Consider the following 247,512-nt stretch of genomic DNA (forward strand, 5'->3'; position numbering starts at 1 on the left):
CAAAAGAACATTTATATTCAGCCATGAGAGCATAGACATCCTCCCTATCTCTTGAAAAAGATAGATATATGTAATAAAGCACATGAGCTACTGAATTAGATTGTCAGTAATGTGCATTTTAAAAGGACCCTGAATATGCATTGTAACATGGTCTATAAAATCTATTTGTAAGAATCTGTCAGTAAATAGGAAAAATTCACACGTCAGAAAATATGGAGGATGTCTGCCTCAAGTATTCAAGGTTAACTATTCAGTTTTCATCTCAGAGATTATTTTTGTCTTGATGTATGAGCATTAGTATAAATAGATGCATGTCAATGCACAAATACTTCAGAGAAGTGCTAACTGATGGTTACAACAAAATATTAAACCAATAGTGGCTGAAGATACTTCTTTCTAAACATCTCTTACGATACACTGGAACTGATTTCATAGTACTGAGCTATCCTAAAGGGGTGCAGTGAGACCTAATTAATATTTGCAGCACATCATGTCTGGGTGAAAAAAGCTAATAGAATCCTAAATTATTAGTGGCCACATCTTCTGTACTCTGACTTATGAGGAAGTGTTCAGGTCATCATAAAGCATTACTTGGAAACATGGGGATATGGGCTGATACACCATCTCATCAATTTGTACCCAAGTATTGTTTTTAATAACAGTTTTCTTTCAAAATACTGACAATCAAAAAATCATCTGGAACCAGTATTGTATCTCTGGAGTTCCTGACTTTTTGACATGATGATCAAACCTGAGACAGTTTTATTACATGAAAAGCAAGCACTCTTCATACAAATAAACAAACCAAATGAACAAACAAGAAGTTGAAGGGACCTTAAAAGTCACTCCAAGTATATTTGTCCTGTAGTGTATGAAGGAAGGAAAAACTAACGATAATTGGTTTCCCATGTTAATAGGTTGCAAAAGGTTGGTGTTGCTTCTTGCTAAAATACTTTTAAAAGTAGTATAAAAAGCTATAAATTTGGTATCAACACACTTAGTGATGAAGAATCAACACATTACTGATAAAGAAGTCACTTCCATCTGCATGTGGTATACCACAGGTGCAGGACCCAAAGACAGTGTGGTAGGTGAAATTCAGAGTCAGGCTTTAGATTTCCCTGTATTATGAATGCATTTTTAAAAGGAGAATAAAACAAGATAAGCAAGAAAGTTTCAGAGAAAATAAGTATCATCAGCCAGATGGAAATTTCATGTGGGTTTTCTTTTGGCAGTCCAGCTGTCAGAGATACATCCTGCACATTGAAGGGCAGTCTTCCCTGCTCCTATCAATGTCCAGAAAGAAGCTGGTTCTGGGAGGCTGCCTGTTTGAAAGACTACTGTTTGCAACAAGCTGCAGTTATCTTGCAGTTGATTCCATACATTCAGCTCCTCCATATTACTACAGAAAACATTGCTTCCTCATAGGAGGAACTGTCTTCCTATTAGTTAAGTCAATACTGTAGGAAGCTTTTCCATATTCCAAAACCCCAGAATAAGTGGTCAAACTTATAAAAAGCAAGTTCTTTATTGTCATCCCATTACCCTTCTCTTTAATTCAGTGGTACCATTTAAACACCACAGCCAGCATGAATGGTGCTCCAGGTCACAGTGCTGATCACAGACAAGCTGCAGCTTGTTGATGAGTATTTGACATCTTACAGTTGAACAGCATCAGTTTTGTAAATCAATGATTAGGGTCCTGAGTGACTTTTGGCAACAACACCAACAACTACATTGCCTGCAGCTGCTATAGGAAGACTCTGAGAAAGAAAAAAGGGAAGGATGTGAAACAGCTCCTTCCGAACGAATTATTTTTGATTCAAAATCACTTTGTTTGGTGTCAGTTCCAACAAGCATCAAATGGAGAGAGGAATGTGCTGCACACCTGGAAGACTCAGCAGTGGCAGCAGGACCAATGCCACCTTTCTAGAGATCTCTGCAGAGCTCCTCGCTTCTCCCCTAAAACCATGCAAGAGAAGCACAGGGCAGTGAGCCCCCCCACCGTACTTTCATGGTCTCCTTTGCTACTGCTGACTATGTAAGTTCTGAGGTGCTCAGAATCATAGCTGCTTTTATTTCACCCTTGGTCTGAGCACTTAGACATGCACAAACATGTACTAAATTAGGCTGCAGGAAGCTAAAACTCCATTTTTTTAGCTGGCGTAGAGCAGGTGATAACTGGCTTGCATAAGGATACATTCTCAGAGATCTGTTTCTTCTTAGTAGCTGATTGCTGCTGGGCCGTGTCAGGAGTTTGCTCAACTAAGACAATCAGTAGATCCAGCTCACAAAGAAGGTAAGAGCAGACAGGAGTATGTACTTCTGGAGGAGTGTGGGGGCTTTATTTGAATCCATTTCATTTGGTGTCATGGTGCTTCTAACAGGTGTCCTGGGGGACCTCTATTCTCCATGATCCATGAAACTGGTATGACTGAGGGTTGCAGGTTACTATGTGGGGCTCATATTGCAGAAAGTCAAACCTATCCAGCAGCTTGCCAGTCGGAGGAAGACATCTAAGGGCCATCCTGCCAGGTCCCAGATGTGGTTTAAGAACACAGAAGAGCTGAGCTGTCAGGTCCTGTCTCCTCTGAAAATGCCAGAGACTGAACAAGAAACAGTGCTGAATTCTGCCCTGACCAAGATGGTTTGGATGCACATGGGATCCAAAGTTCAGGCCTAATTACCAAAAATCCTGATGACAATTAATTGAAGGACTCTGACAGTGTTGTAATACTATATACTACCACACTATCCATTTACTGTGGAAATGACTCTATTTTCATTATTTTCTCCTGTCCTTCAGACTAAAATTATCTCTGTGTAACAGCTGGAGAGGAAGCAGAACTACAGCAATGTGAAATGATTTGCCTAAGGCCATGTCATGTTTCTTTCAGAGACATAAGTATATGAATTCTTATTTCTTGGCTCTCAAGCCAGTTCTGGTCCCCATTCGTATTCTCAGACCTTAATCAAGTGACCATTTTTCTATTTTTTTTACAGATTTTCCTCCTGACACAGCAATAAATGGGTGCAAGCATTTAAGTAGCTCGCTAATCTTCAGGTTTGAGACACCAGTGGAATATAGTTGAAATAAAAGCCAAAGTAATTTTTTAAAAACCAAAATTAATATAAAGAAGGAACTCACTCTTCCAATATAAGTATTTCTGCGACCAGCTGTTAGGCAGCCCTGCTAACCCTGTTTCACAAAAGTATTTCAAAGAGTATTCATGATGAGAAGTGCTGCCGAATGGTCTAGCCTGTGTAGAGCAAAGCACTTAATTCTCAACTTCAAAGAAATCTTTGATCAGATTGTTCACTCAAGCATTACTGAAGACTTGTCATGGCTGACGAGTCCAGGAAGTATTAAACAAGGAGGGTATGCATAGATGATCTGGTGGTACTGAGATCATGAGAATCTTCCCATTAATATATTAATAAAGTGACATCATTATATCTAATTTAAGTAACTAATAAAGTGTTATTTGCCATATGCTTTTAAAGAAAGGTTGAAGTACCTTCACTTAATCGATTATACTTGACTTGCTGGGGTCCCTAAATACATTTTAAAATAAGGTTCTAAAAAACTTACAACAAACAGACTTGTTGCATAGTTTCCAGAAAAGACTATATTAAAACAGCTTTAAAAACTTATCCAACAATCCCCCCAAACTCCTAATTTTCTCGCACTTTTCATACCATGAAACTGTAGCATAAAGGTAAATAGAGGAGTATTTAAGAAACTGATGTTTGCTTTTTATCATCCCAGTTTACTTCTGCAGTAGAAAAGAAGCTGAAATTATCTAGGAGGCTGTCATTTAGGAAATTATCCATGAGAATAAAGCACACTTTATGATGAGAGAGGGGAATTTTTAAAAATGGTCTCTTTGAAGCTCTTTAGATTAGATAAAACAGATTTTTCAGGGCTGAGAAATGCAATCTACTGTAGATTGGAAGGGAAAAATTAAACTAATCGTATGTCTCATAGGAGTCCAAACTAATTTAAAACTTGAAATGAAGCATCACTGCAGGTTTCTCAATGGGCATCTGTGTCCAAAAGAGCAAACAAGTCATTAAAGGGAATGGAAAGAATAGCAGATTCAGTGTGATAGAAAAAAATCTGTCATTGTTTATACTGACACTGCAGCATTAGCTGCATGGTCTTAGTAACTCCATGTCAAAAAGGATACCACAGGGCTAATTAGAGTGGTTTCAGGAAAAAACAGTGAATCAGAAAAACATGATCAATCAAGGGAATGGAAAAAACTCTCCCATGGAGCCAAATGAAAAAGACAATAATTGTTTGCTTTAATGAGGAGATAAATAAGAGCACGGTAGATAAAAATAATATTATGAACTAGCTTGAAGCTTTCTGTCTGCACTACTTTTATAGACAAGAGCAAGGCAACATTCAATTAAATTAAAGGATGGGCATACAAAAATGAGTCTCTACACTGAACATCTAATATAACCTTTGTATTCACCAGCATGAGGAAAATGATGAAGGCTGACAAATGATAGTTGGAGTGTCACTAGATAACAAGCATTCAGAGTTGCCACTTTGGACAAAAGTCTCTGAAAGATACTTTTTGAGGATTCACAAGATCCCCATTACATCAGGAAGAAATCTAAAGCGTGTGTAGGAGGACAGTGGAAGACACAAGGTTTCCCTTGTCTACTGTCTGCAGAGGTCTTACATATTCTTCTGAAATACCTTGTCCTGACTGATAGCTAAAATGAATCCTAGGTCTGATTCAGCTGCCAAGTTCTTGGTTTGTTCTGGAACACATCAAAATACTAAACTCTTGACCTTGCCTTTTGCAAATGTATTAATTGCCTCAAATAGATTATCAATTAAACATCATGATGCAAAATACTAAAGTAGCATGTGCCCAATGATGAATTTCAGGCATGAATTTACAGGGCTAGAACTCTCCTTCAAGTCCTGCTTGCTATGACCTGCACTGTATGTCAGGAGAAGAGCTGCAGAGCCTCTTCCCAGGCCACCTGCAAAGGTTGTATCTGCCCCGAAACCTCTGGGCTGGATTCTGAGCAGGTCTGACTCAACCTATGTTCCTTCAGCCTCCTGTAGTCATCAGCTCTGATCAGAGCTTCTGCTCTGTCCTCCTACAGGCTCTGTGGTACAGTGGGCATAAGGATTACAGGAGGTTCTCCCAGCAAACAAGGTTTTGTTGTGTAGTAAATGTCTTGAAACTTCAAACAGGAGAGGCCTCTGTAAAACCTTGTCAGAGGGAAGTGTCTTCTGGCTGTAGGTGCTTGAATTTTGGAGGTATCTTTGCTCTTTTTCTGAATGGAGATTGCTTCATATCTGGGACAAGGGCAGGGTGCTGGGATAGTCCATTTTAGTGAGGAGCAGGTTAGCTGAGGGTAGAAGTAGTTTGAAACCATCTGTGTTTCTAGTGTCTCGGATTAAAACACATCAGAATACAAATTGCTCTACTTACAATAGTATTTCAAAATAAAGCAGTTATTTAAAAACAAGTACATTTATTCCAGATATAATTATTCTTAATGTGTCATTTAAATGGTGAACAATCACCCAATAACTGCTTTTGTTGCAATCTCAGTCTGTGGTTTGTCACCTGTTTGCTTCTCAAGCTAGACCCTGGGCTTTATGCTAGGATTAATTTTAACCAGCTCATGACTGCAAACATTTAACAGCTTGGTTTACAGTAGGATTTGAAAAGGTGTTAGTAAACAGTGCATGTTAAATTAAAGCTTTCTCTAACAGAGTCTCAGTGGAGTAAGCACAGCCACAGGGTACGTAAGGGTAACAGCTGCCAAGTGAGCTGCAAGATTTTTCACAGTGGGGTATCCCTTTCTCCCAGTTCCCAGCCTGGCAAGATGGATATGATCTGGCTGCCAGCATGTGCCACTGCCTGAAACTCTTGCATGCCAGATAGCTGACTATTTGCAACACCCGGTTTCCACACAGCATGTGCACAAGGAGGCCAGATTTCCAAAGAGCAAGAATTTGTCTCACAGGTGGGGCCACATCACTCAGATTTTCAGGGAGTTATGCAATATCAAGGACTCATTTCCAGCCTGCTACCTTCCTGCCAGAATGTGGTCACCAGACTCCCTAGGGATGATGGTTTGGCTTTTCTTTAATTGTGGCTTCAATTTTGCATAATGGACTCCTAGACATCTGGCCCTTGGGTTAACTTTAACATGTGGTAGATGTTGCACATTCCTTAGTAAATTGTCTGCTAGTGTGAAGCCAGGAAGAATGCCCCAGGAGAAGATTGTGTCTTTGCTACATGAATGTATGCAAAGCAGTTGGAGTAAAACAGCTTCTCCTTAGTGGAATCTGTCTCAGGAAAGAACCTACCCATGTAAGACAGCTTCAAGAGCCCGCCCAAGTGAATGACCGTGGGACACTCCCATTGTGCCTTCCAGAACCATGGGATAGGATGGCAGCACATGGGCTGCAGCCCTCGATCATCCCTGTGGCAAGTTTCCCTCCTGGCATGTTTACACAGGTGGCATTGCAGTCTGCAGTTTTCTTTGGAAGGGTGTGACTAATTGTTTACATCTAATTGCTGTGTTACTCTTTTGTCATCCGTTGCAAAAGCGGGCAGACCTCACATCTCGCACGTTGCCCCTGCTGGTGTATCTGCCATTAGTGTGGGAGGCAGCAAGGCGGCACCCACGGGAGCCCAGGAGGACATGGCAGTGTGGGCAGCCCTGCACTGAAGCCATCTTACCTGGTGCTCCCCAGGGCCACCCGGCACCCTCGTGCAGCGCCAGGTAGAACTCAATCAGGAGACTGTTCCAGAAGACTGTTTCTGTCTGTCCCAGCCACCCAGTGAGCCACAGCCTGCTATCCCCCAAGTTATGGCATCTGAAGACAAAGAATTCAAAAGAGTGTTAAACAGATTTTTCTCCAAGTAAACCCCAGTCTTAGGAGCCTGAAGCATAATGGCTTGGCAAGGCAATTATTTTTTCCTGCAACTGCTAATCTTTCTTAGCTTCTGGCCTGTCTTTTTGCTGATTCGCAGAAAGGGTGATTTGTAGGTGTTTATTGATGAAGTTTGAAGTGATTTAAAATGAACGCTTAAATGCAGTATGACTTTCAGAACTAAGTTATTCATACATTACTAGTTTTCTAAGCAGTTAATACTATTTAAGGACTCATAATTTATTAGCACACTTCATATCTTATAGTTTATGCAGAAATGCCAATTAACCCACACAATATGCAGTCAAGATAGATGAGGATTAAGTCCCTAGAGCCATGGGAATAGTCGAGACGCAATGACCTGAAAATTGTATCCTTAGCTCCTTTGCCTGTAATTAACATAAATTCACCAGTAGAGTGCCTTTCCTCTTTTTATTAATCCCTTATCTCCAGTCCTGGATCTCTGTTGGTCAAACAATTAGGACAGATACCTTACGTTTTCTTGATTCTTTCAGATTTGACTTCAGATTTGCAAGGACTGCCTGACCAGGCTTGTTAAGGTGGGGAGCATAGGGGACAGGGTATGACCATCCTGCATATGTGCAATAGATTTCCAGTTATGCAGAAAATGCCAAGGCTTGTAACCAATCAGCTCTTCAGCTCATATTTCTTGTCCTCATTTTCCTTGCACATTTCTGAATATGCATTACGTTTCCTCTTCTTACTCAGTGTCAGCCCTTCCACACTTTGTTTTGTTTGTTGCTGCCTGCTGGCCCACACGTACAAGATGCAGTGTAGGACTATGGAGGACGCCCTTTTGTGTGTGGAGCAGAAGCTGAGGAGAAAGGACTCATGACCTTGTCTGCAGTAACACAGGCATGGTTCAAGATAGGATGACCAAAATATTTTAATATGGAACAGAAGTGATTACTTCAATGCTGTGCCCCGTGTTTCCAGAGGCACATAGTAAAAATAAGAGTCTACTGTTCTGACTCCAGTCACTGTTCATTGACATAAATTTTCACACATCTTTTGGTTCTGGTTTGCATTTCAGAGCGTCAGTGGAGCCAGGCAAATGAGCGGAGCTGCAAATACATGTGCTTAGCTGACTAGGAGGATATTTGAAACTGCTCAAGTCCTGATGTGGCTATCAGCATCACCACACAATTCAAGATTATCAGAGAGAAAAGGGATGTCTAACAGAGGCTTTGAGAGACTTTAGAGCCAGCATCAGATGGCTGTGGCCAATGCTTTGAATAATGCAGGGTTCAGGTTGGTAAAGAAGTTCATTGCAATATTCTTAGTACTCTGTGAAATTATTTAAGATTTTTTTTCTCAAAGAGGAATGCAGACCTTTGAAAACAAAAAATGCAGTATACTATTTCTGATATTTTAAAAGTGTAAAAATTAAGGTTAAGGGAGGCAGCAGGGCTTCACTGAGACAACAGGAAAATTTCAAAAGCAGTAGGATGCTTACACTGCTTCTCAGAGTTGCAGGAAGACTAAGCTGTGTTTTGGGTTGGAAATCTTGTCCCACCAGCTGAGATATTTATAATGTTGTGCTCCTTTGTGCACCTCTTTGAATGCAGCTCATTTGTTAAACAGGAGGGGTCTTAAAATTTGTAAAACATTCCCTTAACAGGTTCTGACATCAAGGAGAGCTAGAAACCTACAGCTAAATGAAACGATGGAGAAGTTAAGAATCAGTATGCTGGGAAATAAGGCCATGAGTCATGGTGACAAAAGGATCTCCAGGAGTCACCAGCTGACAATGATATAGCAGGTCTATGGAAGGAAATACATCTAGTGACTTAATGGGCAAAACTGATGGGATTAGAGGGGTGCTGAGAAACAGTTGATTAGAGTCATCTGTTTAAGATAGAATGACATTAAAGTAGAAGGTCATAGGATTTAAGGATTGGAAATATTAAGCTTAGAAAAACAGCAAACTCAGAAGTCAAAGCTACTAGACAATTGTCTTTGGCATTGAAGGGATGTTGCTACAAGTATACTTGAAATTGCTAATGTATGGAGACCTGTAATATAAGACATATAGTTTCAACATTAGATATCACTTGTATTTTACTAGCTTTTATTTTTCCTGCATTTTACTGTAATGTATATAATTTCATTTATACTTTTTCCTAACTACCCTCTGTAGTCATTACCCAGTTACCCACTTGTAAGATGTTTTAAAACCTTTAACTCCTTGCCTAGTAAAGATTGGACAGTCTGAAAAGAAACCTCCCTGAGTACATCCCTAATACCAAGAACCTAAAGAAAACAAGTGCCTAAGAAGACGTCAGTGTCAAGATAAGTGACTGAAAGCTGGTATAAACTAACCTCCTTGGGACAAACAGGAGCTGAAGGATGGATGAAGTAACTCTATGACCATGTATGGACACAAGAAACCTAAAGTTCACTAACGGACAGTGTGAGAAAGGCTGTATGGACCTCTAAGGAGGGAAGAGACCCTCACTCTATTTTTACTATGCACACTCAGACTATGTAAATGAATTCTAAGAACCCATTAGCATAAGACTGCCTTTTCTAAGAAATCTAATGCATATGTATGCTTTTTGTATATATTAGGGAGTTTTGTTAGTAAGTGCAGCACTTGTGGTAGAGCGATCCTCAGTGCTGCTTAGCGCTACAAATAAAGAATACCTGCTTAACAGTTATACTCAAGCCTGACTGTTGAGTGAACCTCTCTGTTTCTGCACAATATCAGTTACTGCATCAGGGGAAGAATAAAGAATAGTGGCATGTGATTGGCATAGGTATGTAGTTTGTATTTCGAGCCATGTACGGAGATGTATTTGTTGTACTTGTAAAATGACTGAAATGTCTTTAATTTATACATGCTTTTTTTTTTTTTTTTTTTTTGAAAGGCCTTTAATAGCTAGCCTGGGAAGGCAAAGATTGTTAAAGAATCTCTTTCTCAACATCCATCTTGATATGTGTCATCAGCCACAGACAAGATGAGAAGAAAAAAGAATTTGCTATTCAAAGATTGCTGGAAAATGCCATGGCACTCACCTGAAACATGTTACCATTTATGCAGTGAGAGGGGAACAATTAACTGCTAATCTAAGGTGGATCTTGTTTCTGATTACAGTACTTTCATACAGCTAACATAGACATACTGTCAGGTGGATCTATGGAGCCTTGGCATAAAGAAAGAGGTGAAGGTGGGAGCAGATTATTTTTAGTCTTTCCAGCAACCCTTGGGTCCCAGTTTCTATTAACATAGGAGTTTCCCTGTCACGATGTCATGTCTCTAACCCAACATTATGGCATGGCCAGCCCAACAAGTGGCAACTGGTAGTTGCTATAGTACAAATCTCACAAGTGATTGTAAAGTAAGATATTTTTCTGCTTTGAACTACTAGATTGGGAAATAGCACATGAAGTGTCCCTTAAGGTAACTGATGTGCTGTGGACAAGACACTGATCTCTACTCCTGCCAGGCACACCATAAATCATCCTTAAATCATCCATTGCTAGGTGCAGTTCCTTTCATAGTTTCTTCACATGATCCTCAAGTCACTGAGAGCTGCTGTTTGAGCTCAGACTTCTGCTAGTGCTGTTTCCTGCTCCTCTGAAGCCAGCAGCAACAGAGTTCTGCTGCTGGTAGCCTTTTTGATGGCCCTTTCAGTCACTTATTTCTCTGAGCCTTTTGCAGAATAAATAGCAAGTGCTAAGGTAGATGAAAGATGAGGTTTTAAAAGCACAAATCCATTTATCTCCTTGGCAGTATGCACTCCTTATGGCGGGTACCTTTTTTCATCCTAAAGTTGAAAAATCTGGCAGAGTTGTTCCAAGTCCAATTAGTATTGGTGAAATCCTTACTTGTACTTGTATTTGCCTTACTCCATGCTGTGTTTCACTAGATGACTACACATGCTGAGAATGTTGTGGTAAACATACCAACTATCTTCAATATTTGTGGGTGAGTACCTTCCTAATTCCTATTTGAAACAGCTTCTGCCTATATACTCTTTGCTGGTTTCTCTCAGTTCCTAGGCTGATTTTGTAATCAGTATGAAATCAAACAGAACATTATAATTCTGTGAGTGCACTAATAAACAAACACATTAAACATCTCAAATAATATTGTGGTAAAAATATACATATTTTCACAGCTTAAATTTAGTGAACATTGAGTTGGAATAATAAGTGAGTGGAAAAATTACCACATACACAGGAAAGGACAGAAGACAGGCAGTCAAGTAAGAATGAAAAATGTCTTGGAAAGCAGTAAAAAGTCTGCAAAAGGAAAGCTTTAAAGAATTGTTGATGCAGAAAGTCAAAGAAATAAACAGCAATTAGAGATTTAAATACCTATTCAATATTATCTTGTTACAAAAGAACACCTGCAAAGCATTGACTACTGAGTCTTTTTACAGTTATTTATTGGTAGAATTAAAAATAAAAAAAAAAAAAGAGAGAAAATTGCTACTGCCAACTGCGGTTAAAAGGAATTGACAAATTGACACTAAGTGCTCCCTCACATGGTGACTATCCACACTGTTATTAAGTCAGCCCATCCTTGCAGATGCTTGTTCAGTGTTACGATTCTTAATTCTCCTCAGTTTGTTCTGTATTGCTCTATACAGATTCAGTAAAACACAATTCAACACAATAGACTGAATTTACCAAAGGGAAAGCAGTATTTTCCTAACTTTAATTTTAAAAGTCATAAAAGCTTAAGTGTATACGTGCTGACACTTCTAATGCTGACAAAGTATTAGTATTTATGAAGTGGGGTTTTTCTACTTTTTATAATACTACAGAGCCTGAGTCAATATACTGCAGAGTGTAAAACCTTACAAGATGTTTGTTGAAGATTTAATCCCAAGACTTTGATTGAACCCTCTGTTGTCAGACTGACTTATAAAATATTATTGTGGTGAAATAAGTACATCAAACATGCTTTTATGGCACAAGGAAATCTTAAATACATATTGTAACAAGCAGAGGATTATAGCTGTTGTATTGTGACTTCACATGACATCTAAATGCCTGTGTAGCAGAAGGCAGAATATATGACCCAAAATAACACGCCAGGGAGTGTTCATTTTGTCTTACAGTGGAAATTCAAGCTAGGAACTATACAACATTTTTGTAAAAATGGTAGAAGCATCCCCGTCTTGTCCCCATCCTCCCCCCCACAAAGCTGTGCTCTAGAAAACTTGAAAAATATAACACAGGGGCCATAATGTGCTTTAAAGAAGTGGCATTTATTTTAAGACAGGCCAATTGTGGGGTGGGGGCTTATTTTGGAATGCCATGCAGCTGTGTGTGTCTGGCTCTGCTAACCACAGCTCCTGTGAAGAGTTTTTGTGTCTTTGAAATTATACAGCTATAGCCTGCTGCCTGTCTTCCTCTATAGTTTCCTGAAAAAGCTTGTTACAGTGTTGCTTTGCTGCAGGAAAATTTCACTCCGTAAGTGAAGCAGCAGAATATAACCCATCCCAGCTTCATTCCCTATTTATAAAGGCTGCAGCTTTTCTTCTGCTCTGAACCGCAGCTGTGAGATTTCATGAGCCACAGACACAGCTCCAAAGAAAAAGACTGAAGAACCTAAACTTGTGGTAAGACCAGAGGGCACCAGCCTCATCCAAATTCTTTAGGTTCAGCTGGAATCATGTCAGAGCATTTCTCTCCATCCCCTGTCTGGCCCTGAGGGCAGAACAAAAATACGTTGTACTTGGTGATCAAATCCACTGGAAGGTGCAACAGGATAAAGAAAGATAATCTTTCCTTACTTTAAACTGTGTCCCTTTAACTCCCTTTCCTACTCACCCCCCTGCCAACACTTTGAGCCCCAGCCAGCTGGATCATCATCCTCTGTTGATATCCTAAATGCATAGTTAGAAATGAGTGCATTGTGGTTTGCATTATTTCATTTGTTTGTTTCTGTGATGAGTTCTTATTTCTAGAAGCAGCATTTTCTTCCTGGGGTTTAATTACTTGGGGTTTCAGTAAATGAAAACCTCTTTTATTGATAAACAATAGCAAATAATGACAGTGAGAAGCATATTAAAATACTGCATTTAACATTAAGTGATACCATTTTTTTTTTCCAATGGACTATCCTTTAAAAAAAAAAAAAAGTCATTGTTTTGACTGAAACTCTGGGAAAAAAAAAAAAAAAAAACGCCTGCCAATGCTAATTGATATTATTCAGCTACCCTCATTTGCTTGGTTTGGAGTTCTACTTAATTTAGCTGTCTTGATACAGACCTCACCCACCAGGGAAGCTCCTGAGCTTTGCAGCTGTATTTATTCTGGTCTTTTATAAAGGGTTAGCTAACAAAAAGTAGTTTCCAACATACAATTTATGTTTGTGAAGTTCCCAAATTACAGCTTGGCCCTCTTCATTGTGCAGAAGGAAAGGCTTCCTCAGCACTGTAACAAAAGCCAGAGTGTAAGGAGGCAGTACTAGCACAAAAAGTGTTTTGCAGCAGTGCTGATCAGCATGTAGTTTGATACCTGAATTTGGTTACTCTGGAATGGTGAAGGCCACCAACCTCAACAGTATCTACTGTTAACTGGGAAATGAATTAATTAGTACAGAGGCTCTGACGCTGGTGAAAGGATGCCCCCCACAAAAATTCTCTTAACAGAAAGTTATTCACTGATGTACCTGATTTGTTCAGGTCAGTTTTATAGAAATTCTTCGGATAGTACCTCTAATCAGTTAAAATAGCCTTCTCCTTTGTTTTGTTTCTGATTTGTATGAAGTTCAAATGTACACTAGTTAAAGCAAAATAGCAACAACCTGATGACAGTCAGACAGAAAGTAATAAGCTCAGCCACCTGCCTTTTCTATCAGTCTGATAGATTTCCTTTGAAATCAGAGACAAAACTGTCACTGATTTCAGAGATGAATTGTACACAAATGATAGAAAACCACAAAATCAGTAATACATACTGGGTTTTTTTATTTCAACACTATATGCTTTTAGGAACTCTGTCTTCTAGGTCAAAAGAGACATTGGGGCTGAAACAAAGCTGGGAATGCTTGAAGTGTTGTTTTCTGGGGTTTTTTGCATCTCCACAACTCCAGAGAAAACAGAGAAATAGTATTTTATTTCCAATTCAGAAAATGCTTAAAGCCATACCTAACTAATTTACTGTGTCAGTGCCCATAATAGCTATGCTCTGTCACAGAGGGAGGAGACAAGATGGTGCATCATCTTCCTTTCATGGAGTTGTGACTGTATTTACAGCACGCATTAAGTTATATTCACTACAGAGCAAAAGCTCTGTATAATAACAGTTACCCCACCAGGGAGTGTGGCCTGTTGAATTATCGGTTCAGTTTTCAGGTACCTTTTCCACTTAACTGATTTAAGTGCGTGACCTGTAGCCCTGAGGGCCTTGACACTGTCGTATAGATAAAGGAATCTTTAACGACTATCTGGAGCTTTAAAGTTATATTTGTATCATACAATATGATGTGTCTAATTTTACCCAATCCTTTGATTTATATTTTACTTCCAATTTACTTAAAAAGTGAAATAACCTTACTCTTGCAATTATTACAAAAGAAAAAAAAATGCTTTGGTTTGAAAACATCAGAATAATATATTTGATGATTAAGGGAAATGAAAAAGTTAATTTGATAAATTCATGCTGAATTTAGTGATAGTTTCAGTCATCTCTAACATACATTTTTGGTGAAAAAAAATTCTGTCCAGCACTCCCTGCACAGGTCTGAAGTAAGTACAGTGAAATTTATATGGAGGATGTTTAAAACCATGTAATAAGAAAATAAAAATCTATTGCCAACAAGTTACATGTCCTCTAGCTCCTAGACAAATAATAATTTACATTCTTGTGGGATCTTCAAACCAAATACAAACAGCATTGGCTTCATTCATGTGTGAACACAATATGTTACCAGATGACTAACAGATGATATTGTGACAGTGATATTAAAAGAGCTTTGAAGAAAAAGCTGAGATGTCGAGGTGAATGTTCTTCCAGGCAAAATATAATTACCTTGAAATCTGCCTTAAAATGTTTGGTAAATAAGTGAGTTTAGTTCTGACAGTAATTTCTGGAGGTCTAAGGACTGTGGATTGATAAAACAGTAAATAACTCCCAGGCTGCCAGGACTGGAGCACAGCTTGCAGCCATGAGATGCAAAGTACTGATCCCACAGAAGCTCACACTGGCAATGCAAATTCCCTGTAAACAGGGTGACGGGTCAGCATTGTAGTAGCTGACTTTTTATGCCAGATTAGCTCTCTCATTGCATGGAGGGTCAGGCATTGTCTGTTCCCACACAGCTGACATAAAGCTGGCAGAGACTCCAGATTGCATGTTCATTGTTGAGTCGGACACAACAATGTGGTTGGTCAGTGCCCAGATTTTACTGAGCGTGGAAACAGGGCCTGGCTACTGAAAGTCGGCAGCCCCCCAGAGCATCTCCGGATGCTGCGGAGACAAGATCCATACAGCTCCACACTGGCCAATACCCTGAATGGTAAATTCTGACGACCTGAAGGTTTGAAAAGTCCCTTTGCAAAATAAATTATAATGTGACTCTATAGCCCAGACCTGGCCACATGAATAGGCATGAAGTAGATGTTTCTGAAATGCCAGTTGAAATATAAGGCAGTGTGTCTAGTTTGAGATAAAACCAGCACTTTTTCCAGCTGCCTGTCTATGCTAAGAGCTGTGTAAGCCTCCTTAGAAGTTTTATCAGGGTAATTTAGTAAAAATTGGTACAGCAGATTCTGACTACTCTTACTGTAGTTTGAATTGAGTATAGCTCAATTCATCATAAGCTTGGGTAGTTAAGCAACACTGAAATCAATTGAACTATGACTGTTTCATAATTAGGATGTACACTTTGGCACACTTTCTTTAAATCTAGAGCAAGGAGTCAAACCAAGGTGAACAACGGAGACAAATGAAGCAAGGAGACATACAGTGACTCAGGCAATCTCTGCTTCCTCTCCTTCTGACCACTCCTCATAGAGCAGTTCTGCTTCAGGTCTTGACTTTAATTGGAGCCCAGCACAAAGCGCAAACTCTCCTGAGGCTTGCAAACCTCTTTTTCAGCTAGAGCTACTTGTCCACTCATCTCTTCACGACAGCCAAACTAATTATCATTGCATGTCTTCCCAAGTGACAAAACTTACTTGTCTGCCAAGATGAAAATTTTGGAAGGCTGTGAAGTGATATAACCTGGGGACACCTACTGTATTAATGTATTTCAAGCACAGAGATCTGCTAGGGATTTGAATTCAGAGTACATAATTTGGTAATTGGGTAAAGCCAAACTGGTCTCTTCGGACTAATACAAACCCGTGCAGGAGGCAGGACTGATTTGACTGGCCCTGCATAGCTTTTGTAATGAAGACTGCTGCTCTGTTACTGTGATTTTACTTCTTATGTGAAGTTATTAGAGAAGCTGGCAAAATTAGCAGCACTAGAAACTGGAAGTCACCAGAGCTGCTGGGACCAGCAGGTAGAAGATATGTTAGAAGAATGACAGCTCAGGACTATGCCTCGCACTGCCACTTCCCCCATGCCTGTGATCCTCCACCCTCCCAAGGAGGGTGCAGAGTGCTCCTGCAACACCCAAGCAGTTCATGGCCCTTCTGCTAGGTGCATCATTAGTGGCCTATGGACCTATGGAAATGGGACTGGCACCGCTGCTGCACATGGGTCAGCCACAGCCATCTCTTCTGCTCAGGAACAACCCGGTTCAGAGTTGGATAACAAAAAGTCTCAGTGATTTGCATTATTGGCACCTGTACTATCTAGTCCATTAAACGGACTGGCCCAGAGTCTGACTGCAACTCCCTTCATGTAAACCTGGCACTACTCCAGAATTACAGCAGACTAAATGAGATAAAAAATTTGGCTGGTTGCTTTCAATTCTTCAGCAGTGCTTTAAAATCAAGAGAGTTTGCTGCAGCTTTTCCTGTTTTGGTGGAGGAACTCCTCCAGGTGGCCAGCAGTATGGCACAGACACATTGGCGCTAAAAAAACACACATTACCAAACTCACTCAAAGTGGTTTAGAGATGCAGTACACCCTCCTGTTGACTGCAGATAGATAAATAAACCATGACAGGTAAATAAAAATAGTGGGCTATAACCCACTGTAATCTAGTAAAGGTGCTTTTGAGACATCCCCCATGTAGGAAAGATCGCTGTCAATATCCTTCAAGGAAGCCTCCAAGGTTTTGTTATGACCTTGTAACTCGAGCCATATTTGCACATGAATGTAGTGCTGGAAAACTTTAAATGGCATTTCTGTGCTGAACAGCTGAGTTTAAACAACATGCTGCTCTTCTATGCAATTTTTGCAGTACCTCTTGGAACACTATCCTGATCAGCTGATATCTACATGTCCTATTACTTAAAGCAACTCTCTTAACTTAATGTCTAAATACTGCTCATTTTTAATCTTTGCTTTGTGTGTGTGTGTGTGTGTTTATATCTGCGTGGAAGCCTAAGACAGCATAAAGCACTGTCTATTTTAAGTAGTTTAATATTGATAGAAAACAAATTTAAATTTCCCAGAAAACTTTCTGAATTTTCATGCGTTAAAACATATCAAAGTATCACACTGTTTATTCTGATCTGTGAGGAAGTACTAGCAATGTCCTAATCTACTGTGAAGAGGATACTGGGAAGTGAGGCTGGTGGGAAAAGGATTGTCTGCTGTGTGAAAATGCATTCAATACACTTGTTCTAAGCTTGAAGGAGGAACAACTTCCTTAAACTAAGAACAATGATTTTATTCCTAAAGCTAAGGAACCTTTTCTTTTGTGCCCAAGATGTAACCTGGCTTCTTGGTGCTAAACAAACAAACAAGATATAAATGATGAAGTCCTTCATTTTTGAGTGGTGACGCTGTTAGTTGCTCAAGGTCTTGAACTAGTGATGTGCAGTCTTATCAGTTTTCTTTTTTCCTTCTGGAGTAGAAACAGAGGTTCAGTAACTTTGGGGGAATTTGTGTATATGTGTTTGTTTCGTTATTACTAATTCTTGTGTATCACAAAGAATTCCCAGGCTGAGCTTTTGGGTTTTTGAGAAAACAGACTCACTTCCAGCACTTTACATTTTTCTGGCCAGGTTCTAGCACTGTCTTTGTATAACTTGCTTCAGGATATGAGACCACATACAAAACCAATTTTTGAAGTTCTGTTGGGCTCCCTTTTGTGATATAACAGCTTTAGGGGGCAGGAAAACAAATCCTGGCAAAATCTCCCTCCAAAGCAGGGCATCCTTATTCCATAGCCCTGTCTTGGCTACATTTATGTAATTGCTCCTACAATTTGAATTCAATTAAAAGCTATTAATTGGTCAACCTCCCAAATGTTTCAGAAATGTCATTCATTTTCAGAGATGCTTAGAGTTCTGTCATCCTAATATAATTTTAGTCTGACACAAAAGTCAATTACACTAATTTTTCAGCAGGAATCAACCTTTTATGCATCATCAGATTACTACTGTTCCTAGATTCATTTTGCAAAGATCTGTTCCTTTACTGTATCTGTACATAACCAACCACACTGAGCAACCAGCACCTGCGAGCCTCAGTACTGGCAGGGAAAGAACTTCACAGTATTGGAAACAGACATAAATATTGAATATACTTCTAAACTGATTGGAATATTTGAATATGCTGCAAAAAGACAGGTCACCTTCAGGTGCAGAATAATGATACAAATTTTCTGCTTAAAATTAACTTTGCCTTAAACACAATTATCATTAATGGAGCCAGTGGTTATCTGTGTATTGTCAGCTATTGAAACGATATTTAAAGGTCTTTTCGTCAACAGATTTCAAAGTTTATGCTTCCGAGGTAATTCTGAGAACATGCACTTGTACCTCCATTTAAGACCGGGTTACACAAGTCCATCCAGAAAAAGGGTGATCTGGATGATGTAGGTATTGTAAGTGGAGAGGCATAGGTATATGTGCAAGAGCAAGCTCAGGTGTTTGTGAGACAGTGCTGGAAGATGAGCTCCCAGGGGAAGTTCTAGGGGGGTTCTAGGTCAGCTGGAAGAGGGGTGAAATCTGGCCATGAGAACAAGGCAGAGAGGTTGGAAGGAGAAAGGGGATATTAGCCAGTTATGCTTTCGGCACTAGCTAAAAGAAGTCTTGCTGATTTGAGCAAATAAATGTTTTCTTCTGCTCAGAAAATCACTATTTGTAAGTGAAGAAGGCAGCATTAGAGGCATGCAAGTCCCATGGTCAGTTTTCCCTCTGAAATCACAGCAAAACCCTGGGTTTTGACAGCTCATGTCAGAGACTCACAGTAGGATCCTGAGACGATTATGCACAGGACTGGAGCCAGTGGGGAGCTGAGGGCCCAGATGGGCACAGGCGGTGAGCACTGTGCTAACTAACTGCAGTGGAGGAAGAGCTGGGAGCAGGCAGATCTGGCAGTGATGCTAGAGCCCACACTTTTTTTCAGATTATTTGAAGGACTAGGTACCTGTCCATGGAGCAGCCTCCAGCTACCAGCTCTTTTCTCCCTCCCCAAGAAGAAACCACAAGAAATTAATCAGACACTCTATTTACAGACACTTAGGATGTTAGCTCAGCAATAAAACAGAAACATCCAGTGGCCGATTCACCCGCATGGCTCCTCAGCCATCCTGCCAAAACATTCCCTGAAACTTCCTCAAAATGTCCTAGATGGGAATTCTCTCCATATACAGAAATAGTTTGTTTTGTTTAAACTGGTACAGCATTTTTCACAGCATCAGGGTCATGTGTTTGACTTAGAATTTTCTTCAGCACAGAAATGTCAGCACAGACATGAGGAGCTGTGCAATTAATTTTTCAGGAAGGGCAAGTAGAGTCAGTGGGGGGCAAAGAGCAAGCTAGCAGAAAACCTAAAGGCAGGATGATAAAACTCTGGAGTATGCCATATGCAGAAATCAGTGTCGCTTAGTATTCAGTAACCAGCTGGAGAGTGTGATGATACAGGGGAGAAAACTCTAGCCATCTAAAATTAAGTGAGGCAGGGCAGACAAAATAGTGACATCACAGAGGCAGTACACCTCCTGCTTGAAGTAATTTTCTGTGTGTCAAGACCACAAGGTGTATAGTCCAGCGACGATGCTAAAGCCTGCGAGCCACCTTTGCTGTAAAGCGTAGTGAGGACGGTTTTCCTCTTGCAGCTTGTCTTTAGCGGGACCGGGCTGCGAGATAAGGAACCGAAAGTAAAAACCTACGTACAGGCACAAAGGTTTCATTGAGCTGGGAGCGCAAAGCCACAGTCCTAGCCTGTTTTGTGGCTGGTGAGTGTTGTGCTCTCAGACACGTTTCCACGCCTCGGTTACGCCCGTTTGCTGTACGCGCATGCAGGCTTAAGTCATTGCCCGTTTCAGAGGGTCCTTTCAGGCGGGACAGAGCCGCTCCCCGGGGAGAGGGCGGAGAGCTGCGCTCCGGGCAGCGCTGACCCGCGCGGGGACCCGGCTGGGGCTGCCGCTGCCGGTCCGCGTGGCTGCGCAGAGCTCGGCAAAGGAGGGCGCCTCCTTGCTGCCATCTGCCTATTTAAATCAGGCGACAGGATTTAAATCCCTTCCTGGGAGCCCGGCAGCACCGCACGGCGGGTCAGCCCGGCTGAGCGCCGGGAGGAAGGAAGGAAGGAGGGGCCGGCCCGGCCGGCCGCGGGGTGACAAGGCGCGGCGCCTCCAGGCCGGTCCCAGCCGGGCGCTGCGCGCTGCTGCCGGCAGCCTCGGCCGCGGTGAGCGCCCCCGGGACGGGGTCCCCGCTCCGGTGCGCGTTCGGTGGGGGGGCTGCTCGGCGGGGCAGGGGGGCGGCGGAAGGCTGGGGCTGCCCGCCCGGCGGGGCCGGCCCCGGGGCCGCCTGAGGCGCGCGGCGGGCGCCGGGGCAGCGGCGCGGCGGGGCGCGGGCGGGAGCCAATGGGGGCCGGCGCGGCCGTGTGACAGGCGGGGCGGCCGCTGCCCCCGCCGGGCGGCCGGGGCGGGGGGCCGGGGCGGGGAGCCGGCGCGGCTCGGCTCAGCGCGGCACAGCGCGCCGCGCCGCTCGGCAGCAGCGGCAGCATCTGCGGCTGCGGGGCTGACACACGCCTCCATCCTCCTCTCCCCCGGCAGCCGCTCGCACACGCCTCGCCACGGCGAGGGAGGCCGGCGGGCGGAGCGGAGCGGAGCGGGGGGCGCCGCGGCAGACAAAGCAAAGATGGCAGGGATCCTCGCCTGGTTCTGGAACGAGCGGTTCTGGCTGCCGCACAACGTCACCTGGGCGGACCTGCAGAGCACGGAGGAAGCCGCCTTCCCGCAGGCGGAGGACCTCTACCTCGCCTTCCCCCTGGCCTTCTGCATCTTCATGATCCGGCTGCTCTTCGAAAGGTAACGCCGAGCCGCCCGCGCCGCCCCGGGCTCGGCGGGGCTGGGCGGGCCGCGCGCCTTGCGGCGGCCGCTCGCCGAGAGGCAGCCGGGGAGCGCTGCCTGCCCGGCGTCCCCCTCCCGCCGCCGCTTCTCTCCCGGCCTGGCCTGACTCTTACGTTTTCCCTCCCCCCTCGGCCGGTCACGTAGCGGGCCCGGCACAGGAAGGTGGAGGGGCTCGGCGGGAGCCGGCGCTCCGCTCCCGCTGCCCGCCGCGGGCGCTAGGAGGCGAGGTCTCCCCGGGAATGGGCGCAGCCCTCGTTCCACCTGCGGCGGCCGCGGCGCCCTGGCCCGGCGCTGGTGGCGGGGGGAGGAGAAGGGTCCTTCGGCACCGGTGCGAGCCGGGATCTGCCCGCCCGCGGGCCGCTGCCGCGTCCTGCCCGCCCCCCTCAGGGAAGCCCCGTAAGAAGCGCTGCGGGGCCGGGGCGGGCAATTGTCCCGCCAGGAGAGTTTACCCGTGCCCCGCCGCAGGGTCACTCTCTAGCGAGCAAAGCGCGGAGGGGGCGGTGCTGCGCGCACCCTGCGCGGCCGCGGGGCTCGCTGTGACTCTCGCCAGCTGGCCCCGGGCGGCAGCGGGGAGCGGGCGGCGAGCGCCGGCCCAGGGTGAGCCCCGCGCGGCTCAGCAGCGCTTTGCTGGGCCGGTTCGCGCGGTGGCGGCGTGAACGGCCCGCGCCAGCTCAGCGCCGTCGGGGAGCAGCGGCTCGGTGAAGGAGCGCTCCGGGCGCCGTTCGTCACCGAACCAAACTCGCCGTTCTTTGAGACTGCTGAACTCAAAGCACACGTTTCACAGCCATATAAATGCATATATATGGGTATTTAAACCCAAGACGTCAAGCTAGCGATTGGTCAGCAGCGACTGTTTATTTTCTGTGGGTGCTTCCTTACGGGTGTTCGACAGGCCGCCTGTCACGGGGAGGCAGCCGAAGCGGAGCGGGTTGCTCACTTGCGCCGGCTTCTGTGCCGCCCGAGAAAGGTGGTGTTCCCTCCTTCTGCAGAGAACAAAAGCACGATTCCCTCTGCCAACACCTACGTGTTCTCAGTGCTGTCTTCTCGGCAGTGCTCATAGCCTAGGGTAGTCAAGGAAGATAAAGGGAGACCAGTAGTTACCTACCACGTGCCAGAGAAAGGCCATCAAGATGCTTTAAAAATTCTGAAGTAGCTGATCTGCGAGGTAGCACTCTACATCCCCTAACCCTAAGCATTACCCTGCCCTGATTAGAATATGGCACCTGTGACTTTGTTTGTGAAAAACTTGGCTGTTTTCATGACTCAGTTGAGAGGACCCTATTTGTTTTAAAAAATAAGCGGTCGTGGGCTGTTGTTAACTTCTGTGTGGCTTTACCGATTTAACAAAAATGACAGCGAAACTTGTGGTCTGCCTGAAGATCTGAGGTTATCACAAGTTAATTTAAATGCTTATCCTGAGTTAAATACTGCAATATAGTTACAATTTGAGTGCCGAGTATTACTTAGATAAGGTCAAGTCGTTAGTAGTTTTTCCTTTGCAGTCTGTACAATGTGTACTTTTGAGCACTAAAAGTGGGTGCGTGATGTTGCATCTCTTGCCATCTGAACTGCAATATGTATCACAGCAGGGCTGCATTCAGATGGAGGAACAGTTAGTCAAGGGAGACAATTTCAGCCTAGACTTAGAATCATGTTGTTTCTGGTAGTTCTGATGTGGCTGTTGTTAGCATCCCCAGAAGCTACTGTGATTATTTAGTAGTCTGTATCCACTCCCTCTGGTTATTTTTCTTCATTCAGTTAAAGTACTTTTAAATTTTGCAGTACATTATATTTTTAAGTATTAGTTATACAGACAATCAGTATGTTTTCATAATTCTCTTATATTTGTTAGGCTAACTTTGAAATTTGGATCTGGAAATATGTCCTGCTAGCCTGAGAGTAGGTGAGAGACCTCCAAAGAGGTTTTATTAACAACTTTTTAAGTATTTTTTCCTTTTTAATTTCAAATCAATTGCAAAACTCCACTGTGAGAGTAGAATCAGGCTGTTTTGTGTAGGATTAATCCACGCAGCATGGTACAACTGTGATTTTTCATGTAGAGCATTTTATTAAAGTAGATTGAGTAAAAGTGACTGGACCTGCTTCCACTGATCAGAGCAGGGGTATTGTCTTTGACTTGAATGGGGGAAAGATCAAGCCTTATTATTTCTAATGAGTAATTCATTTTGTTAGACCTCTGTCCTTTTTTTGTTGGGAGCCACAGAAATGCCTCATGGCATAATTAGTTGAAGGCTTGCAATTACTTCAGTTGATAAAGCTATACAAGATCTGGAAGGGAAAAGGAGAGGAGTATCTGTTAAACTGGTAATTTTTCATGCTTCTGTGTGTTAAAACAGCTATATTTTTTTCCTTTCAAAACTCAAGTTGTGGATGACTGATGCTGTACACGCTACATCCTGGAATGAGCTTTTGCAGATGTGTAACAGTTCCCTGTTTTTGCAATGGTATCAACTAAAGAAAAAATAAAAATAGATGCTGTAATAGATTAAAAAACAAAACAAAACAAACCAGCTCTACTTTAAATCCATGGTTGTACTGCAGTATTTGTAACCAATGTATTCTCTATTTTTGTGTTGTAAGATACCTAATACAGTTGCCCTTGTGAATCTTTACACTGGTAGGTGAGCAGCCACAAGGTGTTAAGAATCTGATTACCTATTTTATATCCATTATTTTCAGACTCCTTCACAGCAGCTGACTGCTAGGCTGCTGGAGCAGTGTGGTTTTACTTCCCTTGCTATGAAGGGTGACTCACTTCATGGATCTTTACAGTAGTAAGAAATAGGTTTGGGGGAGCTGTGATATGGACTTTACGTGTCTTCACTTACAAAATTCTTGATATGCCTAGGGGATAAAACTTGACATGCTAAGGGTTAAAAGTTGACTTTATAGATGTTTATATTATACTTGTGTGTACATATTAGCAGGTGCAATTGAAATGACTGAACTTGGAAATCTTGCTGTATGCATATTCATAGAGTTAATCCTACTGGGATATTTTTTTGTTACTGGCTTGGTGAGTCAGCTAACCAAGCAGGAAAATAATTTAGATACTTCTGAATATTTTTTCTTTTTTTTTTTTTTTTTTTTCAGATAAACTACTTTTTGTTGATTTCCTTGTCCTGCCACCCCTGACCAGCACTCTTGAATGAAAGGAAAAAGTAGATTAGAACATTAAATGTATGCTTAATCGCTTTGGCAATTGGATCTGATGAGTGCTCTTGAAATAAGCTTTGCTCTCAGGTATAATCTCATAACCATGAGATTTAGTGGATCTATCTACTGAGGCCATCATAGTTATGGATGAGGTGCTAAAATACCTTAAGAGCCTTTTCTCTTCACTTCCTTCTCATTCATCTCTTTCTTTAAACACAAAGTGCATTTTAGAAACCTATAATAACTAAGCACAAAGATAGTGTTACCTACTATTTTGGAAGATGGCAGGAGTTCAGCAATGCAGTAGTAATGTGGGGATATATTTCTTCATAGTATCCATCCATTTTGTGTGTCTTACTACTTTTTAAAGGCATGTAAGTAATTAAGGATCCCCCCCCGTACTGTGTAGTGCCTTCACCTATAAGGAGATAATGTAAGTGCTCAATAATACCAGTCTTTGTCTCCCCGGATCCTTTTCAGGACCCTTTCTAGTGTGGGCAACAAATGAAAGCTGAATTGAAACTGGCCTTACTAATAGCAGGGTGTTGTAGTTTTGATTGGCCTAAAAAAATTAAAGAAACCTCTGTTATTCTGGGCAAATACAATTTTTCTTGTTTATTTTATGGGATCACATAGCTCTTCTCCCTCTGTGCTAGACCTCACTGCTCAAAAGCAGCAGCCTTTCCTATCCTCCCAAACATGTCATCTGTGAGAGGTGCGTGGTTAAATGGAAACAATGTTCACCCAGCAATCAGTGTGTCTGTTGGACACAAAACAAGAGTAACGCACTGCTGCTTTAGAGACTTCTCTCAAGGGAGAAGTTGACTGAATCCTCCAAAAGAAGTGCTAACCAAACAGATTTCTGATGTGGTTCAGCAATTATGAGTCCGGTAGTCTGATATTACTGCTTTCGTTACAACTTGATGCATCTACTCAAGTTTTTCATATCTCATCTTTGCATTGCAGTTGCAGTATACTTATTTCCCTCACCTTTTAAGCAGCAGTTTGGGCTCAGATCTAATGAGATAGCTCTATAAATCAGCAAACTAGGCTTATAATGCCTTTAGTGTCCTCTGGCCTCGGCAGGTGGGGGGTGGACAGTTCTCAAAGACAAAGCTGATATTCCTTGGTTGATGGAATGGCTCATATGGTCAGAGATAGCTTGATTATATATAGGAACAGTCCTCCAGCTGCCCTGATTTAAACTGAGCCAGCCTCATCATTTACTATCAGTCAGATCAAGATACTCTAGACATTGAGTGTATGGAAATTCATGGCTTTTGTATGACATTTTGCTTTTATAATGTTAATTCAGCCTCAAAGGTAACCTCAGCTGACTCTTATTCTCTTATTTAGTATGACACAGTAGAATTCCCAGTGGATCAGGGTGACATAATACAATGATTCTGTATGTGCGTGTATATGTGTATATATATAATTTTGCTAACTGTAAAAATTCATTCAGGTGACAACATGTTAAAGCCTTGCAAGTGTTTCTGGTATGTGGTCTATACATATGAATTTGATTTTTGTAATCCCTAAGTAATCATCTAGTATCAGTGATTTCTTACAACAATAAGGAGGCTAGACAGGATACAGAATTTGGGAGTGTATAAACTTGGTGCATTTGCAGCAGCCCAGAGCATTATCTGGGGAGGTTCAGTGGTGCAGTGGGCATTATTTCTGTAAAAATTTGTTTGTAGGCTGTGATATTTGTATATGTCTTGATTAGTTTCTGGTGTGTTAGGTGAAATCTGATTGTTCAGGTATAATTCACTTGTATGTAAGTGCGTGCACATGTTCACTGACAATAACTTTCTCAGGTTTTTTTTTCTCTATTTTGCTTTATAATTTATTTTTTTCATAAGATAACCTGTAAGGGGTTTTTTGCTTGATTACTGTCTAATAAATGCTTAGTTCAGCTAAAATGGAATAGGACATTGAAATGGATAACTTTCTAAGAAAAGACACAGTTGATGTAAAGAAGATAACCGAAAAAGTTATTTTTAAACTATAAATTGTATCTTGCTAATTGTGCTATCTGTCTTTCTGTGTTTCTTTTCATCAGTTATTGATTTTCTGTCATTTATAATTTTATTTATGTAACCAGTTTTTGTTTCCTAGGGTTGCAGTGTTTGAGCTTCAGCTACTAACACTAAGTAGATTCTTCACAACGAAATGATTGTTTTTACCTGGAGAGCCATTGTCTGTTGTGGCGTTGATGAAGCTCTGTCTTACCAGCTCTGACCAGTGCAGTGTAGGCTCATGCACCTTGGCTGTGTCTGTGTTGGCTGGTATGCATCTCTGTTCAGGTGTAAGCTGAGAATGTTCCTTTGAAAGAAGGTAGAGTGGATAAAATGCATACTATTTAAATGTCCTTTGTAAAGGACCATTTATAGACGCACATTAGTGCCAATCTTAAAATTGGGAGTTAAATGGGAAATACACGTTGAGCTCCAGTAGAGAATGCCATTAAAACCGATTTCTAAAATATCCAGGTGATGGAAGTATGACAGCCTAACCACAGTTTGGCTGAGGGGAAGGTTTCAGTGACAGGTCACTAGTGGGTACTGGGCCAGAGCTGCTCTAAGTGGGGGTTTGTCTTGAGTGCAGATTCCAGTTACTGTTAGAAATGCCCTTTAAGTTCCTGCCTAGATTCCTGTAACTGTGAAGTTGGATCCAAATTGCCTGTGGCTCTTTCAGTTGCTCCTACTTCTGCCTCTGTAGCTGATTAACAGGCATTTGCTAAGAATTTGTTTTCTGAAAAAGAAGAGCTTCTGGTATGCTGCCTCTTTCTACACATCTGCAGACCAATGTCTTACTAAATACTTTGCATGGACTAGTAAATTAACATATGGGGAAATCTGTTTCCTTGACTCAATCTCTGTTATCTGTCAACAGGGTAGTGAGGAAGGGGATACCTGAGCTCAACAGCACGTACTTGACTAGTTTTGTTTTGTTTTGTTTTTTCCCCCCCAACAGTTGTTAAATATCTCGGTCCTACAGTAGTTTGACAATTAGTATTTGGGGTTTCTGAGCCTGTCTTAAGGTGGTCTTGGAGTTTTGACAAGAAAGTTAAAATTACAGCATGAAGGTATGTAACTTTCATAAGTGATGCAACCTTATATAATATTCAATAGTATGTATATGATGTGTATCAACAGTTCCTTGGAAGTGTTTATCTAACACCTTGATTGTTCTGTGGTTTTGCACACCAGTGACTCCCTTCACTCATTGGGCACTTACAGATTTTGGGGGTGCAGGTGGGATGGGCATTCAGGTCAAGGGGAAGGGAGGGAAATGTGGGTTTCTGATCACTTTGAAGAGAAGGAATTACTAATGTCTTACTTAAGGTTTTTCTGGCAATCAGATGGGCTAAGATCTTCTGTCCTCTCTGAGGAAGTCAGTCTCTTTAGCACACGGTCCTTACAAAAGACTAACTCTGCCATCAGTTTCTCACAATGGTGATACCTTATTGCTTATTCTGAAGTAGTCAAATTGTGGCTGAGGTGGGAGAGCTGGAATGTTCAGTGTAGCCAGCTGCGATCTTAGAGGCAGTTTACATAATGCAGTGGACCTGTAACACAAAGCCATGACTTCTGTACCGAAAGCAGAGAGTAAACTTTAATGATTTTTTTTTTTTTTTTTTTCCCCTATGTAGTTACTAAATCTCATAATTTCAGATTTTGCCTTTGGAAAGCTTTCATACTGCTAAGCAATCGTGAAGCCTCATGTAACTCTTATTGATGTAGCATAATCAAATTTTATCTCCCAAGTTAACTGTCTGGACAATTACTAAGAATGTCTAAGAGCAGTAAAGAAGCATAACATTCAGTTAGCAGTGTTGTGTATTTTATAATATGTAAGATACATAGATATTTGTGTATTGGCTATTAATCCAAGTTACCTTTTGCACAGGTAGGAACAGAATGCTAAGGTTCTCCAGACTACCTTGTATTACTGAATCATCTTTCAGGTTCACTAACCTAAACCTCATTTCAGTAATATAAATGATGCACTTTAAAGTTTGGTCTGGAATGATGAAAAGCCTTCTTTTGGCCTCACAGCTCACACTAAGATGGTTAAAGCAATATTTCTAAATCACTTGCATTTTTTGTCTGTGTGAGTGCAGTGAAAGGTTCTTTTTAATAGTATCTTCCCTGTCTTGGTTTCTCCTGTATGGACTGGGGGGAAATAACCTGTAGTACTGTATTAAAAAAAATAAATCTAGCTGACCTAATTACACTGGTGTGTAAAACAGAGGTTAGAGCCTGGAGGATGTTCATTGTCATAAAATCTTAGATTCCTGGGGCTGTTTGAGTATATGTGCATGCATATATTTGTCTATCCTTTGTAACAAGCTAGTTGCTCTATGTTTAACAGTAATGGGATGACCCAGAGGAAAAAAGTGGCTCTGTTATTTACTATATGTGGTGTCATTGCACCTATTTATTGCCTATTTGCCATCCTCTGATATAAAGTTTTTTAGTTCTGCAAACAGGAGAAGGTGGCTTGATAGAACTGATGCTGAAATCATCACTTTGCAATTGGGATCTCTTCTCTCTTTTCTTTCCTGTTGCTGCCTGAATTCAGTTCTGTATGGCAGTGTATAGATACTGGGACTGTCATTTACTGTGTCCCTGGGACTCTCATCCTTACTGAGAAGAGAGTGGAAGCAGAGGCCACTCTCAGCTTCTACTTTGCTATGATGTTTGGCATCCTGTAGTTACACAGAACTTTAAACTATCAAAGCTGGTTTTGCACCAATACTGTTTACCTGGACAGATGGTACAAATGAGCATAACTGCCTAGGCTAATGAGAGATGCCTTTGTGCGGTGGAGGGAATTGCTTGTTTGGAAATAAGAGTGTGCTGTGCAGTGCAAAGTGAAGAGACCCTGCTTACTCAAAAGCAGTTGCTGATCACAGAAGTGAGTAATGTGAAAAGATCATCAAAGTGGTCAATGGTAATATCCCTTGTGATTACTTTTGCTTCTGTTGTGACTGTTTGATGTATCTGTTGCTGAGAGAAATGCAGTGGTCCACGTAGCTATAGACAAACTGCCTGGTGTGCTGTTGTGAAGGAGACAGTCTAAACAAGGTATGTTCTGTAAAAAGTACAGAAATGAGCCTTGATATGGCAACTGCTGAAACTTTGTAGCCGGGCAGCATAAATATGGAATGCTGGTCTAAACCCGTGGGCATTACAGCGTGACAAAGCAGACAAAATGTGAAATGAAAGTGACCTGAGAAGTTTTGGGGGCGGTGGGTGATCTCAGGTGGTGGTGAGCTCCTCTGACACACTTCTCAACCAGGAGGAGACCTGCTGGGTTGGGGAGCTGGAGGATTCCAGCCTCTCACCAGCTGATATCAGTGCTGTGGCTTTCCTGTGCATTGCCATAGCAAATGAGACCAGTGAGTCATCAAGACCAGAATCCCCCTTGCAACTGTTGAGACCAGTTGCTTCTGTTGAAAACAAAGTTTTAAGTCATGAGTGGGAATGTCCCTGTTGACAAGCTTTTCTGCAGTTGTCCATTAGACTTTCTTGAACTTCCTTCTGTTTACTACTTGCAGTTGTCCAAAGCATGCTGCTGGACGAGATGATCGGGTCCATTGGGTATATTTATTTCTCTTACAGGCATCATGTTGGAAAGAAGCCATTGAGAAAAAGAAAAGCACGTGGTTAGACCACACGCAGGAGCATGTTTTGTATATATTGAAGTAATAATTGGGTGGTTGATACTTATCTGTCAGCTTTTCCCACACATCTAGTATGAGAGAAAGGAAAGAACTGATATGATAAGAGAGTAGCCTGAAAATATGAACAGTTGCAGTGCTAAACACTTCCCAGGATTACAACACCTACTGTACTAAATTAACTTTGCAGTGATTGCATTGATGTGATTATGACAAATTGAACTGCAAATGGAGTCCTGGGAGTGCTGGTGGACAACAAATTGAACATGAGCCAGAAGTGCACCAGCAGGATTGGGGAAAGCTTTGCCAGCAGGTCAAGGCAAGGGATTATTCGTCTGTACTTGGCACTGATGAGGCCATGTCTGGAGTGATTAATCTGGTTTTGGTCTCCCCTTGACAAGGTGTGAACATACTGGAGTAAGAGCAATGAAGGGCTGCTAGGATGATTAAGGATTTGGAGCATCTGATAGATGAGAAGAGGCTGAGAGCTGAAACCGTTTGGTCTGGAGAAGAGAAGGGTTAGGGGGATCTTAGAAGTGTGTAAAACTACCTGATAGGGAGACTAAGGAAGGGAGAGCCAGACTTTTCTTAGTGGTGTCCAGTGAAGGGACGAGAGACAACAAGCAACTGATATTCAGGAAATTCTGTTTAAACATGCAAACAAACTTTTTACTGGGATGCTTGTGGAATGTTGGGTCAGGTTATCCAGACAGGTTGTAGAGTCTCCACTTGTGGAGATACTCAAAACCCAACAGGACACAGTCCTGCTCTAGTTGACTGTGCTGTGAGTAGGGTGCTGGACTTGGTTATATCCAGAGGTCTCTTCCAACTTCAGTGATTCTGTAAAATCATAAACCTCACTAAATGGCATGCTTTCACAATGCAGGGCACCAAGGTGCTCCTGGGATCCTACATCTGTATGAAATTTGTAAACTGTATTGGAAACCTGAATAGGTGAGGATTAGGTTGAAGTTCACTGTAAGCTTGCTGGAGAAACTTAATTAGGGCAGAGCACATAACACTTGATTGAATGGACATCTGGATTTTCCATTTGCTGTAGAATGGATCTTTTGGTTTTATTGTAGTCTAGCATGTGAACAGGAAGGACATTAATCTAAGAAATAGATGTGGATCTCCTCTGCCTAAGACAGGAATTACCTTGTGGGTACCCAAAATGAAGTCTGAGTTGCTGGAGTATGAACGCATTCTGTTCCCTTCTAGGATCAATACTTTGAATCTCCTACAGCATTAAATTTTATTATAATGAGCAATTTTGAGGATAATTTTAGTTTTGTTCCCCTTAAGTTGATTCTTCTCCACACTGCAATATCTTCAAGATCATTCTGGTTTTGGAAAAAAATTCACAGCACGAGTTGCTTAGAAGACAGGGAATGTTGATCGCATGCCTTACTGGAAAAGCTTTTATTCCCTTTATGTTCAAGATAATAAGAGGAAATCAGTCGGGGGGGGAGGGGAGAAGAGAGAAGCCACTCTAGTTCTAAATTCACTAATTGTTCATACAGGTAATATACATATAGTTGTAAATATATATATATGTATGTGTGTGTGACACAGTGGCATCATATCAGTCTGAGGTAATACTTTTTTTCCCTATTTTATTAAAAAATCTTTAAATAAAAAACTTTTAAGAGCAGCTATAAATTATTGACAGGTCTAGAAAATGAGATACTTAGAAATGTCAGTTGTTGGGATGATAATGCCATTTGATATTTGACACAAGAAACGCACCCTATATCCTACTTAGAGGAGCTCTTGTGTGTGCTAACCTGAATTTGTTATTTTCTAGAGCATTTATAGGAAATGTGAAAAATATTTGGTTTTCTTCCAGTTTGGAATGAAATGGAAATTCAGAAATGTCAAAATTTTGTCAGGAACAGATGTCCTGACTTTCAGCCAGCACTGATAAATGGATCTGGTTACAAGAGAACGATGTAGAGATAAAAATGAGATCTCTATAGCATTTTGTTGTGAGGTTTTTTGTTTGGTTTGGTTTTTTAAATCTCTGAACAAGTCGATTTTCTTGAAAATAGGCTGATGGTTTGCTAGAATCATGGCAAGAGCTCAAACCTCTAGCCTGGCATTTACCTTCAGTTGTCAAGATGAAAAGTGCAATAGCAGAAATGGAAGAACACCACTTCATCTTGCTTACTCTTCCATTGAGAGCTGACTTCAGGGTCTGAAGAGAAAATAGCACTTTGTATCCATCACCATAGCACTACTTGTGTTTTGCCTTGTTTCCTGATGGGAATTGACTCAGGCATAACACCGGAGTGTTTTAGACCTTTAAATAATAATGACAAATCTCTTATTCAAGTAAGGTGTTTTAATGAATAGAAGTTACCTTGAAGCATCTGCTTTTATGCTTACTAAGTGCATTGTAGGTAAATAGTGGTCCCTATTCTGGAGGGTGGATTTAGTGGTGGTATGGGGTTTTTGTGGGGGTTTGTATTTTATTACCATGCTTTCATTTGTAACTTGAAACATGACATCTTTGAAACACCAGGGATGTATGAATATACAGCTAGAATTTAGGATTCTGATTGGTTCACATCTGCTATGGAAGCTGCCTGTTAATGATTTTAAAAGAATGCATTGTTCTGGGGCAAAGCATATGCTTCAATGACACTTTTAACTCTCTCTCGCACTTCTCATCTTAAAGCTGTGCCCCCATCTCAGAATAAATTTCCCTTACATCTCATTAAAATTAATGTTTATTCCAGTATTTCTTGCTATGCATCTTTCTGATCTTCATCTCTTTTTCTGTATGCCCCATAAATGTTTTCTTGTCATGCATCTGCTCCCATCTTATTTTTTCTTCTTATTTTCCTCTTGTTGATCCAGCCTGCCTTTGAACAAAAGCTGTCTATCCTTGCATAATGATCTGCAGAGCTGCTGGTGGCAAACAAAGATAGATCTGAAGTTTCTGTCTTGAGGTCTGTCCGTTGCTGCCCAGCTCTGTGTATGGGAGAGGCAGCAACTGAAATAAAGAGAAAGCAAAGTTTTTTGCCCCTCTTCAATGCTATTATAGTGTGTAGTGACTCTAGCATTCAGATAAGCGTCTCTTCAATTACACCTTTATGGAAAAGCAGTGGTAAGACCATCACAGACTCCTAACATAGCTTTTAAAATGGCATTTAATTGCAAAAGCAGCCATAGGGGAAGGCCTGCTGAGTGCAGGCCTGTGTAGGAAGAGGGGTTGGGGTTGCGGAAGGGTTTCAAGCTGATCCTAACTTTGTCAAGGATCTTTCTCAGTTCGGTGGAAGAATATGTTGGTCATCTTAATCACAAAAACCTCAAAGTGTTTATTAGGAAAAAGCATCACTTCTTTCACATTTTATTTCTATAAAGTCCTGTATCCATACCAGGAAATGTTCCTTGAAAAATAGCTTGGAAATAACCCAAGTGCATTGACTAAGAAAATGATGTTATCTGCTAAATAATCTGCCATCCTCTCCCAGCTCTCAGACTAGAGCACAGCACAGTAAGAAACCATATACAGAGAAGGAGGTAGCTGTCAAAGCAAGGATGTTGCCAGCTATGTGGTCTGTAGAGTGTTTCACAGAGCAAGGAGAAGGTGATGTTGATTTCAGTCTTCCATATTATCCAGTGCTTTGTGTGCAGTCTCCAAATGACTTCTGCTTCACTTGAATAACTGGGACTGACCGTAGACCAGAATAGGAAGGTGTTAGTATGGACTGTTGTTTGATTTTATTTTTGTTTGTTTATGGTGGTGGCCCCCTGTCTTGGGGAAGGCTTGTTGAAATGAAGAGCCAAGGCATTAGTTACCAGTCTCTTCACTTTTCTTCTCATTGATATAATTCTGTGTAGACATTCCAAATAAGGAGCTAGATTAGTTCATCTTCATATGTAAAAATGGTCTTTGGAATCCAGGTGTTACCACTTGCATCTGGTCACCTCTTTCAGACTTGTGTTAATTTCACCTGGGGCTCCTGCAAATCTCTTCCAAAGGTTTAGGCCTGCCTGTTGCAGATGGGCCAGTAAATCCTAAATCATACATGAAAAAAAAAAAAATGCAGTGATTAGGGACTTTCATGCTTCCTGCCCAGTGACTTCCTACAGTTTTCTGTGAAATCTCCTGGAGTCCATACATCAGACTAGCTTTCCCTCTTGGAACATCAGAATTTGCTTTCCTATATGAATTTTAATGTAAAGAGTGCATTAATTTTGTGAAGCTGTATTACATGCATAGAGAGCTTTGTCACATGATCTTATTTGATTATTTGCATATAGTAAGGTCTGCTGGTGTAAATCAGTTTGTTTGAGGGGTCAGACTTATTTATATCAGTTGAGGATCTATATTATTCTTCAATGTAATTTATTTACTCACAAAGGTTCTGAATCTGATCTGCCAATATTTATTAGAAATTAGCTTCTGCTGAGTTCTGGTGTTGTATCAGCATAAAATTTCTGTGAAAGACCAGAAATTGTATGTTGTTATGTATGGTTTTGTATAGTCATCTGATTACTGTTTTAGTAATTAAGACGCAGAAGCCATTCAACCTGTACACCTAGGCAGACATCAAGGATACATATTATAAACACAACTATTTTTTTAATTCCATTTTTCTTTCCTTGATGAAGTGCCACATTTCCACTCTCTCCCATTTTTTTTCAGAACTAGTAGTATGTGGGCATCCATGGAGTATTGTTCTGTCTGAAAATCTCACACATAGGCGTTAGTTAATATTTGATATTAACTAGAAAGACTTAAGCTTTTTTGACAGAGTAAGATGTGGGCCTCTGCTCCTGTGTGAGGTCAGCCAGAGGGATCACATGATAGCCTTGCTACTCCTTCCCTCAGTCTGTTTTGAACAAGAGCATCTTTAATCTCTAAAGGCATCAGGTCTGCAGCTCAATGACAGGCTGTTGGTAAGCACCTGGTGGACAGCTGTCTTGTGTCCTGCCCTGGTTCTGCTCTTGCACAAAGCTATTCCGTGGTGAAGAAGGTCTGATACATCTGTGCAGCGGTTGTAGCTCCTGTCAACACGTTTAGGCTGGCCTGGAAGGAGTATCCAGGTGTTGCCCTAATAGGCACTGTGCTGCAACTGCGTTGCTGTCAGTCCATGTGGCACGTAGCTTAGTGTGAACCCAGGTGTTCTGTGTAAACTGTAGTCACTGCCAGAGTTACAATAGAAGCATCTATTAATTCTGTTGAGTACACACAAACAGAAAAATAATTATGTTGATGACGAGGTTTGTTCCACATGTAGTCTCTAAGTCACAAAATCATCACAACTGAGGGGGGTGTTTGTACATGTAGATGTTAGTAGGTTATAATGATGACCTCCCCAGGCTTTTTCAACAAGTCTCCCACTCTACTTCCCAACAAGGTGCTCTTTTTGCCTTGCCTGGTAGCGCTTGCAGGTATTTATGTTGAATAACATGAAGAGGCCTCTGAATGAGTACACTTGCATAATGAAAAGTGCAATGGATCCATCCTCAATTTTCTTGCAGTCTCTCTTTAACCAAGCTCTCTTCGAATGAAGGTTTGGCAAATGTCCCCTCTTAACTTAGCCCACAATAGAGCAGTTATCAACCAGAAAGCTTAATTGCGGGAGTGGGCTCTGCATCCTCCAGAGGTGCCAGAACTCCAGCCTGTGGGACAGTGATTGGAAGTATACTAGTCTGGTTTTGCTGTTGACATTGAAAGAGTATGGCTTCTGGCCTTAGGAGGTCTAACTGAGTGTTATAGTAAGGCAGGGGACTGAAAATTAGTGTGCTCATATTCTCTGCTGATGATTTTGAGTGATCTATTACGTAGTCTTAGGGCCTGGGATCCTTTTTTATAATTTAAGCATAAAACCAGTAACTGCTTCTTGCTTCTAAAATGTTTTCACATTGTAATGAGAACTATCACAAAGAGCAAAAAGTTTTCAGAACTTGCTGCAAGGTGAGCCATTCTGCTGAATTTCTAAACCTCCTTCCCCTTGGATACTTTACAGTCTTACAGGTGCAATTGCTTCTGTTCTGGAATAACTTCAAAATGTGACTGGGATATATGAGGGTAGAGGAGAAGAAGGAAGATGGAAAGTTTCATCTCCACATTTGAATTTTCTGGGATATTTTTCTCCCCATCTCTTAAATAAGATTAGGTGTAAGATTCCAGTGACTGACAGTTGCCATCAACTACCAAGCATCCTGTTGTGGTTTAAACATGGCCAGCAGCCAAACACCACCCAGCTGCTTGCTTACCCTCCCCTGCCTGAGGATGAGGAAGTGAATTGGAGAGGTAAAGGGAGACTTGTAGGTTGAGATGAAAACAGTTTAATAATTATAATAAAATAAAATAATAACAATAATAGAAAGTACAAATGGTTAATGCACAATGTGACTACTCACTACCCACCGATACTGAGCCCATTCCTGGCTAGTGATCCCATTGTCCCAAGATCCCACAATTGCAATCCCAGAAACAAGGGAGAATCCCCTCCTTCCTGGCTGACCTTCTTATATACTGAGCATGATGTTACATGAATGTGGAATATTTCATTGACTAATTTGTGTCCAGTGCTCTGTCTGTGCTCCCTCACAGCTTCTTGTACACCTGCGCACGGGCAAGACATGGGGAGTTGGAGAGTCCTTGATCTCTCAACAACAGCTGAAAACATCAGTGTATTGTCAGCATTCTTCTCATACCAAATCCCATACTGGATCCAAAGCACAGCACTGTTCTAGCTGCTGAGAAGAAAACTTATCTCTATCCCAGCTGAAACCAGGACACATCCACTTCTAAAGAAATGCCATTAATCAATCTCATTTCTGCTTTGAGGAGGAGATACCTGGAATAAGACAAAATTAACTACAAAGCATGCAGAACTTGTGGGAATCCTCATTAAAAATCTGTTTTGGAGAACCCAGATCTTTGATAAAAGGCACTTGCAGTTATAAGCTCTAGCAGCCACGGAAGAGTTTGGCTTTTTTACTTTTCAACACTTTCTTAAATATTGTCTTGCCTGGAAATTTTCCAGCATATTACTTATATAAAAGAATACTCTTCATGGTAGCAAAATGCAAACTGTCAGACTATCTTAATTTTAATGCTATCACTTTGCTTTGCCATCCCTTTATAATGTGCCTGGAATAGATAAATGCAGGGTTGTTTTGGGTTTTTTCCCCTTCTTCATTCCTTACCTCTAAAGTTGTATTGAAAACATAATCATAGAGATGATGATGTAATATTTGCCTGTTCCAAAAGGGTGTTTTGAGATGCAGATCCATAAACCATGACAACAGCAGTACTCTATACCAAAGGGATGTGTCCTCTTTATTCAGCTAAAAAGAAAAAAAATTTAGAACACGTTAAAATCTGTATTTTAATAATGCTTTTGAACACCGGAATGCTATTTAGGACAGGGTATAAAAAGTTAGTATTTACAAAGTTCTTGTCCTATAATTGCTGTAAATTTAATGAAAAACTTTGTTTACTTTTAGGCTTTATTTATGACAGTAGTACACTAGTGCTGTGTACTTTGGCTTTCAGCTCATAGTTTTAGGCGTAGAACTTGATCCTGCAGCTGGAGTATTTGTGGTATAAATGAAGTAGTGATAAAATGTAATTTCTTTTGGTCTTACTGAGGAGCAGGCTGAGTGATTTTGGTGTTCCAAAGCCTCTTAACTAACAGTGTTAAAATAATGAGTAATAAAAACAAAAGTTGGAATACTTCTGTGCCATCAATAAATATTTGCATCTGACGTGACAGATCATGGCAAGTCAACCCCCTCATGCGTGTGAGTAATACAAATAAATTTTGTGGAGATACAGTGCAGCAACCACATGTCTTGTGGTGTGACAATCTGCTGCTCTTCAGTATCTTGACACTTTGGTTGCTTACTTAGAATTTAAAGTTTAGGGAATTAATTACGCCCTAAATTCTTCCTGTACTCACTAGATAAAAATTGTTAATGAAGAGGTTAAGGACCAGAGGTGGGAATGGGACAGAGAAGTAGAACTGGAAGAAGCACACAGGTCTCTTCTGGAGTGTGGGAGAGGGGAGTGAGACCAAAGATACAGCGTGAGGGGGGGAAAACATGACCATGACATATGGGTGTGCAGCTGGGAGGAATGCAGTGTAACCAGGCATACCCATTGGTTTGTTGTCACCAGAAACAACTGCTCCCTTCAGATACAATTTTGAATTCAAAGGTGTATGATAACACTTGTATCCTAGGAAAGGAAGAGACTTGGTGTCTGTGTGATTTGTCAGACTCAGGTTGTATAGGGGACAGATCTGAAAATTCCTAAGAAGAATTAAAATGTTACTTTTTTTTTAAGTAGGCAGTAGAAAGCCATAGTGTTTGTATCATTGCAATCCTCTCCCACATGGAAGGGTGTAGCATGCCCAGGCATCACCCCCACCTTCTTGCAGCATCTTTAATAAACACCGATTACAAATAAGAAAGAAAAGAAATGCCATCTGGCTAATGTGACACAAAATGATTATGGACTGGTATCTGTTTACCTCTCTTGATGGCATCCAGGTATCTGCCATTTGGGAGAGACAGCACCCTTGTTGCTGTTTCCAAATTAAGTAAAAAATAACCTTCCAGGTTTGGTTGGAAAATGTAGGTACTGTTACTTCTGGCAGGTCTTGGTGAGAGATAGGAGTCTCATCATTCACCAGAGCCCTGGATGGTCAGCGAGACTAGGAACACCAAAAGGAAATACAGGAGATTTGTATAAAACTTTCATTAGCATAGGTGAATTCCATCTGTAGAAGTTTCAAATAGTATTAAAACGAGCCAATTTCACCAATTTCTGATTGCTGAACTGAGAGTTCCAAAGACAGAGGGATTGCAGCTGGGCATGAGATGAGATGACACACGATAGCACGTCTGTACAGCCAGGAAGAATGGGAGATCTGGAAGATGGAGCAACTAGGTGAAATTTGAATCTGATGGGCCTTTTGTGAGAAAAGAAGAGAAATACTGTTACATGGAAGAGTTCTCTAAAGTCGATTCTAGCCTTTTCTTTGAACTGGTAAGGGCCCATTGCAACTGCCTGCCAAACTCTGCTGTTGACAAACCAAGACTGATAGAAGAATTCTTGATTTCAAGGTAGAGAACATTTTTAATCAGTTAGGCGAGGCATCCTTCATATCCTTAGGCTATCACAGTACAAAAAGTACTGCTTAAAATCATCTAGGTCAATTTACAGTGTGCTGCTCTGATGACTTGATTAGCACTAAAGGTTTATTTTATGATATTAAAAATAATGCCAAATAATTGTTCTTGCTTTATGCTATACTGTAAGGGAGTATTTGTGTGTGGATGTGTGCCTGTGCAAGAGAGGAAAATGGTAATGTTCTCTGGTAACCCAGAACAGCTATGATTGCCTGGATCATCTAGAAGCACAAGATGTTTTCAGCAATTAATTTATAGACTTAGCAGATGTTCATTATGGCGAGAACCCGATAAAAGACTGGTAGTATGTTTTCCTAATAACTGAAGCTTAGGAAAGAAATCCACAAACTTTTATTTCCTTATTGAGAAACACCTATTTCATACAGGAGATCTTCTGTTAAGTTTCTAGCTAGACTATCAGTCATAAGATGCTTTAATGATCTAGCAGAAGTAATTTAAACAATTGAAAAATTTTGCTTTCTTTATTCAATACAGTTTGACTGTTCTTGGGCACTGCTGTTGAATTGTATAAAACATTGGTTTGAGTAGCTTTTTAAATAAATGAAGGAAAAAGTAATTTTCAGCTTGGTCTATGAGTGCACTGTAATTTCAGCTGTTAGTTTAAAAGTGAAAATAAACTTTGTTTCAAGTAGAAAGCAAACCTAATTGAGAGTGCTGTTCTGCTAGACATCTTTAAAGAACAATGCCAGTTTCTGATTGAATTGTGGAACAAGAAATCATACTTCTGCAAATGAAGCTCATCAAATTATTGTATAATTTATCTATTGAACAGGATGCAGAAAAAAACATTTTGAATCTCAGACTGTATTTCTCATCGTTTAGGTAAATACAGGCATTCTATCTGACTTGTGTCAAAAGGATTAATATAAAATGAAGCTTTGAATTTTTATAGAAGCAAAGTATCTGTATTAGACTATTATGCATGAACACTGCTCAAGAAGAAATACGGAGCATTAAGGTACAGACTTCAAAACTGAGTATTGACTTGGAGTAAGTCCAAGTATACTGGATGCTGCTACCTGATGGTGGGTGGTTTCAGAATGTTTTCAGCTTGGCAGTTTTCTCACAAATGCTTGTTTTCCCTACCTTGCTTTGTCCAGCTCCTCATATCCACCTCAATAATTCCAGCACTGCCATTTCTTTACTTACCTTCTCATCCAGTAGACATTAAGCAGAGTTTGTTAGATTGCATTGTGAATCTCATTTAGTCCAGACTCCAAGTGTCCTCCCGGGTTCAGGTCCAAGATGCCTCTCCCCTCTACATGTGTTGCTGTCAAAAAAAAAAAAAAAAAGGATACAAGCAAAACCCAACTAACTGAAAAGAAACCCCCAAACTTTCTCCTCAGGATTTCCATAGCTGTTTGTCTGAGGTACTGAGTCAATAACTGTTTATGTCTTGCTGAGTTAAGGGTGGAAAATTATCCAAAGCTATGAAACTTCAACAGTGACTGCTCAGAAACAAAGGCCAGATGGGGCTGATTTAGATGAGTTATATGTGTAGCATAGCCTTGGCCTCAGAAGAATTTAGCTAAAGGCAGGAAGGGCAAAGGTAAAGAAAGATCAAAGACAAATGCATGTTCTTGAATTTAGGATGCATTCTGTGTAGTCTGCTGCTCAGCTATATACTGTGCTCCAAAGGGCTTTTCTGGGTGGTCTGTGATAGTCCTGGGTTTACTGGTGAGAAAAAAAGGCTTTAGTAGCGTAATAGACACTCCACTGAGCACCTGTGTGGAAAGAGAAATTATGAGTTTTGCATTAATTTGGGCTAAAATGGCTGAAGATGGGTTGTGTGTTTTGCCAGCCAGATCTGCAAGTGTCACATTCCACAATGGTTTTTATTTTTCATCAAAGCAAATGAATGAGGCACTCCTGCCTACCAGCAGCACGCTCGCCCCTGTCCCCAGCACTCCTTTCCACCGCTGAAGTCCCTGGGCTGTTTGTGAATCCCTGTCCTCGCAGGGGAGGCAGCAATGCAAGCAGTCTCAAGGCCACTGTCACCTCATCATTAGAGGATGCACTTGCCACTAAGAATCGGGGCTGGTTCCCCCCCCTCCCTGAGCCCGTGGGGTATGCCAGCATTCCTCTAGCCTTCAGCTGTCAGCAGAACATCCTGTGGCACTCAGCCATGAGAAGGTTGCGGTATGCAGCTTGTCAAACCAGTTAGGTTGGCCATCCCTGCAGTAAGTCAGGAAGTTGATTTCTTTGCCTCCTTGCAGTAACTTGTCAGGCAGCATATTGTGTGTGGTGGAAATGGAGTTCAAGAGTGATTTGTTTTAGTATTCAGCTGATACAAAATTGCTTTTTTTTTTTTTTTTTTAAAGTGATGAAACAGAATGCCTTCTGTCTGTGCAACAGAAGGAGAGAAATGAATAAAAATGAGTAAGCTGAAATTGGACTTAGTCCCTACATTTTGTGAAGATTTAAAAAAAACACTAATGCCTTTGTGACAGTGAATATATGAATTGCAGTATGTGCGTTATTTTTTCCTAAAAGAGAATTATTTAAAACATACACAAGCTGACAAGTAGATATAAAAACTAGTATTACAGCTACTCTTTGGATATCTAGTATCAAAATGGAGATATTTATGAGGTTTCTAAAACTATTCACTCATGAAACTGTAGAAAATACGCTAGCAAGATGTCATTAAAAGCAGCAGATGCTATAGTGGTTTTGCTGCAAGCACAGCAATTCCTCTATTTTTGCCTCTTTATAGTCTATCCTTGTCGGCCTCTTGCCCCCCTCCCTCCTCGTGAATGTTATTTTTTTAACATGCATTGTTGTTTGGCTGCTTGCTAATGGACTGTAGTAGCATTGAGTACATACGCTCTAGGATTAGAATTTGTGAATTGGAAACACTATAATGATTTAATTTTTCCCCCTTCCATCTGTAGTTGCACAGATGACCTCCCCCCCAATATGTACCAGACAAGTAATTTGAGACTTGCATGACAGGTCTGTTGCATTTTCATTAATTGATCTCTTCAATAACTACTGAAAGCAAAAGGGGAAGAAGGCCAGGGAGGAATAGCAGCGAGGTTGACTAGCAAAAGATTTGACCTAGTTTTTTTCAGTCTGCGTGGCTCTGCAGGCAGATTCAGTTATAAATCTGCCTCTTTAGAAGAGCTTTTATTTATTTATTTTTGATCCCTGCATAAACAGCTGAGTTTGTTTTGAATATTCGAATTTGGTGGGTTAAAATGTAAAATTTTGTCATCATGTATAGTGTCATGGAAATGTGCATGTATGGTGAGGAAGTAAGGGGAGGCATCTACTGCTGTATTGCTGTGGGGTTTTCTGCTTTCTGCCCTGCCCCTCCATTGTTCTCCTTTCTGTGTATTTGATAGCTGTGTGACATTACACACTTGGTTTTTCATCCTGCCTGCAGTATTACTCTTCACTTTGTGCAGTTGTGATGCTGCTCTGTACACAAAGCTAAACAAGTCTGAAAAACATTTTTTTTGGTAAAGTTTTTGATAATGTCTCCAAACTAATCGTTTTGCCTTATTATTTCTATTTATATCAAGTGGTCCTGTCCTTTGCTTGATTTCCTGTTTTGTTTATTTTTCTTCCCTTATTTACCAGGGATTAGTGCTAAATACTGTAACAGCATGGGGATTCATGACAGGCTGATGACCAGTGCTTTGACCCTCCAGATGCTCTGGATAAGTATTACAACAGACATCTGAAGGGGGGGGATATTCAGCTGCTGAATGGGTATGTGTATAATGTTTGTCTTCTGACATTTGATCACAGATAAACTTCCTTCTAGAGCCATTTGTTAACTGAAGTGCTGGGCTCTGTCATTGACTGATGAGGGTTTTACCTGTTTTGCAGTCTTTAATATCTGATTTTGTTCTTGATCCACTTGCATTTGCTACAGGAAAACCATACCCAACTGAAAGTCAGGGAACTGACTTCTGTTTCTGAAACTGTTCTGAAATGTAGCTGGGACTGCATCAGGAGACTGCTTAAACCCATCCTTGCTGGTTACACCCTGGCTTCCTACATCTGCTGGCCTGAGGCTGTCTTTCATTGCAGTGGTTCTGTAGCACAGCTTCATGCAGCTTTGCAATTTCTCTCTGCTTGTGATCTCTGCTCCCTTATAGCACTGACTGTGGCTCCAGTGTTGGTTCTTGCCAGCTGGAGAGGCTCTTGAAGAGGGCAAGAATTTCCAGCTCTCAGTTGGTAAAGAGTGGGCTGCAGTGATGGGGAAGGGGCAAAGTAAAGGTGTTGCTTGGACCAGGGGAGGTTCCATAGGCTTCATGGGAAGTCCTCAGTCCAACCTTCATGGTTGTCTCTCTTTATCTGGCCTGTATGTGTCAGTCAATTAAATTCACCTGCTTTAGGACTGGAAAAGAATAAGTTTCTGCATGCTGCTGAGACCGTGGTGTAACAGCATTCCTCAGACCTCCTTCTTTCATCCCTCTTTGGTTTTGCAAGTGCTTTTCTCTGAAGCTGAAAAGATACCCCTTATGTAGAAGCTGATGTTGCAGCAGAGTAAATACATCATCATTTTGTCTTCTAAGGTAAAATTTGTGATTATGCCATAGTTCTGGGTATTCTGAAGACTTCTGCTTTCCTTTGTGTTCCTGGCTGTAGGCATGGAGGCAGCGGTCATGCTCTTTGGGAGCCAGCCTTTGTTTAGAGGATGATGACTGATATGCATGTCAAGAAAGTGACTGTCAGCCCAGGAGCTGAAAGGAGGTGCCTGCCCACAGAAGCTGCTCCACATATCCTTCTGAGGCATTAGATCTGCTGGCCTGACGTTTCCAGTCCCACTCTAAGTGAGCTATGGTCTTGGGCTGAGAGAATTCCTCGTGTATCCTGGATATAGATGTCATGTCTAATTTGTTCTCAAGGAAAGGCAGAGTTTGATCTATAATTCCGTGTAAAATTTGCTCCAATTCAAGCACTGTACAGATACTTAACTGATGCGCATGATGAATGTTTTGGAGTATATGCAACAGGGTAGTGCAAGGGTCTTAGCGGTGCACTGGCTGAGAGTATGTGGTGGGCTATAAGTGCTTGTATTTACTTGGGCAAACAGGCTGTATGGGTAAGTCTTCAAAATGAGTCCTACAGCGATTCCTGCCTAGGGGTTTCCCCACCCTCTTCCATCTTCTCGAACTTTCTCTTGCCAAGCATACAGCTTCCCACAGTTCAAGTGCAGCAATGTTACACACAGCTAATCTCTAACCCAGCTAGGTGAGAGACTGGATATCACTTCCATTTGCGTTGTCAAACTGACATAGTAGATACCATATTAAATTGCTTCTGTGCTTTTTCCACTGAGCTGTCTCGTAATTCTCTGTGCAGCAGAATGCTCAGTTTACTGCAGTACGTGGAGCAATGGGACAAGCTCTAAAGGCCTGTGGAAGAGGTGATCCCCAACAGGGCAGCGTGTTTGTGTCTAAGTTCTGCTGGGTGGGTTTTGGTGGTTGGGCTAGGTGCCTTCAGGAGCATCCACGTTGCTTCTTTGCTCAAGTCACACCCTCACATTGCCTGGTCACAGCTTATTTTAAAGGCAGAATGTCTTTCCTTTTGACTTTTTAGTTATAGTCCTAAACAAGAATTACTTGGTGACTTAGGATCCATGTTTCTTTTAAATATAAAAATAAAACTCATGGTCTACAATTGTGTAAAAATCTTCTGTACTTATGTGATTATAACTCATATGGGTTCCCAATTTTGGTTATTAGTTTCTGCTTTTATATACTAATAGAAAGTACTTAACAAATTTCAGAGCAAGGTCCAGTTTCTCTGTAATGTGTTAGTGGTTGTGGTGTGTGGAAGAAGCTGCTTTTATCCCAAGCAGCATGCTTGTGGATTTGTTAAATTACAAATAAATAAGCAAGACAATTCTAATGATCCCAAGGAGGTGAGAAGGCATATAGCACTCCTAAACAGAAATACAAAGAGTAACAAATACTTGCCACTTTAAAAGCTTTAAGTAACTATTATCTTACAAGTATTTTGTGACCTGCCAGGTCGGGTAAGTGCTTTGCCTGGTTTTCAGCACTGGGAATTTGTCTCCTCCTTTTTTTCAAACCCTAACAGAAAAAGAGCCACTACTTGTGTTACCATCTCAGCATTACCTACTTGTGGCATCTAATAGTAACAACTGGGGGACAACGACTGGAAGGAGTGTCAGGCTCCTTCAAATACTCACCTGCCCAAAAGTTTTTGTTTTGTTTTGTTTTAAAAACCCTCTGCTGTAGAGGTGGACAGTTATATACCAATACTAGGAGGGAATCACGTTTCAGTCACGTGTCCTTTGTGGGACCATTTGAAGTTGGAATGTGCAAGTTGCTGACAAAATTCTTGTAACAAGCTAAAAAAAAAAAAAAAAAGGATTGTAACAGTTTTTGTAACAGTTTCTTGTGTGTTTTGATGTACAAAATAGACTTGCTTATGGATCCAAGGTGTAAACGATTCACAAATACCCAAGATACGAGGTTACTTCTTTTCTTTTGTTTGATACATGCTGCAGCATTTTCAGTTGCTGTGAGAGCCGGTGCGCCGGCATGGTTTTGATGCAGTGACCTTCCGTGGCTAGTCAGTAGCCGTGAGTGCATCGTGCTGCAGGGCTCCCTTCCCTGTCTGCTGTTTCTGGCAGCAGTTGGGTGATCCGCTAGCAAATCCTATTATTTGTTAATAGGATTTGTTCTTGCACTCTTTTGTCCGATCACTAATTGTTTATCGTGCATTAGGAGCACAATGAGATGCCAGTCAGCTGTGTTATGAGCCTTTTGTGTGCAAGACTCATTGTTTGCCTGTAATGGTGGGTTTTGCTTTGGGAAAGCCTCAGTATGGAAGGCAGAAAACAAAGGCTTCGCATTTCAAACACCGCAGTGTATCCCACACTCCGGTAGGCGCTAGTTTCCCCGGCACCCCAATAGATGATGGGGACGTAGAGGGTCAGTAAGCTCTCACCTGGAGGGCTGCATGCTCTGCACTTCTGGATGCGGAGCTGCAGCTGCTTTCCAGACTGCCTGTCTGATTCACTGAAAGAGTGCCCTGCGGAGGTGGCAATCACACAGGAAAGCATTAAGAAAATTCAGAAATAATTTGAAATAGAATAAAAAGATGAAGGTGAAAAACGTACAGAAAAGCTTGGGAGCTAGTGAGAACTAGTTGCTTTTTTCTCTTTGTTGAATGTTTTGATCAGTCTGGATGCTATTTAATGATCATACAATGCAGGCAGAAACTAATTCTCAAAAGGGGTCTGTCTGAGATGGTTTTTGAGGTTTCAGGCTTGAGCATTTGTAATCTTTTGCTGAAACACTTCTTTCAGAAAAACTCATTCATAATAATTCTTTTGAGTTATAGCTCTCCTAACAGGCTTTTAAAATCCCTTTTCTCAGAAAAGAATACTTTTTAAGAAATACTAAAGCCAGCTTTTCAAAGCAGAATCTGAATGTTGTCCTGTGATGGCTTAACTTGAGCTTCTAGAGAGTTCACACTCAGGTTTGTTTATGTCTCAGTTTAGCGATGCTGTGCTGGTGGATTGAGTTGAATCGGGTCACTGATCCAGCTGAAAAACTCGATGCTTTTCTGGAGACGTGGGCAGGGATAGTCTTCAGTTTCTTGAAGCTCTAATCTGCTGCTTTGGTGGCTGCAGTAAAGGTGGCAGGGTGGGATGAGTATGAGTGAGGAAGCCTGAGCAGTTTGGGTGGCTACCACTGCTCAGGGTGCTGTGCCTGGCCCGGTGGGGATGGTTCAGGGGAGCCTGCCCTGTCCTGGCTTAGTTGGGTCTAACTGGAAACTCTAGCTGTGAATTTTGAACAGTCCTTATCTTCCTAAATAATCTAAATCTAAGGATAAAATAGGGAAAATAATTTATTGTGTAGTATGGTTGCATGCTTCTTCAAAAACAGGCTTCCTGAATATCTACATGTATCTGTTATCTTTTTGTATTGGAAGCTAATTAGAAAGAAACTGAAGAACTAGGTTTTTGTACCAGTTAGGAACAGGGTTTTGTTCTGAAGCATCTGGAAAGAAATAAGGCTCTAATTTTTGTAGCTGAGCAGTTAGACTATATGCTGAAGTTTGATTGTATATACATGTATATATGCACAAATATATAAATATATGTATCATTGCTTATGCTTTATATATGTATGCATGTTTCGGTGTACATATATACAGATGCTCATACACAAATAAAAAACACAGTGAATGAATACCATTATGGTCATCTTACGTGACTAATACCTGCCAGCCGGGATAAAAATTGGTTCATGCTGAAGTTCCTTCAAAAGGTTTGATGATTTTGTGACCTAGCTCTTGGAATGAAAGCTTAACCTCCAAGTCAAACCAACCACCTCTGTTTCAAGTACCTGCAGAAATACAACCATCCTACTGTGAGGTATCCATGACCTATTCCCTGTTCAAAGGGACCAGTCTTCACCAGAAGAAAGATCTAGCGTGAGCTTTCATCTTATAGCAGGCAAGTTCCTTAAATGCATTCTACCTCCTGATGTAGGGAGAAATAGGATTTGCACCAGAGCTACTGGTTTGTCAGTACAAGTGAAGGACATATTTAAATCCTCTCTGTCATATGCCATGACAGCCCACCAGCAGTGGAGGAGCTAAACTCCCAAGAGGACAAAGAGGAAGCTTACAGATACTTAAATACTATGTGGTGTGTGCTTTTCTTTCAAGACCCGAAGTTTGCACCTCTCCCAGGTACTGTGATGATAATGTTCAGGAGTAGAGCATGCCTATAAATGGTGCAGGCAGGCTGGGTCAGTTGTTCAAATGCAAATACATACTTGTAGCAGATGGGTGGAGGTTTGGGCATTGCGGTCATGCAGCACCTGCCCTTGCTCAGGGGCTGGTTGCAGAACCCGTGGAGGAAGGCAGGAGGGTGGAATCCTAGAACCAGAGAAGCACTGAAACATTCTGAGGACTTAAATTATTTTTTAATGTTCCATTGAATGTAAAGCATCTTTTCTTCTTTCAAAAAAATGCGTGTTAACCTGACATAACAGGAACGTTCTATGTGAACAATATAAATTCTCAATATTTCAATCACCTTTTAATATTTTCCAGGAAGGCATTGCTGAACTGTCCAGTTCTGTTCTGTGACTTGCTACAGTCTTTTGTGATAGTATCAGATGGATTGATTGTTCTTAGAGTGATCACTAGGGATTTTTAACTACATCCTTCATTATTTTGCCTCCTGGTAGTAAATAGATCAGAGTAAGAAAAATAAATTAGAATGTAAGAGGGCATTGATGAGACAAGCTATCACTTAATGACCAGAACTACCACAGAGGAATCTGAAGGAGTAGCATTGGTTTTCTGCTGGACAGAGTTATGTTATTTATCAAAATGATTGCTGAGGCTTTTACTTTTTTAGACAGTTGCTTTGAGCCACTTAGCAACTTTTGGATCATGTCCAAGTGGCAGGTAACTACAGCTTCCTTCTGTATCTTGGAAGCTGCCTTTGTGGATGAAGGAGAGCTCCATTAAGTACGTGTGTACGTGCCAAGAGGATGGTGGATGGTATGCCTTGCCTACAGCTTTAATGTAGACATGGGTATTGCTCACAATTTTTTTTTTTTTTCTTCTTGCTCCCATATTGAAAATGTGACCAAAGTAAAAGATGAAGTAATGCTGCAGGGCCTGGTGGGTTAGAACAGTCATTGTATTAGAGTGACCTACTGCGATTTAAAAATTAAATTGTCAGTCTTCCCTTTCTATCTATGCTTTCTTCCTGCCCTTTTCTCTGTCCAGCATTTAATCCCATTTGGGCCATATCATATGTAGATGTTTTATGGCTGGCTCTTGGCTTTGACCCAGATTTGCTGAAGTAAAGGGATGTATCAGCTCTGTATTTTAGAAGGTGGCAGAGGGGAGTAGGAGACAAATCTATAGGATCAGGAGTGGCTGGGAAAAGATGCATTGGAATTGACTGTTCATTTTTACCCAATGCAAGAAGTAAATGACTAGAAATGAAACTGGCAAGTGACAAATTCAAAATGAAGGGCAATGGTTGTCTTCACACAGTCTGAATTTACACTGGGGAGCTCTGCCACAGAATGTCAGAAGTATGCATGGGCTCAGTGAGCTACTAGCGCGTCTTGGGGAGGCAGGGGCAGCTCTTTGGGGACTGCTGCATGCAAAGATGCCTTTTTTGGTCTAGAGAGTCCCTAAGCCATAGCTTTTCAAAAGTTGGGAGAATATTTTTATCTCCACTGACCTGTAGCAGTGGGCTAGAATTTTGGAGACCTGAATTTTACAACTGACCCTGACTCATGTATCCTGATTTTACTGTATGCAAAAAAGGTGAGAGTGATACCTTCAGCATTGTATCATCCATACCTTCTACAGTCTTGGTGACACTGGTGGAGGGCAGCTGAGAGGAGGCACTGTGTGTGAGAGGTGGGGGGACTAGAGTGCATCTCCCCTTCTGTTCCCTTCTCCTTCTGCTTCATCTGCACTTGGAAAGTTACAGAGTGACTAAACCCTTTATTTTTAGATATTACAAAGAAAGCAAGCATTAGACAGCTGGCTGCAAAAATACTTATTTGTGACCTTTCTCTACATTTGTGCAGTTCTTGTTGCTATTCTGGAGAGAGCATGCAGTTCCCCTCCGCTTCATCTCTTTGGTCTTACAGAGTTTCAGGAGAAACTGAAATGCCTGTAACTTTATGCATATCTAAAAGAAAAATAAATAAATAGTTTCCATGTTTGGAAAACATGTCTACTTCTTTGCTAGCCATATTTGTGTCTCATTTTCATAGTAACTAACTGGACAAGCAACAGGAGCGCTGCTGGTAGAGGCTGCCCTGGGGTATTTCCATATTGGTGGCTGAACACCCTCTCCTCCAGTCAGTCCTGTTATGAACTAACTTACAGCTTGAGCTAGATGCCTCCCTAACATTACCACTTGTGCGAGAAAGGATTAAATAAGTTTACCGGCTCAGTGAGGCAAAAGGGTTTAGCAGTATGTGTGAATTGAGGCTGAAATTGGGGCTGTGGTCAGTGGGGTCTGGCCTGCAGCTTGTGATGGGAGCTAGCAGGTATGCAAAGGTAGCTCAAACCATACAGATGTTACTGGTTGTGATTTTTGTGATTGGAGCAAAATCTCAGGAAAAAAGGGGGTGTTTTTGACTTTGCACAATGGGGAGATGTGACTTTTAGACATGTATGTTCAGTGAAAAAAAAAAAAGGCAGGACAAGATAAATGTGAGAAATCCATTTGCAAAAAAGAAATTTTTACAATAACTGAATAGTATGGGTCAGTCACATTAATTGTGTTCCTTAAGTGTAACTCTGTAGGAATGAGCATTTTGTAATACTGTTGTTGAGTGATGAGGATAATTAGTTTTATTTACTTAAAATGGTCTGTTAGCACTGCGCTAACTGGTAAGCCTGCAAGCTGAAATACAGGTTCTAAATCCTTTTTTTATCACAGTTACCTTTCACAGACTCTTGAGTGAAGTGAAACTTTCTATTATGTGAAAGTGCTCTTAGATGGAAGCCCTTGAGTCCCTTATTGCCCTCAAGCAGATTACTGTGACCAAATATTCTTCTCTAAAGCTGATCTGTATAAAACCATTTTTCACTTACATAGCATCCAAAGTACGAAAAAAAGACTTGATGCTGGATGCTGTTTTTATAGGACGGTATGCTGAATTTATAGAGCACTTTGTTTCCAAGCTGAAAAATTATTAAAACCTTTCTGAAGGTGAAGCATTGCTCTTGCAAGCAGAGATGGAGCAGTTTTTGTAACAGCTGATAATGTGTACGTGTCAGTTCTCCCTTTGGCTCAAGTGTTCTTTAGCCTGCCTTTTATGTCCATCTTTGATATATTAAAGAAAAGGCTGTTTTCTGTCAAAAAAGCAGAAAAATGCATGGGAGTGGTACTGTAGCATTACAGGGGTTGTGACAGTACTTGGGTACTAGCAACTGGCATTCCAGCGGGCTGTCTGGCCAATGAGCAAGTCCCATAGAGCCTACATGTAGCGATGTCACCACTCGCTTCTAGGACTCTGCCCTCGCTAGATCCTAGCAAATACCTTCACTCAGTAAAAGTATTGGATTGTGCTTCCTTATTTTAGATGAGAAGTTTCTCATTCCACACCGTTAGTTCCATCAGTCCTCAGCAGCACTGCAGGCTGCTGCCAGCCGTGCTCCCTGAGGTCCACGTATTGTAATAGATGTGTTTTCTACTGCCAATTTGACATGTACTTTGATTTTTTGTTATAAGGGATGAGCAATACCCTTTGTTATAGGAAGGGTTTCAAATAGTGTCCCAGCTCTGTGTTTAAGAAACAGCAGGACATTGGTGGGTTGGTTTGGGGTTTTTTTGGTTGGTTTGTTTTGGTTGTTTTTAAAGACCTTTAATGAAATTTAGAATACTTCGTAGAAATGCTGGGGTCAAAAACATGTTTGCTTGTTGGAAAGGTTTCTCACATCAAAACATTAACAAGAAGCTTTCAGAAATGGGGGGGGGGGGGGGGGAACGGACGGGACACACGGATGGACGGACAGGACGGGACACACACGACCCCCAAACCCAGAGTACCGATTTTCCAGCAATCTTTCTTTCCCCTCTAGTGAGTGTAAATGCGTCTAATAATTTGAGCCAAAGAAAGACAAAACCTCACTAATTCAGTAAGCTGAATTCTCTCACAAGCTGCTTAGCTTTTATTTTTTGGAAACACATGTGGGTTCACACAGAATAGTGCTTAGTTTGTATAATTTGATGGGAGGTACGGGATAATGATGCTGGGTGTGGAAAATACAGCTAATGCATCTCTACAAAAAAAGAAGGAAAAGCATTAGACCTCTTAGATGAAAGACAGATGCATATGTGTGCTTTTCTGCAGTCATTTCAGGAGGCTTGGGAATAGATCCCCCTGAAAGGGTTGGCTCTGAGCTCTCCTGTGCGCTGTCCTCTTGAGACAGGACTTGTGATTTTCCCCAGCAGAACAGTCTTGTTGATGTACTGAGTTATGTGCTGGGCTTCTTGCTTGGGCCAGCAGGTTCTTACCTTTGGAAAGGTTTCATTGAGGGAGTTGTGACACATTTCCCAGCAAAAAATTTTAGTGAAGTTAAATTTCCCATATAGCTACTGGATGAGGTCAAGACTCCTGACTGTGCTTTGGATGTTATATTCTGATGGCCCTTCCATAGAAGAGGATATTGGGAAACATAAAGCCAAAATCAGTGCTGGGATAGGTATACTGCAGTGACTATCCTACTTACCTACTGAATTTGTCCTAGGGCTGTTAAGATTTTTCTGCTTTTTTTGAATTAGTAATACAAGTAACTTCTGAATTAAGTAGGTCAGCTACAGAAAAATAACCAAACAAATTCAGCAATTGTTTTTGTGTGTTGTGGCAGAGATCTGTTGAGTGTCTGCTCAGAAACAAGCCTCTTCTGCTTTCACTCATCCTTGTCGTTAGAGCAAATTTAGATTGTTTCTGTTTTAAACCAGCAAGCAATGTCCAACAAGTTAGACAATTGTAATCATAAATCCCTGGAACAATCTGTGTTTAGAGTGCATAAAGTAGATGAGCTGGTAAAAATTGTTCTGCATCAGTCTTTCAAAAAGGGAGCCAGACTCTTCAAAACAGATTTGGGCACCTCTTTAGCACAGAGAGGAATTTTTATTGGATGTAAGTGCCTTCCCTGGTATTGGTAAATATACTGATAGGAAACTATGAGATTTGATGGACATACTTAATTTGCAGGAATAGCTTGCTTGGGTGTGGTGGGGTTTTTTTGTTATGAAGCTCACAGTTGACTGGTGTTAGCAACATAAACAGTCTTCTATGCAAGGGCTTTTCGAACTATGCTTGTGTCCAAGTCAGAGTTTTTACCAGGTTCACCAAGATGCTCTTTGTATGTAATCAGAGTGTAATCAAGAGTATGCCACTTAGCTCAAACTAGAGTTTGTTATACTTGGAAGATAACTCAGAGATGCTCTGCACACTTCACATTGACTGTAGTTTTCTCAGATTTCTCCATGTAGATGTATCCTCAGCACAAGGGGCAATTCAAATTCTTGTTGTGCACTGACAAGCAATTAACTCAAATCTCTTTGTGGACATGAAGGCTAAAGCAAAAATGCATATTCTCAGTGTTCATGGGGACTTTGTAGCAACAAACATCAGGGTTCTGCCTGATGGCTTCATGAAATTTTTAATCTGTTAGCACAGATCACATAACAGAAGTCTTCATCTGATTTTATGGAGATGCTTTGTGCCAGGCTGAGATACCTTCTCAGAAAATGGATTGTTGGCCAGGGGATGGATTGGCTACCTAAGTTTTGTTCTGTAATAACAGGCGTGTCTGTTGGTCCATAATGTGGCCTACTTTTGATAAAAATGAAAGACAAAAGGGAATGGTTCAAGCTGTGATCAACAAACATTTTAAAAAAAATGTGACATGTACACTAGGTTAGCTCTTCTCTCTTGCACTGATGAAGATTTGTAAGTGGTCTTTCATACTGAAGTTGGCCACAAAATAAAGTTGTTTAAGTGAGGGGAAAAGCTTTCTGTGCTTGAAACATGTCAAGGTAAAAAAGGTTTTCTAATTTGGGCAAAGATTTTACAGAGCCTGTTAGCTGTTAAAATGTGTTACAACTAGACAGAAAAAGTCATTGCTTTAACAGTGACTCAGGAGGAAAAAAAGGTTGATGCAAAACTAAGAAATTGCAGTAATAGGGCAGAAACTGAAAAAAAATCAGTCCTCACTTGCAATCCTATTGGAAGGGCTTTGAGGTCAAGGAGCAGACAGGTCACTTGCCTCAGTGCATGTAGTTTGAAAGCTCTAAATTAAAAATTTAACAGCTTTCAGAAACGTTGTTGACATACAACAGCATTTAAAACACTGCATGTGAATGGCAGGACATCTTATTAAATCTGATAAATTAAAAATAAACAATCAAAGCTTATTTTGTTGACAGTTATTTCTGGCTTTGGGGCCTAGTAAGACTTCTTACAGCTCCATGCCTCATGATGGTGACCTATTTTAGGTATGCCAGTTTTAAATGCAGAAGTGTAAAACACCCTTTTTCATCTGACAAAAAACCTCGTCTTGATTTAGGTTCTCTTGAATCGATAACTTGTCCTTATCCTTTTATAAAAATAATTGGGTGTGAGTTCAGAAGGTTTTATTGCAGATTATATTAAGACAGTATAGTAAAATCAAGGATCAGATAGTAAATTGTTATCCTTCTGCCATAGGGGAAACAAAAAGAAAATTTATAGCAGACATTTTTGTTCATTCAGTCTGTTGCTTCCCCATTCCTGGGCTCCTTTCTTATCAGTTCATGGGGTTTGAGTTTGAAAGAGGGGAGAGCTGTGGAGTTTGGATTTTTTGGTGGTGATGGTGGTGCTTGTGCATTTTTTTTTTTCTTTGTTTTGCTTATTTACCTCAGTAAAAATGCAGGAAGATTTATGGTTTTCAATTTCTGGATTCTTGCTGTCTTGTTCTACAGAGAATTTTGGTGAAATGAAGTGAGCTTCTAAATAAAGCAGAAACATCTGACAAATAAGCATTGCAAAGTAGTACAATTTTATCACTTCAAAGGGCATGGAAAGGAATCCAAACCTGCTTTGAACTGGTTAATGTGTGACAGCTAACAGATTCAATTATTTTAAGACTGATATTTCTTAAGTTGAAAGTTTAGAACAAGCCATTGAGTATTTTCTTTATATCTCCCCATAAGTTTTTTTTTAAAAAGCACGTATAATTACATGAATCAAATATTCATTAGCTCTGTTAGCTTAATGTTGGGGGGGCGGTGGGGTGTGGCCCTGTTTGGAAAGCCAATTCTTGCAGACCTTTTAGTCTGTTTAAAAAACTTGTAATCCCAATTTACTTGTTGTGGGCTCTGTGGTGGTTTGTGCATCTTCAAAGCTGCTGAGAAACTGTCAAACATGGATTTGCCAAAGGGCAGCCGCTGTGGTCAGCCTGGAAATGGCAGATGACCTGCTGGTATGGAAACACTACATTTATGTGCTATAGGAGGGCCCTACAGGCATATTTCCAGTCCCCCAGATGATTCAACAGTAGCTCTATGTTAGTTTTTGACCAAAATCGGGGCAAAGATTATATGTGGCAAGTAGGACTGTTTGATTTGTAGTAACATCCAGAGAAACCCACAAAAAAAGGGATCTTTTTACTTTTTACCTCCTCCTTCATGGGGTAGTTTTTAAAAAAAAGTATTTATTTAATGCAGACTTTGCTAGTGCTAATGAACATCAGCCTCCAAGGATTATGAGGGTCAATGTTAACATTTCTAGCTAATTCTGGGATTAAAATGATGTAATTTGTCAAGAGGAAAAGCAGTAAACGAAAAAGGTAATTAATTAGTAACGTTCAAATAGCCAGTAAAGGAGAACAGAAAGAGCTCTGTAAGTCAGTGGGGGCATTTTCCTTACTCTTTTATTAGAGGCTGTTTTATCAGTGGTATTGCAGTTATGTTTCCAGTTGACATGCTCACGACAGTTTGTTCTCATTGTGGATCTGACCTGTTTGTATTTCTAAAGAGAAACCTTTAACAGGGTGTTGAGTGCTCAGGAAGTGGAGCCAGCGTATTTTTAAGCTGTAATTTTATGAACATGAGGAATCAGATGTATAGCGTGGAGCAGTGGGAATGGCTTCTGAAGAGTCTGCAGGTTTGGGGTTTTGTTTTCCCTGGGTTGATGGCCAGGTGGGAGTCTCAGCTCCCTCTACGCAGCACCGTGCCCACTGTGATCACTGCAAAGAGCAAGTGGTGCCCAACTGGCGTTTACTTTCCTCCACCAGGGCAAAGTTAATTTCTATTTGTCTTTTAGTTATTTATTTTTACTTCTTACTCATCTGTTGTAATAGTGGCTGTCTTTGCCTAGTTGGCATTTGTTAAAGGGCAAGTGGGAAACCCAAAATGGTACTTTTACTTGTTCAAATGTACATACAAATGGTGCTGCTTCTTATCCTCTAGGGGAGGTGGGGAATCGTTTTGCAAAGGATTTCATGACCCTTTGTGGAGAAAAACTGATCTCTGAGTTTGGGGTGAAGTATGAGGTCTTGCTGTCACTGTTGTAAGTAATCAATTTGAGAAAAACAGACAGGATCCAAAATGCAAACCAGCGCTTGCTTTCAAGGGGTATGGGACACTCAGAAATGCCTATCATGGTCAGGCAGACGGTGCGGTCTTTATGGGCCTGCAAAGGCTGAGTGCTTTCCATTCTGGTGCTCTGCAGTAACCCACATTATCTGAACTGGCTGGCTGTGAGCTTTTTGGTTTGATTTTGTTTTTAAATGTGGCTTTAGACTATGAATGAGGAAGCTGGGTTTAAAAAGGTTCTTGAATTCTGAGTTTAATTCCCTGGTTTATGTTGGTCTTTCATTTCTAGATCCAGAATAGATGGGGCTGCATTTGGCAAAAAATGCTTGTCCTTTAATTTCTGTGTAATTGAATACCAGCTTTCAATTCAGCTGTACTGGAATCCATTGAAAAAGAGATATTAGTGTGGTGTTTGTTCAGATTTACATGTTTTAAAGAGAAAAGCTGCCAATATACTCAATTCTGCTTTCCTTACTCTTTCACAATAGTTCTTCCCTCTTAATTGCAGTACCTTATGCAATAAATAGTCCCATGGGTTTCTGTAAGACTGCTTAGGGAATTGAATACCACAGCATTAGCAGAAATGGAAAAAATGAATAGTGCTTTTAAGAAGCGCAACATTTGGCAAAATGCTTATAGTTTGTACATGTATCAAACATCAATTCTGTTTTGTTTACTTATGAATCTATTTAAATTATTATGGAAAACTATCCGTGAGAATTATGTTAATGATGCTATTTAGGGTACCTGGTGTGACATTTGGGATCCTATTGATTAAATTCTACTTTAAAATTCTATTTTAACTCTGAAGAACAATTTTTATACAGCAAAATATAGCTTGAATTCATTAAATTTTTGTATGAACAGTAAAAAAAATCTCTTAAATTTTACCAGTTCCACCAAAGGCAATCACATGGACATGTCTCATACACCCTTGATTTGGTGGTCAGACCTGCTCAGTATTGCAAGCATATAAAATGTTTCTGTTAAAATTGCTTTATTTCCCTTGAGTGTCCTAATAAGAACCATTGCTTGAGGGGATTTTTTTTAAAGCTTTTTTTTCAGAAGTGGATAAAGACCAGAAGAGCATATCAGGAGAGACACCTTTGTGGGTTTAAGCTTTTCTTGTCCCTTCCTCCCTGACAAACCTGGCCAGGATTGTCCTGTGTTTTGCTGCTGTGTACCCTGTACACATCCTTACTCTGGTTTTGCTGTCCTTGTGGACAAGCTCTGGTTTGGGTCACATGCTCGTTTCTCCAGTGCGTGTGAAAAACACAAGCAGCAAAGGAGGAGAAATTTGTGTTCCTGTTTAGAAAATACCAGATTGAAGCCAAAAATATTTGGGTTTAGGTAATGGGTATAACATCAACATACACTTCTATTCTCTCTTTAAAACCTAGACAAACACTGTATCTGTGCTTTGTCCTGGATTTATCTAGGCTGTTCATTAGCAAGACGTGTCATTTTAAGAATGGCATTTAAGCAAGCCCAGCTGATTTGCTTAGATTTAAATGAAGACCAGCTAGCTCAGCATGAAGCTTGTTGGAATTGCTCCTTGTGGAATTTTTTTTAACTGGAATTTTTTAATCTGCTTTTGAGTTTACTAAATTACTTTTATTTTACTTTTAAATTAGCATGTTTATGGAACTGCCTTTCTATTGGAGTTATATCATGGCTCTCTCATTCCTTCAGTCATCAAGAGAAAAGCAAAACAGAAGTTGAAAGATTTGTGTGTAAAAAAAAAAAACAAAACCCAACAAACCAACCAAGCAAACAAAAAACCCCCCCAAATCAAGTCTTACTTCAAAGGAGACTGACTTTGCAAGTGCGCAGAAAATCCATCCAATTTTTATTTTTGTGTTTATTTAGTGAATGTTGCTTGATCTTGCTGTTGATGGTGAAGGCTGAGCTTGGGTTCCTCCGTGAATGCATGAAGTTGATGAAGTTGTCTTTCATTTCTTTTGGTTTTTATTTTGCTTACAGCACTCCTCTGCCCTGTCTCTGCTTATAAGTGTTTCCTTGTAGGGCCTTGTAAAATGACGTTGAACACTAATTGACATCCCCTTCACTGTCTGTCTTAGGCTTGACTCTTGTCTGGCTCTATTGCTTTCTTTTCAGGAAATTGTTTGAATTTCTTTAATGGAGAAGACTGGAATTTTGGATGTTTTTCAGCATTTTGGTTCAAAACATGGACATAGATGCTAAGATTCTTAGCCCCTCTGTTACATGGCTAGAAGTGTTTTACAAATCCTTAGAATTAAAAACCAAATTTCTGAAATCAAACTCTATGAGCAGTTTGTTAGCTTCTTCAGCTACCTTTTTGGTTATCAGCTAACAGCAATGGCCAGCATTGTTTTGGTTATGTCCGTGATGAACGAGAGAATACAATTCTCTCTTCTTTGTCATGTTATACTTTAAGTAATGTACATGCTTCCAGTGTAGCTAGATTACAGTGTATTTATATATAACATGTACAGGGCTTATATGCTTCTGTTTCATAAGCAGAAAACTGGACTGCTTTCTTCTCGAGCTCAGCAGTGAAACTGGTATTGTCAAAGCTCTTAACCCTAAAGCAGGGAATTGACACTGGATGCAGTGCCATTGATGTGGTTGATGCTATGGAACTAGCAGTGTGGTTGCAGTCTGCAGCCAATCCAGATTGTGACCAAACTTTTACAGAGTGTAGTAAGTTTTTTTTGTCTTACAACATACAAGGATCAAATAGTGAGTTCATTGATACACTGCATGTATCTTTGGATATATGACTTCCCACCCGCCTTGCAAATAGTCATCAAAATTATTTCAGGCTATTGAATTGTCTTTCATGGTATGGGATTGGTATCAATATATGAAGAATTTTTCTTTGAAAAAACAAGGAAAACAAGGCGATCTGGCATCACCCATCTTTCTTTACCAAATGTTGTTGCTATAACCACTGTAACATTGCTTAGGACTTCTCTTTCATCAGCTGTGCTGTCTTAAACATAGTAGAAACAGCAGTTGTAGCTTAAAATGGTGCTTAAAATGGGGCTTGCATGTGGATAAGAATTCCATGATTTTTAAGAGCTTGTGGTCATTCAGCTGCATAAATGTGGAACTACTTCTTAACTACTCAGTTTGTTGTCTTTGTCCCTGCTGGCAAATGAAGTTTTAAGAAATTGAAGTATTTAAAGTGGAATCAAGAATTACATAGTTCAAAGATGGCAGAAGTTCATACTGTTCATATATCAATGTGATTCCTATACAGACTTTGTAGCTTTCATGGAGATTCCAGGGTTGAACTCATAGTTAATCATAGTTAGATTTAGTTGTTTTTTATGAGTGGAATGGTGGTCTTTGAGTATGTAATACAGGCTCTGTAATTCTTATCTAAAATGTATCAGAGACACGCAGTTTATAAACTATGAATTTATGGATTGGTGTTTGAATCTGTGACAGTTTCATGTTTTAGCAGAAGTGTTTGGAGGATGAGCATTCTTTGAGGCATAGCTCAACACTGTTTAAACTTTATGGTTTAGAAAATTGTATTGACTGGGTAGCTTTAAGTGCTTGCTGCCTTTAAGGACTTTGTTTGAATTTCCACTGTGCAAAAGGAGTCCTGAGGCAGTAGCTACTCTTGAAACTGTTTTATGAAAAAGGCTCTGTTTGGAGTAGAATATTATGTGCTCCCCATCTCTGCAAGCTGCCCTGCTCTTTTCATTAGTTGGTGCTTCTCTAGGAGGCATTCCTCTCATGTTTTTGTTCTATCCTGTTTTTTTTTTTCAACATGAAAGAAGATCCTCTGTTTTATGTGCTTGGAGGAGTTCCTTTCATCCTTCAGAGTGATGTTACTTATTTTGCAATGTAATCGCCTGTATGAGCTTGCTTTAGAGCTGTAAGGCTAAGTATTGTTTTTGTTGGCAGGGTTAGAATGTTTGCACATTTACCACATGTCATTGATTGATAACAGTAATGAAGTAAATAACTGAAGGATTTAACTTGTTTTCTTTTTTCATTCTTCTGTTTCTCACAGGTTCATTGCTAAACCATGTGCCTTAGGCCTTAAAGTCCAAGCCAATGGACCACAGAAAGCTCAACCTAATGCTATCCTGGAAAAAGTTTTCACAGCTATTACAAAGGTAGAGTATTTAACTAAAATATTTACCTTATAAAGTGGAATATGGCAATATAAATGATGTCTGAACAAAACAAAGCTAGCTGTGAAAAGCAGTGCTTCATTTGTACAGCTAAAATCAGAACATACAGATGTCAAAGTTCTCATTGGTATGCCAGCTTGATCAGTTGTGCATCCCTTTGTGACGTCTCCTGTCAGCTTTTAATCAGAAACAGAAACACTTTGTAGGTGCCATATGGCCACCTACTTTTTTTTTTCTTCTTATCTTTTAGAAATTTCTACAAAATTGTCGTCTTTTTTTTTTTCTAAAAAAAAAAAAATGAGTGAATTGTGAGCCAGTAAGATTCATTTTACTGTGTTTTCCATGAAACTACAAAGCTACTGCCAGTGTAACTGCCTGAGCACAGGGTGCTGATGGCTTGCTGGTGTCTCATCTTATTACATTGTGATGAATGTCCTTTGAAATTGTGGGGGTGTGGAAAGAAGCTAGAAAAGTGGGGGGAACTGCCTGAATAATGTTGTAGAGCTTACACATTATTTCGGGTACAATATAAGTTTTTCCCCCACTGCTTAACATTTCTGTCTCTACAGCTCTCACTGTATGACATCTCAACTATGTCATCCTGTGAGTGCTTTTGAAGCACCCTATGCTTTTCTGTAGTAGTGGGGAGTGATCATGTGTCCTTTAGCATCTCCTGAAGACCTCAGTGGTCAGCTGCGTTGTAGCAGAAAGTCCTGTAGGAACTTCCCAGTCCCACCTCGGCTCCAGGCTGCAGCTGGGCACACTGCAGCAAAGGCATCAGCCTAAATTTCAGAGAGTGTAAGTCATAGAGGGCAACCTTAGGTTCAGTGTCAGGCAGTGAATGTGCTGTGATTCTGTCTTGCTTGTGTGTCCTCCCTATCCTGAGATCACCATGGCACTTGGTGTGGTTTTTGTCCTTTTTTCAGGAAGGGAATCACACATACCTTGTTTCTAAAAGCTGCGGCACATGTGCTCTCGGCCAGACTCAGCTGGAGGAAGAAGAGGATTTTTGTTTGGTTTCTTTTTACATTTTTCCTTTCAGAATCTGCTAGTCTGACACAGGGCCTGAGTGTGAAGTGATCTAACTAATGCCCTGTGAGTCATGGTAGGAGCTGGCACACATGGCTCCCAGTACCCAAGTGCACAGAGATGAGTGGGAAGAGCTCCAAAGGAAAGTATCTGCTTTCCTGCAAGAGTTTGGTAGGGCTGTCTAGTAGCTGCTCTCAAAGAAACTGTCTAATTTAGCTAGCCGCCTTTTTTAAGTGTCATGTGCAGCAGTCCTCTCTAGTCAAATTCCCAAGAGCTGCATCAATCATTTAGTTTTTCTAAAGTTACAGAAAATGGCTTTTCTTAACCTTCCATTGAGAAACCAGTGGCTACTTTGGTTGATTAAAAAACTCTTTTTTTGAGATGGATGTGCGCAAATACCTCACTCTTGTCCTTTCCCTTCCCCTTCGTTCTTGCCTTTTTCTGGAGGCTGATAGATGTAACTTCAGCCTGATGAAAGCTTTGCTGTTTTACCTCTTGCAACATTTATAAAAGTCTTAATTATGACAGCTCTTGCATCTCATTCAATGTATGTAACTGGCTTGCAGAAATAAAGCTAAAGCTCCAGAAAACAGATTGTCCAAAAGCTTTTCCAATTTCTTTAAAAAAGAATGTGATCAGGAGAAATATATAAATAGCCCTCATGCAGTATTGTACATGTAGAATACTGCTCTTCTCCATATAGTAGTCAAATTAAGGACAGACTCATCTTCTTTTGCCCTACCTCTGCACTGATTTGCAGCTGCTCTAATGGAATGAGAGTTCCACATTTGCTGCTTTTGGAGAATAATTTTGTGTAGCTAATTTTACAGAAAAAAATTCTCTCTCCCTGTTGTCAAGGTGATTTCCCTACTGAAGTTGTCACTTTGTTTAATGACCTCATTTTTAAACATTAACATGCACAAACATGGGAATAGATCTTCTTTCTATGTCAGTCAAACAATCTTCACTACTGCAGCAGATCCTGATTCAGGAGGATGGGACAGGCATAGCATGTGGCAGGCAGGGAGTTGTTTGTAAGCCCCACTGTTCAAGAAATTCATGGCATTCTATCTCTACTTACTATCACTTTACAAGTTTCAATTAAGTTTTCATCCTGTTGTCCCCTTTAAGTTTCTTATTAGTAATAACCTGCATGCAACATTACAGCATATGTCCTTCTATATTAATAATAGTCTCTGTAAATGTATTTTGATATGATCTGCCAGAAGAGATTTCTGTGAAAGTAATTCTAATTCTGTGTATCCATGTGTCTAACAAGCAGCCTCTAAGACACTGAGAGGCAGTTACAGTGGCTCTAAATTTAAAGTGAAGTTACTGCAGTTGGTCAAATAAATAATTTTTATCCTTATCTCTAATGTAGCATCCAGATGAGAAGAGGCTGGAGGGCCTCTCCAAGCAGCTGGACTGGGACGTACGCAGCATTCAACGTTGGTTTCGACAAAGACGCAATCAGGAAAAGCCCAGCACTCTTACAAAGTTCTGTGAGAGCATGTAAGGATGAACATTCTCTTCTTGAGTCTTATTTAGTCTTTGTCCTTACCAGTTTTCCTCCTTGTTTTTCACAGGTATTTCTGTAGAGGGGTAGAAAATGATACGAATTGTAGAATATAACTTCTTGAATAAGAAAAAACAATCTTCTTCCTACTGAAGTAGTCAGATTGTACTTTTCGTGTACTTTCAATAGCGAAAAGCTTTCAGAAATCATGTGATTGTGATTCTGTACTGTCAGGGCGCCAGCCTGATCCTTTGAGACAAATCACCTGGTGTTAGGGTGGGAAGCTGTCTTCACAACACAAATTTTAGCTATACAAACCGAGAGAGATCTGAGGTAGAGGAGTAAAGATAAAAGCCAGTTGAGTTGTTAAACTCCTTTTTTGTTTTTTCTCATCCCAGTCTTGTCCCCTTTACTAGTTCATTTCCTTGGATGCACTGAACTCTGAGAAGCTGAAGGCTTCTATGCTTTCTTTAGGAAGTTATTTTTCACTTGCCAGGGTTTACTTCTAAGGAATATTTCCCAGCACCCAGCTGCTCTTCAAACTGATAATTTACGTAAAGGTCGTTTTTCTAATTAGACTCCATTGTTTCTAGTATCTGAATTACATTTCCACGCCAGCTGGATGGAACATATTAATGCTTAATCTGCATTGAAAGATCATGGAAAATTAAACCTACTTAAAATGTTGATGTGTTTTTCTTAAATGAGGACTGATAGACATTGAATTCATAACAAAATACAAAGAACACCACAAGTTTATTTGAAGGACTCATTAATTCCAAGATATACCCCTCTGGCATTGCTGGATGTTGTTCCTTTGATGTGGAAGGTCATGCATTTAAGGCAAATTTTGCATGCTCCAAATCAAGAGACTTGGCAAATATTGCTGAGGCTATAAACAAGTATTGGTTTTATTACACACTGTTGGTCAAGCAGTTATGTTACTGTTGGCTTAAAACTCTAGTTACACTTTTTGTTAGCTGGAAAAGAAGTGTTAGGTGGAAATATCAGCAGAAATAGAGAAAGCCTATCTAAGTTAGAAAGCAAGTCTTAGTTAATCTTGTTTCCTAAAGTTTCTCTTTTTTTTATTCTTAAATTATTTCTTTAAGAAATTGCAAGTAAAGAAATCAAAAATCCACTACAGATCATCCAGAGAGAGAGGAGATTATGTGTGTGTGTGTGTATACATATAAAAACCCCCAACTTTTGGAATATACTGTTGTATCAGTCATGCAGATTTCCTAAATGTATTTCATACTTTTTCCTTTTGTAGGTTTACTAAGTATTTTCCTTAAACTTTATTTTCCTGTTCAGAATATGGTCCTGAATAAATAATGTATTAAGGCATTTTTTTCTAAAGCCAAACCATAGATGGAGTGTTAATTCAAATAGCAACTGATACTTTCAACTAAGGACTGAATAGGTGAGAAATCAGAAGAGTTACTGTTCAGCATATTGCCTCTCTAGCTCAGAGAATTAGAGTCCTTTATTTTAGAAGAAGAAGGATGAATTGTCTGAAGATGATTGCCCTTTAATAAACCGAGGAACTTAACTGTCAGAATGCTTAAGTCCTTTCCTTGGTATTTACAGCCAAAATCCACCCGACTTAATATTTAATAAAGCCGGGCGGGGTAAGATTATGGATAAACCTAGTCATCCTGTTGCCAGCAGCTGGTGGTTTTAGGGTTGCTAATTTCTGAGATCAGTGAAGAACAACCTTTTTTCTGTGAGGGTTCTAGCTCTTAATGTATACATTTGTCTGCTTAACTTGTAGGAAAGGCTGTAAAATCTTGGAAGAAAAGTAAAACTGTATTACTGCTAGAGCTAGCGTATTTGGGTGATATGTTTAGCTGCTTCTGTAAGTCAGGTCAAAGACTTAACTCTCTTATGTTGGTGCCAGCAGATTTGGGCTGACCTAGAGGTAGAAAGAACTTAAACATACCATGAATACAGGCACAGATAGGAAAGTTATGGGTGCTGAACTTGCTCCTTCGTGGCATACATTATGGAAAAAGCATACAAATGAGAGCTATGAATGCAAACTGGAAGGTAAGGTCAAGCTGTAATGAATGCCATTAACTTACACTGGCAGAATTAAGGGACAGCTTCATTTAGAGAGTGCCACTGGGCATTACTGCAATATGTGTACTTAACAGTGATGGTAATATCCAAAAATTAGCAAGGTGGTGTAAATATAAAAAGTGAATAGTTCAGGTTCTCTCTGCTTGTGGTTTGCAGAAGGTGCAGTGGGAGTTGCCTCTCCATACGTACATGCTGCTGTGAGAATGTGGTGTTATCTAACTGACCATGTGTGCATTGCCCTGATAGCATTTCCAGTGGTGCAGTGTGTGCCACCAGCTGTCTTGTCACACATGCTGGATGGAGTTGTTGGCAGTCAGAATAGCACAGAGAAGCCAAGGATACCCTTTTTTCCCCTCAGTATGGGTGTTAAACAGTTATCTAGTTAAATCTATCCATCAGGGCACTAAGTGAGGTTCTTCAGTATGTTTGGAGCAAAGAAATCCTTCTGTATGAGGTCTATTGCCTTTTAACAGCTATTGAATTAATGGGGTGGCTTTTTGCATGAAGAGTACATGTATGGCAGGTGCTTTGGAGCTCCAGGCTGCATAAAGCACATGTTCCCTTGACAGTTGTGGGAAGTCTTCAGTAACTGGGGTGCCAGTGGAGAATTTCATAGCCCTGACAGAGAACAAAATGTGCCCTTATGTAATAAGCAGGCACAGAGAAAGCAAAATGACAGTGATCACCACCTACACTTTCAACTGTTGAGCTGCTGTTGTCCTTCCAGAGAAGACTTCAGTTTTGCTGGCAACTGCATTGATTGACTGTGACTTGGGAAGAAAAGTGACAGAACCCGCAGCAAATGTGGAGCTGCTTAAAAAGAGCTCCAGCTCTTTTTACATGGAGACGATTCAGTTTACTGCTAGAAGTGTTCCTTGGGCCCAGAGTGGCTTTTCCATGATGCAAAGGAGAAGGCAGCTGTGACAGAAGGGCTGTAGGCCATTTCTGACTGCCTTATATTTCTTGCTAAATGAGTAGTGTGGGTACTATCTAAGGTGGAGGAGTGTCAATAGGACAAGGGCTGAGTGAAACTCAATGATAAACATGCTTGGCTGGGCTGAATGACACCCAGGATCCAGGCCCAAACAGATTAAAACAGTAACTTAATCATTAGGTCCTTCTTGTTCCAGATTATTCACTTGATCTACCCCTTCCCTTCTTTTTCTTTTCAAGCAACTTCAATTCTAGTCCTAGAGTACACAGAAACTCCAAAACCTACACATTTTTTGTTTTCAAAATGGAACAATTCCTTTGCTGCCAGCCTCTGTCAGATATCCTGGGCATTAGCAGTTGGTGGCTATATGAAGAAACAGGCAATAATAAAATCTCTTGTCTCTAGACACTGTTTGTGCCACAGCATTGTAGTAAAAATAAATTACTTCTCAGGGATTTTTAACCAGAAATCACCCTGCAGAGTTTTGTGTATCAGCCTGAAAGAGAAGGCACCATTTGATTGTCAGAGCTGTGGAGACCACTAATGGTGAGACTTCAGTGGCATCATGTCCCTGCTTAAAATTTCAGATGTTATGGTGGTAAGTACCTATATAAAATATGAAATAAATAATTTCACCAAGTGAGGATTCATGATCCAGTATTAGTCAGAAAGACAGTAATAAATGGGGTGCTGAGAATTATTTTGCTAGCAAGTCAATGAATTGTTTCTCAAGGATTTGGTGATTCTGACATGAAACTTCGAGTTAACAGCAGAGTGTTTGTAGTTACTAGGAAAGACATCCACGTAGTATAACCTCAAATTGTAATGCTCAGGCACTTATCTTACTACATTAGCTGCAGGGGAGAGTCTGTCCATAGCTTTTCTTCCCCCTTGTGGGAATTCAGGCAGTTTTGCTCCTTTCCTCAACTTGGAAGATGCAAGGTGAATAAAAGAGAAAAAAAAGTGGTGAATTGAGTGTGCAAAGTGGACTTTTTCTACTGCCACTTTATGCCTTTCTCTCTGTCCCCATGCCACAGTCTATCATCAAGAAAAGACAAGCTTTCTCCTGAACAAGAGTAGGATAAGGACCTTGTGCTCAGCACTTTAAGTATGCAGCACATGAGGAAACACAGAAAGTGGATTACCTTGAATCTTTTCTGAAGCTTGTGAGGTTTCTGTGTTATTCATGGAGAGTATCTGCAGTACTTTACAAGGCTGGAAGTTGTTTCTGCAGAGGACTATCAATCTATTTATAGGCAGGTGATATAAATTGGATTAAATACTCTAATGGCTCTGCTGGAGCATAGTTCTAGCACAGAAATGTAATTTTAAAAAAAATTTTAAAAGAAAAAAAAAAGGGGCCTGACCATAAATAAGTTCCCAAAAAGGTCTTAAGGAAGAATGTTACATCTGAGTATAGTGGCATGGGAATTCCAGGTGTGGAATACCCCCCATGGTAGTGGGGAAAGGTCTCCAAGGTATGCTGGGGATGGCTGGGAGGATGTAACTCTTAGAAGACCATGAATGGTGACTTTGCTGATTGCCAAACACAATACAGGATCCAACAATGTCTTTATTAATGTCTGATGTGTCAGAAAGCCAATGCAATGGTGAATCCCAAACCAGTTCCAGTTTTTTCCCAGTTTCAGTGTATTGCACTGCTGCTTACACTACCAGTGCATAGGCATGTCTGCTTTTCTCTTTGACTAAATAGTATAGAAAGAGCAAACATCCTGTCCTCCTCCCTTGTTGACCAGAGCAAAGGGAAAGAACTTGTGATGCCCTAAGTTATTAGACTGGAACTTTGGAATGTCATCAGGCTTATGACTTGCCTGTCCTAGTAAGCAAGCTGTTTATTGGAGACATTTACATAGTTTCCAAGGTGTGGCTGGTAGAAACATATGGCCAAGAGAGTTTTTTGAGTTTATACAGCAGTCTGCATGTGAAAACATGGAAATGTGCAAACTGAAGAACCAAAGATTTTTATTTTTTTTTTCTCCTCATTCTTCCCTAGAATAAGCTTGGATACTAAAGTATTTGTAAGTGGGGTTTTGATGTAGGGAAGAGATGAATCTCTGTCTCATCTCTGAGCCAGAACATACTCTTTCTCCTAAGGAACTGAAATTGTGTTTATGCACATTGCTTTTGGGGAGATTTTATCTATCCATAAGCATATATATATGTGTGTGCACGTGTATGTGTATAGATAGAGACAGAGATATACAGAATATTTTTTTTGCTTGTCATGCACATTTGTGTGAAAATTTTATGAGCAGTTTGCAACTTCTTGGCCATATTGCTTTTCTCAACTAGCAGAGTAATTCTCTTCTACAAAATTGTACTGAAAAATAGCTATGCAAGGGAAAGAAATTGAGACAGCTGCTTGGTTGTTGAAAATCTGAACTGTGCTGATACAAATCTTAACAAAGTGCACAAAATGATTCATCAGTCTGTGCTTTGTGTGTAACAGTAAAGCACTAGAAAGTAAATAGGCATCAAAAAGCTTCTAGCTCTGAATTTTTAATAGCCTCAGGCCCTCTTAAGTCAGCTTCTAAAACACTGCTAAATATAATGATCTTTGAGATGCAAGCAAAAATATGTGGTAGATGGTATTATGGGACCATTTAATTCTGATTTGTGAATACAGGTTTTCCAGTGCCTCAGTGCTACATGCAACGGAGGCTCAACCAGTGTTTCACAACCAGAAAAGAGAACAAGGGCATGGGTCTGTAAAGCTGTGCTATGTGCTCTGGGGTGGGTGTGAGAGTTACTGTTCAATGGCCATAGAATTACCAAAAACCTCCCTCATTTTCCTTTGCTTTTTTCAGCCGGACAGGAATGGCTGTTCCTCCTTGCTCTCTCGCAGGTATGAGGCATAACCTCTCCTCTGCTGCCCTGGTCTGTTCAGGAGATCTGGTAACTCAACCAGCTGCTTGATGGAAAGGAAACTGCATACCTAACTGGTGTGCTGATAAAAAAAGTTAGAGGTTCTCTTGATATGATAATTCTTGATTTTTTTTTTTTTTTTAACTGGGCAGATACTTAGTTCTGCCTCTCCTCCTTGTAACATCCTCCAGTGGGCTGTGTCCTGCTGTGGGCAGTGTGCTGCATCTGGGTGCTCCTGGGACAGGTGCTTCTGTTGACAGATGATCTTGGGACAGCAGTCTTGCCTGAAAGAGAAAGCATCAAGGAAAATTCAAAATTTCTGGAAGTCACTGTGAAATAACAGCAAACTCTGCAATGAGGCATAGTACTGGAAGCCTCTAAGCAATTATTATGGTTTCTTTTTTTCTGGAACACTTTGTAGTGAAACAGTTAATAGGAATGATAAGTATTTACATAGGTGAAAAAAAGTGAGTAATTTGCATATTTATCGTGCTGATTCTTAACTTCCTTACTTCTTTTTGGTATTTCAGTTAGCTTTCTGTGACCTTGAGTGAAATATTATCAATGCTTCACAGAAACCATTACGATATTGGAGCAGCTACTTCACATTTCTGTTAGTGGTGTCTGAACACAGTATTGTGCGATACCATTGAGGAGTAGGAAGTGTATATTTGTCTATGCCTCTCTGTGTCTGGATGTAGATTTTTGGCTTTGTGTTTGTTTATTTTTTTCCTTGATCCCTGTTATGGCCTTGAAGCAAAGGGAGTTGGACAGGAAGAATAAGACGAGAAGTATTCCTTCAAACACAATTGCTAGGTTTATAACCTTCTTCGGCTCAGGTCAGGCAACAAGGTGGTTTCCCCAAAGCTGCTAACTCAAAAAATCCCCTCAAAACACCACCATGTTAAAACAGACCCGTAAAGGGAAAGATGGGGAAGTTGGTCAGCTGCTGTGATTGACCCAGTTTCTCTGAGTGCCAGTGTCAAGCTGAGAAGTTGCCCAAGCTAACTTCTTTTAATTTATGGTAGCATGAAGTAGAGGCTAGACAGTGTGAACACAGATTTTTCTTTAAACCCACTCAGCAAAGTTTAGCACTTTGCAGAATAAATTTTGAGGCATCCTACTTTGAAGAAATTTTTCAGTGTTACCGTTTGCTGCTGCTATCTGTATGCTGTGCCAAGCTTATTATATCAAGAGGAAAGAGGAGCAACTGCCACATGATCTGTCTTTGTAAAGCAGTGTACCCTTTTCCGATTAATTATCTGAGAAACTACTCTTAGTGTAAATCTTCAGGGATGGCAGGATTTTTTTGTTGTTGGAACCAACAATTATATTTTTTTTTTAATTATAACGCATACACACAGAGCCCCCATCCACAGTTTTGACTTTTTTTTTCCATCTGAAGTCCTTATTTTTACTAGTTGCACTTGAAAAAACAGTAAAATTTGAGTCTGACAGCCTTCATCAGAAGACCACTTTAATGGTGTTTTCTGAAGATCTTCACTGATTACTTTATTTATTTATTTATTTGTTTATTCTTTACTGAATGTCATATAACTAAGTAATGTGTATCTTTCCATTAAAAGATAAGGGAACTTCATGTCAATGAATCCTGATAGCAGTATGTCATAAAACAGCTGGTGAAAGTAAATTGGTGGCTCTTAAATAGCCATAAATTGCCTGTAGAGCAAGAAGTGTGTTCTTGTTTGGTTTGGTCTTTAACCACTAGAAGAAGGGAGTCATAAACCTGCTGTGTAATTTCTAAGGTAGAAATGCTAGAGAAGGAACAACTAATAACAAAAATGGATTCTTGGTATTATCAAACTTCTGAGGTTCTGTTATTGTTTTCATTATCTTAAATGTCTCTCTAAAAACAGCAGCTCGAAGATCTCAGCTCTCATTTACGTGCGAAAAAATGTCTAAAAAAGTCACCTTTGCCTTCACAATGGAACCAAAGCTGGAAAAAAAGGGTCACTGTCATGCTCCATTTTGCCCCAGGTGGTCTCATCTCCCATGGGCTGCACTTCATGAATACTGATTTGCTACTGGACTCCCTTCTGTGGTGATGCTGCTACCTCTTAACAAAAGGGAATGCAGGCAGTATTGAAAGGGTAATTCATTGAAAAGATAATTCACTCCAGGACTTCAGCCAGACGGATGATACGGATATAAAATTCGTCAAATCCCACTCTTCCGGCAGGCATAGTCTTGTTATCCAAGCAGATCTAGTGCCTCTACATTGTGTCGTAGGGCAACCAGCACATGCTTGGTGTCAGGCTATAAAAACACCGTTTCTGGCAAGATGCAATATGTCAGTCTTAGTAATTCAGAAGTGTGGATCCTTCTTGCAGGGACAGAAGAAAAGAAAGGGGGGGGGGGAGACGACAAAAAAACCACAAACTCATTAATCCTTGGGATGTTTCAGAGCTACATTTCATATGAATATAAGGTAGATCTGGGCATGTGCTATCCAGTGTTCCAGCCCTCAGCACTGTACATATGAGCCTATCCAAAGTAGTTGGTCTCTTGCAATCTCAACTCTATGAAATGTCTGGGTAAGGATTCATACATCAGGTGCTAAAGATTTAATGATGATGTTAGTATAAGGCAAGGGGGAACAACAAAGGCTACTTCTTAGACTACTCGGGGAATGCTGTCTTTGAAGGGAATAGAACTGTGACTGGTGAAATCTACAGAGCTGAGTTGCCTGTCACTGTTTCCCATGGTGCTGCTAGACTGGTGTGAGCAGGATAAACTGTTCCATGGCCATTTTAAATTAAAATTTTCATTAAATGTAATGCAAAATTACCGTCTTTGCAGATGCAGATAGCACAGTGACTGTAGATGCTACAAGGATTGTGCAGGAGATCAGAGACAATGGAAGAAGAGAGAGGGTCACCTTAGTACAAGATAAAAACATATGGTAATGATGACTTGTATAAAGAAAATAAATGGAAATAGCAACTGCCTATCTCATTGTGCAAGAATCAGGAGGTATTAACTGAAAAAGAAAAGGAGCATATTAAAAACTGAATAGTGTTTCACACTGAGTGATTAAACAGGATTTAATGTTCTTTCATGGACTTCATTGCTTTTCTGAGGCAATAATTCACCAGTAATTTGTAATTAAAGATTGTTTTATTTATTTAGGCAGCCAGATTATTTGGTATTGTGCTGATAAATAGATTGCATCCATAGTTTGCTTAGAAAACTGTTGTGAAGACTAATCGTAAGTCTTTAACTGTGAAGTGTCAGGCACACTGAAACTGGAGTACAGAGGTAAGGAAGAGCCATGTGAGCAAATGGTGTTTGTGGCATGACAGGCGTAGCAGGGAGTAGGGGCTCAGGTGTTGGCAGAGTCAGATTCGTGAGGCAGCTTGGCGAGGGAGGACATAGGTTTTCAATGAGATGTGAAGGGAGTTGGAGTCTGTGGAATTGTTCCAGAACAGGGAAGATGTGACCTTCGCTGTGTGCAAGAAGAGTTTATTATAGCTGCAGGTAGTAGGGAAGTTGGGGTGAGTCACGGATGCCAAAAAGGATACTCTAATTGAAGTCATCTAGCAAGTGACAACTGAAGTGTAGAGCGTAGCAAATATGGTCTGGCAATTGTTATCTGTAGTAAGCATGTAAAATACTGCGATTTTATCACAAGATGTAAGAGTTACATCTAGACTCTGGGATTGATACATTCAAGGACCTATTGTTCTCTTAAGAGTATTATGTCTAATAACATCACAGAAAAGGAAGAGAGATGTACTTGAATGCAAGGCAAGGCCTCAGTAGAAGGTAGAAGAGGATGAGGCATTTATACTGAGACTCAGTCGGGGAAACGAATGCGGTGCAAAAACGCCTGGAGTCATGTTTGGATATATAAAGCTGACAGAAATCCTGCTCCATTTTACATCAGGGCAAGATGTTACTTCTTGAGAGTAGCACTCAATAGCTCTGTGCATTACTGATTCCTTTGTCTGATACTAGGGTAGGCTGAGTTGGATTTATGTTTCTCTCTAAGCCACATGTGAAGTCAGTGCAAAAAAGTATTGATGAAGCTTTTTATTTAGTGTGAATACAGGTTTTTTTATATGATGTCATTCAGAGCTTGTTCACTGATGGCTTCCCTGCTCCAAGAGAAATCTGAGTCACTTGTCTCCGTCGTCTGAGCGGGACGTGACAGAGGGTAAGACAGTACTCATTGCCTTGAGTTACATAAAATACAATAATTTGGACACATGAATAAGTTAATGGCTGACAAGCTGTCCTAATTTTAAAGTTGTGAGAACACAGTGCAGTGACTGACAGCAATTTTAATTCAGCCCTAACACTGGCTCTCTGATGAATTAGGACGGAACACCTTATACATACCTCCTGTCTAACGCAGAGCTTGCTCAGCACTCACACTTCCAAAGGCAGAATCTGTGCAATCACACCCAACTGCTTTTGGGTTTTTGCCTTTAGCTTCCCCTCTCAGGAGAGCTGTATTAGGCTCTGGATTACTTACATTTCCTTGGTGTCCAGGCTGGATAGGTAGCTTAATTATACATTCTTTTATGATTTTATTATGCACTTCTGTGCAGGCTGCAGTTGCAGCTCTAGTAAGCAACAAGGGTCACCTCCCTGACCTCTGCATCCTTGCCTGTCACAAGGTGGTCATGTAAGCATGCTGGAGTACTGTTACTTGTGGTGGTGGTGAATATGTATGCATCCAAGTTACAGAAGGGAAACTGGGGAGGCATGGGCAGTACTTGTATCCAGTGTGAAAGCTCAGGTTTTCATGTGGTGGAGGGGAGAAGGTGCGGGAAATTGCTGCAGTCATCTGGCCCCTTCTGATGTGGCAGGGTGGGAGGACATGGTATGGTGGAGCAGGGCATGTTGTGCTGTGCGGTGCTCTAAGTGCATCTCTTCTGCTGCCAGCTCTATACGAGTGCTTAGATTAACATTGGCTGAGAGAATGAATGCTTTTCTGCTGAACAGCTGCTCCTATGGCTGTGTTTATACCCTTTATCTAACTCTTACTATCACTATTTCTCAATTTTGAATAGTAAAATGCTGGGTCTGGCTCTGCTCTTGTTGCCCTTCTATCCCACTGAATTAGAAATCTGAAACATCTGGTGAAGGGGAAGGTGGGAGAAGACTTCTTGCTACTCCGTAGTATGCTGCTCAAGAGGTTTCAAATAGTTTGCGGCTGGTATGAAACAGACCCCAGGATTGGACAAGTTTGGCAGTTTCCCTCATGATTCCTTTCCTACCATGTTTGTTATGCTCACATGTGAATCTGGTCTATGATTTCTGTTATCTCTTTTTAAGATGGACCTCAGGAACTCTCTGTGCCCAAACATGGGATTAGGGGGAAATTAAAACATTGGTTAAGTGTCAGGAATTGCCAAGCCCTCTTCCCATGCTATTCTGCTAGAGCAGACAGGCAAAGATGTCCATGCCATGTCCTCAGACTGTGCTTACCATATTTTTAGACTGTGTTGTAACCACTCTTCATTTTGCATCTTAAGAAATTCCCCCTTTCCCTCAAAATGGATTACTTAAAACTTTGAATTCCCTGCCCTTCCTGCCTTCTGTGACACCGTTTTTAATACAATTAATAAATTTAAATTAACTTGTATGCTGGTCCTGCATAGACACCATCACTTAACATTATCATTGCACATTAAGCAAGATTATAATAAATTAACTAGGTTTCCATTCTCTTGTGGTTTGTGTGTGCTCATTATTATTTTATGTTATGGAAATTAAATAATTCTTCCCTAAATTCTAGTTAATGTGAAAACTAGTTGAAAATTACAGTCACAGTGTAACATTTAAGACAACTAAAGACTGCAAAGATTGCAGTAGCTGCTGCTTTCTTGTGTTCCACACACCTTGAATTGTCTAGCTTTTGATTATGGAAGAAACCAACTGCCTTCTTTGGTCAGTCTCAGTTTTAAGTCAAGTTGCCGAACACTGCAGACAAGTGGCTTGAAAGTGAAGGAACATGGAGACAGAGCTGGGATTTTTCAGAAGAGCCATAGGGGATGTACAGCCAAGGAGGCAAGGGCTCAGTCTGAGATGCTACAGACTTCAAGACTATTTTTGATACTTATAGATGGGATTCACAGGGCTTAAAAACTGACTCTTTATGGTTTGGAGAGGACGTTCTGTGAATTCTGCACAGGGTTTTCTCACAGTTTATCTCTTTTGTTCTACTTGATATATTGGGCTTCTCCTTCACCATTTGTTAGTGTTTGTTTGTGATAATGATCTCTGCTAAGTGGTAAATTTCAGGTACTAATATCTCTTGTTCTCTTGTTAAAAATACTTTATTGCTGCCAAAATTTGAGGGCTTTTTAGTGTAAAAGCATAGCATAAAATAGTTATTATCTATTAATAGTGAAGGCTGCATTTACTTCTCAAATCTGTGATGGTGCTTATCAGTTCTTTCTGTGACACTAGATTTAAAAGCTGAGCCAAAGTGGGGAAAGACAGCAAAAACATTTCCTCCCTTTCACAACATTTTCTGCTCTCTTCATTGCTTTTATCCTGTAGGTTTCGTGTTTGCCTTCTTTATATGCCTTCATGGTTGTGCAGTTTTTGCCTTGTACTTTTTACCTCCTTATTGCTTTGTCTTCTCCTAGAAAGTTCTCTTTTCTGTTTCTAAGATGTTCATTTTGTTACCAATCCAAACTATGCTTTTGTTCAACCTGTTATGTATTTGCAGTATGAAAGCAACGTGAGCAATGTTCACTTAGGCTGTAATAACTTTATGAAACGCATTACAAGCAAGTATTTATTCATTAAGAGTTACCATCACATTCAGGATAAATTTTCCATTCTTATGTATGCAAATTTTTGGATCTTTGGTAAATGCAGATATCCACCGAGTTCCACTCTTATTTTCCTTTAGAAAAGGAAGACAAACATGAACAAAATGCTAATTTAAAAGGATACCCTTCTCACTCCCATTTCTGCCGTCTTCAGAGTTGTTAGCTCTTCTGCATGTGTAGCACTAATGAAGGGTGTTTGCCAAATTCACACTGAATCCATACAGTTTTGGTCCAATGGGTGCTCTCCAGGGATGCCTTTTGTAGCAGGTTTTTCTCTTCCACAGGAGACTGCAAACCACACAGACTCAGTAGACCAAAACTACTTGTTATCTTTCCTTATTTCAGTCTCTACCAAAAGAAACAAACTTGAGTATGACCTGTTCTCTACAGATTGCCAGTCACAGTCAACACATATCAAAATACTTTGCCACTACCTTTCAGTGAGTATTAAGGTTTTATTTCATACACAGCAATGAATGAATTGGCTTGTAAGTCCTTACTCCTCTCTTCTCCCTTATATTTATGTTGTTACACACGTTTTATGTTACATTTCATTACCTTTCATTTTATAGATACATGGACTGTATGCATCGCTTCACAGAGACAGAGTTACAAAGGAAAATTAGCTTCCACATTTTTTAATATTTTGCGCTTACAGGCATTTAACTACATGTATTCTGCATTAGTAAGTTGTCCAATATGTACTTTCATGCTTTTTAGAGAAAGCTGAACAGAGTATTTTCTTCAGATGTAAATGTTTTGTAAGCTAAAGGGGCAGCTTGTCATATGGGGTTCTCATTGATTTTTTTTTTTTTTTTTTCTCTTCCATTTTCTTTGCTGAGAGCTGAAAGCTATAAACTAACCTGGGTCAAGATGATGCCTGCCTAATGCTGCATTTGTACAGCTGTCTATCAAAATTGTTTTGTGGAAAGATTTTCCCTGTACCTATGTGGAAACAAATTTTTGATTGGCAGAATAGTTTTTGTGATATTTGGGGCATACATCATATGTATGTCCAGGACAGCAAGGTGGGCATCACTGGAGTATCGTTAGACTCAAAGGAGAAGTGGTGGCCTGTGACTATAGATGGCAGAGGCCTCAGCAAGAACATGTACACAGTGCTGGTGAAGGGAAGAAACTTGCTAGTTCCCCTAATGCTTTTTGGTAGTTGTTAGTGTAGCGACAGGCCTATGGTAACCCAATGTTCTGTATAGCCTCTGTCTTCTCCTACTTCATTGTCTCACCAGGGTGGTTACACAGAGACCTGCTCTGGCAGAACACAGAGCCCAAGCTGCAATGGAGACCCTTCTGGTAACTTCCTCTGTACACTGCATGTTTTGCATTTCATGTGCATCCATGTAATTCCACTCATTCCATTTTACTGATATCATTCATGTGACAAGCCCTTCTGTTTGTATTGACTGGTGACCAGCATTTGCTCATTCAGGGATGCTTTATTTTTCACTCCCTGAAGTTCAAGAAGCTGGCAGATGAAAAAAATGAGAATGTGAGAGTTAAATTTTGTCGTGGATTTCTCCAGAGTAATGCATCAGCTCATGTAGTGCCAATTACTAGCAGGTTAAATTTTCTAGGATCAGGCCTTGAGACAGGCTGAAGTTGTGACTGTCAGGCAGGAAATATTCAGTACAAGGTGCTGCAGAAACTGTGCCTTGAAATATTTAATGTTATCCCTTATATAGGTGGCTATTTAAATACTTTCACACTGATGAGTATAGTTTGTTTAGATGGTGCTTCTTGGTAAATTTGTGTTTCTGGCTTCTTTAGTTTTATTCTTGCTGCATTGATGACTTCTGCACTGAGCACTTTTCCATGAAAAATAGTACAAAAAATTCCCGTTTCTTTGTAGTGTGGTTGGATAGTAGGATAGACTGAAGGATAATATATTAAATCTTTAAAAATAAAATACCAACTTTTATTGTAATGTCTTGTAGTGTTTTTTCTAAAGTTTCAGTGGTGCAACAAATGATGACTGGAAGGTAAAGAAGGGAGAGGAATATAAATGTCTAAGTAAATGTACTTCTTCGGGATGGAAAAAGGAAAATAAAGTTGGACAAGGTGAGGTTTGAATATACTGTTAAAAACTGCTTATCCTCCTATCTCAACTATGACACTACTGCAACTTCTGCTTAGAAGATGGTGAAGTTTATCATCTGAAATGAAAGTACAGAATGTGAAGAAACAGCAAACCCTCCCCAGAAGACTTATCTATCTATAAGCATGTAATATCAAGGGTGTATGGTTGCTGTGCACAAACTCAGTGTGTGCTGCATGGATCAAAGTATGCTGCACAGCTGGGCAGCAGTTTCGTCAAAGAAATGGGGAAACCACCTTAACGCCTAGCCTAACTTTGTAAAGGTCAATACACAAAAGGGATCAGTATCTGCTTTAGAAGGCTAAAAACCAATGTGAGCCAGATGATTTTATGCCGCAGGAAAGTAACATTCAGCATGAGAAAAAATGGAAACAGCTAATACTAGTTGGTCTAAAGATAATTACCTGTCACAGAAGTTGCCTTATGCATATATTTTGGCTATTATGACTAGGGCAACATTGCTAGGTGAAAAGCTATCTAGAAGATTTTGAATTTCTGTTTCTCTAGAACTGGAAAAGCGTGGGACAGTGAGCAGCTGTTGTGATATCTGCAGGGGAGCTGAAAGGCCATGTTTGGCAACAGGTGACTTGCGAGATCACTAGTAAGAATGGAGACTAGAGATCCAGGTTGGAAAGCCTTTGGGTTGTTTTTTCTCTCCAAGACTTGTCAGCTGTGTGCATTGAACATCACTGATGAGAAACCAGTTCTGTTGATCAGACCTACAGGGGAGGGTGTTTGGCTACATCTGTTTTTTCTGTGTGTTCTTCCCATGAGCTTTCCAGATAGTAGCACCTCTCTGCAGGGCAAGATTTGGCAGTGCTAATAGATCTCTAAGGTCTTTTTAGAGCTTTATTTCATGTAGTCCTGGAAGCACTCTGAAGAGAACAGTTGCATAACCATTAAACAGAAGATATGTAACCTAGAAGGAATTCCTAAAACACCTATTGTATTATGCATCTTTTCTGTTCTAATTATATAAACATGCTTTATTATTTATAAAATTGCATCACTTAAAAATTTAGTACTGTGTTTCCTTTTTTCTGCACTACTAAATTTTGCTCTTAAGACTTTCAGAGCTGTGTTTTGAGCATACAGATTTAGGACAGGACTGGTCTCAAGTGGCAGTGTAACATTAAATATTAACTAACTGATTCAAACTGCAACCAAGAGGAAAATCAGATGACAGTCAAATCTTAAGCCAGAAAATTGAAAAGGAAAGCAATAAAGATTTATCAATTTATCATGCCTGCTATTTTGCACATATCGGTGAGCTGTGCATTACTGTCTCCTTGCTCAGATAACTTCTGCTTAACCATAGTGCAGGAACTATTTACCATTTGCATGGTTGCTCCAGTCTTACTCAACAGCAATACCATGCCAAAAAGGGGAAGAAGATTGACTCTAATTATTTTAAATGAATATTCTTTAGATCCACTTGCATCTGCCAGGCTTTGCAGAAATGCAGCAAATTATTGTTATAGAAATCTTAGGAGGTAGCAAGTTCGAGAAGTGGGGCTACTGCCATCTACTATATTGTCACGCTTGCAATTTTGTATGAGAGTAGTTATCAGGAATGAAGATAAGTAAAGATTTAGTGGAGGGTACAGACTGTTTGAAGCAGAGTTGCACCTCTATCTGGTTTCTGAACCAATCAAAGGTATGTCATGGGGCTGTCCTACACACTAATTGTGTTTCTGATCAGCTCTATCGTTTGGGTTTTCAGCATATAGGTTTGTCATGATCTAAGCACATACAGACATAGGATTTAATAAAGCTCTTAGTTTAATTTATAAAAGAGCTTTATTAGGTGAAGGAGATAGTGAGATTGGAATTTAAGAGTAGAAATTCTTTAGGAGAGGGGTCTGAAAATTTGCAAGTGAAAACATACATCCATGTGTATGAGGCCAAAGGCTGAGAGTATGTCACCTGGGTTATCAAATTACTTTCACCCTGTCTTATTTTGAGTTCTGCCTGAAAAAGAGTTGGAACTTAATTTTTCTAAATTTCTTTTAAAACTGATGTGTCAGAAGAAGGTGGCAATTTGTTGGTTTAATCTTCTAGGCAGTGATGCAGCTGTGAAGTATTTAATAGTCATCCACCACAATTGCCTAACAATGCTGTGGGATAGCCCTGCTCACTGCTTGTGTGTATTAGGGCTTTGATCAGGGAAGGCAGAAGATTCAAAAGGATTGCTCAGAGTTAAACACAGTAACACCTGAATTGTCATGTGCCTGATATAAAAGCACAATTTAACTGCTGTAAGATTGAACTTAGTACTGTAAGATCAACACTGGTGATACAATACAAAAGGTCTTAAGTTTGAATTTGTGAGACCATGTTTGAGGTGCTAATAGTCCTCCTATGTTTTGGATGGATGAAGTGTTATTTTTCTGTGCTCTGTCTCGCATTTTTACATGGTTTATTGCCTAAAAAAATATCTTTGTGGGGATTTTTTGTTGTTATAGGGTAGAAGGATTGCTGTTTGTTTGTTTGTTGTTGGGTTTTTTTGGTTTTAACCTAAAATGGGAGCTATAATATGTGGGTAGACAATGTCACGAATATTAAGAAGTTGATCCAGAAGTTCAGAGTCTGTTGGTTTTGGAATCATCCACTGAATATCTCTCCTTAGACGTAACTACCTAGAAGGAACGCATACCTCTTACTATGCCAGAAGCAGCCTTAAGTGGATTAAGTCCCCTTGAGTGAATCAGAGATTTGAAGGCTCTGGTACTGTGTTTGGGGGAGCAGAAAAATGCAATGTGAGGATAAAACATGAACTGCTTTAAGTCACAGTGGGCATGTAGGGAACTTAGTAATGCTTCCTGTTTAAAATAAATAAACATTCAGTATTGTTTGAACTCATCCTCAGAAATGCTCCTTTGAGCAGTCTCACAGTGAACATACTCTTCACAGCCACAGGAAATCATTGCAGTAAAAATAGCTTTCAGTCTCAGCTAACGATTACAATAGCCCAGCTACATGCTTGCCCAGTTCAGTCAGATGGTGGGGATTAAAATGGAGAACAAGCTGTGTAACGGCAGTTCAAGCCCTCTCAGCTTCTCCAGAACCAATGCCTGCACCTGTGGAGTTTGCATTAGGCTTGGTTTGGCTCTCAGACCAAAGCCTGAGCCCAGCGGTCTGTCAGCCACTGCCAGGAGCTGAGCAGCAGGTGACTGAGAACAGCAAATCTGAAATTTTATTGGAGTGATTTCCATGGGCAAAATTGCAGGAGTCTGCAGTTTCTCTGAAAATAGTTTTCAGAGTCAAAAAGACAGCTTCTTCCACGGCAGGCAATGTGGTGAGCCCACGGCTAGTTGCTAAATATGAGGGGGTTTTAACGTTAACTTACGTTAACTTAACGTTTTGAAGTGTGTCATTCTTACATTTCTGGTTGTGGCCCTGACTGTAACAGCAGATCAGTGGCAGAAGCATCTCTAAATAAAAGCTACAACTCTGGAAGCAAATGGCTGATATGTTTTTAACATTGTGCATTTATTATGTTTTGTGTTTGCTTGTGAAAAGTCAGTTGGATAACTATGGATCCTTGCACCCCGTTCTGGGCAGCAAGCACTGGTTTGACACCGGAGCCATAAGGGGTGCGCGCTGCCGGGGGCGTGCTGCAAAGCTGGGGGCTCTGCGAGAGTGCCTGTGCGCAAAGCTCAGCCCGCCAGTCTTCCTGCAGAAGAAATGGAACAAAGGGAAAACTGCAGGAGCACAGAGAGGCCTTGGGCCTCTTTAGCCTTATCACTTGGGAGAAGCAGCCCGTTTCCTGGGAGAGTGGCCACGCTGAGCTCACTCTTCTGGACAGCAGGTCCATGGGGAGGATGGCATCTTTCTGACACAGCACAAACTCCATGTGGTGGGCTCTGCAAACTGTGAGTGTGTGTATATGAGGTAGGGGGATGCTTTGCCTGAACATTGCTTGAACAGTTTGTAGAGCAGAAATTTGGAGGGAAGTTTTAAGGATAAAATTAATCAGTGTAGTGAAGGGAACCTGGTTAGACATATGCATGAAATCAGTGAATTGCTTGCTCAAGTCTGCACTTAAATAGTTTTTGCTGAATTAAGCACAATGGGGTATACCAGATTAGTTGGCCGAGGCTCTCCAACTTTTCCATCTTCTTAGTGTTCTGTATCATGCTGAAGCATCTTTAACATTTCATTAGCAGCTCAAAGTTAAAAGTTTTGAGAGGTTAAGAAACAGTCTGTGCTTTATATCAGGAATGTACTCACATGTTGAACAAGAGTAGTCAGATCTGTTGCCGCACTCTTGAGGGGCTCTAGAGCATTCATTTTAAGACTATGTTAGAAAAGAATTTGGTTTTGTTACTGAAGACTCACTTTTTAGGTTGACTCTTCACTGCAGTGTGTCACATCCATATTTGAAACACTAGTGTGGTAAGCACCAGCGCAATCCACAGGATTTGCCAGAAGAACCATATGTAAACAGGTTTGATCTTCCTCGTTCTGAACTCAAGAAGAACCATGCAAGCCTGGTTCAATCTGTAAGTCTTGTAGGCAGGTTAGTGTAGGACTACAGTGTGAATCTCATAAACCTTTTTGTGAGCAGACAGATCAAGTCTTCCAGAACACTTGTTCCTTGAGTGCTTTCATCTGGGTTTGCTGGATTTAAATTAACCTAAAAAGTCTTTCAAGCAGCATTCTTCGTGTGTGTGTTTGTAGGTCATACAAATTTTGTGTGTCTATACAAGTGACTGGAGGAGTGTTTGAAGTCTGAGGGCCAGAGTAAATTCTCACAAAACAGAGCAGCTTCAGCTGTCCTCATCCTTTAGTTAAATGTGAGTTGATGTGGCAGTCACCCACAATGGGGCGCTTCACCTAGTCATCTCCATTGTGTTGCTTTAATAGGGCAGTCAGTATTGCTGGGGGAAAGGCGAATTAAAGATATCTTAGTACAGATCTTGCCTTGCTTTTCCTAGTCTGTTGGGCTCTGCTACTGCATCTTTAGAAGTTTGTTGCTTTCCCTGTTGCAACATTTGTGCAACAACCATCTGTGACCCAAACAGCTGTCCCCAGTGACTTGGGGACATTCAGCATGAGCTGCTGATGCTTAAGAAGGATCTTGAACAGGATATCAGACAGGGTACTAGAGAGGGTTTATGCCACTGGCTATCCGGACTGCTCAGGCAAAGGGCTTTATGAGCATCCATGAGAGTTGGGACTATTACCTAGGACAAATTAAAGACCTCTCTTAATCAACTACCACTTTGTGAATTCAGTTGGAAATCAGATTTGATAACCTCAAACTTAAGAATTATGTCCTCTTCTATGATGTCCTGTGCAGAGAGAATGAACATTTTGCCTAAGTTCCAAAAATACTGAGGTGGTCTGGACACTGGGCTATACTGTGAGTGGACATGATTCCAACTCACTCATTTCCCTTCACTTGCATCTCTCCATCTGTGGTTGCAGTGAGACACAAACAGAGGGATAAAGAAGTATATACTGTAGATGGTGAATGACTGATTTCCTTAGAGTACTTGTTGCAAGAGAATTGAATTGAGAGCTCACCTTTGGAAGAATCTTGCTAGACAAATTTGCATTGCATGAAGCATCTCATACCTTCTGGTCTTGTCTGCATGATTTTGGGTGAATAATGCAGCTTCACAACCTAGTTCCTGTCCCTTTCTTTGACCAAGACAGAAGTTTGTTGAATAGTTTTTGTGGATTTTGTTTAGCAGGAATGAGCAATTTTTTTCTACCAATATTATTTAATTTTTAAAGTAGTTAGCACTTTGACCATCTTTGTCTATCACCCAGTTCTGAGCCTTCCTTTATTTTCTGATGCTCAATCCAAGTAGACTTGTTTGGCAGGTTAGGGAAAAACAAGAGAGAAGACCATATATGCATATATTATCATATACTTGTATGCATGTATCACCTTTGTAGCATTCAAACAGTTGGAGCAAGTTGATTGTCTTTGGCACACCCGAATAATACTTGGTGGCTCTTGGCTCTGAGAATTCTCCATAGCTGCAGGAATTCTCCTACAGGGCAGTCCATGGCTTTAGCACGGATCTGCAGCAGTGGCAGCGCTTTGGGAGGTGGGCGGAAAGTCAGACGGGGAAATCGGTGTTTCTGGTTTTGCTTGTTTCAGGAAGTGCCTTCTTACCTCTCAGGTGATAGGGGCAGCAAATGCTGCAACCAGAGCCTTCCAGACATCTGTGCAGACTGGAAAATCCCTAAGACCCACCATCTAAAATTTAACCATTAATATATTTCAAATACTTTAGACTGCCCTTGGTCTCCTCCGTGTAATATTGCATCTCCCAACAGCAAGATACAAATATCCTCAAATATGTTACAAATTCTTCTTTGTGAGGAATTTATCATAACTGCTCACACTTAGGAATGAAAGAAGGGCACTTTGAGTGGTTAGACAGTTTTCCCCTCCTAATATTTTTATTTTCAGTGATAGCCTTCAGACATTCACCCAAATAAAACCTTCCTTCATATTGCTGCCCTTGCTGTTTCTTCCATGTGTGTGATTTTAAGGTTTCTACCAACACAACTAACATTTTGACTCAGAGTACTCTTATTTTTGCAGTATCTTGAGGAAACTGCAAGCATGAAAGCTTAGTGTGTCTGAACCCTTGAAGATCGGTGTTTGTATCATATCAATTGAATAAATTAATCTCTGCAGAATAAGAAGCTACAGGATAAGAGAGTGCTTCTATTCAGCTGAAGTATCACACTTTAAATCTCATTGATGTTCTTACAGTCTCCTGTACTCAATTTGTCAGAGGGTTATTCATGCATGACAACTTTCTTTCTAAATACTTGTAAAAGTAGCTTTGAAGAGGAAAGTTTGGATTAACTTTCTTTTGCATAGGAGCATTGTCAGTTTTGAGACCATTCCAGTAAAGGCTGAACACACTTCAGTGGCAATTAACCGTAAGCTAATAGTTTTGCCAGTAGAGAGAAAGTTTTAAGTGCTGTAAAATACATAATTGAAGATGATTCATGCTGCAGTATTACCTCACACTAACGAAGCTAAATCTCATCCTGCTATAAACATTATGAATAGTACCTCACTGGTGTTTATGTCAAACATATTTGTGTAGTCGCTCCAACCATTGGGAAAAACCCCAGGCATTCCTCTAAATTTACATCTCATAAGAGTTTGATTTTATTTCATCATGCTTCCATTGACTCTTTTTTCCTAAGCCAGTAATGGGTCCAAAAGATAGGAAGATAATCTCAGTCTCTTTTACTGGGGAAGGGAGAAGGACATAGAGCAGAGGATGATTTTGTATTAAATCTCCTACTGGTTTCTGTCTTATTTTCCATGGCATCTTGTTCCTAGCTTCTAGTTTGCCTCTATCTGAAAAGAAAAACTAGAAGTTCAGCAATTATTTCATGTGTACTTGGGAAAACGTAGAATCATCTTGATCAAGTAAGCCCTTTGGAAGCAGACATAAATTGTGGATATGTATGTCTGTATCCAGTATATCTCTCTGACACAAATGCACTCCCTAAAACCAAGTATGAAGTGCTGGGATCTGCTAAGTGAATTTCCAGCTCACTGTGGGTGATACTTTTCATTACTAAAGACTGTATTTGATGTGTAGCACTCTAAAGCCACCTGCTGAAAGCTTAACAAAATTTCTTATTATCATTGTCCTGGTATCTAATCACGTGAACTTCCATTCAGTAGGAGTGCAAATTGTCCTCTGTCCTGCTAGTTTTCATGAAACTTTTAAAAACTTAATTATCCTTGATTTTTTTTTTTTTTTTTTTTTTTTTTTGGTCATGTTCAGGTGAAATTCACCAGTATTTTCAGAGGTCTAATGGTGGGCTGGGAAAAGCAAGCGGATGGGCACAAAGCTTGATAACAAAGTTGTAGAAAACCAGACCAAAATTTTGCTTCAGCTTTGTTAATGTGACCAGGGTGTGGTGGTTTGACAGTGCTGTAAGAAATCATGTGTTGGACTGTAAAGTATGTAAACCTGGTATCCTAGAGTTAATTTCTTGTACCTTTTGCAGGTGGAGATTTACATTTTACCTTTATATATTTACCTATGGAGTACGGTTCCTGAAAAAGGTAAGCACTTACATTATGCTTTCGTAACACATCACAGATTTTTTTGAAGTCTTGTATAGATATAAAGCACAGGCATAAAACTTAGTTTACAAATAAAAATAACTTTTAATTTGCATTCATAAAAGGAGTTGCTACTGGCATTGGTAACGAATATAAGTTCCTATCAGTATTTGATGGGGAGGAGGTGTGGAAATAAATTGGTATAGCAACATGCCTACTTCACTTTATTCCTTTTCATTATAGGCATTAAGCTGGCAGTAGAATTTACCGAAGTATTCATCTTAATTTCTGCATCATCCTTGTTTAAATGCCTCTGGCAGGGGTTGCTTTTCATTAACAAACAAAATCCATTAGTGTTCTATAATATGCTATTTTTTTGCCTGTTCTTTGTCTGATGTACTGTGAAAAGAAGTTTCCATGGAGTTACCCATCAATGCTGTGTTTCTGGTGATTTAAGCAGAAGAGTGTGTCTGTAGCTTCTAAATGCCCTGGCGCAGGTCTGTTAACCCTGCCATAGATGGTAATAGGGATTTATGGTGCGAATTGTTTACAGTGTGACTGCTTCTCAGAGCTTTTGTGCAAGTCAGGCCATATTTGTGTAATCCTGAGAGGTGAAATTAGGGGAATGGTGGTTTCAGTGCATTCATGTAATCTTATCTTCGTCATTTTGGACAAAAATTTGACCGGAGAAAATGTATCCCAAATGTTTATGGTGCTTTGCAACTAAAAGTGGCTATTTTAAAAAATACTCACCACTTGTAGGGTTGTAATTCTTGAGGCTGTCTCTTGGTGCCAGCAGGACTGATGATGTGCCTATGCAAAGAGGGGCTATTAGAGCTGTTCTCAGCTATTTAGCACTAGTCAGCCCCTGAGGAAGTGTGTGCACCAATCGTCCAAAAGGACCAGAGCAGCATTAATGTGGAACCTCTCCCTGCTTCCTTGATCGCTATACTTTGTGTGTACTTCATCTGTTAACATGCTGTAAGGTCATGGTCTGATACTCTTCTGCGTTTGATTCTGTCTGTGTCTGTGGTATGAAATACAAGAATAGTTTAATAAGCAATTGTCACAACCTAAAAGGTTACTTGGCCTGCAGGTGTGTAGCCATCACGACTGTGGGTTCATAGGATTCTGTAATACACAAGGACATGGAGGCTTTATCCTCTGAATTTTTCTACCGTATTATAGATTACCACAAATACCACAAAAAACCACCATTAGCAAGCATCACAAAATCGTTACTAGAAAGCATACCTATGATTAATAGAGCGAATCTCTCTCAGCACAGAGAAAGTATCTGTTCTAGGAAGAACTCTGAATGACAGCATTTCTAAAGACTAAGGGGAATACAGTAAATGCATTAAACTTGCAAGCCACTGAGCTGTTTCTAAAGGCTGAGTTGACATGCAAAGTGCAGAATGTCTTCCTCCCAGTTCAGCAGTTTGAGGAGGACTGGCTGACATAGCATGGTTCGTTGAACAAGGTACCATTGCTTGCCTAACAAACTTAACAAGGAAGGTTGTGTAATTTTGCTGTAATTTTAACTTTCAACACATTTAATTTTTACAAAGAGAACTTATTCGTTATGTAATTGTGTATGTATTTTTAATTACTCATTTTTACACAGTGCTGTAACTGTGTTTTGAAATATTTTCTGCTATTGTCCTTGTTCCGGTGTTCTGCTTCATATACTCAGGTCTTTCACATGGGAATATATGTAAACTAACAATATTATGATTGTGATTGTATTTATAACATCTCCCTAGTAACATTGTGTAACTGAAAGAAAACACAGGGGTTTTGCTGTTTACCCAACACCAAATATTTTGCTGGATCCACTTAGGCAAGGAAATCTAGGTTTGCAAGGAATAAAATCCAGACCCCAAAATATGGAGGAAGACACTTCTTTCAGAGCTTCACTACAGTACCGAAGTGGGCATTCTTTTTTAATTTGTCTTGGTTTTCTTAATGGGGTAATTGCAAAGAAACACCTTAGGAAGCTAATAAAAAAAGGTAGGCCTAATAAATTCTCTTACAAATGTGATAGCAAGATCTTTCCTTCCAAAAGCTGTTTTGCCTGGAGAGAAAGTGCATTTCATAGTCAGCAGTGTCTTGCTGTGCTAATGCTACAGTAGAGATCTGCATCCTTTTAAATAACAAGGTCTGCCTAAGACCATCCCTAAGACACATAGTGCAGAAGACTGATAAGCATGGTGAGTGAAGCCAGGTGCAGCAGCAGCCCGGACAGGTGCTGTTCGATCACAGCAACACATGCTGCCTTACTGGAAGAAGGTGAGAAAGAGTAAATACTACAGGTGTTCCTGTTTTGACGAATAGAACATGCCACCAGAACAGCACCACGTTGGAAATACTAATTTTGACTTTTCAGCTAATGCTTAGTTCATACATAACTTTGGATAATTGGATAAGACATTTTGATACAGTTATGTCTTTCAAACATCCAAAGATAGTAAGAATGTATTTTTAAAAGGGAGACTGCATTTTGGTGCTTCATTCAAGGTTAGTTGGTTTTCCATTTCTGAATAGTTAAGATCCCTGATTTGAGAAAAGTTTTTTGTCATCTAGAGTGGGAAGTGTTCCTTATTTGTTGGTCTTATGAGGTACTCCCCTTAGAAAAGTGAGCCAACTGAATTGTAGCTGCCTCTTTTTTTATAGTTTATTTGTTGGCTTTTGAGTTGCCAGGCAACAAAGTACTCTGGCTTGTATATTACTGTCCTTCCCTTCCAACTTGACCTAGTCTCCTTGCAACCTGCTTCTCCTTTGCTTATGTTGCTGACCGGATGATTTTTTTGTTCATAGTTGGCTGTCTTAAATGTCCCTTTCTTAGTCTGAGGGTGAAATTCATCTTTATCTATGAGACTGGCATGGAGCCCGTCAATTACTTAAACACCACTTTGAGCTAGTTTTGAGGTCCTTTGCTTTGTGCTGGCCCTTTGCCTAGAGGTGAACTTCACCTTTTGGATTCTTTCTGAAAACACCTTTCTCTTAATGCCCACGGTACATGAATCATTGTTATTTTGTCTTCTACTGTCACCCTTTTTTATTTGCTGCATAAAGCAGTGTTACTGCAGCAGTGCAGTGTCAGCAGAAGGGTGGATGTTTGTGCTGCTTTGTGCCCACCAAACTGCCGGAGTAAGATCTAACCATGATCCTCTGGCAAACCACCATTCTTTCAAAGAATGTCATTAGATCTTTGGTGGCTTTGTAGAGTTGACAAGCTAATCTGGCTTTTTGGGAGATGTGCCCAAGCTTTAATAAGCAGTAATTAGCAGACTTATCAGCTCTGTTCGTTTTAGTTCTGGAAGTGTGATACTGTCAGCATGGCGACGTTAATTTATTTTTAGAATGGTAGTAACTAACTACATTGAAGTTTTACATTTGCCTGGCTAGAGCATCTTGCAAGGAGAAAGAGGCCTGCAGTTTCAGCTTTGATTTTCACTTCCCTACAGAAGCACATGAAAGCTAATAAAGCTGTGATTCAGAGCAACTGTAGCTCTCTCTATAATGCTGTGGCAAGCTTGTCTTTGTTACTGTCCATGACTGCAGTTAATGGCTCATCTAGACAAAAGAAATTTCTGCACCCAGTAAAGCAACCTGTATGTGATATGGTATATCAATTTTTTTGCCATGCTATAATTGCTGAGTATGCTGCTGGAGATTTAAAAACTTTCTTCTCACTGAAAGCTGTCTCTTTATCAAACTGTTCTCTTGGGTTTTATCATTTTCCAGTGACAGATGTTTGCTGTTAAGTCATAAATAAAGTAAAAAATCTTACTTGTTGAACAGTATTTTGAGAAAATCTCAGCTCACAGGGAAAAAATGCCTGACATAAAGCTTTGTCTTCAAAGTTTGGTTTCTTGCAACAGGACCTATCAACCTATATGTTTTAAATAAGTTTTTGTCTTAGTGGTGTCTGCAGGGCATTAGATTGGGCCATTTTGCTGAATAAAGTTCACTGTGAACTCAGTAAAATCCTTTAAATTGGGAAGTCAGTGGACTGGCAATAGGGTGTCCTGCATGTGGCCATTTGTTTTAGGACATGGTATCATGGTCAGGCACTGATATTGTGTACAATGGGTTTTAACAGTGTAAAATGCACTAAAATTCGTGCTTCATCCTCTCTGCCTCCCTCTATCCATGTGGACATCTTTCCCAGCCACTGCATCATGCAACAGCTGTATCACAGCACTTTCACCTGCCTCCTGCCAACTCCACCCCTGAACTTTCAAGGCAGGAGACCTTTACGGAGTTTGCACTGGTCTTGTCCTCAGTGCCTCCTAACTCAAATGGGCATATTTTGTCAACTTTGCCTTTGTTATGATAACACATCACTCATGAAGTAACATTGTATGAATGAACTTCTTTCTTGTAACATGTACTGTTGATGGCATACACCAGATCCAGCTTCCTTGATTGTTTCACTTTTCTTGGTACTAAAGAAACAATAAAAGTGCAAATTCTAGCATTGGTTGCTACTTCTTCAGTCAAGAGGTGATTTTAACTGCAGGGTGCAACGGTGTGATTGGTAACTCTTACCAGCGTTTGCAATGTCAAGGAAATACACGTGCTTTTCATGACTTACAGTGAAGTGAGAGAATTAAGTCTTTGGTTAAAGAGTAGAGAAGGCGGGGCAGTCGCTTTCTTACTTACAAATGGACCACACATAGAGGAATAGCTCACAGCCTTAAGATACTCAGCCAAACCATTGCATCACCTCCAAATTGTGTCTTAATATGTATGCATAAGAGACCAACAGAGTTCAGTAAAATTTTTGCTGTATAGTTTTTAGTGTTCAATTATGATATTAGACATTACACCCTTCCCCAGCTCCTGTGTGCCTTCAGCCTTTTTTTCCTCTCCTTTTAATCAAAATAAGTAAATTAATATTACAGAATTGCAAGTTTTAACTTTATTAGGGGGGTTGCTGTCATTGTCTGTAACTAGTGAAGTAATTAATGACATTTCAATGTCAAAGCATCTCAAAGATGGAATTGTTTTCTTAGTCTTGGTTTCTTTTTTAAATGTTCCTTCTAAATTTTTGCTTCTTCTTAAAGCCCCCTTAACGCTTTCAATCATAGCTATCTTATATTACCAAGTGGTGTAATAGTGGGATGAGACTTTCTGCTTCCCAAAGAATCTCTCATTGTTGAAGTAAAACTTATGTTTGTCTCTGTTCTTCCAAACCAGAACTTTCAGTTTGATGAAAATTAACTGTTAACTTTCTAGGTAATGAATATAAAGCAGATGTTGGGAGATTGACGGGTTTGTCACTCCACCCCAGCACCCCATATAGCACTGTGTGTTTCAGGATGTGCCCTGCAGTGTCGTGGCTCATGCACTGAGGGAGTGAAATAGGTCATCGTAGTTAGGATTTGAAGCCACCTTTGTTATTTCTGATACTTCATGGGAAGAGGTGATCAATGTAAATGTAGGTTAGAGTTCAAGCCAGTTCATTTTCTGCCTCAAATACTACCATTTTCAAGGGCAGATTTGGTGATGAATATTCTATGTGAGGAAACAGAGTGAGACACCAACTTTCAAAGAGAAGGTGAAGCTTTCTTTCAGTAATCACTGCCAAATCCATTATTTACTGCTTCCCACAGCAGATTTAAATGTTTTGGTGCTAAAGAGTGGGTGGCCCACAAAAATCCTTTAATTCAAAGCATTCACCTTCCTGACCACTCCTCATTGGCCCCATTGGCAAAATGGCAAATGCTAGATGTGACCGTCCCATCCTAGTTTTCAAACTCCTGAAAGAGATGTTAAGTCAAGCCTCAGTACGTTTTGGCAGTATGGAAGTCAGTCCTTTCACCTCAGTGCTTCAATGCTTCATCTGAAGTGAAGCCCAAATTAAAATAGTTTTGTATTTCTTTTAGAACACCCACAGACTCTCCTCAGAGTAAATGTTTGATTTTTTTTTTTCCCCCTATTTCACACTTTTCCTGTAGTTTATACCTATGAAACCAGAGTGTGGGGTTTGTTTTTAGTTTTACTTTTCAAACTAATTTCCATGGTTCTTGTTTTAAGTTAAATGGTGAAAAAGGTGATTTAATTTTGTTCCATGTGGTATTTAGATATATACATACGAAGTATAGAACCTAAATGCCTAGAGTGGGTGATCTTCACCATAGATCTTTCAAGTTCTATATTTAGTCTTTTGTTAGCCTGACAGTAATCCAGAGTAAAGACAATTATAAGAAATTATCTAATACAAAGCTAGCATTCTTGTGTGGGTGGTACCAAAGCCCTAGTAATGTTGGAAAGATTTTAATCTTCAGAGGTATCACGTGATAGCGCTAGTTAGTGGTTTAGAAGACCTATATCCAAGTCGATCTGTGATGTAATAACATAAACACAGAGGTATTTGGCCTCAAATGCCATCATCACTGTGAAGTATGGTTATGAAAATAGGATATGGCCCTAGGTCTTCCTAGGAGTTGGCATCATAACCTGCATGCCCAGAAGCATGTTCCTTTACCCTGGTAATAAATATACTACACCATTCATTGTATCTTTATAAATCACTAACATTTGAAGCATAAAAGATAATAACCAATTATATATCTGGTCATGTATATGCAAATTCTTCCCCTTTCTGACTGCAGCTGAGATTTTTCAGTACTACCATTAGTTTCATTTGCATGTCCACAAAATCAGAGCACCACCCTGGTATTGATGCCAACAAGACATTAAGTTCCAGTGACATTAAACTGACTGCTTTGCTTATCACTAATATAGGAACAAGATAATGTTTTTGTTTTCTTCAGTAATATTTGCAATTAAATCAATGGTGGCTTGGCTCATTAAGAGTTAACGATCTGATTATGCTTCCATTAAATGGAAAAATTAGCATTATCTTCAGTGATAAACAGAGTGAGGAATTCAGAATTGGCTTGCTACCTCTTGCTGATCCTTGGTGCTAAGCAGTATCTGTAGAATGAAAAACTTTTACAAACATCTGGAAGCAAAGCTTCCAGGTGACATATGGTGACTTTTCCCATTCAATTTCCTTCTTTTAATTGCCCACGAGAATTACAAACTCACAAAAGAGCATGAATTCCCTGCAGTAAGAGTCTTGTGAAGTCTGTATTGAGACTTAAGAACCCAAAGTTGCATGTGGATATTGTACTGGGAAAAGGACCAGGGAAAAGGACCATCTGCCTGGATAAACAAATAACTTTTGACTTGCTCTTTTTCAAATTTAGTGTTAAGGCTGATGATACAAGGATGCTGTGGCTACGTTTAAAAGTGCCAGGTGCAACAAACTTCTGTATGTATGCAGCTGATGGAGTGTCAGTTGTGCATTTCCCTTCCTAAGGAGTCATCCCCTACAACAGAACTGTCTGTCATGTAATTGCAACTGCTAGTGGTGCAGATAAATTGCAAAACAACAGGAAAGCCATATTGAAGTGTAAATTTTAATCCAAAACTCTACTCAAATGACATAAATGAATAGAAGGCAACTAGAAAAATAGCACTGTAGTATAGAGGGGGAAAAAAAATCCAACTGGCAGAGCTCAATTTCTGCTGTTGTGAAAGTTCCTCTTTCTTGAAACTATAGGATGTTTCAAATGAAGAAAATGAAGGGCTTATCTTCGTGTGTGCACTGACAGCTGAGCTAGCCAATTACTGTGTGACAGCTGGAGATGCTCTGTTAGTGGCTTACAGTTCTATGTGCACTTTGAGAGAACCTGCCTTCCTGATGCTTTTTTGTGAGTGAGGGTGCTTTGTTCTGCTGCTCAGCTGAGTTGGCATGTTCTTTGCCTCTTTTTGGAATAAAATAGCAACAGTAATACATGCAGATGTTACAGCCCTGGGAGAGTAGTGTAGCATTTGTAAATGACATTTTGGATTGCTTATAGTCAAGAATTTTAGAGCCTAAAGTCAGACCACCTTCATTTGAAATACAAAAAAATAACTTGTTACTTCATGGTATGGTGACTGGTTGACATAATTTCTGTATTACAGTTTACCTGTCTCTCTTGATTATTGAGATTGTTAACCTTAGAGGGAGTAAATAGTTGTTGATACACACATCAACCTAATAGAATTGTTATATTTGGGGAAACAGGAATCTCTGCGATGAAGATTGTGAGTTTGTATCCCTGTGGGAAATGACTGGGGCACAGAAACAATGGGATGTTTACCTGGAGCGGTGTCTAATTTGCCATTCTGGTTTTTGAAATTTCCTGCTATTTATCTTAATATCGAAATAGCTGCAAAATTGATAATAAGCTATTTAATGGCTTCCCTGTATGCTGTGTCTTTTATCTCTTCTATCACTGATACTTCATCTTCAGTTTTCTTCAGAACATCCTGAGATCTGTTCTGGATACAATCATATGTTCAGATGTCATCAAATACACCTCCATTTATTTTAGCTGTTAAATAAAACAATTTTGGAAACACTAGCATACACTCCCTCCTTAAAGGAAATATGTGTCTCAGTTTCTGGTCACTAAGCTGATAAGTTAAGTCAGGTTCAGGACGTAATAAAATGCAACTGCTGTCACTCTGGTTGCTCTGGTTAGTCATTCTAAGATGCTTTGAAGGACCTCCAAGAGGTGGTGGATTCTTACTTTGGCTGAAGTACTAGTATAGCTCAAGTGCTCCCAGAAAAGTAAGGAGTTACTATTAGTGTAAAATCACTACAGCACTTCTGTGTGCATTTATACCATTTAATCCTCTTTCCTTTAAATGAACACTTTTCTTAAAAGACAGATGAATGACAACCACACACTGCCAGTATTATCCCAAAGTTATTTCCAGTATTGGAGAATTAAGGTTGAATTAAGTCACTCCTAATATTTTAAAGAGCAAGGTATATGTTTTCTCTATTATAAAAGACATAGTTCATTGTACTCTGTTCACCTGTTTCTTTCTCACCCATATAGGGTCTCAGCAGGCTTATGGGATGCTCAGCCTACATTATAAACATTTCCCTACACTGACTTAATAAAGCAGCTTAATTCTGTTGCGAATTACTTTGTCTAATAAGCAAGGAAGGTTTCAATTTCACAGCTGTACATGAGGCTTTTTTGACACTGGTGCTGTTTTTTCTTAATTGTTCCCGTAAGAGCTAAGTTGTTACCTGCATGGAGCAATGGAAGGCACAGGTTTGGTTGGTTACTTGTGTCTTTCTTTTCCTGGCCTGTTTTGTGTAGCCTCACAAAGAATGACCTGAGCATGGAAAGCCCAACATGAGTGAGATCACTGGTAGTTTTCTACCTGCTGTACAGCATTTGTTTTCTGGCCTCTCTATCTCAAAAATGGCCATGGAAATCTCATGGATTATCTGAAGATGAGTAGTTGGGAGGAGGTACAGCTTTATTCTCGCAGTTCTCTTGGAAAGGCTGGTGCATCATAGGAGCTGGTTTCCCTGTGGTCAATTCTGTTTTGTGCAGCCCAGGGCTTGTTGACACTGGGAGTGGTAGGACTGTTCTGGGGAGAAACTAAATGTTATATGTTATATAATTCTATATAGTCTTTCCTTTCCCATATACTCCCCATCTACCTCTTATGTCAGTATTTTCTACTTTTATCTTTTTTTGTCAGATTGCTACACTGCTTCTCCCCACTTCCTGAACTGATTTATTATTTTGGGGAGTGGATTTGGGAATCCTGTATGTCTGAAGGTTTGATATGTTCCTGTGGACTACAGAAAGGCCTTGTTTCATTCCTCTCTTGTTGCCATCTTTTTACCATGATCATTTTATCCAGTATCAACACATTTACCCAAAGAAACAGATAGCAGTGACCTTGATTTAGCTCTCAGGGTCATTTGTGGTTCAGAAGGCATCAGGGTCCTTCATCTCTCTGGAGGTTATTTGTTCCTGTCAGTTCTCTAAAACAGGAAGAGAATAAATAACGAGCTCTATCTTTGTATGTTGCAGTTTCCAAAGTGCTAGTGAGATCAGGGTTTTCTGCCTCCCCTATTGATATCATGCCCTGTCACCTGGCAGTTCAGTAAGACAGGGCAGCCAAAATTGTGATTGATCCGCTCTGGAGGTGCAGGGGAAGGAAGCCAGGGTTCAGCTGCTTTGAAGCCAACTGGTCTTTCTCAGTTGTCCAGTAACTCTTCACTGTAGTCACACTGCAGGAGGTACACATGGTAGCCTTTTCAAAAGCCTCATGCTGGTTGCAATGTTTTACTGAACTGTGATTTTTAAGAATGCTTTTGAATTCATCCTGCCAGTTTCATGAGAGAGCAGTTGTGTTGTAGCAAAGGTGTCTGTATCTGCAAAGAGCTGTTCAGACACTCAAGCAGAGCATGGCCATGAAGAGTTTTCTTAATGTCTCTGATTCTGTATAGATAGTGTCGAAAAGGATTCTTTCGAGCTTGATGACAAGTTTGGAAGTTGACATTTTAACTGCTATACTTACTTGGGAAGCTGTGCTGTATTTGTGATTATTGTGCACACTACATCATAATACCATGAGGTCTACAGTGGAATGAAGCTGCTGCTAGGGAAGATCCCTGACTGTGCTTTCAAACAAGCTTATGTTACTCCTTTAGTTGGTATTGGATTGAGAAATGAAGAAATAAATGGGAAATCATTTTGAAAATTTACTCTGTTTGAAATGAAACCTGCAGTCATTGGGTCATCAGTGTTCTGCTCTGGGGTTCATGCATTGTTGTAAGTTAGATTGCAGGTAAATAAATACATATTCCTATAGCATGTATAACCAACCAGTGTATAGTGCTGATACTGTGCTTCCAAAAAGCCCTGTGTTTTACTAGTATGATAACTTAGAAACATCTTGTTGAATAAAAGCCCTTGGACTTAGAGATCGCTCTCATGGGATTCCTGTATAGGGTCTTCCCTTCCACTCCAGCTGGTCTATCACTTGCTTCTGATTCATGAGGAATGCACGATTTCTGAAATCAGCAGATACAGAGGTGTCAAGTGTGTTTGCTTGCACTTCTGGATCTTCATTTGGCTTAGGATCGTGAAATTACCTTTTCATTATTTCAAAACAAAGGTCATGCTGCAGTTTAATTAGGTTTTAGTTAGAATATTAATAATGCTATAGTGGAGGAAATAAAAGAGCTTGAATGCAGAAATGAATAGTTTCAAATTCTTCACACAAACTTTCTGCAGTTCATAGAGAACATCCTTCATGGGCACTCTGGGCAACTACTGTCATTAAAAATAAAGAATAAATTCGTTTTTCCTCAATATTGTATGGGAATCATAAGAGGACATAATTCATACTTGAAGTACTGACAACAACTCTTCCCACTAAAAGCTATCCTACACCAAAAATCACCTGTAATAGCTGAGTTCCCCAAGGCAGCAGTTGCTAGCTGTGGCTTTTGCAACTTTTTGGATTAATGTTACTGTAAAGATTCATCATAGATAGGAATCAGTTTTGATAGATCTAAACTGTATAAAAAAATGTACTGCAAAACACCAGCAGCAGCCAAATTGAAAAATAAATTGCTGTATTGAAAATGTCCAATGCCCTAGACAGTTGTCAGTCTTTCTAGCAGTAGAACAGACTTGATTCTGTTGTAAAAGTTTTTCAACTATTGGAAAACTATTTGGAAAACATGTTGTGTGTTACTTAGGTCATTCAGAGCACAAAAAAATGAGATGCATCAGAATGGTGAATATTTCATTTATCATTTCCATCTCCTCTCGCTATACATTGTGCATCTACTTTTTCATGAAGCTAATGCTTCTGGATATTTTGCAGAACAGAATAATGCAAGAAACACAGTATCTTGGAAATAGTCACACCACTTTTTGGAATACAACTTACTGTCTGATTCTTAGAATGAGACTACTTAAACCAGACAATTTTTTTCTGGTTTTAATGATGAGATACCAAAGCATGAGTTTGTGAAATATCTACCACCTAGGTAAACCAGAACTGACTAGGAGACGATGATGTGGCAAGAGCTAGAAGTGAGAGATTTGCCTCCAGAGCCCTTGCTGCTGCTGCTCTCTTGTCTCATCTATTCTTGAATTATTTGAAGCAGACATTCAGTTGGGCACTTTTTCTAGTCTAGTCTGCATCTGTTGTGAAGTTTCCTTTCCATGTTATATCTGAAAGGTTATCTATTACTGAAACCTTGTAATTACTTCTGTTCAGTGAGCTTATCTGCCTGATACTGGATAAATACTCTCATTTAAATGAAGAATGTCAGAGACCGCTTTGGAGCCTTTTTAACACAATGCTGATATTTTATATTTTACTGTGCTACTAGCAGAGTGATAATGTGATACATATGCCACTCAAGGAGGAAATCAAGCCTGCCTTTGGCAGATTGTACTTGCTTTAAAATTGATTTGGATTCCCTGGCATTTTTTTTTTTTTTTTTTAAATTGGAAAACAAATTGATGAGTATCTGTAAGTTATGGAAGTTCTTAAGCTAAAATAATTTTGGATGTTAAAATCTAATCATATTGTTACTCGTTTCCATGAAAGTAGGGCTGAGCATTAGGTGTTAAATAAAAGAATTTCTAATTCACAGTGCAAGCAGGAAAGAGCACTCATGGCAGAATCTCCTGAAGGATGCTGTTGTGAAAAAGGGGGAAATGCCACATTACATTTTTAAATAGGCATCATGAGTGGAAAGGTTTCCAGTAAGACCAAAGTTAGATTCCATCTAATGGAAAAGGAATTTGTTTCAGATATCTTTTCAAAAGGGCATAAAAATTGTTGAGGGCATTTACGAGAGATTAATAGAGTGCTTTGGATGTCTGAGATATAAATCATGAGTCATGCTGTGAGAAAGATCAAAGTCAGTGGAGAAACTTAATTTTAAATTACTCCAACATTTCAGTGTACATCAACAAGGAAAATGAATGCATTTTGGACAGTGAGGATTCATAAGAGAAGGCCAGTCAGCATAGGAAATATTTTATTGTGTAAGCTGTTGGAAGTTAAGATAATAGCTGGATCAGGCAAAAGAGGACAAAGCTAAGCTGTCTGGCAGAATTTATTTGTGGCTGAAAGGAAACAGAAGGGTTTTGAAAGAAACAAGCAAAAGGAAATATTAATGATATCTTAATTCAGTAATAGGACACTGATGCAACAGGACTTTCAAATGTAGACAATGGGGAGAAATTTGACATAAGCATGGGGAGGAAAAGAAACGCCCTAATTTAAAAAATATATTTAGAATTGAATTTCACTTTATCCGCTTGGAATCCAGCTGGGGGTATTTAATAACATCAGAGTAAAAAATAAATGCTCTGTAATCAGCAATTTGGAGAGTTAAGCTGGTAGTAAGCCGTACACAGTATCTTTACTACTTGTATATTACACTGTTGTTCAGGGCAATGAAAGAGGGGCCACCAGACCTTGTGTCCCCCCGTGGACTGATTACTAGTTTTAACTTCAGCACAGTATTCATCTTCTTGGTAGCCCAGCTTTCTGAAAGACAGAAATTTTTCAGTGTCCTATATATAAAAATGACACATCTGGAGGAAATACTTCCTGCAGTGTCTTATTTGGGCAATTTTATGATAAAAATAGTTCTAATTCATCTGGAAACTAAGGTGGCTTGTTCATACCTGTAGCAAAGTGTCTTACACAGCACATTTCCACTGCCAGGAGCTTTTCATGTTTTGCTATTCAGATAAATGAAGCAGTCCAGTTTTCCACAGCTAATTAAATCCAAGCAAAGAGTACATTTTTGGATATAAAAGCAGGCTATTAATAATCTGACTAGTGCTTTGTGTTGCCATTATTGAGTTGAACTCAATATTGAGGCAGTGACTTGAAGCAGAATAGCTATACCCTCATTTAGCAAGTATAACCTGTACAGTAATATATATTTTTACACTGTAAGGGGTTCAAGTCATAAAGCTGCTTCACTTTACTCTTAAAGTAGCAGGGAAAAGAAGCTTGCCAGTTAAATAAATATATTACTGGTGAGCTGCGCTTTTTTTTTTTCATATTATATTCCCTTCCAGTGTTACCCTGTTATACCTCTCAAAGTTTTCTCATTTCTCCTGATGGTCTCAGTTACTTGCCATTGAACAATGACATAAAGCAGTATTTCTCCATGCTAACTTAAGTTCAAATCTAATTCAGAGTTTTGCTTCTGTTTTTTAACTGCTATTATCTCACATGTGACTTAAGACATTTCACCAGGGATTTTTGGTTTCTGTTTGTTGTTGTCTCACCCATCCCCAAGATTTGTAGACTCAAGAAACTGAGGGAGAACAAACTCTTTCTGCTTGCTCAGTTATCCTAGGTTATTGCTGTGCCAAAAATTTACTGTTTATGGTTTTATACTAAAAATTATAATAAATTTAGCAGTTATAAAACAGAATCCTAGTTCCTCTGTTCTCATCCCTACCAGCTACTCTTATTGATAGTTGTTTTAATAGATCAGTTGCAGAAAAACACCACAAGAATGGAAACAACAAAAGGTTTATATCTGTGCATTTCCTCAGCCTGGGGGGGAAGGTGAAAACCAAAGAGGAAATGGACATAAAATTTTATGTAGGTTTAGACATTTGTAAAGGTTTGGGAAATTATTTTGGTTGTCTTCCTTTGCTCTAGTGATGTAAATGTTATCACAGCCACTAATTCAGTGAACAGGAAAGAATTCCTTGCAAACTGTGTTTTTTTGTTAAAATCAATTAACATTTCCCCCCACTCTAATTCTATTAGAAGAAAATGCAGTATGAGAGAGATTTTCTCACCAGTCTTTTTCCAGGCAGTACTTAATACTTGTGGCTTTATTAAATACAGCAAGAAGTAGTTCTGTAGTAAAGATACCTGCAGCACCATGGGTGAATTGCCCTTATGCAATATCTATGCACTGACCTCAGAAAAATGCAGTAGTTGCAGGAGTGAGAAGGGAAGAGGTTGCTTTAGTCTGTCCTTACTCACTGTTTCTTATGGTTACGCCTCATTTTACCTGTGCCCAGTGATTGAAGTGCTTAAAAATGGGTCCCTATCTGGTGACCATCAGGCTGGTGTGCTGGAGATGGGATGCTTTTGGCCCACCTGTTCCAGCAACCTGGCTGAAAGAGCTCTGCTCCCTCAGACATCAGGTGGGACTTGGTGGTGTCTCTGTTTAGAAACAGTCAGCTCTACTGTCAAGGTTTTGGTGGCTCACTGAGAGTGAGGAGTTCACTGCCAAAAGGCTGTAATGGCACTGTGATTCAAACCACTCTTGTCTCTCTGAAGATAAATCTTGGCCCTGTGAACTAGAGGAGGTTTGGTTTACCAAGTGTAAACCTCACCAGTCTCTTTACAAACTAATTCCATACCTACAGTTGTATGTTGTCTGTTTTAATAAAATCATAAATATCCTCTTGGATGTAAATTCTAGGGTAACTGATATGGTCTGGCTCTGCGATCAAAAAATACAAGGCACCTGTAAAGGCAGTGGGTTTACAGCCACTTTGCTTCACCAAAGTGTTGCCAGGTATCTGGAGTGCTCAGCTGAATGTGTCTGCTACTTTTTATGCAGTCTTATTACTGTACAGATAGAGCAACTACAAAATATGTTGAGTAGTGTCACAGGAAAAACCTGTTACCTGCAAACAAGTAGGAACTTTAGCCTGACTTCTACAACATTTGTATAGACCTTCAGCTGCTCTAAAGTCATAGCACCACTGGCTGCCCGACTTGCTCAAGTCAAACAGTCCTTGAAAATGTTAGCTTTACACGTGAAGGCAAAAGTTTTTGCTTACTACAACGCAACTAGCAAAGGAAGTGTCAAGAGGAAGAAGGTATGCACATGAGAGTAAATATTTTGATGGTTAAACCTGGTAAAGGGACTGGTGACTGGCTGATCAGAGCAAGGTGAGATGCAACACCTTCTCCAGCTGGAGTGTTCTTCACTTCTGTTCAGTGCATGTGATGCCTCAATGTTAGGACCCTTTCACATTTTCTAGGATTATCTGGGGTTTTTGCAGTCTTCATTTTCCACATCATTTGGAAATTGAAATTACGTGTTTATCAGCACAAGACATAAACACCAGATCTCTGTACATCATATTTTTAAAGGGAAAAGTGGACGTATGTGGTCCATGGAACTTACTCTGCCTTTCCAGAGATCATTTTATGTAAATAAAACCAAACCTGAATTAATTTTTCTTCTAAAAATATTTTTGTGCACACACATGTTTGCATTTGAAATGTCAAGTGCATCTTCAAGTGATTGTTGTTAATCTTGTCCTTTTATGCGTCCTTCCGTATATTTTTATAGTTTCCGATTAGTAGAAATATAATTTTTAATTACATTTGGAAATCAGCAGTGCAGATTGCTGAGAGGAAAGGCTGAGCACTCTTCATTGCAAAAGCATTTTTTCCCCTAACACCTTGTTTGTGCAGACACAAAACACTAAGCTCTAGAGAAAAAAAACAGTTCTGCAGAAACTTGTAACAGCTTGCTTAGTCACAATATATGAGAAGAGAACCTCAGGAGGTTCATCAGCAGTGTGTCACACTGTCTTCAATTCCATTGTCAGCTGTCCCAAGAAATATGAATGACTGCTTGGGTCTGTGAAGAATTTATGAAAATGGTATTCCTGGTGTGAGAAGCAATTGCATCCCCAACCAAATCACTGGTCACTGGAAGGAAGAACACGCAGCAGTTGATGTAAAATAGTAGCCACAGATTTTTTTCATTTTGCTGCGTTCTTTTTGTTCCTAGCATGGTGTTTTGTCAGACTTTGTGGGTAGAGGGAGGATACTTAATTTTGATGTGTAGGTGACTAAACACTGATGTTTCCAGAGAGTCAGTTTATTTCAAAGTTCAACCTGCTGTAAACAATACCAGCCAGTGCTGTTGGCATCATTTGCTGCTAAGGTTGTGCCCTCAGGGCCTGTCACAGGTGGCCTGTAGAGACTGGAAGCTCATGTATATTTTAAATCAGTGAGACTTTAATATGAGAAATGCTTAAATAGTAGCTTAAATAGTACATGGTTCAGATCCTGTCTTATCCAGGTTTTTTTTTTTTCTGAGGATAAAAAGAAAAAACACATTTTTAGGTAATCAGAGAAAGTTTCCCAGACATCATAAATCTGAAGTCCTTGGAGGCCAGGCAAGCTTAGTAGAAGGTGATAGAAACTTTGAAAGGCTGACTCAGAATGTTCTGATTATTCCCTTACAAATCTTCTTCTAAAAATCAAGGAAAATGAGGAAGAGTTTAATTTTCTTTCTACTGGAGAGAAAAATGCTGCAAAATATTGGTACTTGTGAAAAGGAAAGGTCACTTTCTGTGACTTGCAGAACTGTGACAACAATTAATACCAAAAAGTTTTTCTGTAGTTAAGAGGAAAAAAAGTGTATCAGTTTGTACATTATATGCAGGAGCAAATGTTTTCATGGATATATACTCTCCTTAAGAGAGAAAGGCTGCAGTAGTCTACACTACGCTGATCCCTATTGAGCCAAGTAAGAAGATGATGAAGGAAAGACAGCATCACTGTGGAATTTGCATCTAAGAGATAGATTTACTGAAAAATCTCTTGGTTTTACCATAAATGGATGGTCTTTTTTATACTAAAACGTATTGCCCCTGGCATGGGAAACTACAGAAGGATGCTTTATGTGCTGCCTCATAATCTGACTTTTTCTCTAACATCAGCAGCCGTTCAGCATACTGTGCCAAGAGGATGCAGGTGTTGCAGAAAGAAAAAAGAAAGCAAGCAATTTAAGTAATTCCCCTCTAAGTGAGTGCTTATTCAACCAAGCGATGTGCAAGAGGACTGCATATTGATATATTGAAAAAGAAAAAATTGCTATAATCCCTAGCCATAATTGGGAAAAAAGTGAACACTGAGATACTATTTGATTTACTCATGTAGAAGATCAAATGCAAAAAACCAGCCCACAACCCAACACCCCAAAACAACAGTTAATTATGACTAATTGTCCTTCTGCTGATGTTATGAAAGGTGCTGTTTGCTGAAAGCCGTTAATTTTCGGTTCCTTGCTAATAAAAGAGGTGGAAAGTGTTAAATATTTCTGTATTTTGCAGTCAACCAAAAGACTGTAGTCTCCTCCTTCCCTGCTGTTACAATTGTACTTTTAGGTAGATAAGCTGTAAAGCTCAGAATATGGCAAGATGTCGGACCACATGAGCAGGAGATGGTGTTTTGCTTGCGGTGGGAAAAGGCAGCTGCTGTTGAGGAAAAGAGTATATATGTCATATGTCATACGTGTGTATCAGATAGCGAACATTAAGTCTAGGGGTAAGAGCAAATTGCACACAGCATTTGGGGGCCTAAGTAAACACTAACTAAGAGGAAATCTGGCCTCAGTTGTACCACTTGTTTCCATGAAGAGCAAGGACCTGTTCTAGCTTGATGAGAGATACAGATGCTGTGAAACATCTTTGCCCATATCAGCCCAAAATAAATAAGGTGGGTAGAACTTTGCCAGAAGTATGTATTATCTTGACTTTAATTAATAGTGCTAATTTCTGTTCCACTTAATATTGCTTGTAGCTGTTGGAGACAAATTATGTAAAGCTATATCTAAATACATTAACCAAGCCAGATAAAATCTTGGCCTTTTGAGGTTGCAGAGACACAGCAAATGCTCAGGATTTCTATATTGTGATGGGTTTTTTTTTACAGGGTCAAAAGTTTCTAACTTCAAAAGCAACTCAATTTTTTTTTTTTTTAATTTTTTTTTTTTTTTGTACTGATGCTGTCTCATTCTGGTTTGAAATGTGGTTTTGAGCATTTTGTGAGATGTGGGGTTTCTGTCACAATGTTCCTGGATTTTTACATGCTGTATTCTGATAAAAACAGTAGGCAGATCATATTTCTTTATCTGCAGGAAGTCAGAAGGTATTCCTACTTATCTGGGAATTTAGGAAGAACCCCTTTAGGAGTTACAACATGCCTGTGTGGTTCTGAGAAAATTGGGTGCGTAACAGCTCATTCTAATACTCCAGACTGCTAGAGCAGAAGCCTGCTCTATGGAGAGCTGGGTTTTGTTGTCATGAGTCTTAGCGATGTACTTCTGAAAGTGTTTCTTCAATATGTTACTTGTTTCAAGTGTATAGACTGCAAAAGGAAAAAATGAGTGCCAGCAACAGTGTATTTGGTTTTTGCACATCTCTTATTTATTTATAGGCTCACGCTTCCAAGGACAAAGCAACACCAGTGCTTGTGGGTACAACCTGCATATTGGGATTTCTAGTTGTGCCAGGGATGAGCAAAATTGACTCAGTTGCTGATATAGCAACTTGCAGTGAGGTGAACTGTGGAAATAACTTTAGCTGCCAAAAAGCAGTTATGCAGATTTATGTAACCTACATGTATATATATTTATATTTACAGACACAAGCTAATTCTATAAAATGTGGGTGGAATTCACTCACACCTGTGACATGCCTGATACACACACATCTGATGGCTGGCTTGCTGACAGAATGGAAAGTACTTGCTTGTGACATGCGGCTCTCATCCGTCTCTTTGAAAACCTAGCCTGTGGCCTTCATGTGTTTCCTGTAATCAGTGGGTTTTGCTGAGTACATGTGGAGGGTATTCTTAGTTATTTTTATTACTGTATGATGAACCAAAATTTACCTTGTTATTTTAAAGTAATACTTCATCAGATGCATCTGTTGCCTCCCTGGTAAAATACACAAAAAAATACCTTTCCATCACATCAGCTGTCTAAGGAACTGATCACAAATGGAAGGTTTTTTTAGTGTACTTTTTTTTTTTTTTTTTCTCCATTTACTATCAAAAACCTGACATTTCACATACTAGATACTAGCAGCACTTTGAGAAGGACATGCAGACTTTCATTGCTATGGAGCTTCTGAAAGCCAGGGCCTAATTAGAAGCTTTCTCTAAAGATAAGTGAATGGGACAAGAGATGCAGATCAATCTGAAGATTCTGTCTAAGCTTACAGACATCTCAGATCATTTGTTCTTTTTTTTTTTTTTTTTCCCCCAAGTCCTCAGTCATTCTCTTGTCTCAAGAGAAATTTTATTTCTGAAGGAGTTCTTCAAAGTTACTCCCTTTAATCACAGAGTTGGAGAGAAGTTTGATGGAGCTTCTGACAGATATTCCTGTAAGAAAATGAAAATAATAGAGATTTGTTCCTTAATAATGTAAATGACAGCAGATTCAACAGCTGTTTATCATCCTCCTCGGTCATTGGTACTGCACTGATTAGGCACTGCATGGAAGTGTGGTAAAGCTTAAGTTTCCATCTGAACTTCTTTATGTTCTCTGTAAGGGAGGGTGCCAGCATTGTAGGACTGGTGCTTTGTGCCTGACATAATTGGTACTGAATTTTTTAGTATTCTGTTTCCAACTTAAGAAGGCCTTTTTTGTTATCAGGATCTTTGCATTTCCTCTCATCTCCAGTCCCCACAGGCTCCTCCCTTCCTCAGAGATTATATACTGAGAACAAGAAGTAAAATGGAAAGACAGGTATTCAACAGGCAATGAAAGCAGTAGCATAATTTTTATGTTCATCAAAAAAGGATCTGTTGCAAAGCCAAGTCACTGACCTTTACTCCCCGTCCATCATGGGACTTTTCAGGAAGATCTGGGCTCTGCTCCACGGTGAGTTTACATGGTGTGAGGAAGTTCACTGATGTATCCTGTGAGCACACACAGGACCTAGCTGAGCCCTGAGAATGCCGGTATTAGGTCCTTCCTGATTAATCCACCCTTCACCAGTGTGTCTAGCTGTCACACTGTGGACTGTGTGGGCTTTTTTAGGATTCTCTCCTTCCTGCTGAAGCCTGCACAGAATATCCTGCAGCTGTGAGGTTCACAGAGGACTAAACAAGATGCTTCTTGCTCCAACGATAATGATGGTCTACATGGAGAAATTAGGTTCAGTCTAGGACTGTGTTCAATCATGGAGGTCAGAGGGGAAGGGTGTGCTTAAACCAAGTTCTTTCTCTATCTCTTCCCTAAAACCCTCCAGGGCAGCATAACCAAAGTCCCCTGCTGCTACAGCTGTTAGAGTCAACTCAGAGATGTCAAGGGGAGAGGAGACTGTGGAGGAAAGAGGGGTACGAAGGTGGTGTAGGTGCCCTGTTGTCTTAGCCACTGTTGCCCACAGAGGATCCACTTCTAAACAGCTGCTCAGAAGCATTTTGTTTGAGATGGCAGCGTGGCTTTCTGAGCCTTATGTGGCTCAGAAGAGGCAGATGTTCTGCAGTGTGTTGGTGTTTGAGGCTCAATGCATATATTATATTGTTTGTCAGTTTGTGGTATCCTTTCAGGCTTTCTGGTTATGGGTTCCTCCAGTGAGGTTTATTTTATTTGGCATTCAGCATTTTAGCTGCACATAAGTCTCTGTATCTGTAGCTCCTACAGCAGGCATCTCTCTGAAGAAGCCTTAAGATGTCATAATATTTGAAAGAGAAAAATGAGCATTTTTTGCTAGCACCTGTAATTTAGGTAGCAAAATAATCGGGTAGGAAGCACTTCTTATCTCTTGATGAATCTGATATGAAAGACAGTTACAGCTTTTCAAACCTGGCTAAAACTATGAATTATCATACAATATTTGAATGGATCTAATTTTGGCAGCTGTCACACAGAAATATTTTACGTTCTCTATATTAGTAACACCTGCAGAGGGGCTGTGGACCTTTTTTGTTGTGTGAAATGAGGGAAACAGTACAGTAACTACTGTGGAGATGTTTGAACAAATAAATTGCTTGCATGAAATAATTATTCATAATAGAAGGAGAAGTTTGGATGGATGGACTTTAATCACTCTTGCAGCATCCTTGCGAGAGGCATATCAGAAACTGTAGCAGCTCTGTTACTTCAGTGTTGGTATACTGCTCAGGTTACTGTAAAAATTTATTCCTTGTCATTTCAGGAGCACTGGGGGTATGAATGTGAAAGTTTTATCTTTTTTTCTGTGTGAAGGACACATTCAAAAAACTAGGAAGAGCCTTGAGTAATCATATTACATTACTGTTAACAAACAAAGGCTATAAGGACCTTCTGTAAGACAAATCACAATTAGAGCTTAAGTATCAGTTGGAAATTGGGCTATAATTCTAGCATTTATTCTGGTTTTTGATACGGTAAAAATCCTTCCTAGCTAGCCTGATTCTCAGCCTGACGCTTTAACATTCTGCTTAGTGTTTATTTTATTTGGTTTGACACTCACCCATTGTATTTTGCATGAGTTTATTATTATGCTTTGCCTGAGCTGAACTGCTCCACCTGATGGTGAAAACGAGAAAATGCCGTCTCTCATGCAATGAGGATTTATATGAAAAAATGTAATCTAGTGGAAGCATTTAATGCTGTAACGGTATGTGTGCCTTAATCCAGGACACTTGCTAATGATGTTCTGCCTCCTTTATATTTGGAGGTGGAGCAGATAAGGTTATGTAAAGGAGTTGCATAAAGATCTTCGGTTGACAGTTTTCTTCATGTTTCTAGGGAGATAGCCAGTGGGTGGGTACTTGTATTCTAGATATGTGCTTCTCAGACCTGAGATGCAGCTGTGCTTTGCAAGACATGCTTATCTGAAAGGTGTTGTTCCTGCTCATGAACACAAAGGGAAGTGTGGCTGCTTGGTAGCTGTTGATTTTGTCATGTTTCTATTACCCGATGTGGAAATACTTAATGGTTGAGTATATTGGGTAGAAGAGCTTGTCCATATGGTATTTTCTATCTTGAGTTCGTTTAGTTGCATAGAAAAGGAGGTAAAAACTAAAGAAGTCTGAAAAAGTCAACTACTTAAAAGATTTAAAAGTTTCTCTTGTGGCATTGAAAGATAATTAATCACATAAATCTTGTTCAAGCAGCAAAGAAACAGGAAGTATAACAGAGCTGCATATTCCCAAGTCTTTTAGTTTGCCCAGCTTTTTGCAATGCAAGAGTCTTTAGGTGCATGCTACAATAAATGTGTCTGGCACCTTTCACATTGCCCTAGAATATCAGAGTATTTATGTGTGATATCTGTCATCTCAGGATGGTCGTGTCTTCAGCCAGGAAAGTAAAAGGTATGATTTGCTATCTTGAGCTGATGTGGCTGAAATGAAGGATGGATCCATGGATCCTGTATGGAAGGATGCATATATGTAACAGCACATGCAAGGAACTAAGTTCTTTAAAGTATTTGAGCAGCCTAAGGCCAAGATTACTATTGACACAGTAATGTGAGATCTGACCACTGGAGAACAAGTTGATTACCTTAGGCCTGCCTTCCTGCAACAGTAAGGTCATGCTGCACCAACCAGAAGTCTCTGTGAACAGTCAAGTTGCTTCTTATTCATACTGTGAAATTTTGAGGAATCTCCTTGTTGTATTCAGTTTTCTTAGACTCTATCAGAAATTGCAAATTTTAAGCTGTTGCTGTAGTTTTTTTTTCATTCACTTCTATTAACCAAATACACTTACATTGCCCAAAATGGTGTGTACAGACTTTTTTTTTTTTTTTTTTCCTTTCTCTCTCAGACACCCTGGCTCTGGAATACCAGACAGTGCTGGAACGGGTATCCGTATCAGGTAAAAGTTACAGTGCTGCCTAAAACCAAAAATGACATCTCTGCAGAGCTCTGTTTTTATTATGGTTGGAGATTTGTGGCAGTATGAGTGGGCTTCTCAGCATTTCAGAACATTGCTAGATGCTCCCTGTCTTGCTTGAGTTCAAGATGGGGAAGATGAATATAGCTGTCACACCTGTTTTGAAATGAAGCACAAGATCTGAAAACAGATCTAGGAAATCTAACTGTGAAAGCAGATGTCTGCAATGGCAGTAGAATGGTCATTTTTTTTACAAAGTTCTGAGGGTACGGTAAGTTTTAGCAAAGCCTCAGATTTGACAGGTTGGGAAAATCCAGTATAGTTTTCATAATTGTTATTCTGCATACAGCATGAGACTTAATCCCTGGCAGTTGGTGTGATCAAAGAGGAGACTGAAGAGAGAAGGTGTGTTTCTCCTTTAGGTACTTAAATAGCAGCTATCCAATCCTTGCTTCATGGAAGCTTACAATGAAAGAAGGAAAAATTAATGAGAGAATTGAGAATGGTTTAAAGTCTCAAGTTTTCAGCAATGTCTGTATTTTCATGAATTCAAAAAGCATCAGTGTTTCTCTCTGCTCTAGGTCAAAGTATATAACAACTTCAAAGAAAGGACTTAAGTCATTTATCTTCTCTACTAAGGAGAAAAACACCACTGTTAAAGTAAAAATGGCCTTTCAGGTTGCGTCCTGCTGCACTCATTCCCTCTTTTAGTCCTCAAAAAAATTTTGCTCAAGTTTGAAATTTGGTTTCCTTAAAACAATCTTCAAAAGAACGGTAACAGTATACTCCTTACTGCATTGCTAAGGTTTTAACTAGTTCCAGGAATATTTAATTCTGAGGTTCAAGATCTGGCCATCTTTCACAGCAACATAGTTGCTCCAGTGATGTGCAGAAGCTGCAGTAACACCAGGATTAATTGTAACCCTACAACTCCGGCAACTATTCTCTGCCAGGGGAAGAAGGAGCAGGACAAGTGAAAGGAGGAAGGTAGAAATTTTATCTATCTGGTTGAACAGTGGCTTCCAAAGTTTGCAAACCCAAAGAGCTTTGAGAAATCTCTCCTCTGCTTTCCATTAGTCTGTGCTACTGAACATAGTTCAAGTATGGGATGTATTTAAACAGAGCAGTCAACCTGCTCTAAAGGATTCAATGTATTTTTCAGAAAAAAATAACTCCTGAACTCTGTCTTGGCTGTACCACTGCCTCATTTTGCCTCCTGATCTGATAGAAGTAACTTTCAACATGGATGTTGTGAGGATCGGTGATTTAATTATCAACAGTAAAGTAGCCATTTTGAGGAAAAAGTATCGTCAGGCATATGGGCTGGGAGTAGACTTTGAAAACCCTTTTGGGAAAGCTAAGAGCCACCTCTTCTCTTAATACCCTTTGCATAACAGGATACAACAAGAGATTAAAGTTGTGAGGTATAATTTTTCCTTTTGTTATAAATTGGAGGTAACAAAAGCTTCTAATGTGACCTAGTAAGATGGTCTTAAAAATTTTAAGTTTTGAGGATGACTTTTGGTAGCTTTTTTAATTAGTCTGAATTCTAATTCTAAACATGATCTTCTTTAATTTTATTTTTTTTCTTTAAATTCAGCATCCAGGAGTCACAGTAGGAGTCATTGAGGCATTGTACTAGCTGTTATCCAAATATAATTGACATTGAATTCCAAGAGCTCCAGCAAAGAGTTTGCAATTTAGGGAGTCTAACCAGTCTAGGGAATATTGGTTTGGGTTTGTTTTTTTTTTCTTCTAAAGGTCAGGGATAAAAAAAAAGATGTTATTTCCAAACTGGAAAGTATGAAGAAGAGTATTGTCTGAAAGACTTGTGAATTCTCTGTGACAGTGAACAGCCCTGAACAGGCTGAAAAGGAGAACTGTGTTTAAGTTTGAATGCTACTGTTCTTCAAGGTTGTGTATCTGTTAGAAGTAGTTCAGTGAAGATAATTCAGTAAGAATGACCAGAAATCTTGATCTGAGAAAGGTTGAAGGAATTTGATCATTAGCCTCAAGAAATAATTACTTCAATTCCACCCAAGGGCTGGAGGGTGAACTGAATAGCATCAGGGAAGCAGCAGAAGAAAATTCAGTGGGGCAAGTGTTGACTCTTCATCCCTCAGAGATTTTAGGAACAGTCGTTTGTCAGAATTGATATGGCTGCAGTCACTTGTGCCTTTCAGTCCTGTTTTCCATTTGGTGACAGAACTTACTGTATCTAAAATCATGCTACTAGTGCAGAGGGTTCATCAGAAAGCAAATAATCAAATAAAAGTCATTATCAATGACTATCCATTGTCTTGGAGATAAAAATGTCTACTGGGTGCTAATCAGGTAAGTGCTGGGTTTTCAGTTTGGTTTTGTTTTTTTTTCCGTAGGTAGATAAAATTTCCTATCTCGTTTGCTACAAATCCTCTGTAAATTACTCAACACAGCATTGCAGAAATCCATCTTAATTTACTGTAGATATAGTCACACAGATCATTTGGGTGACGATTTGCTTGTAAGCACAGAATAGTCCTATTGGAACTGAAACCTAACATTTAAATGAAGTTAAACACACGCTATTGATCCTTTCATGCAGGGAAACCATGATATATTTAGAATCACCCTACGTTATTATATATGGGTTTAGAAATACTAATGCTATTGTTAATAAAGCAGCTGACAATCTTAATTGTTTTACTAGAAATTTTCCCCAGTGAGTTCTCCTGCAATAATGAGTATAATAGTTGTGGTTCATTGCTAGCTCATGTTCTCTTCCTTTTTTTTAATTACACCTAATTAAAAGCTTACTGGCAGTCTCACTAAATCAAAAAGGGATTCAATTGGCCCAATAAATGGCTTTAAAAGATTGGTTTTGAGTGTACATATAAAGCATAAGCATATGTCTATATTTAAATAACCCACACAGAGCATTCAGTGGGCATCGAAGGACTGTTTTTCAGCTGCAAAGAACTGGTCTGCAAAAGGGAATGGGAATAAAAGAGGCAACTGAAATGCCTCTTGCCAGCAGAAACAGCTCATGCCCTGCTTGCAGGGTGCATGGTTGTACCAGTGCAAACTGCTCTAGAGATGGTTTATCTAATCCCTCAGAAGATGCCCTCTGGAGCTTCTCCTGTGCCAGTGCCCCTCTATCATCACGATGGAATATATAACTAGCAGGGAGGCACAGTTGCATGGATATTATAGTAGCTCCTAGGACTGACTCTCTTACATACTAGCATTACTTTTCTCTAATCTGCTCTAGCATTGTTTCTCTTGCTCAGTTTCTTATACTGATGCATAGCAAGAGGTTTCAAGCAGTCTTTCAAAACAGATTTATGAGTACTCAGAATTTAGTTTGTTCTAGGTTCCAAATACACAATCTATTTTTTTTTTTTTTATTATTACAATACTGTCAAGATTAAAACATAAGAGGAGGGTATGTTGGGGAGCTTTATTTTTCCAGAGCCTTCAAAGTTTGAAAGAGGCAACCATCATCATTTTGCTTACATAGGATGCTCATGTATAATTCAGTAATCCCCCTGTGATTAACCATGTCTCCTATAGACCTCGGCTGCCTTGTGATATCAGTTAGACTCTATTAACCTTTTCTCATCTCCATCTTTCAGCCACTGATGCCTGACCTTCATTATTACTACATAGTTGAATTGTCATTCTACTGGTCCTTAATGTTTTCTCAATTCATTGACATCAAAAGAAAGGTAAGAACAATAAGACTGAAAACATGGAAAGCTTTAAGCACATATCTTTCTTGCCTTGAGGAATACCTGTATTACCTGTGCAGTGAACTGGAAATGTATTCTTTCTAGTCACCACCCCTTGCAGATATTTGTCCCTGAGAAACTGGTGTTGAAGTCCTTGTCTTACTCTGTTCCTTGTTACTATATGTGGGTTTATTCTGTGCATGGAAAGAAGAGCCTGGAGTAATCAAATACTCAAGAAGTAGCATCAGCCAAAAAACCCTCAGCTCTCATACAGTGCTAAAAAAGTAGCTAATAGATGTACTGTTCCTTCTAAGAGTTAAATGATGAATTATCAATGACCGAGCAAGACTGCCTCATCACTTCGGTAAGATCTATGAGGGCTTTCAATTTATTCTACAAAGGGATGGTAAAGCCAGGGATACATTTAATATTAAAAAGTGATGTTACATTTAATCTTACCTCTACAGTTATGAATTTTCAAGTAACTGAGCATTGCTATTAAGGGGCTATTAATCAAGAAAATAAAACTCTGGCCGGATAAAAACATTTTTCCAGTATCAGTAGCAACCTGTTCCATATTCCTTCATCCAAGTTCTCTCCTCCAAGGAGAGTGCTGTCCATTACAGAACAGGCAGCACGACAGTCATTCTGTAATAACAGTCCATTGAGCTATTCTTGCAGGGTTTTTTAATGTTGCAAAACTACTTGTTTAAAGCATTTGGAAGGATTTTATATTTTTATGTGTCTCCTTCTCCTCCTAATCATTTAATTAAATGATTGTAGGCTATGCTAATGGGAAAAATCCCTGTTTACTAGAATTTTAGCAGAAGCGTAACTCTGAAAAGATAAATAAAGGATCTGGTATGTCCTGAATAAATTTATCTGCTATTTGGAACACAGTGTGCTCCTAGGAGTCTTGTGTCAGAGCTACATATATAGAAAAACACCTCTCTATTTGAATTTCCAAATTTTCCTAGAAGTAGAAATCTCAAGAAATTGAATTGGATGGTAAATTGTAAACAAACCAATCAATTTAGGATAAAGGCATGCAAATCCCATGCTTACATTGTCTGTAGATGCTAAACATTCTGTTAATTGTGAGCTTGAAATGAGTAAAACTTCACTGTTTCAAAAAACAGATACAAAAAAACTGCTCAATGGAGCTGTATGATAGTGGAGGTAAATTTAAATCAGGAGTAGCACTGACAAATACAGATAAGCTGCAGGTGCCAGCAGTACTGAATAGCCATTTGACAATATATCAACCAAAGCTAAACTTCTGCAGCAATCTTACAGATTTGTTCAGGTTATTGCTGCAGAAATGTATTGTGTCTCACTAGTCCCCCTACATTCATATTCAGCCCTCTGCATTGTGCCATTGGTTATATTTTATTTTCTTTGTGTACCTCATGAGGGAGAGGAACATGTAACATTGCAATCGCAACAGTACTCCAATTTTGCAGTACGATACATCTTTAAAGAATATTGAATTGATTCCTGACTAGTTGCTTTGCTCATGTGAAAAGTAGTTGGAGGCTACCTGAACAGCACCTAGGTTTAATGCTGAAGTACGCTTCTGAAAAGGGACACTAGGATGGTCAGTAATACCTTTCTCATTTAAGACATTTCATGAACAAATGCTGTAGCTTTTTCCCTCATGACTTGGAGAGTTTGTTCCCGTTGGTGAGCTGAGCACAGAACTAAAGCTTGATCCTGTCCGTAATACAGGTGCAAGTAAACAATCGTTTGCAAGTCTGTTTCTCAGTTACATATAAATGACTGGTTATCAGGAAGACTTTGCAGAAGTCTACTGTGGAAGGTGGGGAAGTGCTTAGCTAACAGCTAACACCCCTGCTGCATATTTGCAGTGCTTAAACCCACAACACCTGGTCAAAGCAGTGTCCCATGCATTGCTGTGTCTGAGAACATCCAGTGTCCAGCAGAGAGCAGGAGCACAATATGTGTAGTGCAGTGATAGCAAGTCAAAAGCCTTTCATTATAAGCACCCTGCAGGAGACGGTAGAGATGCCATATTTATAAATAACATATTAGATCACTGACCAATTTGGAGTGTGGAGACAGTTCTTTTAACAAAAATGCTAACTAGGAAGATCAGACTGGAGAAATGTAGCCGTGTGCTGGTGTCACACAGTAAAACTGTTCTGTGGCCAGGGGTGAGTGCAAGCTGTCAAGGAAACCCACAGGCTGAAAAATGTTAGCACCAGGAGCTTACAGCAGTTGACAAAAAATACTACAAGCTTGACAGAGACATCAGCTCTTGCAGCACCATAATAGTTCTCTTTTAAAGATTAGGTTGAGTGTAAAAAATGTGGAAACTTCATGCAATGTGTGAAATGGTGCCCATATTAAATAAGGCTCTGTTTAGCTGGAGAAGCAGGAAATTTGCCAGCTAATATCAGATGCTGTCATTATACCTTATGACATATAGAGCAGATTAACAGTTTTCAGCCTGAGAACTGTTCTCAGCTTTAGCAACCTGTTGATGTTTTCATATTACTATGAGAGGAATACTTTTATCTAAGTCTTGGTTATCGTTTTAGATACTTTAAATTCAGCAGTGGCTGTGTTGTAGTCTGGGATGATCAAAAGTGCCCTGGCAGCCTTGTGCACTGCAGGAATTCAGGCAACTGCTTTTATGCTGCTGGGTTTCTCTCAAGGTGAGGGGCGGTAGGCCTTCTCTGAAAGCACCAGCCCTCAGCACTGGCCTAACTCCAACACTGGTCTTTTACTCACTGTAGCTCAAGAGAAGTGTACTTGCTGCTTTCCAACTCTGTTTTATTCTTCTCTAATAGTAAATTAATTACTTTAAAATGACTTCCACTTGGTTTGCTGACTTTCAAATACACGTTTATCTTTATTTAGGTGTTACAAATTCCACCAGATATCTTTGACTGGTTGAAGAGGTGTAAGCAAACTAGGCTGTTGCACATACCTACCATTGACATTAAGTCAGCGAACTTTTATAGTTTTGTAATGGCATGTTGTTTGCTTCATAAATATCTACTATGTTGCTGTAATGATGTTCTGCCCTTAAGGGTTTTCATTTTCAAAGACTGCAACATGGTATGGTATGGCTTTTTATCATCTCTGTCCAGTTTCCCATATTCCTCCTCTGTTAAACACAGAAGAAAAATTAGGTCAGGGAACTTTGTTACTCTCACAAATCCCTGATGAGTTTTAAAAGCTGTGAGGTTTATTTACATGCTTTCTGGATACCTGAAGTATTGTTTGACAGAAAAATATTTGACAGGTGTATTTAAGGGAATGTATAACGTTTCTAGTCAATCAGTGTGTTAACAGTTTTTAGAAGATCTGGGAGACCTTTCTGTATATTCACACCTTCTAGTTCCAAGCATTTGGCAATTCCTAGAGCTTCTGTGGTTTACTTGTTTTAAAAAATGACAGTTTACTCATTCCCAAAATAAAATAATCTGTAGCTGCTAATTTTCTTGAATATCCCATTTTGATTCTAGAAAATTTATGCTGTTTTTCACTAAATCTGGATCCTGGATCTCTTTCTTCCAACTCAATAAAAAAAGAGTCATGGAGCTGATTTATTTTGTTTCAGAGGAAAGGAATTTAGACTGTGTACGTTTTGCAGACCTTTACTAGAAGTGTAGTGGTTGAAACCTTTAGCTGGTGATATTCCCTTTCCTTGTTGATATATAACACAGCCCATTTCCAGAAGCTGAAGCGACTAATGAAGATGATGTTTTGCTCATCAGGGACACTAATGCTGCATAGCCAGCCACTTGGCAGTTTAGTCAGTGTGACACGTTAAACAAACATGGGTAGCAGAAGCCTTGATTCTACAGGGCCTGTCTACAAGTTGAGGCCCATGGGGTTTCTCTGTTGTCTGCTCTGTGTTATTCCCACTGATGGTATCAGGAGTATGTTCTTTCTCCTCAGCCACATTTTTTCATGATGCAGGCATATGACATCTTTCAGCAGTTACAACTGGAGGCTACAAATCTGCTGTAAATAAATGCATCTTGCACAAACATATATACAGTTAGAAATACATCTTAAAAAAATAGAAAAAGCCCATTCCTGTACAACTGCTCTTCTGCAGTGCATGGGTAAAAGTGCTTGAGTAAACTGGGAACACAAGTACCACTTGACATTAATGAGGACTTGTACCGTTAGTGTCTATGTATTCATTACCCTTATATATAATTAAAATCTAACAGGTAACATCTTCAAAGCATAGTATTAATTGCTAACGTAAAGAAGTGTCACAAACAGGAAAGAAAGGACCAGAATAACAAAAGTAGTCCTATTTATATCACTGCTACTTTTTTTAAACAATTTTCAGTAGGTCAGTCCAGCATCTCTGTTTCAGAGCTGGCAAAGTTAGATAACTGTCTCTTTTAAGAAACATTATTAGAGGACTTCCCTGGGCAGCATTTCTGTAAGGAGACTCATGCAGAAGTGCAGAAGACTGCTGCCCAAAAGCATCAGGACTGCTTAGGAATAATCCATATTGTCAGGAATGCCTTGAAGAGTTCCTAAGAGGGACTAGAATCTCATATTTGTAGAACATGAATGTGTCAGCTATAAAAACAGAGGAAATTTTCTATTTGGCTTCTTCCCCCATTTGGACTGCCTATGTGCTAACATAATTGCAGTTAGAAGAAAAATGAAGAACGGTGCCACAGCATTTGCAGCTAAAGCAGGTAAAGAGCTAGGCTGCAGTATGGCCGTGTGGCAGTGCTAGTAGTTTACCTCTAATCCCAGGGAATAAGGTAGGTGCTTTGTTGTTTTGATTATGGTATGGTGAAATGATCCCTATGTGTGGGTTTGTAGTTACTGAAATTACTAAGATGTCATACCCCTGTTTTACCTTAAGACCCATAGAATGGGAAACAGCCTTTAATTCTCTTTTTGTTCAACCTGCTTTAAGAAAATGGATTTAAAGCGATGGCTTGATATGACTGCTGAAGAATACTACAGCTCAGCAGGACTGGCCCACAAAAGCTGCCAGAAAGATGCTTGGCAAGCAGGCTGCTTCGAGGAGCTGCTGCTTCTGGCTCTCTGGATCTCTCTCACTGCAGACAGCCCTGCATGAGAGCCACTACATCTGCTGAGAGCTGTGGTAGTAACTTTGCACCTGGTGCATGGAGAAACTCCCCAGTCAAATGATGCCTGAGATCTTCAGGGTTTTGATATCACTTTCTCAAAGCTGTGTGAATAGTTCTGCAAACTCCAGCAAGACTATTTTTTTTTACTTACTTGGTACCTTGCAGAGAAGAGTCTTATCTCTGCATGTCCTGTTCTCTCAGTAATCAGTCTGGGAGTCTAGGCCAGGCAGAGAGGTCATTCCCTCTGCTTTGTCTGCCCCTTGGCATGTATCTGGGAATGTGATGTTACAGGATCTTCACCAGTCCTGGTATTTTTCAGTAGTAACAGTTACTTGCTGGCCAAATAAGAGTTACTGATCTGGAGACCAGCCTAACCTGCATCATTTGGGAGGCAGCAGATTAGATCTGAGTAGGAGGAGCTGTACCAGCTCATTTGAAGACTTTCTGACCCTGTCACAGTGTGAAGACAAAGCAGCTTCATTAAAAACAAACAAATGAAAAACTGAAACTGGGATTCTCAGCTGTGTGAAAGCTCTCAGTTGTGCTTGGCAGGTGACGATAACTCCTGGTGTGGTGGAAATGTGTTTCTCATTCCTTTGTAGCTGTTTGGACTCTTGTGAATGGTGCATTATTTTGAATATTGTATGTTGCTTGATGTATAAAAAAATATGGTGTAATTTGATTTGTATGTACATATGCCTTTTCAAAGTAACTTCAGCCACAAGTGTTTACTTCATTAGGTTAAATTACTATGAACTGAGAAGTGTAGATATTACCTAGCTTTTAATAGTATTTTTGCATGTTGCTAGCATACAATTATTATTTTTATTCAAAGTAAAATATATAGTAAAGTATTTAATGCACTTATGTAGCAGGATCTTTATGTAACATAACCATAATGCTGGGTTTAAAAAAAACATCCATCCATTTTTGTATGAGTACTGAATCTCACTGTTTGCTTCATTGTTTGGTTTTGTTTTTTTTTTTTCCCTGCTTCTTGCTGCTCTAGGACTTTGGCATTATGTTTACACATCACATTGTAACAGTCACTCTGATAACCTTCTCATATGTAACCAATCTGACACGAGTGGGAACCTTGACCTTATGTCTCCATGATGCAGCCGATGTTGTCCTAGAGGTGAGATAATACATATGTCATCAGTGTCTGTATACAGTATTCACTATTGAGAGAGCTAGCATGTCAGTAGGTAGATCTATTTGCTATGCAGAACAAGTATTTCCTAATCAAAGAATCCAATTCAAGATGGTAATGGTGATTAATATAGTGTATTTCCATGCTGAAATATATTACACTTGTAGCAGTACATGTTTGTGACTTCAGGCTGGTTTATGCCTTGATAAGTTGCTTGTACAGAGCAGAGACTGGTAATGCGTTGCATGCCAGGGAGGGTTATACACAGATTTTTAAATATAACATGGTAAAGTCAAAAGCTCAAAATTGCAAAATCTGGAAAGTGGTGACTGCAGGATAGAAGCTCCTGGTTCTTGACCCCTCTGACATGGTGGTGCGTAAGAACCCTGTCTCCAAAAGAATCAAGGTGTCACGATTTGTTTGTGCTGTGCTTTGCTGGGAAGAGGGTAGTGGACAATTTAGTAGCTGTATACAGGCAGTGAGCTCACCTGGTCCCCAGGTTTTTCCAAGTTTCCATGCCTCTGCATGCAGATGCAAGTGTTAAGTAGCTGGCTTTGGAAAAGAAGGGATGATTGAAATTCTTTTAAGTCAAGATGGTCTGTAACTTCCATAGTGGCAATAAAAAGATGTTTTCATCCTGCATCATTTTTTAGACAGCACTGGGTGATGGTGGGATTGGGCTGTCCGTGAACTCTCCATCAGGATCAAACCAAAGTTAATAACTATTTTATCTGAAATTATTTTTTATTAAAGTAGTTATAAGGATCCTGTTATGAAAGAATATAGTCTCACTGTGTGAGTCACCTATTGCAGAATCAAAATCCTGCCATTCTGATTCAATAGTGCTGTAAATCTGGTTTTATTTTTTAATCTTTTTTTTTTTAATCTAGAAGGCACATGACTGCCTGAGATAGAAAGCAACAGAGAATCTGGATTTCTCCTGTTAGAAATAATTACGTCTTTACCAGTTAATTTTTCTGGTTTAGCAATGTATGTAGATCCATTCTGTTGGCTGTGGGTTCACCCAAATTTTCTTAATTCTTCTTTTCTCACCACCAGGATGTACTTGAAGGTGTTCATTCCAGATCAGATCAGTGTCTTGGAACTATAAAACCACTGGAGGGCAGCTGTAATAGGCTAGTCAAAACCCTAACCTTGAACACAGTGAGATACATATTTTTGCTCAGTTTCTCTGTTCATTCATTGGCTAAGACAAAGAGAAATTGCTGGTATTCTCATACGATTTAAGACATTCAGCATATACATTTCCCCATGGGACACATACTTTAGTGGTCTTTCCAGTCCATTCGTTCAGTCTGCTCTGTCTGGAAACACTAAAGCTACTCTGAAGTGTAGGAAAGATAGTCACAAGCCCTAAGCAGCATTTCCTAGGAGGACCGTTACAACTCACTCAACAGATATTTTTCTGCTAGGGCAGTGGGTCACAGCCCCGGTGCCATATGAGAGGAGACGGACTCTTACACACTGCTGGCATTACTGAGGGGAAAGTCAGTGCAGAGGAAGAAAATTATCAAACTGCAAAAGAAGCTGATAAAATATCTTGCCATGATGGGTCACTTGTGCACCGGGCCTGTTTTACATATTATGTATTTGTAAAAATTAAAAAGTATTTTCAGAGGCCACTAGACTCTTTCCACCTACCATTTCAGAATGAAACATATCCAGTGGAAAGCTGGAATGAAACATTTTTGCTGTTCTTATTGCAGAAAGTATATTCTGGAGGTGAGGTTTTTTCCATAGGTCATAAGGCATGTGCAGGTACAGAAGAGTCATAGTAGGATTTTCAGGAATACATAGCTGTTCTCTTAGGTCTGAATGAATGTTGTCTTGGATACTCAAAGCAGCCTAGCCATGGCAGGACAGACAACATAGAGTAATTTGCTTACCTAGGAAGCCATTACATTAGCTTAAACTGAAACCTAAGCTACTGAGAGACAACTTTCAGAATCCCAAGCTGAGTTATTTATGGAGTTTTGGTTATCTTTGCACTGCAGTACAGCTTGTGGGTTGGAAACACTGTGACCTAACCTGCTGAAGCACTTAAATTCCCACCTATTTGTGGACCTTGAGACTTTTCAGCTTCAGTTAATGAACACTATGACAGTTTTGATGCCAGTGGATGGATGTGAGTAGTTGGAAGTTTGGTAGGCTTCTAGTGTATGAGCCTCACATAGCTGACAGTTCAGCCTGAATCCTTTCTGTCAGGTTCCAGCTATCTTCTAGCACACTTTTCTAAAAAAGCAGGGAATGGGCCCTTCAGACCAAGGCAAATAGCTGCACTGTAAAATAAATGCATTTAGATAGACTAGTAAGAGTATCTGGAAGAGCTCTGTTACCCAGTTGTAGTCATGGTTTTCATGCTTTCAAAATTGTGTTGTCTTAGGTGGCCAAATTCCATCCAACAACTACATACTCTTTCCCTTTTTTGGTAGTCCCTCCTTATCAATATCATTTGTAGATTTGTTATTTGAGAACTGATGACTTAACAGCTGTACTGTTTTGAGAAATGGCATGATACCACTACAAGTTACTATAGCAGTATCAGCTCCACAGACTATGAAAGCAGCTTTTTTAGACTACCACCATGGAAATACATCCAAAATTCCTATCTGAACTTTCAGTCATCTGAAAATCAAGGCATTAGTAACTCCTGTTTTGCGTGTTAGCACCAAAGTGTTCTCTTTTCCTTAAGCCAGACTATTACTACAAACTGCTAGGAAACTCGTTTTTGTCCACTAGAATGTAAGACTAATTTGGAAGTGTTATGTTTTCTTTGCAGCAGTGGTGGCTTTCCTCATGTTTTGTTGAGCTTCCTAGCTTGTTCTCTGTTAGTGAGGAATACCCTTTATATTCAGGTGTTGAGTGAAAACATTGCAGAAGTTAGGTAACATCCAAAAGTGCAGGTTGATTTTGGCACCCAGATTGTCTGAGGTTTGGTGTGTTCATGCCAAAAAAATCAGACAGAATGCAAGAGTGCTTCTCATTATTTTAGGTAATTCTCTGGTTTGAATTCTGCATTCAGAACAGTATTCTGTATACATATTAGTGGTAATTTTGCTCCCTCTTAGCCCTCTGGAAAGTCTGAACAAGAAAGCATCTTCTCAATATGGAAGCTGGATACAGGTCCCCTCAGAGGCAGGGCTTTAAAATGATTCCCAGTGACTTAAGTGGACATAAAATCAGGCTCTTCATGTACTTCATTGTACAGTGATTCCCTGGATACATTTGCAGAAAGCATAAAGACAGACTGTCTCTGCCTTGAAGCAGATGTTTTAAAATCATGTGCTAACGCACATGAACATTGTGGATGCAGCATAGATGTCTTAAAACAATCTTGCGTGTACATGCTGTTTTTTTCTGGGAGAAGAGGACAAAGAAACTTCAGGGAAGATCAGTGTTTTAATGAGCAGTTTGAGTGAAGAATAGTTAGTGACTTCTTCAATGAGTAGGAGTCAGAAGACTGCATGAAGACAAATGAGAGAAGCATGTAAAAATAGGCATAGGGCAACAAGTTGGAAAGCAAAAGTTGGAAAGAGGGCAAGAGAAGCTTGGAAAAGATTTGAAGGGGAGGGCTGTAATCTTTGAGGTGGAGACTGTTCTGTATAGGGCAGGAAGGGAGAAGCTGTAGGAGAACGTAGGACATGGGGCATAGTAGAGGATTTGGGACAAAGTTTATATGTAGCAAACACTAGAAGGTCAGAGAGCATGGGGCAGGTGGAAGATGGATGGATGCTGAAAATGCAAGTGGAGCATACTGGAAAGGTGAGAGATGGGTATGTAAAGAGGTTGGGGACAAGGACAGCATAAACACAATGGGGTTCAATAAAAGGTCTAGAAGAGTTTTCAGAATCTGAAATTGTAGGATTTCAAAAAGGAAATTGCATGGAGAAGGAAGAAATGAGAGATGTACTGTGGTTTTATTCAGTCTGGGTGTTTTCTGAGAAGACATTTTCCAGCTGCTTGGTGGAGAGAAGTTATGAGGTCACTGTGAGATGGCCCAATGAAAATGTTAGCAATTTCATAAAAAATTGATTTCTTCTTACAGCTTACACACAATACAAGAGAACTCAGTTATCCTCACAGAAGTAAACAGACATTTCTTTCTTTTACAGGCTGCCAAAATGGCAAACTATTGCAAGTGTCAAAAACTGAGTGACCTTCTGTTCCTTACATTTGCCATTGTCTTCATTGTCAGTAGGCTTGGCATATATCCCTTATGGTGAGTAAGCATATCGTTTTCCTCAAATGCTAAGCATCAAACAAGCTTGGAAATAACTATGTTGCAATTGAACATAATTTATTGACATTACTTTGTTTCCCAAAGCACCAAGGAGAGTTTCAGACATAACCAGGCGCTGAAATAGCCTATTTGCTAGAATCACATTGTGTTTACTGTGTGCTAGGCAAGAAACATATGTGGCTTCTGCTGGTTTTAATGTGGAAGTGGGTTGGAAACCACATAACTTCAGGTTAGCAGTTGGTCGCCTCTGTTGGCAAGAAGTTAGAGGAGAAGTAAAATACTAGTCACCGAAGACACTGACCAGAAGCTAAGCTTGAAGCTAGGATCTTCTCATTAGCTTTCAGTGCACCCTTTGTGAACATGTTCAGCTTAAAGAAAAGCACAGTGAGATAAGGAAAGTCTGGCTCGCTGAAATCAGTATAAGGATTTTATTGCCATGCAGATTGCAATACTGCAGGCTACTCGTTTTCCTCCCCTCCTTTGAACTGGGGGTCCTAAAGAAGCTGTATAATACATACATCTATACAGATGTTACTGTAATCTCACCTCTCCCCAGATATAGGCAGCTGCTTGCATGTGCACATACTCTCTCTTCTAGGTACACACATGTGCATGCACACAGGCAGGACATAGACGTTCGATTCTTTAGCGAGGGTCTTCAACATCCAGAAGGCAGCTGGCTAGGTAGGAAATACACTGATGTACTTCAGTGTAGAAACCTGTTCAACTTTCTCTGTAACCTGTGCCTTACATATGAGGAGAGCTGGGAGAAGGTGTTGTCCTCACTCTTTTGTGTTCTGAATCCTTCCTTTCTCTTGTATGAACAGAACTAATGCAAATCTCTTTATCCCTGTGAAAGCAAGAGGAGCCCGTCATTGCATCAGAAGATAACAGTGACAGTTTGGGTTTTGGGAAGCACCAAGAATGCCAGAAATGTTAGCCTTTGCAGAGTTTTATTTAGAGAGATTACCAAGCTCCTTATTTAAGCATGCAGAGGATTTACAGATGCCAATATCAACCTCTCAACCACAGTTTCCTTTCAGATCCTCTATAGTGGTATCTCTTTGGGATTTGTTAATGCAAACAGGATAGACCAAGGTGCCCCTAAGGAGCTGTGTCATCAACTCTGCTTAACAGTCCAATGTAGAAGTCTCATTTAGCATTTAATGACTGCAAAGATAATGTGATAATTAATGCCTGGTCCCTACTGTGCTGTGAGTTGGTGAAGGACCATGACAAAAGGAGCAAATGGATAGACACACGCACTGCATGTTTGAAAATGCTTGTTACTTTTTCTAAGGAGCATTTATTTGTTTCTTAAACAGCTTTGCTTCCCTTTCCTCAGTTCTTTCTTGAAGCTGACTTGGCCATTCACTGAATTACTATAAATGTAGTAAGCTAGTTTTTCTACTTGCATGATCTCAGATAGGAAAAATGGTGGCAGTCCTGTTCATAGGATTTCATCTGGCTGTTGCATTCTGGTTTATATTGGGAAGTGGAGGGAGGACCCAATTCCATCAATGCAGTTCTGCCACTAGACTGCTACAGGGAAAGCTCGGTCAGGTGACAACTAGACGAGTTCACAAAGGGGAAGTTGTACTTGACCAACCTGATAACCTTCTATGGTGAAATGACTGGCTTGGTAGATGAGGATAGAGCAATGGATATAGTCTGCCTCGACTTCAGTGAGGCTTTTGACACTGCTTCCCAGATCCTGAGAGAGAAGCTGATAACCTATGGGCTGGATGAGCAAACAGTGAATTGGATTGAAAACTGGCTGAGCTGGCAGACCCAGAGAGTGGTGATCAGTGGTCTGAACTCCAGTTGGGGGCCAGTAACTAGCAGTGTACCCTAGAGATCAATACTGAGTCCAGTTCCATTCAACACCTTCACTGATGATCTGGATGATGGGGCAGAGTGCACCCTCAGCACGTTTGCTCACGTTCCAACCTGGGAGGAGTGGCTGATACACCAGAGGGTTGTGCAGCCATCCAGAAAGAAGGAACCTCAACAGGCTGGAGAAATGGCCCCACAGGAACCTCGGGAACTTCAGCAAAGGGAAGTGCAAAGCCCTGCACCAGTGTATGCTGGGGGCTGACCGGCTGGAAAGCAGCTTTGCATAAAAGGAACTGGGTGTCCTGGTGGACACCAAGTTGAACATGAGCCAGCAATGTGCCCTTGCGGCAAAGGCGGCTAAGGGCATCCCGGACTGTATTAGGAGGGGTGTTATCAGCAGGTTGAGGAAGGTGATCCTTCCGCTCTACTCAGCACTGGTGAGGCCACACCTGCAGTAGTGTCTCCAGTTCTGGGCAGGAGAGATACCAGAGAGGTACAAAGCTACTGGAGACAGTCCAGCAAAGAATCACGAAGATTGATTAAGGGTCTGGAGCACCTCTCACCTGAGGAAAGGCTGAGACAGGTGGGACTGTTTAGCACAGGAAATGGAATCAGGGTGGGTATTATCAATATATACAAATATATGAAGGGAAAGTGTAAAGAAGACTGAGCCAGGCTTTCAGTGGTGCCCAGTCCCAGGACCAGAGGCCATGAACACAAACTGAAACACAGGAGGTTCCATCTGAACATAAGGAAACACTTTCTCACAGTGAGGGTGACCGAGCACTGGCACAGGTTGCCCAGCAAGGTTGTGGAGTCTCCATCCTTAGAGTTACTCAAGAATTATCTGGACATGGTCCTGGGCAGCCTGCTACAGTGTCCAGAGGTCCCTTCCAACCTCAGCCATTCTGTGATTCTGTGAGCTGCTTTATGTGTTCAGCTGTGGTTCCAGCATTTAAACTTCCCTCTATTATTTGAAATGTCAAAGAAAGCACTGCTGACTTGAAATTTTTTGTTCTTCAAAGACAAACTTTACCAGATCACTGCTATGTGCTTGCTTTGCTGAATAGTCAACAAAGAGAAGATTAATCTTGGCCAGAGTGCATGGTTTTGAAGGAGGTTATTAGTCTTCACACATTTAACTAGAAGCACCTGCTCAATATGCTTTTTTCTCTTGAGACATCTGAAAATAGCAAGGTCCAGATTTTCCCATCCTTTACATCCTTACTATGGTAGTCAAGTTTTGGAACGTCCACACTTTTCAGCCTGAAGTGTTTTGAGACAACACTGTTTATAACTGGAACTGAAGCTCAGAAACCAGAGGTTCACATTGTCCCAGTGATTTCTGTGAAGTATTGCAGTCAAGTGTCACACTGTGCAGGAAACCCTTGCTAGGACTAGGCAAATTATAAATTAAAGTTTGACATGGCTAGTAGGAATCAGACATCATAGAGCTGAAGTCTGTGTAAATGTTGCTAATACACACCTCATGCTGTCTGACTGTCAAGAGTCCCAGAAGAGATTACCAACACAGCGATAAGTTACCTAGCAAGTGTCAAAACTTGAGCCCTGCTTTACAGCTGTGGTAATTTGTGCCCTGTTCTGGATGTGTCCTTTAATTCCTGTATACATTAGGTGACAGCAGCACTTCCATGCCACTTTAGGTTGCATGTTGTCTGAATCCTGTATTATAGAGTATCACTGGCCCAGTGAGCTAAAAGCAGGGTAAAAATCAAAGCCAATAGATTTGGGAAAGAGGGAAAGGGAAGAGAGTTGCACAATAGTTTCTGTTGTTGATGCTGACTCCCTTGATATGGAATATTGAGCTAATGAGGGCAGCAGGTTATAGCTGTGGGTGAGGTTTGCTGCTGGGATGGAAAATACCAGCATAGACTCATGAAGGCAGAGGGATTGTCTATTATGGGAATGCAGCAGTCAACAGTGTGCTGTGTGCTCCTGTGTCAAGATGGAGTGGTTACACTGTCAATCCCTCTGCTTCTCCTCTCCCTTAATCAGCAAAAGAACACGTTTATTTATTTGGGTGTGCAAGTAGTTCAGTGTGGTGTATATGATATTTGATTTTTAAGACCATCCTATTTCCAGACCAAAGCATTCATGTACATACTCCTAATAGTTACCCCTACATACACCTATAATCACAGAGCCTGGAGACTGTTTCATAGTTCTTAGCTGTACTGTGGGCATTGTGTGTGGGAGTCAGGGTTAGCAGAGATGAAGCTTGGGACCTGTGAGCTTGTCTCTTCCAAATCCATTTTCTCTATGAAACGGCAACTCTAAATCTTCACTCCCATTAGCTTGTATGTCAGCAAAGATGAGTCATTGGAGTGGCAGCAGGCCAGGAAGCATAGTTTTGCTCTTCTTTGCTGAATATTCAAAATAGCAAAATTTGGTGCCTGATTAATATTACATAAATATGCAAATTTTTATAGCATAAAAACTGAGAGGTATAAAATTGGTGTGTGTGTGTAATGTAAAAGGAAGACTGTAATTTATAAGAAAACTTCTCCCACACATGAAGGTGAATACCCAAGACAGGCTTCCAGAGATGTCGCTTATGAAGCACTGGCATGCTGTTGTGCTCCAGCTTTGCACAAGTGCCATTTAATTTTGCATAAAGGTGCTAATAAAGAATTCAGCTGTTGTTTGAAGGTTGTTTAGCAGCAGGGCTAAGGCAAAAGAATCTGGCAATTAGGTATATATTTAGCAGTCTTTCTGCAGGCATCTGGAGTTCATTTCAGCAATAATTCAAAAACCCCAGGACACTTTCAGCCTCCTGCTGCTAAGTGAATGTAGGAGTAAAGCTGCTATTTTCACTGACAAGACATTTTGCTTGTGAAATTCTCCCACTTGCGCATAATCACTGTTCTAGCAAATTACAACATAAAACACAACTCTCCATGAGTCAGGGGGAACATGATGCTTTCTCAGGTGATACAGGAGTGTAGGGAGAATGAAAGCAATCTCAGACCAAAGAACTGATACAAATTATGTGAGCCCTTGGCTAGTCTAATCAGACTGTGCAAAGCAGTTACATCAAGCCTTTCTTTATTTCAGTAAGCCTTGAAATTCCTCTTCCCCAGGCCTCAAGTGCTTGTTTTTGCTGTAGTTAATGGACATGGTCTTCTCTCTGATAAAGGAATGGTTTGCTTTTTGCTTTTTTGTTTTGTTTTTCTTTCAATATCTGGAAAGGAAACTCTGAGTGGTCATAATATTTATTAATCATTTTTTGAGGTGTGCAGAGGACAAACAGGCATTTTTCTATTCCAGGAGATGTGAGTGAAGGTGTTGCACTACATTTTCCAGCCTTTTCGCATTGCCAGCTGCAGAGTTCATGTTGTGAGAACTGGGGTACTCCCCAAGTCTGGGCTGTACAGGACACCCAAGTCTACTCACTCACTTTGCTTATTCTTCTGGAATACACACCTTTTTTTGACAGGGCATAGATCTCCTAATGCTGTGAAGAGTTTGGTATATGAAACTAGTTGCATGAAGTGACCATTGAATCAGGGTATTTCCAGGAGCTTCAGTGGAAGAAGAGTAGTCAGCGTGGAGGGAGATACAAGGTTACTTAAACCTGTTTATCATCTTAAAAGATAGCTTAAGGTAACTGCAGTTAAAGGTGTAATTTTTGTGTTTGAAAGGAGAAGGCTCCTAGGAAAGCTAGGGTGATGTTTACCAGGTGAAGACACCAAGCTGGGTAAAATCTGTTTTTTTCAGGTTGCTATGTCTAGTACTAGTATGCAGTTGTTTTTCATTACTTTTGATTAATTTTATAATCAATTACATTGTATGAGAGGTAGAACACAGTGGGTTTCAGGGAAGTGTTGCTGACAAGTACTGCTATCAAAAGGTGAGGTAGCAAGGAAACAGCTTAGCATTCATTCAACCTGTGAGGTCTCAGCATGCACATATTACATATATGCACTGACAATTGTAAAACAGTGGCTTAACTGTACAAATGTAAATGAAAGCCTGATTTAAGCTGACTGTAAAGAACACAGGTCATGTTCTGCGTGTGCTGTCCCCCAAATTCTCCTGTAGTGCCTTCCTGTCCTTGTTCTCTTCAGACACTGCCAGTGCCCGGACCACTGTACCACGTTAAAAAACTGTGAGGACAGTCAACCACTTTGGTTAGTTGGAAAGGTCTTCTTTAATGTCAGTACATATGTCTTAACTGAATCTTCCATTTATGAGTCTGTGTGGAAAGGTTCTGTCAAAAAAAAAAAAAAATGGCAAAAATAATTCTTATTGTTAAAACTCAAAGCTGTTTCAGGTGCGTGTCTCCTCATCAGCTGCAATATATGTTACTAAATGGGGTTTTTATGCCAACATATCCTATATAAGCATGGGTCTGCCAGTCCTCAGAAGAACAACTTCATTCCTTGTTATTCTTTCCCTTTTAAAGCTCCTGAGAGTACATACAGGCTGTCTCATGGCTGATTTCTAATTGCCTTTTCATGGCAATGAGTATCTGCATGAACCAGGCAAGCATGGCATGATCCTCATTGAGTTAAAATTAACTTCTGTTCACTATGGTGTGCTGTAATGAACCCTGGTACTTATTACCAGTCTTTCTCTCATCTCTGCATGACTGGCTGAGTAGTTCTTCCCGAGTTTCATCACTGGTTGAACAATAGCGTGGGATGTAGCTATGCTGTTAATGCATACACTGGGTCTCCAAATAGTGATCCTATTGCCAGTTTACACTGTTCTCTCTCATTTCTTTTATTCTGGAATCAGCTCCTCTCTGGGCAAAATTGCAGCTTGAGTCATGAATAGGGTAGCGCAGAGCCCGCATGAGTAGCAGCTGCTCCAAAAATTTGCTGAACCTCTTTTCCTAGCTTTGTTCTTTTTCTAGCTGATATTGACTAGTTTTGTGCAGCTCTTAGCATGCAAGGAAGTTGAGTTGTCATCTGGTCTTCCTTCCTGGTACATTTTCTCCTGTTTGGCTCTTGGAGCATGTGTATTGTGGGAAGGCAGCATGTGGACCCCAGCAGTCACCCTGCTTCATTCCTCTGAACATACTGGTAAAACAAAGCTCAAACCTACCCTTAAAAAGCATCCTACTACATTAAAGCAATACGTAGGCACTAGTTAAAGCAGGAATCTTGGTCAGTTATTTGGCATGGTAAGAATTTAGGTAGCCAGATAAATCCCAACTGCCAAGACTTTGTCTGGACTCTGAATGAACAGTGTTCTGTGATGATTTTAGTTAACTCTCACTGGATCCTGAAGTTAATGAAAACATTTCTAGCCTGGCTAGTATTAAGTACAGAGCTGGATTAATGCCTCTGATTGTTCTAGAGTAAAATCACTTACTTTTTTTAAAGAAAATAAATTTCTTCTGACACGGTTTCAAGCTCATTTTGCTCAGAATATTGTCTAAACCAGAGTACAGTATAAGTTGTTTGTGGGTAGCAGATACTGAAGGAATAAATTATGATTTTGATACTTGATTGCTGATGTCATTTATGCTGTCACTGAGTGGATGCTGTAGAAATAACAAAAATTACCTAATGTGCTTGTATTTCAGGCTGTTTGTAGTTTTAGCAGGCAACTTATAACCCATCAGTTTATTGTGAACATTTAATAAAAAGTTTTGGGCAAGCTAACTACAGTATATTTGAAGGACTCATTGACTTCCATTTTTGGATTAAGAAGGTTTTATTAACTAATTCTCCATAAATTTACTCAGAACTCTTGTCTTAGCTCTTTAGCAGAGCATATATAATATCATCCCATCTGCTTTTGATGAAACGTTACCTGATGTTGTCTTTTCTAATGCCTGGTTATTTTATTTCCTCAAATTGTTTACAGTGCTTATGAACTCAGGCCTCCGAGTGCTACATGAAGAAAAGCTGAAGTCTTTGCAGTGCCAGGTTAATACTGATCAAGCTATTTTCAGGGAAGCTATAAGAAATGGAAAGGTTACAGGTGTCATTCACCATTGTGGGTTTGCAGTGTAAATAACAAGAAGTGGCATTTGCTCAGTATTTTCGTTTTTAAGATTTTCATGTGATCACAACAGGAAAAAATTATATGAAAAAGGATTTCATTGGACTTCCAAAGCTGATTCATATCCTTACTTTTAGTTTCTACAGACTGTACCCTGTGGCAGCAATAATGCTTTCTGTGGTCAAGGATAGGCTGTTCAGTCAGTGTTCTAACTTTTGGCCTTTTATTATTAAATATGTCCTTTCTAAAACTTACACTCTGATTGAAAACAGGACAGAAACCTGTGCTGTGGCACTTTGCTCAGAATTATTCTGATGAGTGTGAATGTCTCAGCGGAAGGGAAGCAGCATTGGTGTTTTTCTTGAGGCCAGACATGTTAGCCACTTTTAAATATGCTCAGCAAGGCATGGTGACTGGAGAGTATGGATGACCTGAAGAGGCTGAGCTGAGGGTTGCTTCCACCATGGTAGTCAGCTTCTCATGTAAGGTGCTCTGTAGTCAGCTGAAGTTCTCCAAGTCTCCTCTGAAGTTGCATCACTTCAGGAGGGGAGAAAAATAGAAGGCTGACCATGGGAATTTGCAGTTTGACTTTTTTTTTTCTAGAAGAGAGGGACATGCAGAAACTTTGCCTGAAAGTACATCTTTAAGTATTGCCCATTCTGTGAAGGGGAGAGCTGTGCTGATACGGTACTACCACAGACAGCCCATACAAGTGCTGACAGTCTAGGTGGCTGTGGGTAGTTGGGAGCATGTGCAAACATTCTGCCTCTTCTCAACTCCTTTTCTCTTAGAGGTTGTATCTGTAGCACCAGTGTTTGCTGTTAGTGAAGCATATTTTGTAGTGCTACAGAGCTGATATAAAACCAAAACAATGCTATTGGTTCACTGCAAACTGCTGATATATGTGGAATGTAAAAATCATACCTGTACAAAAGCATGGGAGTATGATAGTTAACTAACCAGATTGAAATAGTATGTGGCTCTTGAATGCCATTATCAACAGCTGTGATGCAGCTCAGGTCTCGTTAATGCTCAGCTAGGAGGAGGTCATAGCTAAACACTTTGGAGATGAACCCAGCACCCATGTAAGTGAGCATGTTCTGTTGTTTTCATCACTGTTGCATGACGGCAGAATCTAACCCATAATAGCTATTAAAGTAGAGATTATTATTAAGAAAATTAGATTAAACTGAAAACTGTTTAAGGCTGATTTACCAGAATTTGGTGTGGAGGAAATTCTCATGATGCTTGTGGGGGCAAAGGTACGGTTGATTGGGTTTTTAGTGGTGGGCTTTTTCTCTCCCCATCCACATCATCTGGCATTTCTTCCACAACTGGGCCATTAATACTTGAATCATTTCTTTGAAAGATGAGTCCTTGGCAGAGACTGTGCCACCACACTTCCACCACACACAGGCTGTGTGATTTTTATGGGTTTTAAAATTATTCCATTACTTTAGGACTATGTTCTCAGGACTAGACCAAAGTGTGGTACTCCTACTATTGATGGTATGTAAGCCCCTGAAAGACATTGGATACCTGGAAGAGAACTGGCTGCAGCTGTTCTGTGATGTTTTGTGGGCTTTTGAACTTGTTCTGTTTAGTTCCTGTGTTTACAGAAAGTTTGGGTGGTCTTTTTCCCCTAAAATGTCTACTGTGACATAGTTAAACACAAGACGGTATGAATATTCCTTGAGCAGAGGTACTGCACTTCTTTTTGTCAACAGGAGGCATGGGGAAGGCTTTTTTGTTCCTTGATAGCTTCTTTTGCAAAGATTGGAAACTGGCCTCCTATAGTTTACAAGAAATGCCTTTGCTATTTGGAGAATAACATGAACTTCAGGAAAATGGATCTTGATATGTATTTTGTTGCTCATATAAAAGTTCTGTGTGCGCCTGGAGAGTTTTGGATTTGGAAGTGTCATTCTTAGCATAACGTAGTTTCTCTGTGCCAGTGTATTATGATCAGAAGCCTTTACGAAAGCATTTTGCCAGAACACATTACTGATACAACATTTTGCTGAGTATAATTACATTCTGCTAGGAGATTTGAATTCTCTCCATATCCTAATGTCTATTGAAAGACTCTCCTGGGATTTGAGCTTGGATTGTGAAGGTGTCTCTGACTTTGTATTCTTGGTTTTTTCTATCCACAAGAGTGGAAATACTATTATTCATATCAGTGGCTGCAAAATCAGTTAATGGGCAGTAACTATTGATGAGGAGGAGTTGAGTGAAGAGGAAAGCACGGCTGAACCCTGGACAGTGACAGCTTGATCAGAATGGTCTCTTCTACAGTACATCAAACATGAATAATTTCCTGTCTCTTCCATCATTTTAGTTAAGTAATTGGAAATCCTGTTGATCTATGCAGGGCTTAAAATAACACAGTCTCAGTGGCAGTGCTGTGATTTTTGCAAAGAGGTATTGTTCATGATTAGTATTAGGACAGGAGCCACCCATCTCTGCAGCAGTTTAGCTTGTATTAGCACCATGTCAGGAAATCCTGTGATGTTGGGCTAGTATGGGTGAGCAGAATTCCACGTGATGCTCAGCTCCCTGATAAAATTGAAGTGTGTGGATTTAATATTGTTCTGAATACTGATTTAAGAGTATATATACCTTCTATTGCTGCATTTTGCAGAGATCTTTCATCAACTTACTGTCTAAAAGAAGAGGGTAAAGGACATCACCAATCAAAAAATCTGAGTCTGAGATGCTGTTGAAAGATCATCTCTCTCTCACCTCATCCTTTCTTCCCTGTTTCATTGATGCTGTGTGAGTGACTGGTTCAGATGACTCTTCTCAGTTCACAGTGGGCCTCTGCTGCTCCCCTCATATTTGCCATGCACTGATTAGTAGCATAAATCCTACTCTGGGGGACTGAAAACCTAAGAGACAGCAGGATCTGAAAAGGGAAACCAGCTTGTTTTTCCACTCAGCGAGAACCAAGAACATCTGTTCAGAGCAGAACAGTGATACAGACACAGCAGCTGGCCGAGCTGAAACTCAAAGAGGAACAAGTTGGCAGCACAGCCCTTTATGTACTGGATTGGCTATAATTAAATATTTAGCTGTGCTGGAGCTTGAGGGCTCCAGGACATGCAAGTGGTGTAGACAAAAGTTTCTTCAATTTAATGACTATTTTGCATATCATTTCATACCCTTCTCAGGTAAAAAGTTGGGTAACTCATCTGAAGTCTCTCATGCAGAAACATATGTGTGTCAGGTCACTTGTGTAAAGTTAGCTTAGCTTTGTCATGATAAATTGGACAACCTGGGATATGAAGTTGTATTAGATTTCAGTCAAGGTCTAAATCCCAGAGATAAATCTTGACTACTGATGAAATGTAGCCGATTTATCATCCTGTGGCTGATCAGCATATACACATACATGTACTTTCACACTCCACTGCATCTTCATTTATCTATGAATCTCAGTGATGATTTTTTTATCTGTCAGTTTTATGGCATCATTTAAGCAAGTAGTCCATGGTGTTTTATAAACAAGCTAATGAATTAATTCTCCCAGCATCTTTATGTGGCAGACAAGGTGTACCAACACCTTGTGCCTATCTTAAATAAAAAGTAAACTATGTAAAGAAATTTGAAAAATTTTTTGATCATATAATAAGTTAATAGAATCAAAAAAGCAGAAACTTTGAGCCATTGCTGGCAGTAGTATTGTCAGATTACTTGCACTAAATAAGATCTGAATTTCATTAATGCCCACCTAGGTGTAATTATCTATTAGCTCTGTAATGAATGCAGTATTGAAGGATGTCCCAGTGCAGCTGGCTATGGTGCAATGTAGAATACTGTTGTCTAATACACACTTTGTAAAGGAGATAAAGACATTTATTCTGAATTATTTAGACAAGCTGGTACCATGTTTTGCTGTCCTTGGCTATACTTTGAAACTTCTGGCTATTGCACTGTAGTATCAGCATGCCTTTCATTCATCATGTTGTACACACAGTATGTCGGTCACTGGACAATGCTGCAAAAGTTAAGGCAACTTGAAGTAGCACTCATTTCAGCTGCACAGTTTCTGCTCCAGTTGGATGTGATAATAGTGCCCATCACCCTGCTGTGCTTCATTCTGCAGAGTTTATCATTAATTTCCTGCCTGTCTGGAAGAATATCTACTCTTTACACATGACCTTCTTTCTCACCTCCTTTCATTGCTCTCGGGATCCTTTCAGAAGCAAACACAGCACATTTTTGCCAGTTCTCAGACAAATGTAAATAGACATTTTACTCTTCCACCCATCCCGCTCTTTCTTTATCTCTCTTCTCCCTTTTCTCCTTCCATCCCTGGTGGAAGACAAGTGATCAACTTGCCAAGACTTAATAACTGTTATCCAAGAGCCTGGACTTGTGCCTACTAAATTGAGGGGAGGGAGTGTAATCTTACCTGGGTCAGTGTATGTGCCTGTTGCTGACAGCCTCCCAAGTACTGCTTCATTGGCTAGATAGAGAGCTGGACAATAGAGGAAAAAACCTGTATTAGTGTTGATGTGATGCAACTGATTGTTTAGTAGTTGTTGAAAATGTATTATTTTTATTTTGAGTGTTCAATCAGTGCAGTAGTACAGTAAGTACAGAATTACCTCTACCAGTGGCTCAGATATTGTGGCAGCATTCCTGAAAGTCTACCACAGATTTCTCTAAGAGTGGATTGGATCTTAAGTGGTGAATTTGTTTTCATTTGCCTTTATCAGTCACATTATTTAATTCAAGATGCTAAACAGAGAGCTTCATACTGGCTGGTGCACAACCCTACTTGGAATGCATTTGAGAGAAGAATCCCTTCCATGAGATTGCATTGTTTTGTCCGGCTATCAAAATCTTTCAGGGCCTCAGAAAAATTGCTACAGTCTGGAACCTGTTTTCAAAAACAGAAGCTAACATTTTGTTTCAAATTGCAGTGACCTGAGAAATGCTGTCCAAAGTTTTCAGAGAGGTAGAGCACTTGCAGCTTAAAGTAGTTTCTCCTTGTGAGATCAAGTCCAGCTGTTTCAAGTCAGATAGCCAAGAATCAAAGTTTCCACCATTCACTATGAAAAGTTGGGATTTAACCACCAGAAAGCTTTGAAAAATTCCAGCAAGCATGTTTGCAGATTTAAGTGCTGGAATGCCTTTTTGAGTATTTGAACCTAAGATATATTTGCATATGTATCCTATAGGCACTTTCTTCTTCATGTAACCCATTCTCATGCTGCTTTTTCCAGTCCCTGTTCCTTGTGTAGTTGGTTAAAATCCTTCTGTTTAATCCTTTCAGCAGTAGAAATGGTGGAGAGTTGCCTTCACTCTCCCTTCCTCAGTGTCTGCAAGTAGAATTTGTATTCTGCCCACTAACTCTTTTATGATTCCCTCCTCCCCGATTTTAGACTTTTGAAATAATTGATAAATTCTGAGAAAGTTTATTTGCTTTCCTCCATTTTTTCTGTAGTTTTCTGTATTTTTCATTCAGCTTCTGCTCAGCCCCACATGCTTAGGCATAGCCATAGCTTCGTCTGCACACCTAGCCTGCACGTCAGGTCACTGACCCCTCTTAGCATTGCTGAGCAATTAGTGAGATCCTTTATGCAGCTTTAATGGACTGTTCCAGTCCTGTCCTCAGTTTGCCAGACACAGCAGGTTAGAAAGAGGTCTGCTTTTTCAATGAAGGCTTATTTCCTATATCTAATACACAGTGGATGACTCATTTGCATGGTGAAACTGCTTTTGGAACCAGAAGCATTCTTTTTGGCCTTGCTGTCTTCCTGATATTTTGGACTTCTGCAAGAATGGAACATCTGCATCTCTAATGCTGCTTTTTTGATTTGATCTCTCCTGTGGAAATCCCCAGAGGTGAATTTGGTGCAGTGAATGAAAATATAAACAGAAACCTGTAGAAACTGCATTTACAATTCTGGAGCGTATAAAAGTACAGACATAAAAAAAAGGCAGTTGGATGTAAACAATGGTAGCTTTACATATAGGAGTTGTTGATTTCAAATTTGAATTTGATGTAGTGGTTAGAATGGAAATAACTACTGGTGAAGTAAACCAGTGCTGACTATATCTGTGTTTCGATATGCATGAGAGCATCTCCTTGAATTATAAAATGGAGTATTGCCGTGCCATGTAGGGCTGCTAAAGCTGAGACTGAAGAGTTTTAGCTGACAGAAGCAATAATATGACAGGGTTTTTGTAAACTGGAAAACAGTTTCTTTTTCTGATGTTCGCTCCATAAACAGAAGACAGTGCAAAACCACAGCTGTATAATAAAGTTATAAAACATCCACTTCTGAATAAATTATGAAGCAAATGTGCTCTTTAGTGTAAGAAGGCAAAAATAAAAAGGTAGAAAATTTATTATGAAGTGCCCTGCAGAATTAAGACCGGTGTATTAGAAATCACTAGTTGATTTTTGACCAATGCTGTTTAAACACATCAATCATTAACACTAAATGTTGTATTCTGGGTTTGCTGACTATATATCCTTTTTATTAATACTGTTTGAGCTGATTTTTATGTTGCTGGAAAGGATTGTGGCAGATGTGATTGCTGAGCTGAGCCCACTATCTCTTTAACTTTCCAAATGAGAACTTGTGCTGTTCTGAAGCTCTTACAGGACCTCGGTTGTCTCCTGCCTTCAGACAAAGCTGGTACAGTCCAAGAGCTGTGCAGTCCTTTGCTTGATTAAATGTGCCATCTAGTGGCTAGCGGGTGATAGTTAATTTAAAAATAGAAAAATAACATAAGGCAAATGCACTCTATAATGATTCTTTTACACCAGCAGGGAAAATGAGTGGAGGTTGACAAATCCTTATATTGCTTTTTTTCTCCCCCTAATTAACAAGCATTCATAGATCATTATTTGTTTCCAGAAATGCCGTTGTTTCTACTGTCTGTTGTCCACTCTCTGCTCTCAGGGTGTTTGCTGAAAATAGTCTGGTATGGCAGAGTATTTGGGCAGAATAATTAGTACTGTATTCACTTCAGAATTCATATTGTAGCATCATTGTTACTGCCTGCATCTGTAATGTTGATTCTCAAAAATTTGATTCAAATGTCTAGAAGTGCCCAAATTTCATAGAATTGTAGAATTATAGAATGGTTTGGGTTGGAAAGGACCTTTAAAAGTCATCTAGTCCAACCCCCTCTGCAATGAGCGGGGACATCTTCAACTATATTGGGTTGCTCAGACCCCATCCATCTTGACCTTGAATGTTTCCAGAAATGCAGCATCTACCACCTCTCTGGGCAACCTGTTCCAGTGTTTCACCTCCCTCATTGTAAAAACTTTTCTCCCTTAACATCTAGTCTAAATCTACCCTCTTCTAGTTTAAAACGATTAGCCCTTGTCCTATCACAACAGGCCCTGTTAAAAAGTTTGTTCCCATCTTTCTTACAAGCCCCTTTTAAGTATTGAAAGGCTGCAATAAGGTCTCCCAGCCCTTGCCACCCCTAACTATCCCTGTGGTTCACGTGTCCCTTATGTAACTGCTAAACCTTACTCTTGGTTGTACATAAGTGGTGTGCGAATTGGATTTTGTGCAAAAAGTGACCACTGGAGCTACCCAGTCCCTTAGCGGTTAGTGCCGGCACCCAGGATGTTTGAGACCCAGGGTTAAACATCTTGACTGTTCTATTTTGACTTTGGATTCCTACTGGTCCTGAGGTTTCCACTAAATAAGAGTTTATGTCGGGACACTCAGCCAAAGCCCACCCCCATTCTTAGAAAATCCAGTAAGAGGCTGAATCCTGCCACACACGAGCCGTTGTTTTACATTCTGCTGAAGTCTCACTTTAAGTGAACGGTCTCAGACTCTTTACAGTTCCACATAGTACATCACTCGTGTTGCTCACACCAAGAGAGCAAAGACATCCATACCTGTGTACACTGAAACAAACCCATTGGCTTTGAGAGAGAGGGCTTCAGGTGGGTGTACCTAGGGAATGTTGCCTGGCTCTCGGTACAGGTCTGTCTCGTGTAATATGGGAGAGACTGCAGCTCACTGTCACAGCATGAAAGCGTGGTTTGAAGAACATACTGGGTTGCACTGTAGTATAACAGTCCTAATACATGCTCCTACCCTATGCTAATACAGGGGCACCAAACCCCTGCCAGAGGCAGTTGACATGGAAAAGCTTTATTTAAGAAAATTGAGTAAAGTAATCTTTGTTACTAATCAGGGAAGGAGTTATCTGAGACAATCAACACCTACCAGCTTTATAAAAGAAGAGAAGAAATGCATACTGAGGATCTTTATTTTCTATATGTGTTGTTTGCAAAGTGAAGTTAAACACTGAGAGCAACATTTTGATGTTGTTTCTCTCTGGAGACACCTGTGTGATTCAGTCCAAGTCACTATTACTCTGAGAACTGACTATTTGGGTGGATCCCATCTAATCAAGTACTTGTCTTCTTGATTTAAAAAGGGCTTCTTTTAGATTGTTGGTTTAAGGGAAGTGTTACTATTTTTCTGTCCCTTTCTCTTCTAGGATATTAAACACAACATTGTTTGAACTGTATGAAGCTCTGGGCAATTTTCCTGCCTTGTGGGTCTTCAACATGCTGCTTGTGATTCTTCAAATTCTGCACTGTTTTTGGTCTTACCTAATCATAAAGGCAGCCTACAAAGCTATTTCAAAGGGCAAGGTAAGACAACATGCTTCTGTTTAGGATTTTAACTTTTTCAGTGTCAATACAGGGTCACTGACTTTTTGGTTACTTTTTCTTTCTATTCCATAACACATTACTGAAGACACATGTTTTATGTAAACTCTTCTTTCCTTTCATGGAGACTTTTTTTCACTCCTCCTAACAAATGTCACATAAATTAATATACTCTTTATAGTGGTTGTAATTATATGTGCTTCCACACTTCTTTTTTATAATCTGGTATGCTGAACCAAACTGCATTAGGGAATTGGGATTTAAAAAAACAACAGGCAAACTGCTTTCTTGAGGCTGCCAGTTCTGGTTTTCTTCTTTATAGTAGTTGTTAGCAAAGTGTTCATTTCCCAGCTGGTAGTGATTGCAATAATAATACAAATTGAAATTTTGCTGCCTTTGCTAGTGGCAAAGTTACAAATCACAGCCTCTTTTGGGTTTTGTTATTAATGAGGTTCTGCAAAGGTCTATGTACTTTCTTCCTAGGATTCCCACAGCAAGACCAGTTGGGATAAAATTTAGTGTCTTGCTGCCATTGTTAGATTTGACAGGAAGGTACAATTCACAGAAATGCTAGCCCCATTGCACTTGCCATGCAGATACGGCACTCAAATTTTAAGTGACAGAACTAACACAGATCATGTAAGGTATAGGGCATTTTGCCCTTCAAGAGTAGAGCGCATAAGTAGATGTTTTAGACATGTGACCACTCCCAAAGTGAATGGGATTGTTCTGCAGAAAATGGCTTTCTATGAATGTACTGGAGAGCTCAGCCTTGCACTGAATGGAGCCCAGAATCTGCCACTTGCTCTGTATGAAAGACAGTGCATTCATGAACTGTATTTTGCCTGGAAGCCACACTTCAGTCTCCTCTGCTTTTAGCGATTATTAGCCTCAGCTGCCCTGTCTGAATTACACCAGTGACTTCAAAGAGTGCTTCATACTCTTTCTTACTCTGCTTGTTTATCCTTTCCCTTGTGCTGTGCTGGAAGGCTGGGAAGTGGAACCCCTTGCATGTAAGTTTCTTTAAATTTACTATGCAAAAGATTTATTCTGTGCAATACTGGTGTTTGTGGGTTGGTTTTTTTTTTTTAATTGTAATTTCTGCTTGGTATTTTTATCCATTGTTTGTGTTTATATATTTAAATTAAGGCTATCTTTAAAGGCTGTTTTTACTTCTTGCCTATGTTTTGCCTAACGCCATTCAAACCCACTTCTATCTGTAGTATAAGGGTACCATTATGTTACAACCTTTTTTACACATATCAGTAGGGTAAGCAGCTGCTCTGTCACCATTCAGGAAGCAGACTTGAGAGCATAAGTCCTTTGCCTTCTAGTTCAAACAATTGCACAAGAGAAAATTTAGATTGTACGAGAGTAGGGTTAGACACTCGCAGTAAGACAGTGACCAGGTTAGAGATGCATATGTGTGACATACACAGAGGATGCTTCTTCCTCCAGATCTGAACTTACTTTTTCACTTGCAACCCTGTTCTTTTCGTTTCTACAGTAAAATAAGCAGTTTTTTACAGCACATTACAGATATCTTACAGTAGATCTTCATCCTTCATTACTGTTTTGTTTTTGTATTACTAGTATCCACCTTTGGAACAGCTCAGCTGATAAAGCAATTTATTATCCTTAAATTTGTAACTAATCCTGATCATCTATTTCTTACTCACTGTTATGCTTACAAATTTTATAAAGCTACATATGTATTTTCTAGACTCCTTCTGTAGAAATTACTCCAGTGGGTTATTTTGAGGATAAACAAAGAGAACTAAGTATTGCAAGAAGTGTTGCATTTATATCAGATTTTAAGTGCAAAGACCCTGGTATGTTGCTGCATTTTAAAAATAGAGTAGATCACATGTTTAACAGAAGTGGCTGTAGCACAGAATCTTCTGTTGATTGGCTTTGGGGCAGGACCCTAGCAGAAAAATTGGCAGTGAATCTAAATGTATTCAGAGAATTTAAGATGACGCAGAATTTTTCAATCATCTGGTCTGCCCTCATGTTGATCACAGGCACTCAGTACGCTGTGCTGGGCCCATTCTCTTCTGTCTGATAAAAGTATAATTCTAAGAGTATTTCTGTACCCACAACAGCTTTAATATAAAAGTCCCTTTATATAAAAGAGACTGAAGTAATCTGTTGAAGCTGTGTAAGTGTGGAATCAAATTTCTCAGCTCAGCTGAAGTCCAGTTTTATGGGTGTCAGAACTACAGGCTTGCTAGACATTGACATTAAAAATTTTACTTATTAGAAGGTATATGGGAACTGTGGTTTCTTTTTTTCTCTGTTCCCAAGCAGAATAGTGTCACTCAGGTGTTATGGTATTATAAGGATGGTGGCAACGCTGGGAGCCCCAGAGGCAAATGGCTGTTTCTGAGGCAAGACTTAGAGAGCAGAATTGTCATGAGGGCTTTCTGGAGTAGGGGAGGATTACTATAAGTAAAAAATTATATGCAGTGGCCCTGTTCTTTTAATTGTTTTGATTTCTTTGGGAATAAGACTTGCCATGTGTTTTGCCCCCTTTATGTCCATTCACTATAGTAAAGTCAATTGTAATAACCCAATGTAGCAACCAGAACAGCGTGGATAGATTCTGAACAAATGAGGAGGCTCAGCTATATGAAGAGGAGTAGAAGCAGGCATGGAAAGCTGCATCTTTAAAGCTGTGTTCAGACCTCTTTCGTTTGATGCTTTTTTTAACTTCATCTGATGCATTCTTACCAGTTTTGGAGATTTTCAAGATCAGACTGGGTAGAGCTCTGGGTGATGTTACCTGACTCCACAGCTGACCCTACTTTGAGCAGGAGGTTGGGCACAGACTTCTTGAGGTCTCTTTTGACCTGAAGAGTTATCCTATGATCCTACATGGCAGGCAGAGCCTTTTCTTTGCAGGATTTTCTTTTCTGTTGCCCTTGTTTGTTCTCCTTAACCTGCCTGTTGTTGGCTTCCTCATGTTTTCACTTGTTGTGGGTGCACTTGACTAAGTGGGGTGAAACAAAGTCATCTCAGGGATTCTGAAGGGACTCATTTCTCAGATTTAGTGATCTTCCTCTATGACTTTCAAAGAGCTCTATAAAGGAGGAGAGCAGACTCCTTAATCTAAGGAACAGCATTCACACAGTAAATGGATATAAATTGTCAGGAAAGAAGTCAGCTGGAAATTAGCAGGAAATTTCTAGCAGTTAAGGTCAGTCTGTTTCTGAAACAGCTTTCCAGTGGCACAATGGGGCAGACAGTTGAACTGCTCAAGTACATTTGTGGTTCCGGTGATAAAGACTAAAGTGCACTATGTCCACAGTTTCCAAGCCCCATTCTCAATGTTTGTCTGAAGCCAGAGACTAGAGTTACCTGGCGCAGTGAATTGTGTTTCAGCCAGTACTCCTGTCTCCTACTGTCAGCCCATGTCACTGTTTCCTGGAGCCATGAGGCCTCTAGAGAATGAGCTGGGAGGTGAAAGGGGAGGAAGTTGGGTTGAATATTTTGTACACTCAGGTCAAAGAGAAACACCCCAAAGGAAGCACAGGAAGTAAAGTTGTGGTAGGAAGGCAGAGGGACTTTGGGCTAGGTTGAACTTGGGAGCTTGGGTTGTTGGTTACTTTAGTCTGTGCACAACCCTTTGCCTTGAGCACTGTGCACTCACTTGGACATACTACCTTCAGTGTGCCCGTGTGAAGTTTTCACGCTGCCTTTGCACATGGTATATGTGTGTACAGTCATCTGTGTCTGAAGTGAGTCCAGGCAGGCAATGGCAGAGAAGTGCACCAGAGCTGAGATTGCCTTCAAAGCTCAAATTGAAAAATGTTGGAATTCTCTGATTCCCTTGAACCAAAAAAGCTCAGCTGTTTCCTTACAATCACCTACTACTTGCTTCGTTTTCAAATTCTACAGGTAGCAAAGGATGACCGAAGTGACATTGAGTCAAGCTCAGATGAGGAAGAGACAGTACCTCGTTCAAAGACCCTGCACAGCACTATCACCACTAATGGGACCAGTGGTGCCAATGGGACAAATGGGTATCTTACTGGTGGCACTTGCTCAGAGGAGCATTAATCCTTGAGTTCAATCATGAGACACGAACAGAATGAACTGTTTGCTACTGGAAGTAAATTATAAGTTGTGAATGCGGTTTCTTCATATATCTCGGCATCAGAAAAAATTAGGAGTATCAAAGCATTCTGATAGCGCACTGCCATATTTCCTGTTTGTGAATGAAGACAACACACCATTCTGTATACGTAGGCATGCTGTATGTGTATGTAACTGACACAATGGGAGCAGTATTTTCACTTGTACTGTCTTTGAAATATTATTTATTTTGTATTCTTTTCGGAACTTCTGGACAAAAGGGAATATCTATTCTCAAACTTTATTTCTTGGGATTCTCAGTGGTGGAGAGCATCATGCTCAGATCTCTTCTGTCCATCCCTGTTGCTTTTGCTGAGTCTGATATAAATAATAGTTGCCTGATTTGTTACTTCCAGTAAAACAGAGCATAGCTTTATAGATTCTAGATCTGCTTCAGATATTTTTGCAATATTTGTGTTTTAAAGTGCTGGTTTTGAAATTGCCTATCAAATCACAGCGGCCATTCCTCCAACATAAAGTTTTAAAACACTGGATTGATATTTTAAATAGTAGGTAATGTGGTCAATTAGCAATTCAGGGAAAAAACGTGGTAATTTTGGGACATTATTTTAGCATAATTTAAAATACAATTTGGTGGTTAATTGCATTAGAAGTAGACTTGATTTTTTTGTGCAAATACCCAAAAGCATTGATGTCAACAGTTAGGATAAACTCATTCTCACTTTTTTTTGCCTTGCAATTTTTGACCTATACAGCTTTTAGCTTTTTGCAGAGATTCCATGTTGAAAGGTGTTTGTTCAAGTGCACCATTGTGAATCCAGACCTCACTCCTGAAACTGTTCTTGCACATTTAGATGGATGAGAGCAGGTGTCTAATGGAAAAAAGAGCAGATGAAAAGTTCATTGCTTCCTCATACAAGGTTCAGTCTAGGTATCATTCTTATAATTGTTGCCACTTTCTTGGTAGGGTGAAAAGAGAGAAGGCAGAACGTCATACATTACTACAAGTAGTTTATTTTAAATGCATGAAAACTTGAGCAAAATTCAGTTAACATCATTCACAGCAAACTTTGAAGGCTCAGCAGTATTTCATGACTTCTACAAATAAAATAAAGGGTGTCTAAAATAATTTTGCACTCCTTTTTCATTCGAGATTTGCAAACTGTGTCTCAAAGAAGACAAAGTAACACCCAAAGTAAACATCTTTTTCAACATTATATACACACTTCTTCCAGTCTCTTGGTCAAAGTCTGATGTAGGATGCTAAGGATCATACAGCTCTTGAAGAAAACTTTTCTGTGATTTGTGAAGGCAGTGCCAAAAGTAGGTGAGGTTCTTGGGTAACAGACTCTATGCAACCTACTGTTCAACAGTATTGTGTATGTGCACACAGAACCAATGTGCTTATAGACCAAAGAGTTATATATATATATTTAAAAAAAAAAAAAAATGTTTTTTAAAAAAAGGAAGGAACAAACCAGGAAAAAAAATGTTAACAGTGTGTCTGCTATATTCAAAGGGATTGGAGTGCTGTGTTCAGCTGGAACGCTAAGCCAGGAAATCTTTGATTCCTTCCACCTATGCAAATAGCAAAATAGAGATCATTTCCAATGCCATAAAACATGTTTAAAGGCTATATTTTATATAGATTCCATTGAAGAAAGTTGTGCTGCAGCTTCTTTCTTTTGAAAAACTGAGATTTGTCTCATTCTATTCAACACTCTTGAAAACTTCTGAAACCTTTATTATCCATAGGGACCCTTGTGTGTTAGCAAAAACTGTACTAAAAGTAAGGGCAGAATGGCATTAATGAAAATAGTGCCTCCACTTAGTACACAATAAAGAAAACTGAAAAACTGTAAATTGTGGAAAAAGTGCTGTCAGTTTTACTACCCACAGAGCATCTTTTGAAAAAGCCAAGTAACCTTGTGATTCAGCAGCTGCATAGCTTATAGTTCCATGAGTATATCTGATGGAGAAAGGGAGTCTTATTTAAATCTCCTTCTCCCCCTAAAGTTTCTCTGAATCTTAATTTTTCTCATCTGTCTCCTGTGCCCCTGATTTCATAGTTATCTGCAGAGCAGGTTACACATGTGAAAATACACTTATTGCAGCAGAAAGTATCCCATCCACAGTATTTGAAGAGGCAGTTGTTTAATTATTACTGTCAAGATGATACAAAGATTTAAAAAAACCACTATTGTGGGATATATTGAATGAACATTACCATTTTTTGAAATCTGACCTGCTAAGATGGTAATCGATAATAGCAGTTTAAACACACCTTTTTTGTGATGTAAATTACTGCCTCCACTGGACCATTTCCCTTCTGCAAAGATGGTTACAAAAATGGCATTCTGACAAAATATTTTGTCTTACATGGGGACAGAACATTGCTCTGAAGTATCAACGTACACAACTTAGACAACATACGATAGTACTGTAAGGTTGTTGATACCAGGACAGAGAGCAGTTCCCAATAACTGTCCCTGCACAAGAGGCAGGAGACCTCTGGTCCCTGTTGGTCCTCCCCACCTGTGCTCTATAGTGTTGATTCCGATGTACAGTCAAGGTTACAACCCTTGAGATGAGATGATTTACCATTGCTGGCTATGTGTGCTCTTAGTGTTAAATAATGCAACTTGTATTGAAGCTCTTCAAGGTTTAAATTCAGTTGCACCTATGATGCACTAAAGCATGTACACAGTTACCATGGTTCAGCTGACTCCCAGTGACATACATACCTCCTATAAATGTGGCTTTTTCGAGTCCATTCTTAGCAGTCTAGAATAAACTTAATACAGATATGTCTGGAAAATAGGTGAGCTGAGAGAATCAAGTAACACATTTGGTGAAATGGGATAAGAGTAAAGAAGCATTGAAAACTTCACTAAACTTTGCTAAACAGTTACTAAACTTTCAAGCTAAAGTTTTTTAATGGAAATTAAAAATTCACACTTTTTTTGTCTTTAGTGGGAAGGACCAAGTGTTTTAGAGATCATACATGACTGTGTTTCGATTCCTTACTTTAACCAATGGATTTAGCTTCATCTTCCACGCTGAAGAATGCCATGCAATTATTTCCTTTTTCATTTAAATTTGTTTGCTTCTCTGCCGAAGAGCTTTGCAAGGTGCTTTTGGAGGCCATCAAGTATTTAGAGTATAATTGCATATATTCCAGGAACTTGAGATTATTCACATGGCTCATGGTAAATGCGAGATCTTAAAAGGTTCTGTATATTCATAACTTTTGTAGAATTGTAATTTTAGTCATTTTAGAAATGAGGCTTTGTACTCTATAAGCTATTTGTCTTCAACTTCTATGCTCCCTTTTTATAGTGCACTACATGACACAGTGGTTGAGATGTTGAAGTAGAAAAATGAGGAAATAATATGTAGAGTTTATTAGTAAATAGTAAGAATTTGTCTTCCCTCCCTAGCCAGCCCAGAATATAGTAAAATAAGATTCAGGTCTCCCTTTGTTTACTGTTTCCCATATTGGCATATTTTGTATCAAAAAACATTTTTTTCATAAAAAAAATAAAAACAAACATTGCAGAAAATGGTAGAAATATCTGATCAAAAAGCAAGGGTGGATGTTGGAATCTTTTGGATCTTATCAATGTTCAGTAGAGCTAGTTCTAAAATACCAAAGTGTCCCATGTTGTTTCCTTGTTGCCATTTTGTAGTTTTTTCTATGTCTTATTTATTTAATGATTCTGTCAGGATTGGAACAGGTGTCACAGCTTCATATGCTCCTGTCTCAGCCTGTGACCATTCTGTGTGATTGCCAATGTCAAATCCTTTTTCTGAGACCCAAGTACATGCACTAAATTGTGGCTTACAGTGAAGTGATTCTTGTCTTAAATCTGTATCTATTTCAGGTGAAATCACTTTCTGGTTCTGAACAGGACATGACGGCAAAAGCCGTTACCCTGCAGCAACCGTCAATGATGATCAACACTGGTTGATTTAGACACTGCACGTGTTTTATGCAGAGTATTCTAGTAGGAAACCTAATGCCTGTTTCATTCACTGTCTCATTACTGCAGCCTTCTGTATCTCAGAGAAATAGGGGCTACCATTGGTTTTCTACAGTTTATGCTTTGGTATTTTTTTAATCTCTTTGCTACAACTCATTTTTGTATGTCTCCTATTGTCTACTTCTTGTGACATTTGTGTGAGAGGAGCTATCGAATACTTTTTACCCTTCCTATAATGTAGACCCTATTGGGCCTAACTTCAGTGTTCTGCAAACTACAGTTGCCTTTAAACCATAAAGCAAAACCAGTTTGTATTACTTGTTTTGACTGGTTTTGATTTGGAACAGGGACCCAATGGGAACTTCAGTAAGACAACCTTATTCTTTTTTATTTTCTTTTTAAAAAGCACTAATGAAAGTTTGGAAAAGTGGCATACGTGTATAACCTTTAAATTGTAAAGATTTCTGATTGCAGTTGCAATGAAAACACAGTGTTTGAGTGTGTCTGTACAAAATTCTCAGTCTTTAAAATTTCTTTCAATTAAAAAACTCAAGGAAATACTATGAAATGATGTTTTGGAGCCATGTTAATGATCACATGTTGGACAAAAGACAAAAATTATTGTCTTACATGACCTAAAATGATCTGTGGAGCAAAACACATTTTCTTGCTTCTGTTGAGCTTCAGCTTCTTGCAGTCCTGGGATTAATTTTTATACACAAGCTCTCATGCTGTACTGTACATGTTGACTGCCTGTTGCAAGTCAGGGTGAGGCAGATGACACTATTTTCCCTGTGTTTTCATGACAATCCTGTGCTTGAGCAACTCTTTCAGAAATGCAGTGATGTGTAGGAACTCCACTGTCCCAGACACAGTGATGTGCTAGCTAAAAGTCCTTTCATGTATAGCTGTTGTGTAGAAGTTTGGGAGTTACTTTGTGTTTAACTCAGTTGGTTTGGGGTTTTTTTAATATGGAAAATAATTATTCCTCATAAAATCTCTGGAACCAGTCAGTATTGTGGGCTATTTTAATTTGGAGACACTTTCATAATAAACATAAGTATTAGGAACATAGTGTTGGTTTTCTTCTCTTTTCTGTGAAATGCAATGTTTTCCTTTGTTTTAGCTCAAAGATTGTTGTCCATGCTGCAGGCTCCAGCATTTTTAGAGCAGATCCATGTATGTCTTTGCTGAGCTCATCACTGTGGCATTTCATGTTATTTCTCATATGAAATGTTTGTAACAGTAAGTGTTAGGAGGACAGGTTCTCTCTATAGAAATTAAAATATTTTTATTTAAATTAAATCAAGTTTAAAAAGACATTTTGCTAGGATTTAAAAAGTAAAATTTTGCATGTGAATAATTTCTGAATGTCCAGCTGGACCCACTTTGAAAAAGCTGTCTTTTTTCAGCCTAGGTGGTCAGTTTCTTAAAAGTAGTTGTTCATTCAGATGTTTCAGGCTAAACTGTTGGTCAGCAAAGCACCACTTCTGGAAGTGAGAGAAGAGGGCCACTCTTATACAGTGGTTCTCCTAAGAAAAAGCTGCAGCTCTTGATTTTGCCAAGGAAGCTGCATCTTTCAGGCCTCTACCATTAGAGTAGACCAGATCTGCTTGTCTATTTATGATAGAATTCTGTGTTTTTCATTACTGTTGAAAAGAAGAGGGGTAAAGGGTTTTGCTTTTTTTTAAAAAAAAAAAAAAAAAAAAAAAAACAACAAGGAGTTATCTATGTGTAGCAATGCACTGAGCTGGAATTGCTTTCATACACTCACCAAAGTAAAGCCTACAAAATATCATTGTCAGGAAGGCTCTGGTACAGCATGATGAGGAAGTGCTTAGAAATGGGATACATGAAAACATTACAACTTCAGCAGAAAATTGAGGCAACACTTCTCACAACACAAATACCCATTACATAGGAATCTCCACACATCAGTTGAAGTATTGCCTCCAGAAGAGAAGTAAACCTGGGGATTTGCATTGTCTTTAAGGAACTAATTACTGTAGTAGTTTTTATGTCTCCATGATAATATGTAGAGAGAATATTGAATTAATGCAGCATTTAAGTTCTTGTTTATTGAAGAGATTTATGAAGAGATTTAATTATGTGAAAATTTGTCCAGTTGTATTTCTAATGTCTTTTGCTTCCTATTCTACATATACCCCTCAGCTTACACCACACAAAGGAGAGTCACTGTGTACAGAAAATGGCTCATGATAATGTGAAAAGAGCAAGAATTTTTTTACATACTGCCTTTAGGTCTCTGTTAAGTCTCTAAAGGTCCCTCTATACAAGAAGCCCAGTGGTTCTCAGAAGAAGAAAGAAGGTCTGTGCTGATTTAGAAGAGCTAAAAGGTGGAGACACAGTCCCCTGTGGTACAGAAGGTGAGTGGAAGGAATCCAAATGTCTAACTGCCAAATGGGCAAATTGCCACAGTAGCTCGTCATGCTGTGATGGACAGAAGCTGGGAGCGTATATGGAGGGATTCCCTCTCCACGCCATTAGTCCCAGCTCTGCAAATTTACACTGCCTACCCTTGTCAGTGTATTACCTTCTTAAGTGGATTTCACAGAGCAGGATGCCAGTTTGTGCTCAGTAATAGAAGAGTACAGGATGGTTGTCATATGGTCATCATACTCTGTTTTCCACAGAGTTCCCATGCTGGGGAATTTTAAAATGTGAACATACTCAAGATTAAAAAGTATCAGTGATACCAAATGAACATTGGTATGTGTAATAGGTATGAAGCTGGAATGCACGCTGGGCAAACTTGGATATCCTGACTTCTCATCAGGGGCTGCCCTCTCTCCTGGACTGTAAAATCCAGAGATCACAGCTCTATGAAAAGTTAATTATCCAAAACCTATTTGTGCAAAGCAAATGAATAGAATAATATCTAGGCAGAATAAAGGCGTTCCTAAGGCACGTGCCATGCCAGCCTAATTCTGCAGAGCTCTGCCAGTAGAAGACAACAGTGCCCACAGGAGGCCTCTTTGCTGAGTAGTGAAGCAGGGAGCAAGGGTAAGGCTCACATGCCATCTGGCTTGTACCTTAGAAGGCAACTTTATTGCTATAGGATAAAGCACACTTGAGGCAAGTGTTTTATACCTATCTTCTTCAGCCCTGAGTCTGCCAAGCCATTGTAGAGGGACAGCTTAAATGCAGAGTTGTGTGCAACACTGATGTGTTCGTAAGGTTCTGACTTTCAAATGTAATTATTTGGATGTGACACAGAACTATTAGCTTTTAGTTGCTAGAAAATGCAATATAAAATAAATATTACAAGATAGTTGATTATTGTAGTTTTTATCTGTAAGAGCAGCATGACCAACTTGTAATGTTAGTGCTATAGTTCACTAATTAGATGAAGAGATAATGTACTTTTTAAAGCTACTTGCTGGCAACATATATTTGCATTCCCAAATTAATACTCTTTCCTAAACATCTGAAAAACACCATTGTACCTCTGATATTTTTTAAACACTTCCAGGCATAAGGTCCCCTTCTTAGAAAATACTATGCAACTTATTTTTCACTCTTTCCAAAATAGGACTGAGCAAGACTCCCATACAACAGCATGACAGTAGCATTTCTTACCATATTTAGGCAACTTTTTGCAGTCTCCCTACATGAAAAAGTATCCTGAAATTCAGAGGTGGAATGTGATCCTTCCTTAATTAGCTCCCTCCTGCATTAACCTAACTAGCAACTTTCTGTCCTATTTCTGAGCTTGTTTTAAAGACAATCTCCTCTTTTACCTACCAGTAATAGTAATAATTACTGTTGCTATCCTAAGGTATCTTTGAAAGAGCTGCTTCCTACCAGAAAGGCATGCTGTTTTAGAGTTCTATTTGTGTAGTCTCTCATCTAATTTTAATTTAAACTTGATTCAGCCAAAGCACTTAGCTGTTACTGTATCTCATTTTTATATGTGGTTTCTCTCTGAACAATATCCAAGTGATACCAGTGTCCATAGCTGTTATTTTATGGGACAACCTAAACCCTATGCCAGCTCCAGAAAAGGAGATGCAAATGCACATTACTAGTCTAGATCACTTAAAGGTCCAACATGACCTTTAGCAATGTTGATAAAGTGATGACCCAAATTGTGGTACCCCCTGGACCAGGTGGATATAAAGAGCAGCAGGGATTGCTGGTTTAGACTAGAAGCAGCTTCCTCTGAAGTTCTTTAAATAGGTGTTCCCCTTTCATAGCAATTCCCTACTAATTGAATCAATTTTTTCAAATAAATTAGTTTTGTCAAATAAAAGAGCATGGGAACCATCAAGATTGCTCATACTTAAGCTAAGACGGTCTGTGCTGTTCTTGCAACTAGTCGAAGCATCCAGCACAAACGGAGCTGTTTTATAAGGGAGAATTCTTATATTAGAACTCATCTGTAAGATTTGACAGGTAACTGCTACTAATGCTAACTGTATTATTTGGAAGAGGAAGAATGGATTGCTAACAGTGATACCAGTTTCCATCTGGCTAGGATTAATGCACAAACAAAAACAAGATTGGATGCAAATTTTTAATGCTTGTTCTGTACCAGACAATACAGTTGAGAAATTATAGTTGAGGGAAACTTGAGCAGGAACACCTGAGAAAAGTAAACCAGCTTTCTCATGTAAATTGCATGAACACTGACTGTAAATTTTGTATTTTGATTCATTGCAATGTCATTAGCAGAGAGGTGATCCCTACTGTAATACAGCCCCAACCAGACTGTCAGAATTATGGACTAACCTTAGAGAAGGCTGAAGCCTAAAACGACAGGTAATTGCTGCGGAGTTGCAGTTGACAGTATTGAGGATTGCATGTCAGAAGAGGCTTTCCCTCTTTCCTTTAGAAACATGATTTTATCAGATGGCTTGTCTGCCTTTGCACTACATATAGGAAAATACAGGCCAGTAAGTCATGCTGATAGTGATGACTAACTAAAAGAATACAATTGCCAATTTGCTTCATTGTCTTTCCATTAATGGGCCTATGTCAGACATGGAGCTAGTCAAGCAAGTTTATCTCTTGCTAGCTTCATTTGGCAAGTATTAGTGATTTGCCTCTTTCTTAATCTATGAGGTAAGCATTTACATGAATGTATTGTGCTTTAACTTAGACAGCTTGTACACTACCCACGAGGTCACCCCTCTATCACTTCTACCTACTCCTTGCTTAGCCAAAAAATTAATGTATGCAGTCTGCTCCTAAATGTCTGGAATCCTTTATGGTATTGCCATCAGTGTAAAGTGTAGCATGTTTCTAAATCAAAACAATAATGATACATAGCTGGTGTGCATTCAACAGACCTGTTTCTGTGCCAAGCCAGTTATTTCAGATGAAGCTCTGGTGCAGAAGATACTGGATAATGAAGATCTGAGCCCATGTTCCAGTAGCCAGTGCAAAGAATTCATCGAGGCAAGTCAGTCAAAGAGCATGTTTCCCTGTAGAGTTATCAATCAGTCACAAAACAGGTGAGTCAATAGCAATTAGCATTGTTCAACATACTGTGACTGAAGAGGAAGGAAATCAAATTAATGATAATTGTCTCTTTTTTCAATTCATCATTTCAGTGCATAGCTACTTTAAAATATGTATAAGGTCATATAAAAAAATACTACACACTTGATTAAACACTGGTTTTAGCATAGCCTGTCAGTCTCCCTAACAACTTTGGGACCTGTTGCTCAATTAGCCCAAATCTGAAAAGGATATTGTGTTGCAGCTATCACTGTTCTTACAGTGTACTAGAAGTCAGCAACCAGGTAAAGGAAAAAACCTACAAATCGATGCTCTGCACTGGAGGAAGGGTAGGCAGAGTGCAACCGGTGTCCTGTGGCTTTAGCAGCAGCCAAGCAGAGGCTAAACTACCGTAACTCAGGAGTGGCACTGGCTCTCATCCACAAGGGAAACTAAGGAAGAGCTGGGATATTGCAGTGAAGAGAATGGCACGATTTAAGGGGAAAACCACAGATCTGTAGGAAAACAGGCTTCATTACCTCTGCTTCTGCTGGAACAACTTGTTTAGAAGCTCAAGATTCTACAGGGTTCTTTGGGTATAATTGTTAGAGGGATGAGGGATAATGAGAAGGACAGAAAGAATGGAGTCTCGCTGTCTGGCAGTCGGAGCAATTCCGCCCAACCCTTCAGGCATAGAGTCCTATTTCAGCAGTAAAGCCAGATGTAATTGGATTGCAACTATTGCTTTCAAAAAGGTAAGAGTATTACCATAATTATTTAGTACAATTTATTCATACAGTTTAAAAATGTACTGTAATATGCCTGTGGGACTAAGTGATTTATGCGTGCATATGTTTTTTGTATTGGGTTCAGCAGGGCTTTAAAGTTATAAATCACTCACAAATGAGTTCACAGTGATTTTAGACTATTATAATGACAGGATTTAATTTAGACAATTCCAAGGTACTAAATAAATTAACAGTTTATTGAAGCATTAGAGAAGACAGTAAGTAATAAACACAATTGGAATATGACCGAAGCTTCCACGTCTTTCTTAATTTTCGCAAGTGTAGCCAATACTTGTTTGCTTTTCGAAATATGTCTAGCAACATCCAAGAGGGTTTATGAAAAATGTCAACAAACTCAGCTAAACCACCTCCACTTTTGGTTGTGTAGGTGTGTAATAAAACTCTTCTGTTATCCAGAAGGACTCTTAACAGTAATTCAATTTCTTTTCAAATCGGACCTCCAGCTAACATACAAACAACAATTGCCCTTAATACATGTTATTAATGTTTAATATTATTTTGTCTTCCCAGCAGCCCTTAAATTTACAGTGTATTTCCAATATCTAATAAATTCAACACCTTTTTTCCAGATTTTTACATTATATTATGAGATAAATTTGATGAGGTGCTGTGAACCAGTACATCAGCAGTTTTCTGTATGGTCAGCATTAGCTGATGGTCCACACATTTCAGGCTTGACCCTTCGTAGCTAAGTACAGGTCAGCAGTTTGAAAAGGAAAGTAATGTTCAGGGTTGGGCAAACTGATTTATGAAAAAATAAAAGCCTTTACTGACCTTCACTAAAGCCTATGTCTGCCTTAATGACATGCTACCTATGATCCTGCTAATAGGTAGAGCACTACACCAGCTGGAGGGGGCTGGATGATTGTGTCATAGTTCCTAAGCTGCATATTCCTTTGGGGCTCAAAAGCTTTCCCATATGCTCTTTAGGGCATTTCTGTCTCTATTTATATGCTATCCAGTACACTGAGGTCCCAATAATTGTATCTGTTGGGTCAGTATGTAGTATTATCCTAGTTGTTCTTACTGTTACTGAATATTGCTATATTGTGCAGCCTCATAACAAATAGAAAATTCTAAATTGCCACAGATCCAATGTGAAATTCTGTAAGCAGTAAGTGCATTTGATGAAGGCACAGAGGTTTTAAGATTTTAAGACAGTTTTACTTCATATTTTATAATAAGCAAAGAAACAAATCTATTGTGTACACTTTCCTAGCTTTTACCTGCTTTTGGAATGCCTGGCTCTGTTTTAGAGGAAGAGCTGCATCTGATTTGCCTTGGCAAATATAAGCAGGTTTGTTATCCAAAAAGAGTTGTAAAGGTTTAAATTACACAGAATAAACATTTCAAACTTTACTTCTTGCTTTAGGCGTATGCACAGAACATTTACAACCAGGCACATCATCTTTTCTAGCAAATAATTCCTAGGAATGTAAATTCCAATGCAGTGGTTGTCATATATTTTATGTTCTGTGCATAGTAATCTTGGCAAAGTAATTTTGTTAGAGGCAATAAACCAACTACTCATGCCTGGGATGAACATGGAAAGAAAATGCCAGTAAGTCTGATCATTTGTCTTTGTTACTCAGGGCGTTTCAGTTTTTTTCTCCTGTGAAGATGATGATCAAATCGGATATGCTCCAGAGTGCATCTGATCAGTATGTACACCCTTAATGGATAAGTAGCTCCATTTGAAAACGTGGCAGTGAGGTAGCTCTGTACTGCCCATCTTTTTGCTTTCATACAACAGCTGTTAAGTATTTGGTTGAGCATCCTGAAGTTCTTACTTTCCAGCGCAACTGAGAGCTGCTTGGCACAGACAGGTGGAGGAGGGCAGGAGTGTGCTTCAAAATGAATACGGTCATTCTGGATACAGGGACGATGCCCTTAGTGAGAAGCCAGAAGGGACAGGCTCTAACATAAAAGGTGAGGGCTTCTGTACAAGGAAGGGAGAAGAGATGCCAACAAAGTGGGGTAATACAGCAGCCGTAGTTACGGGGAGAGAAGATAGCAGTGGGAAGTGCTGAGCTGGCTGAATGCATTTGTTTAAATTACTGGCTACTCTGTTGGCCTACATAAAAGTGCCTACAGCATTCTTCTGGTGATAGAAGCAATTAATTGAAATAAATACCTGCTATTTAAATATTCCTGATAGTATGGTGGAAAAGGAGGCAAAATCTGGTAATGAACAACTCGACCCAGTACCTGAGGGCAGTCTCCCAGCCTACACCTGTTTGTTCCATTGTTGGTTACAGAATTCTGAGTTTAGGTACATGGAGTTTATGGACAGGGCAGAAATTGAGGAGGTATTTCATTGGAGATGTCATTGTAGAAATGCCTAGTAATCTCTGCTGCCATTCTCTTCTAAAATCGTAATGTAATCAGTTGGCACCTTTACCATGCTCACTGCTCTTGTTTTGTGTATAGCTGGCTGTAACACAAGTGAAAAAAAAAAGGGGCATACCAAGGGAAATGATGCATTATTTAGAAAATAGCAAATTATGCCCTATAGGGAAGAAGAAATGGAAGGTTCTCTCTTTTTGGAGCCAACATAGATTCCTGGTTTTTATTAAGATGCACTGCACCTATTTTGCAGAAGGTTGAATGCACAGTCTGTGCTGTATCCAGCAAGGTACTGTTAGGTTTAGACAAATCAAGTGATTTAAAATACAGTTCACATCCGACTGAGCAACATTCTCAACTGTCGTATCTCATCTGCATCACCAGCTTTAAACATGCTTAGATGGCCAGGTCTTACATAATTAAGGAGCTGATAAAGGCACAGGAATAAAGGGCAAGGGGAGTAGGTTTTGGTTTTTTGCCCAAGCATAAGATTATAGGCTGGGGCAAGAACAGCAAGTGCTGCTATAGTTACATTAGTAAATGGGAAGACAAACGTCTGCACCAAATCTGGTTTGGACCAGCTCTGGTCTGCCCTATGGACTACATAATGTTAACCGCGGGAACACATTATATACGCGTCTCATTTTCCTTCCAAAAGGAATGCATTTTGCATTTGAGATGTGAACCAAAGTGGAGATTCAGTCTAAAAGTCCACTCCGGAAAAAAAAAATCAAATGCTCGTGTAGGTACATGCTGTATAAAGAAATGAACTAGCATCACACAGGAAAAACAGGGTTGAAAGCACCTGTAAATAAGTGTTATTTTAAATGAATTTTCACTTCACAGAAAACATTCTGAAGTTTTGCTTTTATTGAAAAACAATTTGGAACATTCTTCAAAAATATATTTAAGGGATTATTTTCATTATTTAGGAAATGTTAGAATTCCAAATACTTTTTCACAGGGTTTTCTGAATATTGAATATTTTTACTCTTTACACTGTTTCATTTTTATGTACTTAGATACTTGTGTTTTAAGAGGGATCATCATTAGTTGTTGATTCAAGTGGGCTTTTACTTCACTAGAATTTCCAGGACTGAATTTAGTAAGATTTGAACTATATTTTCTTATCAAATGAGGAGTCTCAGTTGTTGCAGCTGTCTATTTAAATATTTTGTGAAAAAGAAAAGGCTTTACACGTAAGATCAAAAAAGAATAGCTTTAATCAAAGCCCAGTACTGTGGCAGGAATAGTCTTCTTGATAAACTGGAAGAAACACAGATGATTTATCTGTAACTACTACGTTTCATACTTTAATACATTGTATTTCAGGATTTGCTATGTCTTAAGATTTCCAGTGACAATGACAAATAGTTCTTCACTGCAACGGTCTATGTAATAAAGCAAAATGACTAGTCTGTTCTAAAACATACCCAATAAAACACTAAAGCTGGAAATCTTATCAATGTTACTCATTCACCACTGCAGTTCAAGTTTCAGGCCAACGTTTCTGCCCAGCTGGGTGTTCTGGGTGCCAGGGTTCTAGTTCAGGTCTCCAGGATTTCTCATCAAAACAATACAAAAGTTCCTACTTGCTCCTATAAGAGTTTTATTAAAGAATAGCATGCATGTCATTTTGTTACTAATAACAGAAATGGACATCTAGACAAGAATCTGAAATAGGCAATAAAATATACAGTTTAACAGACCAAAACAACAGTTTACATGTGTGAAAATGAGTGATAACACTGGAGAGTACAAGACAGGGTAAAAATTAAGATAGTGACCTGTGACATAGGTAATTGAAGTAATTGCTAAACTCCAATGGATTATTTTGGTAGGCTTCAGGTCTATTCCAACCCCATACAATCTGAAAGACACTTCTATACTTTTGGAAGACATAAGTTACAGAAAATACTTCATTTTTATATCTTCCTGGGGTTCATTACAAATAGAAATCCTTACTTCATTAAGCTGCTTGCTACTGGATCAAGATTACATGTCTGGAGACATTCAGTTAAGGAAGTAGTTGATTATACTGTCAGAAGAATGATCCAAAATGTCTCTATGACAGTGGACTAAAACACTGTTTTCATTTTTTTTCTTAACTTAGAAATTAGAGTAAGACATGAATAAATACATACTCTCACAATACAGGAAGGAAATGAGTGCTCTACAGCTAGAAAGAGAGATACAAGCTAGTTCTATGCAGACTATTTATAAGTTAAAGCAGTGAAAGCTTTTCTGATGTTGGCAACAAACGCAGAAAAATTATTAGTTTCTCTCACTTTGAGCTGGAACTCTTCTATACAGTCCAGAGGAGGGGTACAGGAAGTCACTAAAATGACATAATTTTTCAAAAGATTAGACTACTATAAAAAAACTAGTATTAGTGTTTTTCCATGCTTATGAAACACAAACGTAGTATTATCTTTGTATGTTTTAGCTTCCTCCAGTATTGTTTTTTAGTAGCCTATTAAATTTTCTTTCAGCAAAGACAAAGCCTCAAAGAATACACATTTTTTTTATTCCAGACCTCCCACTCAGTGGTGTGCTCCTGCTTGAATTGATACAGCAATTCCCAGTAATACATGGCCTGCTCAAAAATTGAAACACATTTCTAACCATTTTTGTTGCTCAGCAGGTAGGCAGACTGAAAACTGATGTAGACCGGCAACTTTTAACTTCAGCACAGTTCAGATTTGAATTAGTAAAAAGAGAAATATATTCAGTCCATACTTAAAAACAGAGCAGAGCAACAGTAGCATCCATCTAGAAGCTAATCAGCACAGTGCTCAAATTACTGCTGCTGCTCTTCATAACCAAAGATCTGTATTGCAAAACCAGCTTTAAGATCTGAAAGACTGTACACCCTCACAGAAGAGAATGCTGGATTTCAAGTTTTAATCTTTTTCTTATGTTATTCAACTAGTTTCTGCCCTCTAGACTTCTCAAACAGGTCAAATTATGACTGTCGGCATAAACACTCACTCTAGCATAAAAGGAAGAAGCAACAAACTACAAACTGAAGCATCTATCTCTGTACATCTCTCACCTGTTTGGCTGCATACAAAGTAAAGAGCAACTCCACAAATGGAGTGAAGATAAGCAGCTATATTTTCATACAAAAAAATATATTACCATTGCAAGATTTTTCATTCAGAAATTGGAAGAAAAACGTTACAACTAAACTGCACTTCACACCTCTCCCCATTTTCAAATGGGGCATCAGATTCTGTCCTCTTGCTTAAGTATTCAAAATTCACATACCTTCATAATCTCCCTGTTCATTTATGGAAAGGGTAAACACATATGGCTTGTCAGGATCTTTGTGGTCAATGTGTCTGAATATAAACTGTAATTGTTCATCTAAAGCAAACACAAACAATTAACACCATTAACCTCTGCTGGAGAGTCACAATGATGACTAAAATCACAATATGAAGCTACAGTTTCAATTAATATTCTTAGTGTGCTTAAAATTAAGCAACCCTGGCCTCTTTGAAAGACAAATGCATTTTAACATACCATATTTTGCCATTTGAGACAACATGTAACACACTGCATATGGAAACTGTGGAAACTACAGAAACTTACTGTGAATTCTGCGTATCTCCAATCCAAGCCGCTCTTCAAAGAGTACTTTAGACTTGCACAGTCGTTCCACTCTCTCCTTAGTGGCTTTGTTTTTAGAAGATATTACTAGAATTTTGAAAGCCAACATAAATGTCAAAGTAAAAAGGTAAAACAAGCACATTAAAAAAAAATATTTAGAACAGTAAAAAAGGCCATCAGGAGCAAGTGTTGAAAACAGTTCCTCCTTATTATCCTTTGCTTACTTTCCTTTTTCTTCATCAACTCTTCTTTAAGCTCTTGGATGCTGTCAGTCAAGTCCTTCTTTTGCTCTTGTTCTTGATTTAGGTTAGATTTTATTTCTGTCAAATGCTCTTGATTTTCTGATATGCGTTTGCTCTGCTGGAGAATCTCTGAAAGAAGGGAACAAAATATGAACCTATATAGTTGATTAATTAGGTCCCTGCTGTTTAGTACTTACCTACATAGCTTGAGATGACTTATTTGAATAAAACCTAGTGAAATACATGCTATCTCAGCTGAAGAGAGAAGTCAGCATAACTATACTAAGAACATCAAATAAAAGCTTACAGTGAAAGTTATTCAAAAGAGAAACTACAAAGTAGGGAGCTCCTCTGATGCATCATTCAGATATGTTTCTGGTGCCAGCACTATATAGATCTTCAAAGCAGGAAGATGGGGATCCTGTCCACAGACAAATAATTTGACAAAGCGAGGAATGAAAACACTGACTGATATTAGACTTGCAATTATTTTTACTTGATGTTCTGAAGTCTAACTGTAAAATTCAGAGAAGTTAATCCTAGACTGGTAGTCTAACTGTATTCTATTATTAATATAGAAGAGACATAAGTAACCTCACAATATTTAACTTCATAAAGCATTTTAATTTACTTTTCCAACTGAAGTCAGCAAGTTCTGATATTTTGTTGTTTTAAATACTTAAGCACCAAAAACACTATACGGAAAACTTTTACTAGACCTACATCTTTTTGTACCATCAGTGAAGTTTTAAAAAAAATTGCTTTTGACTTGCAATTTACAACCTATAACCAACCAAGTATGTTTGGTTTTAATTGTCTTCATTCTGATGCTGTTATTTACCCTTTAAAATGTAAAGTTAAATATATTATTCAGCTGTATTAAATTAATTTTAGAAGTATTAGACACAGTAAAAAAAAAAAACCACCATACTGTACCATTGCTATACTCCTGAATTTTGTCAATCATCAGGTCCCCTTCTTTCAGCTTCTTGGACCATTTCTCTGTAATGGAAAGTGATTTCCATTATCTGAAGAAGTTTGATGATAACTTGGAAAAAGCAGAGTTAACAGGAACATTGGACATTTTTACCTGAAAGTGTTTTTATGGATTCCTTGCATGAATCTCTCAGTGCTAAAGTCTGACTGATCTGTTCTGTGCCATAAATGCTTTTTATTTTGGTCCAAAACTCATTCATTTCTTTTTCAAAGAGGATTATTTCATCTTCTGTCTTTCCATTAGCCATAGCACTGCAACAAACATGCAAGTGAATAAACACAGTTGTCAAGACACACACGGCAGTCACAGCAGTTATAACGCACAGTTCAGGATAAACTTTCAGGGCTTTTTTTTTTTTTTAATCCCCTTGGGTTATTAAAACCTCTTCCCACAAGTCGCTTTTGTTGCTACATTACCGCGACAAGCAGCAACAGCGGGAGGTACGCTTCTTTCGCTACTCCACGAGCGATAGGTGAGCTGTGTCGGGAGGGTGCCCGGCGCTGCACCGCGCACGGGACCGCCGCGCTCCCCACAGCCCTCCCCAGGGTCCCGGCAGCCGCCCGCCCTCCTGCCGCCGGGGCACCCCCACCCCTTCGCCGTCCTCTCGCGGGGCTCCCGCCCAGCCGGGGCCCTCTCCCCACGCTCGGAGCCCGGGCCGAGGGGCGGGTGGGCAGCTTCCCCCTTCCCGGCCGACGAGGCGCTGACGGTGCCCGCCGAGCCCTGCCCGGGCAGCGGGACGGGGCGAGAGGCGGCGCGCGGAGGCCGCCCGCACCCACCAGCTTTCAAACCGCCGGCGCCTTCCCGCCTCCCCAACGGCCGCTTTCTAACTGGGCACCGCCTCTCGGCCGCCCCGCAACAAGCGCGCCGCTGATTGGCTGGGCCGTGCTTCCTGCCGCGCCTGGAGCCGCGGGGCTGCTGGCGCCGTCGCTGCTGTAACGGCTCCTCCGGGGCGGGGCGGAGCCGCCGTGACGGGCGAAGGCGGGCGGCGCTGCTGGGGAGACCTTGGGTCGCCCTCGGGGCTTGCAGGGGTGGCCGGTGCCGCGAGGAAGAGGCCGCGGTGGGCCGCTCTCCCTCCCGGGGAAGGGCCTGCTGGGATCCGGACGCTTTCCCAGGGCCCGCTGCGAGGCCGCGGCTGGGCTGGGAGCGGGGCCGCCGGGCCGCGGTGACGGGCGTGGGGCGCTTTGTGCGATTCACTGTTCCGTGCTGAATGAAACCGCGCTCGAGCTCGGCAGCAGGCGAGCTCCTTTACGCTCCTCCGGCGCTAGAACACGTTTCCAGTGTCTGGTTTATTCACGGAACATACTGGGGGTAACCTTGTCGTGAGTTCTACGACACTCCTAAATTGCCTTTTCATTCCCCAAGCCTGAATTCTCTCGTGAGTGAGGAGCTATTTACCTGTCTATGATAGGTAAATCATAAAATTTTACCTTTTAAGGTAGATCCGTGTGATGAGAGACTGGCATGCAGAGATAATTGCAGTCCTTTTTGGTATGAACAAAATGACAATACAGCAGCCCCGCCTGTGCTCAGTCAAACACTTGCCATAAGCCTCTGTCATCATGGATGTCCTTACAATGCCCCGCCTAATTTTTCGCCAGTCGGGTACATTCCCTTTTGGCTCCGGATAAGCATTACCTTGTGATGCCAGGTACCAGCCAGTTTGTCGTGGAAGCTACTCACTAATAATTTTGTTACCAGAGCCAAGGAATTTATCCTAGTTTTAGTTTACTTAAGTGCTATTTAGCTGATTTCAGAGCAATGTAAACTTGGTAAAGCTTGAGAATTGCTGTCAGGCCATTAATTACTTTTCTCCCCACACCGGACCTAAAGCAAAGTCTGGGCTGAGACCACCAAGTATTAGTTGCATTATTCTTGTATAAACTATTACTCCTGGTGGACAGCACTTCTACCCAACTGTATTTCTATGTCATTTGACTGGGACACCTCCAGGTTTCACAGTTTCCTCAGCAGCAGTCCTAAAAGCTATTATCTATTATTTATCTGCTTCAGATGGAAATGTACAGAAATTGGGCTGGTTCAAGAATGATTACCTAGTCACATATAAATTTGGGCATTTTGGAGCCCATATCTTGTAGCCTTTTTTAACTAGGACCATTTCTTTTTCCTAATCAGAACTTAAACCTAGGTGAACCCTGCCAGTATAAAGTTTAAATGTTGCCCCTGACATTGCTAGCCTTTGTTGTTGGAGCTCATAACTTTTTGAATACACAATTTTCTCAGACCTTGGAGTTTAGCAAATGCAAGTTCAGCTAATTTAAACAAATCCTGAATTCTAATCTGTAATTTTTTGGTGGGTTATACAGTCTGGTTTCTTCTGAATCCTCCTGTTAACACAGATAATAGGCTCACCCCACAGTAGCTGGCACTAGCTCTAAAATGTTAGGTATCTTTTTTCATCAGTGAAATTTCTCTAGATTTCATTAGTTCTATTCCTTTGGTTTAGACTTTCACCAGCCAAAGACTAAATATAGCCTGTGACACTTACTAGCACAGTCCATACCTTAATTCATCTTTTTCTCTGACTGATTTGGGAGTCCTTTCTCAGAGTTTTCTAGAGACATGAACTTACAGTATAACCTATCCTCAACCTTACTTTCCTACTACAAACTCTCTCCATAATCAGCTTACCAACTCTATGTTTAAATGAAGCATAGTGATTTTAGCAGGTACTACTTTTCTGTCCAAACTCACAGCCCTTACCAACCACAAACAGAAATGCAATCTTATGACCCAAACTAGCACAGGTGATATGCTGCTTAAATCCTCTGTTAGGTCTGATTTGAGAGGTTCCATAGTGAGAAATGCTGGCACCTGGCCTTACCGTAACTCCAGCCTAGACACTTGTTCTGAAATGTTTCTTCTAAATATCTGTCGTAGCAAGGCACAGGGTGGTCATGATTGGAAGAAAGTTTCAACAGCAATTTACCTTGTTTCTAGCACTATGAGCTTTGCTAGAGACAATGTAATTATACCAGGTTCCCCTTTTCTGCACTTGCCAGCTTTTCATGGGCTTCTTTGTAACCCTAGGCTACTGGGTTAAACTTAATGTTCTGAGATGTACAAAGACAGCAGCAGGGTGACAGTTAACCTGCAATCAAACTGAAGGGAAGGCTGTTGCCTACAAGTATCTGTTGCTTTATTTTATTGATAGCTCAAAGTCCCTAGGGCTATTCCAGTGCCAGGTTAAGGGGTGGTGGACAGCTCTATTTCAGGGTAAGAGCTACTCCAGCTTTGGTGGAAACTGCTAAGGGAAGGATTAAAAAATTGAAGAGCTGGTGCTGATAAACAGACTTGTCTTCTTCTCTTGACAGGTTTCTAACTTCAGTGGGCTATGGTTGGTGTGGGACTGGTTTCAGTGATTAGCGAATGGCTATAAATAAGGCAGTGATCTTATTGGAAAGGGAACAAAAAAAATGCAGCAGAAATTGTTGCCCTTATGTGTCCAGGCTCCATTTCTGCTTGCAGTTTATGGAACTTGATGGATTTTTATTCACTGTTAAATTCTAGGTGGCTTGTAATTTCTAAAATGTAGCTTCTCATACTTAAAATTATAATAACTAGAATTCTTTAGATGTGCTTTTGTCATAAACATGCCAGAAATATATTCCATGCATTGTTGTATCATTTACACTGTTACACATACAAACACAACTGAATACAAATAAGTAGTAAGATCTGGCAGTTATTGTTATATTGCAAATGTGAGGTTTGTTAGTTCCCTGTATGTGCGTAGTTAACTTTATAGCAAGAAATAATGACAGTGTAGTAACTATGAAAGATTTGATTAATAGGGTGGCAGAAGCAAGTAACAGGTTCGTGTTAGCATGCTAATCATCTATTCCTTAGTCCAGCACTAAAGAAGCCTGACCCTAACTAAGGCTTCCTGGGTGCAGTGAGGATGCTGGAGGAAGGGAGGGAGGGAGGGAGGGAGGGAGGGAAGGAAGGAAGGAAGGAAGGAAGGAAGGAAGGAAGGAAGGAAGGAAGGAAGGAAGGAAGGAAGGAAGGAAGGAAGGAAGGAAGGAAGGAAGGAAGGAAGGAAGGAAGGAAGGAAGGAGAGCTTCTTGAAAGATTCTCCTCCTCCTCCATCTAAAATTAAGATGTATCTTTTCAGTGTTCCATTTGAAAAACATTCACACCTAAGAGAATAGCTGTCAGTTGTTGTACACAGTGTCTACTTGTGAATTTACTAAATTGCTAGTTAATCCTTGTAGCTGGTCCAGTGCCAATGAAAACACTGATGTGGAAATTAATCTTATTGTTCAATTAGCTAAGCATAATGTACCTGAAAGTTAGGCCCAGTACATAGGCCTCCATTAACAGTGTTCTATAAAATGTTTGCTTGCTTTGATGGCTTTTCTTTCCCTTGCAAACATTTGCTTAATGATAATTTGCTTAATCTGATATCCGTTATATAATATTTGCTCTAATATGTAGGTGTAAAGTAGCTGTAAACATTTTATCCTCCCTTCATCATGATTCTCATTTCTGCATTATTGCAAAGAATATATAAAGTTTTTAATAGTCTCTGGTTTTGTATGTCTTGGAAAATAAAATAAATCATGAAAATGTAAATAAATTTAAAACTTTATAAGAACAGATAGCCTTTTAAAGGTTTTTGCTTTGCACAAAGTACCCACTTGATCATGAAGGCCAAACCTTGGTTCTATATTATCAAAACAAGACAAAACTTTGATTAGAAAACTTAATTGCTTACACATTCTGACCATTTTGTACTGATCACTAGTTTTCCTTGCAATTCCACATACTAAAATACAGCAAATAGTTTTATTTCATATATTATCTCAAGCGACTTCGGAATACTAAGCACATTAGAGAAGAATTTTGCAGTACTTTGCATAGAAAAAGAGGGGGAAAAATTTTATTGAGGAAGTAGTTCTCCTTTATTAGTTTAAATGAGTTTGCTGGCTACTAGAGCTAGGAAAGTTTTTTAGGTTGCCAAATACCACAGGCAGGACAAGGGATGACTGACATGTTGGCTGTTGATTGCCTTTTGGGTGAAGCAGGATCATGAGTGGCTCCAGGCACAATGAGAACATCCCCTGAGCTGCCTCTCTCACAGAAACCTGCCTACCTGTTCCAAAATCTTCATGCTTTCTGTTTTGTAGACTGTGGATTTGTGGTTGATTTTATTGTGAAACATCTTTTAGAGTGGATGTAGGAGCTTCTGAAACAGTCAGAAAGAATGTAGGAGAAAATTAAAGCTTATTGATGCTTGCTGTGAGCTGTTAGTCTTCATTATGTTTAAGGTGCGTATCTTTCTATCTAAGCAGAAAGATAATTAGCAGCATATGAATCAGCAGCAAAATCTTTAAAAGGAGAATTATTATCAGGAGGCCTTTAACATTTATACTAAAAGAGGTTACTTTACTGAAATGTTGACAAGACATACCTTCAAGCATTGTATTAACAAGGTTTCTGGAGAACCAAAGTGTGCCTGAGTGGTTCTGTAAGAAGAAGAGTTCAGCCTGAGGCGATGCAGCAGTATCCCAGTGGATAACATGGGTGGGTGTTTTTGTATTTATAAATAAACAGTAAAAAAGTTATTACAATGGTTCTGTACATCCCATGTCAGAGAGGCAATATTTCTGATACTATTGAATAACAATGGTGACATTAAAGAGGGACTGGAAGGTGATCTATTTTATTGGTAGACTCTCCTGAGGACATTAAATTGTATCTTTTTGGAAACTTACTTATTGCTAAATATTTTTTTCCTAATAGAACGATAGTTATTTCGATTTAACATCGTTTCAGTTGCCAATTTAACTGACTACTAGGAGATGGCTATTACTCAGCCACTAACTGACTTGCCATTTACACTCATGTTTAAAGGTAATTATTCTTTATAAACTAGACTGAAAAACAGAAGAAAACCTCAGATTCTTCACATTTTTGCATACTAAATCGAGACATGTATAGCAGAGTGATTTTTATTGTTGTTATTGTAAGTCCTACTTATCTTTAAAGGAGAGATACTTCTGGAAAAAAAAAAAAAAGTTGTAGCAAAAGGACACTTTCTTCAGTAATAAAGTATAAGAAGTTATTTGATATGTTTAGGGAGATGTTTCTAAGCAAGTAAGTTTTGGGGAAAGAACTGGGAGAGGGAAAATTAATTCCATCTGTTCATTTATATGTCCTTACTGGACACCCTGAAAAGCTATAAGCTATATGGCTTAGCAAGAAACAAACCTCCCCAGATGTTTGTAACTAAAAAGCTAGGAAATATTTATCGTTGTAATATCCTGAAATTCTGGCTTTGGAAGCGTTTTTCTTGAAATCAGGTAAGACCAGTTGAAGTGAATAAATGTACAGAAAAATATTATAGTTGTTATTCAGAAACAGTGCATAGAATTTTAAATCTTTTTAACTTCAAGGTTTTCTGCGTGGCTCAATACAACTGGTAGCCATAAACATACAGGATTTAAATCTGCTAAAAAGTTTCTAAAAACAAACTATTAATAGCTAAAGTAAATGTGAGTAGCTAAAGTAAATGTGAGATTGTGTCAGGAAGAGAGGTCTTCTAAGTCCATTTAATTGTCATGCCTTATTTGTTGAATTTATTTAATGTTTCCATGTGACTTCCCTAACCACACAGCATAAAGCCCTGTTAAGCTGTTAAGTCTTTCTTCAGCAAAAACGGTTAAGTAGTTCCTATCTTTGTCTCCACAGCTTATATAGTTTAGCTTTAAGTGCCATGGAGAAAGCAGAAATGTATATATACAGCTGCTTTTGTTTTCTGATTTTAATTGTTTCAGGTACATAGATAATCTTTCATAGAAGATATGAATGTGTCTGAATATTAGAGCCTGATAAAGAACTGAAGTTTTCCTCTTGCTGCTCTGATGATATCAGATGATGGCATCATCAGACTTTTGGTATCCATTTAATCTCTTGTGGAAAAAAGTTTTCCTTGTAGCCAGCTCACAAATGAACATAATCTTTTCCTATGCTACAATAAATAGTACTCCTAGAATCCTGCTATCTAGCAGAATCTTGTTTTCCTCTTGGCTGTTTGCCCTGGGGAACCCAAGTGTTTTACTTGTGAGTACTTCAGGGAAATACAATCAACCTTGCTCTGGTTTGCGAAGCAGGTCTCATTTCTGCTAGGCTGGGGAGCAAGGGGGCTGCAGCAGGTCAGGCTTCAGCTCCTCCCGGCAGAGGTGTGTAGGACTTGCCTCATGTAAGTAATGCACGAGAATGGTGGTGCTGAATGAGATGACTCGGAGACAGCTTCATCTGCCTTGTGCCCTGGATTAACATGGCCTCTTGTACGAAGGAAACAATTGTTTTTCAGTGCTTTGAGAATACTGCTGCTTTAAAAATGAATCTAGAGCTCAACAGCAATGTTGATGTATGGATGCTGGTTGCATTTTCCATGACTGAAAATGTGTTGTGCAAAGTATTAGACGCAGCATGGTAGCCAAATTCTATTTCAAAGTGAAATGCACAGCTTTAATGACAGTTCTGCAAAGACCAATCATTTGTGTATTCTTTCTGTCCTTCATACAGGCAACACTTAATGAAGTATACACATTACTAATGTCCATCCTGCAGAGAAATGAACTGTGAAAAAATTCAAGCAAACATGTTCCAACTGTTCATACAAAGGATTGCATAAGTCACACATTGTGTTTCCACAAAACTTTCCCCACAATTTGCTGCTGCTCAGCATGTACTTCACTTAGTTTCCTCTAATTAAAACTTGCAAACAGAAAAGCTTTCCAGTGCTAAGAGACTCATGTGCTTTCCTGGAGATTTGGAGCCACGTGTTCCAGGAACAGCTGGGTACACCACACCGATACAATATAAAGGCAATGTCAATCACCTTCTCTCACTTTTTAATAGCTCCCCTCCATGGTTCTCAGTCTCCATCAATAGAAATTTAAGATTAAAGAACTTTACTATCTTTCAAGTACAGTTTAATCCATTAAGATGGATCTCCTTCATAGCAATGGCGTGCTTATCATTCAGCATTTACAGAGGGACTACAGGGCTTACCAGGATTTCCTTAACTTTATGTCACATGTTGGCGATCCCCGGAATATATTCTCAATTTATTTTCCTCTTTGGTTTCAGCTCAACCAAGTGGTTGGTACTAAAATGATATGGGTGGCAGTCATTGGTGATTGGTTCAACCTCATATTTAAATGGTAAGAAGTTGGATTTATTTTAAAATTTGGTATTTTTTATGATGGTTACTATATGTGCCTCAGGTTTTGAAAACTTTCTTTGAATAATGTACTAGTAGACTTCCCCCTGTAATTATAAAGCAGGAATTCAGAATGAAGATATTTAAGATATGTTTGAAATGACATTTTGATAATACAAGAAGAACCTATAGAACTATTATAGAATAGTTTTGGTAATATAGCTCTTCATATTCATCGTAAGATTATTTATCGTGCTTTGCTGAGGCCTTCTTACATAAAAATATTTTTATTGCAGTTCTGCTTCATTTTATTTTATTTTTTTGTCAGGATTTTATTTGGCCATCGCCCATACTGGTGGGTGCAAGAAACAATGATTTATCCCAATCAGTCAAGCCCATGCCTTGAACAGTTTCCTATAACATGTGAAACTGGACCAGGTAAGAAACATTGGTACATTTAATAGTGATAGTGGCTTTTGGGGGAAGAGGATATGACCTATGAAGATCTTATATGATACACAAATGTCAGAGCTCATATTTAAAATAACACCAAAACACAGGAAAAGAAAAAGGAAGAACTAAAATGTGACAGTTATTTGATTGCTGTATGACAAGAGTGTTTGCTTTGTTGCCTTTAAACTGTGCAAGGGAGGAGAATTTGCTATAAAATAACTCCTACTAGAATGAAGAAACATATGGGAAAGGAATTCTCACAAAACTTGTGTCACAGGTTCAGAAAGTGATTCACCTGCTTTGTGAGATCACTTTTAAGACCAATTGGAGTGCCAATGACATCAGCTTGGGGAGAGAAATTCCACATTGTTTAAGAGTGTTCCAGAACAGAGCGGGGGACTGTTGAGTTTGTAGGCTTGTGCACTATTGCAAGAATTATTCAAACCACAAAAACGAGTAGGTGATTCTGTGTAAATAACAATAGTATCAACAACTGATCATGTAATGTATCACGAGTGGAAAATGGAACCCTTCTTCCCAGAACCAGACAATGGCACTGATATATTCCACAAATATATGGAAAAATAATTTTCTTTAAAAAAATATACCTTATCAATGTATTTTTACTGATGGAATTGTTTATATGCCTACATGGCAAACAATCTGAATTTGGTTTGTACTACTGGAATAAACTGAACTAAAACCCTGCAACCATCTTTTCTTTGGTATTTGTAAGGTTTTAAGAACATAAACCTTAAGGTGGAATTTATGCTGTTTTAGTAGGTAGTTTGCAGATGAACTATGAAACATTTTTCCTAGATGGCAACAAAGAGCAGCTTTCACAATGCTGATATACGAAATTATGGTTTCCTTATCAGTGACATTTGTTCTGTGTGAGGTTTAGAAGTGTGTATCTGTTACAAAATTAACAAAAAAGTTGGAGTGTGACTACTGACAATACTGCCAAGCAGAATACGGAAAATGAGTTCAGGGAGACAGAAAACATTGTGCTTGTCTTCCCCAGACATTCCTGCTTTGCTGCTTTCACTGAAATATTCTTTTGCCTTGCAAACTACTGTATAGTGCTGGGTCATAACACACTCTTCAGTTGAAATTATTTCTGCCAGTGAAATAATCCTGTCCCTTTTTTCTTCTATCTCATCTGATCCTCATATATATGGTCTACATTACATGCTACAGCCCTAAGAGAGCCCTAGATGTTCTATTTTTAAAATCACAATCCAAATTTTAGTAATGGAAAAATACTATGTTTTCCAGTCAAGATACCAGCTCACATTAATATAAGATTGTTAAGCTGTTACCTGCTTGATTTCAGACAAATATTCTGGATTCTGTATAGATGAGCCTTCTGAAAATTCATATTGAGAAAATTAACTTTTGAGAAGCAGTTGACATTCTTTCAGCCTTTGTTAACCATTCTTTCTAAATGATTAGGTGTCTGAGTGACGGCCAGTAGACATTTTCTATACGACAAATGTTACAGTCATAAGTTTGAATATTTCCTTTTTATTTTTACTAGGAAGCCCATCTGGACATGCCATGGGATCTTCCTGTGTCTGGTATGTAATGGTCACAGCAGCTCTTAGCTACACAGTTAGATGGAAAGATAAATCAGCAGTTACCCTTCACAGGTCAGTGTCTTTCCATTATTCTAATTCATACAGATATTTCTTTATATACATGCTGTTTTTAATGGGCTTATTTTAACCAAATATTCATAGTCTGTTCTGTCCAGTTTGTAAAAAAACTCCACCCTTTTTTATGATCTACTTCAGCTGAAGAAAAGAAGTATTAGGAGGATTTATCCATTTGTATAGGTTGATATTTATTAACTTAACAGCCATTGCATACAATATCTCTCTTCTGCTCCTATTAAAGGTCATGTCATGTCTTCAGTGTTGGAAATTTTGAGTTGTATTAATTGTCTTTACAAGTCGGATCTTGTGGTTAGTACATAAATGTACTGCTTTGATGATAGTCCTTGCCCCCTTTTTAAAACAAATGTGCATAATGTTGGCAAAGTCCAGTGTAAGATGTTACCAGTCTCTGTGGGGAAGTCTTATAATTGCTTTGATGACTGTTCTTTCCAAGCCTGACAAGGCTCTTTCCATACTAGGTGAATTTTTTCACCAAATAATTGAACTTTTGCCTTTAAATCTGACTTCATGATGAGAAATATGTTTGAGGTAGTAGCGCTAATTTAACTTGCCACTGATAACTTTCAGCACTAAAACCAGGGTGGTATCTTGGACGTGAAACTACTGAGGTCTGTTCCTACAGCCCTAGATGTGGCTGCAAGAGCAACTACTCTTGCTAATGTTTTAGTACTGACTTCCAGTTTTTAATCATCTGAATCTAAACTTCTCTCATTGTAAGCCTCTGCTTGTTAAAAATATGAGCCTGACCTGAAGGGGCCTGGTGTAAATAACTGGGTGAAATGTCTTAATTTTTAATCATCTTCCTTTTCCTTCTTAGACTGACATGGTCATTCCTCTGGAGTATTTTTTGGATTATCCAGATCAGTGTGTGCATCTCGAGAGTATTCATAGCAACACATTTCCCTCATCAAGTTATTCTTGGAGTATTTGCTGGTAATGCTGCTATTTTTTCTTTTCAACATATATGCAAAATCTGAAAAAAATGAAATATGAGTAAAGGCAAGAGATTTTTAGTAGTGCTGCTCAGCCTGCAGCTCTAGTGGTGCTCTCAGTCTCTGGAAGATCAAGGATTTGATGATAATCCAAAGGCAAAATTTACAAGGTAGTATGTATCTGCTGTCTTTGTAATTCACACAGGGAGTGAGCCCTTGTCTGTGTGCCAGTTGGCACTGACTGCATTATGGCTGCACTGCCACAGACTAGCGCTGTCAGGTTTTTACTGACTGCATCTGCTCTTTTTCTGTGCTGCCTGTGTGGAAGAGATCAGAGAGGAAGTTGCCTCTGTACGGCACTGACCTGTCCTCTCAGGAGGAAGCTATTTGGTTCACTTCAAATGGTGTCCAGGTGCAAACTAGCATGTGTGCAGTGTGGACAGACACAGAGCCAGAGACCTAGGGCAACACAGAGAAAAAGGCACATTATCAGTGCAAACTCCCCAGGGTGACTTAAGAAGCTAAAGTACACTTTTCAGAGTTCCTTAAACATGTTAAAAACTGGTATTTAGGGAGTTCTAACTCTGAATAATCTCTCTAGTATCTCTCTGATTTTAAGGAGGGCAACCAGAGCGTTGAGTGGGGGCTGCCTGCTCCCAATCTCTTTCACGGATGCAGAGCAGCCTGGGCAGCACTGGCTAACAGCTTGCTGTCCAGCTCTCCCTTTTCACAACCAGAATAAAATGAGTTAGAAAGAAGCTAAGTGTCTTCTGTGTCTTTTCTTTCAACACTCAAAGCTTGTGTGGGAACTGGTATTGAATTCTGCATTGCTGGGGCCAGTCATTGAGTGAGGGACTCTTTTGGAAAAGGAATGTTCTAGTTTACATCTAATCCTTGATAGGTTATCACCTGGGTGATGCAGTCAGGCCTAAGGTATGCCTCATATCACAATCATATAGTGCTTGGTATTTAATTTCTTTTTTTCCAAATTAGCAGTTCTGAGCCAGAGTAAAGGCTTTGTAATGTACTACAGAAGTTGTAAATTGTGTGTTTGTATGTGTATATATATATGTATATGTAAAATACAGAGACACATTATTCTGTCTTCAAAAGTCAAATTCCACGGGGGCACTGTAAAAAGTGATTCTTCTAAGTATGAGTGTGTTGTTCTTTGTAACACTGTGTTTCTAATCTGCAGGCATTCTGGTGGCAGCAGCATTTGAGCACACCCCTGCTATTCAGACAGCGAGCTTGAGAATGTACATCAAGACAAACTTGTTTCTTTTCATCTTTGCCCTTGGCTTTTATCTAGTCCTCAAACTTCTTGACATTGACTTGCTGTGGTCTGTTCCAAAGGCCAAGAAGTGGTGTGCCAACCCAGACTGGATAAACATTGACACAACGCCCTTTGCTGGACTGGTGAGGAATTTAGGTGCACTCTTTGGCTTAGGTCTCGGAATTAATTCAGAAATGTTCATCACAAGCTGCAAAGGTAAAAATAGCTGTAAGATAAGTTTTCGCATATTGTGTATAGCTGCTTCTTTAGCTACACTGCAGCTGTATAATTTCATTAAGATACCTACTCATACTGAGTATTTGTTCTACATTTTCTCTTTTTGTAAGAGTGCAGCTATGCCTCTGACTGTAGTTGCCTTGGTTCCATACTGTGTCCACTCGTTAATGAGGACAACTGAAAAGAAACTTAATTAGATAAAGTTTTCAAATGGTTAGCAATGTGGGGATGGATATGAACTGTTCAAGAACCCTTCACAAAGGCAGTTTTGCTAACTCATTTTAACCAAGGGGGATGCCACTGCATCTTTGATGTTCTCCTGGTAAGTAACCAGTACATCCAAAATCAGTACATTCAAGATTGACTTTGGCAGCTCAGAAATATTAATTGCTGATTTTATTCCTAGAAATATTGCAACCACACTGCAGTATGGTTAGAAATGACCCAATACTCTGGGTCATAACAGAGTTTTAAAGTATAATCAACTAATTTTATTTAGCTACCTTGTGGTCTTTTAGTTCTGTCTATCTCCAGCTAGATGGTGCTTCAAGCCTCGGTTGTACATAGTGATACTCAATATTTAATTTTTTTATATATAGATACTGTGTGTTAAACTGCTAGATAATGGTGTGACAGTATCACACCACCTACAACTGTACAGCTGTACCCAGGCACTGTGAAAAAGGCCAGCATAATTATAAACAAGGCTTTAGATTTAACTTATTGAGCTTCCTGAGCAAAACAGCTTCTGATTAGGCTAGATGAGAAAAAAATAAAGGTTTATTTCAACTACACTCTGTAGAATATATTTTTGCATTACTGTGTGGTTTTTGTCATTTTTTTGGAAAGTGGTCACGTAAATCATGAATGATACAGATTACACCTTTGATAATGAAAATGCATAAATATGGTGTTACAAATCTTTGGGTTCTGTACATCTTACACAGAGCAACAAATGAAGGAAGTTGTCAATAATGAAATTATCTCAGCATATCGCCTCAAGGATGTTGTTCATGTTCCTGTATTGCAAAGGTAAATTGGTCTAATTCTCTCAGGTCAAGAGTCACAAGTAGTTGTGTAAATCATGGAAATGTGATTGCTGACTAAGTCATTGCAAGCTTATATTCTTGTCAGCTTCATTTACCTAAGCACACAAGTAACTATGTTAAATATATGTTTGCTATATAAAATGGATACTCTAAATAGGCGAAGGCAGGTACTTTCCCTTTTTATTCATTATTTAGTACGTACTGTTGCATATTCCCTTTCAGTGCACAATCTTTAAGCAATATTTTGCTGATACCATCTCATAATACTTATTATACAAGCAGCATAAGGCTGTAATATGGGTAATGAGGGCTGTGTATGTATGATCTGACAGCAGTAAGGCTTAGAAGATGTAAACATGATATTGCTTCTAGATTTCCGATTAGTTGTGGGATAATTGAAATGGAAAGAATCTTATTTAATTGGGAAAATGAGGCGAATAGTTTGAGTTGGCCCTGGAGAATGAACATGATACAAATTACAGAAGGAAAACCTGAAACAGGCATCATTATTTTGGAGCCTACTAAGACTACCTTGACAAGAAAATTAATCATCTGGTTTTAACAGTCTGAGGAGTATGCATCTCCTGATATCTTCTTTAATGGTTCTCTCAACTTTTTTTCCCACAGCGGCTGGCCTGAAACCAGCCTTTTCTGTAATTATGACTCCTTAAGCAAAATTACTAATCTAACGGGACTAGAAACAAATAATGATGAACAAAGACAGCTATGACAAAGATTTCTCCTGTGTTCAAGTCGTTCTGTGCTGTGTTACTCCCTACCAGTGAGGTGAGCTACAGAGGCATCACAACACCAGGAGGTTGGTCTAGCTGTCCTGTGCCTCCCTCCTTCTGGCCAACAGCAGGGGATTGATTCTTTGTGTGCAGCCGTGTTTGCGCCTACAGGCGATGTTGGCTGTTTTACGCTGGGACCTCACATTTCTATACTCCTACTACATGAGGGTCTGGGCTTCTGGGTACTGACAAAGAATCTTGATGCCTCTGTTGGGACAGACACAACCACAAATGTAGTCTGACAACTCATATTTCTGCAGTATTCTTCTAAGTGCTGTACAGACACATAAGAAGACATGGGCTCTCACTTGCTTTCTTGGAGTGTCCAATTAATTCAGCCTGCAACTTCAGTGCTTCAGGGCAAGGGGCAAAGACCAGCTTCCTGTCTGAACCACCTCTTTATTCTTTCTGCAACTATTAAAACATTACTAAACCCAAGAATGGTGGGAAAACTGAATAAATTAAGTTACTTTAGTTTTAGTTGTAACTTCAGAAATTAACCTATTGATAAAGTAATGGCAGTAGAATAAGACAGTTTCTGAGCAGCTGAGCATGTTGGGCTATAGAGACTGCCTGAAGAATCTCCAAAGAGGGCTCCCGAAACTTCAAACTGAGTTGGCCTTTTCCAGAGTAGTGGGATAAACAAGTGTTATAAGTGATATAATCTTGATATTTTGATAGAATTAGAACTGTAAATCAGGAGTCAGCCATTTAGGTGATACAGTGAAATAGGCCTACCTGTCCCTTAGTCAGGCTTTAGTGAATTTACCACAGTTGAAAATTATACTTCAAGCCTTACTTAATAAGATTGTGTGGCACCTTAACTAAGAGCTATCAAATTGTTAAACATTTAAACTGTAACTCTATCAGGCTTTTGCAGCTGTTTATATTGTTAATAATTGGAACAGATACAGAGCATATACACTTATATGATGATGAGGTGAACGACTCAATCTAGTTTGAGCCACAAGGCCCCCTTTTGAATTAAGCTTTTTCTGTGTAATAACGATGGTGGAAAGTGCTTCACTGATCCCCTTGCTCCCATTAATGGGATCCCAGGAGAAAGTTAATCTTTTACTCTTGACTTAGAAATGCCCAAATTGGGATAATACAATTCCAGAAGTCCTTCTGTCTGTCTGCAGAAAGAGTCTCATGAGCCAAGAGTCATATGAAGTGAAAGTGTCCCTCACTCCTCATACAAACTGACAACAGTCACTTATGCTAATATGCAGCTTTTCTTTTCATCCTCCCCATTCCCTGTTCTGCCTTCCTGATGGAAAGACTCTGGCCACAGACTGGCTATTCCTGCTCAGAGCAGCCTAGTTGGAGCAGGGGCTATATTTGCAGAGTGGTTACTCAGGTGCCATCCTAAAACAGTATCATGGTCATATTTATCCAGAGGAATAGAGTGGTTGGAAAAGCAGATAATGCAGCTGCCATGGACCATGCAGAGAAACATACAGCAGGACACACCAAATGACACTGTCAGCTACTTCTGTCAAGACTAATAACTCAGAGCTGGCTATGAAAGACATAATCAAACGCCTTTGGGTCTGCTCAGGGGTCTTGTCACCAAACTCCAGGGCTGGGAGGTCTTACCAGTGGGGGAGCTGCAGAGGAAAGGCCAGTCCACCTCCACGCTGGGCCATCCATCAAGGCTCGGTGCTCATGCCCTGACACACCCTGTAGCTCCACTTGCACTTTAATCCCTTCACACAGGTACTGAAGGGCTTTATAATCAACTGGTTGACAAGAGCACACAGGTACAAAGTGGCAGGACATGGCACCCAAGAACGTTTAAGACTAATGCAACTGCACACTGTGAGTGCCTTCTGTTCTACCACTGTACTTCCCAATACATGGCTCCCCATATCTACCAGCTGCCTCAAAACAGGCTGAAGTTATGCTGCAGAGCAGTAATACTGCCCAGCTGGGCCCGTGCCACTGTGCTCCCGCAAGGAGGTGGCAGGCTCCCTTGCAGGCCCGGGCTAGTGTAGGTGCATTGGCCTTCCTAACAGCTCTGTCCTGCACAGCAGACCCTTGCTACGGACATGATCTAAATACACAGAAATACTTGTTATCTGCTGCAAAATACTCATGTGCTTGTCTAAAGGCTGAGATGAAGTGCTAAAGCACAAGAGCAAGTAAAAATACAATTTATTGGTATAATTTGAGCCATGGAAGTGGTGTCCTTTAGGCAAAAAAATTATGGAAAAAGTACACGTAGTCACTGTAGTTTTTAATAAAGAATCGTGATTTTTCCATGGCCTTAAATACTAATATAAATTAAGTATCATGTAGGTATGTCAATAGGTTATCCGTAATCTCTCTGTCGATAGTTTCAGTCCTGAGCCATGCAAACTAATTATTGCTCTGAAACATAAAAAGGCTAAAAAGATTAAAACAGGAGGCAAATAATGCAAATTTCTTTTTCATTTTCAGTTAAGGACTAAAACACAGACTTCCTTGGGAAAATAGCATTTCAGTGTCAGCAATGTGATTTCAGTGCGGTCTGTTGAAGTAATTGTATTAATGGAGTTGTACAAAAGTTGAAACTGGGTTTTACTGCCTGGAATTAAGGGATGTATCCTAATAAAGTTTTCATCGTTACAGCTCTATTCAAGTTTCAGCAGTTGGTACTGTTGCGTAGTTTTATGAAAAACTCCATTGTGATTTGATTTGTTATAAAGTGAGTGAAACCCCCCCCCCCCCAGCTGCAGAGTTTAGGACATGGAGAATTACTTTTCCAGTTATTGCTCTATTATTCAAAATCAAGATCTAAATTTTGAAACCATAGTTTAGATCTTCTGTCTTTCTGCTTTGTCTCCAAGATCCCAGTCACTAAAGGAAAAGTCCTGTTGTCCTGCAGACAATAACCAATAACCTGTTTCAGAGAAACATGCAGTAGACCTTATAATACAGTTACAGATACAAGCTTCTGCCAGAAGACGATACTTCTCGACCTTTGTGATTTCTGAGTGAATTGTTGCTCTATTCATCATCACTGCTTAATACAAAGAACTAATTATGGCTTGCTTTTTTTTCCACATTTACTGAATATACTTAGGATTTCTGTTAAAAGGCCCATCATTGTCTTGCCTTCTGAAAAACAGAAAACATTATCCATCAGTATCTCAATAGAAGTAATTTAAATAACTGTGATGATTAACTGTAGGATTTTACTTTGATTTCACTAAGCATTTATTCCTATCAGAGTGGTGAGTGTAGGGGAAACGATCCTCAGTGTCTTCTGTTCCTTTTTTGGATTGCTTTCCTTACTGTTGTGGATCTGCCTTCTTTGTAAGCAGTTAACAGTTTTGTGGCAGGGGCAGCACGATGCCAGGCTCAGGGCACCGCTGTGTTAGTGCCGTAGCTGCAGACAGTGGAGCCCAGCCTCCCCCAGGAGCACAGCTAGTGTGTGACACGGAGGGGTGGAAGGGTGGGGGTTGGTACCCACACTAAAGGTATCTGTTGTAATCCTCTGCAGACCAAGCATTAGGAGAGATTTGATCCCTTCAGATATCTAGCATCACTCTTGGGATTGGTTTTCATTCTTACAGTTTACCTAGAGAAGTGGCAGTTTCCAGAACACCAGAGCAGAGTCTTCCTTGATTGCTAGTTGAGGAATGACAGGACTGTGCAGGCAGAGTGCAGGTGGTGGCAATTTCCCAGCTCACCAGCAAAGATCTTTTCCATTTTAAGCTGTTCTTTCCCTTAGCAGTGGGCTAAGTTACTTCCTGAATGCATCAGCCTGTACTTAGTCCCCGCGTGTGCCTGACAAGTGTGCTTGATGCAGAAAGCTACATAGATTCAGGGTGCCACAGCACTCACAATATCATAGAGCACTTTGTAGCACAATGGGATACCAACATACATACACATACCTACTGCAGAGTATTGGCTTACAGAAAGGAAACCTTTCAAATTTAGAATCACAGTAATTCAGCTAACTGGGGCTCCAGTGGTAACAAGCTTGTAATAAGCTCCTTCCATGGCCATCAGTTCATCATGAGTGCCCCTTTCAATGACGAGTCCTTGCGACATCACAGCGATGATGTCAGCGTTCTGGATGGTGGACAAGCGGTGGGCAATGACGATGCAGGTACGTCCTTCTCTGGCCTTATCCAGCGCTGCCTGCACAGTCTAAAGGCAACAGACAAAGTGTCAGAGTGAAAATATGCAAACCAAATAGGGGCTGAGAGCTGGAGAAATCTGATTGCTTCAGTTTAATTAACCATATTGTGCAACACTTGCAAAAGTGACTGTGAGTCTAAATCAAAGGTTATGCTACTGGTGTGCTTAGCTAGGTCCTGAACTCAGTCTGTTAGCCGTACAAAGAAGAGATGGGTAAACACAGCAGTAGAAATGAAGGCCTTTGTTCAGCTGACATGCTATTAAATAGCCACTGTTTCTCTAGGCTCTGAGTGTTACCAAGCTACACAAATTATTGCCCAAGTTCTTAGGCCCCTCACTGCTGTTTTTGTTGGGTATACAGGCAGCTCATTCATATGCTTGCATACATTTTTGGGTGGTTGGTTGGTTAGTTTTTTAGTCTGCATAAACTATATTTATGAAACATTCCTACTGAATGCTTTGAAACCCACAGAATTAGTATGTACGTTTTTGAAAAAGTGCTGCCTCTCATTGGCAGCCTAGGAGCCCTTGTAGCTGGCTGCTTTTTTATAGCTGTGCTTCCTGGATCTTTCAAAAAGATCATTAAAGGTGTAACTGCTGGATTAGCAATGTGGAATAAGGTTGCAGTCACGTAGTGGAGTGTGTTGCGGTGTCTCCATAGAAGAGAAAAAGGCATTGTCAGTCATCACATTAACCTTCCTTTAGTGCCTACCACAGCACATATACCTTTTCACTTTCTGTGTCTAAGGCAGATGTCGCTTCATCCAGTAATAAAATTTTAGGATCTCGTATGATGGCCCTCGCTATAGCAATGCGTTGTTTTTGCCCACGAGACAGCTGGGATCCTTGAGCACCAACATTACTTTCATATTTCTGAAAAATATACAAAAGGAAGATTTTATTCAGGTGTAAGCAAACATACCGGGACACAACTTGAAGGAAGAGCAGGAGAGGGGCAAGAGCGCTGACCATTGCTGCCTCCTCCTTAAAAAACCCAGCAATGCAAAAATGCTGTACGAACGATATACACATTCAGGGAGAGGTTTCTGCACCGTGCTTTGCAGTGTGCATGGCCCAGGGGCCCAGGCAGTTCGGTGATGGGCCCATAAGAAAAATCTGGTAGCGAGATGTTTGCCAATTTGTCTGAAGCAAAGGAAATGCGCCCACCCTAGATTTGGGAGAAGAGGCTAAAAGTGATTTAACAGCTTTCTGAACAAGTGTGGGTTTTGGGTGCCTAAATTGTATCCATACCTTTAATATTCTTCTGATTTATATGATTTCAGTGCATTTAACTACTTCTTAAGTGCATGTAAGCAGCCAGCTTCAAATATTTTTGTCTAAGTATCATGCCCTATTCACAAGTCAAATCTCCCACAGCTGCAAACAGGATTTGTATTTCCTGACTCAGTGCAATGCTTTGACAGCTGAACTGTACTGCTGCTTCTTTCTTGTCCATGGGTTTGAAAAAATCTGTCCTTTCCTCCTAGTTCAGAGTTGTAACTGCTGGTTTCAGTTATATAAATATTTGCCTACTGTTTCAAAATCCAGTAACAACTCAACACCCATGCTCTCAGGAACATAATGAATGGTCATGACACCCTCTTTGCTCCTACTGTTACAGCTGTAAAAGTAAATAAAAGGTATACGTGTGTAGCAACTCGAACTGGGCAACTCCCGCTGCAATGAACACCGGGCAGCCTGTATCTGTAGTGCCACAGCCAAGGCTTCACAGGTACTTACATCAGGCAATGACATGACAAAATCATGCAGCTGAGCCTTCTGGGCTGCTTCTATGACTTTTTCCATCGTCGCCTCTTTGGTGTTACTGCCATATTTAATATTATCAGCAATGCTGCAGTCAAATAGCACAGGCTCCTGGGACACTATTCCAATTTTTGATCTTAGAAACTGTACATTTATTTTCTTGGTGTCGTGTCCATCTATTAACTACCAGGAAATAGGAGAAAACTTGAAACATCATTCCAAAACAACAGCCTGCAAAACCCAAATAGTCTATAGCAAAACTAAATGATTTGGCCATATTACTGAAATGCAAACACAGCTGATTGAAAGTGATTTGAAGAATCTGCTTGTATTTGATTCCTTTGTGCATGATGTTTATTTTCTGGGTATGTCTGTGATCCAGCAAAACACTAGACCATTTGCTTAATCTTAAGTCCAAGTGAACTATTTAACTGTTTAAGGTTAGGCACATGCTTTGTTGCCTTCCTGGAATAGTGATCATCGTAGTTATTTTTTCCAAAGAAAGATAAATCAAACCAGATGGTTAAGGCTTTACATGAGGAAAAGATATAAAAGCTTTTAAAGCTATCAGTAATTGACTAACTGGATGTTAAATCTAGACAAATTCAACCCACAAAGAAGCTGCATGTTGAAGCTATATATTTAGGGATGTTCCAGACTCTTTGTTGCTCCATTCAGACTTGATTTTTGCTAGTGCTCCCACAATGTACACCACACATTATATAATTCATACAGGAGCTGCCAAGGTGAACATCTATGGGCTACATGAGCCTTGTAGTATTCTGATCGTGCCTGAATACATCTGAGATGATTGTCTGAAATTGAACAGACCATATGTGTTAGAGAAGGAGCTGAAGCCCCAAGCTGCATCTGTACATGGCACCACTGCTAGGCTGCACAGTAGGACACATTCAGAAGGGTCCTTGTAGCATTGCTGAAAACAACGTCACACAAACCATGTTTCCTTTGCTTACCACACTTCCTTTCTCAGGGTCATAGAAACGCTCCAGAAGCTGGACACTGGTGCTCTTACCACAGCCACTACTTCCAACAAATGCCAAAGTCTGTCCAGGCTTAACAGTTACAGAGAGTCCATTCAGGACCTGAATATCAGGCCGAGAAGGGTATGTGAATTTACAGTTAAGAAATTCAATGCTTCCCTTGAAATCATCCTGGTGAAAAAAAAAAAAAGAGAAAGATGCCACAATGAGCTTGAACTCAAAACTGAGTTGTAAAGTACAAAGTAACTCTTCCTCAGATTCTGTTCTTGCATCTCTTATTTAAAATATGACATTTGTGCTTGTGAAATTAGCCCAGAGAGAGGGATAAAAATCATACTGGAGTATCTGTCCTATAGATGAAGCCATTAGTCATAACACTATTGCTCTGCTTATACTTCCCCATACCGCAGTAGTCAGAGACATCAGCTGGAAACAGGATTGCCTTGGAAATGGATAAGTTTTTTATTTTAATACAGACACTGTGTAAGTATAAATTTGGTGATAGTCCAAATACATTTGTGCAAAAAGCTGGATTTGGTAAAAAAAAAGACAAAAACAACCCACTTCACAACGTTAAAACAATACATAAATTCAGGTCAGTTTTCCCAGAATTAAAAAACTCTTTTACAAAACCCTGAAGGGAATCAAGATACTTTATTTTCATAGTTTGAAGAAAAATACCTAATGTATTTATGTCATAACAATTATTTCAAGTTTTTGTTTAATTCTGAAAAAAAAAGTTATATGAAAAGTAAACTATTTGTATTTCTTGGGTCTGACTTTTCAGTTCACCAAAAATTGAGCATTTTCATTTTGTCTGACTCAAAGATGATTCACCTCCTCAACATTTTGATGTGAATGGAAAAAAAGCCTCCATTATAAGGTAGCAATAGATTCGTGTGTGAATGGTGGAGCAGAAAGAAAAAACATGCTATTCTGTGAGTCATCCAAATTGGTCCTATTCCAATCTACAGTAGTTTTACACTGACGAATTCCTAATAGCCACACCGATATTACTCTTGCTGTCTTGTACAGAGCTTGCTGCTTCCAAAAGAGCAAAGACGGGTAACAATTATACAATCAGCATAACCTCTTTGTAAAGTAGTGTTCCTCATTGACTTATAAATTCACTTCAATGCTTATATTGAGCTGAATGACATCAGAAATCATCTCTGCTCTTACCCATTTTTCCCCTTTTTCACTGTAAACACTGATTTTAGGAAGCCGATCAACCAGTTGAAAAAAGCGTGCAGCAGATGTTTTGGCTTTGGCATAGTTTGGGGTGTAGGAAGAAGCTCTTCCCAAAGCAGTTCCACTGGTCACAATAGCAGAGATGACCCTGTGGGTAAGGGGGATGTGGTCAGTCTTGAGAAGCCATCAGGAAACAATGCTACACCAAGACCAGCGCTTCTGGGGAGGAGCTGGTTTCTGGCTCCAGCAGGCACTCACCTGAACACAAAGCTGTAATGGAGTCCTTCAGTGTCAACTAGAAACCCTCCGTATCTGTAAGAGACAGCGTTGGCAATGAACACTATGCTCTGGGCAAAGCCAAAGCATAGTCCGTAAACATGTGCTTTTTTGACTGCAGCTCTATAGGGCATATCCAGATGCTTCTCAAAATTGTCGATAAACATTTTCTCTTTCCCTATCCCAGCTACAGTCCTGATGTTAGAGAGGGCTTCACTGGAAATCTGGAGGAGAAGGAAAAAAAAAAAAAAAAAAAAGGGGGGGGGGGGGGATGATGATAAAAGCTCATATTTTTTACTTCGAAAATAGAGTGTGCTCTTTCACAAATGCACAAGTCTTTCGTGAACACAGGTCACTAACGCCATACATAAATTGAGTAAGATATGATACAGACTGGCCCAAATACCAGCCGAGTTAAAGAGAAACTTTCCTACAAGCAGTTATCTACTAACATCCTTAGTAGTAATGCTCTGTCTGCTCTACTAGAGCTAAGTTACTGTAAGCACACTAGGGAAATCAAGCACACGCTCTCACTTGTGACTTATTTCACATAATGTGACTAAATGGAACATCCACAAAAGCAAAACTGGTTTTAGGAACACTGTTATTTTCTTGATTGCATGCACTAATTAAAGGTGTTTATTTCAATTTTTAAAATTTTACTTATAGCAACAGTCAGGGAAAGCATTAGAAGTGGTGCTACCCCCAACTTCTGTTTCATAAATTAAAACCACTTATATTTACTATGTTTCCTCACCTGCTCACCCTCACTCTTTCTCTTGTTTGTGTCCAAAAAGCCCGATGAGATGGAATATATAAATGGAGGGTGACACCTTTTTCCTCTAACATCAGTAATACAATCTCCAGGATTTTTACTGACGTACATAGGCAGAAAGTAAGCAAATGCTTGCCTATGCACATAGAAAAATGCAACACAAAATTATGAGATAATCCCCATGGAAACTTCTCTGGAGCTTTCATTAATTGTTGGGTTTATATTGTGCTTTGTTGCCAGTCAAAATTCAGGGTTTTGTCCCCAAAAAACAGCACTACAATTTCATCTATAGAAGTAAGCTGACAGTTTGTTTGATTCTAATTTCACCCTACTGATCTCAAGTGATTTTATTAAGAAATTTGTTTAAAATGCTGTAGTTTGCCTGGACTTTGATAGAAGCTTCATAGTGTGGCACTGGGAAGGAATAATCTGACATATGTCTTATGGATTTTTTCAGCATGTAGGAAGAGATGTGAATATAAATATTCCATCAAATTTCACGTTTTTTTCCTGGCCTAAATTAAGAGTCAAATCTCTTTCATTATCATACAATGTGAAGGAGCAGATGAGTCAGTACTGTGAATTGTATTGTTCAGACTGTGCTTTTCCCTGTTTAGCATGGCTGATGAGCAATCACTGTGGAAGAACTCAGAGTGTTTAGCATTTGGATGCAGTGCGGGCAAATAAATTAGAAGAGAAGACCAGACATAATCAGTCATTGACAAAACTGCTGAAGCATTGAGTGCCCTTTTCATCCCAACCTCTGGGTAATGACAGAATGCTGTTGAATAAAAGCTGATGCTTTGACTCATTAGTGACGTTTCTCTCTTTGTCAAGACAGTATTTTTATTTATTACTTTTTGTAAATAATTAAACCATTCTGAATATGGGCAATTGATCAGGTCTTAATTCTTCCTTGGCTTTTTGGAATTGAAGATTGCTCCTAACAGCATTTAACAGTGGCCTGTAAATATATTCAATTAGTGGTACCAAAGTCAAGTGATACTAGTTCACATAATACCTTTTGTGCATTAAAAAAAAAAAAAAAAAAAAAAAAATCATTCCAGAAGTCTGCAAGTGTAGGTAGTCAACATGATTTAAGTTGTTTAAGTTCTATGCCCCCAGTCATGACACACTTTAAATCCAAAGATTTGCTTCTTTGGGAGAACTGAAAAAGAGGGGTGACAGGCTGAGCTAGCTGCAGCAGGCAATGGGCAAGAAACAGCCAGTAGATGCAGAGCTGAGCAGGGCAAAAGGCACCAGGCCCTGTGTTTACTGCACAGATTGAGGTCAAGAGGAGGCTGAAGATAGTTGGCTGAGAGCTCAGATGGGTAGAGGGAAGGTTCAGATGGGGCAGGGTGGAAGGTGGGACAGGTAAAGTGCTTGGTGGGCAGGACTTTAATCTAGGAAGGAGGAGGATTAGGAGTGGGAACCCTGCAAGAGTCATTTTAGTATGGGCTAATGTAGCTCTGCAGAAGGAAAATCTGAGGCTTTGAAAGGGCCTGCAAAGCTTACTTTTACTGATGCTAGGAATATGGCAGCCTAAAATGAGGGAGAAGGCTCAGCATTACTCTGAGCTGGGTAACCTGAAGGAGTCTTTCTCATACTGCCTGCCTTCTAAACCACCTGCGTTTCTGAGGCAGTTCCGTTTCTGCAGAGTTAAAATGTATCAGGTTCTAGGTCATGTGCCAGATCTTGGTGACCCAGAACTAAAGTCAGACGGGTTTGAATATTTTGAAGGCAGCAAACCTGCATAGGAGTGAATTCATGGGAAAGTGGCATTCCTTTCTCCTATGTCCCTACCTTCTCCTTGTTTCATACATGAACTGAAGTCTGCTCAGCCAGTGCAAACTACATAACCTATTCTCAGCTTTCAAGGTGAGGCAGTTCACAGGGTCTTGCAGCCAACAGAGCATGGGACACTGCTAACCGTGACACTGGAGCTAGAGTAAAAAGGAGGGCTTAAGCCAGGAGTCACTGAACACTGGACGCGTTCTTCCCAAGGAAAGGGATTTCCTTCCTCGTGTCCCATGCTGGTTGGCTTAATACCCACACAGGTGTGTTTTCACAATGAAGCAAAATTTAAAGTATTATGAGAGAGTGCTATCTCGCCTGTTACAAATTAGCAGAAAAAAGGGTTAATGCTTATCTGAATTTAAAAAAAAAAAAATATATATATATATATATATACGCTATCTGAGAAATGAGAATTGATAGAACTTTGACCCTTAAACTACATACATAAAAACAAAGTTATGCCTGTGACTTAGCATCACACATTGATGGAGAAGCTGGTAAGCTAGTAAGGCCCACTGAAGGAACAATTCTTCTCCCTCTAAAACCAATATACTATCTGTGGCTCAGTGCCGAATTCTCAGATGTGAAGATTTCAAGGTGTACAAGTATCACTGCTTTCTGAGGACTGCATAATCACTGGGCATCAACAAATTGCTATTTAAATAAAACCCAACAAAGGTGAAACAGACTTCTGAGAGATCTGTGTCTACTAATTGGTTCCAATAACTTTTGAATACTCAGTTACATTCCATGCAGCAGGAGCTTTTGTTGTTAAGGTTTTCCCAGAGGTGTTTCCAATGGTTTGACAAGCTGAAATATTACAATTTATTAGCAAAACTTTATCAGTTTTGCATTTGAATTCCCGATAGTCCCAATTCCTGATTTTTCAACTACCTGTGACTGCAAATACAAATCAGTTTTAAATAACATTACCCGTCCAGTAGCTTCCAGCGCTTTCTTGTCCTGAGATGCAAATCCTGTCAGCATTTTAGCCTGCACAGCTCCAGATAAGGTCAAAAATGGCAAGAAACACAGTATAACTAAACTCAGTTTCCAGCTGAAGTAGAAAGCAATGATCATGGCCACCCCAATGTTGGTAAAGGAATTGACAATCATTCCTATCTGTGATCCAGTTGCCTTTAAAGAAAAGAAACAGAGATGATTGACTTGTACTTCAGTAGTAACTTAAATAATATTTTAAAAGATTTTCCTATAAAACTTTAAATCATATTAAAATATCATAAGGCACCAAGAGCTGCTGACTGCACTGGAATTTAGCCAGTTTTAATATACTGTTTCCAATTAATTGTATCAAGAGAAGGACTGCAAATGTCAAATATTCCTTTTACCCACAAAATTTTCAATTGAGAACCCAGAAAATTTTTTCTAATGATTGTGAGAAAGATAGTCTAACTATTGAAATTAGTTCCTTTGGTTCCTTGCTTCCCTGGGGAATCATTCATCTGAACACTCTGTTTAGAACATACATTTATCTATCTAAATTTAAATAAGGAACAGAACATTTTTGCAACTTAACTATTAACAACAAAGTCTCAGCTGTGCTAAAATCAATAAGAAACATCACTGAGAAGGGATGAATTACAGTTGCATTTCTGCCTGTCTCTTTAAGGAAAAATTTTAAATACGCCTTTGACATCATCTTTATTGAATGCATTCATCTTCTCCTTATGCACTTCAAGAACACTATTCTTTGTAATAAACTTGATATATTTTCTCAAAAGTTATTTGCTTTCATAGCAGTGAACAGTAGTCCTAGATAGGAACTAGGTTGCTATGTATTAGAAAAAAAATATACATTTGATATCCTTGATCATTTTCAGTTGAATTAATTTGGAGGATGTGAACTTGCAGCACAAAATGCTCATCATCTACTCCTCCTCTGACCTACAGCAATAGGGCAAGGTGCCTTGGGCTGGCCACAGTAGAAGGTACACCTCCCAGCTCTGCACAGGCTAACAAAAGGAGCAGCCATAGGGCTGCTCTTACCTGGATCCTGCAGTTCTAACACCCCACACACACTCCAAGAGCCCACTTCTTACTCCTGGTGCAGGTGTAGACATTTTCAGACCTTCTCACCTTGAGCTTGCTCTGCAATAGCAGCAGCTGGTTAAGCTCTGTGCCAGGCAGTGAAAGGTGGAAGACACTGCTGCTCAGGTAGCTCTGTTTTTTTCCCCCCAGAGCTGTGCGTTGAATGGCTGTGCGCTGCTGCTCTACATGTGCTTAGAACAAAGATGTCCCTTAGGAGGCTATTAAATGGTTCAGTCAGGTTTTTGCAAGTTTGTTTATTTCAATTAAAATATTCTCTGTAAGTGCCTGTAAGGGATGAAGATGTTTGCAGGTGGTTTCTCTGATTCCATAGAAGCTGCAGCTGACAGGGGTTTTGGGAACCTCTTCTCTCATTTGTATTTTAAATTCCTTAAACCTCCATTAATAGTCTTTAAAAACTAACCTACCATCTTCAGTCAAACTGAAACAGGACAATTTTTGTAACAAAGAAATTTGTATGTTTCTTTCTTTGTTTTTAGAAAATTGCTTGCCTTGGAGCCAAGTAAGATGGCATCTGACTCACTTCTACCAAAGCATTAATTCACATAGTAACATTTATAGCTCAGCATGATTTAACCCTCACCCACTAGGGAACACAGTGCGTGGAGTTAGTGGTTCACTCTCCCAAACAAGAAGTCACACTGAAACTGGCTGCATGATTCCCTGGCTGGAGCACCAGTCAGTACTGTAAACTATTTCTGGAAGTGGACTGTTAGATTAAATCAACAAGCCTAATACCATGCTGAAAACTTGAAAACTTGATTAGTGATGAATGTCACTAGTCTGACATGGTTTTAAAATAAACACTGAAGCATTGTGGCAAAAAGCTAATTCATCTCCAGAAGAAAAAATAAAACTTTTGCACTGGATGCTCCTTCCCGTTCCATTGTTGGTTAGTATATTATTGATTTTTGTGTTCTTGTTCTGGTAATACAAACAGGAATAATGGGCAGTAAATTGTGAGCCTGTTTGTGCTTTTAGATAAATACAATGATAATAGTTCCACGTTGACAATCTATGATGAACAGAAATAGCTTTATTGACTGACCAAGGACTGACCTACACTGACGCATGCTAGCTGATTTCTCTGACAATGTGCCAAAATAGGCCTTCAATCAGTGCTTATAGCAAACAATTCTTAGGCTACCAGGTCTTACCCCCTGGACCTGTGAGGCATCTGTTGCAAGTCTTGTAGTCAAAGCACCAGGGCTGTTCTTCCGGTCATCAAACCAGCCAATGTCTTGTCCTAGCATAGCCTGGAAACCAATTTTCCTTAATCGTCTTGTAAGCAGCTCACCAGACTTGGCAAAGGTGTATCCCTGGGGTGCATAAGAATAAATACAAATATTGTACAGAAAGAGATACACACAGAGTAAAGGATCAGAAAGAAAACTTACCCATATTGGACTGCTATTACCTGTAGAAACTGTGTCAAAAATGAAAGAATTCCTACAAAGACAAAGAGCAGGCAGACACCATTGATCTGGATTCTTTGTTCTTTTTCATCAAGAATGGAGAAGGTCTTTGGAAAAAAAAAAAAAAAGTAACATTATATTAGAAGTGTCAGTTTTGCTGTGTGTGAAGTTTGTTCATGACTCCCTATTGCCAAGTGCAGAAGTCCGTGCTAGAACACAGAGCTCTCCCTCACCCCTTCCAAAGGCCCGATTCTTTCTTTTTGCTAAGGTGAGCCTGGGTACAACATAATGCTTTTTACTTCTGTTAAACAACAAGTTTATTGTACTCAGTGTCTGCACATACTATTACTTGTTGCCCATCCCTAGTTATAATTAATCAACCATCCCCCCACTCAAAATAAGATCCAGTGTGATAACCAGAGAATAACAATAAATAACATAAATGGCATAGTGGCAAAGCAACAGTACAGCAGCTCCCTCACTTCCTCTCTAATCTAAGCCAATTGCAACTTTATTGGGCCATACAAAATGAAGACTGTGTAAATAATTATAGCCTCCCATGACTTTCCTTGCACAATGCTAATGGATGCTATTATTGCTATAGGTAGGCTTCAAGGGGAACCCACTGTCTTTTACTGAAGGAGTGTGGATACAAGCTATTCACTTATGCTGGTACTTGAGAAAAGGCGTTAGTGCTTAAAGTACAGCCCCTCCACCCCATTCTGCTCTAGTCTCCATGGTATTTTCCTTTTATCTCTTGTTCTTAATATCTGGTCTAGCATTACTGGCTGCTGCTGAAGTAGTGGTCCAAATCTAAGTAGCCATCCTTTTGCAATTCCTTTCAGTCAGAGCAGTTGATATGTAGGTCAGTTAACCTGCCTGAAGTTGTTAAACCATTTCTGCTACTTGCAGGTATAAGCCACAGCTCAGTATTTGTACTTTTCCACTAACCTTAATAAATTCTAATTGGATTTCACAGGCAAAAATTACTATAAATTGACTCATCTCTCAATCTGTTAAGGTATAATTAAAAATGTGCATTTGATTTATATTGAAACCAGATTAAATTCTTGGTAAGTAACAGTAGAAAGGGAAGAAGGAATTTTCATTACAGCTGTAAAATATAAAAATTCCACAAAAATAAACTTAAGTACTAGTCTTAAAAGCTCAACCTAAGCTATTTACAGTCCAAAATTAGCTATGCATCAAAGTAACAGAGAGGAATTAGAGCACGAATTTAAGAAAAAGAAATAGCTGTTCTCTAGTGGGAATTCCACTTCAAGTATTTTAACTTTGTACATCAGTACCTTGGCAACAAAATAAATCCTGCAAAATCCAAAATGATAGTATCAAAAAGGCACTTAGTGTTTCAAGAAAAGAGCTGTTCCAATGCCATGCTGTCTTACCAGTAGCAAGGCATGTTACCTTCTCAGATTAATCTTTGTGTTTTTAAAAAAAAAATCACCAGGTAAGGTTTAAGCTGTCATAAGAAGAACAAAACATATAATGGTCTGCTGCTGTTCCTATCCCCTTAATGAAATCCACGGTACATTCATGTTTGATCCTGTATTGAACAGGCTGTAAGTAGATTTCATCTATCTTTGTAACTTATGCATCTAGAAAAGATACTGCTGGTTTTGTTAGTTTGTTTTTTCTGTGGGAAATATTCTAGTTAAACACTTGAACTGAATGAGATACAAGATGAACTCAGTTCATGCATAAACTGTGTCCTACGAGGAGTCTGGATTTTAGAATTGCTGTGATGATGTTTTCTGTATCATCATGGTGTGCAATATCTAGACATGAATGGGACAATGCAATTCATAGCAGTGGTCATGCAGAGCCAGCCTAAAACATAACCAGGGGAATAACTGACTACTCAGCACTGTGAATATTTTTTAATATGTATGTCATGTTAATTACAGTGCTCTGATACTTTTTCATATGAAAAAAAAAATCAGCAAAATCTCTGATGAAATTAATAGGAATTCTAATGAGTAAAACTAATAAACAGTATGATAAACACAGTATGTGATGGATCATAATAAATATATAGTTATGAACTGGGATGAAAAACACTACTCCCCAGAGATGCTGATGGCTTTTTCACAAATGATTTGTGTGCTGCCTCTTGCACAGTCATCCAGAAACTCTGGGATGGCCCCATACATGGGTTGAACTAATCATTTTTTCTTTTTACACTTTGAATTTTTTCTCTGTAATTGAATAAATAAATATCAAATATAAGACTGAGCATTGAAAAGAGGGATAAACTCTTGCCCTAGGACCCTACAGTGAGTCCCACTAAGTATTTATGCTTGTTTTAAATGAACTTTTGTTCATTGGTTCTGTATGGCTAGATGGTAGGCAAGATTAAGTAGGAGTCTTCATTTCAAGAAAGTCAAAGGCAACACAGTTCCTGATTTCAGGGAGGCTGGATCCATATCCATGTTTATGAAAAGTGCTCATGAAAATAGAGAGTGCTATGAGCCTCTGCTTTAATATTCTATCCATATAACCCTCATTCAAACTGGTTTCCCTGTTTTCTCTTAAGCAAGAAAATGTTGTGAAAAGCCTTCCAGTTCCTGTGGCCAGGCTCTCCATTGCTCCTAGATAAAGGCTGAGAGAACTGGGATGTCTGCAAGACCCCCTGAGGGTTTCTGGTGAAGTCAGTTATTGGTCAGTCTGAGATTCCTATTGCAAGCTCTAAATTCATGGAAGCATTCCAGCTCAAGAAAAGCAATGGGCTGAAGTATGTGCTTACACTCTTCCTAAACTGAGCGCAGTAGCACGTTACACTCCTACAGAAGGAAATACGGACAGCATTCGTTGGGAAGAGATCTCCATATTGCAAACAGAGGATTTTTCTTTCCCTTGCAAATCTGTACTGTAAAGTTGAATGATCCCATTCTGCAACTAGCCCAACATGCTCAGCTCTATTTTTGACTTATGTTCTTGATTTTAAAAAATAACACTGATTACAGTAACATGTAGCATGGACAATAGCATCAGGTCTATAACAGGAAAGAGTTGTGGCTCAGGTGTCCATGTGATTATATAAGTTTCAGCAGTTTTAGCACAGACTGTCTTTTATCTGGGTCCATGGGCTACAGGCCCAATAGCAGTTGGAGCACATCTTCCAGTTGAGTTTCACTGGAAAGGATCCATTCCCCATACTCTGAGACAGTGGGACACAGTGGTTTCACAGTGGGACCAAAGCATAGTAAACTACTATGAAATTTGTTCCAAAGTTACACTTCTGATACAAACCGATCAGAAGATATACCCAGTTCTTATCCAGTTCTTCATTCACTTTTTGGGATTAATTTCTGAGAGCCTTCAAGGCAAATGTTGCTAAATTTATCCTTTCATAGCTGGTGGGATTTTTCCCCTCACTTCCCCAGCATATTGGTCCCAGAGTACAAGCCCACGTGTCTGTCACAACATCATTGCAGATACTCAGACAGCTTGAAAAGCAGATGCATTTGCCTGTTTTAAATTTATGAATAATGAAACACAGATGTTGGACTTTGTTCATGTTCGTTATGGCTTGTTTTTTTCTTGCAGTGTCTGTCCTTTGATGAACTGAGACCTTCAAGAGAAGGAATTCATCCTTGCCAATGAAGACACTTAACAACTTGCAGGATGATGTCAGCCCCAAACCTCCCATTGTCTAGAAAACCTCTCTCAAAAGTAATCACAGGTGACATTCACTGCAGAATGCAAATACCAGTGCCTCACCTGCTGGCTAGTGAAAGCCACAGTCCTTGGTGTGAGGTCTTGACACTCAAAAAGTCTTTGGAGGTGGCACACCTATGGCTAAAAGGCCAAGCACATTGGCCAGGAGCCACTAAGTGGATCAGCAAGGACTGGAATGTCTTTTGCTCTTCCCCTCCCTGGATCTTAGTTAGCAAACATCAAGCTGCAAGTAAATGTGCTTCAAAGTCCAGGGAGAAATGCCTAAGCCAAAACAGCTCCCCCCAAAAAACCCAGCAAAAGGTCAATCTTGAAAAGTTTCAAGTGAGGCTGTGGATTTTGATGGTAATACATCCTTTAGTGAATGCCAGGGTTTATAGCATATTCCTATCTCCTGGTTGTCTTCCAAACTCGTTGATGCAAGTCAGCTTTTTCTGGCAGCTATGAACCCTGTTACAATTATGTACCTCCCCCTGGGCATTCTGCACGGAGCAGGCAGCAAAGAGCTGCCTGAAATATACGAACAAAAAAGTAAAGTATTTTTTGATCTGATCCAAAGCTTTCTCAAAGGCTTGGCCAAGACCGTAGAATAAAATTCTGCAGGGAAGGACCTCTGCGTGTCTCTCTCCACTGTACCTGCACATGAGGTACATCTTGTTTCATCTAAAATAAGATGTATGCAAGTGTGGAAACCCACTCCCAACAGTTCCTGGAAAGTGAACAAGAGAGATAATGAAGAACACATGACAAATGCTAATGAGCCTACCCCTTCAAAGAGCTCAAATTATAGTGTGATGACAGTGATATAAATATCTCTACTGAATAATTGTTTATAGGCTAGAAGGCTAACCCCATTTACCTGATGAGATCTAAAAATTGCCCAAAACATATCAAGTTCTGCATCATACATTCACTCTCCTCTGCTTCAGAGCTAAAATACACTTTAAAATGTTAGCATAACATACCCCGAGAATCTGACTGAATAACAAAGCATAGAGTGGACTGACTGCTCCATTCACAGCTGCAGCCAGAGATCCAAGCACCATGTATGGCCATTCAGAAACATTGTATTTCAAAATTCTGGTAAACGGCACAGGCTTGACATCTTCCTCCACAGCAATAGATTCCTAAAAAACAGGTTGTATTTATGAAGCAAATGCATTCCCCCAGGGATGTTCTCCCTTTGACAATGAGATAAAATGGTTAGCCTACTCTGTTAAATGGCCATCTAGTGACCAAACAGCTGCTCTAGCTTTGTACAGGAAGGGACAGTGATGGGTCTTGACTGTTGTCTGGAGCTCCTTTGTAGGGCTAGGGAGTCACGAGTGGGTTTCATAAAGGACTACCTTTACTGTCCCTGGAGAAAAGAAGAGAAGATTCATGCCTTGTGTAGCTCTACTGATTCCAATTTAAGAGGTTAATTACGACCAGTTCATGATTTTCTGCCACTGAAACTCAGGCTGTTCCCTTTTTGCTGCCTCCAGACGAAGCGTGATGTAATACTCAGTGCCAAAACTTAAACTTCTCCCTCACAAGTGGATTTTTGTGTCACTCATGGAATCTTCTTAAATATTTTAAAGTATTGTGGGTGAACACACTGATCAGACACTGCATCAAATTAACAGGTATGCCATATAATTAAAACAAGGGAGATCTTGGAGTGATAGCTGGATTCAGGCTTTATACATGATAATTATGCCTCCCTTCTGTGAAACATCCCCAGACTATATGCTGAATTCCCATAATGATTCTCAGTAAGAGCAGATATTTATCATCAAATTATAACTTACCCTGCAGTTTGATTTGTGCACAATTTTTGTAACACTCAGTGTGCTGAGCCCTGCTCATCGCCCTCAGCTCATATTGTTGGAAATTTCCAGACAAAACAGACCTGGGAAGACTCATCTGCTGGAAATGTGCAAGGATGGAATGGGTGGAAGCAATCTTGCATTTTCTCTTCCTTCTGAACCAGTGCCAGAGTGACAGCACTGAAGTCCTCTCTTTATCCACAGAATAGGCTTAGCAATAACAACAACAGTGACTTCTAACTGCTGCTTTCTGCACTGAACAACCATAGGCATGCAAACTGGTGCAAGGATCTTCATAAGCACTTTGGAAACCCACTGTCTATATTCCTACATATTCAGCATAATTTTAAGTCCTGCTGTCTTTATTTTCTATGCTAGCTGATTTCACAAAGACTCTGTCAGTGAAAGGACTTTAGGCTGAGTTGCAGTGAGGGTCTCTTTACTCAAGTCTCCAGATGATTTTGAGATGAAAGTAAATTTACTCTATTGAACAAGAGGCAGTGTCGTTTGCATTACTGAGTGGCTATTACATTTCACAAACTGAGCATTTTGCTTTTTGTCAACTTTTATGAATATGTCTTTTTCAATTTAATCTACAACATATATCAACTTACCAACAGGTCATGCTCTGCTAGAAATTTTCTATGGACCTTTAAGCATAAGAGCCATCAAAAGCAGCCTAGGCTTTATACAGAGGATAAGAACTGAAGCTGTGGTTTTGTTTAAGTAAAGAGAAAGATGAAACCAAGAAGACATATCTGCCAACAACCCCTATAACAGAGGTACATATCTACAGGTTATCATTACCGAGTAATATAACCTGTTCAGTTGAAAATTTAGTAATAAATTCTTGGACTGGACCTTTTTTGCTTTTCCATCATCTTCTCCATAAGAAGGCACAAGGTACATAGACTCTCCATGATCTCTTGTGATGGATAATGGAGGGTCAGGGACCACATTAGAGAGCTGAGATCTGGAGCGCTGCCGAAGTGAAGCTCTGTAAAAGGACAGAAATGGTCTGTTCTTCCCAGCTCAGTAATGCATTACTTGCAAAGCAGGTGTAGTTTTCATACCAACTAAATCAGGATTCACTGAAGCAAATAATAGGAATCCCACAAACTTTTTCTTTCTTTTTCTATGTTCTCTCAGTTTCTTGAGAAGGAAATATCCCACTACAGGGACAAATAATTTTCAGAATCATATTCCAGTCCCACCACTCAGACATTGTCTTATATGTACTCTACACTGTGTATTTGTTAAGTAAAATTGTGGTGTATCCTACCACATTTGCACAAACTATTAAGACATCGAGTCAATCCATCGTTATGACTATAAAGGAATTCAGTCCAGCAAAAATAGGATGCTAACACAAGCCACCTCTATCCCTGACAAAACAACCCTGTAATGTAGGAGACATATTCATTTGCATATATCTGACATGGGTTTGCCTGAAAGAAATAATAAGTGCCTAGCTACAAGACAATCTGGCTTGTAAAATGCTTTAACGTTCACCCAGTAAAAGCCATAATAAAAATGTCCTTGTAAATTGCATTGATTTCTCACGTAATTGCAGAGCAAGTAATTTTTCAAGTGACTGGACTGAAAGTGCAATAGGTAATGCAAATATACGGCTGTATGGTAGCATTAAACATGGAACATTAACACAATAGACCAGAATTGGAGAGAAGCTACTGTGGATAGAAAGGGGAGTAAAATTAAGAGTCATGCTATTTATCCATGGGCCTTCAATCAGTAATGTATTACCCAAGCTATTTCTTTCCAAGTGAACTCTGTCTTAGAAAAATTCTTGCAGCCCTTCCACCCCCTTTTACACAACACACAGAGAAGTGATTCATTGGCCCTACCGGGGTTTTGGAATGCTGGGACAAAGTATAGCATTCTGGAAACATATTGAGATTTACAATCATTTTTAAGACTCACCGCAAACTGGCCTGATAGCTTCCTCTGCTGAATGACTGGACTTTCTCAAGACTTGGCTCAACCACGTTATTTTCTGCTGCTGTAAAATACAGTGGATAGAGTTCTTTAGTTTCTGCAAAAATTGAATACAAAGTCCACTGTGGATCTGCAAAAACGTGCAGTGTCTTTAAGTCATAACTGTAATACCTTGTAGAAGGCAAGGAATGTAATACAACCTTGCTTCTCAACCTGCACGTACCACAAATTTTATATTTGTATTTGACATGATGAGGTTAACTGAATATTAACCCAAGGACCATCTCACTTGTGATGTCACTGCTAAAGGCTGTTTCCCTATTTTAGCACTGTAATTGTTCCTCTTAAGATAATCATATCCAAGGTATGATGCTTTACAAAAATAAAACAGATCATTCTATTAGACCTCCACTTCCAGAAGCTTTGATTCAAATTTGCCTCTAGTAAAATAAATAGGGTGGTTTCAGCATACTCTGTAATTTCCTTGCATTTTAAATGCAGCAGGACTGGACTGTCAGCACTAAATGGCGTTACAAAATTATGGGTATTGCAGGTCAGGGTTAATGTTTCAGGGCAGATCTATATTAGGAAGGTCAATCAGTGCATATGCAGTAAAAACACTTTGGTCAGGGCAATCAATATATTACTTCTATGAATGCTAAAATTTAGCCATAAAGGAGGAAGAAAAAATAAAGAAGCAACTGCCCCTCATTAAAAAAAAATAAAAAAAATAAAATCCTGCATTCTGTGGAATTTTACATCTTTTTATAAAACAAAACAAAACGCTTACATTCTGTGGCTTCTCTATCGAGTGCTGTGTCTCCTTTGCTTTGCAAGGTCACCAACATGAAATAAACCCCTTTCCTCTTTAGGAGTTCCTCGTGAGTTCCTCTCTCCACAGCCCTTCCATGCTCAAACCCAATGATGATGTCGGCAGCTTTGATGGCTGACAGGCGATGAGCTATTGAGATTGCTGTGCGGCCAAGGCGAGCCTGACAGGGAACAACAACACCCCGATTCCCAGGACAGCAAACAAAAATGCTTGGAACCAGCGCTATGTAATCTAAAGTTTGGTCAAATCAGCAGGAGTCTTTCTACTGGTTTCAACTGACTTTGACTGGAACTCCATCCATAGCCCATAGGTGAGCATCTGTTTCTGAGCAAAGGGAGCCATAGATTTCTGTTATTGTCCCAATGTAAGAAAAAATTATTTTTTGTCAATAATACTAAGGTTCTACTTGTGCATATAAAACAGATATTAAGAAAAGCTTCTCACTGTTTTGTTTCAATTCAGCAGCACCCTCTGCAGAGTGCATTAAAAATAATTTCTGCCCTTTTAAGTCTGATTTATGCTATGCTATAGCAAACCTTATGAAGTGCTTCTTGGACAGTAGCTTCACTTTCATTATCAAGTGCTGATGTGGCCATATCCAGTAGCAGGATTTTTGGGTTTCGCACAAGAGCTCGAGCAATAGCTATCCTCTGTTTTTGACCTCCACTCATCTGGCTTCCACCCTCTCCAACATGAGTGTCAAATTGCTGTGTGAAGGAAAAAAATGAAAATGAAACAGATAACAAAAAGGCCTGTTAAGTTTCTGGTGAAGACACTGGTAAAATGTGAAAATGTAAAAGGATTTGTCCTGAGAGTGGACTTAAAAATGTATTGTCTTTGAAAGACAAAAACATCGTTACTGCATCAGAATCAAAGGAGAGCTGAAGGTAATAACTTCCTTCATAATGAATAATACAATTTTGCCTGAACTGGGGTTCCAACCCCAAGCCAAAAGTATGTACTGATAGGAAGGTGAAATGTTCTGGTTTGGCTCAAAACTACTATATTGGCAAAAGCTGAAATGGAGAGGAAACACCTCCCACTCTCCATCAGATGACTCAATAGCAAAATTTCCATAGAGCTGGACTTCTCTGCTGATGGCCTGTGACTCATTAACACTGTGTCTGTGATTCATGGACATCACACTCTGGTGGCACTGGGTTTAGATAGAAAATTAAATAAACACATAAAGCCTAGCATCTCGAGAGCCAGGTTAATTATATTCACCTAGAGTTAAATCTTGCTCATTCCTCCATTTCCAGGAAATAAACAGGGGCCTTTACACAGTTTTGCTATGAAGAGTTTCCTGGAAGCCTGGAAATGCATTGACTGAGGCTAAAAAGTACGTACTGACATTAGTTAAAGGCACTTGAATCCTATTAGTTTCATGCTGTAACATGTCCCTTTCAGAAGCTACTTGGCAAAATAACACTCCAGAAAAGTAAACAGCCCAGTACTATCAAATACAGACTTTGTAAGGAGGACACCATAGGACTGATCAAAGCCCTGTCATCATAAGGGAAAGGAACTGGGGAAGAGGGAACTTTCAGACAACTTAGAGAGCTCACACAAGGAGGCGAAATTGTGAGGATCAATACAGACTGCTCAAAAACATATGCAGGCTAGTGAGAGTCTGGGCTCTAAATGGCCTGAGCAGATACAGATCTCCATAGCATGAAAAATACATATTTTAAAATCATACTATGATTATTACCATGATATTGAATGCTGTGCATATGTTTCCTGAGGAACTAAATATTTTCTTTTTTTTTTTTTTTTTAACTTGGTGGCATACACATAGCAAGACCTAGTTAACTCTAGTCAAAGGAAAGGTTGCTGTCTACTATCTATAATAAACTTCTGTCCTTCCACCTGAGCACAAATGGCTGCATAGAGGGAGGGACAAAAGGATTATCTATTTTTCCATCAAATTCTGCCAAACATTTTATAAGGTACAGCATACCTGGGGCAAATCCATGATGAAATTATAAGCATTGGCCTGTTTGGCGGCTTTGATTATGTCTTCCATGGTAGCTTCATCCCAACCATAGCGAATGTTCTCTGCAATCGTGGTGGCAAACAGCACTGGCTCTTGTTCAACAATACCAATCTGTGAGCGCAGCCACTGGATATTAAGAGATCTAATGTCATGGCCATCCACGGTAATCTGCAGAAGCCAATTAAACATGGATGAAAAAAAAAAAAAAAGTCAGGGACATTATCCCCTCCAGTTCAAAGGCAAAGACAGGGTGGAAATTAAGGACCTGTGATATTGTGTTTCTAATGATCAGTGTAAGAAACAGCTTTCATACATAAAAGAATGCATTGCAGTGGTAGTAGTATACACTAGTTCTTGGGTCTAGGAGATGTGCTTTTTTATTTTATTTCACAATACCTCTTTTTGCTTGGTCTCAAAAAAAACCTAGGTGGAAAATAATCATCAAAATTACAATTATATGTTTACAATAAATTGGTTCTTTATCTTTTGTACATTCAAATATAGGTCACTATGTATGTGATTTGTACTGGCTAGGGACACATAAATGGAAGGAGACTGTGAATTCTTAGCCAATCCATTATTAAATAGTAATTGCATATACTAAAGCAATGTTATGGTCTAATGATTAAATGTTCAATATTGTGTTTTCCAGAATGGAAAATTATTTGTTACTCCTGAATTTTTGCATTATAGGTATAATTTTTTACTCAGATTTAGCACTGAATTTTTATTTTCTCTTAACAGCTTTTCTCTTTCACGTAATTATTTTTTAATAAGACTGTTCAGTATTCCCCTGAAGTGCAGAAGAGGATCTTTCACTCATTTAAAAAAAAAAAAAAGGAAAAAAAGGTTAGGAGTCTTCTTTCCCACCTTGGAGAAGAAACCATGGCATTCTTTCAAGTCCCCAAGGCTAGAGAAACACATTCTAGGCTTGTACACTCACCATGCCATCAGTGGGGTCATAGAAACGCTGTATGAGCTGTATTGTTGTACTTTTTCCAGCTCCACTCGCTCCAACAAAAGCTGTTGTTTCCCCTGCTTTAATAACCATATTAAGGTTATCCAAAATCTGGAGAGGAACAAAAAAAGAAACAGAATCTATCCATTCTAATTCTCTCACAGTCATACAACTAAGTTGGTATATTCTGTATCTTAAAATGGAGATTCAAAGCAGTTTTACAAAATTCAGAAAAATATTATGAAGAAAGACAGAAAAGAAAGCCAAGGTTTTTTACATTGTTTGAAGAAATTTATAAATGCAGAACACTGTTTTGCATGACAGTCAGGTGGATTTTGATCTTTCACCCTGTTGTTCATCATTATGAACTAGTCAAGTTACTACCATTGGAGAATTTGGCAATAAATCCCCTTTAAAGAACACTGTACATGTATTATGAGTGCCTGTTAAAGCATAAATATTAAGAATGTAACAGTGAAATTACGTAGAAAAATCTATTACTTTTTATGCTTCTATTTAGAAGCAATAGCACTCATTTTCTTGTCCAATAATATGCTTTTCCAAGGAAAATTTCTCAATTCAAACACAGTAATAGAGAAAAAATGGGGTATACATCCAATGCTCCTGTACCTTTTCCCAGAATTTTAATGGGTCACATGGCACATCCCCTGCAAATGGAAGAGTTTATAAAATCTCCTTGCACCATTCAGTTTATTATTTTGTGTCCTATTCTAGCACACGTTGATACAAGTGCATAACTGATAGTAAGAGAAGCTGTATGCAGGTGAATTTGTCTGAAATTCCTATGAGCGTATGTTCAGCAGCAAGGAATATGTATGGCAATAGATATGTCAGAATGGTAAACTACACAGAATGGTAAGTAGAAGAATCCTTTAATAGAACAATTGCTTAGTCTACTTTTAAACAGAGGGTCTGGACTTCTGGAAAAAAAACTTGACTGAAAAATCTAGAAATTGCTGGCAGAACTGATATTATGGTTTTTTTACAGTAAATATATTCACACAATAATTACCTTTACATCTGGTCTGGAGGGATAATAGAATGTTACATTATGAAATTCAATTTCACCTCGTAGTTTATCCAGTTTGTAGCCATCTTCTGACATGCAGTCAATGGCTGGTTTCTAGGACAGAATTTATTGCATTATTTATTTGCTGTTAAACAGCCAATACTGTTACAATATACAAATATTCTCAATAACATACAAAGCCATGGTACTTCTGTTTGAACAGCACTTGGCTGCACTGAGCCAGCAGACAGCTCTGTCTCAGGGCTAGCAAGGGACATGAAATTGAAGGCCAAAGTGATGGGGGAGTTGTCACCAGTGGGTAGTACAGGCAAGAAGAATGCACCCTCTTCTCATTTTAGGCTTACTGCAACTACCACAGCCAACCACTCAGCTAGTTTTTGCTGGAACAGAATAGCTGACTGAGGCATTTTGACTAAGCTAATTTAGCCAGCTTCTCAGGAGTAAAATGACACTACTTCACTCATATAAACATTCTCCTACAGTGCTGAACAATCAATTAATTGCTGAAAATCTGCACACTTCACCACTTTGCATTTAAAACATTCATCCTCGCACACCCAGTCCTAAGAGCTGGAATCATGATTTGAAGTTTTCACATGAAGTGATTTGGATCTCACATACTTTTGGACAGGCCTTGGGTACTGTGACTGCTAGACATGAGCAGAGAACTAAAAATAATTTGAGAAATCCCAAAGAAATCAGATATTCTAAGGATACATTTTTGAAGCATGGAATACAGAGTGAATTAAAACTGTAACACCCCCAGTATTTGATAACTGAAACGTGCATGATTTATTATGTAGCCTAAGAGATCGAAGGGGATTTTAATACGAGAAACATGCATTTTCTAAGATGTTAAGAACAGCTACAAGATCGGTTCCTCTTTAGAAATATATCTTATTTAAATTCAGATACTAAGATATGAAGAAAAGTTTCACTGATGCTGCAAATGGTAACCTCAGCATGGTTATCATTTTAGTGCCAGAAAAAAGTCTGTATGAGGGCAGAGCTGTGCTTTTTCTGTCTAAGCACAAATCTACAACTGCAGCAAGTAGATGGATCTAATTTTTTCACCCTTTGTCTAGACAGATGAAATCTCATTTTAGTTTACTTTCTTTACCCTAAGGTTATCTGACTCAGCCTTATTTTGAATTTTGTGAATAATTCTTACTGTTGCAGCAATTTGTACTTTTACATTTTTTTCCTATAAACCACTTCTCTTATTCATCTCTTTTTCAGTTTATCTTCGAGCATTAGCTTATGAAGTGCCTTTATAAGGCATATGTGATGTTGTTATTACAGAACATTGAAGGGTTACTAAAAAGTCCATTAGCTTTACCACAGTCCCTCTAGCCTTCTTTATCTACCCTTATGTGCTCTGTAAAAGACAAGCAGCATTTTAATGTGTTTACACAGCTTTTAGCACAGTAAAGCTTGTCAATGACCAAAGATACTACATACTGCTAAGAAATAAGCAGCATTGTGCCAACCACTAAATTTATACAGATACAGAAAGGAATCCTCATGAGTAAATGCCAGTGGCTCTCGACTTTCTCATACAACCTTATTTGAAATATCTATCTAGACAATATTGTGATTAACATTTCTGACTGCTGCGTGACCAGTACCTGTGTTCCTTTGGTCCCATTTTAACTCAGAGTAGCTCTGGGACAGGTGACAGAGGCCACCTTTGTCACTAATGCCAGTAGAAGGACATCTGTTGATGCTATCTGGAGGATGGGAGCTAGATTCTTGCTGCAAGTTTGGGTTCAAGGTGACTATTACTGCTTGCCTGTACACTTACCATGGGCCAGCACTGATCAGTAATTGTACATAAGGGGAAATGGGAGTGAGAAGCAGCAGTAGCTGAGGTAAAGCTTCATTATTCAGGAACAGGCCACTTAAGAAATCTTTTCAACCCTGTCTCCAAGCCTGTGTGTATGCCACTAGACCTTTCTATTGCACAGTCAATTTTTTCAAATTGCATTCAATTTTTCCTCATTTACACAGCAGATTAAGCTACTACCACTTGAGGCTTATTTAATTATTTTTCCACTACAAAGTGACAGAGCTTAGAAATGCATTACTTACTTTATCTATTGTCTCAAAAATGTTTGCTGCAGCCCCACGGCCAGTGGCAAAGGCTTCCAGACATGGAGATGCCTGGCCAAGATTTAAAGCTCCTACTAAAACACCAAAAAAAACCTGAAGTGGAAGAAGAAATTAACAAAATATGACATCACATTTTATTACAGTTTAGAGCTTAGACAAATCAAACTACAGTGGCTTAATGACTTCTTGTGCAAGAGCTGAGCTGCAGTGATTCACTGTATGAGCATAATTAGCCCACAAAAAGCAAATAAATGCATCTTAGAAGGGATTTTCACTGTTTTTTGCAATTTATCTTTAAAAACGTGTGCACCCAGCTATTTACTGAGTACCACTGCTGTATTTTTAAGCCACTTAAATTTCACTCAGTACCTGTGACTTGAAACAAGGGCTGGAACTGAACATCGGTGGCTGGTAGATGATTTTGGAGATGACTTTTACCAGTAAACAGATGTGAGGCAACAACAATTCAAAAACAGAAAAATAGCCTGAACACTGTATTACAACTTTTGTATATTGCAGTTCCTGTCTCCTCCAATACTTGCAAAACATACTTCTGGAGCAGGTCCCAGCTACAGAGAATATTTTTTCTCTATCTCACACAGAAATTAATGTAAGGGTTGCTACCAGCACGGGATAAACCACTATTGGGGGTGAGATTATTTTATCAGTGCAGGGAGACAGTTTCTGCAGGTAGCACATAACCAATATGCTCACTCTTTCAGGTCCTTTTCCATGAACCAAAGGGAAGAGTTACTCACTAGCGACCCTCTGCTGAAAGCCCCAGGATCCCTTTTTGATCTAAGCCTAAGACACCATGAGACAAAATGAGCAACAGCATCCACTCTTCCTGGAAGAACCAACAGATGATAAAGGCAGCTGGATGGAGTATTGAATATCAGAGGACACTTCCAAGAATTCGGCCTTGGAGTCTGGCCTTGCAGATGAGAGGCAAGTGAAGCTGTAGCACATCAACCAAAATGCCAAAAGCATTTGTCCAAAATTTCCTAACTGCTGCTAATGCTTCACTCCCTATGAAGGGGTTTTTATCAAGGTTCTTAAGTGTAGACAGGAACTACCCAAGGCTGGAAAAGTTGGCAATTCTGATAAGAGACAAGGGCTTCAAGGAACAGGACACGAGAAGATGGTGAACATCAAAAGATAAAGGCTCGGTTACTACTTATATACCACACACATGCAAATTCATTCATTGTCTATTTTTACAATAAGGAGTGAGCTGCACTGTATTGTAAATATAGCTTATTCTTCTCAGTGCTAATATACCAGGGTGTGTTTGTCAAAATAAACATTTTTTTCCTAGAATTTACTCTGGTTTATTCCTCCTTAGTTTCTCAGTTACAGAGGTGGTTTGTCAGAACAGATTATAAATATTTAGATGATGTCTTTGTTGTAGGCTTATGGTCCATTCTTTGATTTGTTGTGGCTGATAATTTGAACATTCACTCTGAGCATTAGGAGAACTGGTATGTAATCCTTTGTTGTAGTCTGGCAATACCTGAGAATTCTGCTAAGAAGCAATCAAGGACTCAGCCTTTTGAATACAACAGAAACAGTAGTCAGGATAAATAAGCAAAGTGTATAAGGAAACACTACTGTTGAGAAAGAAATAAAAGTACACAGGACTCTGTTGTCCCTTGCACCATAGTGATGTTTATTGAGAACAACCCCATAGCTAAAGTGGAAAACTCTAATGTACACATACTGTGCACTGCAAACATCTGCACTGTGATGCACAGATCATGCCATAAGTTCATACTCAGCTTTATTACAAACAAATATTCTTGTGTGAACAGGTGCCAAAGCAAGTAGCTTATATGCATGTCAGAATCCATTATGAACATAAGGGAGAAGGTTCTGTACATCTGATAGAAGGAAAGGCAATGCTTGGTTTATCTCAATGCAGTATGACTGGTGTATGACCATTTTTTCAAAGATGAGGAAAAGCATATTTAAATCCTCCCCTCCTCCTCCCTGCCAGACTCGGAGTGTATGGTAGAAAACAGGAAAGAACAAGGAAGATGACTGGAAACTGAGATAGAAAAGGGAGCATAAGGGAGAGTCTCTCCATTGGCACCTATTTTTCAGATTCAGTGTATCTCCCCACTGTTTGCTATTTGTCATTTGGAAGCACTGAACTATATTATCATTTGCAAGGCAAGGAAATTGCTTACTTTGTTTTTCACAGCACTACCTTGTATCAACTACTGATGTCAAGATCAGTTGCAAATGATTTCCTGTGAAGACATCCTCTTTGAACAGAATGATTCATTTTTCCAGTACTTAAAGGGGGCTACAGGAAAGATGGGGAGGGACTCTTCATCAGGGACTGAAGAGATAGGATGAGGGGTAACAGTTTTAAACTGACAGAGGGTAGGTTTAGATGAGGTATAAGGAAGAAATTCTTTACTGTGAGGGTGGTGAGGCCCTGGCAGAGGTTGCCCAGAGCAGCTGTGGCTGCCCCCTCCCTGGCAGTGTTCAAGGCCAGGTTGGACGGGGCTTTGAGCAACCTGGGCTAGTGGAAGGTGTCCCTGCCCAGGGCAGGGGGTTGGAACTAGATGATCTTTAAAGTCCCTTCCAACCCAAACCAGTCTATGATTCTATGATTTTACAATGTTCTCAGAGTAATTTGCCAAGCTCCATTTAGCAGGAAGTTTTACTCTGCATGCTGCTGGTGGTTGGGAACTCTCATGGTGTGCAACAGGCAGAGAAGGAGCAGAAATAGATGTCTCATCAGAACACCCAGGACTTAAACAAGGCTCAGGGAAAATTTACTCTAGGTCTGGACTGGAGCCTGCCATTTGGGCAGTCCTAGCTTAAAGCAAATTACCAAAATATCTGTAGATATTGGTTTTATTGCATTTAGGTCATCAGTGTCTATAGCATCTACTATGCAGAAGTGGATGCATGAGTGCCTTGCAGGTTAATGTGTTTTTTTGTACACGCTGCAGGAGCCACAGCCATGTGTTAGCATATATGTTTACATCTTCTTTGTCATCTACAGAGCTGGATGAGCAATTAGCAACAGAAAATGGTGATTCAAAGGAACAGAAACTGTTCATGAGAGAGAGGTTAGATTTCATAAAACTTTCTTTGGTTAGGTTTCTCTTTACCACATTGGTGTTTTCCATCACAAAACAAGTTCTTTAGAGAAGCCAATACTCAGAAGTCACATGCTGACCCACAAAATGGGAAAGCTAGTTTCAGGCCTCTGTCAATTGTGTAGTAGGCTCTCAAACAAAAATATTACTCTAATCACTGTAAGCAACATTTCAAAACTTTAAACTAAACAGATTTTTTTTTTAATCTTATCCAATTTTGTCAGATGCTTTCATACATATACTTAGTAATGATCTTTAAAAGATACAGTGTTTGTTACCACTAAGCCACCAGATACCAGAACACTACAAATACGTGTTCCAGAATTAATGTTTTAAGAAACAGTCCAGAAAACTTGCATCAAGCTAAAATAGATACCTGCAGAAGAGTGCCAGGTGAATACTCTTCTTCTTCAAGGACAAGTTTAGAGCCGTACCAGAAGGCTAATGCATAACACAGGAAAATTATAAGCCACATGTAACCAGTGAATAATCCCATTATTATTCCTTTTCTAATTCCCCAGTGCTGAGCAAACACCAGATTCTTATCATATCTGTAGAAAGAGAGAGGAAAAAAAAAAAAAAGGATGAAATTAATTTGATATAAAATTCACAATGAGCAAAGACCAACAAAATGAGGCATCTTCAATGGCCAGCTGTGCTACAGTCAACAGAGGGTCCACATAAGGTTGATACCTCTCACTCTGAAGTGAGACACCACTGCTGAAACCATCAGTGCTCATAGATCTTGTAATCCCTGAAAGTTCTAGTTTAATAAGCACAAGAAAAGCCACACTCACTGCAGATACCTTGCCAGGGAGGCCTGGGGTTTTAGCAGACTGACACAGGATTTGAGAATTTGGTCAACACTCCAGAGCATGTCCTACACCCATGTTATATTTTGAATGAATTTAAAAGAAATTAGCAGTTTAACACCACCAAATCATTATGTCTTGCTGGAACTAGTTCTCTTATTTAGCTTGAAAGTACGCAAAGTTTTCAGATGTGCTACAAAAGTGATATATCATACAGTGTACATACAATGGGAAAACGACAGTATGTTCCTGCTAGTGGGAATGACCTGAAGATAGTATTGCTGATGTTTTATTTCACTGCTTGACTGAATTATGAAACTGTTTTTGCATATGTAATGTTATATGAAACCTAGATTTCTGTAACATGCCTGCACGTAATTCTCAAAGCTAACAGATGCTCATTGTTGTAGAATTTGGAGACTAACTGCCATGACTCTGAAGTGAATTACAACATTACGTTGCTACAGGAAAAAGAAATCAGAGACCTTGAGATTTGTCCAAACAAACCTTTCAACTTCTTTCTTCTCCCCACCAAAAGCAGCCACTGTTCTGATGGATGAGAGCACTTCATCAGCCACAGCTCCAGCTTTTGCATAAGCCTTTAATTCTCTGCCTGTTAGTTTTGCCACAGCCTAAAAAAGCATAAGAAATGCTGGTTAAATCTGAACTGTAGATGAAGACAAGGACAGCAGTAAGCAGTGCTGGCTGTCACACTGCGCTGTCTGCTCTGCATGAGGTCACCTCCTCCACTCTGAGCAGGCTTTTACTAGGCACCCTGCACACTCACAGACTTCTGTCTTCCAATATTAGGGCATATACCTCTGTGACATCTTTTGCAGAACAGTTATCCCCTTGATCAACAGCTCTGCTCCAGGTAGCTAGAAAGAAACCCTGACACCACCTGCTTTCCCTCCCCATCTCCTTCCTTCCTTCCTTCCCTCCCTCCCTGCTGCTAACAGGACTTAAGTAGGTTGCAGACTGAGGGTCTTTACATGGTGGGAGAAAGGGAGAGCTTAAGAGGCAAAAGTAGCCCTTTAGACACTGTTGCAGAGCCCAGCTTCAGGAAGAAGAATGATACTGATGGAGAAGGATGCAAACAGATGTTGCCCACCACTGTGCTTTGTTTCTTAGGCTGGCAACAAATTTGTCCCTATACAGCAGCTCAGAGCACACTGAATGCTCAAAACTGACCTAGGCTCAAGAAAATGCTCAAATTAACAGAATAAAATCTAGTCATGTACAACTCTACATGAAGGTATCACATTGGCTTGGGAATGACATACCACTAGAAATTATAAAGTGTCATTATTTGCTTTCTCTCTTCAAATACCCTAGTCCAGGCATCTATTAGCCACTTTTGGAGACAGGAAACCAGACTAGATTGACCTTGAGTCTGTTTTCTTTATGGTAAAAAACAAAGACTTGGGCTGGAAAGGTTGTAAGGAGGAAACACTTAAGAGTGGGTATGTGAAAGGAAAGAGAAAGGAACAGAGAAATAAGAATGGAAAGGGGGGAAATTACAAACATAAAGGGGAATGAGCTCAGAAAGGAATTGCAGATGAAGGAAAGAGGCATTTTGGAGTTTATTTAATTCCCTGCCAGGATTCTGCTCTCCTACTTCACACTGAGTCATTATTCATGTCGTCTACTTACAGCCAGTACAAGGTGCTAAAGGAGAGCAGGAAGATGAGAAATTAGTCAGTTACATTAGAAGTCTGATAGCAAAACCATAGCAAACTCTTCCTGGCATGGTAGAAGTGAGATATGCAAAGGGCTGAACCAAACCAAAGAGCAGAGTATGAGAGAGTGCAGAGGAAGAGCAGGAACTGCCCAGCCCAGCTGAGCATGGGAGAGGAGGTGAAAAGGCAGAAGATACCGAAGTTTTCCTCTTCACTGTCCTTCCTCTGCATGGTGACCCAGAGTTTGTAGGGAGCCGATGGAGAAGCAGAACAGGAGCAACTGGGAGAGGACACAGCAGCTTCCAGGAGCAGGGACAGCTTGAGGTAAGTTTGAGTAGTTGTTTTCAACTATTTTATAGCTCCAAAACTTGTTCATCTCTAAAAGTGCCTAATCCACGTAGAAACGATTGAGCCCCATGTCTACTGACCATCTAAACCAGGTGTGTAGTAATAGAAAGAATGTGTAGGCCAGACTCTGATCTCAGCAACCTTAATATCCATCCACAGGACCCAGCAGAAGTTATGCTTACTCTCTCATCTTAGAAGCAGGATACGTTATTCTGGGAATCAGAATAAACAAAGCGGGAGCAAAGCCTGCCTTCCCCCTGCCTCCACCCCTGGTGCTGCTGTGACCATAATCTGCCTCTCTTGACTTTAAAGGGATGTAATAGTCTTCTCTTTTACCAACACCTCAACACGAACCTCTCACCATTCACTTACCAAGCCATAGATAGCTGCTCCAACCCCAAGCAGAGGGCTGACTGCTATGATAACCAAGGTTAATTTCCAGCCACTGACAAACCCCAGTAGGAATCCACACACAAAGGTGGTTAAGCGCTGGATAAAGATTGCTGCTTGGTCAGCAACAGCCTCATTAATTTTGTTAACATCACTGGAAAAAAAAAAAATCCAATAGAAGATTAGTGAGCATATCTTTTGTTTGTGTTGCAGGTTTTGCATTAGTTGCTTTCCCTTGGAGAGAGCCTTTCCTCACCCCTATGCTTTCCACCATCACCCCTTCCAGAGATCCTGGGCTACACTGAGAAACTCTGGTGCCTTTATAATGGCAGAAGACTTTTAGACATGAATACTCAGAGATTATATTGTCTTTTCCCAGGAAAAGTCATTCTGCCAGCAGACTCATTCACTAGCTGCTTCTTACTACCTGTGCCCCAGCTGATTCAAGGGAGAGGGCAGAGACATCCCAGCTGGATGCATCTATCTGATAATGGAAAAACAGTATAGCTGATATGACATTCCTCCCATCATGGGGCACTGAGAATCATATCACCTTGCTGAGGGGGCAGGAAAAGGGAGGAGGGCTGTAACTCTCTTCTAGTTCCACTTTCCATGACCTCCTGTTCTTCTCCCCAGCCTATCAGGTAGTTTGTTCTCTAAATGAGAGGAAGAGTGGGAAAACTGAGGAGGGCCACTTTAACACTGGAGGCAGTGGGAAAACATGACAGCTCTATCACATGGGGGACAGTGGTGCAGCTGTTAACATCATTTGACCCGTAGGCAGCTGCAGTTAATTTATTTTCTCTTATGCATTGCCAACACACAAAAACTGTCTTAAAGCCAAACAGGCATAATACTTCTGCCACTCTTTGCTACTACCCCAGCCTTGAGATTAGAAGAACTGGGAACTCCTGGAATAAATGGGAGCAAGTGGGGTTGAGGTTTAAAGTGCAAAGTTGTCAACTCATTCATATATCAGGTAAAATTACAGTCCTCTACTGAAACATTTAAGAGTGTTGATTTGAATAACATATTTATATTTGTTCTGGATAGTGTTTTTTGCAGTCAGGAAGCTCTTTATAAGAACAGGACAATGTTGTTCAAAAAACCAGGGAAATAAGTGTTATTTATTAGACAAATACGAGCTCAGTCCTGTTTTTTGCCAGAGAAACTCTTCACAGTGACTTACACTTGGCATTTATTCTTCATAAAAAGAACACGACAGAAGGCCATAGATACTACTGGGCAGTAAGTAAAGGCAAACAAAATCCCCTTTAACTACAGAAAAAATCTTCCACAAATTTGACTACTATTAATGCAGGCACGACTGAGAACAGGGAGCCATCTAGAGTCGGCATATTCACCTCGCAGCTGCCTTCAGCCTGTAAACAGGAACCACTACCAAAAGGAGCAAGCCTTAAACTATGCTTTTCTCAGGGCTAGATGTTTACCCGGGATAAGAAGGTTTCTTCGTCTACCTTGGGTCCCTTTCTAAAGGTAGGTGCTTGTACCTTCTTTGGCAAGATTAAGCAAGGCTCACTCTTTTCTCTTAAAAGCTAGCAAAAGCAAAGTGTGCTCATAATGTAATTTTCCTGTCTGGAAAGTGAGAGCGAGTTCAAACCCCCATCTCCAGCCTCAGGGAGTGTGGCATTAGCGGCCAAATTACAGATCACTCTGAAAGGACTGGGAGGAGAAGGGAAGGATAGGACAAGCTGGCAAAAAATACCCACCACCCCAAAACCCAACCAAAAAAATCCTCATTTACTGACAGTTAAGGCACAAAAGGGAAATAATAGTGGATTAATAGTTACGACACTCAGTTCAAAGGTGGGGGAGATAATCAGACTGGTCCCTGCTCCCAGGAACATAGCTGTATTTTATATTCTTAGAAGGTGTTTGTCAAATGCCTAGTTATTGCCATTCTGTTATGTTTGGAAGGAAGTGTAAAGTGTTCTCTGTGGCATATGTTTTTCTAGATTACTTACTCAGAAATTCGGGTGTTCAGTTCTCCTACAGATGTACAGTCAAACCAGCCTATATCCATTCGCATTACTTTCCTGAAATAAGCTTTCCTGATTTTCTGTATCTGACGAGCTGCAGCCATAACCCAAAAGCAGATCTGGGAAGAGTATAATGTGGCTGATAAATTGTAGTTAAAAGTCTTTCTACTCCAAACAAATAGGAAAAAGCAATTTGGCTAAAATGGGAAAGAGCAATTTGGCTATTGATAAAATTACTATTCAGGTAAAATACTAGCTATACAGACATGACAGTTGTTTCATGCCTTTGTTCTTTAAAAAATCCAACAATTTTACGAAGTCTCTGGATCAAACCTTTGTCTCAGTTCTCATAGGCTGAGAGGAGATGCAAGTTAAATCACTTGTGCTGTTACATGAATGTCATACGGACAAAAATTTTTCCATCTACAGCTATAAGTAATATAGGGATGGCAGCCACCCTACCTCAGCAAAACTCTGGGATAGTTTTCAGGAAGGAAAATGGCAAGTGGTTTTTGCAATTATAAAAAGCTTCAAAAGCAGTGGACCCTTTAGTAGATTATGCAGGAATCGTCCAAGTTTGTGGCTTATCTGTGTCATAAGGGTTGAAGCATTACTACAGAATGGGTAGGGTGTGATTCTTCTTCAATACTGGTTTTACACTATTGTTACTCTGTAATATCTCTATAATGGAAACAGAATGCTCAATGCAGCTGAGATGCCTACTGGGAATTTGCATGCCTTTCAGCTGTTTTTTCAAGAGGGCATGTGGATTCCATAGTAACCACACTTGAGCAAGTATTTTGTGTGGTGTGGAAGAAGCAGCATCCATTCATCTCACTGGGTAGAACAACATATCCTTATACAAAGGTATGCATGCACAAATCCAAGGAGGTCTCAGATTGCCAGAGCTAATCTATTTCAGCTGATAGAACGAGAACTGAAAGCATCTGCTTTGCTCAAATGGGCAGCTGACTAAGCAGTCAAAAGGAACACAATTAATATAAACTTCATTATTTAGTGATTTAAAGTTTGAAATCAAAATGGGGAACAAAATACTGACTTGGAGGTATCCTAACATAAGTACGGCACAACCAATTCCTGCATAGTAACCTGCAAATTTGGTCATTTCTTGTTCAATGTCCAGCAGCCTGGGGGGAAAAAAAAAAAAAAAAAAAAAAGTTAGCAATACTGTTTTAAGTTTCTCACAAATTTCTCGTCTGCTGTTTCTCCGAGTTAGAGTCACATCAGCTGGCAAGTCAGCTTGTTTTGCTAATGGAGGCACTGTTTCCCAATACTGGGGCTAGCACTAGCAGTGGCTTGTTTGCTCTGCCTGTTGCACAGGGATAGGGCGCTGGCAGGTATCAGAAAATGCGCTGCTGTCCTGGAGCAACCCTGCAGTCTCAGAGAAACCCCACCAGACTGCATGCCCCGAAACAGCACAGGTGAGAGGGTATTTCAGGGAAGAGCTGCCCAACAAGTTTTCATTAGAAGTTGAATGTGCTTGCTTTGTGCCATTATGCCAACTAATAACACTCAGATTTAAAAAGTGGTTTATGGGGAGAAATGGGGACTGTTAAAGTCAACTCCAGTATTACTTTGTATCATAAACTTGCTAATCTGATTTTTTCTTTTTAGCTCAAGTGGGAGTACTAAATTACTCCTAATATCAGTGAAGGGCATTGAGTTGCTGCTATTGCATTTATATTGCTTTGAAATAGGCATTTCAGGTCATTATCAGTTATGCTTTTAGATAACTTTTTAAAATCATCCTGCAGACAGCAAATTTTGTTCTGTTTACCCAGAATTTGGTACACTGAAGTTTTAAGCCAAAATGGAACACTATGCACCTGACCTGATCTCCTGCAAAATACAATCATGGAAACAACTCAGATGCCTGACACAGATATCCAGTACCATTTTTAATTCTTTAATATATCCTATCTGATGCATAGTTATTGCTTCAGAGGAACAGAGGTCTGTAGCAAATCCTGTATTCTATCTGCCAGACCCATCTCAGAGGGCTGGTTTGGACAGCCTGGAGCAAATAATTTGGCCCTAATCACCTACATGTAGGAATGTGAATCTCTTCCCATGTGCTCTGAATTTCAGAGACCTTCAGACAACCAACTCTTAATTCTAATTAAATATCTAATTAAATGTCACTCAGAGATTAGAAAACCCTTTGAATGATGCACTGGAAAAGAACCTTAGGAAAGGTTACAGGTTCAAATTTGGCTTTGACAGATATCTGTATCTAAATGAATCATCAAGACTCTATTTATTTTGGTTAACAGAAAGAAACAGGCACTCTTACAAGGCAGTTCATGTGACCTGCCTTAGACACCTCCCATAAACTGAGATGAATTATATCCTAGAAGCACTCATCTCTCTCCAATGGCTAAAGTTTAGCTAACTAGCTCAGAACTCAGCAGGCACCTATAGGTACCTAAGTCCTAACCAGAAGGACCAGAAGTCAGTATTACCTACAGTGTCACCAGAAAAAATGGATTAATGAACTGGCATGTGTATCAGGTACATCTGTTATCAGAACAATCATCATCAAAATATATCCTTGTTGGCATCTATAGCTGAAAGGCCAAGACCCAAGCTGACCTTCTGTCCCTTCAGGTAATATCTCCAACTCAGAAACAGAACCCTCTAACAAGAACCATGCCCCTTTTCTGCCTTATGGATAGAAAAATGTAAGGTTTAAAGGCTGAACTGGACCTTCACTAGCAATATGCTCTCTGACAAGACATAATAACAAAGGAAAAGAAACAAATACATCTATTACTTACCCACATTTTATTGTGGCGTTCTTTTCATTCTGATGAATGGTACCATTAATCCACACTATGGTGTTATTTACACATGTCTTTCCTGGGTCTTTAAGCTCTTGCATTTCAATGTCATATTCAATAAATGTGTCTGCCATTGCTCCAAACACAAGCAACACAGCTGGCTGGGCTGCTCCATGAACAACAGCACAGAAACTACCAAGAACCATCATTAAAATTTCCATAGATGAAGAAAATCGAAACTAAAGAGACAGGAAAAAAATATGGTCTCTGCTGAGAGGCCGTCATCATGCTGGTTATATACTGATAAATTGTTAATCAGTTAAGTCAGATACAAAATCATTCTCTTTAAATTTCAGAATTACCTTCAATACAGAAAGAAGACAAATCTCTCTCTCTCCAATCTAATCTAATTGCACCTGTGATTACAGCCTCATAAATTATTATGAGCTCCCTTTTAGTTAACAGCAGAATCTGACCATGTGAATGAATGTATTACCCTATAACATTCATAGCTCAATATCATTCCAGAAACTGGCTAAAAGATTAAGAATAGTAATTATAATTCATATATATAGTCTGCTTTGCAGTTTTCCTGTGGGGATGGAGAGAGAAGGAAGGGAGGAAAAACCTTAGGGCATTATGCAGAGCATCTGAATAGAGTTGACCAGTTTCTCAGAAGTCTGTGGTGCTGTGGTCGAAAACCAGATAAACATCTCAGAGCAAGTTCTAGTTAATATTCTAAAACGTGTTGGCTGAGCCAGCCAGTTGTGCATGGGCTCTTAATTTGGGAGAAATCTATAGAAATATGACATAGTATGCAGTAAAAAAAAAGGATTGAGCTAAATCCTATTACCTTACATTTGCTGTGGGCCAAGAGCATTCACACATGCAGCTGGTGACTCAGCTAAGATACAGCGACTCGTTGCCTTTGTCATGACTGTGTTAAGTCTGATTCTCAGACTGAAGTCATGTGTAAATATATAGATCAAACTGTCCATATAGAATATCAGTATCAGATGCTATATATTTTGAAATGGGAGTGTAATGAGGAATCGTAAGCTGCTGAAGAACTTGCCCAGGTTCTGTAGGTGCTATAATGTGTGAGAAGAAAAGGTGGGAATTTGGAGCACATATGGAAAAGGGACATTAGGGCAGCGATGAGATAAAGGGAAAAAAGAAGTCAATGTACAAGAGAAATAAATAAAAGGTCTTTCTACAAAAAAACATAACAAGAAAACTGTAGTACTACCAGTGTTTTGCAAACCTTGCTCATAAGAGGTTTCCCTTGATTAAAAAAAAAAAAAACAAACAAAAACAAAAAACAAAAAAACCCACACAGAAAATGCACAGATATGTGATACCTAATCTCTCAGCACATCTGATGCAAACACACTCTGTTTACCAGCTGCACTTTAGGAGTTAAACATCTGTGCAAAACAGGCTACAGAATTCAGACACCCCTGCTTGACAGACACAGCCCTCTGTGTGGACAGGCTGTTCTCCCCAACCAACCAAGGGCTGAGATACTTAGCCAGGTAGAGAACAAGCCATATGGATGCAACTACACTAGCCCAGTACTACAGTCAGGACCATATCTGGACACATTACAAGCTAATTGCCTAGACTACATGCAAAGCAGAAGTAATAAAACCTCTTAGATGCAAGCTGCTAGGTTGGACATCTCTCTACAACATAAATTTTAAAATTTAGATGTTCCCTATGGGATTCCAAGACCCATCAAAAGCTAGACATACCATACAGTATTGTCCATTCCCAAGTTTCTATAGTTACCAGATCTTCTAATTCCCATGGAGCAATTACAACAGAGCTAAATTATCTGCCAGATATCACACAGCAAATTTTTGGCAGAAATAAGAATGAACCAAGTCACTTAGGTCCCTGCTGTGCATCTTAACTCTTTTCCCCACATCTTACCCGTAGGTTCAATATAATGTGCTTAATAGACAATTATGACACAAATATCAATAACTGATGCCCAGCTGATAAAATGACAAAGGGTTCTATTAAATTCCCATTGACTTTAATGGCAGGATTTCATGCCAAATGGTTTAATCCTTGAAAGTTTGGCTTAGTCACAGCTATTCCCCAAAACAACCATATAGATTATTGTCACTTATTCTGCAGCACAATACCCATAAAATATTTGTAGCCATTGCTTTCATTACCAGCTGAAAGAAGCCAACACGAATACTGTTTTCTTTCTTTCCTGATGACCTTCAAGAACAGAAAACATAAATTTATAAACATGTATTTTAGCACATATTTTCTTCTAGATGCAAAGTTAGTTCACAGAATTGAATTTAACTCACTTTTCACTTTTCTTCTCTATAAAAGGTTCTTCATATGTATAGAAATTCCTAGGAAAAAGGATAAGATTCTACATTAATTCTTTTTTCCTCTTTGTTACTTCTCTGAAGTTACCTTTTATTTGAGATATTTTTCCCAGAATTTTAAGAGACAAGCTGTTTCTTTCAGATTTCTTTGGAACCAATGATTGATGGTTCTTTTAAATATAAGACAGGTACTAGAATGGACGTTAGGTTAAAACGATCTGAAGGTTTATGTTTTGTTTCATAAGCAGCTCCTCAAAACACTGTTGCTATAATGTGGATTGTGGGTTCTTTGAGGTCAGTTATAAAAAAAACTACCATCCAAATTTTTGGCTAGTCCTTTCTTTAAGACAGAGGAAGGTCCATAGTGGCAGTAGAATTTCTCACCCTACCAGACGGGGGTTTTTTTCAGTGCTCACATTATGTGTTGCTATTCTCTATGATCAGTTAAAATCTAAAGAACTAGTAGTACCATTATGGATGGGATCCATACTATAGCAAGTAATCATCAGCTGTGTACATTCAGTAATGAATGAGTGCGGATTTTCAATTTGGATAGGGTTTTTTAATGAAACAAATTAATTCAAACTATATTTGTCATGAACAGTTTTCAGAAACCAGATCCTAGAAATTCTGAAGGAAGCTTCATATGTGTAGTAGGTAGGACCACATGTGTGTTACATGTCCAACAGAACCCAGGTTTCAAGATGTGTGCAAGGACCATGGTAGATCTTGAATACTGGGCTGGTTCTCTCTGAGATGGGCAACCTGACAAAGACAAAAATTAAGAGATGCTCTTGCTTCCTCATTCTAGGACTAGTTCTTAGACTGTGTCCACTGTGTCAGAAAGAGTTGGCATAAATTACAGCACCCATTAGGATGTCCAGTCTGCTACAGAGTTGTCTCAAGATGTAGGAATAGGGAGGCTCTTAACCCCATTCAAATCTCAGATTATAGCTGAAGTTGAAGGTCTCTAAATAATTTCATCTTTTAACTATCTAGAATTCTACATTTAATATCTGAACTCAAATGAAGTGAGATAATTCCTTTTATTTTAAAGTCTCACATTAAGTTTTAAGATAAATTAATCAAGATTGATTAAAATTCCTTGAAAAACTCATTTCTCAAACTAAAAGCACTGAAGAAAGATAAATTTGAATATCAAAAACATTTTCAGAAGAACAACAATATTTTGCTGCCATTATTCTTTCTGAGACTATTTTGGTCTACCTGTACCAAATACAGCAGTTCAACTCCTGGAGAACAGTTCTTTATTAATTACCATATATTCTATAAATACATCGATTTGATCCGATGATATTAACGTCTTTGAATATTCCTAGAAATATTGATTGCTCCATTTGTGTACATTACTTACTCTGATTTCTTGAAGCTGTTACCTGTTAGAGAAAATAAATACACAATCTAGTTAATAATTATTATTAAAGTCCATGATCTTATGTAGACATGTGAAACATAAACCCTAGAACCCCATGGGACCTGATCATTCCTGAGTTATAAGCATATCATTCCCACTGATAGCCAGGAACAAGAACTGACATGTGTCCAAAAATTCACTGGTACGTTTATAACAATTTATGCATGTCTTCTCTTGAAGAAGTAGTCTCAAATTTTCAGTCCCCCAGATGACAAAATGGTTTTCACTAAGTACATTATTCAGAACATTTGCCAACAGCCAACTTATTTTGATTGCAAACTATTTGCTAGTATTCAAGTACTTCTCTTCTTGGACACTGCCTCACTGAGGAACACTACTCTACTGCAGTTCATGCATGCTACCTGAAAGGAGTAGTGGCAGCTCCTCACTCTTGCCTTCCAGCAATTTAGAGACAACAAAATCCTGTGGAAGAGAGGCAGCTCTGCTTCTGGAGGGTAAGATGAACTTGTCACACTGATGTCTGTTATTGGGATACTCTCTAAGGGACCACAGCTTAGAGAAATGGAATTATACTACAAGATACAATTATCTATAGGGCAACTCCTTAGTCCCCAGAACAGGTCTGGATTTAGCTCCCTTTTCAAGGGTTGTTGTTAAATGCTTCATACCTAAAGCACAGCCTGTGTTGGCAGGGGCCCCCAAAGAATTGTCATCATAAGGGCTGATGTAGAAAATATTTGCTGTGCATCACTTGGGATGACAATGAATAAAGAGATGGTTTTATGTATAGAGCACACTTGGATAATCTAAGGGCACTGGGCACATGCACCTTGCTCGTTTACGATGCTGTTGGCAGCCCAGGATCAGGTTCAGAACTATGGTATGCTTTTCAGGCAGTGCCTTCCTTTCTTCACATCTAGTGACAACACTGGGCATGCACAGGCCTGTCTCACAGAGCAAACACAGAGGAATATTGGGTCACAATTCACAGAGGGTGCAAAGAAGTCACTGCAAACACAAATTTTGCCTCCATCATTTTCCTACCGAAGGGAAGAAGGCTTTTCCACTGTCTCTAGGGTTTTGCATTTCCAGTGTTAGATGGAAGCAGTCTGAGTTTGGGACTGAAGGAACAGCTGATTACATCTCCTTTTTGGGGTTAATAAGATAATTATTTAGCTTTAACTAACAGTGAGTCTATTGGTTTTATTCTGTTCTGTTTGTAACTTGGGGATGATAAAAAGAAAATTCTTTCAATAAGAACATATGTGTATTCGAAGAATCACAGACATTTTTCCAGGAAGGTTCTACTTTGTAAAATTGTCATTACAAAGAATCATTTGGTGTTAGAGAAGATCTGACTGTGAAGGAAGAAGAAACATCTGTTTGCAGTTTTTTGAAGTTTGATGGCTGGTAACAGCTGTAGTTGTTTGAAACCGTTCCTGGAAGATTCTCCATGGTTTGTCGAAAAAGTTCAGGTTTAGAGAAAGCTTCCTCTGCAGGCTGGTAATGCAAAGTGTTTTGCAAGAAATGAAGGAATTGGTTACTAGTTTAATAATGGGAGGAACAAGAGTCTGGTGAAACAACTTTCTGAGTCATATCAATTTAGAGAGCAAAATAAACATTCTTCAAAGGTGAAGAAATCCTTATCTATTAACTTGAAGAGGGAAACAAGAGTATATCAATGCTATTCAAGACTGCGAGGAACTGCAGGCCAGCTCTTGTGGACCAGCAGTTTTTAAGAGGAGGAGAATTTGAAATTATGTTACCTATGCTTAATTTGAGAGAAAGAAATAGATTAATAACAATTCACACCGCTACAACTGAAAAAGTGAAAAAGAGGACAGAACATGATTTTTATAGAAAAGAATGTGGAGAAGATGAAAAAATTTATTAACCCTAAAGAAAAAAGCTATGGTAATCTTTGAATGCTCAAAAAATTTTGAAAGAGGCATTAAGGCATGTAAGAAAGAAATGTTACAATTTGAAGAAACAGAATCAGAGAAAAGTGGAAGGACATTGCCAAGAATCTGAGGTTTTGCTGGTATTGTGAGAACACAGTAAAAGTTAAGCCTGAGGAAATCAGATACTCAATTCAAGTGATGAAAAATTGTACTCAAAAGGCTCTCAACTAAAGCTGGCTCTTAACTACACCTACAGATGTAGTGTTCAAAGGCTGATCCAGATATGGCTAATTCTTACTAATATGTATAAAAGATGGTTATTGAAACAAACCTCACTGATCAATCAACAGAATGCCAGTAAATTTTTAAAGCAATGATGTGTGCTTTGGGAAAGGTGCTCCAGCAGTTCAACAAACTGCTCACTACATTAAGAAGAAAACACAGTGCATTTCCAAGGAAACTGAGAAACCAGAGGCAAATTCACCTCTTAGGCCATAAAAACCCCAATTGTGAAAAGAGGAATAGATTTGGTCCCCATTGAAAGTCTTCTGCCAAAATCCCATAACAAGTAAAAGCAACAAGTAGGTAAGACAAACCAGCAGATGAAAAACAATGCCCCCAAACCAGCTAGATAAATCTGGGCAATCTAGGAGTTCTAAGTAAGTGTTTGGAACAGACAAAGAGTCTTCTGTCCCAGAAGTCAAATGACATATCCCCTTAACCTAATCACTCCCTTTTCTCATCATTCCTCCTGCCTCTCCTCCAATATTAGAGTCCACAATGCCCCCTGCACTGAAACTGCCTTTAGTTAGCAGCCTAAGTGAGAAGTTTTAAAAACAAAACAAAACAGCAGGGGAGGGGAGTAAGGAGATCTGTACTGCTTCAGCATGAAAATGGCTGCTCATGCCAGCAGGATGCAGAGCAGTGTGCTGGGGTAACAATATACTGTGGAAAGAGCAGACTTTCAGAGAACATTAATATTGGTTTCTTTCCCAGTCTTGGAGCTGATGTTGCTGTGTTGCAGACTTTGAAATCAGCTGCAGAATCTAGCATGCCAGCTTTGGTTTTAAGAATACATTCAAGCTATTTGGAGGATCATTTCCTACTCTATCTTCTTACCAGGTGAAGCAATAGATTTGAAGTTCCTAACAAAAACAGACCTTTGAATCTGTTGAATAGGAGATTACCTAGTCTATCAGAATAATCCCAACACAGTGAAAGAAATTTGATGAGGGTGGTTAAAACCAAAGGAATTATCTGGCTAACACAGAGAGACAGAAGATGGGAATATAACACCTTCTGCACATGAAGCTTTTGTTCAGTTTCTAATGCCAGAGCAATAAAAAAGTACATGTACAGTCTTCTGATGGAACGGCTGCTTTTATGTTTCCAGGTATCAGTCAATCTCTATGAAGATAACCAGGCAGGGTTTAGCCCAAACTCAGACTGAATACTTCAAATGTGTTCAGACTCTACTGCTACGCCCACAGTCCTGTGAGACATCCTATTATAAAGGTTGGAAGGAAATCCCAAACCCAAACAATGAATTATACTAGATTTGATAATACGACTTAGCATCAATCGGCAACTACTAAATTTAAAAAAAAAACAACTGATACCACAGATCAAGTTATAGCTGGGACACTGTGCTGCTATATATCAGGGAGAGAGGCTTTAAGAGGGCTCTTTTATTAAACAAAGTCTTGAAAAAGTTTGATTATTGTCTGGAATTTCATTATATACATGGTTATGTGAAGAATTTTGCTGCATGCCACAAGTTTTAACAAAAGTTAGATGCGTGTTTCCCATGGAACGAAAGAGGGCAGACTGCCTTAAACCTGAGCTGTTGTCTAGGCAGGGGAAAAAAAAAAAATCACTGTAACTCAGTCTAGTATGGTTTGCTTTGGTTTCTTTTGTTGGTGAAAAATAGTTCCAAGAGAGAGGGACTGTCTTTCAACATGATTCTCCAGTTTTCTGGAGGTAATCTGTCATAAAGTATTTCAAGTGAAATAAAACTGCATAGTCTTTATCAGCATCCAGCTTGATTGTTCTAACAATACATCTGATGAATTAAAAGAAAAAAAGAGAACCCAAGATAAAAAAGCATCCCTCCTCCCCAAGCTGTGTTTTGCTCAGAGCCAACCTGAGCGCACCTATTTTTGTGATGAAGCAGGTGAAACTGGGACTGAACGCCACATTTGTAAATCCCTATAAGGGAGTATGGATTGTTGTATGTAGTTTTTACAGAAAAGTTGTTTTGCAAGCAGTATACTCATAACAGCAGGTACCACATAACTCTGTATTTATTTCACAGATTATTTGCTTTGTATTCTGTAGACTATTTGCTCCACTTAGGCCACCCACCACCTATTTTACATGCTTTATAAAATAAGGAGTTGACTGAAGAATAAACTTCTTACATTTGCCATCCAAGTCAAAAGCATAGTTATCCTCTCCCAATCGCTTGATGCTACGCAGAACGACAGGGTCAGACATGATGATTAGTTGCTTAAGTCAGAAGTCCTGGGGGGGGGGGGGAGGAAAGAGTATCAGCATATGTTTGTCTTTGAACATGTAACTATATTACGTTAAACTACTGCTTACCTCAGTTTTGCCCTCATTATCCCAGGGCAGTGCCGCTGCTCACAACACAAGTTATAACAGAATATATATCCCAGACACAGTGAAACAATGGAGTAGAAAAACACCTCAAAGCATGTCTGACTCACCTAAGTGCAAGGCCTCTGAAAGGTTTCAGTGCCTCGAGTGAGGGCCACTCCACAGGGCTTTGCAGCCCACTGCAAACAGCCCTGTCCCCATTAATGGCTCTATTAAAATAAAATACCACTTCTGTGCAGGTGATACCTGTAGGTTATAGACTGAGATACTAATATGACAGATCTTGCCTCAGTTACAGGGGAGCAGCAGGCAGGAGACCTGCCCTTGCCTTGTCCTGTGCCATCTGGCTGTGGCCATCAGGACCGTGAAGGGGGACAATCGGGGAACAGGAGGGGTGACCAGGGGGAGACCCCCAGGCCACAACAACATCTGCAGAATCACCACCACCAGCTGCCCTCCCACTGCTCTTGTCTGGGATGAGTTCCCCAGCAGATCTGATCCTCTGAACAGCTTTATTCCTAATTGGTCACACTGACATGCTGAGCTGATGTCATACATGAGAAGAACTAAGGAGACAAAGTTAACACTTTTTTGTGAGGCAAAATCTGCCAGTAACACTAGTTTTGGCCAGGCAGGCGTAGCATCTGAGATGGCACCCAAGGAATAGTGCTGCAGAAGCCCTCTCCAAAACATGTTCTTTTATAACCACAGTTATCTCATCCACACCTTTGTTTAATGTAACGTATCTCAAAGCATAGTTACGATGCCTTATTCCAGTCATTAAACATCAACACTTGTATGTTTATACTTCTATATAAACCTCTGAAAACCTCTCATTTATATAAACCTCTGAAAACCTCTCATTTCAAGTATATTACAACACATTCAGATATCAAAGCTTTAACAACTTTTACCTAAATAACACAAGAAGTCTTCTGTATAAAAGACACATTTCCACAGTTGGTGTTACACACCTGACTTCCCAGCCAGCTGTTTTTACCTATTTAGCCCTCTAAAGGAACAACTTCTTTTCTGCTAATAGTAGTATAACGACCAAAATCCTTCATACTGGCAACAACAGTGTGATTAGCTATAGCTGGGCAGTTCCTCACAAGTGGGAAGAGCTGAGAAGCACCTTGGCTCTGAAATTACCAGAGGATGAAGGAAATAATACACCTATTTCTGGTTTGAAATGGAGCAACACAATAGGAGCCAGAGCAGTGGTTCAGGATGCATGGGTGACTTTTAATAATTTCAGTTCCCATAAAATCCCAACCTTTCAATTTTGTTACTTTTCCCTCCAAACTAGCTTTCAAGAAATGCTGATTCCCAACAAAACTCTTCTCTTTTTTATCTTCTGCTCTTGAATTTTATGTGTACATCTCTTGGCACATCACTGAATCATCAGTAAGTCAGGCTGGAAAGTCCAAAGTCTCTTGATTAAATCTAAGCATCCAAGGCAAAGTTCATTTATTCTTGTTTCATTTTAACTGACGTTTATCAAAGATGTCTGAAGAACTCCCCAGGAAATTAGTGCTTCACTATTCTTATTCCTAAAATTGTTTTTCCCTAATGTCTCCTCTGAATCTTACCTGTCATAATTTAAACCCCTTACTTCTTGTGCAATCCACCAAGGGTACAGAACATAATATTCCTTTTCACTTTGTAAGTAGGCTGTATTTATTTGAATAATACTGGAAAGTCTCCCTCTTCAGATGAAGTAAGCAACTCATTCAATTTTCCTTGGTAGGGTGTATTTCCTAAACTTCTGATAATTTCCACTAGTGTCCTCTGGATTCTATCACATCTTTCCTGAAGTGATGAGTGCATAACAGCACTACAGCAACAGTTTTACCAACACTGAGCAAAGGAGAAATATTATTTCATGTTTCACAGATTATATTCCTGTTTATGCAACATAATATGGCATTTGTTTTTTTAACAGAAGTATCACATCATTGATTCACATTCAGTTTGTAATCCACCAAAGCCACCCACTTTTTGCAAACAGTTTGCTACAGAGCCAGTTGCTTTCTGAACTACATTTTCACAGTTGATTAATCCTGCCTGCTCTTGTCTATATTTAATAGCACCTTACATTCTTCAGCCCATTTTACCTGTTTGTTAAGGGGATTTTGACTTCTAGTTCTGTTCTTCAGCATACCTGCCGTCTGTTTTATGTCATGATCAAATTTAATAAGGATGTTCTCTATTGTGTAATCCACATCATTATAAATATTTCTGGATTATACCAGAAGCGAGACAGACCTCTGCAGAACTTCATTCAGTGCATCCATTCATTTGGACATTGGTTCATTAATTGCTACTCTATAGATGTAGTTTTTCTTGCCTAAAAGTTTTTGATGAGCAGAGATGATTTACTCATCCTCTGGCTGGTAAATTCTAATCCCCTCACATTCTGTGACCCCCTAAATTTTGACCCAAATTCTCTCCTTAAGTAAATGTGTAAAGCCAAATTACCACTGTAATAGCAAAATGTCTGGCCAGGACTAGAATAGTCACTTACAACATAAAATCACAGGAGCTTTTAATTAATCCCCACATAGAGTGAAAAAATTTACAATTTTAATCACAATTTTTCCATTCTCTGAGACAGATGGCAAATGGGCTGAACAAATTATAGTACGTCCTTAGTTAAAATCTCTACCATGTGCACGTTTCCAAGTTCCCTTTCTGCTTTTTTATACAACAGAGAAAGAATATAACACCTGCTTCTGACCAGAAAAAGGAAAGCATCATACACATATCACTGTTTCACATGGGACCGATCTACAAATCATTAAATTTTACTTCAGCTGGATTTGCATCAGGCATATGGAAGAGGATTTAACAAGGGCTTAATTTCCAGATGACATTATTAAGTTTATATTTAAATAAATGTAGCTTCCCAAGAAACGCAAGCATTTATTCCTGGCAGCTTTAAGTCCCTTGAGATTGTTTTCACTGAAGATGAGAGTGACAATTTTCATCAACTAGGAAAAAATTTTGACTCCTTCCATGAAAACACAAATCTTATTCTGCTCCTTCCCTGTTGCTGTGTCTGATAGATTAAAAGAGTCTCAAACAGAAGATCTCCAAAATCTCCGAAAGTTCCGGAAGTTTCTTAAGAAAATAAAAGTTTCTCAGCTCATTTTTGGCAGTTCTGTCAGTGATCACATTCTCAAGACAATATTTTTTAATATGTCAATTCAGTTGTGAGGTTGGAGCTGGATATCTGAAAACAGATTTGTGCTCCATTTACAGAGTTTGACAGTGGTGGCACAGATCCTTCACAGTGACATGATTCTAAGGAAAATACAACTTAAATATGCAATTGGCATAAGGCAGGCCAGTTTTTAATCTTAAGTATATGTTTTTAGGAAGGACACAGTTAAAAAAAAAAAATTACGAATTTTAAAGAAAGCCATCAGTGTGATAAAAATAATCAAATCACATTTGCATCTTTGTTAAAGCTTCTTTTTGGTTCAAATGATTAAAACACCATTGGTTGAATGAATAATTTCCAGAAGATGCCAACTGCACCTATGCACTCATACTTTTTTCTGCAAAAAATAGTTCACCACAATGATAATTCTATTAACAACTTGTTCTTAAACATAAAGCCATCATTTGCTTCTAGATCTAGTACTGACTGCTTTGCACTGCTTAGCACATGAGTAGTGGAACTATATAAAGAAAGCTGAGCTTATAGACAAACTGTTGGTTTTACACTGAAATTACTATAACTGGAAATGTCACCTGGATTATGAGAACGTGTTCTGCTGGAGTAAAGAAGCAAAGTTCCTACTTGTTCGCTATTAGGCTAAATCTAAACTTTAAGGGTGGTATTTCATTCCAGCAGCTTTAAAATACTTTACAACTTCACAAATGTAGAAACCTATTTAAATTGATAAAAACCATTTGAACCAAACTACTGAATGTGACTCCCAATGAAAAGCTATGAAGTGGTTAAAAAACCACCCCCACTGCATTTCTGCTTCAGAAAGATAATGGATAATGTCATACTAGAAATTGATGAAGAAGGCAAAAGTAAAGCAAAGCAAAGTCACTCTCTGCCTGTCCCCTTTCAGCTATTTATTATTTGACTTTGCAACCATAACATCTATATGAAATTTTGTAATAGAACACTGTAAAAATAAATCTGTCCGTTAAATGCTGGTATAAAACATCATGCTGGGAAATCTCATTTCAGCGCTTCCTCTGACACTGTATTTTAATGCTATGAAATGTATTTTGCAACTAATTTTTTTTTAAGCCTGAATGCTGATGCAGTTTTAAATAATAGGAAAAGTAGAAAAAAACCCCAATGATTGATAGAGTTGAATAAGAATTCTAGTTACAAACACTTGCTAGAGCTAAACTTTCTGGAATGATGTCACTTTTCCAATAAAATTGTGACCGTCCCACATTTTTGAAAGGAAACACATTTTTCCTATATTTTTCTAAAGCTCAATGTATCAAATACTATCCACATACTATCCTGTCCAGCAGGCATCATTCATTAGCTGATTTAAACAGATTAATATAACAGATTAGCATGCCATACAATAATATAACAATAATAATATTATTATAATAATAATAACAACCTTCCTCAGAGTCTGAATGTTTAACTGGGGATCACTTCCAACATCTTGAAAAAAAATGCTGCTGATATCTGCATTAAAAATGATTTAGATAATAGAAATCAAAGATAATAGAAAGCTTTAGATCATCGCATCTACCTGTGTGTGTGCAAAATACCTCAGAAACTGAACTAAAGAGAAACAGCATTTTACTCTATCCAGTTAAGGTATAGCTGCTGGATTTTTGGTTAACAAAAATCTTTAAGGATTTTCAAATCACATCTTTATTCAGATTAGATATTTACTTAACATAAATGGGGTGGGAAAACCCAATGAAAATTGGTCCTGAAAGCACTAGCTTTCATTTTCTTTAAAACTAGTTCCTCAGATATTGATAGCATACATGCAGAAAGACTTTTTGCTTCAAAAGATAACTTGAATGTCTTGTTCTTCAAACAGTCCCATTAAGAAGAAACCAAAAAATCCCCAAAAGACCCAAGTAAACAAACAAAATAAAAACAATCAAACAAACAAAAAAACAAACCCTAACTGTGCAAAGGGAATTTAGCATTTAGCTTAAATTGTTCTGAAGGAAAAATACAGGTACTTTTCAGTTCAGGAAGTCCCATCAGTTAACTCTGAAACATTAAACATTATAGATTTTTTACTCACCTGTGGCTTTGAAAAATCATGTATCATAGAACAAATTACATGAATCCTGTTCAATTAGTCAGTAAAGCACCCAACCATGTCTCATCGTGTTTCATTATTCTAGACCATTTGTCAGAACTGAATCTTTAAATTGGGCATTGGCTATTTGCACCTGGGTCAATAACCGTGCGGTCACAATGGTTACAGTTCATTGACATTTAATGGAGGGTTTAAATTTGACTAATGTAATCTCACAACATAAAGTCAGGGCACTTGGAAAACAGTTATACATGAGGAAACCAAATGGTTCTCTGGAAAAAAAAAACCTCACAATGAATGTACGGGAAGAGATTATTATAGCATTATTTTATCAGCTTTAGTATAGAATTACTTTATTAGCCATGCAATAATTCAGCTACACTATGGTCCCTGCAGTAAATAGCTGAATAATATGAAAACTATCAGCTGAATATTATGAAAACTGGTTCAGAAATCAAGCGAAATTCAGATTAAAATCTTGCTCAAAAGCTTTGTTTACTAACCTATAACTTGTCCCTCTCCCCATGGTTTTTAATATTTTACCACTCTTCCTTTAAAATGAAGATTTTTACCACCTGGAAGCTCCAAGTAGTAGTGAATTCTCTTTGGAGATGAGCCCTCCATGGATTTTTCAATAAGAGACACTGGTGAGGACAACGCTATGACCTCAGCCAATATCACTACAGTTTAGAGGGAAATGGCAAACATGGTTTAGTTCCCCTCTGAAATCAATTCTCACTTCGGAGAAGAGCCCTGACTGATAGAACAAGATAGAAAGGCAATGCCTTAATCTTAGTGACTGTCAGCTCTCCTAAAGCCTTCTGTGCTCTCAAATTTTCCATCATAAAGCCTCATACACAAAAGTGCATCACAATTAAATGTAGTTAACCAGAACACCATTTTCCTTGTATAGCATCATTACTGAGTTCACAGTGACAGCATAACCAACTACAAACCCAGTGTCTTCTCCCATTAACAAAAAGTTGACATCTGTACTAATGTACACAGTATAGCTTTGAGAATAACACTATCTGAGATAATGTCACAGTGCTAATCATCTTGTCCACCACATGTAGAGCCAGAGAAAAAAAAAAAAAAACAAACAAAGTTACTTGTAGTGCAGAGCACAGGAGTGGAAAGGCTGGAAGAAAAATTATATGGTGGAGCAGAACTCTGCTTTGTTTCATTCTCCTCTGACAGCTTCTTCAGGAGCAACATGGCCAAAGGTCATGTAATGCCTTTGCTTTTCAAGGTACTTGAGCAGAGCTCACACTTAGCATGCAAGAAGTCCAGCATCTCCAGACAAGGCTTCGCTTGCCAAAGACAGAATATAATTTTGGTTTTACACAAATTACTTCAGTCTTTTCACATTCAGACTTTGCTCATCTAAGCATTGGAAAAGTGTGTGCAGAGCCCATTTTCACAGTGCTAACAAAGAAGAGCAAGGCAGTGATGAATTGGAGCTGAGACCACAGACTATCCCAACTTTTCTGAAGGTCTCTGCTCCCTTCTAAATCTCCTTTTCTCTCAACTCATCCTTACAAAGAATGCTGAAGAATAATAAATTCTGACCTGACTTCATAACATGGGCCATAAAAATGAATCTATGTTGAAAAATCATCTGTCTGTGTAGAGTGGAGAACATAAAGCACTCAGTTTTGGTCCTACTCCCAGAGTCACCTTCCCCTTTTACAGCTGCTAGTAGAAAAACTAGTCAAATCCCCTCCATCTCCTCAAGCCTTCTTGTACTTTGTTTCCTTCTGATATCCTGGGACGGGAAAACAGTTTCTGTTGCTAGAGTCAGCCCTCCAGTGAATGAAGAATTAGCCATTGAACTAAAACAATAGGGAGCAGGACTTCTGCCGAGGAGGCAGAGGGCAGATTCATTGCTGAATTTTCATAGGGGACACATGCAGAATCTCTGAATTTTGCTAGGTTATAGATATGATTTATTTCATGAAAGATGAGCCATACTGTCAAGATAATTCCCCTCAGCTATGGGCAGAGTTGAAGGGAAACATTTTGCTTACAGCTCTCATCATTTTAACACCTCTTTGCACAGGAAGTAAAAGATCACTATTCATTGAGCCAAATGCAGTAAAATAACTGCTTCTTCCCTCAATCTGAATAGCTGTTTATTCCAGTATATTACCACTCCAAATGAATTTATCCTCTCTTCCCTGGATTTTTTCCTATAATTCATAAGAGGACTTGAATAAAAATGAATCTTAGTTATTTCCATACACATCATTTCTCGGTAAGAAATGAAAGCCCATGTGCTCTTTTGGCACAGGACTCCTTGGCATTAAGATGTATTTTATAATCTATTTTATTCCAGTATTGACAACAGCTAGTAGTAAAAATCAAATACAATGCTTCCAAAACTTCCTAAAGATAGCCAGAAATTTATCAATAAGTGCTTACAGCCATGGAGGAGTAGGGGGCCACAGTTTTCCACCAGGTGAATAGACTGCCACTTTAGGCTGAGACTCCAGAAGAGCAGCTTGTTTCTGTGTTTGGCTTTAAAGTCTGTATGCAAATACAGCAGTCTGGACTCTCTTGCCTGACAGAAGGCATGGAGCAGACAGCTTTTTTGCTTCATTAATTTATTTTTTAAGCATTCATAGCCAAATTTATTTCTGTAGCTAGCACACAGTGATTACAGGGCCAAGAATCCAGACACCGGATTTTTCACTTGAGTTCAATCACTATCTTGATTGTGCCACCTCTAGTGATAGCACCTCAGAGTGTCAGAAGTGTAAGGCAGATCTCAATATTGTAGTATACATCTGCTTCTGTATGATGCTTTTATTTTCCTGTTCTTTGATCCTTTGAAAAACAAAGGAAAACACTTTGTTCGCGTCTTTATTTCTCCCAGTTTTTAAAATTAATTTTTGTTAATTTGCTCCACACGCCATCACAATTTTTTCATCTAAATGTGTGAAGGTGAAAGTAAAGTGAACTCTAAATAAAAGCAAGTTACAGTTCTCTAGGTACCCTGATTTAAGGTAAGGGACATTTGAAAGAAAGTATATACCGTTTGCAGCTTGAACTATTAGACAGATGACCCACATTTATTCTTGGAGTGTCACTTGTTAAATACTGTTTATGAAATTATTCTAAAAAAAATACAGGTTATAAAAATATCTGGAGGACAAAACCAGCAAAACTGGTCTGGAAGAGAACAAATTCCTCTGTGGGACTCTGATCGGGGCAGAGACTGAAGGAAGCTGCAGGAAATGTCAGTACACACACAGTCAGGTTGGCAAGTACCCACATGTTGTGTCTTCATTATTTTCTTGGCACCACAGCAGTTATACAAACATGACTATTCACTTTGTACAATGTAAAGTAAATTTTACACTGAGCTTACTGATTTGTGATTTATGCTATTAAAAATGAGATTTTGTCAATCCCATGAGGTGCATATGTACATTATTTTTTTCAATGCAGCATGACTTTTGAGTAAGTTACTGTCCTTTTCAAAGATCTTCAGCAAGTGTTCTACAAAGAAACCTCCTTTTTTGCACGTAAGAGCAAGAATTCCTCTTCTGATGGCTGGGTTTCATTCATTTTGCTGCAAGCAAAAAGCTGTTCAAGTCAACTAAGGTCAATTTCTTTTTTTTTTTTTTTTTACAATCAAACTACATTTCTTCATACTGAAATGGAGAATAGCAGATACTTTTCTTACAGTGAAATAAGGAAAGTACCTCTGGGCACAATGGGGATGTTTCTGTGAACACGACTTACTCTTGTGATGGAAAGTAAGAAGACCAAGTTGGTGATTGTTGGGAGCAGATACCTCCAGGTGCGAGACTAACACCAAGAAATAACTTATTTCTTCTCCCATTGTCTAAATCACAATCAGAGACATTAAGTCATGGTATATTTATTTCTCAGCCACAAAAAATGGTATACTGAAACTGAAAAATACCGTCTGGAGTGGGTCCAGCAGGGAAGCTGGGAAGTAGGCAGCAAGGGTCTTACCTCTACTAACTTGCCTCATTTCTATAGTTAGCCTCTCACCATCTGCTCTTGGGACGTACCAGAAGCAGTTGATTCTACCTAAGTCTGGCAGCTGGTAAGGATTTTTTCTCCATTTTGAACACTGGTGCAAATAAAAATAGCAGAGATAGCAACAAAACTTCTAAAAACCAAAACCAAACAGAACTACCTCTGTAAATTTTAAATGCAAGCTATAACTTTAATATCAAAATTAAGTGACTCAAACTGTTAAAATAAAAAAAAAAAATCAGAAATAAATCTCTGAGAGTGTCTGCTCCAGCCTCTGGGCAACCAGACCCTCAGTCTTCTCTCCTGTCCCTGTCAGAAGGTGGCACATCCACATGGGCCTGCCTGTACCCTCCACCTCCACTTTCCCAACCACTCTCAAGTGCCACCACTCAAATGCCTTTGGAGATTCTGACTGAGAGCCTCTTATCACTCTCCCTGCTGGAAACTAGATAAAAATATTTTTTTTTCTGGATGAGCCCTTTGGGTTTTTTCTGTTTTGGTTTGTGGGCCCTATAAAAAATTGGAGATAGATCTTTACAATGCAAAGCCGGGCCTCTGTGGGCAGCCCTGGACCTGTCAGCCTCCTTAGCAGCCTGGAGCTGGAAACACAGCCTGTACAAAGCACTCTACCTGAAAACCTTGTAATGTCACCACTTTATTAATTTGATATGAAGTCCCACTGCCCCACTGATTAAGGATCACAGGGACCAAAAGTTAACCCTGATCATCCAATTCCCCTGTTTGTAGACATGCCTGTTGCCATGGCAAAAACGGGCCTTTTCCCTCATTCTAGCTTAATTGGCTCTTAGTTTTATTTATTGACCAGATTACAGGCCAAAACTCTGTTCTGTTTATGTTAGTTTACTAATTATACTTCATTTCTACCTTACAGTTGACATAGGTCATGATGAAACACAGTTCTGTCTCTTTCTTCTCGAGATGGGCTCTTCTCAAACCTTCTCCACCCCTGGGCCCCCGTGGTTTGCCGCCAGGGCCAGACCCTGCACAGGCTTCAGGAAGCACGAGGTGTGGTTACCCGGCATGGCTGAGGTCCAGGGGTATGTAGGTGTTGGAGGGCAGGAGTGACAGGGAAACAGGTCTCCACGCAGCCTGCAGGAGCAAGGCTCTGGCTCTGATGTGTAACAGCCAGGGACTGCCCAGGCTGCTACTCAGCTGCAGGTGAAGGAAGGCTTGAAGGAACATGGCAACTCCAAGAAGAGCAAGGGACCTTATAAAGAGATTGGTAATTTTAATAAGGGTTACAAGAGAACGCAAGCCAGCCACTGTGCTGAGTCTGATATGCATGCGTACATAGGCCAAGAGAAAAATTTCCTTGTCTTAAAGGAACTTTGAAATACTACTCAGGGAAGGCAGTTATCTAACCACTTCTTCATACTTTCTTCACTGCTGATGCTGCAGAGGAAGTTAAGCAACAAAAACTATCATCTCAGCATTGCAATGTTTGCAACACCCTGGGTAACTTCCAGCCAACACAAGAAGCTGCACTTCACCAGCATACACGTTCTGTAAACGAGCACCATTAGCAGCCATGGAGCTTGCAGTAAAAATGGAGATATATTGAATATCCCATGTCAGAGCAGAAAGCAGTTCTATGTGCAGAAAATAAAAGAACTGTCCTGTTCCTATTATGATGCTTAAAAACTTGACAGGTGTTTGCAATATCCTTTTAAATTAAGTTTTGCCAGAGGAAAATTTGGCCATAGTAAATGCAGTTTCATTGCATCTTACCCTGCAGAGATGGATTATCTGTAAACCTCTAAAAAGATCTGTACTCTTTTACATCTATTTAGAATTATTTTTTTAGTTGACTGCATTAGGCATCTCTTGTTTTCCGGGCCATGAGCATTCATGAAGTATAACTGCATTGTTTTCTCTAAGCAGAATTTCATCCATCATCAGTAGTTACTTATAAGTTCACCATTAAGTTAATTGGAGTATAATCCAGATAAACAGGCTCTTTCCAAACCTATTTTGTAGTACCAATGTTTTCACACTCCCTGAGCTTCCCTCAAGCCCATGAAGTGCTCCAACCTGTACCCTTCTTCCTATGCTTAGGGACCACATGCACACTCCCACAGCCTAGCTGGTGGGAATTTATTTCTTGAGAGACAGACTGGCACTGGCAACCAAAGGTTTTAGTAAAATAAAGTAAATCATTATTCCTGGCTAGTATTGCTTAAGTATCCATGGTAACAAGAAAGATTCTGGGTTCTGCTGATCTTGCTTGAACTTTTGTTGCCAGCTGGCCCCAATCTTACTCTAATTTTCTATGAACTGACACTAAGTTCAGACATTTCTGTTGGTTTCCATGCAAATATTTAATATTTGCTACTGTTTTTTCTTTTCACTTTTGCTACTCAGTGTTTCCCCCAGATATGTTCGGTGGGAGCTTGCTGACCTGGCAGCAGTAACCTAAAACGCATTATTCTTTGTAATCTTATTACAATGTATCTCCAGTTCTCATTTCTGCTCAAGGAAGGACTTCTTTGTTCTGTTTTGCTTTAGCACAAGGAGGCCACTACTCTGAACTGTGCCTGCTTCTCTGAATAGCTGCAGATAACCATCTCAACACAAAAAGAAAAAACCACAACAAACCCAACCAACTAACAATCCCTTAAAAACTAGAAGCTTTTGCTTTTTTTTTTTTTTTTTTTTTTTTTTTTTTTCAGGAGAACATGTCCAGAAGACTTCAGTAAAAAATGCTTTTCTATGTATTACTCTTTCTTGGCATTGTCTCTCTATGGTGGCATTGGAAGGCAAGAGACAGGATGAAGGTTACAAATCTCACCGGAAAATATATATTCATCACTGGATGTGACACAGGATTTGGAAATATGGCAGCAAAGATTTTTGATAAAAAGGGATTCCGTGTTTTTGCCAGCTGTCTGACTGAAACAGGAGCCAAAGCTTTAAAAGCTGTGACCTCAAATCAGCTTCAGACAGTGCTGCTAGATGTTAGAGATTCAGACAATGTTAAGAAAGTGGCTGCATGGGTCAAAGCTGAAGTTCAGTCAGAAGGTAAGTGCCAGGATACCCATCTTTAAAAACAAACAAACAAAAAAAGCGCAGTAGAGTATTACTGAAAATACCATGCTACGTTCACAGCTTATTTTAATTTACACTTTAAAAGTGTGTGCAGATGTCTTGTCACCTTCCAGAAACATGGAAGAAGATGTCACTAGAGAGGTGTTTTATACATCTAGGCAAATAAATGTTTGGGAATGTGCTCAAGAAGTCAGGCTTATTGATACATCATTGTCACAACAGGAATCCAATTCCTGAAACCTTCGTTGGGAATGTTTGCACCCACATGTGTATCTGGGTTATGGCATGAGTGCTCAGCACCTCCCATGCTCTGCTACTCAGCTAGGGAACAAATTATATTAAATCTGTTTAGAAAGCTTAAAGTTTTTATTTTAAAAATTGAATATATGTAATAAATTACTTGTAAGGAATGACTATCAAAAGCAAAAGTTATATATGAAGTATATTGAATAAATCTGAATATAACTATTTTAGAATATTGCTTACAGACCATGTGAAAAATAGAAAAATCCCATATCTCTAACCCAACAAGTTGTGTAGGACAAGATGCTGCTGGTGTTACTGATGCTAATTGATTTCAGTAGGAGTGGTATTGCAGTAGATTTTACAAAGGCCCAAGATCCTATGGGCTGGATTCTGACAGTTTTGAGTCTTAAATCTCATCTAGTATGACGTGCCAATTATACTTAATGCTAAATTCCTATCTCCATTTGACCTTTCATCTCCATAAAATTGCTTAGAAGTTGCCAAATTGCTTTTTTTAACTGTGCTTATTTTCAGGCCAAAAGTTATTTTTTTCCCCAAGAAAAACTATGAGTAAGGTCAGATCAGCAAATGTATTCATTCACACAACTCTAACTGCTGATGCAAAAGAAGAGCTGGTTTTACATTTTTCTGTTTTCTCCTCCCACTTCTGAGTGCTCAGAAATGTTTTTCAAATCAATCTAGTGTTTTTTTCCTGCCTCCACCTCATTTTTTTGAGTTGGTTGCTCATTTTAAAAAAAATCCTTCCCATCCATTTGGGGCATGTCAGTCAATATGAGTCATAAGTGCTCTGCTACAACAAAAAAGTCAGTGTGGGGAAAAAGAATAGCAAAAGCCTTCTCTGTCACACAGTTCCCATGTTGTTTTCACATCTTTGAGAAGAATTTTTAAAATTTTTCTGTAATCAAGAGTTGTTCTTTATTGTCCTGGCACCTCAACCATCTCAGAACCAGAGCACACTTAGCTGTGTTTCAGGACACCATACCTGTGCCAAGGACCAGGTCTATTTCTTACACATTTCCTGTCACCCAATACAGTTGCTCTTTGCCATACCTGGTCTTCCTCTACTGCTCTTTCTCCCACAAAATGCCAACACCACCCCATGCCAAAATGCTGTGGCAAGGGAAGACTACAGAAAGTGTGATGGAAAACATGATGATAAAACCTGGACACTGAGAATAAAGCTAATACTGCAGGACATTCTTGAGCAATTCCTCCAAATCTTCATTGCCTTCTTGGTCCCTGATTTTCTGTGGTCACCCAGTTCAATTAATCTGACACATCAGGTGAAAATTTCCTTCTTGACTTTCTTCTTCTGTTTTCCCTGCAGGTCTCTGGGGACTTATCAATAATGCTGGGATTATGGGGCCATCAGTTCCTACAGACTGGTTGGATATTGAGCACTTCAGAGAACCAATTGAAGTTAATTTAATTGGACTCATAAATGTTACAATAAATATGCTTCCCTTGATAAAAAAAGCAAAGGGAAGGATAGTGAATGTATCCAGTGTTGGAGGTCGCCTGGCATTCAGTGGTGGAGGCTATTTTCCTTCCAAGTTTGGGGTAGAAGGATTTAATGACAGCTTAAGGTATGACACTCACTATGAGGAAAGACCACTCTTTTTTTCCTAAGGTCATGCAGAATAGGAGGTGATTTACAGTCCTGGCACATGGTATAAAATTGAAAAACATTAGATGCTTTGGACTAATTCTTCTTAAAAGTTCTTTTGCTCAACAAGATTATGACAGTTTTGAAACGGTACAAAGCCTGTTGGGCACACAAGCTGTCCTCAGGTATTATCACAGTGTAGCCAGTACTCTTACAGATTCACAACTAACCTATCTTAGTGTGCACAGAGGCCTTGTTGCAGAGGAACCTCCACTTAAGTGAACTGAAATGTCTTTGCAATATGAATCTAATTCTCCTAATTAAAAAGTGCACCTAGAAATTTCCAGCAGCCACTCATCCAGAAAAAATACATAGCATGACTTACTGCACAATTATAACTTTTGTCCAAGCTTTGTTCTCCAAAGTGTCTTTTCTTAATTATACTGATCATTAGTGAGATCTAGAGAACATAGCAAACTAATTCTGGAGACCACCATGGCTGCTTCTAGTAAAACAGATGGGGAGTGATTTGTGTGCCTAAATATATAGGGACATTTTAGATACCAGGACACTCACACAGGGCTGACAGATGTGAGAAGGGGCCAGAAGGAACTGTACGTATCTGGAGTATTAGTCAGAGGTCAAGAGGGAATCACCAAGACATAAAATGGCTCTACATACTTGTATTTAGGCAGCCAGCTAGGCTTACAGACAAGTCAGATGACCCATGAGCTAGTGCAAGGTGAACTAGGCTGTGAAATATCCTGTGCCAGCTGCTGCACGGTCACTGCCTGTGCATGTTCTCACTCTGTGAAGCAGGTAAAATAGTTCATCCCTCTCATTTAGGGATAACAAGCTGGAACTTCACAACCATGAACAAACCTCACAGTATCTGTGGGCTGGTGTGCCATGTAAAGACATAAATAAAAGTGTTAGTACAGCAAAAAAATCCCACGATATTAATATCTAATGCAATTAAATCTTTGGGCTGTCTTTGCAGGAGAGATATGGCAGCTTTTGGAGTTAAGGTTTGTTGCATTCAACCCGGACTGTTTAAAACAGCATTATCCAATCCAGCAAATGTTATGAAGGAGAAAGAGGTTATTTGGAATAAGCTTCCCCCTGATATTAAAATGCAATATGGAGAAGACTATTTTCAGAAAGGTGAGGCAGTTTCCAGATATTTGTGTCAAAAGCAGCAATGTATTTCTTGCTGAGAAAGCCTTGCAAAGTAGCTTTATATCTTTTAATGGTTCTGACTTTTTGGAAGGACTGTGATGTGAGAAGCTACTCTTCAAATTCATCTGCATCACAATATGTCTATTCACACAAAAGACTTGTTCTAGGAAGCTTTATTCAAATCTCTGTTAAAGATTAATTATTCCTGTTAGCATGAAGCTTTTGAGCAAATTCCCAAACAGAAAAACTTTTATCTGATGATGCAATCAATGTACTAGATGTGGTTTTCTGTCATTATTGTTTATTTATTTAGTAATCAAATAGGGATCAATTCCCTTTGGTTCTGCTAGCCCCAGTGCTGATGAAGCCATTCAGGACCAGTCTGACAGACACTTGCTAAGCCTGCTTGAACTGGGGCTACTGGTCTTTTGATCCTTGGACTTTCTTGTCCCTCAAATTTCTTCTTTACAGTTGTGTTTTCCAACTTTCCACAAAGGAATTTCCTTACTACAAGAGACTCATTTACAACTACAGCATTTCTGTTTCCCCTTGCCTCTCATATGGTTATGTATTTTTTGAGCTACTGTCAATGCTGGTTGCCTGTCCTCAGACCATACCGGCCCAGTTTTGCCATGACTGTTCCACAATTAAGTGTAACTAGACTGTTCTTGGGGTCAACTATATCACTAGGTCATTATGGATGGGCACTTGTTTCTCAAACTGCTCCAAATTCTTGTTTAGGGAGAAACAAGAAATACCAGTTTCTTAGTGAAATTGCACAGATCAGTGTGTGAGGAATAGTTAAAAGTCACCTTTCCAGTCTGTCACTAAATAATCTCTTTTTTTGAGATTTACAGATACAGTGAAGAAACAAAAACTCTCTAAGATCTGTCTTAACAAGGACATTTCTCTGGTTGTTCACTGCATGGAGCACGCCCTAACAAGCCTCCATCCACGTTCTCGTTATGTTGTTGGGCAGGATGCTAAGTGGTTTTGGAATCCCCTCTCAAGAATGCCAGCAGTTATACAAGATTTCCTATTGCTGCGGAACAGAGCAGAGCTTGCAGTCACCCATGCAAAGTAAATATTTGCCAGTATACCCTCCATCACATAGAAGGCTGATTCTATAAAAACATATCCTTTATATCAGCATGATACAAACTATACATGAAATACACATTTAAATGTAAGAAATATATCTTTTTCTCCAATATCTGCTACTATTAAAAAAACCATTACATTATTTCATTTTTAACATGTAAACCAAAATGAATAAAGGAACTATTAAACTTTCATAAATGACTGGGATTTTTCAGTTTCTTCATCTTTAAAATGCTTAGGTAGAGAACCTCTGAAAGGTCCAGTTGTCACAAAGATCCGTAAGAGAAAATTATCCCAGGAAAATAGGGAATGTGCCTTTAAGGTCCTACAGCAGGAAGAGTTTGGTCATCTTAGGCAGGGAAGGGAAGGGAAACAGGGCCTTCCTCTGGGAGAAGTGAATTCTTCTTACAATATAAACTAGGAAGGAGGGCAGAAAATCCTCCTCCTGCTTCTTTAGCAGACACCCCTATTCAGTTTTGAGGTTAAGGAAACTGTGCTTGTCTTTACCTGGTGCAGTCCTAACAAGAAAGCAAAATAAAGTACCCAAGTGATTGAGCTGGTTGGAATTCAAACCCCTTCTGACTCACAGGACCTTGCAAGATTTAGGTGACACATTTTCCTGGTCAGCATGCTAAATCTTGAAGATCAAAAGTCCAGATCTACCCCTCTCTTGTAAAGGATCTGTAGCTACAAACATAGACTGTGCATCCAATTACAGGGGCCCAATACCTGCAATTAAGGTAGTGAAGAGCTAAGGGGTTTTTTTAATTAAAACCAAACCAACCAAACAAACAAAACCAACAAAAAACAACAACTGATCTTGCAAGACTTCAACTCTGGGAGCTATTTCTTGGAATAAAAATAATAGCCCTGCTTTTTGTGAGATGCTGAGTAATCCCTGTGGAGAGGTGCTGCTCTTGTTCAAGTCCTGACACAATTGCCTGTTAAGACCCAGCTCCACTGGAATTAATCACAGCAAAGTGCTTGAGAAGTGCAGAGACCCTGCATGAGTCTGCAACTGCACATTTCTCAGGAAGCCATTTCTCACTGCCATGGAAACTACTCAGCAATGAAAAAAATGCTTTTCTCATGATGGTGAATTTGCTGTGACATGGATTAGGCTAAAGAGCAAGTTACCTAGTGGCTATCCAAATAATGCTGGTTTTCAATTTAGTTTCTATGGAGCATGCAAAGCATTAATTCTATTTTTCTTAGTGCTTAGGCTTTAGTGGGGTCATTTAACTTGTATCTGAGTTATCTGAAAAAGTTACTCCTTCTAGAGCAGGTTTGGGGTCTTAGCTCTTAACTGGCTACTCTTACTGAAGTATCGATGGCACTGTTGTAGTAGCTTTCATTTTAAAACCAACTTTCTGGAAATAAAAGTGACTGAAAACCAAGTTTTCTTTATTTAACATTTAATCCAAAGGCTGTTGTGTGGCTGTCTGGTGAGTTAGTAGCTTCCCTGTGGCAGTCTGCATGAGCTGTCAGCTTTCCAGGCAAGATATTGGTGAAGCCCAGTCAGTGAAACTCTTGGCTTCTGCAGAGCAGGCAGCATTGGGCCCTAGGGGTGTGAATATTGTCCTCTGAACATAGCACACAGCCCTGGTGTCATTTCACACAGAGCCTTTCTAGAAACTAAAGCGCTTTTTTTTCCCCCTACAAAGATTACTCAGCCAAAAGTGATTAGGGAAACAAAGAAAATATGAAATGACTCTACCTACTCTGATCTTTATCTTTAGAAATTACAGTTTGGCTGGTTTAATTCAGTCTCTGTCAGACCACAGGTATATTGTCAGCTGTGCTGAGACCCTGCCACTGTGAATGTTAATATTTAAAGGAAAATACAAAGAGAATTTGGGACTGGGCACACTAGCTGTAAATATATTATTTAAATTAGAAATGCAGCAAAACCATCAGCTGCTCAATGTATTCCTTCTCACTGTATGGAGGGCCAGATTCTGCTGGAATTTTCTCTCCAAGAACCAGATGCTTCATTTACTCAAATGCCAGCAACAAAAGCCTTCTGGAAATGAGCAAACCACAGTGTGCTCTGCTACGGCTATCAAAATCTGTCCTGCTCACAGGACTGTATGAGACACGTGAATATTTAGACATCTGTTTTTAGGGACTAGAAGAAGTTCGGGAGAAGACCCATGTCTTCCATAAGGTCAGAATGTCCTGGGGGACTGCACCCACAGGGCCTGCCTTCAGTTAGCTTGTTAGAGCCAGCACACAAAGGTGCACTTCACAACCTTCACTAGTCCAGCAGGAATAACGTCAGCTTCTTACTTTTCACTCGAGAGCCAAATTTTCCTCCCTGGTGTTACGCTTCAAGCACAGTAATTTTTCCACACCCTTTCTAGGAGTCGGGGATCTCATTATGAAATACACCTAAGGAGTCAATGGGAAATCAGTCAAGTGCTGCTTTCTGCAGATGAAAGACTCTCTCATGCCCAGCTCTCTAAAGGAAAGTTACATATGGAGTTCATATTTTGCTTATGTGGTTTCTCTTCCACTAAGCTCCCTTGCATGCTGTGCTCTGAGCAAGTCAGAGGATCCCCTGTGAGAAAGGGAACTTGTTGGAAAAATGCCCCATTTCCATGTTTTCTGAGATGTTAAGCAGGATCTATTCAACTTTCTGAAATTATTTTCTACAGTTCAAATGCAGTTTGCTGAGAAAAAAAAAATCAGCAGTAAAGAGAAGTGGAAACTCCTTTTATGCTTTTCTCTCCTATATTTATGTGTCAAAGGATTGCTACCTACGATAGCAGGACTCCAGACCTGACACTGCTGGAGGAATGTTCCCCTGTGATGGGCTTTGCATGCTGGTGGAGTGCTGGTTTTGGTTATTTCAACCACGCTGCAGAGCCTGCTGTTAGAATCAGGCCAGACAGGACTAGGCAGGCCCAGCAGGCATGTCTGCCAGGCTTGTGCTGGAGACAAAATTTCTGCCAGCCACCTGTTGAATCCTCAAGTCTGAAGCAAGCTGCACACATCTGGCTGCTCCAGAGTGCTCAAAGTGCAGGAACAACCAACACAGCAGCTCAGGCTGGTGTGGCACTCAGTGGCAAAAGAAGCAAGAATTTCCTGACCCAAGCCAAAATGAGCAGGGAGAGAAACTGGAGGGGGAAGAGCTGCCCACCAAGCAGAGGATGAACTAACAACTCTGCAGCTCCTGGCAGGGAGCAGCCAGACAATTGTCACCAGCCCAGCTGGGACCGGATGCCATTCACTGAACGGGGCCAGATCACTTCTACCTTCATCCTACCACCTTGTTGGTTTCCCCTGTTATAATTTCCTTCCCATTCAGTTAGTTTCAAGTAAATTTTTATAAAAAGCTTATTCATTCATTCTGCTGTTGGGAACAGTCTTTGCCCAAGCCTCCTCACTTACTGTGGCATCCAGCAGTGCACAGGTTGTGTGAATGGGGGGTTCTGCTTACATGTTTATGCAAGAGCACTCTGAGCTGGAGCAGAAGTGCTCAGCAGGTCAGGAACTCTGGGCCAGGGAGCAAGCAAACAAGCAGACTCATATGTTAGAGTTTTTTCCCCGGCAAACTGTAGAGCTTCTGTCTGCACAGTTTGTAGAATTTAAGATTTTATTTGAAAAACATTGCTTGGTTACTAAGGCAACTGATTTGTTTCTAGTATCAAAAAGCTTCTCCTAGACTAGACAAAATTATTGAATCTCTGAAAGTTTTCACACACAACGATGCATCTTAAAAGATTAAGTCATATCATTAATAACTCGCTTATATGCAGGAGAAAAGGTGGAGGTCTGAACCAAGCTCTGTTAAATCAGTGGAAAGATTCCTGATGGTTTCAAGACAAAGCACACTTCAGTCCTTCCCAGCTGAGTAGATTATTTCTCCCTAATGAGTCTCAACAGTCCCCCAGGCTCTGTAGATAACTATATACAGGCAGCAATGCTTATACAACATAGGTAGGATAGGCAGGCACAGAGCATATACAGAAGATTACCGCCAAGTACCTAAGGTAGAAGAATCACAGCACAAGTTGTTATCAACAGCAGGGAGAGGGGCCACGCTTGTCAGCCAATGTACAGCTATCAGAAAGCACCACCAGATGCAGAATTTACAGTGAGATTTTTGGAAACTATCACCATGCAGGTCTTGGTGCACAAGCTTCTGAGTTTGACTTGGGCTGTTTCTATGTTCTGACACTGGAAATAACTGGTGAAGGCAACTCATGAGCACCTGGAGGTATAGACTGAGCTTGCAGATGTCTCCCTAGAATGTGAGCAATGGCACAAAGACAGAACTCGTGTCTATCATTATAGTGAGCAGTACACATTCTATGAATTTGCAGGATAGCTAAGAGAACAAACTAAGCACTTGCTTTTGAGTGCACAGGCAAGAGAACATGCAGTCACCTCCTTTCCAGGATGATTTTAACAATCGTTGCTTATCTAAGCATGTGCAGGGTCTAAATAAAATGCTAACTCAGAAATGTTCTTCCCAACATCTGGAATCTTTCCCTACTCCTTTATTTTCAGTTACTGGGTCAGTCACCTAACAGTTTACAGGGTTTTATTTTCCTGGGTCTTTTACCGATGCTGTGGTAAAAATCTGAAGTGCAAGCCATACAAGGAAAGATACAATTATGCAGAGAAATCAGCCCCCATTGTACCAGACTACATTCATCTCCCTGCAAAATGCTGAGCAGGAGAGTTTGAAGATGTATTTCTTTTACGGTGACATATTAATGAAGATCTTAAGTTATCTCTTGACCACCAGATTGAATTACCACACTGACATTTTTACACAGCATATGAAAAAGCACTCCTTTTCCACGAAAAAAAAGCATAAAGCCCTGCACATGCAGGAATAGCTCACCTAAGAGTGGGAGATAGGATGTGTTTGTGCCTGCATGTTTGTTCAATTTGTTAACTGAAGACCAGGGGTTTTGTAGCTCTGGCAGGATGACATATTGTTAAAGTTTGTACTTCCTAGGCTCTGGAGAGCTGTCGGGTGATCTGTCGGAGTGTTGTCTGATACATCTAAACTTTCCACTGAGTGCTACATGAGTGCTGTTGTTGAACCCCATTCTCTAAATTTCCTCTTGGCAGTTCTTCCTCAGCATGCCTGGCAAATCACTCTAACCCATTGCAGCGCACTGACTTCTGGAGGTTTGCCCTGCCAGCGCAGTGGTGGATGAAGGAACCCAAAGCACACTCAGACCCCAAACTTCACCCCAGTCTGAGGTTCTTTGGCTCAACTACCGAAGCAAACTTGCTGTGGGAGTAAAACAGTAACACTCTGCTTCAATACAGTCTAATGTGCTTCAGTTTCTTTTAGTGCAGAGAAGCAGAGGGATGCTGTATTTTGCAGTCATCTAAGGAACTTAAAGGGCTCTTGGTGTAGTCATGCTGCTTTTCTCTAAAATCGATTGCTTTTATAATGGCACTTGTCCAGGCGTAAAAAGGCAAGTGCTATCCCAAGAGTTCTCAATTTGCCAGATAAATATCAAAGTTTTAATGGAAAGTAGAATTTGCCTTTAGCTATTTACTGGCTATATTAGTAATCAGAATTCAATATTTATGAAGATATATCAATACTCTTGAAATATCATGCTGACATTTTCTCTGGAAACACTCTGCCACTCCAGGCAGCTATTTCAAAATCAATATGCCTCTGGAAGACAAGAGGCTTTTTAGTGCTCCGCAAATATCAAACAAGAAGTATTTTGCATAACATTGTACATTCACAGAACTAGACAAAGTCCTTGGAAGAAAACTAACTGAGAGTAGTCCCTTTGATTCCAACCCCAGACTCCTTCCAGCAGCAACATCATCTAGCAGAATAAATACTGGCAGGAGGCTCCAGCAGAGCAAAACCCACCATGATGCTCAGCACCGCATGTCCATGTGTTATCAAAGGAGGAGCACTGGTACTTGGGGAGAACTAGGTGGTTGGGGATTACAGGCTTAAGAACACCGGCCCAGGGCTGGTAGTGGAGGGAGGAGCAGCAGAGGCTCCACATGCAGTGCTGTCCTCTCAGCTGCCGCCCCTTGTCTTGCAGCACTTCTGTGCTAATTATTGCTGCCAAAACAAAGGGACTCTCACTAACCAGAGCAGTCCCAGGTGTTTCTCTTACCAAGTAGGCATCCTGGTCAGATACTTCAGGACTTCACAGAGCCAAGTTTCATATTTAACCTGCTTTCCAGTAGTCCAAGATGACTGCCTGCTGCTTCCTCCCTAAAGTGCAGCCAAGGAAGAAAGGTGTGATTTACAGCTCCTGTTTCCAATTAGGTTAGTCTTTTCCCTAAATCTCTAATTATTTCATTTCATTTTGTATTGGGAAAAAAGTGAATTCAGCCCTAAAATGATACATCATAGAACTAGTTTGCCAAGTG

At 39.6% G+C, this 247,512-nt stretch overlaps 5 protein-coding genes across 11 annotated transcripts; 3 read left to right on the top strand and 2 right to left on the bottom strand.

Moving 5' to 3' along the window:
- The first annotated feature begins 20,556 nt into the window (after window positions 1–20,556).
- On the top strand, window positions 20,557–149,440 carry CERS6 (ceramide synthase 6). 4 transcript variants are annotated; one of them, XM_074910679.1, is made up of 12 exons: window positions 20,557–20,659; window positions 21,030–21,284; window positions 60,471–60,576; window positions 63,005–63,135; window positions 85,974–86,031; window positions 109,442–109,492; window positions 113,125–113,217; window positions 119,332–119,460; window positions 123,609–123,715; window positions 140,045–140,201; window positions 141,209–141,232; window positions 144,120–149,440. In XM_074910679.1, the coding sequence occupies exons 2-12, from the start codon at window positions 21,115–21,117 to the stop codon at window positions 144,279–144,281; spliced, it is 1,188 nt and encodes a 395-aa protein (XP_074766780.1). In that variant the 5' UTR covers window positions 20,557–20,659; window positions 21,030–21,114; the 3' UTR covers window positions 144,282–149,440. The 4 variants fall into 4 exon arrangements, with proteins under 4 accessions (XP_074766780.1, XP_074766781.1, XP_074766782.1 ...); XM_074910680.1 differs by having other exon boundaries at window positions 20,594–20,691; XM_074910681.1 differs by lacking the exon at window positions 20,557–20,659 and having other exon boundaries at window positions 20,937–21,284; window positions 141,209–141,236; window positions 144,124–149,440.
- An 8,514-nt stretch (window positions 149,441–157,954) lies between these two features.
- On the bottom strand, window positions 157,955–163,322 carry SPC25 (SPC25 component of NDC80 kinetochore complex). 2 transcript variants are annotated; one of them, XM_074910825.1, is made up of 7 exons: window positions 163,200–163,322; window positions 161,866–162,023; window positions 161,712–161,777; window positions 160,758–160,904; window positions 160,516–160,620; window positions 160,189–160,287; window positions 157,955–159,256 (listed from the first exon to the last, which is right to left on the bottom strand). In XM_074910825.1, exons 2-7 carry the CDS (start codon window positions 162,017–162,019, stop codon window positions 159,132–159,134), a joined length of 696 nt encoding a protein of 231 aa, XP_074766926.1. In that variant the 5' UTR covers window positions 162,020–162,023; window positions 163,200–163,322; the 3' UTR covers window positions 157,955–159,131. The 2 variants fall into 2 exon arrangements, with proteins under 2 accessions (XP_074766926.1, XP_074766925.1); XM_074910824.1 differs by lacking the exon at window positions 163,200–163,322 and adding an exon at window positions 162,549–162,745.
- Window positions 163,323–169,746: 6,424 nt separating this feature from the next.
- On the top strand, window positions 169,747–174,737 carry G6PC2 (glucose-6-phosphatase catalytic subunit 2). Its single transcript, XM_074910906.1, has 5 exons — window positions 169,747–169,964; window positions 170,292–170,401; window positions 171,957–172,068; window positions 172,913–173,028; window positions 174,226–174,737. Exons 1-5 carry the CDS (start codon window positions 169,747–169,749, stop codon window positions 174,735–174,737), a joined length of 1,068 nt encoding a protein of 355 aa, XP_074767007.1.
- A 5,585-nt stretch (window positions 174,738–180,322) lies between these two features.
- Window positions 180,323–224,505, bottom strand: ABCB11 (ATP binding cassette subfamily B member 11). 2 transcript variants are annotated; one of them, XM_074911432.1, is made up of 28 exons: window positions 224,430–224,505; window positions 220,088–220,109; window positions 218,689–218,736; window positions 218,545–218,593; window positions 216,356–216,597; window positions 214,618–214,705; window positions 213,543–213,676; window positions 211,540–211,711; window positions 209,648–209,772; window positions 208,705–208,879; window positions 205,192–205,305; window positions 203,083–203,193; window positions 202,035–202,160; window positions 201,056–201,259; window positions 199,629–199,799; window positions 199,051–199,252; window positions 198,246–198,324; window positions 197,166–197,301; window positions 195,462–195,623; window positions 190,803–190,907; window positions 190,543–190,704; window positions 188,252–188,455; window positions 184,729–184,970; window positions 184,462–184,618; window positions 183,253–183,450; window positions 182,255–182,461; window positions 181,241–181,387; window positions 180,323–180,523 (listed from the first exon to the last, which is right to left on the bottom strand). In XM_074911432.1, exons 1-28 carry the CDS (start codon window positions 224,503–224,505, stop codon window positions 180,323–180,325), a joined length of 4,059 nt encoding a protein of 1,352 aa, XP_074767533.1. The 2 variants fall into 2 exon arrangements, with proteins under 2 accessions (XP_074767533.1, XP_074767534.1); XM_074911433.1 differs by lacking the exons at window positions 218,689–218,736; window positions 220,088–220,109 and adding an exon at window positions 219,705–219,733 and having other exon boundaries at window positions 198,246–198,321; window positions 199,045–199,252; window positions 218,545–218,585; window positions 224,423–224,505.
- On the top strand, window positions 212,917–241,264 carry DHRS9 (dehydrogenase/reductase 9). 2 transcript variants are annotated; one of them, XM_074911435.1, is made up of 5 exons: window positions 212,917–213,054; window positions 236,609–236,957; window positions 238,579–238,837; window positions 239,858–240,021; window positions 240,894–241,264. In XM_074911435.1, the coding sequence occupies exons 2-5, from the start codon at window positions 236,639–236,641 to the stop codon at window positions 241,118–241,120; spliced, it is 969 nt and encodes a 322-aa protein (XP_074767536.1). In that variant the 5' UTR covers window positions 212,917–213,054; window positions 236,609–236,638; the 3' UTR covers window positions 241,121–241,264. The 2 variants fall into 2 exon arrangements, with proteins under 2 accessions (XP_074767536.1, XP_074767535.1); XM_074911434.1 differs by having other exon boundaries at window positions 240,886–240,974.
- The last annotated feature ends 6,248 nt before the right edge of the window (window positions 241,265–247,512 follow it).

The sequence above is a fragment of the Athene noctua genome, chromosome 7, assembly GCF_965140245.1.
Source record: "Athene noctua chromosome 7, bAthNoc1.hap1.1, whole genome shotgun sequence".
Lineage (NCBI taxonomy): Eukaryota > Metazoa > Chordata > Aves > Strigiformes > Strigidae > Athene > Athene noctua.

Coding starts and splice junctions, on each gene's coding strand:
- SPC25 (XM_074910825.1), bottom strand. CDS start 162,019: ATGGCTAATGGAAAGACAGAAGATGAAATAATCCTCTTTGAAAAAGAA. Junction 161,778..161,865: donor ATCCATAAAAACACTTTCAG/GTAAAAATGTCC, acceptor TTTCCATTACAG/AGAAATGGTCCAAGAAGCTG. Junction 159,257..160,188: donor TGAACAGGGAGATTATGAAG/GTATGTGAATTT, acceptor ATGTCATTTTAG/TGACTTCCTGTACCCCTCCT.
- G6PC2 (XM_074910906.1), top strand. CDS start 169,747: ATGGATCTCCTTCATAGCAATGGCGTGCTTATCATTCAGCATTTACAG. Junction 172,069..172,912: donor TCAGCAGTTACCCTTCACAG/GTCAGTGTCTTT, acceptor TTTCCTTCTTAG/ACTGACATGGTCATTCCTCT. Junction 173,029..174,225: donor TATTCTTGGAGTATTTGCTG/GTAATGCTGCTA, acceptor TCTAATCTGCAG/GCATTCTGGTGGCAGCAGCA.
- ABCB11 (XM_074911432.1), bottom strand. CDS start 224,505: ATGTCTGACCCTGTCGTTCTGCGTAGCATCAAGCGATTGGGAGAGGAT. Junction 213,677..214,617: donor TTATGTTAGGATACCTCCAA/GTCAGTATTTTG, acceptor TACTCTTCCCAG/ATCTGCTTTTGGGTTATGGC. Junction 209,773..211,539: donor GAGCAGCTATCTATGGCTTG/GTAAGTGAATGG, acceptor ATGCTTTTTTAG/GCTGTGGCAAAACTAACAGG.
- CERS6 (XM_074910679.1), top strand. CDS start 21,115: ATGGCAGGGATCCTCGCCTGGTTCTGGAACGAGCGGTTCTGGCTGCCG. Junction 86,032..109,441: donor GAGTACGGTTCCTGAAAAAG/GTAAGCACTTAC, acceptor TTTCTCTCTCAG/ACACCCTGGCTCTGGAATAC. Junction 109,493..113,124: donor GGAACGGGTATCCGTATCAG/GTAAAAGTTACA, acceptor TCCATCTTTCAG/CCACTGATGCCTGACCTTCA.
- DHRS9 (XM_074911435.1), top strand. CDS start 236,639: ATGCTTTTCTATGTATTACTCTTTCTTGGCATTGTCTCTCTATGGTGG. Junction 236,958..238,578: donor AGCTGAAGTTCAGTCAGAAG/GTAAGTGCCAGG, acceptor TTTTCCCTGCAG/GTCTCTGGGGACTTATCAAT. Junction 238,838..239,857: donor GGATTTAATGACAGCTTAAG/GTATGACACTCA, acceptor CTGTCTTTGCAG/GAGAGATATGGCAGCTTTTG.